Consider the following 288,358-nt stretch of genomic DNA (forward strand, 5'->3'; position numbering starts at 1 on the left):
ATGGCTCACTGCAACCTCCGCCTCCCGGACTCAAGCGATTCTCCCACCTCAGCCTTCTGAGTAGCTGGGACCATGGCGCCTGCCACTGCCCCTGGCTAAATTTTTTGTATTTTTAGTAGAGACGGAGTTTCACCATGTTGGCCAGGCTGGTCTCGAGCTCCTGACCTCAAGTTATCCACCCACCTTGGCCTCCCAAAGTGCTGGTATTACAGGCGTAAGCCACTGCACCTGGCCCCAAAATAGGTTGTTATAAGGCTTGTGTAGACAGGTGTGCCAAGAGTTTAACATACATGGTGTCTGGAACAGGGTAGGTGCCCAATAAGTGATAGGTGCTATTGTCATTCCTGCTCCTGTTTTACATATAAAGGTCTGGGGCTTAGAGAGATTGAGTAGCTTGCCTAAAGTCACACAGCTGGACAGCAGTATAATCCCCAGATGTTTGAGTTTTCCCAGACCAGGAGCCAGACATGGGAGTGAATAGGTCTTCAGAATGACCTGGGCCGCAATCACTGTCTGAATACAACTTCATGAGAAACCCCAACTGGGAACTGCCTAGTAGAACCCAGCCAACTCCCAGATTTGTGAGCAAAGCAAACAATTCCTGTTATTGTAAGCCACTGTTTTAAGAAGGCTGGTCACACAAAACTAGACAACAGGAACAGTGTCCTAATGCTTACAGGGTACAGTTAACTCCTCAGCACATGCAGGGAAACACAGAGCTGCATCATTTGTTCATCCATCCTGTATTAGGCCATTCTTTCATTGCAATAAAGAAAAACCTGAAGGCCGGGTATGGTGGCTCATGCCTGTAATCCCAGCACTTTGGGAGGCCAAGGCGGGCAGATCACCTGAGGTCAGGAGTTCAAGACCAGCCTGGCCAACATGGTGAAACTCTGTCTCTACAAAAATTAGCCGGGCATGATGGCTGGTGCCTGTAATCCCAGCTACTCGGGAGGCTGAGGCAGGAGAATCGCTTGAACTTGGGAGGCAGAGGTTGCAGTGAGCTGAGATCGCGCCACTGCACTCCAGCCTGGGTGACACAGCGAGACTCCATCTCAAAAAAAAAAAAAAGAAAGAAAGAAAAAAAAAAAAGAAACAGAAAAACCTGAGACTGGGTAATTTATAAAGAAAAGAGGTTGAATTGGCTCACAGTTCCACAGGCTATACAGAAAGCGTGATGCTGGTATCTGCTTGGCTTCTGGGGAGGCCTCAGGAAATTTACAATCATGGCAGAAGGCAAAAGGGAAGCAGGCATGTCACATGGCCAGAGCAGGAAGAGAGAGAGGGGAGAGGTGCTACACACTTTTAAATCACCAGATCTCATGAGAACTCACTATCATGAGGACAGTACCACAAGGGGATGATACTAAACCATTCAAGAGAAATCCATCCCCATGATCCAGTCACCTCCCACCAGACCCCCATTCTAATGCTGGGGGTTACAATTTGATATGAGATTTGTTGGAGACAGAGATCCAAACCACATCACATCCACTCACTCAACAAACATTTATTAGCTCTTGTGTGCCCTGGGCTCTTTGCTAAGCACTGGGGATTCAAGGGCAAATAAGACAGAAACATTGGAAAGATGGGAAAGAAACAAAAACACCAGGTAGTGAGGCATTGAGATTAAAATAAAACTTGGTGAGATAGAATGACAAATGGGGCTTTTCAACTTTTAGATGATCAGGGAAGTTTGCTCTGAGGAGGTGGCATTTAGGTTGAGGTGAATGTTAAGAGGAAATATTATCTGGAAGCAGACTATTCCAGGCAGAATGCAGACGCCACTGGGGGCGTGAGCTTGGTGTGTTTGAGCCTCCTTCAAGGGCCAGTGTGGCTGGAACAGGGTGGATGTGGGAGCCGAGGACAGGAGGGGGTACCTGAGAGGTAGGCAGGGGCCACAACACACAGTGCTTTGTAGACCACTCAAAAGATTCTAGATTTTCTTCTAAATGCAATGGGAAGGCACCAGTGGGCATTTTTAGTGAGTGGTATATCAGTCAGAATGGGATAGGCATGCTACAGTAACAAATAAACCCTAGAATCTCTGTGGTTTGCTCTGATAGACATTTATTTCTCTGCTACATCACAGTCTACCAGGTTTCTGGAAGGTTTCTTCTGAATGGTAAGCCAGGAGCCCAGGCTGCCTCCATCTTGTGGTTCCATCACCTTGTAGCTTCAAGGTCACTCTGAGGTTATCTACCTGAGGGCAGGTAGAAAGGGAAGAGAGAACGGGGAAGCCCACGAGGTACTTAACTACTGTAGCCTGGGATTAATACACAGCACTTCTGCTCACATCGCCATTGGCCAGAACCAGTCACATGGCCAACCTAACTGCAAGGGAGGTTGGGAAACATGAAGGAGCACACCAATATGCTCAAGGGCCCCAGAAGCCTCTACCACAGATGGCAAGGTACTCTGATTATATTTTAATTGGCATTCTGGTTTCTGTGTGAGAAATTTAAATCATCAGTAGTGGGAGTTTCAGCCACATCAGGCTCTGAAATGACATCTTAACTCCTTCCCCTTTGGGTTTGTCATTTGTGGCCTTATTTGCCAGGTAAATTTTACCTCCTGGAACAAAAAAGCATATGCTGAAAGTTGGTCCTAAAGGGACATTTAGGTCAAAGCTGTAGTAAAGAGTTCAAAGACAAATGTTTAATCAGGAGGCCCTGATTCTCAGACTTTGGGATTTCAGGGACTGGAAAATTCCAAAAACAATTTGGCAAACCAACAAAGAGTTGCCTACAGAGAAGCCAACAAAGAGTTAGTCTGTCTCGTAAGTATCTATGCTGTCACCATAACTTCATAAAATAAAGTCCATCTTAAAATTTATCAGTTGGAAGGAAATAATAACACAATGAAGAACATTCCAGCCAGGCACAGTGGTCAATGCCTGTAATCCCAGCACTTTGGGAGGTGGAGGTGGAGGATCACTTGAGCCCAGGAGTTCAAGACCAACCTGGGCAACATAGCAAGACCCCATCCATAAAAAAAAGAAAAAAGAAAAGGAAAGAAAATAACACTCTTTTCACTGAAGAGACATTTGACAAATTTGCACATATCACACACACATGCACATGTAGCACACACTCGCCAGATATTCACAGGTACTATACATTAGTTGGCCTTCTGGAATTGCCCATGAGAATCTTTTATCATCATTAAATAAGTGAATCTGTGCGATGACCCACTGTGGAAGTACATGGAGTTGCCTGTGTGAGAAGCTGCTTGATGATAAATTACCACCTTTCATTCAAAGAATCACCCTAAAAATTTTCAATCTGGGAGTTACACTTAAAATCAGTTTGTCAGCCAGGCACAGTGGCATGCACCTGCAGTTCCAGCTACTCGGGAGGCTGAGACAGGAGGATCACTTGAGGTCAGGAGTTCCAGGATGCAGTGTGTGTTGATTGTGTCTGTGAATAGCCACTGCACTCCAGCCTGGGCAACATAGCAAGATCCTGTCTCTAAAGTAAAAAATAAATGAAATAAAATCATTTTGGCTTCTTTTACTGGGGCATCTTAATATTCACCTCATGTCCCTCTCAACTGGTAGCCATATAGGCCTCTTGTGTTAATAACTGCTTACCTATTTGTGGTGTCTTTCCTCTTGGTGCCCTCAAAGTGAATTTTGTACATACCATGTAGCTTCAGTTTTAAGCCAGAGTATTCCAAACATCCACTTACATTCAACATGTCCAGTCATTTTCATGCGTTGTGGTAACACACAGACAGAAATGCAATTCTGTTTCTATCATGCCACATTGTCCCTATTTCTCATTTCCCTACTTGCATGTCCATCTCATTGACAAGCGCTGGTCTGTAAACTCGTGCTTGGAGGCTATAGGGCTGGGCATGCAACAGGAGCCAAAAGCCAAAGCCAAACACGGTGGTCTAGGAACTGTGATTCTGAGAGTCAAGGGTGGCCACATGGGCAATGGGCAGAAGCCTGAGTGAAGACAAGAAGAGTAGGCACAGGGCTTAGTGAGAGGCTATGGGGGACCTTGAAGGGTAAGCTAGGAGACCTAGGGATCTGTCAGGACCTGTAGGAGCCAGCCAGACTCCATTCACTTCTGGAGCCTTCCTTCACCAGGTCCCCTTGAGTCCCCATCCCTGCAGTCAGACTGTCTTCCCTGCCATCCCCACACAAGACCTCTTTCTTATATTTTTGTGCCCTTTGCACATGACCTTCCTGCCTGAAGCATCTCCTTCCTGGGCCCCTGCCCCACCACTTCTGCTTGGCCAATGTGTATGTATCCTTCACAAGGAACATGCCTGTTCTTCCACACAGCTAAAAATAAGTTTGGCGCTCAGTAGAGGCACCTTCTTTACCGTCCTAAGCCTTGAAGCTGACAACTTGGAGGTGAGGCATAAGAGAAAAAGAGGAGGAGAAGATGGCGCCCAGGTTATTGGCTGAGCAACTGGAAAGATGGAGCTCCCGATGGATGGGGTGGGGAAGACCGAGGGAGGAGAAGGTTTGAAAGGGATGACCAGAGCTGAGGTCTAGATGTGGGATGCCCACAAGCTATTCAAATGGACATGTCAGGTAGGCTGTTGGATATACATGTTTGGGGTTCAGGGAAGAGGACCAAGCTAAAGGCATCAATTTGAGAATCACTAGCATAATTGGATTTAAAAGGATTTTTGGATGAGGTTATGTGGGATGTGGCTCCCACTAGCCCTCAGCCTGGGACACTAGATCCTTCCAACTGGGCGTCGTCCACCAATCGAGCCTCATGCCTTCCCCTCCCAGCTGTGCACCCTTCACACTGGCCCCAGCAAACCTCTCATCCTCCTGCACCCTGCACTTGGGGACAGGTTTCCTGGCTTGTCTGCCTATCGACAGCCCCTCGTTTCTCAAGGACTGGCTCATACCTTCTTTTTCTCTGTAGCTTCTTCCTGGAAGAGTGAATATTTCTATTCTTACTTTTCCCACAGCATTTTGACTGTATGTATTGATACCCTTGGCAAATGACCTCGCACTATGTTATCATATCTGTGTTGTGGATAAATATTTGGAAAGAGTGTTTTCTCCTTGGCAATTCCTTCTAGCACCTTAACCTGGTTCTCATCCCTCTTTAAAAGTTACGCTTCAGCCAAGTGTGGTGGCTCACACCTGCAATCCCAGCACTTTGGGAGGCCAAGGTGGGCAGATCACCTGAGGTCAGGAGTTCAAGACCAGCATGGCCAACACGGTAGAACCCTGTCTCTACTAAAAACATAAAAAATTAGCTGGGCATGGTGGTGGGTGCCTGTAATCCCAGCTACTCAGGAGGCTGAGGCAAGAGAATCGCTTGAATCTGGGAGACAGAGGTTGCACTGAGCCAAGATCACACCATTGCACTCCAGCCTGGGCAACAAGAGTGAAACTCCATCTCAAAAAAAAAAAAAAAAGTTAGGCTTCATATCTCAAGGAAGAAGTGATACAAAACAAAAACAAAAAATAAACAGCAAAACAAAAGGTTAATTTTGTAGCTTTGAGTTTTTACATTTCACTACTAAAAATCTATGGCATCAAGAGAATGAGAAGACAAGCCACAGACTGGGAGAAAATATTTGCAAAAGATATAACTGATAAAGGACTATTATTCAAAATATGTAAAGAGCTCTTAAAACTCAACAATAAGAAAAAAATGATTTAAAAATGGGCCAAAGACCTTAACAGACACCTCACCAAAGAAGATGACAAAATAAGCACATGGAAATATGCTTCACATCATATGTCAGTAGAGAAATGCAGATTGAAACAACAATGAGATACCACTATGCAGCTATTGGAATGGCCAAAATTCAGAACACCGACAATAACAAATGCTGACAAGGATGTAGAGCAACAGGAACTCTCATTCATTGCTAGTGGGAATGCAAAATGGTACAGCTACCTTGGAAGACAGTTTAGCAGTTTCTTGCAAAACTAGACCTACTCTTGGCGTACAGTCTAGCAGTCAGGCTCCTTGGTATTTACTCAAAGGAGCTGAAAACATGTCCACACAAAAACCTCCATGTGATGTTTACAGCAGCTTTGTTCATAATTGCCAAAACCTGGAAACAATCAAGAAGCCCTTCAGTCAGTGAATGAATAAACTGTGATACATCCAGTCAACGGAATATTGTTCAGCCCTAAAAAGAAATGAGCTATCAAGCCATGAAAAGACATGGAGGAAACTTAAATGCATATCACTAAGTGAAAGCAGGCAATCTGAAGAGGCTACGTACGTATTGTTGCCAGCATTGAATCCATATCTGTACAGGTCTGCAGCAACCTCAATTCTTGCCTCTTCAGAAGAAAGAACTCAACTGAGGGGCATAAGGCAGAAGCAGAGACTGAGGCAAGTTTTAGAGCAGGAGTGAAAGTTTATTAGAAAGCTTTAGAACAGGAACAAAAGGCAGTAAAGTACACTTGGAAAAGGACCAAGCAGGCGACTTCAGAGATCAAGTGTGCGGTTTGGCCTTTTGACTTGGGGTTTTATACGTGTGCGTATTTTCAGGGTCTTGCTTCTCTTATCCCCTGATTCTTCCGTTGGGTGGGCTGTCCACATGCACAGTGGCCTGCTAGCGCTTGGGAGGGGATCATGCGCACTGTGTTTACTGGAGTTGTACTTATGCTCACTCGAGACGTTCCTCCCTTACCAGTCTAGCATTCCTAGAGGAAGATCATTTACCAGTTAAACTCCACCATTTTGCCTCTTAATACTTATGCTTGAGCCCACTCGCCCAACTCCTGAGGTCTTATTTGGAAGCTGCTGATCGCCAGTTTCAGGTGTTCTCTGACTATTAGAAGACTACCTTTCCCTAGCAAAGGATGTTACCAATTATTATTTTACAGAGACAGTCAACAACCACCTGACCATCACCTGATTGTCACCTGACATTCCTGCTGTATGTGTGTGGGTGGGTGGGGGAAACACTCTCCTGCCCTGCTCATGCCTGACCAGCTATCCACTGTAACAGTATGATTCCAACTAGATGATATTCTGGAAAAGGCAAAAAGGTGAAGACAGTAAAAAGGTCAGTGGTTGCCAAGGGTCAGGAGGGAGAGAGGAATGAACAGGCAGAACACAGGACTTTTAGGGCAGTGAAACTATTCTGTGTGATACTCTAGTGGTGGACATAAGTCATTATACATTTGTTCAAACCCATAGAATGTATACCACAAGAATGAGCCCTAACGTAAACTAAGGACTTTGGGTGACGATGCTGTTTTAACATAGGTTCATCTGTTGTAACAAATGTACCACTCTGGTGGTGGATGTTGACAGTGGGGAGGCACAAGGGGGCAGTAGGGTGGCAAGGGTGGCAACCCTCTGTACTTTCTGCTCAACATTGCTGCGAACCTCAAACTGCTCTAAAAAATAAAGTCTATTAACAAAAAATAGTTACGACCAAAAAAAAAAAAATGCCATGGCAGAGAAATAGTCTGAAAGACCATATGCTTTTGACTTTTTTTAAAAAAAAGAAAGCTTCCTGGAATGGGTGTGAATGTGAGGAAGGCTTGGAAGATAAAGCCAGAGGGTTTGGATGCTAATTGTGAGATGGGGTGAGCTTGGGATGGGGCGAGCTGGAGATGGCACAGCCATGCTCCTTGAGTTCCAGAACCAACTGAGGTGGGGTTAGGGGCTAGTGGAGGAGATAAGCAAACAGAATCATAACACAGCTTTGGGCCAATACATGGGTTGATTTTCCCAGGACCACCCATTTTCTTGGCAACCTGTTCTTTCTGCAGGAGCAGCTGTGTTCTTTAATGACTCTGTCCCTCTAAATGGCCTTGATCAGGCCAGAGTGGTCACCTGGTCATAGCTAGGCCCATTGGAATCTTTTCCCAGGATTTTTAAAGTGAATCTTAGACAGCCAATTTTTATTTAGTGGTAGAAGCAATAAGAGGATATAAAACTGTCAGCAGTCTGATTCTGCCATGTGGAAGAAGAAGGTCTGTAATGAGAGAATGAAGCTGAGATAAAGGAAGCTCTGGGTTTCTGGTTTCAGTTCTTCCTGAGTACACCTGCAGCCCTAACCTTCCTGAGGTTTGCCTGGCACAGGGAAGTGGGCACATAGATGTGATGCGATCCTGCCCTCTGTCCCAGTTTATTGGGTCTGGGGTAGTTCTGACCTTTACTGGGCCTGTCAGATCATCTCTCTGAAAGTCTGGAATTGGAGCTTAGAGATGCCTTGTCACTGTCTGCAGGCCACTGGGACTGATGTGATATAGACTGTGGGCTGAGAACACCATCATGGCAGCAATTGTTAGACTGTGGACAGGGAGGAGAAGAAGAGAAAAGTGGTGTGTTAGAAAGGGCAAAAAACAAAGGCAGACACAGGGAAAAGGGGAAACAGGAGGAAACATAGCCCTGGAAGAGGCCTGGAAATGTGCCTGCCATATGAGACTGCTTCCGTGAGAGAATCCCAGTTTGTTCCATGAATTCTGTTTTATGCCTAACTGGGTTTGAGAGCATTTCTGTTACGGAAAACCAAATGATCACTGAACAACATCTGAATCTCCCTACAGCCTGTGAATATCTTGAGGGCACAACTGACTCTGTTCGTCTCTCTAAATCCAGAAGCTTGGCCTGGACTCCCAGTGAGAGAGTGAAGAAACAACCATTGTCCTGAGAATCAGGGCTCTATCCAACACAATGCGCTTCAGGACTCTGAAAATCCTGCTCCAGAGTTCTGTAGGCAGGTGCAGTGGCTCTCACCCGCAATCCCAGTGCTTTGGGAGGCTGACGGGGTAGGATCGCTTAAGACCAGGAGCTCAAGACCAGCCTGGGTAACACGGCGAGATCTCTGCCTCTAAAAAAAAAATCTAAAAATTTGCCAGGAGTTCAAGGCTGCAGTGAGCTAGGATTGCACCGCTGCACTCAGTCTGGGCAGCAGAGTGAGATCCTGTCTCAAAACAAAAACAAACAAAAAACAACAACAAAAACAAAACAAAACAAAAAAACACAAAGAAAGAGTTTTGTAGAGTGAAGTTCCAAGCATCAACTTTAGAGTCTAATACCTCCAACTCCTACTTTCCATGATATAACTTAGGAAAGCCACTTTATCTCTCTGAGCCCCAGTTTTTGTAGTTATAATATGGCAATCATACTCCCTGCTTTACAGGATCAGTGTTGGTTATTGAGTGAAATAGTTTAGGCAGAAGGACGTAGCCCAGTGCCTGACACAGAGGAAATACCCTGTGAATGGCAATGATCATGATTCCTAACAGTCGCGGATAAGGACCGACATTAATTCAAGAATTATTTGTTGAGTGCCTGCTAAGTCCTAGAGTGGTAAATAAAAGAGACAGGGCTCCTCAGGTGCCTGCCCCTGTGAAGCTTACAATCTAAAGAAAGGAAGTCGCTTTTGCTGAATGCTGTCTTTGTACCAGCTCTCTGCGGCACAAAGGCCCTCTCTATTAGGGAAGGTGTTGAAACAATCACAAGTTGGATCCGTTATTCTGTGGGGCCTCAGTGTCATAAAAGCAGGTCTGCATGTGTTTATGCCTTCTTCATTTCAACAGCACTGTTTGTGGGTATCCTCCGTTTATTTCTCACATCCATCCAGTCAAAGTCTTGTGAAAGAGAGCCTGCCACATTTACACACCTGTCCCACAAACATGCTAATCCCACCTGCCTGCTTTCTGCTCCTACCAGCAGGTCAAAAACTGTGCAGATCAGGGAAAAGTTCTGTTTAGCCAGCAAGACTCATAACTGAGGAGATTTTACCCTTACTCTTTCAAGGCAGAATCAATCCATTCTAGTTCCCACAGATCAATACCAGAAAACAGCCCTAGGAGTAATGATGTATTTATTATCATAATAGAGAGAGCCCTTAAAGAGGGCCAAAAAGGAAAGAAGTGAGTGGTGGGGATCTGAGCTCCAGGAAGCTGCCCGAGTTGGCCCTGGACCTGTGCAGGTGAGGCCTGGTAAGCATGAAGACCTGCTTTGCACGGCTCTCCACACTTAACCCATCTCTTTCAGAACAAGTACTATTTGTGGCACTGAACACTTTCTGGGATCTTATCATGTATGAAATGCACTGACATTTTTTCCCCTGATTATAAAGGTCATATAGTTCATTATTAATTTTTTTAAAAACTTAATTGCCTTCTTCCTTGATAATGAAACAGTGATTTTTTTTTTTTTTTTGTATTGGCCTGGAAATACGGCCAGTCTCAGGAAGTGACTGCCATTGACAAAGCCAATTTCCCATCCTCCCTTGCAGTGAGGAGGGGCAATGTGACCCATTTCTAGCCAATGGTATCTAAGCAGGCCTGGTGGGGAGTTTCTGAGAAAGTTTTTGCTGCCAGGCCATGACATCTGAAGCTGGGGGAGCAATCCTGCACCCATGAGGCAATGACAGAAAAGACATCAAGCATGAGCAGAAAAGACATCAAGCTGAAGATGTCAAAGAAGTGTGGATGGACGTGTATTCTTAATGGCTTCATTCTTTCATAACAAGAAGACTGAAGATGATTACTGGCCAGTAAAATAAACGCCTACTGTTCAAGCTACTGTTGGTTGAGTTTTCTGTTATTTGTATCCATATTCCTAAGTGATGCAAATATGCTAAAATAAAAAATGATAGTCTCTGTGTAAACCATTCCCAAGACATAGCCACTGTTAAACAGTTAACATTGGGTATATATTTTTTCAAGAATTTTATGCATATATGAATACATATAAATAATCACAAATACATATAAAATTGATGGGCTCATATAATAAATGCATTCTGTTCTAGAACCTCTTTTTTACTTAACAAAATACCATGATATATTTCTATGTCAGTACAGCTTTTTTAAATGACTCAATCTATTGCTAGACATTTAGGCTATGTCCAATATTTTCTCATTATAAGCAATGCTGAAATAATTATCCTTGAACATACATCTGTGTGCACTTGTCTGATTGTTTATTGTGGATAAATTATTAGACATGGACAAAGGGTACACACATATTAAATGTTGACACATCTATCTAGAAAATGTTTATTGAGGGGCTAGTATGTGTGGCACACTTATGCTTAGTGAACAGAACAGATATGTCTCCTGTCTGGGTGGAGCTATTTGTATGCTGGGAAGACTGACAGTTGAACAGGTTAACAAATAGTGGATGGTTCCAAATTGTAATGAGTGATAAGTAGGAAATGAACTAGTGGGGTATGGAAATAAAAGGGACCTACTTAGATAGATGACCCATGAAGGCCTCCAAGAGGGTGACATTTGAGCTGAGAGCTCAAGGATGAGAAGAGCCCAGACCCTATAAGACTGAAAAGAGTGCTGTAGGCAGAGTAACCCAGGGAAGAAAGAGCTTTGATGTTTAAGGATCTACAAGGAAGCCAGTTGGTTAGAATGGCTGAGAGGAGGATGGAGGGGAAGCTGGGTCCATACAGCATGGGACCTTGAAGGCTGGGCTGGAGCATTTAAATCTTATTTTATTTTATGGAAAGTCACTGGAGGGCTTTAAGCAAGAGAGCACCTGCTGCATTTTTATTATTTATTTATTTTGTTTTATTTATTATTTATTTATTTATTGAGATAGGGTCTTACTCTATTGCCTAAGCTGGAGTACAGTGGCATGATCACAGATCACTGCAGCATCAACCTCCCAGGCCCAAGCAATCCTCCTACCTCAGCCGCCCGAGTAGCTGGAACTACAGGTGTGCCACACCATACAAAGCTAATTTTTGTTATTTTTCATAGAGATGGAGTTTCATCATGTTGCCCAGGCTGGTCTCAAACTCCTAGGCTCAAGCGATCCTCCTATCTTGGCCTCCCAAAATGCAAGGATTACAGGTGTGAGCCACTGCACCCAGCACTTATTATTATTTTTTTATTTTAAAAAAGTATTTATTTATTTTTTTAGAGACAGGGTCTCTCTGCCATCCAGGCTGGAATGCAGTGGTACAATCATAACTCACTATAGCCTCAAATTCCTGGGCTCAAGTGATGCTCCTGCCTCAGCTTCCCAAGTAACTAGGACTACAGGTTCACACCACCACGCCTGGCTAATTCATTATTTTTTGTGGAGATGGAGTCTCACTATGTTTATTGATCTTGAACTCCTGGCCTCAAGCGATCTTCCTGCTTCAGCATTCTCCAAATGCTGGGATTATAGGCATGAGCCGCCATACCTGGCCTATTATTATTTGTTAGTGATTGCTCTGGTTGCTACTTTCCATTGTTTGGGTAGGGCAAAGCCAGGAGACCAGTAAGGAAATTACTAGAGTGGTCTAGGCCAGAAAATATGGTTTGGAGTAGGGTGTATGAAATATACAAATTTGTATACCTTATTTGTATAAGTATATACAAATAGCTCAATAGATTAAAATGGATATTCCTATTATATACAATAGATGTATAATATACAATGGATATACCTATTTTTACAGGAATAGTTATTTAAAAAATACGCATGCTCAGCAAACTAACACAGGAACAGAAAACCAAGCACCACATGTTCTCACTCATAAGTGGGAGTTGAACAATGAGAACACATGGACACAGGGAGGGGAACATCACACACTGGGGCCTTTGGGGTGTGGGAGGTAAGGGGAGGGAGAGCATTAGGATAAATGACTAACGGAAGCGGAGCTTAAAGCCTAGAGGACGGGTTGATGTGTGCCGTGAACCACCATGGCACATGTATACGTGTGCAGCAAGCCTTCATGTTCTGCACATGTATCCCAGAACTTAAAGTAAAAAAAAAAATCTATATCTATATCTATACACACAAATAGATGAATGGATAAAAACAAAGCATTTATAAACAGAACTTAATATATGACAAAAGTGTATATTCTTACACTAGTGGCCCATAGTTTCTTCTGAAGTTTTACATTATATTGTAATATTTGTTACAGCAATATTTTCTCATTATTCTTCCATTTCAAAAATTTCATGGGTATTTCCTCATACTTATTTATCAAGATAAGTTTCTTGTTTTGTTGTTGTTGTTGTTGTTTGTTTGTTTGTTTTTGAGATAAGATCTTGCTCTGTTGCCTAGGCTGGAGTGCAGTGGCGTGATTATAGCCTACTGTAGCCTCAAATTCCTAGGTTCCAGCAATCCTCCCACCACAGCCTCCCAAGTAGCTGGGACTACAGGCACACACCACCATACCTGGCTCATTTAAAAAATTTTTTTAGAGACAGGGTCTCACTATGTTGCCCAGTCTAGTCGCAAACTCCTGGCCCCAAACAATCCTCCCACCTCGGCCTCCCAAAGTACTGGGAATACCAGCATGAGCCAACACACTCACGCCAATCAAAGTAAATTTTAAAATAATTTCATCGTGTTCCATCTCACCTCACCCCTCAGATCGTAGTGGTTCCTTGATCTGAATTTTACTAAATTTACAAAGTGAGTTGGGGAGACACAGCATCTTTGCACTGTTGAGACTTCCTGCCCAGGGATTTGTTATATTTTTCCGACTATTAAGATCTTCTTTTATGTCCTTCAGTCAGGTCCTTCTTTTCCACGGACCTTCACATTTCTTGTTAAGCTTATGCCTAGTATATGCCTTATAGTATTCATTGCTAACGTGAATATGCTTTTTTTCCACCATACTTCCTAAATGGAAATAACTGGTTTTTAGTGTTGTATTTGGAGGTCTCTGTAAGTAATACCTCCCTCCCTATTCTAAGTTTGGAACAAACTGGGGCATAGACACAGGAAAGAGACATAAGACAAAAATACTACCTTAATTTTTAATGAAGCTGACTGGAAAAAGTAGCTTTTGCTCTGTAGCTAAGTGGGCTTGCTATATTTCTCCCTGAATTGAGTAGATTTATTTGTGTAGTGGCGGGTGGTGCAGGACAATAGTATCACTCTGTCCCTGAAACAGGTTCACTTAACCCACAGTGAGAGCACATGGAAATATTTGCTCTCTGCAGTCAGCCAAATCCAAAAAGAGAACTCAGAAACATCTATTCTTGTCCACTTTTTCCAGACTTACTCATCTTCCCTTAGAATGGAGAGAGGCCAGAAGTCTTATTCTAATGGAAGTCCCTCTATATGGAAAAGGAGGCTTCTCCCTTCAATACCATAAGACAGGGTAGGGAAGAAAAAAAAGAATAATAATAAGAAGAAGAAGAAGAAGAAGAAGGAAGGAGAAGGCTTCTCCCTTAACATTTAGGAAAACCATTGATTTTGGTGTTTATCTTATAACTGACCACCTTACCAAAGTCTCTATGATTTTTAGTTGATTTTTTTTTATTTTTACTTTTTGGGAAACACTTAAATCATAAGCAAATAATGACAATTTTATCTCTTCCCTTCTAATATTTATATTTCTTATTTATTTTTCTTATCTTATTGCATTGGCTTTATTCTATAGCCATTATAGCAGGCATCCTTTTGACTGACTTAAATGAGAATACCTTTAGTGTTTCACCATTAAATATGTTTGTTGATTGCTTCTGATAAACTTTGTCATGTTAAAAGTTTAAACTTTCTTCCTATAATAGTTTACTAAGAGTTTTTAGAAATTTATGGGTCATTAGTTTTGAAGTTTATAAAATACTTTTAAAGCATCTATCCTATTGATAATATCCTGTAATTTGTTTTCCTTTAACAATGCAATGAATTTACAAATTCCCTAATGTTGGATTTTTCTTGCACCTCTGGAATAAATCTTGCTTGATCATGGTGGGTTTTGAGTTGCTTTAATAGTAAACTGGATTCAAATGGCTAAAATTGTATTTAATAGTTTTACAACTATTATATACTTAAATATATAGTGCAGATTCACATATTGAAGATTTATCAGTGAGCTTTAGAAGGTGGTCCTGGCTCAGATGAGTTTGGGAAATGCCAGGTTAAACAAACCAAACAGGTTTCTTTACTCCTGGACTTCACAGAGGCCTTCCTTAATATACGAATACTTATCGTGATTCTCCAAAAGGTACACTATAAACGGCATGCAGCACTTTCTCAAGTTGCCTACAGAAGCCCATTTTCAAAAAATAAATATTAAATTCTCTGGGGACTCGTGTTCTAGGTTAGTCACTGCAGTTCTTTTTGGTATTGTCTGTTAGATTTTGGTATCAGGGTTATGCTAAACTTGGGAAATGAAATAAAAATTTTTGTTTCTTTTGTTTATTTTTTCCTGTGTAACAGTTTAAGTAACATAGGGATGATCTGCGCCCTGATGGGATGATAGGGCTTGCTGTAAAGCCATCTGAACCTTCCATGGCATTTCTGAGTAGTGAAGACACTGGGAATGCACACGTGCATGGCTTCCCTACAGGATGTTTCCCCCGACAGCCCATTCTGCTTGGCACCCTTTTCTTTAGGATCAAACAGCTCTTATGGAAAAGCCTAGAATGTGTGAAAATGAGACTCAATGCATTAGCAAATCAATGCTGATCACTCCTGCATGGTCCTCAGGTCCTAATGAATGCTCCAGCCTCCTGGTAGGAAACCTTTCAAATCTTGCACACGCTGGCCTCTGCCTGGGGTGCCTGGCTGGGCCGTGTGGGGGGCATGGTTGGTTAAGGCGCAGAGTCCGCCTTTCCTACCAGCCACTCTAGCTGAGGGTCAAGCTCTGGACCCTCCCCCAACCATCCAGCTCCATTTTATCTTTGGCTTATGCCTTTCCCCAAGTACTGCAGGGTAGGACTCCTGCTAAAAACTTCTTCTAGATGCTTGCCTGAGGCTGGCCCCATAAACCTGATTCTAGGCTTCTGGGGATAAATCATCTAACCAACATAAGAGAATTGCTAGGAAATTGGGGTTAGTTTGAGACGACTGGCTGAGCTCACCTTAGGTGAGCTGGGGGATGGGGGAAGATGAGCTGAAGGATTCTAGGGTTCAGTGAAGCCTAGAATGGCTGGGTGGGCGGAGAGTCCTTAGAAGGGGCCAACTTCTAGCCTGAGGGCCTGGGGGCTTCCAGGGATCTGCAGCCGAGCGGAAGACTGGTCTTGCGTACAGCGAGGCCTACGAGAGCTAAGTGGGCTGAGGGTCCCTGGAAAAGACCAGCCTGGGGGCGGGGACCATCGATGCCCCAGGCTCTAGAGGCCGTGGGCTCCCGGGGGCCTGAGGCTGGACTGGGGTCGCCGGCGGGCTCGGGGAGGCCCGGGTGGGCGCACCGGGGCCCTGCCTGCGGCTGACGGGCTGGGTCGAGGGGGAGGCTGGAGAGGCGGGGTGCCGGCCGGGGCGGCGGCGCGGGCTCGGGACGCCAGGGCTCCCTCTCCCTCCTCCCGCCCGAGCCAGCCTCGGGCGCCGGGCGCCTCCCCCGATCCTGAACCAGCGCCAGCGCCGGGAGGCCCGGAGCCCGGCCCGCCGCCGCGGCCCGCGGAGGGAGCCGCCGCCGCCGCCGCCGCCACTGCCGTTGTCGCCGCCGCCGCCAGGCCGCGCCCCGCCCCTCCGCCGCCGCCGCCGCTCTCGGTGAGGCTCGCGCTCGAGCTGCGGCGCCGGCTCCTGCCGCCTGGGCCCCGGGCCCGGCCCCTCCCGCGCCGCCCGGGCGATGAGAAGCTGCTTCTGCGTGAGACGGAGCCGGGACCCGCCGCCGCCGCAGCCACCGCCGCCGCCGCCCCAGCGGGGAACAGTTAAGTGAGGCCCGGGCGCCGCGGAGGCTCGGCGGAGCCGGCCCTGCAGCCGGGAGGGCGGGCGGGCGGGCGCGGACCCCGGGCCGAGGGGCGGGCGGACGGGAGGAGCCGGGCCGCGCCGAGGCCTGCGGGCTCCGTGCCCGGCCCGCGGCGGGGACAGGCCCGGGCGGCCTTTGCAGACCCCCGAGCGCGCCGCGGCTGCCGGTGCCCGGGCTCGGCCTGGCGGCGACAGGCGGGAGAAGCTGGGGGACCCGAGTGCCAGCAGCGCCCCCAAGGCCCGGGCAGGTGAGGGGCGCCGAGAGCCACCTCTGCCCGCGTGAGAGGGAGGCGGCCCACCTGGGCACAGACTGGGGACAGTCAGTCGTTTGACCGGCCTGGCCTGGGGTCCTGCTCTCTCTGGTCACGTGGGTGCAAACCAACGTGCACCTGCCCCAGGGGCATCACTGCCTCTGTGACCTGGGCACAGCAGAGAGGACACCTAAACCCTCGGGCACCTGTCTGCAAGGTGACATGCCCAGCCTGGGTACCTGAGACCCAGAGCACCCATCCAGGAACATGGTGGGCACGTCGAGCACCCTACAGTGACTCCAGCACCAGCGAGACGGGAGGAGCAGGGGCTGGGACAAGAGCTGAGGCATGGCACCAGGGGACATCACATCCTCAGAGGCAGGCACCAGGGAACGGGGTAGACCCAAGAGCATCTTTTGTCCTCTTTGTTACCAACACACAACTGTTCTAAATCAGCAGCCCTTCTCACCATGAAAGATGAGACTCTTCTGTTCCCTGCCCCTCAACACCTCTTGCACAAGGCACTGAGGAAGACCACAGGAGGGCAAAAGGCAAATGGTGGTTGCCCCTTCCCTGCTTCCTGCCCCCACCCAAGAACCAGAGCCCACTCCGATTGCTGCCACAAAAGCAGACAGCAGACCAGCTCCTCTTAAGGGGCCTTTGTCTCTCGTGGTTCCTTCTCAGTATAATCTCATTGTACATTTCTCGACAGCTGGCTGGATCTCATCTCGTTTTAACAGGGCTAGGAAATCTCATCAGCGGCACCAGGAAAGCTTAGAAAGTTAAAAAATAAGCTCTGTGAAGCCTTGACTAACTGAAAAACTCAATGTGCCAGGATGTTTAGTTACAGTAGATGGTGACACCTTTCTTGCTTGTTAGAAATCATGTGGGGTCCTTGGAGATACTGTACCATGCTCAGAATCTTTAAATAGGGCCTCAGAGAGATGCGGCTTCTGCTTGGGACCCGGGCTCCAAGCCCCATGGGAAGCAGTTGATGTGGCGATTACTGGTTCATTTAAACCTAAACTTACCTTCTGTAATCCACATTTTTCATTCCTTCCTTCTAGGCTTTAGGTCACACTCCTAATTTAGGTTCAAGGCATTTTCCTTGCCCTGTCTCCATCCTGCTAGGGACCTTTTACCACTTCCAACTGGAATGTTGTGCCATGGTTATGTGCAGGGAGTTTAGAATTAGCCCTCAGCTTAAGTCTTGGCTTTCCTACTTACTTTGTGCCCTTAGACAAATTATTGAACTTTTCTGAGTTTCAGTTTCCTCATCTGTAGAGTGAAACTAATGATAGTATTCATCTCATGGGATTATGGCGTGATGTAAATGAAATTTTGCAAGAAAAGTCTAGCTCAGTGCTTGCTACATGGCAAGAAGTCAGTAAACGGTAGGGGTCGTTACGAGAGGTTTGTTAACGGATGAATGAGAGGAGTAGCTTATTTATTTATTTTTAGAGTTTCTTTCTGTCTGCTTTTTTTTTTTTGGTTTTTGTTTGTTTTTGAGACAGGGTCTCACTGTCATTCAGGCTGGAGTGCAGTGGTACCATCATGGCTCACTGCAGCCTTGAACTCCTGGGCTCAAGCGATTCTCCCACCTCAGCCTCCCAAGTATAGGTGCCTGCCACCATGCTCGGCTGTTTTTTTAAATTATTATTATTTTTAGTAGAGTTGGGGTCTTGCTATGTTGCCCAAGCTGGTCTTGAACACCAGAGCTTAAGTAATCCTCCCACCTTGGCCTCCCAAATTCCTGGGATTACAGGCATGAGCCACCATGCCTGGCCTATTATTTAGTCTTTAACGGGACAACCAGGAAGTGATGGTATAGTAGAAAGAACACTGGACTTGGATTTAGGAGCTTGAGTTTGACTCTCAGGCTACCTCCTGGACCCCAGGTGACCCTAGGGGAGTCACAGAACCTTTCTGAATCCCCATTTCCGTAATGTAAAAGTGTCTTAAGAACAAAGCCTACCCCATAAAGCTAATCAGTCAAGAAGAGCTGAAGGAGCTAATGTATGTGATGCACTTGGCACTGCAGGAGGTGGCGGTCCTCATGAAATTTAAGTGTGCGATTCAGCATCCAGCAGCAGATCATGGTGTTTTTTTCATGCCCGATGTTTATACAATTTATTGCGGGGAGAGCATTAAGAAAAAGAACACAAGAATATCCTGTGTTTGTACATGTTACAGAACCACGCCACCATGTGAGCACACTGCTGGATGCCCTCTCAGGGCCTTGGAAGGGGTAAGGGAGAAGTGTAGTCTCTATCCATTTCATGGAGGATCTTCTCCTGGGGGGATCAGAATCCAAATGGCATAGGCCCCTCTGTCTGAGTTTGCTGGAAGTGCTCCATACTCAAAGGGAGACATCCTTGCCACACTGCAAAATAATGATGGTGCTGGAGTCAAGCATGGGAAAAGTCGAAGGTGCTATTATGATGATGAAGATAACAAATGACTACATGGCTGGATGTGGTTAGGCCGAGCACACTGTGTTGCAGAGCCTCCTTTGCAGGTTGGGTTGTGGAGGGGAGGCCTGGGTTTCTTGAATAGACTCCTTCTCCCCAGGCTGCTCTGGCTCTCACCAAGGCCCACCCTGGCCAGCATTTCCCCAACCCACCCCGCCCCCAACCCCGGCTCTCCTTAGCCTTCTGCTTGCTGGGCTGCCCTAGGGAATCGTGGCTTCCCTGCGCTGTCTGCACTAGTTGCAGTGGGTTTGCCAGAGTCAGGTCTCCCGTCTCCGGCTGCCTGGGAGGCAAAGCCACTGCAGAGTGTGCTTGACATTACCTCCCTTGTTGGGGACATCCTGTGGGCATGCATTTGGTTTACTTGACACGCTTCTGGCGAGATGCAGAGCTTGTCCAGGCAGAAATGTGAGAGCCCTGTGGGCCTGGAGCCCAGGGGTTGCACATAGTAGCTTTGTAGCTCATACTTCCCTTAGGACTCGAGGGCCATCTTGTTGGACCTGTGGCAGGAGTCAACACGAGTTTGTTCTTTCTTTCCTTACACACACACACACACACACACACACACACTTAAAAAAAACAGATTCTAATCAGCAGAGCAGAATATTCAAAAGAATATCCCCTGATCCTTTAGAAGAGAGAAATAAATGAGTTTGTAATGCCCTAAATATGCCTGTGGTGTTGATGAAAATGCAGATTCTAGGACCTCATACTCAGACTTTATTGAATCAGAATCTCTGGGGAACGGGACCTGGAATCTGCAGTCTTAACAGACACCTTGGGTTATACTTCTGCTTACCGAAATTAGAGACCTACAGTTCTTGATGCTTTCTAAAAAAGTGTTAAATACACGTAACATAAAATTGACCATCCTACTCATTTTTAAGTGCACAGATCGGTGGCATTATGCACATTCACACTGTGGTGCAACTAAGCTCCAGAGCTTTTCATCTTGCAAAACCGAAACTCTGTGCTCATAAAACAACTTTCCATTTCCCCCTTTCCTCACCCCTGGCAACCACCATTCTGCTTTGTGTTTCTGTGAGTTTGACTACCCTAGGTAGTCAAACTGTATGATCCTAGTGGATCATACAGTATTTGTCTTTTTGTGACTGGCTTGTTTAGTTTAGCATACTGTCCTCAAGGTTCATCATGTTGTAGCATATTTCAGAATTTCCTTCCTTTTTAAGGCTGAATAATACTCCATTGAATATGTGGACCATATTTTGTTCATTCATCCATAGATGGATGCTTGGGTTGCTTCTGTCTTTTGGCTATTGTGAATAATGTTGCTCCAAACATGGGTCTACAATTCTCTTTGAGACCCTGATTTAAATTCTTTTGTGTAGATACCCAGAAGTGGAATTGCTGGATCGTATGGTAATTCTATTTATAATTTTCTGAGGAACCACCACACTGTTTTCCATAACATAGTGGCTGTGCCATTTTACATTCCCACCAGCAGTGTGCCAGAGTTCCCAATCTCTTCACATGCTTGCGAACAGTTATTTTGTTAGAATGTTTGTTTGTTTTTGGTAGTAGCCGTCGTAATGAGTATAAGGTGAGATGTCATTTGGATTTGCATTTCCCTAGTGGCAAGTGATGTTGAGCATCTTTTTGGGTGCTGGTTGGCTATTCGTATATTGTCTTTGGAAAGACTTATTATTCAAGTCCTTTGCCCATTTTTAAATTAAGGAATTTGTTTTTTTGTTGTTGATTTGTAGGAGTTTTTTATAGATTCACATATTAACTCCTCATCAGATACATGATTTGCAAATATTTCCTCCCATTCCATAGGTTGCCGTTTTACTCTGTTGATTGCCTTTTGCTGCAAATTCTTGATGCTTTCTACACATTATAACCCTGTAGAAACAATATTATTTGCTATTCCGGTTTTATAGGGATGGAAACTCAGGCCCAGTTTAGTTTAACTTGCCTAAGGTTATACAGTAAGTGTCAGAGCTGGAATTCAAGCTCGGGTCCCTTGGACTCCAAAGGGGGCACCCCTCCCATTCCTCTGCTCTGCCTGACTTTCCCCCCTTAGAGCTAATGGCATAAGGAGGCCCCATGGAGGTCTGAAGGAAGGGGCATTGGTTGGAGAAATGTTCAGTTGCAGGTGGGGAAGTATGAACGGAAGGCCTGGGAATCTCTTCCATTAGACCACTGGGGTGCCCCTTCCTGTAGCTCAACATCATTGCTTAGATCTTAGAAACAGCAGAGAAGTGCAGACAGGTTTTTTAGTTCATTTTGATTGTGTTTTGTTTATTTGTTTTCTTAAGCATTTTATAAGCTTGTTTCAGAGCCCATCTGCTCCTTGCAGTTCCCCGAGCAGTCCCTGTGTGTTCACACTACGGTGCCTTTGTTGAGGCTGCGTCTTCTGCTTGCAAGACTTTCACCACTCCACACACCCCCGTCTTTCAGGGAGGCCAGTTCTTTGCTCACCTTTCCCTGCGTCACCAGGCAGAAGGAAGAGTCCCCTCCTTTGCAGTCCCTTTCTCTTGGGATATTTCCCACAGCCTGTGAGCTCCATGTCTTATTCATTGCTCTATCACCCAGCACTGTGGAGCTTCTCCTTGGCTGTGCACTCTCCAGTCTCAGTCCCAGCCTGAACCAATTAAATGAGAACCTGAGGATAGGGAATGGGAAAGCTGTGCTTCTACAAGCTCTCCGGGGCATTCTTCCTGCAGCCAGCCTGGGCACCCACTGGCCCCTGACAGGCCCACATCCAGCCTGGCTGCACTGAGTTAGATCTAAATCTGGAACTCCCTGGAAGTGCTGCAGTCCCTTCCCCCCTCCTCTGTAAGTGGCTCACCCCTGGGGTCATGGTGTGTGTCCTGTATGGAGGAATCAGTGACCCCAGACCCCGGGCTTTCACTGGAAGGGGTCTGACAGCTCTGCTGTTCCCCCGCGCCTTTATGTGCCCCTGCCCCTTTATGTGTCCCCACCCCTTTATGTGCCCTCTCCCCTTTATGTGCCCTCCTTAATCCAGTGAAACTTGGCAATTTTGAGAGGATAGGAATTTTGTTTGTTTATCCTTCCCCCATTCATTCATAATCCATTTATTGAGCACCCACCATAAGCTGGGCATTGTGGTGGACATAACACAGCTTTGAGTAACTTACGGTCTGCTAGGGAAAGCATGTTCTAGCCTTCTGAGAGGAAAGGCTGTGTGTGTATGTGTATGTGTGCACGAGTGCATGTGTACACATACGTGTGCTAAGACTACGTGCTTGCATGATGTCAGGATTCTGAGTGGTGGCACCTGTCTGACTGGGCAATTGGAGAAAGTTTGAGGGGAATGGAAGATGTGACCCTGGTGTTTTGTTTTGTTTTTTTTTTTTGAGACAGACTCTCACTGTCACCCAGGCTAGAGTGCAGTGGTGCAGTCTTGGCTCACTGCAACCTCCGCCACCCAGGTTCAAGTGATTCTTCTGCCTCAGCCTCCCGAGTAGGTGGGACTACAGGTGCGTGCCACCATGCCTGGCTAATTTTTGTATTTTTAGTAAAGACAGGATTTCACCATATGGGCCAGGCTGGTCTCGAACTCCTGACCTCGTGATCCGTCGCCTCGGACTCCCAAGGTGCTGGGATTACAGGCGTGAGCCACTGCGCCTGGCCATGACCCTGTTTTATTTATTTACTTATTTATTTTTTTGAGATGAGGTCTGGCTCTGTCACCCAGGCTGGAGTGCAGTGGCACCATCTCAGCTCACTGCAACCTCCACCTCCTGGGTTTAAGCGATTCTTGTGCCTCACCCTCTCGAGTAGCTGGGATTACAGGCACCCACCACCACACCCAGCTAATTTTTGTATTTTTAGTAGAGATGCGGTTTTGCCATGTTGGCCAGGCTGGTCTCAAACTCCCGACCTCAAGTGATCCGCCCGCCTTGGCCTCAAAGTGCTGGGATTACAGGCGTGAGCCACCACGCCCGTGTGTGACCCTGGTTTTAAATGGTGGGGTGGGTGTCTGCAGGGGAGGAACCTGGTGCCCTTGGGTGAACTGTCAAGAGGAAGGAGGGGGAGACTAGAGGGCTGATTCTGAGGCTTTTCTCCATGGAAGATTACCTTTAGGTTCATTCCATCCATCCATCCATCCATCCATCCATCCATCCATCCATCCATCCATTCATTCATCAAATACCTGATGAATACCTGCTCTCTTGTACTTAAATTTTGGACTGTAGACCAGCTGTTTTAGTGTCAGCTGGGAGCTTGTTACAAATGCATGTTGTTAGACCAGCTCAGGCCTACTGCATCAGTATCTCAGGGGGTGGGGTTCAGGAATGTCCGTTTTAATGACCTCTTCTGGTGATTTTTGCACATGCTAAAGTTGGATAACTCCCACTCCAGAATGTGGACTTTCCACCTCATTACTGTAGCCTCAGTGCTTAGCCCAAGTGGCTCCGTACTCATCTGTGGACTCACTGTTCACGCGCCAGGCCCCCTTAGAGACCGGGAAAGTAGGAGGATGCTTCAGGGGGAAGATGGCAAGGTCGGCTGAATTTGAGGTATTCCTGAGCCATGTGGGCAAAGACGCGAGACAGATACCTCTGAGTCTCAGGAGAAAAGCCTGGGCTTGAGGTATTTTGGAAGTCATTAGCATATGGGTAGAATGATTAGATGACCAAATATATGAAAAAAAATTCTCAAGACCCATGTGAAAGTCAGAGAGGGGTGTGGTGGCCTGGCTGGCCTGAAGACAGGTGTTCTGATGATTCTGGCAGGGGCCCCCCATTTGCCTGGCACTGAAATTATATTAGTGTCTTTACTGTATGAGCACCGTGCCCATCAGGGCAAGCTGTGACTCCTATCACCAAACGCTCAGGAACCATTGCTTTTGGGGCCTCCAGGATGGTTTCATTTGTAGGCATCTGCCTTCTGTTGGGGTCCTTTTTTTCTCCTTCTCTACAGGGGACAATATGGCACCACCCAGCAAAACCTGATGGGAGTGGACATGGACTACCCTCATTTGCAGTAATCATGGGCAAGCAGGTAGTACCCACAGTGTACTGGAGAATGCCCTACCCTCGAGTAATGTTCCCTGGTTTGTGCAGAGTCAGGCCTGTATGGGGCAGGGCTTTGGCCAGGGCCGTGCTGTAGAACTTGATCCTGAATTTATTTTTGGAAAGTGAATCCTGGAACCTACCATTGCACCATAAGGGCTACAGCAATCTGAACCCTAGTCCTGCCTCATGGGGTTTATGCAAAATCTGTTTGGTAATCAAATGGTTAATAGAAATTTAAGCATAAGGCAGATTGAATACACACGTGCATACACTGGATTCTTCTGTTGGGGGGGAAAGGAAGTGCTCACAATTGTTAGTTCCCTAGCTGGAAAATTCTTTGCGATCTAGGAGAGCTTAGAAAAATATTTGCCCTAGTTGCCCAACAACTTAGCAGCCCTCCTAGCAGCCAGTGACTTGTTGCCACCTGACTATGTCCAGCAGCATTTGTCAGAGTGATTTGACTCTGACTGGTCACCAGGTAATCTGTCCAAAGTTCAGAAGGTGTCAGGATGCTATCCTGAGGCTCCACAGTGACAGCCTCTCAGTCTGTGCACTGTCCCCCACGGGTGGCCCCAAGGCCAGCTGCCCATTTAACTGGGCACAGCATGGACACTGGCCTCAGCTCTCAGCCTTCTGAGGAGGTAGGTCTCTGCACCTTTCTGTAAGGAGGTGGCTGGGTTTGTGTGTGTGGTGTGCATTGGTGAGGCCTGGCCACAGGTGCCCTCCTTGGGGACAGGCAGTCCCTTGCCTGTCCTTCTGTCCCTTGCTTGCAATTTGCCAGCAGAAAGGTGTCAATAATCCCGGGGCACCAGAGGTGGGCATGGATTCCTACAGACCATCGCTGCCGATGGGAAACAGGCAAAGACCCTTTCTATGAAGGCCGGAGCAGCAGCTTTTACTGGGGGACAACCCATTTCCAGCAGCTACCTGCTCTTGTGGCGTTTCCTACGGCGAATGAAATGTTTATTCTTCTCCCTTCCTCAGCCCTGTAAGCTGGTATATGCGAGCAGGCAGTTTTTGTCTTTGGTGCCCTTGACTTTGGATTTCAAGCAAGCTGATCACAAGTTTGCCCTTCTGTAGGGATGTAATTAAGCCACTGGTTTTGTCATTTCAATTACAGTAGCCCAATTTAGCCTGCCCCCCTTTAATACTTTGAAATTACTCTCCTCAAAAGTTGTATGCCAGTCATGCCTTCAGCCCTGAGCAGCAGCGCTGGCTGGCGCCGCTTCTGAGCCGGCCTCACCATGGCAGGAGGCCGAGATGGCGGGAGGCTGGAACGTGGGCCCACTGCCCAGGGCACCTGCTTTGAAGGCAGCGCCCCCTGCCCCCTGCAGTTGTTGCTCCCTGAAAGCACTTTAAACTCCTCGGCCCACACCCCGCCGCTGGAAGGGCCTCGGTGGAGAGAGGTCTGAGCTTTGTTAGTTGGGTTTTGATTTCAGTACAGGAGTTGATAAAACGAGATAAACCCCAGGCTCAGGAGGGCCATGGAAATTAAACAGAGATGATATCAAAGTTCCCCTGAGTTTTCAACTGTGATACAGTAGCTCTGTTTTCTCCCAGACTGGGGCCGGGAGGCACGCCTTTGATTCCGAAACAATGTTCAGCATCAGTTAAGCCCAGCACTGCTGACTTTCAGGGATTAAACACACTGTTGTAGTAATTCTTTGATCAGCTACAAGGGAGCAGCGTGCCATCTGTATGAAGGGTCTTTATAGTTAAAGTTCATTTCTCCGTGAACCCGGGATGACAGCCTTGGCTAGGTGCTGCAGTGCCGGGAGCTGGGGCCTCCCCAAGCGCTATCTGCAGCACTGCAGGCAGAAGCTGGAAGCAGGCTTGCTCCTGGCTTTGTTGTGTGGTTTGCATGGTGCTCTTTGAGCATGGCATGGTGGAAAAAATCCTTCTAGCTTGGAAAACACTTCACCTTAACCCTCCCCAGCTTTCCCATTCTGTACACATGTGGGCGCACATACATGTATGTGTGTGCGGGTGCACACACACACACACACACACGACTCTCCTGCCTTGCCGAGGGAGCCTCTCGGGGCAGACAACACTGCCTGAACCGAGGCTCTGCAGCCCCCAGCCTTGGAAATGATCTCACAGAGGCTGTATGCCCGCTTAGGGGAGAGGTCAGAATGGAACCATCTGGGACCTGATGACCTGCGAGGTGAAAGTAAGAGGACCTGCTCAAGGTCCAATCTGAGTCCCTGGCATCCTACCACCTTTATTCCTTACCCAGCATGTATTGAGAATAGACTTGGATTGGCCCAATCCTATAGTTCTGAAAAATTTCAACATTTGTCTTGTCATCCAAAACACTGGGTCAGCTTTGGGAGTTCCCTATAGAGACCTTCCTCGCAGCCACAGCTGGGATGGCACAAGTTTCCCCATTTTGCTTCTCCCTCCTCCTGATTGGCCCTGCAACTTCCAGTTGGTAATAGAGCCCCTGTGAGCTGTCGATCCTGCTCGCACTGTGCCATAGATCAACCTATTCCCTCCTGTGCGGTGCTTGGATCTCCCTCATTAGGCCTAAATTTACCTCCATCCTACACAAACATGGCCTTAGCTCATTTTTATTGTTGTAAATTATTTATGAGGGGAATGTTGAATCTTGAAACTGAGGTGTGAGGAAAATTAATCCCGTGTTACTTTTATCCTTCTGTACTTTTTCCCCCTTGCTTGACTTATTGAGCTGTGGCTAGAGAAAGAAAAGCTTTGGCATTTTAAAATATAATTAGTGTTGAAACTGCTTTCTCAATTGGATGGGATGTTGGTGCCTCTCTGCCTAGTACAACAGAAAACAGACCAGACCTAGGGAGGAAGACCAGCCGTCCCATTCCTGGAAGGTGACCCGGCCACCTCCCAGGTTTGATGTGAGCTTCAACTGAGAAGGAGCCTGAGAAAGCTTCTCGAGAGCTGCAAAGCGCTGTCCAAATGCAACAGACCTGTTAGTGTGTTTTGCGGGCAGTTTGGACTTTGAGATACAGATGGATGCTGGATGAGGAGCTGTTGATACAACCTGGGGTTGTTGCCACTAGGCCTCCGGATTTGATGTGAGAGGGCCCGCATGAATGGCCTCCTCGAGTCCTTAGGCGCGGGGCCATCCTTCCTGGCTTGAGGCTCCGCGCGGCCTGGGAAATGTGGAGCGCTAGTTAATAAATGGCCTTTTGTTAGGAAGGTCAATTGAAGTGCCGGTAGAGACGCCGTTAAAAGTAATTTGCAGTCAGAAAATATGTAATTCAGGGCAAGCGGCTTTGAGTGATGGCCCCTGCCATGGATATCTTGGGCGTTTCTCATTAAAAGCTGCCTTGGCTGGTGATGGCGCTTCCTCGATGAGTCGACTGCAGCCCGCGCGGCCCGGAGCCATTTGTCCATATTTCACAAAGGCCGCCTCCGTCCGGGGCACAGCAGCTGGGGGGAAGGAGAGAGAACGGCTGGCGTTGGAGATGCTCTGCGCGCAGCTCTGCAGGGCCCTCTGGCAGGCCAGGCCCGGCTCCTTTGTCTGCCTCAGCCGGGGGCCGCCCGCAGCCATCTTTGAACCTTCTCCTGGGCCGCCACAGGGCATTGTGGGAGCAGCATGGCTTCTTCCAAGGCATGGTGACCCTCCTGCTGTTGAGAGCGGGCTCCAGGCAGAGGGCCATTGTCATCATCGTACCGGGGAGGATACTGTGACCAGGGGATGTGGCAATGAATCCACCAGCAAATAAGATACTGCTTACTCATGCTTACCCCCACTTCCCTCTCTCCTCCTTTTTCTTTGTCACTTTCTTTTCTCTCTCTCTGATAGTAGAGGCCATACTATCTTAAAAAAAAAAAAAAACTTACCTCACATGTTCTTTATTAAATTCACAGCGTGATATTTTAGCACTGGCAGAATTCGTACATTCTGTTAATGAGTTGTTAATTGCAAAGCATTCTTGGTAACCAACAGCAGGTACCAATATTTTGCAAACTGCAGCAATGTTATTTTCATGTTACCAATACTATGGGATTTTTCAAGTGCTGAGCCCTTTTGATCAATGCCTGCTCTGGATCTGCAGGTGCAGATATTTAATTCTAAACCTTTACTGGGGACATGTAGTAAGTAAATATTCACTCAAATATTTACTTAGTTCCTACTGTGTGCAGGAAGCACTAAGCGCTGTGTTTTATGCAGATAAACCTGCCTGGTAAATGAAACTTGAAAATAGAAAATGATGCAGTGATGCAGTGTGATACCCCCTGCCCTGGCCGTTTAGAAGCTTATTTTCGGAAGAATTAGGTAAAGCATAACTTTGTTAAGCTTTGTTGTAAACAGAAGAGGAGACTGCAGCTGTGCCAGGCACTTCCTAGCCTTAATCGAAGACTCAGCTCCATTGCATTGACAAGTCTGTTTCCGGAGCTTTTTGTGGGTTCCACTGACTTCATGGGAGACTTGCATACAGCATTTTGATTGTTCCTATTTAGGAGGCTGCAGTCATTTTTAATGGCCTCTGCCTTTTCTGATTCTAGGCTAGAAGCAAGAATATTCCTCCTGCCTGCTTAGTGAGGTAGGGTGTTTGGTTTGTGTTAGAAGCAGTAACCAGCCGTGAGAGATCTGGCAGACCTACAGCCAGTGGAGTTTAATTGCTGCAGAAGGAGGTGGAATTTGACTTGCTCTTTTTCACTGCTTGTCCTTTTAAAAGTACTTAGGTTCATTTACATATGGTGTTGCCTCTTTTATTTGCTTTCTGGTGCACTGCCACTCCAGCTGCCCAGACCCAGTGCTCTCTATATTCTACCTGTCTCCTCTGGTCACATCAAGAGGCAGTCAGGAGCAGAATAATAATTCCATTTTCCCTCCCTTTCTCTCAAAGTGCCCAGCAAGAATTATGATCATTGTTAGTATTTGGCTTTGAGTAAGTGCCCACATGACCCGAGGGTAAAACACAACAAAGGGATCTGCCAGTCCCCTATGGAGTGATGCCTATCACATTTCTGACCAGTTACCTGGACTTGTGTGTCCCAAACCCCACCAGTTTTATGTGCTTTTTTTGAGCGCCTACTGTGTACCAGGGACCTCTCCAGGCCTTTCATTTACATCCACTCTCTTTGACTCTCTTGGTCCTCACAGCAGCTCTGCAAGGGTCAGTATCATGACCTCGTTTTATAGCTGAGAAAATGAAGGGTTCAGGAGGTTAAATTGCTTACTCAAAGTCACCAGCTAGTCAGTCATGGAGCCTGGACTCCAACACCATTCCTTCACCTGAGCCCAGAACACTTATTTCTGTGTTTGCAACATTCCTTGCTTCTTTGCAAAGCTCTGCGTGCTGAAGGCCTAACCTTGGCTGTGGGTTTGGAAGTCTAGGCCTCAGTAGGAGAGATTGCAAGGGAGAGAGAGGAAAGGTGTTGTTAAGCTTAGCCATGTCTGACATGTCTTCAGAGCAGCTACTGGTATCTGTTCAGAAATCAAGCAGCTGGATGGCGGAGTTAAGAATGACGTGCTGTTGGGTTTGAGTCAAGCTCACCTTCTGAGAGTAGAGACAAGCTCTCATCTTAGCTCAGTGTTCAAAGCTAACTTGAGAAGAGTGGGAAACAGGTGATTTGAATTCTTGACCTGGGGAAAGGGTCACATAGGGTTAGGACTCATTCAACCAGTACAGGTATGTGAAACTCAGGGTATTTGCCCCAAGATTCTGGTTCTGTTTGAGACTTTATATTGTTCACATAAATGCTATGTTTGAATTTTGTGTTTTCTTTTTCCTTTGCTGAACCAGGACCAGTCCACCATGCCTGAAGTCAAAGACCTCTCAGAAGCCTTGCCAGAAACGTCAATGGATCCCATCACGGGAGTCGGGGTGGTGGCTTCTCGGAACCGAGCCCCGACAGGTTATGACGTAGTAAGTCAAGATACTAGTTTGTACATTTTGCTCACTGATTCTACAAGTATTTATCTCCTGTGTCCAAGACCTTCTGGCCCTTGCGTGTAAGATGTGCTTCTTCCCTCTAGGAACTTAATCCAGGGAGGGCGTGGAGAGCATCCTGGTTTGGGAGTCAGAAGACCTGAGCCCATCTGGGCCGTTTCCTGGCCTTGACCACCTCTGTGATGGTCATTTTCACCTTCTGTAAAATTAAGGAGTTAGATTCATTGATTTTCAACTTCTGGTTGTGACATTTCATGAAAAGGATCCAGAGTCTATGAATGACTCCTGGTGGTTGTCATATATTGTCATGCATGTGTAAATATTGTAAAGGCATTGTCCTACGTCTGTGTAGCTCTTTACAGTTTAAAATGTTTCCTACCCATGAACTCATTTAGCTCTCTTGGGCTTTTGGAAGGCTGGGAGGGCAAGTAGCTGTATCACCTCTTTGCTGATTAGGAGAACCCACACTCTGAGAAGTGAAGTAACAGAGTCCCAGTCCTTGGATATGGTGAATCATCAGGACCAGACCCCCTCCAAGTCCAGTGCTGTGGCTGACCACACCACCACAATTTAGAGGAGAACTTTCCTTGCTTTTCAGCAGACATCTGTGCTGGTGTTCAGTAGTCCTGATGATTGGAACTGGTTATTTTGTTGTTTCAGTAGGTAAATTCTGATTCGGGTGGAGCTTGCAAAGTACAGAGGAATGTTAGGAGGGTTTAATTAACAGTGGATATTATCATGTGTTCTGAGATTCTAAGGTGGTCTTATGTTTACTTTCCTCACTTTGTTTGTGACGTTTTGTTCTTATTCACTGAAAATGTGCACCAAGAATGCATAAGAGTGAAAGAACACGAATCTCATTAGCCAACACTGAAAACCTCCCACAGCAATTAGAATAGTCTCTGATGTCCTGCAGTGAGGAGAATGTGATGCCTGGTCCAGCAGAAGAAGCCCTAAGGCAGGGTTTCCCAACTTCGGCACTGTTGACATTTAGGGCAAGACAATCCGATAATTCTTTGCTATATGTTTTCCTTTGCATCCTATGATGTTTAGCAGCGTTCCTGGCCTCTCCTTAGTGAATACCAGTAGCACCTGTCCCTCCTCCCCCAGTGGTGACAACCCAGAATGTCTCCAGACATAGCCAGATGTCTCCAGGAGCAGGGGGTGGCTGGGCAGAATCAGCCCCCATTGAGAACTGCAATGGTCAAGGCAGATCTGTACTGGGTCAGCCAGTGCTGGGTCCTGGGTAAGGAAGGAGGAGCCTGTTCAAATGCTACACATCCCTTCTCCAACTGTTTGAAAGCTCATAAACATTTTAAAAGTGAAAAAGTGAAGGAAACTTTTCTGACAAACATTTCAGTCTTACCTGCTGCTTGACTTCAAAGCGTGGTTTGAATGTATAACTTTCCATAAAATAGAATCATTAGGTATGGCTTTGTGCCACGAAACTCTGGGAGAAGCTGATAAAAATGTTCCTGATTTGAGAAGCCAAAGTGTCTTTTGATGAATTAGGGATGAAGCAGCAAGTCATGAATCAGGGCAGGGACTGGGAGTTCCCGCTGTGGGAGAGGACGGGCTCAGGGGTCACTCTCCTAGGAGGGCTCGCAGGGAGCTTGAGCCCAAGGCAGGGGTCTCCCCATCTTCCCATGCCCTCTTTTGTTGATCTGTATCTTTAGCATTCCGTTTGTACCTTTAGGGTCATCCTGCTTGCCTGGGTAGTGGGTGGCAGATGGCCTTTGATAGTTTGGTTTTCTGGAAGTCTTGGTAAGTCTGACAGGAGCAGAATCTATCCCTATCATTTTCTCCTAACATCTAGCTCAGGGCAGAAGAGCGCAGTGTCAAATGAGTAAAATTAATAAGCACATTTCATGATTGTGCTGTGCCATGCATTTTAGTGGGAGGTGAGCAGGGCAAGGGGCTTGAGCTCATCCGCCCGGTAATTACCCAGCTCTGCACGGCCGAGGTGGAGACTGCCTGGGCTCCCTCTGAAAGCCCTAACAGGGAGAGAGGTGGGAGTCCCCTCTTGGTACTGGCCTCTGGACTGTGTGCAGATAAGCGTCTCGTTCCCCAGAGGTCTGGCGCCAAGTTCAAGGAAGGCGGGGAGGGCATGGTGAGAAGAGAGACTTCTCATTCCTTTTATCTGGAGTTTCATATTAAGTCAACATCCAAACCAAAGTGCAAGGCGCTCTGTGGTGGCTAGGCTGCAGAGATGCTTAGACAGAACTCCAGCAGATGAGGAAACCCTGCTGCGGATTGGGCCAAGACCTCTCTCTGTCTGTTGTAGCTGCTGTAGGATTAATTTCTCCCTGCGCACAGAGCCCGTTAAGTACTGCTACCACGCAGCCCTGCGAGTTAGGCACCAGATGGACTGGTGACCCTGAGTAGCACAACTGCTTTAAAATGAGCTTAGGTCCCATTGCTGCTTGAGGTAAAAGGTGCCAAATGTTCATTTATAAAAATTTAATTCAATAACTTCCCTTCTCTCTGGGTCAGGGGAGCCTTCTTAGGCTAGGGGGCTGGGGATTATTTGCTAAACTTCTCAATTTATTGTTCCGATGTCTGCGGTCCTCTCTGAAAGAGCCTCGCTTTTCTGTTCTGCACCCACACTATCTGGGAATGACTGGTGCTTCTCTCCCCTTGCAGTCAGAGTTGGGGTGAGTCTCGTGCATCGTTGTGATGCCACGTGCCCTGAGTAGTGACTATATGTCATAGATGACTAGTGTTTGCCAAAGGTAGTGCATGCTGTTTTATCCTGGGTGGATGGTCAGTTTTCGAAGAATTGTAATGCTATAAGAAGCACTTCCTGCTACAGTGCCTGTGTGCAGAATGTAACCTTTGATTTACAAGCCACTCTGGGATGTTGCAGTGTCTAAAGGGCATCAAGCTGGACATTACTGAGAATCATTGTTGGGTGTGTTTCCAGCAATACACATTTTACCTTTCACCCACATTCCTTTGCCTTTCTAAATAAATGCTTATGGCCAAGCATGGTGGCTCATGCCTGTAATCCCTGCACTTTGGGAAGCCGAAGTGGGCAGATCACTTGAGGTCAGTAGTTCAAGACCAGCCTGGCCAACATGGTGAAACTCCATCTCTACTAAAAATACAAAACATTAGCTGGGTGTGGTGGTGCGTGCCTGTAATCCCAGCTACTCATGAGACTGAGGCAGGACAATCGATTGAACCCAGAAGGCAGAGGTTGCAGTGAGCCGAGACTGCGCCACTGCGCTCCAGCCTGGGCAACAGAGTGAGACTCTGTCTCTAAATTAATTAATTAATTAATTAATTAATGCCTACAACTCAGAGACTGAAGCTGCAACACTATATTTATGAGATGACTCTTTTTCCATAAAGGACATGTCTTCCTTTCCTTGAAAATATACTTTTCTTGGTTAAAAAAAAAAAAAATCGCGACACAGAGAAAGTGAGACAAATCAAACACTCCAGAACATTTTAATTTTAAATTGTTTATCTATCCACCCCATTTTTTGAGTACCTACTATGTGCCAGCTAGGAGCTGGGGAGACAGCGATGAGCAAAACACACACAGCTCCTGCCTTCATGAAGCACACAGTCTGGAGGGGAAGACAGGCAATGATGGTTGCAAATAAATAAAAGATGAAATTGGGGGTAAGTGCTTTGAAGGGAAGTCCTTATAGATGATTTATCTTTCAGATCTAGCTTTCCAGATAATTCTGACAGCATGAACCCCTTGCATCCTGCTTCGAAAAATCACTGATCATTCTCTTCCTTCCATACCTGGAAGCCTGCTGGGTGTTGGAGCCTTTCCCAGGAGACTGCCTCAAAGGTGTTCACAGTACTTCAGCGCCAGCTTTCTCCCCTGCCACCACATGGCGCCTTTTTTGTTGGTGACATCTGTGAGGTTGTCCCATGGCTGGGTTCAGCTCCCTGCTCACCTGGCAGCTGCTGCTCTGGCCTTTCTGGCCTGTGTAGGGGTTGGACACCGCTCTCCCTGCGTCTCCCCCTCCTCTGTGACCCTCCATGGTGTCTTAGTCCTTTTGTGCTGCCATAACGCTATCCCTAAGACTGAGTAGTTTATAAAGAGCAGGATTTATTTCTTACAGGTCTGGAGGCTGGGAAGTCTAAGGTGAAGGGCCTGCATCTGGCAAGGGCCTCATTGCTGCATCATCCCATGGCAGAAGTCGGAGGGGCAACAGAGGGAGAGTGAGCAGGAGGGGGCCACACACATCCTTTAATCGGGAACCCATGCCTGGGATAAGACTGTTAATCTATTCATGAGGACAGAACCCTCAGGACCTAATCACTTCTCACAGGTCCCATCTCTCAACACTGTTGCACTGGGGATAAAGTTTCTAGCACATGAACATTGGGGGCACATTGAAAGCATAGCATATGGCTTCCCATAGAGCAGCTGAGACCAAACTTACTTTTAGTGAGAACTTTCTGGGACTTTGGGGATAATGGGAGTGAGATATTAAAACTCAGAGGATCTTGACAGCTGTGGTGGAGGTCCAGGTCCATGCTCAGACCTCTTCCTAGCCAGCCCTGTGTCTTGCTGTTGGCTGCCTTCATCTTGCCTACCTCAGAAAAGCGTTGAGAGCTGCCACACCTTAGCAGCCAGGCTAAACTGCATCCTGGTCTTAGACAGACTAGGAGATATTTTATTCTTTTTTCTCACTCCAATTTAAGACCTCCTCCATTCTCTTCTGGAGAAATCCCACCCAACACCCAGGAGTCTTTCTGGCAAAGTAACCCTGAAGTGACAGATCAGCCTCAGGCTCCGTGACTCTTTCTGAAAGTCCAGGTAAGGGATTCCCAGGCGTTAGCGGGCCTCAGTCCCCTGGAGGGCCCTGCATCAGAGTTCCTGCCTGAAGGGTGCTTTCCACCTTCGGGCATATCTAGAAGAGCAAAGGCCTGATGATAATAAGCATAGGTTTCAGTGGCAGGCAAGGAGCCACTCCCCAGGAGGTCTCTCTGATAACCACATATAGGATAAAAATCCAAATTCTTTGATTTGGCTTTCATGATTTCAGTGTATCTTACAGTCTTACTTCCTTCTGCTCATCCTTTCTCCAGAACCATTGAACGGCTCACTTTCTCACATCCAGAATAAGCAGGAACTTTGTACCATTGTACCTTTAAACCCTCTTTTTTCATGTTTCTGAAATGCCTATACCCAGTCCCCCAACTTTTAAGTAAAACTTTTCTCATCCTTAAAATCCAGGTTACATAGCCCCTTAGTGAAACTTTTTCTGACCATTACTCATTCATTTATTTATTTGCTCATTGGTTTCACAAATGTTTATTGGCCACTTAGCTATTGTCCAAGGCACTGGAAATCCAGTATCCTGAGAAGGCTGGGCTCCATCAGGTGAGAGGTGAGAGATGAGGATGGGCAGGTGGGTGAGACCAGATCATAGCCACGCTAAGGAATTTGCAATTATTCTGAGGGTGGTGGGAGTCATTGGGAGATTTTAAGAAAAAAGAGGCTCTTAGACAGATTTGTGTTTTCCCAAGATCACTTGGTTGGCACGGAAAACCCTTTGGGGGAGGATAAGCAGTGAGGCAGGTGGGCGTGTGTGGAGGCTGTGAATTCGCGCAGAGTGAGAGCTAGAGCCTGCGCCAGGCTATTGACTGACAATGGACATGTGAAGCAGGACATGGATCCTGGGGCTGTGGGAGCATGGGGCGTGGGAACCCAAATATGTATTTTTGATGGCAAGAATGGGTTGAATGTTGGGAGGTGGGGGAGTGGGGAGGAAGGGGAAGGATGAGAGTGCCACAGGATGTCTTGCTGGCCATGGGTAGATGCTGGCGTTCTCTGCTGGGACAGGAACAGAGACAGCCAGGTCGGGTGGAGGCGGGAGGGAGACTCTTGGGTCAGTTTTGAACACCTTGAGTTTGAGCTGCTTGTATGACATCTAGTGGAGCCCTAGGGCTGAAGGTCTGGAGAGAGGTCTGGGCACCATCCTCATATAGCAAGGACTGCGGGCATAAGTGGGCTTGTCTAGGGAGGGTTGTGGGACTAGAAGAGAGGGTGTGCATTTCAGACTCCACTACCGTGGAGGGTCACTGGTTAAGGATGGGTAGAAGAGGAGGCACTCAAAAGGGGACTAAGCCTGAGCGTCTGGAGAGGTAGGTGGAAAATTAAAGAAAACTAAGGGGAAAAGTGTATTTCTGTAAGGTGTGGTGAGTAATGTTCAAAGTTGCCGAAGTGAAAGGAGCCTGAAGGGTGTCCATTGGGTTTAATGCAAGGAGATGGTGTGAACTTGGTGGCAAGCTCAGAAGCAAGATTAGAGTGGACCTGCAAGGTAAGTGGGAGGTGACAACGAGAGGTTGAGAGTGCAGATGGCCTTTGAAGAGGGGAGGCCAGGGCATAGCGGGAGCTAGAGGATGCCATGACCCCAGCTAGAGGATGCCATGACTCCCTTTGTTAAAGGTAGGAAAGTGTCGAATGTGTCTAGTTGCTGATGAGAAAGAACCAAAGAAAGGGAGGGGTGTAGATACAGGAGAGAGGGGCTGGCTGATGAGGCAGGGCCCTTGAGGGGGCAGAGGAGTTGGGACCCAGAGCCCAGTCTGAGAGGGGCACCGGGTCATGTTTCTTTAGCCCTTGCCCTGTCCTGCCCCTGCACGCTGGGAAGCCAGCCTTGGGCTCGGCCTGTGTGGGCAGCATATGGGCCAGCTGCCCTGGGAGTCTCCACTTCCCCTTTTTTGCTGCTCCCGCCTCCCCCCATGTCTCTTTCTCTCAACACTATTTCTGAAACTAATTAGACAAAAGAACCTTTTTTTAAAAAACAACTGGACCTGTATAATTTATATATGCCCAAAACGTAGTGGGAATTTCCTGAATACTTGGAGTTTCAAATGCTTGAATGCAAATATGCGGGACTATGGGGGTCCTAGGAGAGGTCTGCTTCTCTCTGGGCCAGTGGGCTGGGTATAGGGAACATAGGGAGGGATAAGTTTAAAATCCCAAACCTCCAAATGAGGTCCTATTCTTTTACTTACTAAAGTAAGAGAAGGAAAAAGAATCTCAATGGTGATACAAGTTCAAACAAGCTTGCATTTTTATATAGTGCTCAAGGAATTTTTAAAAATCACGTTATGAAAGACATGTGAAGATGGCAACTATATCTTGTTGAAAACATATGGCAGATATCAAGTGGAAATGTGGGACATTGGCATATCCCGTCTGAGCACAGCTGTCACATGGATTTTCAGAAAGCCGAAGCTGTGGTGAGGGGCCTTTCAGGGGGCAGGAAAATTGCCCTCGTTCTCCATGGGCTGGAGGACAGCGGCAGCCCAAAGCCTCAGGCAGTTAGTTGCCCCTCCTGGAATTCTGCCTCCATGAAGCCAATGAGGAAACAAGGGCGGCAGCTTGTTCCTGCTGTCCCAGCTTCCTGAGCACAGAGCTTTGCTGTCGTGGGGCTACTAACTGCAGAAATAACCACAGACTTTGAGTCCTGCCACACAGATTGGTTTATTTTCAAAACCAGAGCTTGTTTTGATAAAAGGCACCAGGTGTTCCTCCTTTTTGTTTTGTTAGAAAATACATTAAGCTGAGATTTACTGAAATGTGGAAAGTGGTTTTTGTAACTAGCCCTGGGCCTTTGTTCCCTGTGGCCTGGATTAGCAAACCTCTTTTAAGGTCCTTCCCTCCACATTCCCCTTTGTCCTGCCGCACCCTGGCCCCAAGGGAGCAGAGCTGTGGTCTGAGAGAATGCACGTGGCACACTTAGCACAGTGCTGGCATCCACGAGGTGTGCAGGAGGCAAACATCAGCTATCGTTAGGTGATCCTCTTAGAAATAGTGGCTTAAAGCACCTGGTTGCAGAGGAGCTGGTCTTGTTTTCTTCTAGGCTTCCCTTCCCTGCTAACCATGAATTTTTCGTTTTGACCCAAAGTTCCGGCTAATGACTTGTTCCGTAGTTGATTCATTTGGAAAGTGGTAGGGAACTGGCAGTGTTCTGGTACTTCCTTCTGTTCGCTAAAAGTTCCTAATTCCCTATTTAAAAAGCCTTCTAATAATGAAACGTCAATTAATTGGATGGTTGAAAAAAGACGAGGCGCTTGCTTTAATTTTTCTTTCTTTGTTTTCAGTTAAACTTTTTATTTTGAGACAATGGTAGACTCACATGCAGTTGTAGGAAGTACTACAGAGAGATCCTGTTTACCCCCCACCAATGGTAAAGTCTTGCAGACTAGTACAATGTTACAACCAGGATACTGACATTAATACAGTACATGAATACAGAACATTTCTGTTTTAAAATGTGCCCAGGTTTTTGTTTTTATTCATGTGTGATGTGGCCAATAAATTAGGAGAGGATTGCCACTGGAAAGATTATTACTCACAGTTCCCAAGAGGAGCAGACAGGCCACACCCTGTAGGGCCACCTGGGGAAGCACAGGTGGGGAAACATAGGTGGGGAAGCGTGGGGTGTGTCAGGAAGCACAGAGAGCCAGGGAGAAATGAGCCAGGAAGGGCAGTGTCAAGCAGGGTGAGCACAGTTAGGATTGATTAAGTTTGAATAATTTTGGCAGGTCCTGGGGTACATGGGTGAGTCCCTCATTGTCAGGTACCTGGCCCTGGGGTGATTTAGGGCAGGGGAGTCGTGTCCTGGACTGCAAGAGCCCATGAAAGCAGGCAGATGGAGATAAGAACTCAGTATTGGTTGGTTTGCATATCCAAGGCATGCACACAAGCAAGTCATTCACCTAGGAGGGGCAGTCCCTCCCTGCTTCTGCAAGACCTCAGGATATCAAAGCCTCATAAAATATAGAAAAAACCTGCCAAAATACAATTTCTATCACCATAAGGATCTTTCATGTTGTCCTTTTATAGCTACACTCACTTCCCTTATACTACCACCTTCTCCTTAACCCTTGATAGCCACTAATCTGTTCTCCATTTCTATAATTCTGGCATTTGAAGAATCTTATATAAACGGAATTATAGTATGTCACCTTTTGGAATTGGCTTTAAAAAAAAAACTCAGCATAATTCTCCTGAGATTCATGCAGAGAGTCTGTTGTGTGGGTTAATAGTTTATTTCTTTTTTACTGATAAATAGTATTCCATGGTTTGGATATCCCACAATTTGTTTAACCATTTACCCATTGAAGGACATCTTGGTTGTTTTCATTCTGGAGCCATTATGAATAAAGTTGCTATAAATACTCAGGTGAAGGCTTTCATGTGGCTGTGTTTTTATTCCTCTGGGATAAATATCCAGGAATGCATTTGCTGGGTCACATGGTAGTTGCATGTTTAGTTTTTAAATAAAATGTTAAACTACTTTTTGGTGTAGCTGTAACGAATATATGAGGATCCAGTTTCTCAACATCTTTTCCAGCATTTGTTATTGTCAGTATTTTTTTGTTTTAGCCATTCTGACACGTGCATAGTGATAATTCATTTGGTTTCACACTGTATTTCCCTAGTGGTTAATGAATGATGTTGAACATCTTTTCATGTGCTTATTTGCCATCTGTATGTCTTCGATGAAAATTTCTTCAGGCCCTTTACTCATTTTCTCATTGGATTGTTTGTTTTTTTACTGTTGAGTTTTAAGAGCTCTTTGTGTATTCTAGCTATGAGTCCTTTGTTGGATATGTGGTTTCCAAATATTTCTCCTAGTCTTTACCTGCCTTTTCATCTTAACAGGGCCTTTCACAGAGCAAATGTTTTTAATTTTGATGAAGTCCAATTTATTACTTTTTCTATCTGTGAATCATGTTTTGGTGTCAAGTCTGAGAACTCTCTGTCTAGCTCTAGATCCTGAAGATTATCTCCTGTTTTCTCCTACAACTTTTATAGTTTTACATTAACACTTAAGTCTGTGATCCATTTTTTCCTTAATTTCTGGAGGCTGGGAAGTCCAAGTTCAAGAGGCACATCTGGTGAGGGCCTTCTTGCTTGGTGAAGATTCAGCAGAGTCCCAAAACAGTGCAGGTCATCTCATGGCGAGGAGACTCAGAGTGCTAACATGCTATCTCAGATCTCTTCCTCTTTTTATAAAGCCACCAGTTCTACTCCCATGATAACCAATCAATCCATTAATTGAATGAATGAGCCCTCATGATCCAATCACCTCTTAAAGGCCCCACCTCTCAATACTGCTACAATGGGGATTAAGTATCCACAGGATTTTTTGAGGGGACGTTCAAACTATAGCAGGTAGAATGATTCCTTCTACTTTATTCTCCTTTCCAAAATGATTTTAGCTATTCCAGTTATTTGTCCATATAAATCTTAAAATAATCTTGCCTATATCTACAAAAAACTTGTTGGGGTTTTAATGGCAATTGATGTTAAATCTGCATATCAATTTGAGGAGGATTCACATCCTCACTATGTTGAGTATTCCAATTCATGAACATAGTATGTCTCTTCATTTATTAGTTCTTCTTTCATTTCTTTCACCAGCGTTTTGTAGTTTTCAGCAAACAAGCTCTATAATGTTTTGGTAGATTTAAGCCTAAATATTTATTTTTAGATTTTGAGCAATTATAAATGGAATTGTACTTTTAATTTTGATGTTCACATGTTCATTGCTGTTATATAGAAATTCAGTTAATTTTTATAGGTTTATCTTACATCCTGTGACCTTGCTGCACTCACTATTAGTTCTAGGTTTTTGGTTTTGTTTTTTTCTTATGATTCCTTGTGATTTTCCACCTGGACAACAATCTCATCCTTTTTTCTTTCCCATCTGTGTGCCTTTTATTTCTTTTTCTTGCCTTATTGCAAAGGATAGAACATCTAGCATTATGTTACCTGTGAGAGAGTAGACCTTCTTGCCTTATTGCTGATCATAGGTGGAAAACATTCAGTCTTTCACTCTTTTTTTTGAGACTGAGTCTTGCTTTGCTGCCTAAACTGGAGTGCAGTGGTGCGATCTCAGCTCACTGCAACCTGCACTTTCTGGGTTCAAGCAGTTCTCCTGCCTCAGCACCCAAAGTAGCTGCGATTAACAGGCATGCGCCACCATGCCCGGCTAATTTTTGTACTTTTAGTAGAGATGGGGTTTCACCATGTTGGCCAGGCTGTTCTCAAAGTCCTGACCTTGTGATCCACCTGCCTTGGCCTCCCAAAGTGCTGGGATTACAGGCTTGAGCCACCGTGCCTGGCCCCAGTCTTTCACTCTTAAGCATAATATTAGCTGAAGGTGTTTTGGTAGGTACTGTTTATCAAGTTGAGGGAGTTCCTTTCCATTCCTGTTTTTCTGAGAGTTTTTATCATGAATAGGTGTTGAATTTTGTCAGATGCCTTTCCTGTATCAATTAATATGATCATGTGATTTTTTTTTTCCTTTAAAGCTTGTTAACATGGTGGATTAAATAGATTGGTTTTTGAATATTAAACCAGCCTTGCATCCCTGGAATAAATTTCACTTGGTCATGGTATATAATTCTTTTTATTTATTGCTGAATTCTCTTTGATAACAGATTGTTAAGAATTTTTTTTGGCTGTTACAGATGTCTGAAAAAGAAAGAAAAAAATGTTGTGTTTGTATTTATGAGGGATATTGATCTGTAGTTTTCTTTTTGTATACTGTCTTTGTCTGGCTTGGTAATACTAGATTCATAAAATGAATTGGAAAGTGTTTCATCCTCTTCTGTTTTCTGGAAGAGACAGTGTAGAATTAGTATTAATTATTTTTTAGATGTTTAGATGTGGAAGTCTGGGATCCTTACTCTGGCTTTGTTGGCATGGGTGGGTGTGGGGCCACAGTATTTTATGTGGCATTTGGCTGGGGTAGAGCAATTATTGTCTAAACGTCTTCCCTCTTGCTAGGCTGCCCCCTGACTAGAGAAAGCAGGCTTCTGTTGTTTTTGTTTGTTTGTTTGTTTGTTTGGTTTTTGGTTTGTGTTTACTGCTGTTTCTGGGTTGCTGATTTCTTTAGCTTCAAGTCTGGGATATATGAGGCAGAAAGAAAACCACGGAACTCACCACCATGTTGTTCCCTGGGTCATGAGATCCCTAGCTGGTCAGACGTATTATTTCACCTTTCAGAGTCTTCTGGTGTTTGTTTGGTATAATTTCCAGTTTTTTTAGTTGTACTTACTGGGAAGATTAGGGAAAAGTATATTTACTCCATATTCCTGGAAGTGGAAGTACTGGCTTGCTTTAATTTTATGTTAATTCAGAGTTAGCCAGATAATCTGTTTATTTCTAAGCCTGTCATAAATCTTTCCAAAACATTTATGTTTCAGCCTTAATATTATATATATAGGCAGGAAGTATGCTATTGTGTGCTTGTAAAATACTTGCTAGTTACTCCTTAAAGTATGGAAGACTCAAAATGCTTCAGAGCCATCTTTCTCAATTTTCGTAGTCCAGATTTATAGTATTAAAAGGCTGTTTGCAGGAGGGATTATGCAAATCAGGAAGAGGAGATGTGGCTGGAGATGAGGATTGTGGCTGGTGAGCAGTATTGAAAGGTGGAGACCACTGAAGAAGAGAAGAGTCCATGAGATGTCTCCAGGAAGGGGAGATGAGACTGGAAGGAAGGATCTGTTCTGGTTCTTGAAGTAGGCAGACATCCAGGGAATCTGTCAGCTCACTTCTGTCATTCATTCATTCATGTCTTTGTAAAGTATTGTTTTGTTTTAATAGTGCAAGTATTATACTGTATAAATACACTCTCACTGTAAAAGATTCAAGCAATAAAGCACTGTCACCTTCCCTTTCCCAAGGTAATTATCGTTAACAGTTTGGTCTGTATCCCTCCAATCCTTTTCCCACAAATCTGCAAATACCTATTTATAGAGAGAGGCCCTATAGTTTGATGGTGACCTTGGTTAAGTTACTTTACCTCTTAGTGCCTCAGTTGTCTTGTCTCAAAAGTGAGAAGTAATAGCAGGACTTTCCTCATAGAATTGTGTTGAGGATTAAATTAGCTAATGTTTGTAATGTGTTTAACAGTGACGGGCAGTAGCGTGAGTGTTGTGGCTGTTACCTTAGTGTTATTATTATGTATTCTTATGCAGTACATAGTGTGCCTTGACTTTTCTTTTTCCCTTAACATTATATGTAAGAAGTCTCTCCATGTCATGACACGTCACTCAGCCTCTATTCTTCTACTGGTATGTTTCCGTACTGTAGAATAACTTAGTAACCACTGCACTGCTGATAAAAATTTAGATTTTTCTTTTTGGTCTGTGAAAAGCAATGCTGATGATGAGTATTCCCATTCATACATCTCTGGTTGTGTGCTGGTGGATCAAAGGATGTGTACATTTTAAATTTCAGTAATTACTATACCAGGTAGCTTTTCAAAAATACTTTACCAATTTACATATACTCCTAGTAAACAGTATATCCAAATAGCTGTTTACCCTTGTCCATACCATTACCCTTTATTGTCAGTCTTTTTATTACTTTTCAAAACTAGGAGCTCATTTTGCAAATGTGCAGTTCTGTGATTTGCAATAAGGCTGAGCATCTTTTCATGTTTCTTGGCCTTTTGCATTTGACTGTCAGTTTCCAGTTTTTGTAGTTGGCTCATATGGCTGGCTTTCTCTTCCTGGTTTCTAGGCTTCCCTTATATATTCTGTGTATTGATTCTTTGCCTGTTATATATGTTACAGATATTTTTCTCTTGGACTGTCAATCTTTCAGTCTTGTTCATAGTATCACATTTTGTTGATACGTTTGTTCCTCTTATGAAAGTTTTGTTTCGTTTTTATGTAATCATATCTGTCAATCTTTTTCTTTCTTTCTTTATGATTGTTATGATTTGTTTGGTCTTAATTCTTTAAAAGACCTGTCTAGATGCTAAAACTAGGAGGTGATATTTTTATGAGAAACAGTGTATTTACAGAGTCTCAGAGTATTTTACAGAGTCTCAGAGTATCTTCCACAAAATACTTGTTAATTACAAAGGAATAAAAGTGGGGAAACCCAGCAGATACCACTGTGAGCGAGCGATCCAAGTTAACATTACCAGTAATGAGACAATTAGATGTCATGTGCCTGCTGATATGCTACACTGAGAAGGACACAGCATGTAAATGACCACATGGATATGAAAACACATATATACACACATGCGTGGGAATGCAATATATACATATATAAATACAGAGAAAGAAGGGGAAGCAAACATAGTAATGTTAACATTTTAGGGAATCTGGGGACAGGGTATATAGGAATTATTTGCATTATTTTTGTAGCCGATCTTGAAATATGAAATTATTTTTACATAAAAACTTAAAAAAATTAGAAACAAAAAAGCCTGACTACCTCAGGATAATAGAAATATCATCGATTTTCAGCTAATATACCATCTATTTTATTGATTTGGCTTTTTAAACATCAGATTTTTATTTTGGAGTGGAGTATAAAGTGGAGTCTAACTTATTTTTTTCCAATTGTGTAGCCATTTTCTGAACACTGTCTTCTCCCTGTAGTTTTGATGAGCTGCATTTGTCATATGCTAGAGGTCTTTGCATATGCACAGATTTATGCTGATTAGAACGCTCGTTTCCTATCCCACAGATGAAACCCACAGCAGCTTCTTTTTCCTTAATATAGGGCCCTTATGCAGGGAATACAGGACATAGGGGAAAAAGAAATAAACTTTATTACCACCTCCTTCTGACCCCTGATGACCCCAAGCCAGACTCCAGCTAGCAGGTGAGGGGCTGATCCTGAAAGCCCCATCCTAGGGGTCTGCAGAAATGCTGGGTGGGCTTTGCCCTTCAGGCTGGGATGTGAGGCCCATGTGCATAGAGGTTGTAGTAGATATAACAGCAGCTACACTGCAGCAGGCCCAGGGCCAGGGGCATAAACAATACTCAGGTTAGGTCAAATCATACCACTAACAGCAAATCATGCCCTTAACATTCAACGCTACTTTTCTGCTTAAATTTAAAGTACTGCATTATGAGGACGTTGCAACATCTTGCTTATAACTTAAGGCCTGCTGGCTTCAAATGATTTAGGAAGCAGCCTGCTGACCACAGGAAGAAATCTTGTTGTCGGGTGGCATTTGCTTGGGCCCCAAAGAGAGGGATTTTCCAGAATATTTTTAGGCTGCATTCTCTTTAATTAATCAATTTAACCTATTCTTCCACAATAGCCCACTGTTTCGGTGATTGCAGGTTTATAGCATCGTTTTTGAAGTTAGCAAATTGTTGATTTTCTAAAAACTGAGGTAAAGTAACATAAAATTAACCATTTTAAAGTGAACAATTTAGTGGCATTTAGTACATTTATAATGTTGAACAACCACCACCTCTATCTAGTTCCAAAACATTTTTATCACCCCAAAAGGAAATCCTGTACCCATTAAAAGTTGCTCCTCATTCTCCCTTCGCTGCCTTCCTCTGGCAACCACCAATCTGTGTTCTGTTGCTATGGGTTTGCCTATTCTGGATATTCCATATAAATGGAATCATATAAGATGTGACCTTTTTTGTTTGGCTTCTTTCACTTAGAGTCATGTTTTCAAGGTTTTTAGAATATGTTTTAATGTCTGCTAGAACTATTTCCTTCCTTCTCCTCTTTTTCAAAATTGTTTTGGTTACTACCACATATTATTTTTTCTAAAAGAACTTTAGATTCAACTCGTCAAATTGCACAAAATACTATATTTTGATCCTCAGTGCAATTGCAGTGAGTAATAAGTTGATTTGAAGGGATTCGACATATTTACAATACTGAGTTTTCCTATCTGGGAGCATGATTTGGGTACTTAGGTCTTGTTTTAGTACTTCTTAGTTAAGTTTTAAAGTATCCCGCAGATGTTTTGTCATTTCTGTTATTGTACGTATGTGTTTGGTTTCTGTCGCGCATGGATTTTTTTTATAGCTTTATAATTGACATACAATAGACTGCATATATTTAGAGTATATGACTTGATGAGTTTTGGTGTATGTATGTAAATGTCTGGGACACCATCATCACAGTTAAGATAATGAACACGTCCATCACCCCTAAAAGGTTCCTCCTACCCTTTTACAATGCATCCCTGATTTAGTTTGGGTATTTTGTCACCCCGAATCTCATGTTGAAGTGTAATCCCCCGTGGTAGAAGTAGGGCCTGGTGGGAGGTGATTGGATCACGAGGGCGGATTTCTCATGAATGGTTTAGCATTCCCTTTGGGTGCTGTCCTTGAGAGAGAGAGTTCTTGAGAGACCTGATCATTTAAAACTGTGTGGCACCTGCCTTCATTCTCTCACTGCTGCTCCTGCTCTGGCCATGTCACATGCCTGCTCCCACTTCACCTTCCTCCACGAGTAAAAGCTCCCTAAGGCCCCCCAGAAGCCAAGCAGACGCCGGTGCCATGCTTGTGTAGGCTGTAGAACCATGAGCCAATTAAACCTCTTGTCTTTATAAATTACCTAGTTTCAGGTATTCCCTGAGACTAGCAATGCAAGAATGGCCTAATACAAGCCATCACTCCCCCAACCCCACTTCTAGGAAACCGTTGGTCTACTTATTTTCTGTCACTGTAGTCTAGGTTGCATTTTCTAGAACTTTATGTAAATTCTTTATTTTGTCTGGCTTTTTTCCTCTCAGAATAATGATCTTGAGATTCATTCATATTGTTGAGTGTGTCCTTGTTTGTTTGTTTAATGAGTAGTGCTCTGTTGTACACCTGTATGACAGTTTACCTGTTGAGGGTTATTTGGCTTGTTTCCAGTTTGGGCTATTAAAGTAAAGCTGCTTTAATATGCATATGCAAGTCTGTGTGGACATACACATTCATTTCCTATGGATAAATACCTAGGAGTGGAAGGGTTGGATTGCACAGTAGATGCGTGTTTAACTTTTAAAGAAACTGCCAAATTATTTTCCAAGTGGTTGTAACATTTTATATCCCAGCAGCCGAGCATCTGAGTCTCAGTTCTTCCACATCCTTGCCAACACTTGAGATAGTCATTCTTTTAATCTTAACCATTCTAGTGGATGTGTATTTGTTTATGATTTTGGTTTGCATTTCTCTAACAAGTAATGATTTTGAGCTTTTTTTTTGCCATTAGTATAACTTCTTTGGTGAAGCATCTGTTCAAATTTTTTACCTGCTTTTCATTGGGTTATTTGTCTTATTCAGTTGAAAGGGTTCTTTGTATATTTTAAGTACAATTCCTTTGTTGGATATGTATGAACTATTTTCTCCCAGTCTGTAGCTTGCCTTTTCATTTTCTTAACAGTATTTTTGAAAAGCAGAAGTTTTAAAATTTGATGAAATCTAGTTTATTAATTTTTTTCTTTTATAATTAGTGCTTTTTGCATTACATTTACTAAATCTTTGCTAGCCTTAAGGTCAAGATTTTTCCTTCTAATCCCTTCTGGAAGTTTTATGGTTTTAGTTGTTATATTTAGATCAATGATGTATTTCAAGTTAATGGTTATATGTGATATGATATATGGATCAAATATCATTTTTTATATATAGCTGTCCAATTGTTCTAGTACCCCTTCTTTAAAAATCATCTGTTCTTCATTGAATTACTTTGGCACTTATGTCAAAAATCAACTGATCGTAGATGTATAGTCACATTGCTAGACTCTGTTTTATTCCATTGATCTATAAGTCTGCCTGTATGCCAAACCCATACTCTTTGATTACTGTAGCTTTGTAATAATTCTTAACACCAGGTAGTCTTTTAACTTTATTCTTTTTCAAAGTTATTTTGGTCGTTCTAGGTCCTTCAAATTTTAATACAAATTTAAGAATAAGCATGTCAATTTTTACAAAAAAAAAAAAGCCTTCTGGGATTTTGATTGGAGTTGTATTAAATGTGTGGGTCAATTCACAGGTAGTTGACATCTTAACAATATTAAATCTTCAGATCCATGAATGTGGTACATCTCTTCATTTATGTAAGTCCTCTTTAATTTCTCTCAGCAGTCTTTTAGTTTTAGTGTAAAGTCTGCAGATCTTTTGTCTAATCTTTTAGGCATTTCATATTGTTGATGCTATTGTAAATGGTATTTATTTTTACTTTAACTCCATTCTTGTTGATAGAAATACAATTGATTTTTGTAGATTGACTTGGTATTCTGCAATCTTGTTAAACTCACTTATTAGTTCTTATAACGTTTTTGAATATTTATTACAACTTTCTATGTAGATAATTATGTTGTGTGTGAATAAAAACAATTTTACTTCTTCCTTTCCAGTCTGTATGCCTCTTATTTCTTTTTGTTGCCTCCCTGAACTGGCTAGAGCATCCAGTACACTATTGAGTAGAAGTAGTGAAATCAAGCATTCTTGCCTTTTCCCAAATCTTAGGGGGAAAGCATTTGGTGTTTCACCATTTAAATACGGCATTTGCTGTGGATTTTGAAATAGATACTATTTAACAGAAAGTACCCTTCCAGAGGGTTTTTAAATCGTACGTGGATATCGAATTTCATCACATGCTTTATCTGCTTTTATTGAAATTATCATATGGGTTTTCTCTTTTTAATTTAATTTTTTTTTTTTTTATGGAGACAGGGTCTCACTGTGTTGCCCAGGCTGGTATCCAGTTTCAGCTTCCCAGAGTGCTAGGATTACAGATGTGAGCCACCATCCCAGCCTGGGTTTTCTCTTTTAATCATTTAATATAATGAAATACACTGATTGATTTTTGAGTGTTAAACCAAACTTCCATTTCTGGAATAAATCCCCCATGGACATAATAAATTGTCCTTTTAATATATTGTTAGATTCAATTTTCTAAAATTTTGTTAAGAAATTTTATGTGTATGTTCGTAAGGAATATGGATTGGTCTGTGGTTTTCTTATAATATCTGGTTTTAGTATTAGGGTAATACTGGTCTCATATACTGAGTTGAGAAGTATTCCTTTCTTGCCTGTTTTCTGAAATATTTAATGTATATTTGGTATTATTTATTCTGTAAATATTTGCAGATTTTACCAGTGAGGCTCTCTGGGCCTGGATGTGGGAAGGTTTTTAAACAACAGTTCAATTTTTTAAATAGATGTAGTGTCATTCAGGTTATCTATTCTTAAATGAGCCTTGGTAGTTTGTGTCTGCTAAGGAATTTTTCATTTAATTTAATTTTTCCAATTCCTGGGCATAAAGCTGTTCAAAGTATTTCCTTGTTATCCTTTTAATGCTTCTAAGATCTGGAGAATGTACTCTCTTTTATTCCCAATCATGGTAATTGGTGTCATCTCTCTTTTTTTCTTGCTCAGGCTGCCATCCTGGATCAAATAGTAGTTCTTTTTTTAGTTCTTTCCATTTTATTTTTGGTTATAGTCTTAGTTTTATCAATTTAATCAATCTTCTCAAAGAACCAGCTTTTGGTTTTATTGACTTTTTCTATTCTTGTTTTTAACTTTATTGTGTTCACTTTTTAAAATTTTTTCTTCTGCTTACTTTGGGTTAAATGTTCTATTTTTTAAGGTGGAAGTTTTGGTCATTGATTTGAGACCTTTCTTCTTTTCTAACATAAGCATTTAATGCTATGAATTTCCCTCCAAACTCTGAATTAGCTGCATCCCTCAAATTTTGTTGTGTTGTATATAATTTTAATTCCATTCACAATGCTATCTAATTTCTCTTCTGATATCTTTTTTGACCCATAAATTATTTAGATGTGTGGTTTTTTGTTTGCATGTATTTGGGGACTTCTAGATACGTTTCTGTTACTAAGAATATATTCCATGTGGTCAGAGAACATAGTTTTATGGCTTACAATATGAGTCAGCAAACTTTTCTGTAGAGGGCCAGATAACGTATATTTTAAGCTTTGTGAGCTATATGATCTCCATTGTATATTATTATGTTTTCAACTCTTGAAAAAATATAAAACTATCTGTAATTTATAATCTGTATACAAACAGGCTACAGGCTGGATTTGGCCTGCAAGCTGTGATTCATTGACTTCAGCCTAGAGTGTGATCCGTCCTAGTGAATGTTCCACATACACTTGAAAAGAAAGTATATTCTTCTTTTGTTGCAGTTGAGTGTCCTACAGATGTCAATTAGGTCAAGTTGGTTGATAGTATTGTTCAAGTTTTCTGTATTATTACTGATTTTCTGTCAATTTGTTCTATCAATTATTAAGAGAAGGGTATTAAAATCTCTGACTATAATTGTGGATGAGTCTATTTTTTCCTCAGTGCTATAAATTTTTGTTTCCTGTATTTTGGTGTTCAGTCATTAGTTGCATAAACATTAAGGAATGATATGTCCTCGTGATTAATTGACCCCTTCATCATTATTAAGTGATCCTCTTTATCCCTGTTAATATTCCTTTCTCTGAAATCTACTTTGTCATATATTAGTATAGCCACTACAGCTTTCTTTTGATTTGTGTTGGCATGAAATATTCTTTTCCATCCTTTTGCTTTGAACCTATCTGTGTCTCTATATTTGAAGTGGGTTTCTTGTAGACACCGTATTATCTAGTCTGACAATTTCTTCCATTTAATTGGGGTGTTTAGCCCATTTACATTTAACATGATTATTGATGTGGTTGGGTTTAAATGTACCAATCTTGCTTTTTGTTTAATTTATTTTTTCCCATCTGTTGTTTTTTCCCCTTTTCCTATTTTTCCAACATTTTTTATTAATTATTTTTATCTCATTTTATTTCCTCTGTTGGCTTACCAGTTCTATATTTCTTTTTGTTGTTGTTGTTTCTCAGTAGTTGCTTTTGAGTTTATACCATGTATCTTTAGCTTATCACAGTCTACTTTTAAGTAATACACAACTTCATGTGTAGTGTAAGAACAGGATGTTTATTGTTCCTCTTCTAGCCCTTGTGCTATTGTTGGCATACATTTTTTTTCTATGTATGTCATAAACTCCACAATACATTGTTATCATTTTTGCTTTAAAATTTTATTATCTTATAAAAGACTTAAAAATAATAACATAGTCTTTTATAGTTATCCCTATGGTACTATTTCTAGTGCTCTTCGTTGTTTTGTGTAGATCTGCATTTGTGTAGATCTGCATTTGTGTAGATCTGCATTTGTGTAGATCTGCATCTGATATAGTTTCCCTTCAGCCTGAGGAACTTTTTTGAACATTTCTCATAGTGTTGGTTTGTTGGTGATATATTCTCTCAGCTTTTGTTTGTCTGAACAAAGTCTTTATTTTGTCTTTGTATTTGAAGGATGTTTTCCTTGGGTATAGAAATCTAAGTTGGCATTTTCTTTCAGTACTTTAAAGATGTTGCTGCAAATACAAAAAATTAGCTGGGTGTGATGGTGCACACCTGTAATCCCAGCGGCTCAGGAGGTTCAGGTGGGAGAATCACCTGAGCCCGGGAAGTCAAGGCTGCAGTGAGCTGTGATTGCGTTACTGCACTCCAGCCTGAGCAACAGAGTGAAACTCTGAAAAAAAAAAAAAGATGTTGCTCCATTATCTTATGGCTTGCATTGTTTCTTATAAGAAGTCTGCTGTCATTCTTAGCTTTATTTCTCTGTACATAGAGGGTCTCAGGCTGTCTTTAAGATTTTGTCTTTATCACTGGTTTTAAGCATTTTGATTATGATATACCTTGGTGTAGTTTTCTTAATGTTTATTCTGCTCGAGGCTCATTGATCTTCTTGAATTTGTGGGTTTACAGTTTTCATCAAATTTGTAACATTTCTGTTTATTATTAAAGTATTTCTTGTTCAGTTCTCCCTTTCTGGGACTCCAGTGACATGTATATTGAACCACTTGATATTGTCCCACAGCTTAAATAGCTAGAAAAACACATGGAAGGAAATAACAAAGATATAATCAGAAATTAAAAGTAAGAGAAAAGGAGGGAGAGATGTTAATTAAGAATTGAGTCTTTGTAAAAAGCATAATAGATAAACTTCTGGCAAATCTAATAGTAAAATAAAATAATATAAAGATAAGGAAAATTTATTTGGGAAAAGGAAAGTAAGAATATAGGAAATTTCAAAATTATGAAAGAAGATGATGTGTAGCTCTTATGTACTGCCATGTGTGACTGAAATTGAAAATCCTGATGAGTTAGATAATTTCTACTGCTATCTAAGAACAAATCCTAAAAAGCCTGTATCCAAGGAAGAAATTGGAAATGTTGTTAGAGAATTATTTACAACAAAAGCACTAGGCCCAAATTGCTTTAAAGTAATGTTCTCTCAAATTATCAAGGAACAGTTAATTTTTACATCGTACAAACTATCCTAAAGCTTTGAAAAAAGATTGGACACTTCTTCATTTGTTTTACAGAGCTAATTTACCAAGGTCAGTTTTACAATTGACCTTGCTAATGTAAATGGTACTGTTTCTCCCACCTCATTTTATTTTTTAAAATGGTTATTGGTGTGGTTTACATGTTTTGCATAAAGGAAAATTAATTTTTGGCCAGGCGTGGTGGCTCACACTTGTAATCCCAGCACTTTGGGAAGCCGAGGCGGGGGTATCACCTGAGGTCAGGAGTTCGAGACCAGCCTGGTCAACATGGTGAAACCCCATCTCTACTAAAAATACAAAAATTAGCTGGGTGTAGTGGCGGGCGCCTGTAATCCCAGCTACTCAGGAGGCTGAGGCAGGAGAGTTGCTTTAACCTGGGAGGTGGAGGTTGCAGTAAGCCGAGATTACACCATTGCACTCTAGCCTGGGTGACAGAGTGAGACTCCGTCTCAAAAAAAAAAAGAAAATTAATGTTTTAAAAATAGATTTCTCTTACATTCAACAACCTCATTGAATTATTGTTTCTAATTCCCTCCCTTGCTTCCTGGCTGTTCCATGACCCTTTAGATTATGGTTTAGGATGACAAATTTATGAGGTATGTATATGATGGGAAATTATGTGATTACAAACTACCGTGTGTGTAGGGAGTGGCAGGTGATTGGAGAAGAATGTAAGAAGTGATCGACCTGTGGACTAAGCAAATACACATTCACTGCGCTCTCCACGCTCCTTTCTTAAGGCCTATTGGATTGTCTTCTAGTGCATTTCCCTAACTCCATTCTAACCTTCTCCAGTCTTCCCTGAACTGTTGCCAGTGGAAACTTTCCAAAAGATGAGGTTACTCACCTGCTTAGAATTGTCCTCTGGCTCTCTGTTTTTAGACTTACAGGCAAATTCGTTGTTTTACTTACCACCAAGTGCTGAGCACCTAGCACTCAGTAAGTGTTTATGTAATGAATGGACTTCACTGGCATCTGAGAGTTGTTTAGATTTGCTCCTCCCCTAATTTTCATGTTCTCATTCTGCCCCCGCTCACAGTTCCTCAGAGGTGCTGTGCCCATCCTTGCCTCTGTGCTTTTGTGCGTGCCCACCATTCCTCTCCCTGTGGAATTATGTTCTGGTTCTGTGTTTCAATGGCACCCTTTTCCTCCATTGCAGTGCTTACCACTCTTTAATTACAGTTTAATTACACTTACCACTCTTTAATTACTTCTCTGTGTACTGAGCCCCATGAGGAGAAGGCCACAGAGCTATGCCTTTCGCATAGCTGTACCCCCGGTACCCAGCACAGGGCCTGGTGCACACATTCTCCACCAGCATGCACAGGATGTTTATTGAATTGAATTAGCTGGCTCCTTTCTGTTTTGCCTTTCTGTGTCTGGGATATTGGATGCCAACATCCAGCTAAGTCATGTTTGTGTTAAACATGAATTGAAATGCAATTACAGCTGGCAATGTGCTTCGAGAGCTGAGTAATAGAGTACATAAGAAGAGTGACTTAGGCACGAGGACCAGTTTATCTCCTTTCCTTTCTTGCCTCCTGTCATTGGGCATGACTCATGAACGGCGCGAGTTCAACTTGTCTTCTCTTAAATCCCATCACTTTAACTCTTCCTGCCCTCCTTGTCTTGATGGGTCTCTTTCAGGGCCCCTTTGTTAAAACCCGCAAGAAGCCCAGAGCCAGGCCTTGCAGTCTGAGTTGGTTGGAGCCAGAGGAGGCTGCACTCCCCACCCCAGGGCAGAGGTGGGGACAGCACCATGGGTGGGAGTGTGCATGGGGCTGCTGAAATGCTGGCTGGATCACTAGTTTCCACTACTAATCACATCCTGCTAGTGCCCTAGCTAAGGCAAACATGGTGTCTTTTATCAAAGATGTTGCCACTTTACCTTAGACCCATTGCTTTCATAGCCTTCTCGAATTGCATTCAGGAATTGTGTCTTAGGTTTGGACCCACCTTGACGTTAATTGATTTGGCTTGATAGAAAAACTCCTCCCTTCTTGTTCTTTTGTTTGTTTGTTTGTTTTGTTTTGTTTTGTTTTGTTTTGAGATGGAGTCTCGCTCTGTTGCCCAGGCTGGAGTGCAGTGGCGCAATCTCCACTCACTGCAAGCTCCGCCTCCCGGGTTCATGCCATTCTCCTGCCTCAGCCTCCCAAGTAGCTGGGACTACAGGTGCCCGCCACCAGGCCTGGCTAATTTTTTGTATTTTTTAGTAGAGACGGGGTTTCACCGCGTTAGCCAGGATGGTCTCTATCTCCTGACCTCATGATCCACCTGCCTCAGCCTCCCAAAGTGCTGGAATTACAGGCGTGAGCCACCGCGCCCGGCCTGTTTTTTGGGGTTTTTTTGAGAGGGAGTCTTGCTCTGTCACCCAGGCTGGAGTGCAGTGGTGCAATCTTGGCTCACTGCAACCTCCACCTCCCAGGTTCAAGCGATTCTCCTGCCTCAGCCTCCTGAGTAGCTGGGACTACAGGTGCCTGCCACCACACCCAGCTAATTTTTTTTTTTTTCGTATTTTTAATAGAGACAGGGTTTCACCGTGTTAGCCAGAATGGTCTCAATCTCCTGACCTCGTGATCTATCCACCTCGGCCTCCCAAAGTGTCTTTTTTTTTTTTTTTTTTTTTTTAAGAGACAGAGTCTCGCTCTGTTGCCCAGGCTGGAGTGCAATGGTGCAATCTTAGCTCACTGCAACCTTCGTCTCCCAGGTTCAAGTGATTCTCCTGTCTCAGCCTCCTGAGTAGCTGGGATTACGGGCATCCGCCATCATGCCCAGATAATTTTTGTATTTTTTGTATTTTTGTAGAGACAGGGTTTCACCATGTTGGCCAGGCTGGTCTCAAACTCCTGACCTCAGATGATCCGCCTGCCTTGGGCTCCCAAAGTGCTAGGATTACAGGCATGAACCACTGCACCCAGCCTCCAGAATCTTTCAGACCGTGCAGTTGCTTATTAATATGCCTTTCTATTGTTTCTCTAAATCAGCTGGCATGCTCATTTTATAAATCCACTTTCCTGGGTCCAAATGGAGATTTCATCAAACTTTAGAGATGGAGCAGAGGAAGAGGGAAGCTTTTATTTATTAGCAATTATTTATTAAGCCCCCACCACGGGCCTGTACTGGGTACTGCAAACTGAGTGGTGAATGGTCAGATGTAGCACTTGCTTGCATGGAATTTACAGACCCAGACTGAAGGATTAAAATGAAAACAGGGGTAGCAGAGATTGGAGCACCCTCCAGTGGCCCTCTTCCTTCCCAAGATTAATCCCAGTAGGTGAGTTCTCATTTCCACATCTTCCTGCCTGGCTTTTGCTTGGAATTCCCTCCCTCATTGTGCTGTCAATCTCTTCCCCTCCTCTTTGTCTTCCTTTCCACAAAGACATGCCTCTGTCCCCTCTGTTCTTAGCAGATGCGGCCTCCGCCACCCTCCCTTCATCTCACCAGCTCCTCCAGCCACCATCTTTGTATGCCCTACTCCCCAAAATCGTCCCTGCTTGCCATCTCCTCTTCATTATCCCCACTCACCCCTCAATTCCTAAATTGTCTAACTCAGTGGCTCTTTCCTAATCCGTATTCTTCTCAACCTCATCTCAACTTTGGTTACTGTTGACCAATTTCCTCCTTCCTTAATATATTCGTTTTCTGAATGCAGAACTAGTACATGTTCATTATGGACTATGTAGAAGATGTTAAAAAGCACAAGGAAGAAAATAAAAGCGACCTGCAATCCTACAACTCAGGAAAACTATTGTCCACACTTTAACTGTCTTTAGTTTGTATGTGTGTGTGTTTTAGCAGTAATGGGATTCTATTTATATAAATTTTATAACCTGCTTATTATTGCTTCATATTTTCTTATTGTATTTTTGCAGTATTTTCTTAGATCATCAGATATTCTTCTATAGTCCTTCTTTCCTAAAATGCTGCATTCCTTCCATTTGATTTCAGCTGCATTCAGCTTTGTTCCTCTCTGACCCCCCTTCTTGTAGTAGCCTCTCCCTCACTGTGCACCCTGCCCAGTTCCCACCCAGCCTCCTGCACTGAGCACTCTTCTCTCACTTGGCATCTGGCCCTGCCAGGCGCCGAGCTTCTGACTCCACGCAGCCAGCTTGTGCTCTCCGTAGCACGGGGCCTCCATTTCCACCAGCCTGCTGGACAAGCCCACAAATCATGACCGGCTGACACCTCAACCTGAATATTCCCAAACTGAACCCGTCTTCTGTTTCCTTACCACTCCCAATAGAAGACCCAACCTACAACCACCCTTCTTCTGAATGTTCCCATGAGACAGAGGCCAGAATCCTTCCAAGGCTTCTCTGCTAGCCCTACCTGCCAGCACCCCATCAGGCATTTCTTCATCTTTTCATCCTCCTCTTCTGTCTCTGCTACCACCTGGATAAGGTCCTCACAAGTCTTGACGCAGGTAGTTTCTTCTAAGCAGTCTCTGGTGCCTCCCATCTCGACTCCAGGTTTCTCCTGTAAGCGCCACTCTGAGAATTTCTCCTCCCTGCCCGGGGTTCTCCAGCCACGCTCCCCCTCTTGCTCCCTAGGATGGGGCAGGTACTAAGACAGCACCTGCCCTGCAGCCTCCCAGGTTCCAGCTCCTCCCACCAGATCTCTGTGGTCGTATGGTCTGCTCTCTCTCTCTCATCTGCGTGGCCAGTGGTCCAGCCAACCCCACACTTCCCACATGTGCCAGGGAGGACCCACACCCTGGCCTTTTCTGTCCTTTCTTCTAGGGGTGTGCCTGCCCCTCTGCCCCCACTTCGTTTCTGCCTGCTAGCACTTTATGATACATCCCACCTGAAGATGCCTTTGGTTCTGTTTATCCTCCCAGCAGCCTGCCTCTTCTCCTTCTTCTGCCTTATGCTTGCTTTTGAGAGCTCTCAGCACTTGGCGCTCCCTTACAGCACGGAGGTGATTCTGTCTTACACTTCTGATGACACCAAATATCCACACTGTGTCTGCCCCTGCACTAGTTGCTTCCACACACAGTATTTATTTCACACAATAACCCTGCCAAGTTACTATTAAAGTCTTGTTTTACAAGTAAGAAAGCAAAGCCTCTGAGAGCTCAAGGGTGTGGCTGAGCGGAGGTCAAACCCAGGTCTCCTGCCTGTGTGTGGCTCTCTTCCCTGCGCCCTCACTCCTGATTCAGCTCACCTGGGAGCCATCCTCGGAGGGAGGGGAGGGAGTGCCTGACATATCATAAATGGCTAGTGAATGTTTGCTGAAAGAAAAGGAAAGACTTGTGGCCTGAAGAGATGAATTGCAGCTTAGTGATGATGGCACATGCTGGGGAGGGCTCTATTTGATGCCAGGCCCGCCTGCATATCTAGGTGCGGAAGGGAAGCAGTGGTTTCCGATGCAACACCGATACTTAGCATTGATTAAGTGATTACTGTGTACTGACCAAAGCACTTTCTTTGGTGCTGTAACTACAGCTGTATGAGCTAGGACCTACTGTTTCCATTTATAGAGACAAAAGCCGAGGCTTAGAGAGGTTAAGTAACACAGCCAAGGCCACACAGCCACTACTGGTTGGTGAATCCAGGATTTGAATCACATCTGTCTAGTATCAAGGCCCATGTTTTAAACTCTGTATGCTGCTGGCCTGCGAGGCTGGTATTGGGTGATGTGGAGCAAACATTGTAATCCCAGATTCCAGCCAGGAAGGGGCTTTGGAGCCTGCCCTGCTTTGCTTTTTCTTCCTTCTCTGCTCAGCAGATGCACCCTCCATAATGAAATCACCTTGAACTCCTTGGATACCGTGGTAGAGAGAGGGTTGGAGAACCTTGTCTTTAAAATTTTTTTTAAAAATATCGCATGACATGTAAAAAATTATCAAAGCTCATCTCAGAAAATCTAAATCATGTAGAATTCTATCAACCAAAGAGTGAAAATATTACCTTTCTTTTTTCCTCTAATGCCAATACATCTCGTTGACAGTTTGCAAGTATCTTTCTAGACTTATGTTTTTCTTTTTACCAAAAAAGTATTTATTTTTAATTAAATAAGGAATAGAAGAATATCTTTTATCTAAAAAAATTAAATAATAACAGCCAAGGCTTAAGTACCTTTCAGCCACACCAGTTTGCTCATTTTCCTTCCTGACTTTTTTGTCTGCATTTATATGTAAATGACTTACAGAAATACATCGTTGTAATTTGTGTTTTTAATATAAATTAGATCATGCCATCAGCTCATGCTTTATTTTTATGAAAGATGTACATATGTCATGTAGATCTTTCTAGACTCGCGTGTGTAGACCCTCCACACTCTTGTTAACGGGTGTGTGATGCTCCATGGTTGAGTGAGGGCCACAGGAGCCTTCTGCTGCTCAGCCTGTAGTTCTTTTACCTTCAGTTTTTCACTGAACAAAGCTTTTAGTGCATGCTTCCTTGTTAACATTGTTGGATTTAGCAAATAAAAATACAGGATGAACATTTTGAAAAAATTTTTAATTAAGAAAGGTATTTGTTGTTTGTCAGAAATTTAAATTTCACTGGGTGTCCTGTATTGTCTGTAGCAACTCCATTCCTTATGCACATTTGTGAGATTTGAAATAAAAAGTTTCTTCTTCAGGTCTATTATCTGATTTTTAAAATTAAAAAGTTATGTTATAAAATATTCCAAATATATAGAAAAGTATAGGGAACAATGTAGCAAATATCTATGTATCCACCATGCAGCTCTTCCAAGTCTTGATGTTTCACCAAATTTCTGTCAGATTTCTTTTTTAATAAAAGAAAAAAAACATTATTGATGCCCATGCAACCCCCAGGCCCATGCCTCCCTCCTTTCCAGAGTCTCTACTGCTCTGAGTTTGGTGTTTTTCATTCCTAGGTATCTTTCCATGTTTTCATACTTTCTATAGGTGATATCCTACATGGGATATACGTCACACTTATATGTATTTTTCACGTGGTTTTTTTTTTGTTTGTTTTTTTTGTTTTTTGGCAGATTTTCACTCTTGTTGCCCAGGCTAGAGTGCAATGGCGCAATCTCAGCTCACTGCAACCTCCGCCTTCCAGGTTCAAATGATTCTTCTGCCTCAGCCTCCCGAGTAGCTGGGATTATAGGCATGTGCCACCACACCCAGCTAATTTTGTATTTTTAGTAGAGACGGGGTTTCTTCATGTTGGTCAGGCTGGTCTCGAACTCCTGACCTCAGGTGATCCACCCACCTGGGCCTCCCAAAGTGCTGGGATTACAGGTGTGAGCCACCATGCCTGGCCAGCATGTTTTTTTTTCTTAGCATTGTTCTTGAGATATTTTTCCTTGCTGATACAGCTCTAGTTCATGTATTTTCAAGGGGTATAGAATTATATTCCATGAATATACTATAACTTAGTTATTCATTCTTCTGTTGGTGAGGATTTGGGTCATTTTCAATAATGCAATACTGTAAACAATGTTGTAAATAATATCCTTTTGTCTTTATGCTAAGGATTTCTCTAGGGAACAAGTTAGGAATAGAATTGCTGGTCATTTTCGCCTTTCTGGATATGGACATGTGCCCTCTGAAGTGGCGTGCAGGTTCAGGTTTGTACTCCACTCATTTTGTTGGACATTTGCAGTTTGGTCAGTGATTTGCTGTGAATGGTCTAGCACTGCCATTTTGCTTGTGGGTGATGTCTTTTTCTTATTGCTTGGGAGGGGCTCTTTTTTTTTTTTTTTTTCCCATACAGAGTCTCGTTCTGTTGCCTAGGCTGGAGTTCAGTGGCGCCATCTCAGCTCACTGCAGCCTCTGCCTCTGGGTTCAAGTGATTCTCCTGCCTCAGCCTCCCGAGTAGCTGGGATTGCAGGCACCCACCACCATGCCCAGCTAATTTTTGCATTTTTAGTAGAGACTGGGTTTCACCGTGTTGGCCAGGCTGGTCTTGAACTCCTGACCTCAAGTGATCCACCCACCTCGACCTCCCAAAGTACTGGGATTACAGGTATGAGTCACCGCGCCCGGCCTGGAGGGGTTTTTTATTTCCTTATTTTGGATGTTAATCCATTGTCACTGTGCCCTGCTCCCAGTCTAAGGCTTATCTTTTTACTTTGTGTCTTGTGTCTTACAAAGGATCCCTTTGGGATCCCTAGGGATACTACAAAGTATCCAAGTTTTCAATTTTAGGGTAGTAAGATTCATCAGCCTATTCTTTTATAGATGGTTTTGTACATGTCCATCTATTTCTTTAATAATTCTCTCTATTTAAACATAAATATACTCCACATTTTTTTCTAAAAGTTTGGAAGTTTTGCTTTTCACATTTCATCTTTAATCCATCAAGAATTTGTTTTTGACAAATTGAGGTAGGGCTCAACTTAGTTTTTCCTCTGTAGTGACGATCAGGTGTCTGGGTACTATTGATTGACTAGTCCCTACTTCAGCCACTGATGTGTCACTGGCAGTGCCGTGGTAGAGCAGGTATCCTGTGGCTGAGAGGAGCCGGCCTTCCCCGGGTGCCGACCAGCTGCAAGGCAACCTCTAGGCTGCTGATGCTGCTCTCTGCAGGCTTGTGGAGGTCCAGGGCCATGTCATAGCTTGGCCGTCTGGGTGCGACAGAAACGGGAGCACTTCTGGCCCAGAGCCTCCTTCCTGATGACTTGGAACAGGGAGGACATACCTGCTCCGATGCGGCCAGGTGCCCTGCCTATGTGTATCTCCCATTTCCTGTCTCGTGGGCCCCCCACGGAACTGTCTTCCCTGCCTGGCTCCCTTTGGCCATCAGGAGGTGCAGAGCCAGGGCTCCTAATCCCTTCACCTCTACAAGGGCTTTTGCTGGGAATAGGGACCTGCTTTCTGCCTCCCTGCCCAGCCTCAGGAAGCCATCCCCTCTGTGCCTGGCATGGCTAAGGCACCTGTGCCAAAGGTAGAATGAGGAAAGGGCTATCTTATGTAATCCTAGATGCACCGGGCTTCAGTCTTTGTGTGTTTTTCCTACCATGCATTCTTTTCATGGTTCAGTGGTTCAATCAGCCGTTTGGCAAATATCTGATTGTGTACTGTAAACAAGGCATGGGGCTAGGTACTCAGAAAAATATTCCATGAATAAGATAAGACCTTTACTTTAAGGACCAGAGATAATAGTAAGTAGGTAACATTTATTTAATGTCACCATGTGCCAGGCCTTATGCTAAGTACTTCTAGAAATACTAACAGCTTTATTGAGATATAATTCATATACCACAAAGTTCACTTTTTAAGAGTGTACAATCCATTGGTTTTTAGTATAGCCACAGATTTGCACAACTATCACTGCCACCTAATTTTGAACATTGTCATCACCCGCTAAAGAATGCTCCACTCATTAGCCATTCTCTCCATCAACTCTTCCTGCCCCCAGCCCCTGGCAGCACCAATCCACTTTCTGTCTCTAGGGATTTCCCATTTCTAGACTTTTCATGTAAACAAAATAATGTAATATGTGGTCTTTTGTGTCTATCTTATTTTATTTAGCAAACTGTTTTCAGGGTTCCTCTAAGTTGCATTATGTATCAGTATATCATTCCTTTTATGACCGAATACTATTTCATTGTATGGCTATGCCACATTTTTATCAGTTGATGAATGTTTGGATTAGTTCCTCATTTGGTAATTAAGAAAACATGCTGTCATGAACATTCACATGCAAGTTTGTATGTAGACGCTTGTTTTCATTTCTCTTGGGTATATACCTAGGAGTAGAATTGCTGGGTCATATGCTAACTCTATGTCTAACATTTTGAGGAACTTCCAGACTATTTTCCAAAGTGGCTGCACCCTGTTACAATCCCACCAGAAGTGCAGAGGGCTGGCATTCATCCACATCCTTGCCAACATTTGGATTGCCTGTCCTTTTAATTGTCCTGTCCTTTTAACTACCATAGTGGTTCTGAAGTGGTATCTCATTGTGGTTAAGTGCCTTTTGTGCTTTCTCTCATTTAATCCTTACAAATAATCCTATGAGGTAGGTATTATTTCTATTGTCATTTTTAGGTGAGGCTCAGAGAGTAAAAGAGTGACTTTGGAAAACCCTAGTATGTAAATGGCAGAGCTGGGACTTGAACTCGAATCTACCCAACTCCAGAAATCCAAGTTCTTGCCTGCTGGGATCATCACGGAGGCTGTAGAGTGGGGAATTCTTTCAGCCAGGCCCTAAATAATGAGATCATTTCAACAAGACAGATGCGAGAGGGAGCAACACAAGCAAAGGCAGGGAGGCAGGAAATGGCGGGGCACAGTTAGGAAAGACCTGTCTGAGAAGGAGAACTAGAGTGGAAAGCGGGTACAGTACTAGGGTTAGACATAGAGGCCCAGAGGGGTGCAAGGCCAACAGGGCTGGGTGGTCCGCTGTGTCCCTGTGCCCCATGAGTGGAAAGGACCACCTGAAGACTGAGGCAGATGCATTTGTCTCAGGGAACAGGTTTATGTTTTTCATTTCTTTTGCTAAAAAAAAGAGACATTTCAGCTAAAGGTATAAGAAAATGATGCAAATAAAATCAGAACCGAAAAACTGAGAGTTCCTGACCTCTTCACTGGATTAGTCAAATGCCTCTTCCTTTCACTTTATATTTGTAGAAAGCATCTTGAGCATACCACCTGTTAGGGAGTCCACGGATGGTTGGATAGGCTCCTTGCCTCTGCTGTGCCCATGCTGCTCTTATTGAGTTTAAGTGGCTCACAGTTGCCCGCTGTCTGGCCTGGGCCAAGTGTGTGTGTTTCCACTGCTGATGATCTAACATACCCAGAGGCCTTTGAACTTCATTCTTGTTCATCGTGTCAGCCAGATATTTCCTTTGGAATGTCTGCAGGATTTCCTGGCCCCTTTCATTGCTTTCTGTCTGCTGAATACACCTTTGAATTGTGGGTGGGCTCTCTTGAAACAGCGGGGTGTAAACAGATTGATGAAATTGGTGGTTAGCTTGTCTTTTGAGAGTTTCTCTTTGGCAAGGAGCACTCAATTCCAACGTTGAAAAACCTCTGACGGTTGAAATGATTGACTGCGCCACTCCTCTTTAGGTGGCTTAGTTGGATAGCTGATTTACAAAGTGCTTCTCAAGTTTAAATCCAGCGGATTTTTATTTTTCACCCCATCAAATGAAGTATTTACAATTATTTTTCTTATAAAAGCTATATATGCTCATTACCAAAAAAGCAGAAATACAGGGGGAAAAAAAGAACATTAAAAATACTCATAATCTCAACTGTGCAGAGCCAAACGGTGGTTAATGCTTTGCTTTATATTTGCCTAGATCCTTTTCTATACAGATAATTGTTTTGAAAACAAACTAAAGTATTGTACTTTATAAACCATGTTGTAACTTACTCTTTCTCCTGAACCTTCCATGTTAGTGTGTGTATGTGTACAAAGTTGTTTCAAATGGCTGTTGAGTCTTCTATTGTGAGGATGTCCTCTAATTATTAGAAATTTATCATCTCCCACTCTTGCCTTTATAAACTGAGCCCCAATAAACACGTCAATAACGCTCATCCCATCTTACCAGGCTCCAGTTACAGAGCCCCACTTTCTGTCCCTTTAATATGACAACTTTATTTCTACCCTAGGGTCTTCACAGTAACTGTCTCCCAGGCCTCCGGCCCCCAGATCTTTCAGGGATTAAGGGAGTCCCTTGAACCAGGGAGGCTGCTTACATTTAACCTCAGCGGTCGCTTTACAGTGAACATGCCTTACAGGCCAGCCGCAGGTAGCCAGTACCACTGTCCAGTGGGCTGTTCAGGGCTTCCTGAACGCACATCATCCTCTGTGACTGCTGCACAGTGGCCCAGAATGTGACCTCTGAACTCAAGCTAGAGAAAGCAATCAGAGACCTGGGCTATGTGAGACAGGGGTGGGGGCCAGGTCCCAGAGGGTTTGTAGAGCCTTGTGTCAATTCTGCGGCACTGGCAGCCAACATCCCAGGGACTGCCTGGGTGCTGCAGCTCCGCCCCCAGCCATCTGCATGTTCAGTTTTGGTGGACTCTAGCTGTGGGGAAGGCTGGAATCAGCTGGACTTGCAGCTTTGGACATTGTCACCCACTTGGGAACACACTAACAAGCTAACTAGGAGTGAGATTATGTTGCATTGCTAGTCATGTCCCTGATGGCAGCAATAGCGGCAGCTTGCCTAAAAGAAATAACGAATTATCATACTATCTTCCATGAGATATTTCCCCAGCTCTCTTTCAAAGTTAAAATTTGCTTTTACTTTAACAAAGTGATGCCTGCGTGCACAGTTTAAAAAATCAGAGTGCTCATAAGAAAATATGGCAGCCCCTGCCCTGTCTCCCCACCTTCACCTTTTTATTTCCTAGAGGCATTTATTTTCCACTTTTTAAGATTTTTTTCCCTCTAGTACTTTATCTCCATATTTCTAAATAATTTTATTATATTGCTTATTTCTTGATTATTTTCTTCTCTTATAATCTCCTCCCATTAGGCAGTATCACAATTTTTGGTGGATTAATGCTTAGTGTTTACATAGATTACAATGCAGACATTGGGTACCACTGAATCAAATAACATATTAGGAGTGTGTGTTCTTTCTCATACAACCTTTTGTTTTTTTCTTGGAATTAATCAGACTTGTTTCATTCATTTGAGGAGTTGTCCAGGTGCCTATTGATTTTCACAGTACGTTCTTAAAATGTCTTTTTAATTTTTAAATTGATTCTTTTTTTTTTTTGTCAAATAGCCTTAGGTGCATTGTTTTCATTGTTCTAAATGCTCTAAGGCAGTTGTCACATGCCCATCCCTATTTCTTTCGAACGAGAAAGTACCGTTCTAAATGCTCTCCCCTCCACATCCCCTCCTCCCCGGAGGTTGCTGCCCTGACGTCTCTTCCTTTCCCCGTCTGGGCCTGGGCGTGCTGCTGTCCTCTGGCTGCTGTGCTGTGTGGGTTCTGTTTCCTGGAGTTTATGGTTTCCCCTTTATTGATTTAATCCTCAGTTCTGCTGATGCATCCTCCAGTAGCTTCCTCAGAAAGGGCCCCTGGGAGATAAACTTTTTAAGTCCTTGCACATCGGCAAAGGTCTTTATTCTACCCTCACACTTAATCGATAATGGGCTTAGGTGTGGAATTCCAGAGTTCCTCAGAATTTTGAAGACATTGTTATCTTGTCTTTTAGTTTCTAATGTTGCAGTTGGGAAGTCTGATGCAACATGATTCCCGTCCCTTTGTGTGTGACCCATTATTTTTCTCTGCAAGTATTTAAGGTGGTTTCTTTATCCCCAGTGTGGTGGGATTCTCGGTTCTTTCGTTTTGGGGTGGGTCTTTTTCATCTACTTTGTGGAAACACTCAGGACCTCTTTAACACAGAGGCTCCCCCTCCCCTCCGGTTTTTATTTTAAAAGTTCTTTCTGAAACTTTTTGTTAGCTGGATGTTGTCTTGACCCTTCAGTTTTCATTCCTATAATTGATCTCTTCATCTCTGTACTTTACCTTCTGGAAGATTTCCTCAGCTTTCTCTTCCAGTGTTTACAGTTTCTAATCTCTTTATATTGTCCTCAAATTGTTCCTTTTTAAAAACGTTTTCATAATACTCTGTTCTTGTTTGGTATTTGCAGTCTATTCACTCATCCCTCTGAGGATTTAATTACAGACTGGGTTCTCTGTCCTGAGCCAGCACTGTTTCCCCCTATTCTCTGTGCTACCTTCAAGCTCCCTTTTTTCTATTTTGGGCCCTTCTGTCATGTCTGAGCCTGTCCCCAGTGCCTGGTGACCCTTTGTTGTGGGTTGGGATTTAAGATGGAGGCACCAGCTCATGGGCTGGAGCCCTGTGGGTGGGGGGCCTGCTGGCTGGTGTGCTACACAGTGGGGCGACGAGCAGGGAGCTGGCTCAGGGATCGTGGGCTGGTCCACCCTAGCGCTTTCCAGAGACAAAGCCCTCAGTGTCCAGTGTTCAGGGGAGGCGGCTGGAAGCAAGGAGAGTAAGCGCGGGTGGCAGGGAGGGGCCTGCCATTGCCATTCAGTGTGTACGCTTGGTTACTCAATTACCCTCGTTTCCACTCTGAAGTTGCACCTCCTCCCCCACCTCCTCCTGACCTCCAGCCTCCTTCCCCACCTGCCAGGCTTGTAGAGTCCTGAGCTGTGCTGGGTTCCTTTCTGCAGAAGATACATCTGAAACTGGGGTGGGCACCTGGGAGTCTAACCACTTTGTTTATGAACCTTGTTTCAGTCTACCCGATTCAGCCCTAAACTTGCACTTGCTCCCCCGCCCCCACCCCAATGGTGTGTGGTGATTCTGGATCCTGGGGCTCTGCTCAGTATCGGCTGCCACGGGCCCCTTAGGTCACAACCCGCCCACCCCCCCACCACACTTGCTAAATCCCTTGCCTTCCGCCTTCCGCAGTGCCAGGCCTTTGTGCTGCCTCTCCCCTCTTGCTCTTCATTGTGGAGGCTTCTGCACTGTCCATTTGATTGTTGTTTTAGAAGAATCCTGGCAGGAAGAGAGATAAACCATGTGTACATTCCGCCACTGCCTGGCCCTAGGGCCCTCCTGCTCCTCCTCAGAGACAGCTCCTACTCCCGGGGAAGAAATGCTAGGAGAGAGGTTGTGAGAATGTGTGAGTGTGAGTGTGCAAGAGCATGTGCGTGCGTGCACATGTACACATGTGTATGCGAGGCCCTGTAACAGACTCTGAAGGTTCTGCAGTCAGCAGACATATCGAGTTGTCTTGGGAACAAGGCAGCAAACACACAAGAGAACCAAAAGAGTAGGTGGCCTCAGTGCTGAAATGGATATGTGCCTCAGAGTGGTGATTTTGAAGGGGATTCACTCAGCTCAATGGATTAAATCCTGGAAATTTCATTTGAAAAACTTCCCATTACCTTACTTGGGTAGCTGACAGGGTATGTGGCTTTTCACACTGCCCTGATTGCAGAGTTGACTCGTTCATTTATTCTTTCAACAAGGTTTGTTGGAGCCCATCCGTGTCAGGCATTGTGCTTGGCACAGGGGGTAAAACGGCAAGCAGAACAGGCACTGCCGTTGTCCTTGTGAAGCTTATAGTCCAGGGTGGGATAGCAGCGGGAGGGCAGATGTTCCTCGTACAAGTATATCATTTGTGTTTGGAAAGACCAGCTTTGTTCCCAGAGATTGGCACAGAGCCCCGGGACAACTGAGGACTTTTTGAATCCTGATGTAGCCTGACATCACTTTCCAGACTTGGTTCGCTGTCAGAGCAGATGTCACCTTTTTTGGTTTAGAAACATTCGCGCTGTCTTTGGAGTGCTCATGCACTAAGGCAGGCACTTTGCATGTTCGTGGGCTCCTGTGCCCCGGCAGTGATGCCCGCAGGGAAAGGCAGCATGTCCACTTTGCAGAGGAGGACAGGACTGGTTTAAGCTATTGGGCCTCAAATTCAAGTCTGCCTCTGAACTCCATGCTGTGCATGCTGCACGCAAAGCATTTGGTCCTCCACCCCACACCCCACCTCCCCCCAGCTTCCTGATGCTGGGACCTGAGGCTGACTGCTGAGTTTGTAAGTTTCTGCAGTGCCGCCAGGTGGGCGTGGGCACTGTCAGGTAGACCCTGCCCTGAGTCAGTTGTGGAGGCTCCTCTTGACACTGTGACTTCAGCCACATAGATAGATCATTTATCTTGCAGATCATTAGTTCTCCTGACTTGGGATGGGAAGAATTTAGGTTATTATGCACCTTTATGTGACTGGGTTGGGAAGACACCTCTGGGTACATCTTGTTGCTGTAGGAAAGACAGGCCAGAAATCCCCCCCTTGTTCCACCAGGGCTGCCTTTCCAGTGCTCTCAAAGAGCCAGGAACCCACATCTCACTCCTCACCCAGTACCTGGTCCTGTGGGTCCCTGAACCATCCAGCCCTCCAGGACCATTCCAGAGCCCTTCTCTGCCCAGCACCGCCTTCCTTGGAGGTTAGGGGAGTCTCTCTCTCTCTCTCTCTCTCTCTCTCTCTCTCTTTCTTTCTTCCCACCTCACCTCCCTGGGCCCTTCATGATGCCTTTACACACTTCCATGTCATTGCAAATGAGTTTGGGCCCAGGTCAAAGCTGGGTCTTTGGTCATCCTTTTTTAATGCTTCTCAGACAAGGACTGAGAGGCTCTAACTGCCCAAACAGTGAAGCGTGGGCTCAAACAGAGGGGCTCACGTTGCCGGCTTCTCCCATTACATTTTCATTTCTCACTCTGAAAAAGGACAGTTCTAGCAGTGTGGTGGGTGGAGAGAACCATCACTGGCAAGCCCTGGAGACCTTTCTAGCCTTGGGTTAGAATGCACAGCACCCCTCTGTGACACTTCCAGATATCCAAACAAGCCCTTCTAGACGCCCTTGTCTCTTGGAAGGTTAAAGACACAGCTCCCTGTCTTCCAAGGCAGCTTGTGGTTCCACAGCCTTGGAGCATCCTGCAGACAGTTTCTGTTTTTGAAAGTTTTTCAGAAATTATGCATTTATTATAGAGAGACCATGTAGGTTCCCTTATTCCCTTTGTTTAGAGCATCTTTTAGTTTTACATTTTAGTGATTCTGAAATTGGGATGCATCTTAAAATAGATGCATGTGTTTGGATATGGTGCTGTGCCTTCTTCATGTGAAGGGGTGTTCCCCAAATGACTGCATCCTAGAATTGAGGAAATACAGTAAAATTGCATTGGGAGACAAAAATCTTTCAAAACATGTAATCCATGGGAGAAAACAAGCATAGGGGGTGCTTTGTGGGGAGGAGCTGAGACCACTGCCTTAAATCTCATGTTTCCCTAGAAACTCTATGTGTGACCATTATGGGGAAAGATGCTGACAAGGCCTGACCCCCATTCGATCCTGTTTCTATCTGTGGGGGTGACATACTTGGAGCAAACAGTTCCTAAAATTATCCCCATACCATTCCTCCTTCAGCTTTCAGGTCAAATATATTTGCATCTTTATCATAAGGGCCTTTCTTTTCCTGTTGTTATATTTGCTAATTTACAATTGTTTGGTTTGAAAAACAAGGATTTTTTCTTTTGCCTCCTGGCCTTTTGGTTTTTCTGAGGCAGCCTCAGAGAGCGTGGCCGTGGTGGGCTCCAGGAATGTCCTGGGGAGCCTGAGCCCACTGGGCTGGGGTCCTGGCTCCCGCCTCCGCCCTGAGCGTGTGACAGGCAGAAGCCATCCATGTGCTGTGGGGCCCGCCATGCTCTGTGCAGAGCCTGCAGTCAGTGTGCGGGATGGGGCTGAATCAGGGCACTTTTGTGTGAAGAATGGAGGCACTTCCAGCCGTTTGTCAGGATGGGCGGGAGCTTGTCAGGTCAAGGACTGGATCCCAAAGTCTGAAGCTCAAAAGGACAACCCAGAAGGAGTCAGAAAGTGAACTGCTCAGAGACCTCCTGCAGAGTTTATCCCAAAACAGGCACTGCTCCTCAGTCTTCCTGGATGTCCCCCTTCGCGGTGCTTAAAGGAAGGTGTGCAAGGTTGATTCATGCTCTCAGAGGGAGGCTGAGTCAGAAAACAGACCAAGCCCTGACCAGCGATTCACAGAGCAGTCTGGAAAGAAATAGGAAGAAAGCACCACCCTCTCCTAGCTTTCTCCTCCTCCTCTCCCATCTCCTTTGCACTCTCTCCCACAAAGCCTGGTCTTTCATGGGAATATCCCCCAGCACAGCCCCAGTTTAGGTCACAGGGGCTTTGATACTCAGATCAAGGCTGGCTGGCGTCATTCTCAGACGCTTCCTAGTGAGAATTTCTACAGCTGCAGATGAGAAAATGGCTTCTTAGTGAGACTAGAAACAAGGAACCGAGTGAGTCTTCTTTTGTTTTTCTATCCTGATCCAGTTTCTCACCTTGAACCCCACTGTCAGGGCTTGTACCAAGAGGACGCAGGGTGGAGTGAAATATTTCTGACCTCCCTCCCTGCCCCAGCCTCCAGTAGAATCCCATTGACTGAAGCACCCAGCTGGTCCTGGGGCCCTAGAGCAGGAGGCTGTGTCACCCTCGCCGCAGGCAGCGCCACCTCAGGTGGCTCATCACACCCACTGGACTCCTTTCTTCACCCCGCACCATCCCCCCTAGTAAGTGGTAATAGCCGCTTAATGTGCTGACTTACCCAATCCCTTCTTGGTCCATTACGACAAAAGTTGCTCTTTTCTCATTAGAACCATTTTTGTCAGGGTGTCTTTAATCAATGGCTTCCCCAGGGACAGTATTTTTAGAAGTTGTGTTTTTCACACTCTCCCTTTTCCCCTTTTGGAAAATCTCATCCCAGTGCCTAGTGAAATGAGCTAATGAGATGCCGGGAGATCCCAGGCTGGTGTTAATTGGAACAGGCATGGAAGAAGTGGCCCACGCGCACCTTCAGTTCCTTCCTGCCTTACCTGCGATCCTTTTCTCTGTCTCTCTGGTGTAGGTTGCACAGACAGCAGATGGTGTGGATGCTGACCTCTGGAAAGACGGCTTATTTAAATCCAAGGTTACCAGATACCTGTGTTTCACAAGATCATTTTCCAAAGAAAATGTAAGTCTAGTCGTAGTTTCCATTTGCTGAGTGAGCACAAGTAATTTACATTCCTGTTTGGAATTTCCTCATTTTGTCGTTGTTGTGGTTTATTTTCATTGCCATATTAATTTATCTGTGGTTTTAGTGAACTGGGTAGAATCAGCAGCCAGCACTGTGTTTCATTTATTAACAGTGTTATTAACCACGTACCCAAGTGTACCGTGAATTCCATTAAATTGTGTTCTCAAAAGGAAACTAGGAAATTTCTCTCCCAGCTCTCATTTGCCTACCTTTCCTCCAAGCAACAGATCACAGGGTAGTGCGGCAGTGAGAGTTCTCCAGTGGAGCGGGATTTAATGCTGGCCAGCAAAGGCAGCATGGCTCAGGGAGGGCCCCTGTGACCCCACCCCATGCCCTTGCTTCCACAGTGACGTTTCCTCGCTCTTTGAGTCTCTGTGTGACATATCACATTTCGTTATTTTTGTAGGTAAGTATTGACTCATGTAGATTTCTCTGACTGTGCTTTTAAAAAAAAAAACAAATACTTGCACCTGTAAATTAGGAAACGTTAAAGACACCTACTAAGGTTTTTTTTTTAAAAAAACATCTAATAAGATATTTTAATAGATGGCTTAGAAAGAAAGGAAATAGCTTTGGTGAGTATCTGCTCTGTACAAGGCCTGCCCTGGGCACCTCATTCTGTCCCCAGGTAATCTCTGCCAGTGGAAGTTCCTTTCCATTGAAGAAACCGAGATCCAAGAGGGAATATGCTTGTTCAAGGTTACTTCTCTTCCCCAGCCCCAAACAAGGAGCAGTTGGGATTTTCATTTTCAGGGCTAACATTTTATTTTTGGCCATATGTTATTGTCTCTTGGTCATGTAAATTTTTATTTTGGGAAATATTTTTATTTATTTATATAAATTATATTATAAAAGTAATATTTATTTGCAGTTAAAAAAAAACTGAACCCAGACAACAAATATCCTCATTCAACAGCATGAAAGGGGGAAAGCATTAGTCATCCTCTCTGCCACCTGGCCCCACAGGCCCAGGGTCCCATCACAGGGTCCTGGCGTGTCCCCTTGGTGTTTTCTGAATATCGACCATCATGTGGCTCTCTGGCTTGCACTCTTTTCTGCCACCCATTCCTGTTGTTTGTGGTTAATTCTTTGATAGGATAATTATTCTGAACATATACAGGACTGGGAGAAAAGTCATTGCTTTATTTTTTCTCCCTAATTACAAGAGCAATATATGCTCGTGGTGAAGTACAGAGTTTATAATGGAGTCAGGGGAAATCTTGACACAAAAGTCTGGAAATCTTTTCAATTCAGTCTTTTGAGTGTATTTTAAATACCAGGAAGGTGGCAGGGCTAAAGAATGGACAAGGGCACTGAGATCTTATAATGAGTCCCTGCAGGTCCCCCAGCTCACTGAGCAGCCTGAGGTACCCAGGAGTGGGCTGAAGGCTGAGTAGAGGCTTCAGTTAAAAATGAGTAGAGGCCGAAGAGGCTTCAGTTAAAAATGGCCTGAGGACAGCCATGATCTCTGTGATCATTTTTTAATTTTGTTTTCATTGCATTTTCCCCCAAAGACTATGGGGTGTTGGTACCTAGGCTAGCAGAGTCCCTGCATCCGTTGGAGTGGGGACAGTGACAGGCCTGAATGTGACAAAGAGAAGTCACTGGGGCTTGTTAGCATTGGGTGTCATGGGTAAGTGTATTAAAGAAAACACATTGATTTCGTCAACATATGTTGAACATTAAAAAGATATTTATTGGGCATGATGGAGGGATGTAAGAAGAGGACAAGGGCAGTGTGAAAAGCCTCTGCCTCGCTTTTGAAGCAGAGTAGGAGATAGGTGCGTGGTGCATATTGTTTTTGGAAAAAGAATGAATGGATCCAATAGTGCGATCCAAACGATCGAGTTCCAGCAGTTGGCAGGGGCCCACTTGCCAGCCCAGGAGTGGAGGAGGAATCAGAATACTTTAATCTGTTACAGCCAGTCTATGCTGGCCCTGTAGTCCAAACCAAGACTTTGCAGAGCATCATTTTTTACAACTGTAAAGGAGGGATGTGGGGTCTCAAGACTGGACAGATTCTTAATTAGCTGACTTGAGACTCCCAATGTAGGAGTTTTGGGAGACTCCTTTGGAACCCAAATTCCTTTCCCCCAATAATGCTATTAATACAGAAATCTGGCTTTGGAGTGACATTGCTTCCTGGGGAAGGATCGAGATTAATTGCACTTTTCATGCCCTGTACTTTCTGCATTACCTGTAATAATAATGTACATAGATTAGGTAGGAAGGATATTAAACAGAAGGATTTATGAACATTTGAATATTAAGTTGGTTATCTGTGGCTACCTTAAATGCAAGGTTGTCAAAAATAATTACAGTATACTAGCAAATACTGGCTACCAGAGACAATATAAATACCCTGAGTCAGTGCATATTGGGCTTTTGGCATGAATCATTTGCTCAACAAGGATTGGGAATACGTTCTTCATATTTATGAGGAGGAAATGAAAGAGAGCACAGATGGGGGAGGGGAGAGGAACGGGCAAAATTAATGGTGTCGCAGACCCACTGTATTAAACCCAGTACAGTGGCAGCCCTGTGTGAGGAGGGACCACAGTTGGGCTGTGGGGAGCTCTGACAGTGCAGCCTCCCATTTTGTATGCATGCAAGGGTTTTTTGATGCTTTGTTTTTAACGGCCACACCACTGATGTTCAGGTTTTATGATCAGGGACATTGGTAGAGTGTGTGGAGGGTGAGGTCACTAAGTGGTTTGCAGTTGACTTCTGTAAAACCCAACTTGTCAAGCAGAAGACATTTGAGAAGGATATTGATGAATGCCCATCCATCTGCGGGGCAGGAAAACATGCCTAGTTGTTAATTTCTCAATGCAGAAAGCAGTGATGACATGGAAAAGCAACTGCCATGAAAAAAAATTATGATAGATTAGACCAGGCGATTCTGAAAGCAGCTGATGTTTGCAAGTTAGGTTAACAGTTCAAACCCTTCCTACACGGTCAGAGATTTATTCCGTGTTCTGAGGGTCCCACTTACCACTCACTAGGCTGCACTGTACATTGTCTTCCTGAGGCCCAGCTACCTGGAATGTCAGAATATCAAATTGTTGGCAAATATGATAGTTCTGAGAGGAAGAAACGGTTTCTTGATGGCAGTGCCGTAAAAACACTGGTCATAGATTACACTTGCTGCTTTGACCTTCCTAGTTAAATTCTAATAATTGGTTTCATTTGTGTACTTTTGGTTCATAATATTTATTAGTGTATATCAATACTTTTGATATTTTTAATCATATAGTTTAGATTTGACATCTCAGCAAACTCAACTTGATATATGTGTGTGTGTATATATATATATGAAACGAAGTCTTCCTCTGTCGCCCAGGCTGGAGTGCAGTGGCGCAACCTCAGCTCACTGCAGCCTCCACCTCCTGGGTTCAAGCGATTCTCCTGCCTCAGCCTCCCAAGTAGCTGGGACTACAAGCGTCCACCACCACACCCAGCTAATTTTTGTATTTTTTTTAAGTAGAGACAGGGTTTCACCATGTTGCCCAGGCTGGTATCAATCTCCTGACCTCAAGTGATCCACTTGCCTTGGCCTCCCAAAGTGCTGGGATTACAGGCATGAGCCACCATGCCTGGCAGATTTTTTTTTTTTTTTTGAGACAGAGTCTCACCCTATTGCCCAGGCTGAAGTACAGAGGCATGATCTTGGCTTACTGCAGCCTCAACCTCCCAGGCTCCAACAATCCTCCTACTTCAGCTTCCTGAGTAGCTGGGACTACATGCATGAGTGCCACCACACCCAGCCAATTTTTTTAATTTGTAGAGATGGGGTTTCGCCATGTTTCCCAGGCTGGTCCCAAACTCCTGAACTCAAGCTACCCACCCACTTTGGCCTCCCAAAGTGTTGGGATTACAGGCATGAGCAACAGCGCCCGGCCTCCAGTTCGATTTGTGACTCTGAGTGGCCCGGTTGAAAAATGTGCACCCGAAATTAATTTATTCAGCAAGTAATTACTGAGCACCTGCTGTGTGGCAAAAACCATGCTAGGCTTGTATTTATAGTAGGAACAGAGATAGTTTTGGTCTTCATGGTTCTTGAACTCTAGAAGCAAGACAGATATTAAACAAATAACCCCAAAAATTGATAGGGAGGGAAAAAGAGAGTGCCAAGAGGGAACATAACACAGTTTAGATGATAAGAACTCCCTGCTTGGCTTTCAGAGACGTGACACAGTGCAGGTGGAGGTGGGATCTTGGCTCCCATGTGCAGAGATGGAGGTAGCAGCCCTTCTTCTCTAAGCAAGATGGAACAACAGCCTGAGAAGTTGCTGTCCAGGGCAGAGTGATGGCTGACCAACTAGATGCTTGTCCAAGGATGCTGAACAAGTAAACGGAGAGCATGTTCACACTGGGCTTCGGGGATGAGGCACTTCTGCAAAATGGGCACGTGGAGTGCATTGCTAGTATCCTAACAGGAGAGATTTGGGATTTGAGCCCATCATTCTTTCCTTAACTGGCTCTGACTAGAGAGGGGGAACCAAGCTGCAAATTATTCTGAAGATTTTAATGAAATCTCCAAAGTGGCCCCACATATTTAAGTTGTAGGGTAGATATCTTTAGAGCTCATTTCCAGCTTGAAATGTGGGCTGCAAGTGCCGGCGTGTTTGCAAAGAATTCTCTCTCGCAATTACAGAATGGTGTACTGTCTTAGAAAGATATTTGTACACCAGTTACCGAAACTGCGCACTGTGGACCCCATATACTACCACTAAACAGAAACTTTAGGAGGCCCTTGTGCGTGTCATTTTAGAAGATGTGTAATATTGAGGCAGCAGGGCTTTCACTCTGTATTAGTGTATGATTCTTGGGATTTTGCAGAATGTATCTAGCAACTGAAATGTGTGTCAGTATGCAGACTGGTGATCACTTAGGAGTGTGATTGGTTCCCTGTTAGGTTTAGATGCAGCTCTTTCCTACGAGTGCCTCAGGAATTTGCTCTTCCTAAAACCTCCTGGCCTTGAGATCTGATGCTCAGGGCTGAATGGCAGCCTGGTCCCAGGACGTGTGTGCACAGCTGCCCTCTGCTGGGTTATATCTAAAGCATCTCCTGGGTTGCTCCTGCCTCACCAAGGCCGTGTCTGAGTTGGGTTTGAGGTTCCGCAGATGAAACTCTTTCCCGGGGGCCACACGAGTCCCTGCATAACCACTGGGGAACATTAAGTGTCACCTACTCTAATTAACCTGCTGTCATAAAGCTGCACGAGTCATTGTGTTAAATATGCATCTGGAAGCCAAAATGGCAAACCCACCACACGCATGTTCAGATTAATAGTCTGTATCTCTTTTCTTTCTTCCCAAGAGTCATCTGGGGAACGTGTTAGTAGATATGAAGCTCATTGACATCAAGGACACACTGCCTGTGGGCTTCATCCCAATTCAGGAGACGGTGGACACACGTGAGTCATCCTTTAGTAGCACTCATCACAATGAGCGTTTTCTTCCTCCAGGTATATTTGTAGGTGTTTTTCTATGTGCATTTTTCTTCAGAAACACTTTTGGAGGCCTTACTGCATGCCCATGAACAAACCCTGCTGCTTTTGATGTGTGTCTGGCTGCGTTCTCCAAGGAGTTTGCAGAGTATTCTGGGTAGCAGCATGTAAATGAGCAGAACGTGCCTTTCTTTTAGAATGGTGCTCCCTGCTGAATCGGCTCACTGGGGAATGGAATGGTGAAACTATATAGTCTGTCTTTAGTCCTTCCTCTGGTGTTGCTGAAGCCAAGCTTGGCATAAGACCCAGAAGGAAGCAGAAAGAAAACAATCAAAAGACGCCCAGAGAACACAAGGCCAATAATGTGCCCATTTGGGGCCCGTTGAGCAAACAAGAAAAGTGAGAATCAAAAAGACTGCAAATTAAAGTTCATAGGTTCGAATTGGACTGAATATTCTGACCACTGAGCAGGTCCAAGCAGAAGTGAATCACTGAGGAATCGGCAGCGTCTTCAGGGTGTTGGAGCCCTTGGAGCTTCTTGACCCACACATGGGTTATTAAATGGTGCTGGAAAACCTCTGGTGATTCGGCTTCCTTGTTTTGGTGTAATTTAACTTACCTTGTTTCATTTTTAATCACTGGTCAGCCAACTTTGTGGTATTTACAACAGTGAAGCAATGAATACAAAACAAATACAGAGAATCCTTTCATTACGACTCAGGGTTTATTTATTAAATTCTCTGTCTCATTTTCTGTCTCATACTTTATTCTTTCATAATTAGCCCCACTTTGGTCCCACTGTTTTTTGCTGTTTTCTTGCTAGCACTTCATATGATATGAACTAGAGTTTCTATCTCTACGCAGATCCCCTGCTGTTATTTTCATGAAACCAGCAGACCCCGTTGTATAGCATATTTTTATTTTCCTGATGGTCTCTTCACGTTTCAACATTGGATTGCTTTTTGTCATTTATTATTTTATGTATTACCTGATAATCATAACAGCTGATATTTAGTATGCATTTACTGTATGCTCACCCCTGTGATAAATGCTTTACCTCCCTGATTTCATTTAATCTTCAGAAGACCCCTCTTTAGAGATGGACATTATTATACCCATTTCAGATATGAGAAAAATGAAGCACACTCACTCCTTAGGGATTAAAGAACTTAGCCAAGGTCATGCATCTGGAAGTGGAGGAATAACTAGAATGCTCACATACGTCTTACTCCAGCCACACTTTTAACCACAGCGGCACACTGGAAGAGCATGTGTATAAGCACCTTTTACAGATATGTTTTATATTAATGTACAGAGTTTTAAAAAATTAAGCTATAACTCACATACCGTGCAATTCACCTATTTAACATGCACAGTTCAGTGGCTTTTAGTAAATGCAGAGTTGTGCAACCATTATGGCACATTATATCACCCCCAAAACCCATTTTCAGGATATCACCCCTGTACCCCTTAGTAATCACTCCCTTATTGCTCTCCAACCCTCACCTCCCCACTCCCCACCAGCCCTAAGCAACCACTGATCTACTTTCTATGTAGATTTGCCTATTCTGGACATCTCATATAAATGGAATCATACAGCGTGTGGTCTTTTGTGACCAGCTTCTCTCACTTAGCGTACTGTTTTCAAGGTTGGCCCATGTTGTAGGATAGATCATTACTTCATTCCTTCTTATCACCAAATAATATAACATTATATGGATATACCACATTTTGGTTATCCATTCAACTGATGGATATCTGAGTTGTTTGTACTTTTTGGCTGTTAGGAATGAGGCTGCTATGAACATTCATGTACAAGTTTTTGTTGGGCTTATGTTTTCGTTTCTGTTGGGTATCTACCTAGTCATGGAATTGCTGGGTCATATGGTAACTTGGTATTTTTGAGGAACTATCAAATGATGTTTCAAAGGAGCTGCACTGTTTTTTATTCCCACCAGCAGTGTCCGTAGATTCCAATTCCTCCACATCTTCACCAGCAATTTGTTATTGTCTGTCTTTTTGATTCTAGTCATCTTAGTGGGTGTGAAATGGAATCTCCTTGTGCTTTCTGTTTGCCCTTCTCTGATGGCAAATGATGTTGAGCATCTTTTTCTGTGCTTGTTGGCCATTTGTATTATCTCCTCTGCTTCGGATCTACAGTTTTCTCCAAGACTTGGATCGCTTTCCTCCTTTTCCCCTGTGTTTTTCACAGTTTTAAAATTTGCATTGGTGTTCGTTTTTTGACAGTCAGTTGACTTCGAATGTCTTTATATTGATGTGCTGTGGAGCCGCAATGGGTTTTCCATTCTGCATTTTCCTCTAGGTTAGTTGGACCAGTTCACTGAGGCTCTGTCCTGTCTGGGCTTGGGGCTCAGCTGCTGTGGGGCCCAGGGGTCCTGGTTGGGAAGTTTCTCCCCTGTGACTGGGAGTACACAGGTTGCTGTCCCAAGTGTGGACTCTGAGATCGGTCCTGGGCCCAATGCCAGGTGCCTTGTCACACAGGAGGGTGGGCAGCAGGGGGTCTCTTCATTTCTGGTTCTAGCAACATTTCCTGGAGCTTTTCACCCAGGGAACAGAGGAGCCCAAGCTGGCCATATAAGCCTTATGATCAGCTCTGTATCATCTGAGAGTATTCAAGGCCCTGATTTTATACAGTCAGCCAAAAAGAGGAGACTCCTGTAATTCATTGAAAATATAGTTTGCTGTAATCCATATAGCACTGAAAAACTGGAAGATGTTTGTTTTAGTAAAGTGCTGTGTACTTTCTCTGTGTTCATTAGCATGACTGAACACATTTCTATTGACTATGTATAATATGTTTACTTAAAATTAGGCTTGCTTAAGCATGTGTAATCAGTGGCTCCATCTCTTAACCCCGAGTTTGCTGCAGACAGAAGAATGGAGCCAAGAGCAGCGTGGCAACAGCAAGTGAAACACCCGGCGTTAGTTTTCTTTGTGTAAAGGTCTCTCTTCTTCGCGCTTTCTAAGGCCCATCTGATCAGCTGATAATCTTTGAAGTTGCAGAGTTGCCGTGAGCAGCGCCCCCAACTCCCCAGGTTGCTGTCCCAAGTGTGGACCCTGAGGATGGGTCTTGTCACACAGGAGGGTGGGCAGCAGGGGCCTCTTCATTTCCAGTTCTAGGATCATTTCCTAGATGTTTAGCAATGTTTAGGGTCTGGATTCAGAACGTTGTTTCTCTCCGCTCGTAGATCTGCTCTAGCCCTCAGTTTCTGTGCCTGAGGAACCCACAAAGTTATCTGACTCTTTAAAAAACAACCCTACCCCCCCTCAAAATATAATAACAAAACAATTCCACTGATTTTCTTGTCCCCCGCCCCACTCCCGGCGCCTATAAGAACCCCCGGGCAGGACTGTACTTCCCCTCATTCTGTTCCTCAATTTGAATGTGCTGTTGAACGTCTTACTTCCTGCCACAGAATTGCAAGGTCTCGAAACCCAATATACCAAGCACAGGCATAAATTACATGCTAGAGGCTTACTTGTCAATAATGATGGTAAGATCCCACACAGCTGTTCTTTACTGAGCACTTACTGTGTGCCAGGCACTGGGCTAAGTGGATCATATGTGTTGGCACAGTGCATCCAACCCACATCCCTGTGGGGTGGGTTTCATTAACTCCCTTTTACAGTTTACCAAGACTCAGAGAAATTAAGTAACTTGCCTGAGGTCACAGTGCCAGGAAATGCTGGTGTTGGGATTTCAACCCAGATCTGTCTGACTCGTGTATTAAATGGCCGCAGTTGGTTGAAACTCAGGTTTAAAAGCACAAACAAACACACACCTCCCGTTGGTCAGCACTGGAGGTTGCTAGAGCACCAACTCCTTACTCTAAGGCTTGATAAGTAAGAGAAAAGAATCACGTGCTTATCCTTTTTTTCCTATACAAAACTTATTTCAGGGAGACCAAATAGTTGATGAAGGAAAGTTATTTTTTACATATAGAAGGATTCTAGCTAAAAAATGCAGAAGGAGGCCAGGCGCGGTGGCTCACGCCTGTAATCCCAACACTTTGGGAGGCCAAGGAGGGTGGATCACGAGGTCAGGAGTTCAAGACCAGCCTGACCAACATGGTGAAACACCATCTCTACTAAAAATACAAAAATGAGCCAGGCATGGTAACACGCATCTCAGCTACTCAGGAGGCTGGGGCAGGAGAATCACTTGAACCTGGGAGGTGGAGGTTGCAGTGAGCCAAGATCATGCCACTGCACTCCAGCCTGGGTGACAGAGTGAGACTCCATCTCAAAAAAAAAAAAAAAAGAGCAGAAGGAATGACAGAGTTCAAAAATCACCATTGTGAACCTTTAATAAAACATGGATCTTAGCAACAGTCATCAGAGGGTGAGAAAGTGCTCAGAGGATGGCAGTTGGGGAACTGTGTGACCGAGGTCCTGGGCCAACACCAGCAGAGCTCAGCAAGAATGGCCCAACAAGACTCCGGGCCTCACTATATGACAGCCTAGACTTACACGTACCCCCAGACAGCGTGCATGCCTAAAAAACCTAACCTGAGTCTAATCGAGGCTTTAGCTCTGCCAGCCTACAGGAGGCACAGGGGAGTGACCCAATTTCTCCAACCTGTTAGTGCCCTGAAGAAAAGGGAGCAGGAGTGGTTGTTCCAGAGTCAAATGATCTGGGAGGCCTGACACCCAGAGGCAGTGCCTCAGCATCCTGGGGATCCAGATGCAGGCAGACTGGAGAAAACGTGGATGTAGACTCTCTGTTGGATGATACTCAGGAATTCTGTTCGTTTTGTTAGGAATGGTGATGGCATGGTGGTCTTTAAAGAACAGTGTCCTGGATGCCTACTGAGGTATTGATGGTGACATAACGTAGTGTCATCAGGGATTCATTTTAAATATCCAGCAAAACTGCAGAGGCGGGAGGAGAGGAAACCAGCTTGTCCATTGTGCACAGCATTGACACTGGGTGACAGGAACACTTGGATTCATTCCACTGTTCTCTCTGCTTTGGGGTATGTTTGAAGATTTCTGTAATAAAAAGAAAAGAAGTCCGTGTGGTGAAATGTGTTAATGCTCAGGGCGTCAGTGTGCAGGTTTCTGATGGCTGAGCAGTGAGCAGATTGTGGTTGCGGCTCTTAGAAGCCACCCAGATTTACTGCAGGGTGTGTGGTCCGCTTCTCAGCAGGGGGTGTCTGGGTTGGGTCCCACATGCAGAGCAGGGTGACTGCAGCCCCGGGGAAGGCAGGCGGCAGAGCCCAGCCCTTCTGTCCAGCAGCTTAGGTGACCTGCCACTTCTGCTGCCAGGAATAGGGCGTGACAGGGGATGTGGTTTTCAGAATAGAGATGCTGGTATCTCTGGAAAACTCATACCTTTTCTGTTGTCCTTTCCTTCAGAGGAAGTGGCTTTTAGGAAGAAGAGGCTGTGCATTAAATTTATTCCACGGGATTCAACGGAAGCTGCGATTTGTGACATTCGGATCATGGGCCGGACCAAGCAGGCCCCACCTCAGTACACGTTTATTGGGTGAGTCTTAATAACAGGACTGTCAGCTGCTGCTCTTCCCTGAGAGCACTCAGGCCACTCCAGGCAATGAGGTCCAAGAGATTTCCATGCAGCCCCCCAGGCTCTCAGCCATGGGCCTCTGTCAGCCCAGTGCTCCTCACTGCCCTTCCTGCTCAGCTGCGGTCTCTCTGAGCCTCGGCTCGCACTGCTGACTCCACCTTAGGGCCTTTCCTCCCCTGCCCTTCTGCGCATTCAGCCTTGAAGCTCCTCTGGGTCCTTCCCCGACACCCTGTGATGCCACTGGCCTCAGCTCTTCACACTCGTTATTCACCCTAGGAAAGGTCACAGGGACCTATTTTGTACCATGGGGCCAAGGCCACTGGATGTGGTTATAAGTGAGGCAAAGGCCGTGCTGTCACAGAGCTGATGTTCTAAAAGGAACAGACGAGCAATAAACAAGAAAATAAATGAGATAATTCCAGACAGTGAAGAAAGTGAAACACAATGATGGAGTGGGGGCCTCTTCCGTGAGGGGGTCAGGAAGGTGACACTTGAGCAGAGACCTGAATGTCAGGAAACCAGCCATGCACAGATGTGAAGGCATAGTCTTCCAGGCAGAGCAGAAGCAGAAGGAGAGAAGTGGGAATGAGCATGGCACGTTCTGGGAGCAGAACACAGCCCTGTGCAGCTGGAAGAGCCAGGGAGAATGTTGGGACAAGGGCGAGGGTTGGCAGGACCTCCTAGGACATGGCCTGGAGTTTATTCCAAGCACACTAGAAAGTCAGTGGAGGGCTCCAAGTCAGGAAGAAACATAAATATTACACAGCTGCATGATAATTCCCCAGTAAGCAGAGAACTGCTGAGGCCTGGGCCCGTTTGTGTCTTGTTCCTCCAGCAGCCTCAGCACTGAGCATGGGCCTGGCTCTGTTGCAGCTCCATAAATACTACTACAGTGAAATCCCAGGGTTTCACTTAGGGCTCTGTTGATTGTAAGTGACAGGAAACCCAACCCAGTTTGGCTTGAGCAAAAGGAATAATTTATTGGCTGGCATCACAGAGAAGTTGGGGAGGCAGGACTGGCGTGCCCGGAAGCGGAAGCTTGAAGGCCGGCACTGGGTTCTGGTTTCCCTGTCTCCCCCTGGCTCCGGTGCTGGGCTCTGTTCTGACATGTTTCCCCCTTGAGGCCTGGTGCTACAGTAGCTCCACCTGCTTTTCATCCAGGTTCAAGTCCAGAGGCCAAGAGCAAGTTTGTGTTCCTGACAGTTCAAAAGAAGTTCTAGAATTTAGTCTTATTGGTCTTGATTGATCTAGGTAGGGTCATGTGCACCCTGGGCTTGTCACTGTTTTCTGGAAAATTCTTCCATTGACCAGGCCTGAGCAGGAAGTAGGATCAGCTCCATTGGAACTCAAGGACAAACCATGACTGGTGCTGCTCCTAAAATATGGACGGGCAGTCAAAAGTCAGAAAGGGGGTGAGTGGATGCCAGCTGTCCAGAAGGAAATAGATGTTCACTGTCTTCAGTCAACTGAAATCCAGGTGTGCACTTTACTCGGTGTGGCAGATGGTTTACAGCCCCCTCAGCCATGTGCCTCTTCCCTGGCCAGGGCTGGCAGGGGCCATGTGTCTCCCTGTGGGCTCCCAGAGGCACCCTCTCCTCCTCGGCTTCTGAGGCCAGCCTCCTGGCTCAGGCCTGTACTCTGCTTTACTCTTGTTCATTTGAGCCCAGAGCCGCCTTTGTATCAGCCAGGGCCTTTCCTGATAGCCTAGACCCGGTGAGACAGCAGATGAGCCCTCATGGCATTTGCTTGAAGCATGCAGGGAGCAGGTACCACAGAAATGCAGAGTTTCACCTCGGTGGGTGTTCAGCTCTGGCATCTGAATGCTCTGGGTCAAGATCATGTGGTTAAGAAGGACTCTGTGATCATTCCCTTCCTACACACTCAAAAATCCCGTTTTGCAACATGGTTTACACTAATTATATAAACAGGACTACAGGAGTAGGAAATAGTTAGAATAAACATACTTCAGGCACCTCAGAAGCACCCATTTACATACAAATGGCAGAAACCAGCAATTTAGTAATGAACTTTTAAATCTAATTTCAGTTGCTATGTGTATCTTTAACTACAAACTATCCTGTTGTAAAAAGATTCCATTTTTAACCAATTTAAACAATTTTAAGGAATAGATATGTACCAGTATGTACCTTGATAAAACCAAAGGCTTTTTTCCTTTATATCACTTTGGAAATATTGCTATAGTTTTATTTCATCTTGGGGCAACAGTTCTTTTCCAGAGGAAGACAATTCCAGTGTTATTTTTAAGCAAGGAAAGAGAATTCAGTATTCAGAACTCTAAGTCACTTATTCTTAAAAGCGGGCACAGTTCTACATGTTACTTTGCAAGGGTTTGGGATTGTCAGTTGGGGAAGATAGAAACCTCACATTGCAAACAGCACCTCCAAAGCCTGGCAGCTGGAGGCCATGGCCCAGAGGTGGAGAAATCAGTGCAGCTCATTGGAATCACTCATCTAAGAAGACAGGATTGTGGTTTTACATGGTTCCTGGGGTGTTCTGAGAAGCTTATTAGGGGTTCCCACAGAATAAGTCTTTTTCCATTTTTTGAAGAGATTATATTCCTCTACATCAGGTCCCAAAGACGCAGTTCTGTGGGCAACTGGGAAGTTGGAAACTGAATATGGTGAAAATGATCCCGTCACTATTCCTAGGAGCGTGGCTGTCTCCTCAGCACTCACGAGTGTGTGGTGTAGTAGGGGGCGGGGCTGTGGTGACTGCGAGGGAGGTCACAGGAGAGCTTATGCGGCGTCTGGGAGGCCCCTTGGTGTCCACTCCTAGTTGTGTGGTTCATGGGGCCTCGAGTTTTGTAGTTTGAAGATGACTCCCAAACTGACCCTGAGAATGAGGCCAACGGCAGGTGACACCCAGCTGCAAGAGGCTGTATCCTGAGATTGGAGTGTGTTATAGAGTAGGGGGCTAATGCTTCTCATGGTTAAAAACCAGCATCTCCCTATCTGTCTCTCCTAACTGCACAAAGGACTTGATGTGGATTATCACGTCACACTCTACAAGGAAATGGCAAAACAAAAAGAAGTTTGGAGAAGCAAGGAAAGTACCAGTTGGAGTAGGAAGGCAAGCTTGGGAAGGGTGATACAGGCGGCCTTGTCCCGAAGGCCTGCCTAGATGGAACGGGTCACCCTCGTGTGAACTATGACACCCAGAGCACAAAAGAGACGGTGGAACCCATTTCACGTGGAGGGCAAGAATTGATTCCCTGGTGTTTGAGGCCATGACTCTTTTAAATGAATTGGTTTGCTTTGTCACTCAGGTAAATGCTTTGTGCTAACCAGAGCCATGAAGATTTCTCTTTTTTCCTAAAGGGAACTGAACAGCATGGGGATCTGGTATCGAATGGGCAGAGTACCAAGAAATCATGACTCATCTCAACCCACAACGCCTTCCCAGTCATCAGCTGCCTCCACCCCAGCCCCCAACCTTCCCAGGTGAGGCCTTGTCGGGGTGTCTTGCGTTGTCCTGTGGTCTTGGGTCCCTGCACAACATTTTAGAACACCACCACTTAGTGTCTGCTGAAATAGTGCAAAGTACAGCTGAATAATTGTAGAAGCAATATATCTTTAGAGGAGATTTTTAAAAATCCACTTGGAAATCTTTGCATTACATGAATGCAAAGGCCATTCTATAGTCTATTTTGTGCGTGTTCTGCAGGCTCCTAAAATTGCAGATTATGCAACTTAAAATTGGCTCCCTATTCAAAAGAGCTGCTAGCTACACACAGACACGTGCTGTATAGCCATGGGGTTGGGATCACTGGCCTTAAGGTCAAATTCCTTCTCTGTCTTGGCCAGCAACTCATTTGAAACCCAGGAGGGTAGGTGAGTTCTTATATTCTTCATTTTCATATAATTTCTTTTTCCAATGAGCTATAAAGTAAGAAATGGGTAGTTTGGGTATGAGAGAATAGTGAGGAGTTTTTCAGGAAATGCTAGTTTTAACAATTGTCTCCGCAAAGAAACTTGGGTGAGCCAACTGTTTGCTCTGCAACTGATTTCAGTCATAACAGAGGTAGTAACAGTCTCTACACTTTCTGCAAAAAGAATCCTGTCAAATAAAAATCCTGTGCATCACTAGGAGTAAACTGAGGGCAAGGAACAAACAGCACTGATGGATTAAGCTTGAGAAAGGGATTGCAAAAGTAAATAAAACAAGAACGGTGAGGCAGCAACACTTAGGGATTGACGTAATGTAAATGAGAATGGATCTCCAAGCTTCCACGTGGGTGAATAGAGATGAACAAAATCTGTCAGGAACCGGACAGAAGAGTCAACAGTAGGTCTTCCTGGGCCCTCCACAATACAGCCTGCCCTCCGGGACATACCACCAGCTCTCTGTACTCTGTTCCTCTGTGCCAAGCCTCCGTCTCACTTGGAAGAATGTGCTGTAATGAGGCTCCAAAGCCCTGAGGACTCTGTCCTCTGGGACATCCCCCTATAAAGACAATCTGGTCTTTCTCATGACAGTTTCACAAACCAAGAGTGGTATTTAAACTTAACTACCCCTGGAATTGCCTGAAACTTTAGAAGCAGTTTTCAGTTTCATTTGGCATAAAAAGATAGGAATCTCTAATAAGCCTCCCAGAGTTGCAGGGTGAACAGTTGAGTCTCTGTTGGGTTCAGGAGTGTGAGGTTCGCACTGCCCATCAGCACTTGTTCCTCATTTCTGAGCCAGAGCGCTGTCAGCTCCACCCTGGAGGGCACTGCTGAGGGTCACTGTCTCCTGTGCTCAAGGCTATATCAGGTGTGTCACCTGTGCTGGGGAGTCAGCTAAGTCCATCACCTGTGTGTCGGGGTCCTCCATCACCTGTGCTGAGGCCCATCACTTGTACTTGGAGCAGCTCAAGTGTGGGCTCCTTGCAGAGGCTGGAAAGCCCCCACAGGAGCAGTTGCCCTGAAGTTGTTACAGCTGCTCCCTGCTGACATCATGTGGTCTAGAAGGGCCCAGAAATGGGCACCACCTCAGGCAGGTTTTGACTTTCTGTGGTTAAAGAAAGAACACCAGTTCTCTCAGATAAAGCAGAGAGAGCTCTCAGAAGCCTGCTGGTGACTGTGAGAGCAAAGTCACTTGCACCTGAAGTAAGACGGCCGAGAACACCGAGCCACCGGCAGCCTGGTGGGTTTGGAGGGTAGTGCGTCAGAACCAGGTGTTTATAAGGCTTATGTTATTTTATCACCTCTGCTGTACAGTTTATGGTTTACAATGGCTGCAAGGAAATCGGATCAGTTTTGTTTTACTTGCCAAATAAAACAAATGTCAAAATAGTCAATATAAAATGTATTCTAATTTGGCTGAGTTAAGTCAGCCAGTATGCAACAGGATAATTGAATGTTCATTAATGCTTCCAAGTAAAAACCATTTGTCTGTCCCAAGTTCTCCTGTGCGGTAATTTACAGGTAGAATGCACACCTATGTAAGCCTCATCCATCAGGGTTTTTTGGTTTTTGTGGGATTTTTTTTTTGTGTTGTTTTCCTATCCAGTATCTTTTATTTTAAAATGAAATGTTGATTATTCATTCAAATTTTCCATTGAAGACCTAGGAAAGGATGAGTATGCTGTTTTATTCCTTGAGGCTTCAGGTCTCTACACTCTCCAGAGGAGGAATCTGATCACCTCCCCTCTGGTGGGGAGCAGTGGCTGGGGCTTGTGCTCCGAGTGCTGGGGGTCTACCAGGAGCCTATAGGGTAAGGCCGGCCCCTCAGTGGGGCCTGCAGGGCTGCACACCAGCTCCGGGATTTCCTGTCTTCCCTTTCCCAGCCAGAGCCCCAGACATTAAGCTGCGCTGGCAGCCTCCTCCTCCCCTGGCTTCTGCGCCTTTGCTCCCGGTGCTCCCTGCACATGAGGTGTGTTTGACAGGTCTCAGCGCAGAGGACTTCTCTCCCGGGAAGCCCTCCCAGAGGCTGCTGGGTCTTCTTCTCTGAGCGCTTCCGGGGCATCTCGAGCCCGTGTGGTGGTGAGGGCATGTGGTGAGCCTCCGAGGAGCTCCCCAGCGCCTACCTGAATCCAGGCACGAATTCAGTTTCACCATAAATGCGTCCCTGGCAACCCCTCCAGACTACTCCCTGGTCTCTGAGCACTACGTGGGTCTTTTCCTATGGCGAGAGTAATCCAGGCTTGTAGAAAATTGGCAGAATGTAGAAAGTATGAAAAAACAGGAATTCCATTTCCCACGAGCAAATGCTTATAACCTTTTGTTATATTTCCCTCAAGTCTTTTTCTTGTGTACTTTTTACATAGGTGATATCATATCGTGTAATAGCAAGTCTGCATCTTGCTACTGTTTTCTCAGGTAGCCTTAACCATAAACCTGAGAACCACGTCCAGTGCGGTCTTTGTGTGGCGTGGATCGAGCCGCTGGGAGCGCGGTGATGCAGCGCCCTCTACTGCCCAGCCGTGGCGGTGGCGGGGAATGCGGTTCTGAGCCGGAGCTAGTGGCAGGCCCTTTCGCCGCAGAGCCCTGGCCCAGGCCAGCCAGGAGGACCTAGGAAGGGGTGGGTCACAGATCTTGCTGCCTTCTTGAGTCTGTATTCTTCTCCAAAGCCAAAACCATGTGCTCCGCCTCCATTTCCTGTGTCATCACTCAGATTTCAAAGAATTTCCTGCAATTTTTTGGAATGCCATTCATTCCCAGCTTTACTTCAGACAAAGGTGGATCTTTGCACCGTCTGTAGGCCATCACCTGAGGACCTCGTGGTTCTAGCAGCACTGCCTTCTCTGTCCAAAAGCAGGAACTGCCTCTAGAAGCAGGAGCTTCCCGCAGAAGCTCCGTTATTGCAGAAAATGCTGTGGTGTCACCAGCTTTGGAGTTGTCCTTTTGGAGCGGGCAGGTCCCCAGGGAGAGGGATGCTCCTGGGCTGTATCCAGTGAGTTGGTGGCTAAGGTGGTAGAAGGTAGCTTGGCAGAGCTCCTCTCCCTCATACAGTGATGCTTCATCTCACATACAGACATCACCACACACATCTCTTGACTGTCTTCTAGTGAAGAAGGGCAGCCACTTATTCTGGGACCCAGAGCCTCTCCATATCTCTGGCCGCAGGCGCTCCATCCCCTGCCTGCCTATGTCATGCAGGTCGATCAACAGGAGAGAGCTGGCCTGGGGACGGAGGCACAGTCCCATCTCTGTGGCCCTCTTTGGGGCTGGGCCCAGCTTTGTGAGTCTGCCTCGGGCATGCAATCAGATGGTGGGGTTTCTGATTCGGCTCTGTGATGCTGTCTGGGGCAGGGGGACCAAGAGAGGAAACACCTTCCTGGCCTCTATCAGAGCAGCCCCTCCACCGTCTGTCACATGCAGGGCGTCACCTGTTTCTGCTGGGAAGAAGAGGTTCCGCTGCTGCTGGGACAGAGGTTGGGAAGAGCCCCAGGAGGCAGGTGGGCTCACAACCACTGGAGCACCAGAAGTCCCCAGTGTGATAAGGGAATGGCTCTGTGTCGACCCAGAAGGAGGCCCCTGGTGGGCTGCAGCCCTCTAGCTCAGCAAGCAGCAGAACCATGGCTTGATAAAGACATCAGAGGCATGCTTATCAAATTTGCAGATGACGCAGAGTCATTAGGGTGAGCTGACGTGCTGAATGACAGAATCAATACTCTGCATCTCCTCTACAGCCAGAACAACCTGCTGGAGCCATGGGAGGCGATGGGCGCAGGCGGAGAGGGCCCCCGAGATTCAAAAATCCATCACACAGGAGCCAAACTGAGGCCTGGCTTAGCAGCTGAGTGTGTGAAATGGCAGGGGTCGGAGCGTGGGTGTGTGGAGTGCAGCCTGGTGTGCACAGTGGGAGGCCCTGAGTGGAGTCCTGCTCCTGGGGCGTGTCCACTGCCTCACACCACCAGGCAGAGGTTACCCAAATCCAGTGTCAAGTTTGAGGAATCCAGTTTGGAGCTGAGTAGAGACAGGCCAGCCTGCTGCAGCTGGCTTAAGGGTTAATGGCAGGAGAGAAAGTAGAAGTGTTTCCAGGTGGGGATGGAGGGGTGGAGAGATGGCTGGGGGCTCCAGAAGGCAGAATTAGGTCAGGTGGACTGAAGTTACAAGGAGATAGATTTAGGCTTAACACTTTAAAAAAATCAGTAAAGACAGCTTCCCCAAGGTGAAAATTCTGTGGCATCAAGAAGCTGACCTGAGGGGTGATGCGCTCCCAGATGCTAGGGGTGGTCAGATGGCATTTGGATCCTTCAGACTGCAGGAGAATTAGAGCAATCAGTGCTTCTTAAGCCGTATTTAAGAAACGTGTCATATTCCCTCTCCCCACCTACAGAAATTCAGGTTCGGCAGAACTATGCGTTAGGGTCACAGACACCTTGTCCAGAGAACTTCAGGGCCCTCCAGTGGGCAGGGAGGGCACAGAGCAGTGGGCCTTGGTTTCAGAGGTCCTCAAGCCGCCGTCGATGCTGCTTCTGTATCTGACTTGCAGCCATTGCCTTCCTCCACTCACCAGTGCCGAGGTCAGAGGAGGAGGCATGGATAGTGGAAAGTTGCTGCTGTGCAGCCTCCCTGAGAGGGAAGGCTCAGAGGGGCCTCCCACAACGTCCGGGGCCCTCCCTTGGTGATGCGGACACCGTGTCTCCGTCCAGGGTAGGCAGGCGTGAGCTGATGACAGGTGGTATTCTGTCCCTTTCAGAGTCTGTCAGAAACATGTAGTCTGGCCTCCAGGTGGCTAGGATTTTCGGGACATCTCGTGTTTATGTGAACATCCATCCTGCGGGGGCTCTCCTAGAAAATCTGCAATGTGTGGTTCCAGTAGCCTCACCCCACCCTTCCCGCTGACCTGGGCTGTCCTCACCATGGTCCTGAGGGAGAAGCTGCTGCCCAAACTCTCCTCCCCACAGACCCCAGGCCATGGGCACATCCTGTGACCTTTCCCTAACACTGTCTCTCTTGGGGGAAAGGGTTATTTTCCCACCCGAAGTCACAGAGCATTTCCCAGCCATTGAGTTCTGACCGGCAGCCTCCCCTGCAAGATGCAGCTCCCAGGAGCCTCTCGGAGTGTCAGCCAGGCCTGGGTTGCCCGTAGGAGGTGACGTGGTGCTCGCTATTGCAGTCATCTTCCTGTAATTTGTCAGCTCTCAGCAAGTTGTCAGTCACAGGTTCGGAAGTATGTTTCTTAGTGACAGACATAATTGTACTTAACTTTTTGCATGGATGTTATCAATCTGTGACAGATACTCTGGGAAATGGGGCATTTTGATTGCAGAAGATCTGTCACATGCATTTAGTCTTCCTCTCAGGGACACCAGGATTCAGTCACAACTTTTGCATGTCGATGTCAGGTTTTGAGAACATAGATCCTTGCTGACCTCAAAAATCGTTCCATCACTCCAATCCCAGGGCTGTCATCGGAAAGGTTAATGGCCCTTCCTAGAGGAGAGGAAAAATCATGCCGTGGTGATCTAGAATTCAGGCTGTGCCGCCCAGGCTTGTCCCCCATCACATCATTGTCAGAAGCCCATGAGCATGCCACGCTCCGTCCTGGCCTCTCCAACCCCGCCTTCCCTCTGGACATGGGGATCAACTCCATTACTTTCTGATTAACTCGCAGAGTAAGTCAGCAGTGGGGGCGGAGCCTTAGGTCACTGGCTGGAGCCTTGTTGTCCACACTGACAGCCTCAAATCCTTCGGCTGCCTTCTGTCCGTTTCAATTGTAAGATGGCCCTTGTACCCCAGATGACATGTCACCTGTCCTGTTGTTGCAGGACTTGAATGAAAGGCCCAGAATCCCACAGATCAGGGAGGCTGAGTTTTCCTTTTCCTGTTGAGGTGTTTACCTACCTGTTCAGAGTGGCAAAAGGCTTGGTGCTGGAGGCATTTGCCTGTGAGAAGTTTCTCCCTAGGGTTCAGTAGGGGAAGGCTCAGCGCAGAGGATTGGAGTTGAAATCTGTGGTTTCATGTAAGGTGCATCATTTATGAGAGGGGTTCTGTGTATCCCAGGTGATTCCAATGACTCTTTTTGTCCCCTAGTAATAAATTGTGACATGGATTTTGAGCTCCATTTCCATAGCGGCAAGAAATGGTTTGGGGGCAGGTGAGCTAAGCAATGGAGCACTCTGTCATGGTCCCATCAAAAGAGGGCTTGGGGCGCTGGGTGTGGTGGCTCATGCCTGTAATCCTAGCACTTTGGGAGGCTGAGACGGGAGGATCACTTGAGTTCAGGAGTTCAAAACAAGTCTGCGCAACATGGCAAAACCCCGTCTCTACAAAAAAATCAAATACAAAAATTAGCTGGGTGTGGTGGCACAAGCCTGAGGTCCTAGCTACTCAGGAGGCTGAGTGAGAGGATCACTTGAGGCCAGAAATCAAGGCTGCAGTGAGCTGTGATCATGATTCCTCCATTGCATTCCAGCCTGGGCGACAGTGCAAGACCCTATCTTAAAAAAAAAATGGAAGAAGACGACGAGGGCTCGGGCCCTCCTTTTCTGGCTTGGGGGCCTTCAGACACTTCTGCAGGTCATGTCCAGGCATAACTATGGGTCTGGCTTCACTTGGAAAAATTAGATTTCCTCTTCCTTCACACTAAAGCCACACACGCTTTTTGTTTGTTTTACCTCTAAAGACAGAACATACATTTTCATTGTCTTTTAAGATCAAGACTGTAGTGCAGGGTTCTTTACACAAGGAGCACAGACGTCAGCACAGGGGTGTGAATGATCCCGCTGCGCAAGTGGCACCTTCCAGCCGAAAGGACCAGCAGCCAGCCCTGTCTCAGAGACGAGCCCTCTGGAGGGGTCGAACCTGAACACTAAATCAAAGATGGATCTGGGGTGGGCTTCTGGGGCTCAGGTATTATTTCTGTAAATAGCCTGCATTTACATTCTTTGCCTGTAACTTCAAAGTCTGTGGTGGCCTGATAACTGCACTGGGGTTTTCAGACACGCATATGCTCCTTTTTCCTCAATCCAGAAACTTCACTGGCTTCCTGTTATCCGACCGCCCCCCACACATCCTGTCACATTAATTAGGTGAGTCTCCTCTTGGCTCCGGGGCACACCATTCTTATTCCAAAAGCATCTCTGCTCTGGCCTTCACCATGCACCTCAGTTTGTACTAGCCCCTTCCCTCCTGGAAGAGTTAGACTGGACTCCAGAATGCTTAGGATTGGCCCTGGCCAGCCCCGCCCCAGGCCTATAGTAGCCCACATCACTGCTAGAAAGCCTGGCCCGCGTCGTTTCCCTTCTCCTCCAGTTGCCTGCGTCATACGGCTTGGCATCTCACAGTTCCCTGTCATTGCTGCGTGTATTTCTGTTTGATCTTACTGACTAGATTTGCTGCTTACTGATGACAGAGATCCTCATGTTTTCCTTTTTCTCCTTTAAAGCCTCAAAAGAGGCTAGTCACACAGAAATAGCAATGATGATCATATTGCATCACCGTTCATCAAATTTGAGCAAGTACTTTCAACCATGTCATCTCATTCCATGCTCACAGTAAGTGCTCAGTGGAAAATGTGTGGCCCCAAGATGGTAAAGAACTCTGAATTCCAGGTGGCTGACATGTGTTAGGCACCCAGAAAGTATTTATTGGATGCATAAAGTGAGTTAGTTTAATACATAGGACTGGACATCATATTTTATGCATCGCCCTTCCATCTGTCCATCCATCCAGCAGAGACTTATCATGCATTTATTAGGTGTGAGGTACTGTTCCAAGGCTTTACAAATAACTCCTTTAAATCTTTTTTTTTTTTTTTTTTTTTTTTGAGACAGAGTCTCACTGTCGCCCAGGCTGGAGTGCAGTGTTGCTATCTCGGCTCACTGCAACCTCTGCCTCCTGGGTTCAAGCAATTCTCCCACCTCAGCCTCCCAAATAGCTGGGACTACAAACATGTGCCACCACGCCTAGCTAATTTTTTGTATTTTTAGTAGAGACGGGGTTTCACCATATTGGCCAGGCTGGTCTCGAACTCCTGACGTCAAGTGATCCGCCTGCCTCGACCTCCCAAAGTGCTAGGACTACAGGCGTGAGCCACCACACCCAGCCAACTCGTTTAATTCTAATAATAGCTCTGTGAGTCAGTTACTATTATCAGCCCAGGTTTAAGTTGAGGAAACTGAGGGTGAGGAGGTTAAATCCCTTGCCCAAGGTCATACAGTTAGCAAGTGTCAGGGCTAGGATCTGCACCCAAGCAGGCAAGCTACTGTTAGTGTGCAGACTGTCACGAGGCCCCCAGCCATGAAGCCTTTCATCAGGGAGCCAAGCATGTGCCTGGAGGGGCTGGTGGGTAGGTGGGGTGCCTATTCAGGTGGCCCCGCCATCTTCCTGTGCAGCTTCTCCAGGCTCCTGACCAGCAACTGGTGAATGAGGACTTCCCAGGACGTGTGGGTGGGGAACTCATCCCACAGAGGCCCCTCTGGTCGGAAACCGCCTAAGCAGTCTTAGGGAGACGTGTGAACTTTGGCCGGTGTCCAGCACACTTGCACTGTGGTCGCCGACTGAGGGAACATGTGGAGGCCGGCCCGGGAGGTCCCAGCACCACCATCCCTCCCTCACTTTGAAGCAGGCATTTAAGCAGGGTTACGAGCAGTGTGGTTGATTCTGGTGATCGTGAGAGTGGCATGAAAGAGACCTACAGAGCGAGGTTATTTGAATATCTTCAAAATGCTCGTGAACAGAGCGGCGGCCGCTCTTGGACCAGTATCAAACTTAGTTTTGGTGTCAGAGTAATTTTGAAGGGGAAATTTCATTAGAATGCAGTTCGGTATTGTTAGATATGAATGATGAGTTTAGGCTGAGCAATACACTTTTTGATATTAATTTTTAATACAGCTTCTTGGGAAGTCAGACCTTCTATTTAATGAAGAATTGACGATTCGTCAGTTCAGCTCCCGCTTCGGAGCTGGCCTTGGCGTTCGCAGTCTCATGTCAGATTTTTGACAAGGTATTTGCTGCTTGTAAATGTGTTATCTTTGTAATTTTGGTGACTTTCTGAGTGTCTTATTTTTCTCAGTGGTCATGGTGGTTATGTTTGCTTTTTTGTTGTTATCGTCCCGAGAAGCAGGGTTAGAAATGGGAAATTATTCCCTTCTGAGTCCAGCTCGCGGGTGCATGAGGGCTCTTTGTGCAGTTGGTTTCAGCGCCAGGGTTTTGAGAAAGGCTTTTTTTCAGGATTATGAAAATAGTTTTCTGTGTGTCAGAACAGATTTATCAGTTCACTTTAGGGTCGGTTTTGTGAACCAGACCATTTAGAGGAGGATATTTTACCTTTTATCAGAGTGGAAGCTGACAGTCTATTTGCAGGTAGCTCTGTGGAATGTTTCACCTGGGTCTCTCAGTGTAAATCTAGCTGCCAAATAAAGTAAAAATGGGCGTTAAACCAGCGATATTTCCCAGGATTTTACTACCACCCCCTACCCCCCGCCCCAACTATGCTGCTCTATTTCGATGCAGAGTTTCAATTATAAATTGGGATATTTAATAAAATCCTTTGCTTGCAGTTACTTTTAAAAGGCCTTTTGAGTTTATTTGGGTTCGGTTTTTGCCAGTGGGTAGGGTAGAATTCAATCTGAATATCCTTCATGAGCAGCAGATGTTTTGTTTCCAGTTGAATAATAATATTAATAATTATTATTAGAATAAATACAATTATTATTATCATCATTATTATTTCAGCTGTAATTTTCTGGGCTTCTTGTGCCAGGCATTGTGTAAACATTATATATATATGTACACACATACACACACAGAGATAGATATATATGTAGTTTTAATCTTTATAACCATGTTGTGAGGTGAATAATTGTGTCCTCATTTTATTTTGTTTTGGTTTTGTGGGGGGGTTTTTTTTTTGAGACGAAGTCTTGCTCTGTCACCCAGGCTGGAGTGTTGAGAAGACTGAAGCTTGGAGAGATCATGACTCATCCAAGGGCAGAGAGTTAGGATTTAGAGGGGCTGTGAGCAGAGGAGAGGTCTCGCCTTAATGCCCTGCCTGCCTTCAAGGAGCCTCAGGGCTTCCTGATGGAACGCTGACCCTCTGCTGTGAGCTCGACCTTGCATGGGACCAAAAATCACCGTCCATCCTGTAGCCCACATTCCACCTCCTCTTCAGTCATGGCTGTATTTTGTTAAACAAATTGTTTTCCACAGCTTTTGAGATGGATTGGGCAGGGAGGAGACAAGTGTTGCCTTTGGCTCTTTGATAGAGGATGTGCTGCATTCAGTCCAGACTGCAGCTTGCCCTGCGCTCTCACGCACACAGCCCTTTATGAATCTGACTTTGGCAGTCCCCCGACTCTTGAATTTTCGAAAAGCGGATATTTTAGTAGGCTGGAAGAAGATGAAAAGCTAGCGGTGCCCATATGTTCCTTGTTTTTAAAAGTAAGGTCAGCGAGGTTTAGAGACTCTTTAAATATTTCAGTTTATAAGATTGGACTAGATCATCTGGAATGGAAGTGTGGTGCCCCTGGTCCCAGACTTGGCTTTTTTCTTCATTTCTTTTATATGGGAGGTAGGTGTTTTGGCATTGCAAGGTTCAAGTGTAATAAAACTTAAATGTAGTGAATAAATACCATGATTTGGAGTGTTGCTGTGGCTATGAAAGTTAGTTTCCTTTCTTCATCTTTTTTTTTTTTATTAAGTAATCAGTGACTTGAAAAATAGCAGATTGGTATAAGGATTGTAACTTAAGAAAATGAAAACTCCCATGCTTTAAAGGAGTATAGGCTTTGATATTTTTCTGCGGAAGCATTTTCTTCACTCATTTAAATCTTCCTAGGCTGAGATTAAGTATTCATCCTGAAATGTACACTTGAATAGTTTGAAATTCAACACGTGTATATTTTTAGTGAAGACATTTTCTCTTGGGTTATCAGTGGTCAGTGATGTAGTGGTGGTTTTGCTTGACCCCAAGGTATTTACAGAAGCCTAGGATCTGAGCAAATATCTAGCCCAACCCCAAGTTGGGACTAGGTCTCACTTATTGGTACAGCACACCTAATGTTTTATGCCTCTCACCCAAAAAGCGTTTTTACGGCCAGGATGTGCCCGTAGTCACCAACAGTAACTGCTGGGAGACACGTCAGGGAGAGGTAGCTGTGGTCACTGCCTTGTACAACAGCCAAAAGCCCAAAGCAGGAGGGACCCTGGCCTTCTCCCAGCACACGAGTGGGAGCTCTGTGTGCTGGCCGGCATTTCCCGTCACGTTCAATAGGACACGTTCACTCTTCATACTTCTTCAATTCTAAATTTCAGAAGTAATTTGTCACTTTAGAGGAGGGTGTCATTAATAACCATTATTTAGAACTGTCGAGTCTTCCTCTCTGTCTGTGAGTGTCTGAGTAAAGCATCCCCAAAATTGGCCTTGTTGGTGGCAAGCAGTGCCCCCACATTGACAGATTGAGACTACCCCACCCCCACCGACTCCCTTGCAACCCAGTTCTTCCCCGTCTGCCTTTAATCACCGCGAGGGGGGCGACAGGGAATGGCTACGGCATGTCCTCCTGGAATTCATTAGCGTTATTACCAAAGACCGTGTTATAAATTGAGATTTTTTTTTAACTGCTAGGAAAAAATTTCTCCTTAACTATTTCATTTTATTGTACTTAAAAAAAAGAAAGAAAGATTTTTCTCATCAAACTTTTGGAGCAGAATAGTTCAGAAACCCGACTTCAGATCCCACTGGGTGTGGACCCTGAATTGTAAATGAAGCTGAAATCGCGTCTGGTTACCCTTGAGCTCTGGGGCGAGGGCCAAAGAAGAACCCCCAAACCTTCCGATGGGTGGTTAAGAAAAAGAATTGCCATTCAATGTATGTTAATGCACATTGTTATTCTTTAACATTAAAATTCCACTAAAGTACTAATAATTACTGTTAATATCTTTCGGTGGAAACTTACAGTAAAGGAGCAGTAGTGGAAACAGTATTTAAGGGCAAGCTGCCGGCATGATAAGAATGCAAATAAGCGTTATTAGCCTAATGATTTTGCCGTCGCCATGGTTGTGCGGCAGCAGTGTTGTGAATATGTCATCCGGCACCCGTGAATTTGGAAAGTGTGTCAAAACACAACTTCAATTAGTTTGCTCTAATTATGGCTCTGGAGAGTTTGTAACTACATCACTCCTCATTAAAAGAGATTTTCTTATATGGATTAATGTAATATACAAAGGAAAGTTTCAAAGTTCCCGATGCCATTCGCTCCCCCCACGAATGAGCCAGGAGCAGACCTGATGGATCCGGATCTGGGGTCTGTGCCTGCAGTGGGCCCAGGCAGGGGGCTGGGGCGGCTCCCTCCTTCTACCTGGCAATCCACTTCCTGCTGAAAGTGGCCACTGCAAATGGAGCCTTTTCCACAAGAGGGTAAGTGAACCCGTCGCAGGCTTTTAAGGAGAAATGGCTAACCTGAAACTATCAGGATGTCCCTCCTTCTCGGCTTCTCGGTGAAGGCTGGAAGCAGAAAGTTCTCTGGACCTACCGTGGTCCAGTCCCATGTGTGCACTCAGCCCTTGGCCGTGTCCTGGGTCCTTCGGGGAGATTATGTGGCAAAATGTGTTGTTTTCGGTCATGTAAAATCACATGGTATCTATGAAATGTTAGTAAAAGTCTTTTCAGATAGCAAAGGCATACATTAAGGAAACGTAATCACCAAGCTGATGTATAGTTCTAAATGCTATCATTGAGCCTTAGCCATCTTGAAAGAAGAAAGAGAGTTCATATTTTTTTGTCCTGTTGCAAACGTTCCCCTCCCCAAGGACACCTGTCCTGCAGCGCCCACCTTCTCGAGTCCTACTCTGCGGGGTTTGGATGGCCACCTTGTCACCTTGCCTCAAATCGGCCTTGTGGGACTATTCCTTGAGCTTTGCTGCCCCCACCTCCACCATTCTGCTGAGCCCCTGGCCACAACGGCATCGTGACTTCTATTGTGGGGGCGGGGCTCAGTGATGCATTTTGAACCCAAGAGTTAAATTTTAGAATGTGGTTGAGGAGGCCTGGGTTTTGGTTTTCCTTTGATTTAGCCACACGGTGCAGATGATCCAAAATACAGCCTCGAAAACATTTTTGTGGGCCTTTGCGTGTTCTCTTTGTCATCACTTTTGGTGAGTAACTGTGTGTGTGTGTGTCCCTTGGGCCTTCTTTACACCACTCACAGGCAGTGTTACTTTGAGTGAGTTTTATCACTCTCTGAGCCTGTTTCTTCCTCTGTGAAATGGGGATAGAAATGCCTCCTTTGCAGGATTTGTCATGAGAATTAAATGGGGGGGGGGACACAGAAAGCACCACCCTGGTGCCCAGTGAGCACCCATGCATGCTGGCTTTCTGTCTGTGTCCAGGGTTCAATGCAGAACTTAGCCTAAGCATGAGCAGGGCATCCCCTTAGACCTTTCCTTTGCCACCACGTGGCTCCCGCCTGCTGCAGTTGCAACTCCAGTCACCAGCACCCCTCCAGCACCTCACAGCATCAGAGACCGGGCACAGGCAACCTCCCCTGCGGAGCTGGGACTAGAATGGCTGTGTTCACAGGTGAGCAGCTGGGAAGGGGTTAAGATAGTAATTGTGTAAGTCTTCCAGGCTTTCTCCCAGTTCTGCGATAATTTGATGAAGAACTTCACCCTAATTAAATATTCAAATTAGGAATAAGTGTCAATATGGCTTCCCATTGCCTGGAATGATGATTAATTGTATTCAAAACTCTAGTGGCCCACTGTAATCTAAACCTAACCGTTGTTCTTGATTATTTCTGCACTGCACTTGCCATGTTTTTGTTTTAAGATTTAAACTAGTAATTGATTCGCCATATGCCGTCAAGCTGCACGTACTTTATGCATTTAGGAACTTGGGGAGTTTGGAATTATGATTTCCTTCGTCTTCCAGTGGCAGCTTTTTTTCCCCCTTGTCCAGTGCACAGTGATTTGGTTTTGTGTGTGTGTGTGTGTGTGCGCACGCGCATGCATGCATGTGTGTGTGTGTGTTGCCCATGAGGAAAACCCATTCTACAGTCAGCCTGGTAGGTTGGAGTTACATTGGTCATGGCAAATGGGCTTCCTGAATGGAAAATGAACAGGTCTGTGTTTGCACTTACTTTGTGCCCTGTGTCATCTCAGTAAAGCAACATGGCATGGTGGAAAGAGCATGAACGCGCATCCTAGCCCAGCCATTTTCTTCAGCTGTGTGACTTTGGGTGAGTTACTTAACCTCTCTGAACCACTTTTCCCCCACGTATAGGGTACTACTTCCCTTGCTGGGTTGTTTACATTAGAGATGTGTATGAACATGAGGAACAGTGCAAGTGCCCAGTGAGTAGTAACTGCCATAGTCCTAAATAATTACAGGAGTGAAAATTCCAGGAACAAAGCCTTCACGCGGTCCTCCCTGGGAAGCCCCTCCCAGCCATGCAAGTCAAATCCCATTTCCTACCTCTCTGACTCCCGGAGCCTCCGTTGCCCGTCCTTGGCTTTGTGACATCTCTTGGGCCACTGTCTAGACTCTTGAATTACTATTTCATTGCTCGGGCCTCTTCTCCCCAGCCACAGTCTTTTCTTTTTGCAGGTGGGACCATGGCTCCCATGTCCCTGGATACCTCCCAGGGCCTAACGGAGTGCCTGGCCTGTAGTAGACTCTCAACAGATGTTTGTTATTTTGGTTATTTCTTTTTTTTTTTTTTTTTTTTTTTTGAGATGGAGTCTTACTCTGTCGCCCAGGCTGGAGTGCAATGGCGTGATCTCTGCTTACTGCAACCTCCACCTCCCAGGTTCAAGCAATTTTCCTGCCTCAGCCTCCTGAGTAGCTGGGATTACAGGCGCGCGCCACCACGCCCGGCTAATTTTTATATTTTTTAGTAGAAACGGGGTTTCACCATGTTGTTCAGGCTGGTCTTGAACTCCTGACCTCGTGATCCACCCGCCTTGGCCTCCCAAAGTGCTGCGATTACAGGCATGAGCCACCACGCCCGGTTATTTCTTTTTCATGCCACTGTTTTAAAATTGAAGCATATAACCATATTGTCCTTTATGGCCTATCTTTTGATATTCAGAGCTTTTACTTTGTGATATAGGAGATTTATGTTCGTGTTTCAGTTGACTTATGGATAAATTCCTAAAGGGGAAGATACAAGTTTCATTTGGTTTCTTAAACTGTCTCGGTGCCAGGCAGTGCCTAGCACACAGTAGGAGCACAATAAAAAAAGTACGCTGAGTCAGTCGCCACATCCTAATTATAGCGGCCTTAGTGTGCCTGTTGATACTGGTCCAGCTCCCCTGGGATGGGCCTGTGTTCATTGGGTAATACTTGGAATTAAGTTTTAGGTCTGGGCATAGAAGGTTTATAAGATAGTGAATATAACTGTAGAGGAAATAGGTCTCTTTTAAGTTTTACAAAACCTTACTTGTCTTGGCTGGTGTCAATTACAAAACGAAACAAAAAAGAGACTCATCAGACCGTGGCAAATGATAGTAAACTTTGCGCATGGTGGTTTCTCTCTGAGGTTGGCTCCAAAATCAACATGAAAAGAAAAATCACCACAACTGAAAATATTTTAGAGCCTAGAGTGATTAAAATAACTGACTTTCTGTTTTAGCGGAACCAAGTTACAAGAAAGAATTACAATATCTCCTCACATCTCTGGGTCTTCACAAATCTCAATCGTAATTCAGAGCCTCACTTGGGAAACACAGGGGACTTGGAGCAGGAATCCTGGCTGTGAAGTCACTGAGGAGGATTCGAGTGTTAGTCAGGCCCTTCCAGCTGAAAATGATTCATTTTAATTACCTTCCAGGGTGATCCGATACCTGAGCATATGGTCTTTAAGAAATAAGGTTCCCCAAACTGTCAGCAAGTGTGGGCAATGGTCAGGGACCTCTTTCTGACACCGTTGACCAGCCTTGGAGAGCGGGCGCTCTAGAAGGTGCTTATTAAAATGCCAGCAGGTGCAGCAAAGGTCCCCTTCCCTGTGACTCCCGCACCCTGCTTGTGCCAGGTGTTTTATAAGAGCCTTTTTCTTCATTAAATGGCATTCATTAAGCACGTCCTTACACCTGGCACAGAAGCTGTGCGTCACAGATGACTTCTTCCCAGTGGTGTTTGCAGGAATAATGTGGAATTTCATTTAGCCATTTGCTGTGTTCTTCTTCCCCCTCCTATCTTAACTTGATTTTTGTTGCTTTTCGTATTTCTTCTGCTGCCCCCACAATCCATTCCTCTCCTTTGTATATGACCTCTGGTCTTTGTCCACCAGCAGACACATTATATAGAAAACAAGGTGTCCCTTCAGCACCAAGCACCACCACGCTGGATGCTTTCATACGTGTGTCTCTTCTACTCTCCCAACCACATTGAGAAGCGTTCCCCTACTTTTTGCCATCTTTTTTTCTGATTAAAAGAAATAATTTCTCATCCAAAAAAATTAACACTTAAAAAATATGGAAGAGCAGTGGGGAGAATCCACACTCCCACCTTAGAGGCTTCTGTCGTCAATACCGTGAGCCTCTCCTGCCCCTCAGTCACCTCTAAGTTACTCCCTCCAGCCCTTTGCTGTACTGTAGCTTAGCTGTGTGTGCCCATGGAAAAAAGATTGTCTTATGGGATTGTTTATAATACATCATTCTGCAACTTTGTTTTTGCTTGGCTGGTTTTTTGGTTTTGTTTTACTTAACAGCCAGTCTTTGGGAGTTGGCCATTTCTACAGAAAAATCTCTGGCTCTCTTCATCTATTCGTTCTGTCCTACTTTAGTATTATACGAAAATTCCACATTTTATTAGCCTCCTCTTATTGATGGTCATTGGGCTGCTCCCAGTTCATTGCCATGACAAATGCTGCCCCAAGGCCCTGGTTCCTGTCCTTTCCTTCCACAGCTGAGATCATATTCCATACACAGATCCCGAGCATCTCACTCCAACCCTCTCCACAAAGCCTGTAAACATCATTTTATGTCTGCATAACATTCTGAGTCAGACACTGTAACATTATTTCCAGTTTTTGAGTAGACCGTCATAATTAAGAGCATGAATTGTGTAATTGGCCCCGTCAGCATTCAAATCCAAGCTTCTGCATACTCTATGTTCAAGTCCAAGCTGTATCCAGCAGAGAGGCAAGCTGTGGAGCCTCTCTGAGACACCTGTGGAGTAGGGGTGCTCTCAGCAACTTGCCGTAGGATTGGGTTAGGGATCATAAGATGCATATGACAGGTACACGCTGTAAACAAGTCAACTGATGATATTTTTAAATTTTCTTAAATAGGTCATTTCCCACATTTCAGGTTCTTTCCTCAAATTCCAAAAAGGGAAGAATAAATGCTGGTCCTTTTGTCCCATTACTTCCCCTTTCTTAAGTATTAAATTCGAATCATCTGGAATGTATCATTAAGTGTTTCTCCTAGAGAAGGTGACATGAGTAATCTTCTGTTGTCTTCCTGCACAAAAGACAACTTGAAGTCATACAAAATTGCTGAATCACAACTATTTTCACCTTCAAAACTGGCTGCGTCGTCTTCCAGCATTTAGTACGGCAGAGGAAAAGTCTGAAGTCACCATCAGTATTTGCCAGGATGTATCCTCTTTTCATTGCATTTTCTGGAATCCTGTGAACCCCATTGGTTGTGTGTGTGTGTGTGTGTGTGTGTGTGTGTGTGTGTGGTGTGTGTATGTGTATAAGGGTTGGGAGATCAAAGTGGCAGCTGTCTCTGACTATGAGTGTGCCTCTGCCTTGCTAGTCACCACTCTCTCGACGCTGCCCTTTGACAGTCTGGGAGGACAGCAGGCACTGCAGCTGCCTGGGCAGAACCATCTTCATTATATGTGGCCACTGGGTCCACAAGATTAATGGTAACATTTTAAAAATTCACATAGACCTAGAATCAGCACTAGGAAATACAGATTTAAATTAACAAGGAAAAAGCAGAATCCCATCAAAGGAAATAAATCGTGCTGGCAACTATTGTCTCATAATAAAATATATTCTATAACTGAAGGGCTTTTATATGGAGCTGTCTGCAGCTTAGTGGCCATGTTAATTGAATAAGGTGCCTAAGACTGACTTGGGGGAAAAACGAAATTCCCCTCAGCATGTATTTAGCTGGAGCCGTCATCGCTGGCAGTGTGTGCTTGCTGACCTGTTTGTTACAGAACAGCCAATCCCTCCTGCAGAGAGACGTGATGGCCACCAGAAGCAGCACGGTGAGCCCTGTCTCCTCCGGGCAGTTCCGTGGGCAGGGGGAAGGGGAGGATAGCTTGGTAACACTCCCCGAGGATTTAGGGACTGTTCCAGTTACAATTCTCCAGTGACCAAACAGATTTTGGAATAATAATCCATCATTTGAGTCGAGTGGCAGAAATGGTTGTCCTCTGATGGACAGCCCTTGCTCCAGGGGTCCAAGACCTACTGGGGAAGGTGCCAGAAGGCCTTCACCTCCTGGCACTATCCTAAGTAGAGACAGTTTCTTGAGCCTTTGAGTCTCCTTCTCCTTAGTCTGCTGGGGAGCTTTATGAACTCTCCTAAAATCTAAACTCATGGATCTGCCTACAGAGTGGTCAACTTCGGGCCCACTAAAATGACTCCACTGAAACTGCTGTCCATAAGTGCACCAGCCACCATCATTCTCGTGGACCTCTCAGGTTTTTTTTTTTTTTAATTTTTATCTATTTATTTATTTTGAGACTGGATTATGAAACTGGCTAATTTTTGTTTGTTTGTTTGTTTGTTTTTTGGTAGAGACGGGGTTTCACCATGATGCCCAGGCTGGTCTCAAACTCCTGGGTTCAAGTGACCCACTCGCCTCGGCCTCCCAAAGTCCTGGGATTACAGGCATGAGCCCCCACTCCCAGCCGATCTCTCGGTTTTGTTTGATGCTGTCGAGTACCTACTCATTCTTATAACTCCCTTGGCTGGGAGCTGCAGAAGAGGTGAGTGTCCAATGCCAGTGGCCTAGTGCAGCTCCTGATCTCTTGCTTCCTCCCTCCTCCAGGTACAGGGTCATGATCGGGGCCTTCCTTCAGTCTCTCCTTAGACAATTCAACCTGTTTATTCTCATGAACCAGAGGCCTTTGTATGGGAAAGAAGCCAAAGAGTATTGGGTTAACTGACCACGATTCCAAGCATAAAAATAAGGACTTTCTGTCTATGGATGCCAGTCCATAGACACTGGATGCTGTGGTCATAGGCATAGGCACTGACCAATAAAGAGTCTTCTAAAATATTTTAAAAGACAGCCAAATATTTCATGAAACAGTGGTACCACAATTTTTTAACCAGTCCTCCATTGTTTGATTGTTCATCTGATGCTAGTTTTTGGCTTTATAAGTAGTGCTGTGATGAATTTATTGTTTACATAAAAATATCGTGAATCAGAAATAGTTGCATTTTCCAAGCCATTAACCAACCCAGTCGTGGGGATGAGGAGGAGAGAAGAGACAAGGCTCCCTGGAAGTTTCCCGAAACTATCCCTAATCGTAAGTCAGAATCAGATCAACAAGTAGTAGGTAATCTTAGAGGATTTTCCCTAATATTTATTAAGCACTCACTGTGTGCTGGGCATTGTTCTCGCCCCTGGGGATGTGGTGGGAAGAAAAGGCGTGGTGGAGATCATGTTCTGGTGACATGAAAACAAGTCAGACAGCCCGATAGAGTGGGAAGGGCGCCACAGGGAGGAGGCAGGTGTTATAAGAGTGTGGCGGGGTGCCTCCTCAGAAGGGTGGCCTGACTGGGGAGGGAAGCCAGCCACTGAGATCTGGGGACAGTGGCAAGTGCAAAGGCCCTGAGGCAGGAACAAGAGCAGGGGCTGGAGGAACAAAAGCGGCTACTGAGGTTGGCAGACGTGAATGCAGGGAGGGTGGACAAGACGTGGTCAGAAAGGAGGGATGGGCCGGAGCTGGCAGCACCTCTCAGCCGTGGGCGGGTTTGGATTTCATCCTGATGCAGAGGAAAGGCCCTGTGGGTTCTGCTGTGGTGCTGCATGGAGGCCCTCATGAGCCAGACTCTAAAATAATGCCAGGGTGGAAAGAATGGGGAGAGTGGGAGTAGGATTGAAGCTCGCATACTTGCATGTGCTCATGCATGCCTGGTTCCGTGCTGTCAACCCTGCCTGCATGGTGGCCCTCTGTGCCCTGGGAGGCAACACACCCCTGCCAAAGGCCATGTGGCTTCCTGGTGCTGGCGCTGGGATTTGGACCCACATCCAGCGGACTCGGGGGCACTGCCCTCAACCACTACAACTGGTTTGCCTCCCTGGGTGTGCGATCGGGCCATTGGTCATCCAGCTCTGTATAGTTCACTGTAACCTGTCGGGATTACTGAGCTAGTGAGCGGCAGAGATGTCATGTCCCTGCCATCACTGATTTCAAAAGGGCCTTCAGGAGGGACCCTGTGGCCCTGATTGAGTAGTCTCATTTTATATACCCGGTAGTGAAGCTGAATCGGGGTAACTCTAACATGGCAATAACCACCTCCGGAGGACACATGGACTGACCTCTTCATTAATACCCAGCTTTCCCTTCATCAACTTTACCTCTCAGGGCCTCAGTTTCCTATTCTGTTAAATGAGAATAATTACTCCTATCTAAAAAGGTTGTTGAGGGGATGAGGCCGGGTGATATATTGAGGACCCCCAGCCCAGGTCCTGGCAGGTGGGGCTCCACCCCACGCTGGGGAACTGGAATCTCATCTCGCCAGAGACCCAGCTGATGGCAGAGCCTTCGTCCTTGTCTCTCACTTTCAGGCTAATCTGACACCAAAGCACCCCTGGGCCACTTCTCCTTCAGCAGGTGACTTGTCCTGTTTAACCACAGGTAATCTGTCCCTGGGGCCCAAACTGTTCATTCTCATTAATGGGAAGCCTTGATGTGCCTTTCTGTCCTGTCCCCATGTCCCCTGCTTCCTGTGTCCAGGAATAGTGGAAGCAGAAATGCAGGGGAAGCTATTTGCCATGTAGGGAGGAGCCCTTCTCCCTAAAGCTTTCTCTGCCCAGGGGGCCTTCTCACCTGCTGCTCTCTGACTGCCGTCCCTTACCCACTCTTGCATCAGCTACTTTAGCTGGAGTATTCAGTAACCTGATTTCAATTCAGCAGATCCCTACTGTACTGAGCAGTTATTCTGCAAAAAATACAGTCAGCCTGTGACTTGAATCCTCTTTTAATTTCACATTTGCTGCATCAGGCACACATTGTCTATCATATATGAACAGAAAACTTCTTTTTTTTCCCCTCTTGTAAATTCCTGGTTGCTGCTGCTGCTGATTTCTTCTTACCCATACCTGGTTTCCTCCATAATGGAGAGAGGTGAGATTCAGGGTATAAAACAGAGACCCCTGGAGTCTAATTGGGAAAATACACACAGGGAGAAATGAAATGATAGAGACTAACAGCAGCAGTTCATGTCAAAAAAGAAACCCAGGGGTTTTAGTGAGCCAACTACAACACTTGATTTGGTCAACAAATGGTCAGTAATTGTCTACCCTGTGACAAAAAATTGTCCCAGAAAATGAAGTACAAAATAGATGATATTTGGTCCTGCTCTTGAGGAGGTCACAATCACATTAGGGGACAGGTTTATATCAGATGACCAAAGTGTACTGTGATACCTGGAGTGGGGTGAGAGAAGACACTCAGGCAACCAATCCAGTCTGGGGCAAGCCCAGGAAAGGTTTTTCCAAAGAGGGGATGGTTGGGTGGGATCTTGAAGTATGAATAGGAGTTTGGAGAGTCAGTAAGGAAGAATGGAGATTCCTAGGAAGAGGGAGTGGCATGGATAAAGAATCAGGCCTAGGCATGAGAAAAACAAGGCCTGTTCAGAGATTAACAAGACTTCCACTCTTCCTGGAGGAGAGGGGAAGTAAGTAGTGGCAAGAGGCAGAATCTGGAAGGTGGGCTGGTGTGCCGGGGATGTGTAAGTGTACGGAGTGAGAAGACAGCTAAGCCAGCACCCTTGCAAACAGCAACCTTGCAAAGGTTGGAGACGAAGTGGGAGTTGGCGGGGTGGGGGGTGGTGGGCAGAAAGAATCATCTCCAACGAGGGAAGAGAACCTGGGGCGGGGGTTGAGTTGCAGGGCAAGCCAGGCAAAATCTGAGGCCCCGAGGGACAAGGAAGTTTGATCCCGGACATCAGTATTGCATGGAGCAGCTGAAGAGCCGGGCCCCTTGATTTCTCTGTTGTTCATATACTTTTTTATGGTTGTTATTGCTCATATATTTCTTTTAAGTTCTAAATTTCCCCAAAACTGTCCATTTAGAGGGTCTGTGGCAAGTCATGTCGACAGGAATGAAGTCTCTGCACAAAGTAGATAGTGAATAATTGTAGGCTCATGATCATTTGCTGCTACCATTCCCATCCACATTGGCGCCTTAGTTTTATTTCCTCACTGTCCCACAGATGGGCAAGCTTTTGAACTTGTAAATTGGATGTTGGCACATTTCTGCTTAAAAATCATTCCAGAGAAAGGCAGAACCCATGCTGGGCTCCATGTGGCCTGGCCCCACCGTCTTCCTGGCCTTCTAGGCGTGGCCACCCTGGCTTCCTCCTAAGTCTGGAGGAGGTCAGACTCCCCACCGAGCCTCGAGTGCTCACCCCTCCTCCCTGCTGCATCTCTCTGATTTCTGCCTATCTTCAGTTCCCACCTCAATGTCCCTTCCTCCAGGGAGCCTTCTCCTACCCTGCCCTTCATAGCACTTGAGTCTTCCCGCCTTCCATAGGAGATGATCACACTTGTAAGCAAGTGTTCAGGTAACTTTATGGATATTTTCGTGTCCCCCTGCCTGTCCTGCCACCACTGAGTCCCCCACAGATCTGTGTTGATGCATATTTGACCACCCAACAGCTCGGCTGGCCCCATTTTCTCCTCTGCTTCCTGGCTGGCCTCTTTGCCATCATCCACGTCCACCTGGCTCCCAAAGTTCTGCTAATGCTCCTGCCTCCTCTGTGAGCCTCCCTGAATGCTTCTAGCCCCTGGAGTGTTTACCGCACTGCACAGATCGCTCTGCATCCTTAGTTAGGTTGCGTGCACCTTTTTAGGGCTTTGGAGGCTTAGAAATCTTAGTCTGGCAGCCATGAAGCAAAATACTTCCCTGGCTCCTGAAAATTCCCTCATTGGTATAGTGAGTACAGTTATAGCACCTACCCTGGATCCTTTTAGTCACACACACAAAGCCCTGTGCTCAGAAGGGCCCCACCATGGGTTTAATGCTCTGCTGTTGCCATCTTGAAATTCTTGATAGCATTTGAATAAGGACCCCATGTTTTCAACACGCACTGGGCCGCGCATATTGTGTAGCTGCTCCCATACCTGCCTCGAGGGGCGTTGTGAGGAGCCATAGGAGGATGTGTGACACCTGCATTCCCAGGGCTGGCACCTGGTGACACTCTCAGCAGGGTCACCTGTCATCATTTTAGTTCTGCTCAACCACAACCACAGTCGATAATTCACTCTTCTGTTTGCTCAGCTTCATTGACTAAGTGCTGTGGTCAGAGATATTGATCAACTGCTGAAAACCCTTCTGCAGCTGCCCCTCACCCTCGCAGGGTTCCCAGACCTGGCCAGTCTTCAGATTCACCGCTGGAGCTTGTTAAAAATAGATTTCTGGGCTGCACCCGGCCAGGCCCACTGAATCAGACTCCCCGGGCTCAGGGCCTGTGAGTCTGTGTTGTAGCAAGTTCCCAGGTGACTGACGCCTTCATTAATGCCATGATGGGAGTTTAGGAACTCCAACCTAGGAGTTTGAACCCAAGCCTCTTGTAATGGTGTTTGGCGCCCTTTCCATCTGGCCCTGCCTGCATTTCTAGCTCTGCTTCCGATGTGTGCCCTAACCCTATGAGGAAGTGCTGGCTCTCTCTGACTCCCTGGTGGGTGCCTTTCACTCCCATAACACCCTGAGGGGTCCTGAAGCCCCGTTCCCTTTAACAGAATATATTGTTCCTTCTTTTCATGCTTACCAGCACTCAGTTTTTCTTGTTCTCCGAGCACATGTCACGTTGCACTGTGATTTGTTTCTGCTTTATTCCCTGCAGCCTGAGCTGAGGGAGCTCACCTCTGTACCCTTAGTTAGCAGCAGTAACAAAGAATATTCAGGTTCCCTCCATGCACGCCAGTGCACCCAGTGGACACACTTACAGTGCATGTGTCTGCTGGTTCCCCGAAGCCCTGAGCGTACAGTTGGTGCCTGATTCAGCCTGGCTGGGCTGTGGCTGAGTGTCCGCCATGGGCTATCACTCTGTGGCTGGCAGACCCAATACCTTCACAGCCCTTGGTGCTCATCTTGCCCCTGGAAGGCTCCTTCCGGTTCCAGCTCAATCCTGGACCTGTGGGAACATCCCCTCCCTGGAGAGCCTTTCCTCCCAGGAGTCTTATTTTTTTTTTTTTGAGGCAGAGTTTTGCTCTGTTGCCCATACTAGAGTGCAATGGCATGATCTCAGCTCACTGCATCCTCCGCCTCCCAGGTTCAAGCGATTCTCCCGCCTCAGCTTCCCAAGTAGCTGGGATTAGTAGAGACAGGGTTTCACCATGTTGGCCAGACTGGTGTCAAACCCCCAACCTCAGGTGATCTACCTCGGCCTCCCAGAGTGCTGGAATTACAAGCGTGAGCCACCGCGCCTGGCCCTCCCAGGAGTGTTTATGCACAGCAGTCATTCTAGAAGGTCACACATGTGCTGTGTGAAAAAGGCACCTAGTAATTGACCACTTACTTTATGTGATAAGTGTTCCCTCCAGCAGTCTCTTCCATTTTGGAAATGTCCGGGTGTGGCCACAGGTTAGGCTCCTGAGCTATTGCAACACAGCCCCCAGTTGTCCCACCAAGAGGTTTTGTTGTTGTTTTTTTCCCCCAGTCCTGTTGGGTTTTAAATATTTTCCTTTTCGCTTAATTTTTCTTTTCAGCATTCACTACAGGCAGCTGGTGACCATGCCAAATGGATTGTTTACTTTTGACTAAATGCTCACTTAGGCTGAGTGTTCTTTGTGAGCTTTAATGACTCACACCTGAGCCATCAAAGACTGTGCTGTATCTGTCTAGAAGGTGCTTTCCTGAGCACCTACTGTGTGCGCTGCCTGAGGGGGAACACACAGACATAGAAGTTGAGAGCAATGTGCCATCCTGATTTTCAGAGGTCATTAGTCTCCTGGACTCATATGGCAATAATAATTCCCAACACCTTTATTTACAAAGCGCTTCATGTGCAGTGATCCTCAGCAGCCCTGCGGTGTAGGAATGGAAGCACTTGCATGGCTCCTGGAATAAACCAAGGCTGGTGTTCAGCGCCTGGGTTGTTACGGTCCTGCTGGTGCATTTTGCCCAGTGGGCAGAGATCTGGATCAAACTGCCACCCCGTAGAGTCCCTTGGGCTTGCTGTAAGGCTTGGGACACACTTTCTTCCTCTTGGATGTCCTTTCTAGTATGGAAAAAAAGGGTGGCTGCTGATGTCTAGAAACTTCCAAATTCCTTGAGAGGACTTGAGCCCAGTGGAGGAGTTATGCTTGATTGAGAAGGAGGCGCTGGCCAGAAGCACCTGCTCTGCCCGCTGATCTGTGCTGCATTTCAGCTGTTGATGGCGTCAGTGCTTCCTGAGTCTTGGGGAATGCTTCTTGTAACCTCCTTTCTCTCGTCCTTCTCTTCCTCAGGCACATCTCCCTAACACTTCCTGCCACCTTCCGAGGCAGGAACAGCACCCGGACGGACTACGAGTACCAGCACTCCAATTTGTATGCCATATCAGGTATGTGGAGCCGCTGCTGCAGGCCAGCCACAGAGTCTGTGTCCCGGGCGCCACCTCCTTCCACATGTTCTCTGTCTTCTCGTGGGATCTATCTGCCTTACCTCTCTTTTCTTCCCTGCAGGGGACCTGTTCCCTGCAGGGACCAGGCCTTCCCTTTCCTTTGTGTCGCCACAGCACTTAGAGAAGGGCCAAATACTCAGCATGTTTTGAAACTAATGATGAAAAACAATGTGTGGATTTCACAGGGTTGAAGGGAGGTTTCCAGAGAATACTCGCCACATTGTTCACCTGCCAGACCCGGGCAGGCTTCCCACGGGGCCTTGGGAGCAGCGCCGAGCTGAGCCCTGGTCGGCTCACCCTCCCATATCCAAGTCTGTCCTCACCTCTCATTTCTCACAGCCAGGTTTGTGGCCAGCGGGTACACTGGCGGTCTCCCCTCACACCCCTGGAGCATGAGTCTGTGGTTTCTGAACTCGGCCTTGAAATTGATAGTGTTACCTTGGCAGGAACTTCATCAGTCCTAGTTTTCCTTTTCACCTTCACCCAGGGAGGGGAAAACTTACAAGCCTTATTACAGAATTGAGATTCATTAGGTGCTTGGCAGCGCAGGTGACTTGCTAAGAGCCGAGGAAACCCACAAACTCGCCTCCGATTATCCTGGGCCGCCAGTGAGGGGTGTTTGTGTATAAGGGGAAAGTGGCAAATCGGTGCCACTTACCAGCACACACCCTTAATGGTGAGTGACATTTTGAACACAGGAACATGGCATTCATTCATGTACCATAATGAATCGGTTATTTAAAAGGTAATCTTTTTTCTAAAAATTGCAACTACAGGTTACTAAATAGATGAAATAGAACAATGGCATAATTCTTGTCAGTATTAGTTTTTCTCGTTATGATCACTCCCTAATAGGTTTGGAAGTATAAGCAAAAGCCAGTTGTTCCATTTCTGGGTGACATTCCTGCTGAGAGGGGGAGGAACAGGGATGTTCTTAAGCCCCCATCCCTGGCTCCACTGCAGGAGCCAGGCTCTCCAAGGGGAGAGGGAACGTGTTTGTCTAAGAACAGCATCTCCAGGGAGAATTTCTTTTGTGCTGTGGCTATTTCAGCAGAGTCGACAAGGAGCATAACAAGTGTGGAAAGATGACCTATTTTGTAGAAAAGCTGAATATTTCCCCAGATGCTTAGTGGCATAGAGGTGCAGAACAGGCCTGTGGAATCCAGCAGGGCGCCCCCGTTCAGAATGCACACAAGGGAAGCTCCATCAAAACGGATGACTTTTTTTCTGCAGCTCGCAAATCTTTTTCCAGCCACAGCGTTTGGCTACACCCTCTTTACCTGTGTTCTCTGATGGCTTTCCCAGCTGTTGGTGTTTCTGCAGGAAAGAGCCACAGAGTGAAATCTCCTATGGTTTGGCAGGAACACTGCTGTCTGCCTCTGGACCGCTGCTTCCTCGCCCCGCAGCTTTGATGAGGTGTTGTCTGGGTTCATTTCAGCTGTTAGTTTAGCAATACCAAGGTAACAGCCTCAAGACACAGGGGAAGCCATTCAGAAACTTCCTGTTACATTTATGTAAGTGGCAGTCAATTGGATTTTATCTTCCAAACAGAGGTAGTTGAGGCTACAGCCCACGGCAGCAGGCAATTTCAGGCCTCCTCAGTGGCTGCAAGCACCAAATTGCTCTGCCAGGGTCCAGGACCGCTTTGTTGTGTTGCTGCCAGAAATACCCTGCAGGACCTGCTGGCTCCATAAGGCCTGCAAGCTCAGCACTGGGCAACTATGGTACAACTGGGAAGGCTGCCCGCCCACCCACTGGCAGCCTGCCTGCGAGTCATTCTGGCTAGAAGGGAGCAGAGACCACCTCCCTTACCCCCATATGAACAGTATTTGGCACTGAGTGGCCTATCTCAGTTTGGTATTGTGAAGTTAGGGTTTCCAATGGTTTCTTCCAAAAACAGTTAAGGCAAAGTGTGCCCCAGGCCCTAGCCCTTGCCCAGTACCCATGCCTTGATAGCTGGAGTTCTGCTGATAATGAAATGAATCATCAAACCGTTCTGCCTCTGAACTGGCCCTGGCACAGGTTCACTGCAGACTTCAGGAGCTGAGCCTTTGGTGCAGACTCCTGGCGGGCTCTGTGTCCCTCCTGAAGACACTCGATTACTGCTCCCTTAGTGTTCCATCCCTTCCTAAGATAAGTAGGTTTCAAAACAGTGTAATTAGAAATTTGAAAAACAGCCCACACTTAATGTGTATGTATGGTTGTTAAAGTATATTAACTTTTAAATGTTTTCTCAGTGGCATACCTGCTAGTAGATTCCTTTTCCTGTATCTTTCACTAAGACAGTTGGCTCCCATCATGCCTGCTAAGGGTGAGATGTGGCACAGAGTTGCAAGAGACACCAGTGGAGACGATATGTAGTGCCATCCCTGGCACAAAGCAGTGCTCATGATGTGGTCGTGGAAGGAAGGAAGAGACGAAGGGAATCATTTAGCCTCCTGTCTGCCTTGCACAGGAGTACCCTCCCAAAACCCTGGGCCAGGTAGTCATCCTGATTTTGCTGCTTGAATGCCTGTGGTGTCTGGGACCACCACCTCCTACCAGCCCACCCATCCCTGTGAGATCCTTCCTCGTTAAGCAGGGCTCTGTCTTCCTGTTCTTTCACATCCATTCAGCAATTTGAGACACTGTGCATTCTGCCGACCAAAATTTGCCAGCTGTTCTACACAGTCCAGTCGTATCTCTCTCTTGCCCACAGAAGTGGGGTGAGGAGCTCTTAACTCAGTGCTGAAATCCTGAGATGCCTGTGGCCTGCACTCTGCTCTCTTGTACCCTAATCCAAACGGCCACAAAGCCAGCATCCATCCTCACACTTGTCCTAGCAGTATCTTCTAGAAAATACAGATGTGCAAAAATATTTATCCACAAGGATAAGCACCGCCACTTCTCAAAAATAATACTTCAAGACAGGGGTGGGAGGTGGATAGATCTTAAATGCCCCAAACAAAGACGAATGCTTAAATTACAAAACAGCCATACAGTAACCTTAACTTTTCAGCCATCTAGAAGTGATGACTTAGATTAAAAGATGTATGTGAATATTGTTAAGTGGAAAGAAAAACAGGTAACAAGTCAGAATATGCAGTGATCTCATTTTAACAATTACGTCTAAGCTGGGAGTGGTGGTGCATGCCTGTAGTCCCAACTGCTTGGGAGACTGAGGAGGGAAGATCCCTTGAGGCCAGGAGTTCGAGGCTATAATGCGCTATTATGATGGCCTTTGGAAATAGCCGTGCACTCCTGCCTGGGGAACATGGATCTTGTCTCTTTAAAAAAATTAATTTTTTAAAATTAACAAAAAATACATCTAAAGGTCTGGAAAGGTCCACATCTAAGTGTTTATGGTGGTTTTCTTGGGACTTTCATCTTTTTTTGGCCTCTTTGCAGTTACTCATTTTCCATAATAGCACGTGTTGCTTTTGTAGTAAGAAAAAATACACACTTGATGTGAGTGTGGCATGTCCTTGGTAAACCCTGCCTGCCTGCAGGATCACCATTTTCTCCTGAGCACTCATGAGTCTATGCTTTCAAAGTTTACTGCAGAGCACTTCCAGACCACAGATCAATAATTTTCTTATTGTCCCTTTTAGAAAATATGATTTTTTTTCCCTGTTATGCAGTCCCCTGAAATCACCTGTTCACTCGAGTTCCTCAGAGATCACTGTCTGTAATTCCAGCACCATCCTTTACGTCCTGCTGGCCCTCTGGATGTGGACTGGGCAGGCAAGCAGCCGGCTGCTCCAGCCACCTCCCTGCCTTCCTTGCTCTTCACGTCCCCCATCATTGTGTCACTCTGTAGGGTTTTGAAGATGGTTTTCCCTAAAAGGATAAAATGATGGTCGCTTGGCTTGGCTCACTCTGTTACCCATCTGGGTTAGGGTCAGCAAACTAAAGCCCATGGCCCAATCCCATCCACGGCCTGTTTTGTATGACCTGCAAGCCAAGGATGGTTTTAATATTTTTAAATAGTTGGACAAAAATAAAAAGAGTAATATTTAGGGACATGTGAAAATTATATGAAAATCTTTAGTGTTTGTAAATAAAGTTTTATTGCAACACAGCCATGCCCAGTCCTTTACAAATGGTCCATAGCTGCTTCACATTCCAATGGCAGAGTTAGGTGTGTGCAGGCAATGCCAGATGGCCAAGAAATCCTAAATATTTACTCTCTGGCCTTTTACAGAAAACATTTGCCAACGCCTGGTTAGGGTCATCACTCCTAAGCCATGGGTGCTATTCATCCTTACTCTTTCTAGCTGTAAACAAAATATTTCAAAACAACCTTTTTTGATAGTTCTTACCTTGCTGACTGTAGCTTTCCTGGTGCTGGTCTTACTGGTGTGACCCCTGTAGCTTTGTGCCTTTGGTTTTTCGAACATGCCTTTAAGATCTTACCTCTTTGGAGGGCCCTCTTCCGGGTCATGTTGATTTCTCTAGGTCCTACTCCAACCCCACCCCTGAGTTTCCTGGTCAGGACTCTTAGTGGCTGTTACTTTTCTTAAGAACATCTTATCTTTCCTGAAAAGTCTTCTATTTTAGTCCCAAATGGTAGCACCCTACCTTTTTTTTTCTTGGAATTTTTTATATGTTTAGATGTCTGCCCATTCACTCATTTCTCTTTCATCTATTCCAAAAGGATTTAAGGTAGCTCCAAAAATACATACAGCCAAATGAAAATGGAAGTGAGGAAACACAAGTGAATGGAAATAGGATAGAAAGTAGGTGCGGCTGTGTGCAGGGGATATCTAGATTAGGTTCTGAGGCAGAGGGCTGTCCCTTAGGGATAAGAGAGAAACAAGCTAGTTGCTTGGGAAGAACTGAACTATTCTCTTAAGCCCGAAGAGCTGTCCTTCCTCATAAACAGGGTCCCGTGGGTCAGCGCTGACTCCCACATATGCATTCCTTAGAAAGCTGAACAAAATGAGCAAAAAACCTCTACCGCCAAAATGAGTGCTCTTGTTTTCTTTATTTCTTTAGTTCTGCACTTTCCCACATTATTGCCACATAAGTGTTAGTCCTATGGATACATATTAAAGCTAGTAGACGTCTCAGACAACACTGGACATGAATGAGAGAAATATAAATATTTACCACCTTGGGGGGGGGAAGAGGGCTCCATAAAATGCTGTAAACAATGTAACAATTGCTTTTCAATGATTATAACTGTAAGTTCGATAAGAACAGCTTATACATATATATATATATATATATATCTCCATGTATTGGGGGGACACCTACTTGTTTGAAATGAATCTAAAATGTCTGAAAGTTGAGTGAGATGTTTCTTAAGAAATGTTCTTGTGGTGGGTGTCAGGCACCTTATGGGACTGGAGACCTCGGGGAATGTCAGGAAAGACAGATCTTCCCCAACCCCCTGCCCAAACCTGCTGCTCACAGCTGTACCAGAGGCTTCCTATAAGGAGAGGGGCCACCAAGGAGAGCACAGTGCGGCTTTTCTAACCTAGGAGGGTTTTTTGTCTTACGGCAGGTTTTGCTTAACAAACGGGACTGTGGGATGGGAAATGATACCATCCTATTCTTTTGTTGTGTTTGTTGTTGTAATCTGATTTCTATCTCCAAGTGCACAGTTTTTAACCATAGAAAGCTTATTTTTCTCTTTTGAAAAAAAATTGACATAGTAAAATTAAGCAAATACCTATTAAAACTGGCATATAATAAGACCAAAAAATCTCGAACACCCCCATGAATGCAGGGTGAGCCACAGTGCAGAAACTCCGCAAAGCCACACAGTGCGGTGAGCTGCGGGGCTAGGATTGCTTTCCTCTTTAGGACCTAGACAGGTTGGCTCGCTGACATCTTCATTTATCCATCAGCATTAGGCTGACTATAAAAGTGAAGGGGGCACACAATTGTCCCAGGACGGAAGCCGTAACCTGAATCTATCCTGGCAGACTGGGGTGTATTGGCCACTCCTCTGCCTTCAGCTTTTTTTCTTTTTTTTTTTTTTGCTTTTCTTTTTGATTGCTGGAAAAGCCAGCTTATTGCCCTCCACAGCTGTTTGCTTTTTAAAAACCAGCCCCGCTTTCAGGATGTTTGACACCAGGAAAGATGTCGGTGTGGTCAAGTCAGTGTCCATCATCTCATCAGTTTGGATCATGGCCCCTTGTACAGAGAGAAGGAGGATTTTATCTGTAACTCAGAACCGTGGGTGAGCCATGTAGCTCTGACATTGGAGTAGGAAAGCACAAAGCAATTAAAAATAATTAATGATTTCTGAATATCAGCCTTCTCCATGCAGTTTTAATCTAGTCCTCATTTAAATTGGAAGATGGACATTTAATTATCAGTATTATGAAATTCATGATTTATATATTTCATCCAATTGGATAAAATTTCTGCCACCAGCTTTTCATCTTATGATGAAAAAAATGTGTATCTTACAATGTGATCATTTAAAAACTCATCTACAGCATACCAAACAATTCCAAACATATTTTCCTTTCATTTGCAGTGATTACATGATTTCTGTCTCTCAATTAGGAAAAAAAAAACCCGGAAAATTGAAAATAAACTTAATCCTTTAATGATCAGGAAGCACTGCAGGGTTGGGAAAATGAAGGGTAAAAGACTCAAACAATAGGATGCTTGAGAAGCGCTGTTCTCTCCTGTGTCAGGTGTGCTAACACAACTGCTTGGCATGTTGTAATGTTCATGGTTTGATGCCGCAGAATTTGCATCCACATTCTGGGTGTGCCATGTGCCTGTGGTTCTCCTTTTCCCTGTGCTTGGGTGAGTGTGTGTCCCTGTGCTCGGGTGAGTGTGTGGGCTGAGTGAGTGTGTTCCTGATAACCACCAAGGAGGGAAAGAGCCACTGTCTTCTGGTGCAAGCCCCTGAGTAGTGTTAGCCTCTGCTTTCACAGGGGTCCCTGTGGCCTTTGTCTTCAGTGGATATGTTCTCGTGGCTCGGGGTGGCATTGCATTTCTGACCCCGGCTTCCCTGAGAATTTTCCCTGGCTCCACAGAGGATTTTCATAATCACTGACAACTGGCTCAAGCAGTGGTGGGTGAGCGTATGGGAGGGTTGCCCCAGATCTGAGACAGGAGCATCAGTTTGGCACAGCCACTGATAATAGCATATGGGAAAATTCCTGAATGAAGTGAAAAGATATTTATAATAATTGTGCTTGAACCAAGGAGGAAAGAAGTCATTTTAAAGACAGATACGTTTTTATCATCACCTATAAGAACCATTTTTATCATCCCCTATAAGAACCCTTGTCTATCCCTCTCCTCTTGCCCTGACTGACAACAAAATCAAGTATAAAGAAAAATAGAATAAGAAAAAGAAGAAATGAATGGGAGCGGATGGGGAACTGATCGCATGGTGTATTTGTATATCCTGATGTAAAAGGTGCGGCTGACAGGTGGCCAGGTTTGCTCTGTACACAACCATGTGTGTGCTGTCAGGCGCACGCACACTGCCTTGTTTCGATTGATGAATTGCCTGCTTTCTTGATTAAACCTTCCGTCACTTAAGAAACAAAAAGCCTGTGTTTAGATGGCAGAGTGGGACATGTCAAAAAAATCTGTCTCCTTTACCTTTGTGCAGATGTTGGGCACAGACTGTAACATGTATTATTAAAATGAATGTGGCATTTACTGTGCATTATTCCTTTCCTGGGAGAAAGGACTGTAAATTATATGCTAATAATAAGCTTTAACCCTTTCGAAATGCAAAAGATTTAAGAGTGCAAATATTCATGTAGGCCTGGCTAATTGGATGTGCTTTTCTACATCCACCACGGTGGCTGTGTCACTGAAGTTAATGAACAGCGTGTGCAGGCAGACACACAGGGCACTTGGGGAACTCCTGCCTCCTGGAGGTTTTCTGCAGTGCGAGTGACTCCTCCTGGACTTCACAGAGAGATAGACCCTGAGAACCCTGAGCTGGGCTCTGGGTCATCTTACTCCAGATGAAGTCCATGGTCAGGATCAGTTCCCCAGCAGGTCCTCTGCAGCTGAGTGTTAAGCGTGGGACCTCTCTTCGCACACCTGCATTCTCACTTAGAATGCAGAGCCCACAGAAGGCCGTGGGCCCGGGCCTTCTGGGCTGCAGTCTGGCAGGTATCAGGCTTTGGTGCCCAGCCCTTACTTGACTCTCTTCCTTGACCAGGCTTTTCTAGCCTCAGCCCGGTTGCCCAGGTAGCTGACTCATCTCTCCAAAGACCTCCTTGGTCCCCTTGCTCCTCAGATCACACCTTTGTGCCCCGCCACAGCCTGACTGCATTCATTCAGACCTCAGACCTCACCTGCCTGGTGTTGGGGCTGTCAACAGCCAGCCCCACCCGTGTCCCACCAGCCTGGGTCGCTCCCTGCGTCCTCCTTGCCTTTGTCTTGCGCTATGCTTGCCCCACCACTCCAGCAGCTCAGATTTCACCACCTTCTCTTCTCTCTGTCCCTGGCTGTGGCTCTGAAGGCCGCTCCCAAGCTGCCTCTCCATCAGGCTTTTCTGATTCCTCTCCCGCTGCTGACGCTCTCTCCTGTTTTACCCCACACTACTCTGTTGGAGAGTTTTCACCTGTGAGCACCTTGAGTGAGAGGGCAGAGACCATATTTAGAGAGGATGGAGGCTCCCCTCTTTTTTTTTTTTTTAATTGAGGAGGATGTGGGTAAACAAAGGCAAAGACAAGAGCAAGATTGTTCACTCTATTCACTCAACAGTCACCGAGAGCTGCCCTGTCCTGTGCTCCTGAGGGCAAGCCCGCTGCCCTGATAGGGCATTTGGGGTTGGAAGCATAGGGTCAGAATCTTGGCTCTGACACATACTGGCCATCATACAGTGCTGCTGTGAGCAGTTGCCAAGGTTGTGCACTGCACAAAATATGTGACTAGCATCCTCTAGAACTGTACAAGGACCCTGCACAATGCTACTTTGGGCAATGCTAGTATCCATACCTTTAAAACAATGCAGTAATGCCCGTTTCCTTCCTGGATTGTTGTGAAGATCTAGGGTATGTAAGAACATTTTATAAACCAGGAAGCAGTGTAGGAATGTCACTTCTCTCCTTATTCACCTCCCCTGCAGGGATGTGATCCAAGAAAGAGCCCAAAGATTTGTTGAGAATTATCACATGGGACACACTGGCTTGGGCCCAGCACGGTCTTCATCTTCTTAGCCGTGTGCTCCCTTATATAATTTTGATATATAAGATTACTTCTCAGAGTGCTCAGAGGAAATTTCTTCCTCAGTCCAGAGAAACTTGCAATAAAAGGCTCTCTGGCATGGCTCAGCTCAGTACCCCCTGGAAGCCGAGACATTCTGTCACGCATCACCACTTAGAAGTGGGCTATTTTCCGTGGCAAGCAGCCCACGATCCCTTTCTCAAGAAGGTGACAGAATGATGGCTTGGGGGCAGGAAGGAGAGAAGTGCTTGGCAGCGTGAGGCTGCAACTTCTATAAAATCTTCCAATGTACCTTTGGTTTTTTGGAGGAAAAGTGCCTGGGGGGCTGATTTCTGCTCTAGGCTTTCATTTCTGCTTTTCCTGTGCCCCATGGGTAGGAAGAAGTTAAGACTTTTTCCAGTTAAGTCATCATGAAAAATAAAAATATTACTAGGTGACAGATACTTCAGTGCTCTTAAACAGGCGGCCACCTTCCCACTGTGCTTTCCTTCTCTTTTTGGTTTTTAAGCATGGCAGAGCTTAGGCGGCACTGGTTTAATGGGCCACATCCCCTTCTTAACTTGGAAAAGGGTTAAATCTGTGGTCCAGGCAGCCGAGGGCAGCTGGATGAAGCAGGGTGGGAGCCCAAACAGCTGGGTGCAGGCCCTGTTTCTCCCACCGACTAGCCGAGTGAGGCCAGCAGAGATCCCAGCCTTTCTGGATCTAAATTCCACATCTCTCCATATCAGCAATTGCAGTAACAATATCGATCATTTGAATATAGCAATAGGTCGGCTCATTCTTATGGGATGCTTCCTGTGCACCAGGCGTTGTCTGGTGTTTAAGGTGGAGATGGTAATGCCCACCTCCCAGGACTTAAAGCTATGTGGGAAGGAGGCTTGTATATTCTGCAGCTTGAGATGCCCCAGGCCTCGCAGTGGCCAGCAAATGTGCATTTACTGCCCCTGGACTTCACAGACATTCTGTCCAAACACTGCCTTGACTGTAACGTTCCTAAACACATGAACACAGAAAAACCAACTTTCTGATACCTTTCTCCCTGTATGTATATCTTCTTTGTTAATTTTTCAGCAGAAATATGCCCCTGTTTCCCCCTGATAATTCCCTTCCTTAGAGACAGCATAATTGTAGACCTGGCCAGAGAAATGCTGAAAACAAAGGGAACCCCCTTGAGCCCAGCCCTTCACCTGCTCTTAGCACTTCTTCAGAGGTTTACTCTGGAGTGAATGAAGTAGGGTGACCAGACACTCCTGCCTAGAGGCAGCTTATACCAAATTAGCCTTTTGTTTCTTTCTCTACCTCTGTCTCTCTCAAAATAATAAACTCTCAGCTGAGAGGGGAAAATGATGAAGGCAACTTCTTTCATTGAAACACATTTAGTTGTTTTTGCATTATTAAAATGGATTAAATTAATTAAATGAATTTACTGAATAATACCCAGCCTTCCTCTTACTTACCCTGTGTAAGGTGTGTCATATGCACTTGCCATGCATTATGTTATTTAATCCCAACAAATCCTTAACCAAGAAAATCTTTTACAGATGGGGAAACTGAGGTCTTGAGAGCTTGTGATCAGCTCACAGTTACACCCGTGGTACGTGGCAGGGCTGAGATTCAGACCCAGGTCTCTTTGACTGCAGACACTGAGCTCGAAAGCACGGTACTGAGGATGCTTCTTTAGCACAGGTTGCGTGTGACCATTTCCCTCCCCTCATCAACTTGAAGGTTGGAAATGGCACACAGACCTGGAGTGAATCGTGCTAGGACTAACTTGGTGTACTGGGCCTCAGCACTGTTTAAACTCTCACGTGGGCCCCTGGACGATCATCTCTGGGACCTCATCAGAGTGAGGCCTTTGACACTTGGCTGATGGCAATGCCGGATCCAAAGGACAAAAGGAATAGGGGGTGTGGCTCCCATCACTCTTGCTGGGCAAAACGGTGAAGGTGGGGAGCCCAAGGCCTCCTTACTTAAAGTTAAATGACCTTGGGCAAGGAACTGAACCCTTCTGTGCCTTTGTCTCCTTACCTGTAAAATGGGGGTGACGGTGACTTATGGTGAAGCTTAGAACCATGCCTGGGACACAGAAAGTGCTATTGATGTATTGCTGTGATTGTTGGTATCCACAGCCCTGCCCTCCCAGCCCCTTCTCAGATCCTTTCCCAGCCAGGAAAGGGGATACACCAGGTACCTCAAAGAACCTCTGCCTTCATAGTGGGGGCTGCACTGGCCTTGCTGCTATAAACCTGTGTCTGGGGGAGCCCTGGGCACTGGGATGTCTCTTTGTGGTGGCCTTCTCTTAGCCTATAGTGATGGTGGGCAGCCCAAGCCCATCGTTTCACTTATCGGGTCTGACCCCCAAGCGTTCTTCTCCCCTACTCTAGCTCTCCTGTTCCGTGAGTCCCTGTACCCTGCCCATGGGCAGGGCTCTAGTTTGAACTGATAGTCACCTGTGTGCTGCCCTGCCTTTCCTGCTTGGAAGCTTCATTCTCTAGATTGGGCCTCCTAAGAGCCAACTTCTCCTAAACCCAAGCCCAAGGTTACTAAGCCATTGCAGCCCGTGAGCATTCCTTGTGAGTATTCCCTGTGAGTGCTCCAGAATAACCCTCACCTGTGACCCAGTCATTCCCAGCCCCAGCTTCCACTCCTGCCTGCTTCCAGCCCCCTGAGTCCTCCAGCTGCCAGCATTGCCGAGCTCAAGCATCTCTGAGTTAAGACAGTAGTGGCAGGGCATTGGATTCCGAGTTGGGGTAAACTCTCGATGGCCTGCTAAGGATGGATACATGCGGTGCCAGAACTTGGGGAGAAGTTGAACAGTCGCACAAGCTTTGGTGATGAGATTTATCTTTCAGCTCTTACACAGTATGAGGGTCCCCCTTTTTTGTCAGAATGAATGCATTTAACTGCTGACATTAGGACAAAAGAAATTCTGATCTTTTTTAGAACAACGAAGCTACCTGTCTTGTTTGGACAGAGTACCTGAATCCAACTACTGTCACACAGTTGGTGTTTGTGCCCTGAATACTGAGTGGCTTTTTTCCTCTTTTTATTAATGGCCAGTGATAGTCCTAAATGCATTTATGTTTAAAAAAAAAATCTTCAGTCCTGCAGCCTGGAGTTTGGATGGAATATATTTATCACCTATCCCAGAGAATGAGGTTCTTGATTCCCCAGATTTGTCTTACAATTGTCTGTAAGACAATGAATGATGCAGAACTCTCCTCCAAGGTTGAGATCCTTTGTTAGAGAGCAGTTTCTTACGCCTGACTTGTTTTATAGCATGAACGATCTCATGATCCACTGGCGAGGCAACATCCGTAATTTTGAATGAGGGAGTAAAGCTTGCCTCGGTGGCCCTAAGCATCGCTTCTGGTGACACACTTAGAAGTCCTTAATCGCTTGCTACCTAGAGGCAATAAACTCACCCATCTTTATGTTCCATTGCCTGTGTGTTTACCTGAAATATGCCCTGCGTAGCAAAACGCCAGTTTCACTCCTGTGAGAAGGTCCTTGGCTCATGAATTACACGGCCTTCACTCACCCCTATTTTGCCAAAGGTGGTTGTGCCTTTTGTAGGCCCAAGACGTAGCTTCTTTGGCCAGGAAACCCCTTGGCTATTTATGCTTCTTGTAAAACTCTGGCCATTTGCTTGGTTTCCAAGTTCTAAGAAAGGAGATCCATCTCTGGTCATCATGTGGAGTTCAGGGTTCATTCTGGAGGGCAAGATGATGACGTCCCCTTCACTGGTGTGTGCCTGATGCCCAATGCCCAGCCCAGGGCCTAGCATACAGGGGATGTTCCATGACACTCAATGTTTCGTTGATTCTGAGAGGACCTGGGTCTTAGAACTGGTTCACCCTTTTGTATCCACCCTTTCCAGCTACATTACTTTAGACAGTTTATATAACATTGCAGTCTGTTTTCTTTTTTTTTGTAATTTTGAATTATATTTTCTCTTCTGAATTTGAGGATTAGAGATAATGTACCTGAAATACCCAGTGCCTAGTACCAAGAGGGCACTCCAGAAGCGGAGCTGCTATAACTGCCGTAAATACTGTTATTCCAGGGAATTGCTGCCTATTATACCAGAAAGCACTGGTCTCATTCACCCTGCAGTGTGACCTCACCTAAAAGTCCAGCCGGGGATGGAGAGGGTGCAGCTGACAGAGGGAGCTCATGAATGGTGGGACCTGGCATGGCTCAGGGAAACTTTTGGCGTAATAGAAGGCAAACCCTCCCTTCTAGTTCAGAAATGTGTAATTGCTGGAGATGTTAGCTTGCTACTGGGTAAAATGATTTTAAAGAGAGAACTTCTCAACATTTAAATCAGCCTCAATTTTCCATGTTCCTTTTCATCAAGTCAGCTCTGGTTTGAGAAGGGATCATATCTGCACTCAACCCTTTAAATGATTTTCCTTCTTTGCCTTTCTTTTTCTTTCTCTTTGGCCTTGGCTCCTTCCTTTCCAACCACTCCCCTCCCAGAACCTCTTATTTTAGCCAAAAAAAAAAAAAAAAGTTTCTTTCCTTGCTCCAGAATCACACCACCCACCGAGCACATCACCTGGAAGTCCCCTGTCCCCGAGCTCACTTGCTGCCAGGCCGGCGGCCCCCAGAGGCTCGAAGGCCACAGGGGCACACCGTCTTTTCTCAGGGTTGGAGAGAGTAGATTAGACAACATCCTCAGATGTCCCGTCTCATGGCAGGTCACTGCCACCGTGAAGGGTACGGCTGTAGATGCGGGGGGACTGCTTGTTTCTTCAGGCTACATTTTTTAAAAAGAGATCATACCTTTTCTTTGGATTTAATGAGGACAGACATTTTAATCAGAGGTTAGTCATTTATTTTTGCAAACTATTGTTTTGATTCATCATTTTTGCAGATAATTAAATGGTTCAGTTGGCACAGTATGTCTACTTTATTAAAACAGGTAATTTTGGGGAAAAAAAAAGAGATGCTGTTTTTTGGATCACTGCACAAGAATTGCTTTTATCTTCATCTTTGAGCATAGTTTCTGGTTATTTTGCCAGGAGGCGCTCTCGTGTTCGGGCATTTGGGGTCCTTTCTGGTCTGGAGGGGCTTGCCCTTTGATGATTGGGATGTTAGCAGATACGCCCTTTGAAATGGGAGCTGAAGAGTAAATTCTGTGCAGCCGCCTTTTAGGAACACTCTTAGGTTTTAATTGGATTGGGAAAAAGAACCTACAAGTTATGAACTTTGCAGAGCAGCAGTTCTTATGCTAAAAACAGATTAATTGTAGCCCTCGCAGTGGGTGGAGTTTCAAAGTCAATTACTGCTTGTCCTATTATAATTTACACACATAGGATTTGAAAAAGTCTGCCACTTAGTATAAAAGTGAAAAGGTTACGTGTACTAGTTTGAGTATACCTATGACTTTTCATTTGTAAATGCTTTAGCTACATGTATGTGTATGTATGCAACTTGCAGCTGTGGAGCTGTAACTACATCTGTGAGCAAGATTCCTCATGAAGAGTAACCTTTAAGGTCTGGTTCTTTAAATCCATAGTGGCTCAGCATATAGTCCTTTGTCTGGCAGTCCAATCCACTTGTGGGCACAGTGGCTGGCCCCTGCAGAGCCTAAGGGGCACTCCACTCATAAGTCATGAACTAGTAAGGGAATGGCCCTTCCGGGGTCAATTTTTTAAAAACGAATTGCTCACAACATTTGCTTTCTTTAATTTTTTCCATGTTTGTGTCCTGAATCAGTTAATTTACTCATTAAAAGAATTTATTTTAGGTGGACCAATTAAAACTTTGGAAGCTAATTTTTTGCTGAGCAGAGCAGACCTCTGAAAACACAATTTATAACATGGCTTCTGCCCTTCCACAGAGAGCTGTCTTATGGTACTGTTAACCTCTGGTGCTTGCAGAAGTACAAAATTGCTGTTCTTTGTCCTCCAGCTCTGGAGCTGAGCTGCCATGTGGGTGGGTTTCTCGAGCCTTCCCATTGTTTTAGGGTGAACAGGCAAGTCTGAAAAGTCCAGCCCAGCCCAGGAGTGGCATGCTGTATTTGTTTGCTTGCATAAACTCCATAGTTTAATTTTTTTTAATAGGAAGCTGCTATGTAGTTCAGATATTTAAACAGTTATTAACCGAATGACAATTAACAGATTGCATAGACAGATTTTCTTTTGAAAACCTCTGAAATTGAGTACAGTTTGCAAAACTATCACGGCATAGTAATGACAATGAATTTTGATTTCCCGGAACTGATATTAGACTCCTTATTAAACTATGTGCATCTGCTTTTAATTTACTCCAAATAATTGGAAAATGCAATGAAGCTTTCCAATTAAAGCACGGCTTTATGCTGTTTAATAATACCCCCATAATATTATAGCTTATGAAGTGACAGGTGAGTTGGTGTATGAATAAAACATAAAGGCAGCAATAAGGGACAGAAAACCGGAGACAGTTGTGGGGATTTTAAATGCTGGATGTAATTTGCATATATTAATCTCTTCTTTTCAGCCTTATCAGGCGTTCTTCAGTATTTGAAGTTAAAATAGCGTTGACAGGCGGGAGTACGCTTAGTTTTTTCAAGGATTTATTACTTGTATAATTTCTGATCTTTAATAAGCAGATATGACTGATCCTCATAGTTCTATAGAAATCAGTTAATTGTTCCAGATGGCGTGTACTGATTATGCAAAATTACTTTTCACACCATTTTTTTTGTGATGGAGTTTGGAGTAAAATTAAATTTTTTATAGCCTTCTTATCATGCTGTTTTACAGTGGTTTTTCCACAGAAGTTGAATTTAATCTACTATATTACATTGACCAGCACAGTTATTCTAATGTAGCATTTTGTGATTTGACAAAGAATAATAGAACACATTGCTCATTGTTCATTACCGTGTCCCTAATAAAAAGGAACTCCTGTGTATAGAACATAGCTGTTATTTATGAAGAATGCCTAATTCATACAGTTAAAAATGCAAAATTGTATTATGAAGTAGTTCCTTTTGGGGAGAGAATATCTGGAAAAAGCAAATGGAAATAGGCTTGTTGCTGCAGATTCTACATGCTAAGGGAGGAGCCTTCTTTTAATGACCAGCGTGTTTAAATTGTGCTACTTTCTCCTTTGAAGAAGGAAAAACCCAGATAATCTTATTCTATTAACAGAGGTGTCACTGGTTGACTTGTCTTGATTTACATAATCCCAAAAGTCTTTCATAATTGAATAGCATTTATAAAAGGTGGTTACACTTTAGTGTAAAGTATCCAAAAAAAAAAAGTCTAAAAGGTGTCAATGATAATTCGTCTCTAACATTTTCCAAAGTGTCTGTTTATCACCAAGGCCCTTGTGTTGGTGTCGGATCCAAGTCCAGGTGGTGTGTACCCCTAGGTAACATTCATGTAGGCTGATCCTCGTCCAGGTTCTCAGATAACACTCTCTCTATGGCTCAGCTGCTAGTGGGATATGAAGTACTCAGCCGACTCACTCCAAAATGGGACTGAGGGGCTGTCACCTTGATGCAGGAGTGGATGCAGTTTCCGTCCTTTGGGAGGACCTCTTCCCAGAGCCCAGTGGGGTGGGGGTGGGGGGAGAGAGCTCTCTGTTGCATCAGAAATCCTGTTTGGATATGCGGTATTTTAAATATAGCAGTAAATCCATAGAAAAATATTTCTCTGTATATAGTCTGACCTGTTTACAAAAGAGCCCATCACATATTAAGTCTTATCAGGACTTGTGTAGACTTGGGACTTATCTTTCTATTTTAAGTAGAGTCGAATCCCGTGTATGATACTCACTCGATCGCTACAAGGTCCATCTGCTTGCTCCTGATAGTTCTGGTCCGCCTCATCAGCCATTCCACAGGCTTGAGAACACGTCCTTGTTTGAACAGACTTGAGGAGGATTTGGATCTGTTTAAAGGGTTCGATTCCCTTAGCCCTGGGGGAATCGGACTTTTTTTTTTTATTTTAATACACTTCCACCAGCAACACTGATTGCTCTTCATATAGGGGGCCCTGGAGTGGAAGCAGGCCTGCGTTGATGCCTCTGAGCAGGCTCTGGAGAAACAAAGACAAGCCACAGAAAGTGGCAGACCTGGGAGCTCTGAGAGCTCTGGGCAGGGAGCTCACAGGGTCCGCTGGGGGTGGGGGCGCTAGGCAGGGAGCTCGCAGGGTCCGCTGGGGGTGGGGGCGCTGGGCGCAGGGTGAGAGTTGCTCTGTGGGAGTCTGGGGTCTCCACAGGGACCTGAAACACAGATTCTGTTAGAAACCCAGATGTTAGCACTGCCAGTACCACACAGATTGTACCATGTACCTTATACTATATTCTGGTCTTCAGAATATTTTTGGTTAAACTCTATTTTGTATCTACTCTGGTCTTGAAGGACATTTCACAGTAAGCCTCGAATAGTACTAGAATGACTAATTAAACCGAACATGAAGAAATGTGACTCAGAGCCTAGAGCACGCTCACATGTACAGTACCAACTCAATTCTGTATTCACTTTACCTCCAGAACTTCAGAAACTTGAAACCTTTCACATACCCTCTTCTGTAAACTCAAAATGTATTTTTGTGAAAATGAAAATTATATGAAAAAGAGAATGCATAAATCAGAGATGATTAAAAATATTTGTTCTAATGCAGTAATAATTTGGTAGTAATGCTTTCATCAGTATAGCTTAAGGCTACATTAAGTGGACAGACTTTATATGGATTCTCTAATTTTAATCTTCAAAATGCTATCTAATGTCTCATTAAGACTTGCATATAATGTATCTTAAGTACAGTCATTAAATATAGTTTAGGGAGATTTATGTTCAGATATTGCTTAAAGATGTTTTAATAGGCCCATTTACTCTGATGATATTAATGAGCTCTTAATACAGACTAAGCTTCTAAAACTAGTGGTAAAGACTCCCAGCCTGAACACAACAACTTGGAATTAATGCCTGGTTTGGACAGATGCCTGAGGGTGAGTCCTGCAGACACTCGAGGGTCAGCACGAGCCCCTTGCTGGGTGGAGCCTTGTTTCAGAAAGGGGCCTCCTGTAACGGGCTCTGGCTGCTGACTCCAGAGCACCCATTCTTCGGCCAGCCTGAGTGCCGTCTTTTTTCTCCCCCAAACTGTGCACAGGACATGTGCTAACTAGGCCGAAGTACCTCTCCAAGGTTATTTGAGAGGCGCTGATAGCCTTGGCGGTGGCACTGGGGCCTGTGAGGGGTTAAAGGAGGCTGTTGCTGAACTTCCCGTGGAAGCATCTGCCAGGTAAGGTGTGCACAGTCTGGCATCGTTACGTGAAACAGCTTCCCTCTGCCACGAGTGAACTGTAAAAGGTCACATGGGTGTGCTTTCATCTTTCAGGCATTCATCCTAGCTGAAATACATGTAATAAAGTAGTCCTGCTAATTCAACATCAGAAAGAAAAAAAAAGCCCAACAGGAATCTCCATGAGCCCCTCACACGCGTGAAACAGTTGTTCTCCAGGCCCTACTTCTAAACGTGTAGCAAAGAAAATCTGTTTTGGTATTTCCCTCTTTCAGAGAAATATTGAAAAGTACTTTTTTTTTGTTTCAGTTATTTTAAGGGAGGAAAAAAAAGAACCAGTGAGTTCAGAGACTTTTCTAATTACTAAATTGGTTTGTTATAAAAAGATAATAGCAAATTTCTTCTTTTCATAATTGGACATTTCTTCCCTGTAGGCTAATGCAGGCACAGCCCGTGCATGCACAATAAGTTATGCTTTTGAAAAGCCATAACTAGCTAATAACAGCTACAGTGTCATCAGAGAGTAATGGTGTGCTGATTAGCATAATTAATGACAAATGGTGGTGCGGAATTGGTGGATTGGTTTAGCGGATGATGAATGCGGCGAGGCCTGGGCTGGGGCCTGCCAACTAGGCCTCGCTGGCTGTCAGCCCTTCTGTTCTCCCGATGCAGCCCTCATTAGTCACGATGGGAGGTGCCAGTTTGTATTCCGTTTGGAGCACAGAAAACTTAATAATCCAAGCAAATGTGGCTATCCCTTTTTCCTCTGTATTTACTCACAAAACCCTCTCACTCATTCCCATTGTGGCTGAACCATTAAGACACAGCTATTTCCAGATTCCTCTGTGAGGCTTGAAGGCGAAACAAAAGGGAGCGTAATAGAGAGAGGCACGGATCTCAGAGCTTTCATCTGACCATCAATGAATTACTCTCGCTAGGAAGACTTCTGTTTGGTGAACCCTGTTTATCTGTGTACTTTATAAGGGGAAAAGAGATGAACTCAGTAAGCGATACATTCTGTCCTAAAATAAGACTAGCACATTTATCTTTGACTTGATTAATCAGACCTAATTTGCATTCGCAAATGAGACTGATAAAAATGGATTTACCTTTTAACCTTTAGAGGAGGAAAGGTATTTCTCTGCAAGATTTCTGGGGCTATCGTTTCTTAACCGATAAGAAGCCACTCCTTTATCAATAAAGATGAAAATCCGCAATTTGCATTAGTGAATGGGACTGATTATTATATAGTTAATTAGCATCTGGAAATGAGGATTATCTTAATTACAAAGCACAATTTCCCTAATAGCTACAAAACTGTAAGTTTGATCCGTGTGGAAATTGGTAACATTATTATGTAATTAGTGATAACATTAATAGTGTAGAATATTTAGATGTAATTTGCATATGCAAATGTGATTTACCTGAGCCAAACAAGTGGACCATTAATGATTAGAGCATGATGTAGCTGACTGAAAGTTCTAGATAGCTGAGTGGTATCTATTATGCAGAATAACTAAATTATATAGTGGTAGAGTCAGCAAGGACCTTTTATATTTAGGTGGTCAGGGTGGATTTTGCTTTAAGAATTAGTAGCTGCTGGGTTTCATAATGGAGCTAACTGCTTGGAGAAATAGCTAGCCCATAATCATCTCCTTGACTTTGATTTTTTCATGCTTCCCTATATCCCTTGAATCTGAGATGTACTTTCCCTATGTACTTTAACAATTCTGAATTTTGGATCTGTCTTACAATTGATGTGTACTTTTAAAGCAGTAACACACATAACGAATAATGGTGCAGCTTACAGTTCTTCAGGGGAGAATCAGACCTTTCTGAATTTTATCCGCAGGGCCCTAGAGGCTCCTCCCATCAGAAATGGTTCTTTGTATCTTCTGGGGTTCTATCTACTTCCTCCCTCAGGCTGACATATGCTTCCCAAAGCCATGTACTCATGGTGGGGTGGATTTTAGAGTAGACATGGATGGCCTTTTAAAAACTGTCATTCATAATAGCTTATCAGTGGATATCATTGTTCAGAATGGGACTAAAGTCAGCGTATTGATCAGTCTTTGCTCGGTTATCATGCCAGTAACAAACACCCCTCCAGATCACAATGGCTTACAGTTTCACTGTTTTGTAAAATGGAACTTGGAAATGTAAATTGGAACTTGAGTGACATATATTACCATGTCACTCAAGTTCCAATTTGGTGACCGTGGATTGGCTGGAACCCTGCTCCTTGTGTCTTTGCACTCTGGGACCCAGGCTGAAAGAGCAGCTCCCATCTGTAACTTGCTATTTTTATAGTAGAGGGAAGAGTGAGACCTGGAAGAAACAACCAGTGGCTCTTAAAGCTTCTGGCCATAGTGGCAAGGCCTACAGCCGGCCAACATGAGTTGGGCAGAAGTGTATCCTCTTCCCCCAATGTGCCTTTCACACGGCAGTGGGCAGATGGTCATACTGTTACAGGGAAGTGGGAACACGTACTCGGGAATGGTGACACTACCCACTGGAGGAAGCTATTTTGAGTTTAAAATGTGAGTGTGTGCTATAAAAATATAAAGTCAGTAATTATACTGGAAAAAAATAAGTGAATCTGAGACATCAGGCACCTTCCTAGAGTCTAGAAAACACTGGTGGCCGATAATGTCTGTAGCTTTTCCCTGTGCAGAATTTTATCTTCAACCCATCAAGAGTTTGTGTCCTCCTGGGGTGTTTGGGAGAGCTCAGGGATTTTGATGGGTGTTCAGCACAGTGGAAGTAGCACTACTTTCTGGGGTTTAAGCCCCATTTTGACCATTTCCAAACATGGGACCGTGATTCCTTTCTCTGGAACTCAGTTTGCCTAGCTGCAAAATGAAGCTGTTGGACAGGGTGGACCTCCTTGTCCCTCTATCCTTCCACCAATCATTGAGGGCCAGGCACCCTGCAGGGGCTAGAACAGGTGCCTTGAGAGGTTTTGCCTCAGGGCAGGAGGGACTGAGGTTCCAACTGAGCATGACCCGCCCGTCATTTCCGGTAAGAACCTGATAAAAAGTTTGTTCCTAGACCAAACAGTTCATTGATATTTCTTCCTCTTTCAAAAAATAAAAAAACAGACACAAAGCTTTTCTTACCTGAATGATAAAAGTTACATGTTCATTGTAGAAAAGTTACAAAATATATGAAAACATTGGAAAGAAAATAAATATCACTTACAACCCCATTACCCAGAGAAACAGTATTTCAGTGTATGTCCTTTTAACACTTTTTCTATGCCATATATTTACACTTAAAAGTGTATGTCTACCTAATTGTCCATTCTGGGTTCTTTTTAAGTCAGATTTATTGAGATATATTTACATGTAATAAAATCCAGGCTTTTTATGTGCACAGTTCAGTGACTTTTGACCAATGTCAAACTACATGACAGCCGCCTCCAGAAACAAGATACAGAATATAGCCAGGAGTCCCATAAGTTTGCTTGCCTCCATTTCCGGCCCTTCCCTCCCCATCGCCAGTCCCTGGCAGTCACTTGCCTGCCCAGTGCTGTCATATACATGGACTCATACAATATGTAGCTTTGTGTGTCTCTCAGCATAATATGTTTGAGAGTCTTCCATGTTGTTGCATGTATCAGGAATTTGTTCCTTTCTAACACTCCAGGTGTCTATTCTGCTTTGAGACCTGTTCATGTACCTCGTTCCTTGTCATTAGGTCAGGTGGTCGTCAGGATGGGATTAATGGTTGTATCATCCTCCCTCATATGGATACAATGTACTTTACCTAGCCAGTCCTCAGTGGCTGAGTTTTTACATTATCTTCATTTCTAAAAGTTATACTTCGGTGAATGTTCCTTTAAATAAATATATAAACACATTTTTAATTATTTTGACATATAATGACAAATTGTCCCCCGTAATGGTTGAATTTGTTTACACTTCTGCATGTATGAAAGAGGTTTGTTTGGTTTGGTTTTCCACACAAGACTTGCTAACTGGTAATTTTTTTTTTTAATTTTTATCAATTGGAAGGTGAAAGGGTATTTTATTGTTAATTTACATTTCTTTGATTACTGCTAAGGTTGCCTGTGTTGAGCCACTTGTGTTACTCAAGACCTTTGCCTGTCTGTCCGCAGCATCTCTTCCATTGCAGTCTTAATTTTGTTCGTGCAGTTGCAGGAGCTCCTCTTGCAACAAGGCCTTCTTTTGCTCTCACATTACTACCGCTTGTTTCCAGTTTCTGCTTTGTACTTTCATTTCATGTTTCCTTTATGTTTTGTGTCTTTGCCATCACGTTTTAGAAAAGCCTTCTCGGTTTTCTGGTATATTCTAGTACCTTCATTTTTTTTAACATTTAAATCTAAAGTTCTGCTGTGATTTGTTTTGATGTGTGACAAGATAAGAATCTATGTTTTTCCAAATTATTTATTATTGTCCCAGCATCACTTGTTAAATAATCTTCTTTTAACCAACTCATTTGGAAAACAATCCTACAATAGCCTCTTACTGTGATGTATTTTGTGGCCTGTGTTGTGTTCCATTGAGTTGAATGCATATTCCAATGGGAGGGTCATGCTTTTAATAATTATAAATGTATGTATTTTAATTTCTTACTATTCTTTGTAGTTATTATTCAGAATGTTCCAGGTAATAATAACTTTTTTACCCAGTAGAAATTTAGAATCACTTTAAGTTCCAAGGAAAATACTTTGAGGATTTTGATTGAAAAAAACATTGAAGTTATAAGTCAATTTGGGGAGAGTGGTCATTTAGAAAAATATCCAATCTTTCCTTCCAGAGATATAACTCTCTATTCAAATGTCTTTGTATTTTATTCAGTAACATATTATAGTTTTCTTTGCTTTCTGTTTATATAATTCCTAAGTTTTAAATTTTGTTGCATTACCCATTATGTTGGTTTTGGTTTTTGTTTTGTTTCTTTTTGAGACAGGGTCTCACTCTGTCACCCAGGCTGGAGTACAGTGGTGCGATCTCGGCTCACTGCAACCTCCGCCTCCCGAGTTCAAGCAATTCTCCTGCCTCAGCCTCCCAAGTAGCTGGGACTACAGGCACCCACCGCCACACCTGGCTAATTTTTGTATTTTTAGTAGAGACAGGGTTTCACCATGTTGGCCAGGCTGGTCTTGAACTCCTAGCCTCAAGTGATCCTCCCCCTCGGCCTCCCAACGTGCTGGGATTACAGGCGTGAGCCACCACACCCGGCCTGCATTGCCCATTATGTTTTCATTGGTGATTAAATGTTTAATTTAATATTGTTGGGTCTTTTTTTTTTCTTTTTTAGAGATGGGGGTTCTCACTATGTTGGCCAGGGTGGTCTCAAACTCCTGGCCTCAAACAGTCCTCCCACCTCAGCCTCTCAAAGTGCTGGGATTACAGGCTTCTGCCACTCCACCTGGCCCTGTTGTTTTTTTTAATCTTCATTTGGTAACTGGTCACCTCTCTGTATGCTTGTTATTTCCAATAGCCTCCAGTTTATTTACTTGGATTTTCTTGGAAGACAACATCATCTGCAAATAGAGATCATTTTGTCTCTTTGATAACATTTATACACCATTGGTTTTTCTTGCTTTGTATTTTTGGCTAAAACATTGAAAGCAGTGGCAGTAGTTTTCATTCTTACCTGGTTCCTGACTTTAATGGGAATGCTTCTAGTGTCCCACAGTTAAGTCTGATATAGATTGGGAATTTGGAAGAGAGAGGGCTTGATTGTGTTAAAGGACCCATTCTCTATTCCTATTTTCCGAAGAGTTTTTTTTTTTAATAAATTCAGGCACTAATTTGAGTTTCATATAAAAAATTTGGAATATTTTAATGTAGTATAATATTTTTTCTCACTTATTGACAGATACAGATTATTTTGTTTTGATGATTTAGCATTTAGAAAGTTATTGTTATATTTCTGAAATCAATCTTTATTATGGTGCATTCTTCTTTAAATATAGTACTAGATTTGAGCCACTGCTATTTAAGTTAGGATTTGGGCATTTATATAAGTAAGATTAGGCTTTTTGCTTATCAAAATGTAATTTTTGTGTGATCTAAGTTTTTTTCAAATATAAAAATATTTCTAAAATATTAAAATGGCTGTTCATTTTGGGGAAAAAAGAACACCAAAAAAAAAAAAAAAAATCCTGTCTGAACTACGTGGACCTGGAAGCTAGGGGCATTTTGAGGAGATGGACAACTACTTCAGTTTCTTTCACCATTAGTGATTTTTTTCAGGCTCTCTACTTTTTCTTGAGTCAGTTTTATCGTGTGTATTTTTTGAAAGAAAATGTAGCAATTTCACCTAAATTTCATCTAAATTTTAAAGTTTATTGGTACAAAGTTTTACTTAAGAGTTTGTATTTATCTTAAAATTAATATACCTATAGTCATATATATTCTAATGTTATTTTTCTCTTTTTCTTGGTTGATTTATTTGCTTTATTTGTCTTTCCAAATAACTGCTTTTTAAATTTATAAAGCCATTAGACTTTTGCTTTATACTATTTAATAAATTTTTATCTGTATTCTTTTTTTTTTTTTTTTTCCTTTGAGACAATGTCTCACTCTGTTGTCCAGGCTGGAGTGCAATGGTGCCATCTTGGCTCACTGCAACCGCTGCCTCCCAGGTTCAAGTGATTCTCTTGCCTCAGCCTCCTGAGTAGCTAGGACTACAGGTGCGCACCACTACGCCTGGCTAATTTTTGTATTTTTAGTAGAGATGGGGTTTCACCGTGTTGGCCAGGCTGGTCTCCAACTCCTGACCTCAGGTGACCCACCTGCCTCGGCCTCCCAAAGGGCTAGGATTACAGGCATGGACCACTGCCCCCAGCCACCTTTTTTTTTTTTTTTTAACTTTCTTTCTATTTATTTTATTTTTTTTAATAGCTTCCCTTGAGTGGTTCCCTCATTTGTTTTCTGTCCTTTTTTGATTTTTAATAAAAGTGTTTAGGGTTATATAAATATTCTTGCATATTGCTTTGGTGGCATTCTGTAGCTTTCATATATAATATTTATTTATAAATACATAATTTCAGTTTTGATTATCCCTTTGACTCAAGTGTTAGAAAAGACATTTCTAAGTAATTTTTGAAACCTTAATTTCTACTTTTATTATGTAATTATCTGAGAATATGACCTCTATAATTTTTTGTTTTTTCAAGTGTATTTAGTCTTTGCAGTCTAATATATATATCAGTTTTACTAAATGCTCCATTGATACTTGAAAACACATCTTCTCTCTGTCACAGTGTTTGAGATACACACACTCCCACCACCAACGTTTTTTGATCAAGTAGGATGGATGGGTATGTATACCCACATATAGATATATACACCCCCATATAGATATATACATTCATTCATTCAATTTGACCAAACAATGGTAGCTTTTGTTTTGCACGTTCTTCTCATGTCAGTATCATTTTTATCATTGGTTTTATTTTGTATGTTCCCATGCAGTGTTATTGAGGCCATGAAGGTTTATGACGGTTAAAGGTCTATTATGTATTTTACTCTTCATCAAAATAGAATTCCCCTTTTGTCGCATCTCGCATTTTTGGCCATAAGCTCCATGGTGCTCCTGTCCCTTGTGGCCCTGGCTCTGAGTGCTGCCCCTCCTCCTCCCTCTGCTCTGGCCAGGTGGGGCTTCTCCTACAGGGGTTTTCCACCTTTGCTGTGGTTGTCTCTTCCACCAAAGAGAGCCCTCCTGTTCCCCACCACATCCCTGCCAGCCTCCGACCTGTCTGTGTCTCCAGCTCTTCCCAGAAGCCCTCCCTGGCAGCTCCTGTCCTCCTCTGCTGGAGCCTGTGAGCACCACAGCCTCCTGTGCACCCTGAGCTATGCCTCTCAAGGCCCTCCACCAGCTCATCCCCTGCTGTGGGCACAAGCCCTGCTTTCAGAGTTTCCCTGCCCAGGGAATGAATGCCCCTCGAGAGACCACGCATATGCTGCAAGTCCAGCCCTGCTCAGAGCCTTTCTTTGCCAAATAATCACCTTGTTATTAAAGAGCTGATTGTTCTACTAGACTCTTCTATTCTTATGGTTCACCATGAAAGACCAGTTAATTCACTTTTTAAAAATTACTTCAAGAGCCTTGTGTTTGGACGTTTTGTGTTTCTATAAAGAAATACCTGAGACTGGGTAATTGATAAAGAAAAGAGGTTTAATTGGCTCACGGTTCTGCAGACTATATAGGAAGCTCCAGTGTCTGCTCCTGGTGAGGGCCTCAGGAAGCTTCCCATCATGGCGGAAGGCAAAGGGGAAGCCGGTGTATCACATGGCAAGAGTGGGAGCAAGAGAAAGAGAAGGGGGAGGTCCCAGGCCCTTTCAAACAACAAGATCTCGGTGAATTAATGGGGCAGAAACTCACTTATTACCAAGGGGATGGTGCTGAACCATTCATGAGGGATCTGCCCCCCCGATCCAGTCACCTCCCACCAGGCTCCCCGCCTCCAACATTGGGAATCACATGTCAACGTGAAATTTGGAGGGGACAAACTGCCAAACCATATCAAGCCTCATCCCAGAACTTTGATCATTGGAAGTGCTTATTTGAAACCTTCCCATCTTGCCTGGTGATACTCCAGGGGCCCACACCAGAGCGCTAGGCAGCGTGACATAGAAGGAAGGGCAGGGGTTTTAGAGACTGGCTGCCTCCCTGGCTGGACATGATCCCATAACTTGCCAATGCTCCTGTCAGCTGCCCAGTTCCTTGCACCTGTCTCTCAAGGGGCATTCGTTCACTGGGCAGTTACTGAGGAAACTCCCATGTGCCCAGCCCTGGGGCCTGGACTGGCAGAGAGCCCTGGGCAGTGAGTGGGAGCTCAGAGCACACGGGGCCCCCACACACCAACTGGATGCGACCTGCCACCATACAAATACAACCTGCAGAAGTCGGATGTGCTGGTCCCTCTGTTGAGAAGGCTCGGTGGCCGTAAGCACGTATTGCAGTCCACAGAACCATCCTGGCAGATGGCAATGGCTGTAGAGAAGACCCGCAGGCCCTTTCCCTTGCAGGTTTGCTGTCTGACAGACAGGTCTGGCCTCCCTGGTTTCCTGTCATTAATGTGGTTTCGGATGACAGTGACCCCCCTCAGCACCTCCTTGCTAAGGCTCATTTCCAGAGGAAGGCAGAGAGTCATTCTTCATGGTTAAGAATAAGGACAGCCTTTAATTTCAGCAAATTTAGCCACTTCCTTTCTGCCCAGAGGCATAGGAATATTTCTGAACCTGGACAGGGCTGGCCTGGGCCCAGTATGTTCTGAGTCCCATGGGCAGGTATGCTTAGGCTGGGGTGACTGTTACATCATTACCTGCAGCGAGAGACTGGCTTTTTTCCTCTCCTGACTGGCCTTACCATGGAAAAGCAAGTGACTTTTTGTGTCTGTTTGGTTTCAGGAATAATAATCAATGTTTATTGAGCTAAGTCACCTTCATATATAAACTCATTTAATCCTTGAAACCACTCCACTTCCCATTTTACAAATAAGGAACCGAGATTCAGAGAGGTTAAGTGACTTTCCCAACATCACACAGCAAATCAAGGCAGTGGCCCATGGGTGCCTTCATTGTGCCTCCTACGGAATTCCGTAGTAGGCTTTCTCACTCCTCCACTCTTAGTTTTAAGTTGCTGTCTCATTTCCTAGGCTGAGCACTCCATGAGAGATGCCCTTGGCCTCCTCACATCTAGCATCAGAGTTAACCGTGAGAGCTCTGCAGTCAAGTTCATGTCGCACACTGGTCTCGCCTGGGCCGAAAGCCTGGGAGGGCCCATCAGGTGATGAGTCCTGCTGCTCCCTGCACTGTGCAGAGCAGAGCCCCTGGCCCTCCCTGGGAAGGAAGGTCTGGCTCCCAGGTGGGCGGTGGGCAAGCTCCACTTCCTCTCATTAGGCAGCCTAATGGATGGCCGGCTGAGCTTCCAGATCTGTCCGGGGACTAGTGGACTCTTACCGCCTGCTCCCAGAGCAGCCTGGGAAGCTAGCCCCCATTGGGGTGGCACAGATGGCAAGCCCAAATGACAAAGTAAACTCCAATATGTCTTGGAGACATTGTCAGCCTGCAGCTTATTTGTCATGTCACAGCAGCCTTGTGGACCAGGGATGCACTCCCTCCCTGGCCCTGCTCCATCCCCACGTGAGGATTATTTACAGGAAACTGCATTTGATAGGGCTGGTGGGGAGGGCATAGAGATGGAGGGGTGCCAGAACAGACGTTGGTCATTTTCTCATGTTTGGGAAATTAATAACACTCACTTACCTAGCATTTATAGAGTGCTTCACCCAAACTCTCTTCAAGTCTCATAGCAACCCAAAGAGGTGTCGATATGATTAATCCCAGTTAATAGATGCAGAAACCAAGGCATGGAGAGCTCAGTCAACTTGCCCAGTCACACAGCTAATGAGAGTTGGGATTCCGGCTCAGGCTGGTGCAGCGGAGGCTGAAAGGGCACTTGCTGCCTGCTCAGGGCTGGGTTTTGGGAGGCAGATCAAGCAGGAGGAATGACACCCTGTATCCCAGGGATGTCCTTCAGCCCTGCAGGTGCAGACCAGCTGTGCCACCCAGCCCAAAAGGGGACACATTAAGGCAGGGAAGCGGCACTGTTTGGCCTTTCTCCCATGGTGACTGGGCCCTGCGGTGAGTGGCTGTGTTTGGGGCTGTGCTGGACAGCAAGGTCACGTACTCCACCCTAGGTGGCATCTCTGCATCACCAGAAGAGCCGGGGTCAGAGGAGGAGGAAGAGGCTTGGCAGGCTGAGTATTCCCAGCCTTGCCTTTCACACCACCACTGCCATAGGGAGTCAGGCCCTTCACCATCTGGGCCTCAGCGTCTTTGACTGTAGAAACAAAAATGGAGGCATGAAAAGCCTCATTCGAGAATTGCAGTGAAGATGAAATGAAATAAAGCTTGCAAAATGGCCCTGCCCACGGTAGGTGCTCACCACTGTAGAGAATGGCTGGGAAGCAGTGCAGAGGGGACTCTCTCAAAGGCCTAGGCCTTTTGCTGCACCTCCAGGTGGAGGAGGGGGTCAGGGACAGGTCAGGGGTACTTAGTAGAGGGTCTCGAGCAAATGATCCCAAGAGCTGCAGCCCATCCAGGCTCTGAGCAGGAACCCTGGAGACCAGAGACAGCAAGGCTCTGTGAGAACTGGATTCAAGCCCAGGGGAATGGTCAAGGCTGCATCTCCCTATCCCCAGCTCCCAAAGCAGTAGGAGTTCAAACCCACCGGGACAGGGGAGCCAAAAAGCTGGACAGAGGATGAGGCACTGCAGGAACTCCGTGGTGGGACACGACCCTCCCACTACCTTCCAGAGGCAGGAAGAGAGGAGGCACAAGGGTCCTGGGTGGGTGCCCGGGACTCATGTCATATGGAGGGGTTTTATTTATCTTTCTGATTTAGCTTTAAAGATGCCCCTGAACCCACAGCCTCTGGTCACAGGTAAGCAATGAAAAGCCAGGTGGAATATGAAGAGCAGATTAGGTTAGCCGTGTGACTGATCCCAAGCTGTTTGCCGAGTCTCTGTGTAAATTTCATGCAGGTTGTCTGATTGAGGACACCTGGAATGCCGTGGGCTTGGTGGTTATGAAAGTCCCACTGTTTCATTCCTTAGCCCCACTCACCAGTTATGTGCAAGTTGAACCGTACCATCAACCCCATTCCCAGCAGCTCCTGTGCATGTCGGAGGCAGGGGATCCTTGTGTCAGGCACCAGCAGATGCACCTACTTTTTCCCTAGGAGATGAAAAAAGGAAGAATATGAGTCCGTGCCTTCAGCTCATGCGTGTGCTCACGTGCAGGCACGCGCAACCAGGGCTGCCAGGGAGAATGTGCATTTTAAACAATAGACCCAGCCTAATTCCTGGTGTTCAGGTGGAGGCCATTCAGCCAGCCCTGAGCCCCAACTACTTGCTGGTCATTCTACTTGAATCTGGGACACAAAAGGTAAAGAAGACATGGCCCTGCCTTGGAGCCTGGGAGGCTTTCCCTCCTCAGCTCGGGCCAGCACTGGGGACTCAGCTCCAGACGTGTACAGACCCTGCGGGCCCACGGGGTTGCCTGGGAGCTGGGGAAATGTGTTCCCTGTTAGAGCGCCGTCCATTTGGTGATTTGGGGGCAGCCGGTGCAACACATTCGGCAGGGCCTCAGGTTGTTTGGCCAGACTGGAAATTGGTTCTATCCCAAATGTTGCTGGAAATAACAAGGCAGCTGTTCAGCCTCTCTGTTCTCAGTTAGTAAGTGAGAAAAGTGTGTGAGCCCGGCAGAAGAAAGAAAGAGTTGTCAGAGCCCATTTCCCCCATGCCTTTGATCTTGCTGACCTGTATGTTTGGGTGTTGGGGGTGGGGGTGATTTGGGAGTTTGGGTGAGTTTTTTGGCTGAAGTAATTGGGATGTCTTAGGAAGCAGGGAAGGAAGGGAAGTTCAAGGGTAATTGCTAACTGATGCCAGAAAGAAAAAAAAAATGAAATGCTTAGGCACTTCATGGCCCTTTATTTTCCAGCCATTTCTGCAAATTGCAGTCTAGTTCTTTCTCAGAAATAAGTGACCTGCTAATACAGGGTGGGGAATAGTGGCTGTAGGACAATGGGGTTTAATTTTTAAAAGCTCTGGACTCAAGTGCCAGCTCTGCCCCCGAGACAAGCCCCTCACCTTCTTTGAGCTTCAAGTCAGTCTTCTATCAAGAGGGGCTGAAAATGCCTGCCTCCCGGGATTGTGGTAAAGACTAATTAAGAGAAGACTTGCTGAAAGTGCTTTGTCAGCTGTGAAATATGTGAGGAAGATAAAATCCCTATTTCTTCAAGTTCAGCGGGTTTTAGTGAGCATCTATTTTTGCCAGAAAACCCCACAGAGGTGCCACCTCCCCGTGAGCATCCCCACCCACCCCAGTGCATTGTCAAGGACACATGAACTTGTCAACTGGGTGAGCAAGCAGGGGAGGGGTGAAAGGTCCAGCTGCAAGCAGGGAAGCAGCTGAGCACCCGGAGCAGACCGGGGCCTGGCTGGGCAGAAGGGACTCCCAGAACTCAGGAGTGTTGCTGTTTGCCCCTTCTCCCTTCTCAAGTATGGAGTTTTGTTTTCATACCTGAGGTTGGAGGTCCTAGTGACTTCTTTCTGCCTGTGTGGACTGTAGAGGAATCCGTTGCCAACAGCAGTGGCCTGTGTATCACCGGCTGCTTCCTGGAAGAGGTGTTCATCACACAGGCTCGGCCTCTGCTTGCCCATGAGGCTCTTGCGGTTTCTTTCTTCTCACTATGCCCCTTCTCACATGTGCATAACTCGTACATGGACATAGTCTCACATGCGTTATGTGGCACATGCATACATTCACGTGTGTGCACACTCTCACACGTGTACATATATACCGTGTGCATGGTCTTGCATGTGACACACAGCCTCACATGCATATGTGCACACATGACACGTGTGCATGCTCACATGTGTGCACACATGACATATACACAGGTGGCCTCCCCTCCTCTCTGGATCATCAAGGATACCATCCAGATTACCTTCCAGGGCTGGGACAAGGGCTCACCAGGCCCCAACAGGGCAAAAGACAATGAGAGAGGCAAGATGGAAGTCTGGTGTCCCATCAGGGAAAGTCTAAGTGAGAAACAGACACGGTAAAGCAGAGAGCACCGGGAGACAGGAGAGGCATGGACTTCAGAGTCAGTGCCACCACCACCCGCTAGCACCTCCCTTTGGTCCCTTCAGCATTTTAAAACCTGCTTTCTGTACTGAGAAATAGGCTTTCTTCTTTTATTTTCAAACTTCAAAGATCAGTTTTGAAATAAAGTTTTTTCTGATGAAATTCCAAAGGTTTTACACATGTGTGAAAGGAGAAGTTTGGCTGTTAAAATGTGTTCACCCTGCCCCTCGCTGCCCTGACCCACCAGGGTCCCACCGTGCCTCCACTTTGTTCTCCTAAATGCTGCACCAGCTCACAACCACCAATAGTGTGTTGTTCCAGCCTCTTTCCTTCATCCCCCTAATTCATTTGTGTTCAGCTAGAGCCTAGTGGGGCAGAATTGATTTTTTTGTTAATGGGAAGAAATCTTTCCTGTGTAGGCACTGTTTACCACTCTGCAGCTAATCCCATTGAGCCTCGGGCTCAGTAAGCGGGACACCCAGGTGGCCTGGGGCTGGGCGAGTAGAAAGGTGGCCCCTGGTCTTAGCCAAAGGAATGCCATATTCAAGCATCAGGATACATTTGCAGTGGCCAGGGGTATGGACCTTGCGTTTTTTAACCCCTGCATGGCTTTAGCCCCATAAAGACCCAACTAAATAAGTGAGATGGAAGTGAATGTTTTCCTCTTCTTTTTCATTTTACTTTTGTTAAGCACTGCATAATGTGCATGCCACATAATACAGTGAATAGCCTTCTGGCAGGGGTCGATGACCATAATTGAGTTTTTTTTTTTTTTTTTTAATCAGCCAGGAAAATGCTTCCTTAATCAATGTTCTTTAAATGCTTTGACACATGGTAACAACACACCACAGAGATGCACGTGCCGCTCTCCACCAGACTCCACTGATAGGAATACTGGGCAGCCCTTTCTTCCCTTCCCTCCTGTGAGCCTGTGGGTGCACAGGGCAGCCACTCCAGGGATGAGCGAGCATGCACCATGATGGCGATTCCAGGAAGGATCTTGAACCACGTCCTGGCAGGGCTACCTGGGCCAAAACCCTATTTCTAGGCCCCTTAAAGGTGAGCGGGCTTCAGCTCTCTCCCCAGTAAGACCCACAACTCCCAGTAAGACCCTGCGAGCTGGCTAGAGGTGAATTTATTTTATTTTATTTATTTTATTTATTTTATTTTATTTATTTTATTTTATTTTATTATTTTATTTTAGATGGAGTCTTGTTCTGTCGCCCAGGCTGGAGTGCAGTGGCTTGATCTCAGCTCCCTGCCACCTCCGCCTCCCGGGTTCAAGTGATTCTCCTGTCTCAGCCTCCCGAGTAGATGGGACAACAGGCACGTGCCACCATGCCCAGCTAATTTTTGTATTTTTAGTAGAGACGGGGTTTCACCATGTTGGCCAGGATGGTCTCGATCGCTTTACCTCGTGATCCACCCACCTCGGCCTCCCAAAGTGCTGGGATTACAGGTGTGAGCCACCGTGCCTGGCCCTTATTTTATTTATTTTGAGACAGGGTCTTTCTCTGTTGCCCAGGTTGGAGTGCAGTGGCAAGATCATCACTCACTGCAGCCTTGACTTCCCAGGCTCAGGTGATCCTCCCACCCCAGCCTCCTGAGAAGCTGGAACCACAGGCGCGTGCCACCATGCCCAGCTGATTTTTTTGATATTTTGTAGAGATGGGGTCTTGCCATGTTGCCTAGGCTGGTCTTGAACTCCTGGGCTCAAGTGATCCAGCTGCCTCAGCCTCCCAATGTGCTGGAATTGCAGGTGTGCAAACCACTAAGCCTGACTGAAGTGGGTATTTGAGCCTCTAATGCTCCCTGTTACAGTTTTGCTGTCGTGGTGGTTCTAAGACAATTAAACTTTGATAGGTCGTTTTCTTTCTTTCTTTTTTTTTTTTTTTTTTTTTTTTTTTGAGACAGGGTCTTGCTCTTTCACCCAGGCTGGAATGCAATGGTGCGATATCGGCTCACTGCAAACTCCACCTCCCAGATTCAAGCAGTTTTCCTGCCACAGCCTCCCAAGTAGCTGGGATCACAGGTATACCCGCCACCATGCCCAGCTAATTTTGTATTTTTAGTAGAGACAGGGTTTCACCATGTTGGACCTGGTTGGTCTCAAACTCCTGACCTTAGGTGATCCGCCCACCTTGGCCTCCCAAAGTGCTGGGATTGCAGGCATGAGCCACCACGCCCCGCCTGATAGGTTATCTTGAACATCTCTTCCCAATACAGTAATTAGACCTTAAATGTTTTTGTTGGATACTTACCCCCAAGATATTCCCAAATCTCCAAATTTAAAAATAGCTCTTTCGCACACAATTTCTCCCACAGAATGTAGTAATGTAGACAAGAAACATTCAGGTGAACTTGTTAGAACTAATGGTTCTATAAATACTGACATCATTCATAAAGTTATTTAGATAAATTTTGTCACTAAAATAAATTTATATGTTACATCATTGCTAATAATGATTTTAACTGTGAGTTTTCTTTTTGTAAAAAAGAATTGAGCCAAGCCCCAGGGTTTTTCTAACAAGCTGACGGGATACTTGGCTGGGGTTCTCATCCTGCCCCTCCCTGCTTCCAGCTCAGATACTCGGAATATGGTAGAAGCCTGACTGAATCATAAAGACTGCCTGAGAGTGAGAGAGGAAAGGATCAGTTATTCTTTGGCCACCTTGAACGCACAGCTTCTTTTTCCTCCTGGGATATGGGGTCTGAGGCATCTCCTTCCTAGAGGCCATGTCCATCTGCATTGCAGGGTGTTCTGTGCAAGAGCCGTGCTCCCCTCGAGTTTCTTCAGCTGATCTAGTAATTACTTCACCAGCAGCAGGCTGCTGATAGCGCCCCTGTTTAACTTCAGTTTATAAAAGAAAAGAAAAAGTAAGTGTCTTACAATTCTGGAACCCCCTTTCCTCTTGGGAGTCTACGTATGGGCCCCAACTTCGTCCTGAAGCAGTGTCAAGAGTCCTATGCTGTCTGCTCATGCCCTCACCCCACGAGTTTAACCAGATCTTCAGCTCTCACCAGAGTTTCCTCCACAGTCAGAAGCCCTTGCACTAGGCTCGCAAACCCTCTCTCATTTCCACATCGCATGTGTGGCAGGCTCATTCCTCTCAGAGTAGAGCTGAGCTGCGCCCTTGGCCCACCCTTCTGTTTTTAATCGATGTCAGCTCCTTCCCTTACCCACACTGTGGCCGAGTCTCTCCCCTTTCTTAGACCTTTGGGATCCCTTCTTCCCTCCATCACCAACATTAGCAGTTGGCTCTTGGGTGGGATCAGTTTTTTAAAATAAAGAGACGAAGTGTCACTTCAAGGGAGGTACTGCTTTTGCAGGAGAAAAGTGGGGCACCTCTCAGCCAGGCTGAAATCTGGGAGCTGCATCTGACTGGCTCGCTCACTGGCCCAACTCCCCACTGAGGCATGCCTGCTCCAGGAACCCCAGTGTGTGCCAAGTTCAGTGATACATGTTTATGTCATGACCTTCAAGACTTCCACCAATCCTAGCCACCATGAATGTTACTTTTTTAAATTATTTTATTATATTTTAGATTTGGGGGTACCTGTATGTTGTGTACGGGTAGAGATTGGGCTTCTAGTGTACCCATCGGATATTGGAGTCTCAGGTCCCAGAGAGTCAGATTTCAGTCAGATTTTGAGGACGCAGTTGCCAGTACTTCCGTTTTCTCCGCATTTTGTCACACCTCAGACAACACAGGTTGAGACTGAATGAAAATAGGGACGTGTCGCCTGTCGTTCTACTGACGGAGAACGGGTGGTATGTGTTTGGGATTTTACAGGCAGAACATTTAAAGGCCACCTTGTGTTTTCTGAAACCTTAGGCACAAATGAAATCACGGCTTGGTGCTTGTCCAATAGCCTCGCTGGAGTCAAGCTGAGAGCCCCTCTCCACCAAAACCAGATAATAAAAGCGAGCAAAAAGCTTCTGCTTTCAAAGTATGTCTGGCAAAAGACGATTTGGGGACTTTTTCACAATAAAGACTGAGCAGAAAGCGAATAGCCATTCTCACCATCTCCTTGAGCTCCTGGACCCCACCGTCAGTAGCCCTGCACTCTCCCTCACCACGGGGCAACCTTGACTTTTGATTGTCAGGTGCCTGCCAGGTCTCCGCTCAAACGGTTTTTCCACTGACTCAATAAATGATTATGTAACAGTCAGGAGACCCCTATTCAGACAACACCTGGTTCTGTTACTCGCCCACCAGGTCACACTGAGCAAGCGGGTAAACGTCTCTGTGCCCAGGCTCAGCCTCACCAGGCCCAGGATAGAGACCAGGACAAATGAGATAATGGGTGTGAAACCCGTAGGAACCCTGTCAGGCACCACACCACACGTTTGTGTGTGTTTGAGAAACCTGTTATTTCTAGGCTGTTCGGGGGCCTCTGGGCTGCTCCTTTTGGGGGGCTTTCTGACCCCTGGCCGGAGCCAGCATCCTCACTCAACACTGGCTCTTAACTTTGCCTGCCTGCTGGGTTTCTCTTTTCCCTGAGGGTCTGGTCTTTTGGATTCACGTGATATTCTTCTTCCCCTGGGGCTTTAGGGAAAGTATTTTTAAGAACAGACCCCGGGTCTCCTGTTGGGCCTTGCGTTTCATGGTGGTTCCCCCTCATTCCAGCCTGCAGTTTGTCCCGCCTGGTTGCGACAGCAGCCCTGGCTTATTGGTATCTTTCTAGGCTGTTAGGTTCCATTGAAATGTGTCCTTCTTATACTTTACTGTGACCAGAGTCCCTTGAAAAAATTCAGGGCAGATTTTCAAATGGCTGGAAGTCATTACTCAGGGAAGCACAGAAAGGTTCAAGGAAGGAAATCAAGAATCCAGCACAAGTTAGAAATACTGTGTTCCTTAGCTTCAAAATAGGAAGAGCTCACTTTGAGTTAGGTAGGGAGAGAGACCGAAAAAACACCCTCTGTCTGGAATCCAGAAAAGGCATTCACAAGGCATCTGAATTTATTCTCTTTCTATTACTGAAAGTCAATACCTTAGAAACCCTGAGTGCTGAGAAAACTCACTGAGGCTATAGATTCGGATGACCAAGGATCTCTGAGGGTTCCTTTCATCCTGCAAGTTTTAAGGGCTCAGATCACAGCAGGTCTGGACCTAAGAGAACCCCCAGGTTGGGTTACATACTAAGGAAAAAGTAATCAGTTGGCAAGTAGGTTACCTGGCTGTGCTTTGGCACTGGTATTTCTTGATGCCTTGTCGTAAACTCAGAGTGTCACGAGCCTGGCCTGCTGAGTGGTGCCAGTGCAGGCATCCCCTTGACTGACACATGGCTCCCTTGCCTCTCTGAGCCATAAAACAGGCCAATTGTGTTTTCCTTAGGGGACTGTGACCCATGGGGACAGTCTAGCATGGTGCTCAGCACAAAGTCCAAAGCCGTCTCCAAGATGCAGCTGCATCACTGCCTGCCCCCAGCACGGTTAGTCCTTCCGGGTAATGGAGAGTCCTGTTGCTTCAGAAAGGCTTCACACAACTGTGCCTGTGAGACCACGAGACCCTCACCCCAGCAGCACGCGGGCACCCAGCCCACAGCAGCATTTCTCATGGTGTCATTGTGTCTGCGGTCCCAGAGCCAAAGCCTCGGGAGGCTTGGGGCTAAGGATGTGTGTTTTTGCATGCAGCCCAGGTGACTGTGGCATGCCTGCGGGTTTGAGAGTTTTGGAGCAGAAGGATGCCTCTTCTAGATGTGGGGCAGCTTGGAGGGCGCAGTTGTTATAGCGCTCACAGGGGCCGCGCTCACCTGCACCCATCCTTGCCTGCCCCGCTCACCTGGACCTGCCACTCTCCCACAGGGGCCGCTTGTCTCACAGCCAGAATTGCCAGCTCCAGCCCACCCATCTCGAGGGAGAGAAAGGGCTCCGGGGCTCAGTGATGGTTTTCACAGGCGGGTTTCATGAGTGGAGCCGCTCTTGTTGGGAAGCAGCTTCCCCTGCGATTTGGGGCATGTGCTTTGGACTTTGAATTTGAGGCTCCCATTTGAAACCACTTTTCCCCAGCCGTGGCCTCTGCAGTGTTCTATAACTCAGTCTTAGTGGCTCTAGAGGATGTCTGCCTATCTTCTTGAGGGGGCCCCTAGGGGTCCCCAAATCAGTTGACTGTGTGCTCCCTGGCCGCTGGGCCTGCAACACTGCCCAGCTGCTCTTGCTGGCTATTAGTTCTGCTCAGACCTCCTCGGCAGGGTGGACAAGGCTCCGTCACCATGCAGGTGACCAGCACTCACTGCACAATGAGGCAACTTTGCTGCCGCCTTGCTGGACACATTCCTGGGAAGGTCACAGGCACTCGGGCCTCAGTGTCTCCATCTGAAAAAGGAAAGCATTCCACAACATAAGTCGCCAAACTAAACTTCTGGCTCAGATCTTCCCACATTCTTTGATTTGTTTATCCTCAGAATTCTAACGTCTCTGCTTCAGCTCACATCCAGCTGTGCTCTCGGTCATGCCAGGAGATGCCCCCAGATGCTCTGCTTCTGCTGCACTTCCCGTCTATTGCAGAAGCATCTGCTTGGACTCCATTTCTTTCTCTATCCCCTGTGTAGAGATGTGGAGCCAGGAGCAGCCAAGCAGCCAACAGCAGGTCAGAGGGGTGGGCATCGCCTCTCCCTGACCGGGGTCTGGAGAAGGGAGGGCCAAAGGGTGGACTTAGGCCTCAGCACGTTGGGGAGATGATGCTGGGAGTGGTAGCGGCCAGTGGAGGTGGGGAGGAGGGCAAGTTCCAGAGTGATGGCCAGATGGAATGAGAAGACTCCCTGGGTTCAACCCTGGCTCCACCTCTGCTGGCAGGTGCTCCTGGGGAGGTTTCTTAACTGCTCTTTGCCTGAGTGGCCTCTGTAAAATAGGAATAATAATAATAATATACACACATCCCTCATGGGGTTACCTTGAGGATTAAATCAGTCAATACACAGAAAGCCCCAAGACTACAGCCTGGCGCAGAGCAAGCATTTGAACAATGTTTTGAGTCACCACCACCACCCTCTTTGGGATTTACAGGACTGGTGACTGTCATGAGGTCTGGGGACAGGTCCCTGTTCTTCCCAGGCCTTGGGACCAGACATCCAGGTGGGTGGTAGAGCTATTCACAGGGATCAGGAAAACAGAAACTGGAACCTCATAAGGAAGAGAAGTCCACCCATTCTTCGTTTTCCGTGGAGGCCAGAAGTGATGCCTTGATCCAGTTCCATTGTCCCCACCTGGGCCTGTGCATGGCCATCAGCACCCCCACAACCCCCGAAGGCTGGCCCTGGTGGCTTCTACAGGGATTGCTGTCTGTTGTCTTTGAATCACACTGCTGGAGAGGAGCTTGCATAGATTCCCAAGTTTGTAATTAAAACAATCGAGAAACAATTTTCACTATATATATAGAAAAAAAGAAGAGCTAAACAGAAAGTCTCTTTTAAGCAGATGTTGTGCTGTGAGCCATGTAGAAAAATTATTTTATCATCAACCCAGCTCGCCTATCTCAAGGCTTGAAAGAAACTAAGGGAACATCTTTTCTACTAACCCAGCGTTTTTTAGCTCCTAATATCATTTCACATTTAAAGGTGACAGCAATATCTTTAACGTTTTTCTATTGGATTAATAACATTTAATGTTCAAAGCAATAAAGCGAAATGTTTTCGTGAGGGTGCTTTATATCACTAGTGGAAAATCCAAGTTTAAAAAAAAAAGACCACACACACAAAGTAATAGACGTGGAGAGCCGTAAACCGAGAAAGGGAACCCAGGCGTGGAGGTGGGAGCCTGGGCGTGGAGGTGGGCTCCTGGGGTGGGCGGGCTGGTGGGTGTCCAAGGCCCTGAGCCCCGACTGGCTGGCCAGCGCTGGGAGGGGGTCGGTGCCCATGGGGGTGAGAGCATGGGGGCCCTCGCCCACCCGCCAGCCATTCATCTCCACCCAGCAGCGGAATATGACAATGTTAGCATTTTTCATTTCCCTGACGTTACCATTAATAAAGCAATGATCCAAAAGAGGCTTCGCTGAGTCTGTGCTTTATGCTCCCATCACTCACGACTAGATAATTTCACACAGGATCGTTTTAAAATTAAATGACGATAAAAACGCTCTGCTGTTCTGTGTTCACCAGTTCATAGAAGTCTATCAAGTCATTAATGTGTCATGACAAACTGCTCGATAGATACAAGAGTAATTAATTATTTGAATAAATAACAAGTTGAACTTGGAGCTTCGAACCACAATGACATACGCATCCCATTAGGGGCGTCTTGGAGCCTCCACAGGGCACCGGTACGAAGAGTTAAAATGCAGGCCAGGGTATTGGAAGTGATGAAAACCAATTTCGTAAACACAGCGTAATATTTTACGGGCAGATAGCCGAAGTGTCACATTTCCGTGCCCACATGAGGTTCAGTGTTAAAAGTTCCCTGGCAGCGGCCATTCCAAGACACCATTTGATCAGAGATGATTTCAGAGAACAATTATACAGATTTTCATAATCACCATTAATCTCTGCATATTTTTCAAGATAATTACGGCAATTATTATTTAGATTTCTCTTTTATATGCCCATTGTAGAAAGGAACAAGTGCTTATTATACCGGATAGTTCAGAGAACCTTGGATGAGAATTCTTTGTCATCTCTGCGCTCGTTATTTCAACTCGTGTTGCCTCTGAAAGTTCATCAGCTGCAGAAATTAGAATACCAGCAGGCCCTGTTATTAAATCTTAAGGTTGAGCTGAGACCATGGTTAGAGTGGCTGGCTGAATTGTTCATTTGTGGGACTGCTGAGCTCAGGTGGGATTACTGTCAGGTGGCAGGAGATGCCCCTGACAGGTACAGGCAGAGATGGGTGGCCGCCTCACGCCCATTTCCCCTGACAGGCTTACAGAGTGAACTCACAACCAATATTTAGAGGATACATTTTCGTGACATGCCCTTTAAAGATTAATATTAGATCTGAAATCTGGGTAATTGATGGCATTCTGCCTCATAGACACAGCAACCAGACAGAAGGCAGCTCAGCACATCCCTGCTATTTCCAGATCAAAGCGCATGTCAGTTTGGCATCAGCTCCGTCTGAAGCTGCACCTTCTGCCTCATCTCCCCACTGTCCTGCGGGCTGGTCCATTGGAGCTGAGTCCTGGGTCAGTGGGTGTGGTGTGTGCTGCTTTCAAGAGAAGCCCTTTCCCAGGGAAATGGTTCTTGACAGTCCTGCTGGTTGGAAACACACCTCTGCGTAGGTTGGTGTGTGTTCTCCTGCCTCCTGTCTCCAAGAGGCGTGAGTTCTAAGGGCTCCCATCCTCTCACATGCACCATGAGGACTGTCAGCCACATCCAGCTCAGCTAGATGATACGAGTAGCTATGTGAGGGGTAGGAAAACCAGGTATTCAGTTTTGAACTGAGAAGTCCGGTATTTCTGCTTGCTATAAAATGAGAGAAATACAAGGCATAGAAATGCCTTTTTCTCCATAAATTAAGTTTTATTATGAAGAGATGACCTGGTTCGAATGCACTCAAGTGGTACCAACTCACACAAAATAGAAGTGGGGTTTAGATTGCTGCCGACGCTCTGTGGCAGGTCTCTCTTTATTTGGTCTATCCCTGGCCACCATGGTGACTCATCTTTTGGAATCACCTGGTGGCTCTAAGGAGGAAGAAGTCTGGGGCCCTCTCAATAGCCTCTCCCAGGTGGCTGTCCCCTGAGGGGTCACCCCCCAGCCTGAGCTCCAAAGCTTCCATCCCCAGTTCTCTGGGCTCTCTTGACGGTGCTCAGGTCCTGGGGATCTTGGTCCCACTAATGAAGGTCAGAAGATCCCTGTGCTGTGGTACCAAGTGTCATCTTTTATACCATTTTTTTTAACCTGTAGGGAGTCTTTTTGAAATCTTAAGCAAAATTTATAACAAGGTTATAGCTTTCCAGTTTGTGTAGTACTCAAGCCTACTATCTTCGTCACTCCCGTACTTGGGCAGATAAGTGATTAAATCATGGAATCCGAGTAAGGAGTGGAATGTCCCCGTTTCATAGAGTCCTAAAGAATCCCCACTGTGAAGCAGCTTTCTTCTGGGCACACGACTTTATTCACTCATCTGTCTATCACCTCATCCAGGCCTTGGCTACTGAGAGTTCCCCCACCTACAGGCCCTGGGCCAACAGGGACCATGGTTCCCTCATGGAGCTCATAATCAGGGGAAGACATCCGGGCAGATGATCGGAGCACAGTCATCCACTACGATGGGTGGTAGCTCAGGAGGCAGCCCAGGGGGTAACGTTTCTGCCCTTTGAGGAGTTCACAAGCAGGTATATAGGAAAGGGCTCTCCAGGCTGATCCCACAGCAAGGAGAAAGGCCTATCACAGATGGAAGGCTTGACTCAGTAGGAAGTGGTTAGCAGGCCAGAATAGCTAAATCCTAAAGTGTAGGGAGCAGAGTGGCAGGGAGGAGAGAGCAGCTAGGGAACAAAGCTAGGTTGGGATCAACCTGGAAGGGCCTGGACTGTGGCATTTGACATGACCCTATAAGCTTTAGGAGACATTGAAGTTTTTAAGTAAAGGAATGGTACACGAGGTCTGCACTTGAAAGAGAACTCCAGTGATATTGACGTGGGAATATTTGTCTTGGCCATGAATGGCATCTGCTGGGAGAGGGCCCGGAGGACACTCCCTAACATCCCTTAACTCTGTGTGGAGCTTGCCTTCACTTTCACACCTTCTCGATTATATTTTCTCCACTTCCATCTTCAGATGACTTCTTCAGGTCACATGGCAAGGTGTTAACCCTCTCTTCCTTCACATGGCAGAAGGCAGTGGATTTAGGAGATCACCGTGTCCACCCAGCTCTGCCCTTGACCAGCTTTGCGGCCCTGACAAGTTCCTTCCCTTCCTGGCTTCAGACTCCTTCTGGGGGGCATGGGAATGCCAGTGCCAGGGCCATTGTGAGGTTTATACAAGAACACCTGTTACTCCCGGCGTGCTTTGCTTCCCTTAGACAGATGCTCTCGTGCCAGTATCGGCTTCAGACACCCAGAGCATCCAAGACACCTTCTCTCTTCTTGCCCTTTGGTTTCAGGGGAGGAAAGGGAAGGCCCAGGACCTACTTTTACCTTTGCAGACCATTTTTGAGAAGACTTTATGAGTAGAATCGGGGTGAGGGCTATAGAAATCAGCTGTCATGTAGGATGGACCAACTTAGTGAGTTTTATACATTGCATCCTCGGGTTTAAATCCAGGTTCTCAAATTACCAATACATATTTAATACTTGGGGTGACTCAGCATTTGTGAGAATGAAGACTATCAGAGCTGGATCTTAAACATCTTCTAGCCCAGGGCTTCTCAAACCTAGTTGCACATTAGAATCACCAGGGAGCTTTGAAACAATGCTGATCCCCAGAGCCCACCCCTCAGACCAATTGAATCAGAAACCCTGGGGTTGGGGGTGGCAGGCAGCAACAATCTTTTCAAACTCACCAGTGAGCACCAGGATGAGTCACTGATCTAGCCCAACCCTTTTACTCTCAGATGGGGGCACAGACTTCATTGCCCAAAAGCTGGGCCCCCTGATGCCAAGGCCAGTTCTCTTCCCATTGTTACTTATTCAATAGGTTTCTTTGGATGCCATTATATGTTAGATACTGTTCTAGGAGCTGGGGGCGCAGCTGTCATGGAGCTTACCCTTTAAATGCACGAGTGGCCTCCAGATTGGTGTGGGCGGGGGGTGGGGGGAGCACATTGAAACTGGGTCCTTCCAGCAGTGTGTCAAGAAAGTCTTTCTCAGCCTCTGCACATCATTGGGATGGTAATGATGACAATAGCTAACACATGCTGAACATTTGTTTTAGATGTGTTATCTTTCTGAATCCTTGCTTCGCCCCTAGAATAATCAGCCCCATTTCCAGAGGCTGTATAAGTGTGTTTCATGGGTGCAGAGCTAGTGCCTGGTGGGCCTGGCATTTGAACCTAGGGCTGTCTGACACCAAAGCCCTTTCTGTTAACTGACTTTATTCTAAGGCAGCCAGTATAAAGATACAAAGAGAGCAGTTTCTGGAGAAATCTATCTGAATTTCCTCTCAAAGATGTAGCCCCTCCATCAGTTAGTTTTTGTTGCATAACAAAACACCCTAAAACTTAGGGCTTAAACCAACCAACATTTAGAATTTCTCATGGTTCTGTGGGTCAGTGGGTGATTATGCTGGTCTGGGTCAACCTGGCTGCAGCCGGATGGCCTGGGATGGCCTGAGATGGCCTGAGATGGCCTCACTCCCTTGTCTGTAGTTGGCAGGGTGGCAGCTCCAGGGATGCCTTACCTGGGGATGCTCGTGTTTGCTCCACGTGATCTCTCAGGCTTCAGGAGGCTTCTCTGAGCCTGTGTACTTGGCTGACCCAGCACTCCAAAGCCAGGGAAGTCTAGCCTGGCCTCACAAGCGTGTTTACGTCTCTGCTGGTGTCATAACTGCTAATGTCCCATTCACCAAAGCAAGTCACATGGCCAAGCCCAGATTCAAGGGGCGAAGAAATAGATTACACCTCTTGATGAGAGAAATGACAAATCATATTGCTAGGGGGCACACATACACGGATAGTGTGACATGACCGCGTAGGTGACAAATGGTGGGATTTGCCACCGTTTTTGCCATCTACCACTGCAGACCGCACCAAAGAAGCCTTCTGGCCCTGACAGGTGCCAGGAGTTGTTAAGGAGGAAAAAAGTGTTGTATTGTTGAATTTATTTACATATACTTTAGAGCACTTTCTATGGTGCCCTAGAGATGCATACTTTATAATTAAGTAACTCTGGTGTTTGTGATCATTTCTATTACAAATTGGATATCAACCCTGGGATAGACCTATAATAACCTTGTGTATGCCGCTCACTTTTGTGGGAAATCAGATTTTTTTTTTTTTTTTTTTTTGAGACAGGGTCTGGCTCTATCGCCCAGGCTAGAGTGCAGTGGTGCAATCTCAGCTCACTGCATCCTCCACCTCCTGTGTTCAAGTGATCCTCCTGCTTCAGCCTCCCGAGTAGCTGGGACCACAGGCATGTGCCACCATGCCCGGCTAATTTTTGGATTTTTTTTTTTAGTAGAGACAGGGTTTCACCATGTTGCCCAAGCTGGTCTCGAACTCCTGAGCTCAGGTGATCTGCCCACCTCGGCCTCCCAAAGTGCTGGAATTACAGGTGTGAGCCACTGCGCCCAGCCGGAAATCAGATTTGATTGAAGTAATTTAAACTGAACATCACCTTTTCTGGGGCTGTAACGTGAGGACTCCCCCGGGTGTTGTAGATCCTATCCTTTACTTCAGTATCCTGTACCTTGTGTAATATCCCTTGTCTGATGTTTTCTCATAATAAGATCTGTTACGCATTTTGGCAGGAATCCTCCTGAAGCCATCGATAGAGTCTCACTCTCAGTGCATCCTGTTGGGAGGCCCACGGTGCTGGTGTGACCCAGTACTGGTGAAGTTAGCTTCGATCACCTGGCGAAGGTGCTGTGTAGCAGGTTTCTTCACTGTAAACTTACTGCTTTTACCTTTGTAATTAGTAGGTACTTTGTGGGGAATACTGTAGGCCTACGTGAATAACTTGTTCCTCATCAGATTTTCACCTGCCACTTTTAGCATCCATTGATTTTTATAACTCTGCCATTTCTCCAGTATATAAGGAAGAGGTTTCCCTTATCCTCAGCCAGTTTATTTCTTTATATTGGTATGGACTAGGGTATTCTTACTCATAGTTGTCATTTTTTATTTTGATGCTCAAATGGATTCATATTTAGCCAATGGGAACCCCTTCGGGCTGGCTCTCATGCCCTTCTGCTGTGTTCCCATGATTCTTTGAGAACCTCTTTACTTTCTGGCACAACAAGATGTTGCTGGCCTTTTCCCTTCCTGCCCAGCACTGAATCAGCCACTTCTCCAAACAGCTCCTGTCTCTTTTAGAGGAGATGCTGGAAAACAGAGTCTGGGTATGAGGAGTGCCCATTTGCCTCTGAACTGCCGTTGCCTCAGCAGAGAGAAATGTATGCACACATGTGTGTAGAGAGAAATATATGTACACATATACATATAAGTGTACACACACACAGATGTGCGCTTATGTATCTGTCTACAACTACATATTAAAACTGACTTTATAATGATACATCTGATTTTGATCCAATATCACAGAGTACATTCTGATCTTCCTGTTGTTTTTGCCAGCTTGGAACGTTAACATTCCTCAGCTCTGTCCCAGGTCTGCCTCTCTCACCATGTTCCAGAATATTTCATCTTCTCTCATGGTCTCAATTATCACCATGCTGGTTACTTCCAAACTCACCCTCACATCCCCGCCCACCAGGCCTCATTTCTGGATCTCCACCCGGCAGCCCTCACACACCCATCTCGCATTCTCGGTCATAATGTTCTAACCAGTGTTGACCAGTTGCCTCCCCTTGGCTGTCACCCAAGCCCCTCAAACCGGACACATGCTCAGCGGGACCCACGAGTTCTTCTATGCTGCTTTTCCACTGGCCCCCACGCCCCGTCAGTACCTGGCATTTCATTCTCCCAGCTCTTTAGGCCAGGATCCTGGAGTCACCCTTGATTCCGCCTTGCCCCTCTGCAGCCAGTGGCCAGGTCTCTTGATTCTTCCATCTAAATGTCCCTTGGCCTTCCCCAGCCACTCCATTCTTACTGCCACTGCCCTCATCCAGGCCACCAGCGTCCGTCGCCTGGTTCAGTGTCAGAACTTCCTCCCTGGTGTTCCTGCTCCAGCCTCACTCCCTGTAATTCATTCTCCTCTCCATAGCCAGGGAGACATTGTTAAAACCTAAATCTCCCCATCTCTCTCTCCAGCTCAAAGACCCTTTGGTGGCTCCCCAGGGACCTCATGATGTCCTTCAGGCCACTGAGAATGGCCATCAGGACTCCTGGCAGGCTGGTTCTTGGTTGTCTCTGGACCCTACTTCTATGCAACAGTTAAAAAGGCTGAGACAGAGCTCTAAGAATTGATGTGGAAACCTCTCTGACAGTCAATTGAAAAAAAGTAAATTGCAAAACAGTTACTTATGCTGTGATGCTATTTTTATTAAAAACATGAATACATACAAAACAAAATTCTGGCCAGCTGTAGTGGCTCATGCCTGTAATCCCAGCTACTTGGGAGGCTGAGGCAGGAAGACCCCTTGAGCCCAGGATTTCGGGGCTACACACAGCTGTGATGGCACCACTGCACTTCAGCCTGGGTGATAGAGCAAAAGTCCATGTCTAAAAAATAAAAAAATAATATTCTGTCTTTTTTCTATACATGCCAACACGCAGGTGAATGCATGGGAGACAGGCCGGCAGGACCCCAGGCACTGTGTACAGACCACTACCAAGGCTTGCTCTGAGAAGGGTCCAGGATCAGCGGCTCTGGATTCAAGGGGTGCTTTGACTTAGCTATCCTATTGGAATGGTTTCCTTAGAAAATATATTCATGTGCTGAAGTGTTAAAGAGTACAACTTAAAAATATAGATGGGTTGGTTTTGAGAAGGTAAAAAGAGCCCTGGCAGAGAAAGCGCGTCTTCCAAGCCTGAGGTTCCCTGCTCCACAACCGAGGGGTGTATGTGATGCTCAGCCTGGGGGACAGGCGTGCTCAGTAGTCACAGGCCATGCCTATCAGGCCCTTACTGTCAGTTACCCCCCGTGGCTGCAGATCACACTGCCTGTTTTAGAGCATGCCTTCTTCCAGAGGATGTGGTCGCTACTAGTGGTAACGTATCTGCATTGGACCTTGGTTCTGCTTTTTGTTCTGCATCTACAAAGCTCCTTTGGTCTCGAGCTCACTGAGGAGTTTCTGTGTTTGTCGCTGTGGGCAGCAGGTGTGTGCACTGACCCAGTGGCCCCTCAACCACCAGGGTACCTTTGTACTCATGTGGAAAAGTATCAGAGTTGCGTTTTATCTTTACCTTGAGCAAAATGCAGTTGATCCCTGCCCCAAGCCATTAAATATTTATAACGTTAAAAAAATGTTTCTTTAATGTCTCTGAGCCTCTCTTTTCTAAACTGTGGAAGAAAGAAAATAACAATACCTGGATTGCTATGATGTTTAAATGAGATAAAAACATAAGGCCCTAGGTACAAACTAGCTGCTCAGTAACTGTTAGCCACTGGTATTAGTATTAGTGAGTATTAGTGTTATTACTGCCATACAGAGGAAAATACCCTTTCACGGTAGACCCCTTTCTGCCTGCTTTCCCATAAAAACAGGAGTGCAGCCATATTAAATTACATAACCCAGGGGCTGTGAGTCCCAACCCAAAGACGTTTGGAGGGACAAAAGCAATGTTTGCTGAGGAGTAACTCATTGGGTCCCCCAGACCATGGCTCTCCGTGGTGTCTGCTATCTCTGGTGTTGCAAGTCAAGCTCGACTTGGAAGCAAGATCCAAGCTTCTGAGGCTCAGTGAGAATGTTCTTGTTGTGTGTCGAGTTTCTTGTGGGTGTGGACTGTGGGGCAGCTGCCTTCCCTCTGTGCTCCCATAGCCTTCAGAGAACTGCCCTGGACCTGCATGAGGTTGTGCAGCCCAGCACTGCACCCTGGACCCTGGAGGGAGGGACTGCCCTGAAGGAGGAGGTGGGTGGGCTGGTGGCCCTAGATTCCTCCCAGGGCACTAGGGATGCAGAGGGATGAAGCAAGCCCCTCAATTACAGTCTTCTGTGTAGAGACGGGGAGCCTAGGAGGAGTCAGTGCTCTGTGTGTGTGTGTGTGTGTGTGTGTAATCCAGATTGCTCATGCCAAATAGAACCTCTAAGAATGTTCGTTTGTGGTGTGAGGGCACCCTGGTCTGGGTGCCCAATGAGTGACTCCTTAGCAAACATTGCTTCCGTCCCACCAAACGTCTTTGGATTGGGTCTCACAGCCCATGGATTGTGTAATTTAATATGGCTGCACTTATGTTCTTATGTGAAAGCAGGTAGAAAAAGGTCAACCGTGAAAGGGTATTTCCCTCTGTACAGCAGTAATAACACTAACACTAATACGAATGGCTAACAGTTACTGAGCAGTTCGTTCGTACCTAGGGCTTTATGTTTTTATCTTGTTTGAATGTCATTGCAGTCCAGGTATTATTATTTTCTCTCTTCTACAGCTGAGGAAAGAGAGGCTCAGAGAGATTAAATACTTGTCCCAAATTACAGAACTAGTTAGAGGTGGGGCCTGGTCTAAACTCATTTCCTGCAGAAACAGCTGCTTTCGACATAAAACCGCAGCCTTGCCCCCATTTTCTGAGTGGCTGCTGTGGTCAGGCTGTTCTTTCCCATTGCTGTCTGATCCCTCAGCGGTGCTGCGGAGTGGGCACAATTATCCTCATATGACAGATGAAAATCTGACTCTGAGGTTAAGTGACTTGCCCAAAGCCACACGGCTAACAAGCACTGGGCCCAGCTCGGTGCTCACACGTGTCCGACTCCGGCGCCTGTGCTCCGTCCTCCCGTGCTGCCTCTCACGCGGGGGACTCGGGAGGCTCCGGAAGTGGCTGATAAATCACTCCTTTTGGCTTATGAATAACATGGCAAAACAAATTACTTTGGGGATCTAGAAGGAAGTTGTTGGCCCTGTGTAAACTCAATTGGAATGTCACTGAGCAGACAGCTCTGGAGGCATCTACAAATATCTTCCAAGGAATATCCCCAAAGTGAAATCACCAAGAAAGCAAAACAGGCTCCGTGTTTTGGTTTGCAAATGAGTTTTGAGAAATGGCCTTGAGATCTTGAGTTGTTGGCATTTTCCCCATTACAAATTGTAAAGGACTTTTGAAACGCCACAGGAAAGGGGAGAAGAGAGGCTTGGGGTTGCTGATTATTTACAGCTCCAAGCCCTGGGCAGGTACACAGAATTAAAGGCCTCCTACCACTCCAATTGCATTTAATTTTATTCCGAAAATGACTACCTGCCAATAAGCCTCATTGTTCACCAGCATCTCTGCAAGTACTTTGAGGTACTATTACCCGAGTTCACTTAACACCGCTTGACAACTTTAAGCAGATAACAATTGAGGTGCTGGTAATGGAGTCTGTTTTTTTTTTTTTAATTTTTTACATTTTTACCACATGACTTTATGACTCTCTATCAAGCGTGTTGAAATTAATCCATGTGTTGATTGGAGTATTTCCTCACCCCTGCTGCGTATTGAGACGTTGGGGAGGGATAAGGGTTGGCGGCTCTGAGCAGCTAGGTATTCCGGGGCAATGGGTGGTCCTAAGTCCGGAGCCTTGGGAGTTGGTCAGTGGTGGGTTTGTGTTGAGCCTGCAGAAGTCTGAGGTGTGTGTTTGGAGGGGAGAATCAAGGGATGGCTCTGGAGGACTGCCTTGGCAGGTAAAATTATAGTTCCCATACGAAGGGAGGATGCAGGAGCTATAATCCCATCTCGTTGCCAGGCAAAGTTCCTACAGATTCATGGCAGAGCTGTCTGTGCAAGCAGGAATCCAATTTTATGTCCAAACAAATGCAGCATGCAGATTGGACTGACTGCTTCCCCGAGAATAGCAAAGACAGGCATTCAGGTCAGCTGGCAAAAAAAAAAAACCCACCACCCCCTTTTTCCTCCTTTAAAATAGGGGGTGGGATTAATACAGTAGCAGATTAGAGCTTTATTTGTTTAAACCTTGTAGAATCTGTAAGCATTCACAATCCCCTTGACTTGTAGTGCCTGATTGTAAAAAGAACAGTTGAATAAGCTCATTGTTTTCTGGTTTTTTTCTTTAATGTATTTTACAAACACTCTGGTGACAGGCCTGACACGCTGATTTCTATGTACTGGCACTTCAGTTTGGGATTACAGCATTAATAACAGAGTTCCATGCATCATGCCATTTTTAAGCATGATCGTTATGATAAAGGGCATATACTTAATTACAGGCCTGCTTAATTACAGCTCTGTTGAAGCTCGTTTGTTTAGGAGAATGCTAATTGCGCCACAGAGCCAGCGGCACATCCTTGCTTTCATCTGCTGGAGGTAGCTCGATGCTGTGGATCAGCATTTTGTTAAAACTGCCACCAAAAATAAAAAAAAAATTTTAAAAACAAGAAGAAGAAGAAAGCACTGGCCTAGTACTGAAAGGAAACCTGCCCCAGCACATGGCTTTTGGTAAGAGCAGAAGCCAGGATTAGGTGACCAGCCCTCCCTACGTGGTGGGTGCTTTATCTCTGTCGTCTTATTTCATTTTTCTTCACCCTCACCGCAGCCCGCAGAGGCAGCTGTAGTATTATTCCCACCTTACAGACAGGGCAAGTAAGGCTCAGAGAGGTGGGGTGGCCTGTGCAACAGCCGCACATCTGCACCTGCTCAGCTGCAGCAAAAATTCAGGTCTGCCAAGCTCCAAGCCCCTCCTTCCCTGCCATAGCCCCCCATAGCCCCAGAGCAGGTTACACTCTGGGTTTGAATCCTGGCTCCAGCCAAGCCTCATAACTCCTCTAAGCCTTGCAAGTGGTGTATTAGTTCATTCTTGCGTTACTATAAAGAAATACCTGAGACTGGGTAATTTATAAGAAAAGGTTTAATTGACTTATGGTTCTGCAGGCTGTACAGGAAGCATGGCAGCATCTGCTTCTGGGGAGCCCTCAGGAAGCTTCCAATCATAGTGGAGGCAAATCCAGAACAGGCTCATCACATGGCCAGAGCAGGAACAAGAATGCCAGAGCAGGAACAAGAAAGCCAAAGAGCGGAAGGTGCCACACGCCTTTAAACAACCAGATCTCGCGAGGACTCACTTGCTATCACAAGGACAGCGCCAAGGGGATGCTGCTAAACCATCCACAAGAAATCCTCTCCCCACATAACTCAGTCATCTCCCGCCAGGCCCCCCCTCCAATACCGGGGATTACAATTGAACATGAGATTTGGGTATTTGGGTGGGGACACAGATTCAAACCACGTTAAGTGGTAATGTTGAGGCTTGAGTTATTTGATGCCTGTTCACCACCTTGTGTATGGGCAGTAAGCACGGATTCCCTTTCCTTTTCTATTTTGTAGAACTGGGCTTGGGGAGAACTTCTTTACCTCCCGGGTTTGTTGGGGGTGGGGGGCTTTGTCATGGCACACTGAGAGCTCCAGGGCCTGGAGAGAGGGCCGCTTTGTACCTGGGTGCCGTCTTTGGCTCTGTCAAGGAAAGGGCAGGTGCTGTCCCTGCATCTAGGTTGTGAGTGCAGACTGGTCAGGCAGTGTGGGGGGATGAAGCCCCATCCAAGCCCTTAGGCTGCATGGAAGGGGTAGGTCAGGGGTGAAAATGTGTGTCTCGTTCCCAGCTCTGCCTCCATCCAGCTCCTCGAACAGCATGTCACCCTGCATGGGACTCAGAAATAGACTAAATGCTAGAACATCACAGTCTCTCTGCTCTAAAATAATAACAAAGGCAAAATGCTGGTTGCAGCTAGGGAAAAAGAAAGGAAGGAAGTAAACGTGGCTCCCCAGGAGAAGCCAGGACGGAGATGATTCATGAACGTTCTTTTGGAATGCATGAAGAATGCATGCCGTTGATTTTAAGAATTATGTTTTGCAAACCTCTAGATGTTTTAAAATATGAAAAGGCTGCCCAGATGAGAGGAGACATGGATGTTACAGAATTAAGAGGGGATTTAGCGGTCTCACAGATCAGCTTTCTACCCAACACACAAAATCCCTCCCTAGCTCCCCAGCAAGTCGCTGTCTGCGTCTAGCCCCTTATGCTGTGACCACCATGAAAACATGTGCAGACATTTGATTATGTTCACCTCAAGTCTTCTCTTATCTGAACCGCCACTTTTGCTGCAGTTCTCATGTGCTGGACACCATACTGGGCTCTGAGGGTGCTGGGCAGGGTGCTAGGATGAACAGAAATGGACAGGATTGTGCCTTCCTGGGCCATCGAACCTGATGGCTGCTTCTCCTTTCCCTCACGTGGTCTGGTTTAGGTTCCCTCACCACTCTGGCCTCCTTGAAGGCCCCCGGGATGACCCTCTGGGAAGGTGGTTCTGGCTCTGAGTGCCCCACTCAAGCTCCAAGTAGACCAGGGTGAGTGACTCATCCGGGCACCAGGACTGCGGCACTGTAACCTTATGATGCTCCTTTTAAATAGTCAGATCACGTCATCGACTTACTCACCTACAGCCGCCTTCTTTCCTGTCTCCTGCTGTTATTCCACGCCTCTTCCATTCCATCCAACACAGTTGGGTTTTCGGACCTACACTACGAGACTCTTCATGGGTCTCTAGTGAACTCCTTCCATTACATTTGGCCCACGATCACAACTTTTTGAGACTTTACTGGTTTTCACTCTGTTATCTGGTTTGTAGACTGCCCACCTCGGCTTCCCATCAGGCATGCATTAGATGAGCATACCCTGTGTGTCTTCATTTGAGTCATTGATCATGCCCTGGGCACCCTTCACAGGGGTCACTTAAGGTTAGCATTGGTCTCTTAATCAGCTTCTTGAATGTGTGGTTCAACCAGTTATGGATTCTGCTAACCTCCACAGTAGCCAGCTGTATTTATCCATCTTGTGTACATGGATAACATGAGAAAATTTGTAAGATGCTTTGCTGAAATCCATATTATTTCAGCCTGCTTTAATCTTTGATATACTAGATTTTCTAAAATAAGTGGGATTTGGTGGCCAGATTATCTGCTTAGCAGAGTCTTGCTGGTCCTGGTGGCACTTGCTTCTCTTTGGAGCCTCCCTGTGCTGGTGAGAAGGGCACTGTGAGAGCCCCGCTCCTCTCGATTCAGCTCCCACTGTGAGCTTCAGCCCATGGGATCCTGTCACCTCCTCTTTCTTTCCTCTGAGTTTGTTAAAATCTGTTTTCTAGGCCATGTGTGGTGGCTCACACCTGTAATCCCAACACTGTGGGAAGTCGGGCTGGGAAAGTCACTTGAGGCCAGAAGTTCAAGACCAGCCTGGACAGCCTGGACAGTGAGACCCCCATCTCTACAAAAAATAAAAGTCTGTTTTCTAGAAGAACATAGGGAGCATCTGACTATGCCCCTCCTTCTGTCGTGAACTCTCAGACGGTGGTGGTCTGTCCTGAGGCTTCCGTCTCTGTCGCTTGACCAGACAGCTCCTCCTTGCAGTCAGGATTAGGTCAGAGCAGGTCTCCTCATCTCTGCTGCTGGTCCAGTCAGGAGCACGTGGGCCGAGGGGTGGAGTGAGGCCGTCAAAGTCCTGAGGGCCCCCCTTGCTGCTGCCTCTTGCTCCTCAGACATTTCAGGAATGCATCTTCCTTCCCTCCCAGTGGCTGCTGTGGGGCATCCCACAGTGATCTCACATCTCATCTTTGCCTCCTCACTAAGGTGTTACCGCTGAGCCTACCTGAGGGCCAGAAGGTGCCCTCACCCAGGCACCTGGATGCCTGCATGTGGAGCAGGTTGGCCATGGGCCCCACCAACTCCCCAGGGTGCCCCAGAAGGTCTGGGAGGGAGGGCTTCACCTCTGGAGGGCAGATGTGAGGAGGGCCTGCAGACGAACGGGAAGTGCCTCTGAGGGACTTCAGGGCCCACTGGGAGGCGGGGTGAGCACCCTGCCCGCTCCCTGCAGTCTCTCAGTGGCTAAGGGAGGGCCTTGTCCTAATCATATGTGGGTGTGTGTATGCATATGCATACGTATGCACTTATAATGGAAGTATATAATTTATACCTTACATATTATATATACAAAATGTAAATCTGCCGGTCACGGTGGCTCACGCCTGTAATCCCAAGACTTTGGGAGGCTGAGGCGGGCGGATCACAAGGTCAGGAGATTGAGACCATCCTGGCTAACACGGTGAAACCCTGTCTCTACTAAAAATACAAAAAAATTAGCCAGGCATGGTGGCGGGTGCCTGTAGTCCCAGCTACTTGGGAGGCTGAGGCAGGAGAATGACGTGAACCCAGGAGGAGGAGCTTGCAGTGAGCCAAGATTGCGCCACTGCACTCCAGCCTGGGAGACAGAGCGAGATTCCATCTCAAAAAAAAAAAAAAAATGTAAATCTATAATCTATGTAAAGGTATATTTTTACATAATATATGTGATTATATATATATTTGTGTGTTAGGCTGTTCTTATGTTGCTATAAAGGAATACCTGAGACTGGGTCATTGATAAAGAACAGAGATCGAATTGGCTCTTGGCCCATGGTTCTACAGGCTGTGCAGGAATCATGGCCCTGGCATCTGCTTCTCGGGAAGCCCCAGGAAGTTTCCAGTCATGGTGGAAGGTGAAGGGGGAACAGGCGTATCACATGGCCAGAGCAGGAGTGAGAGAGAGGGCCAGGGGAGGTGCCACGCACTTAACCAGATCTTGTGAGAATCACTCACTACCGTAAGAACAGCACCAAGCCATGAGAGATCCACCACCATGACCCAAACACCTCCCACCAGGTCTCGATCTCCAACATTGGGGATTACATTTTAACATGAGACTTGTCAGGGACATATATCTAAACTACGTCAATATATGCACAAAAAATGCTATTGTTGATATCTAAGTTTTACAAGTGTATAGTCCATTTTCATACTGCTATGAAAAAATACCTAAGACTTCATAATTTATAAAGAAAGAGAGGTTTAATGGACTCACAGTTCTACATGGCTGAGGAGACCTCACAATCATGGCAGAAGGCAAAGGAGGAGCAAAGGCATGCCTTACATGGCAGCAGGCAAGAGAGCATGTGCAGGGGAAACTCCCCTTTATAAAACTATCAGATCTCATGAGACTTATTCACTCTCATGAGAATAGCATGGCAAAAACCCACCCCCATGATTCAATTACCTCCCACTGGGTCCCTCCCACGACTCATGGGGATTATAGGAGCTACAGTTCAAGATGATATTTGGGTGGGGACATAGCTAAACCATATCAACAAGTTACTTTTTTATCCTTGATTTTTATTTAAAGCCCTAAACTCAGAGCAGCTAGCCTGGGCAACCCATTCTTCCTCATCTCCTCTGCTGACTAGCAAGGCAAGAGCACAGCGTGACAGGAGGCCTGGCTACTGTGGTCAGAAAGCCAGGCTTACGGCACCACCTATGTTTCTAGATCCTTCTCTTTCAAAGACATGATCATCAGTTGGAAGGAGAAAGAAACACACACTCCTTGTGGGAGCAGGGAGAAACTGCTTCATGGGTGAGGGGTTTGGCTTTGGAGCGATGGAAATGTTTTGGAACTAGATGGAGGTGGTGATCGCACACCATTGTGAATGTTCTAAATGCCACTGAATTGTTCACTTTAAAATGGTTAATTTTATATGAATTTTTTAAAACATTTCCCTCCCTGCTTAGATCTTCCCAGTTCCTAGAAGTGATTCCCAGGCTTCTTCCATCCATGGCTTTCATCTCCAGCAGCAGCAGGCGGGGTAGCAGTGAGCAGGGTCCCCAGGTCCTGAGAGAGGTTAGGCCCTTGCCCCAGGCTGGAGCCCCCTACCCAGTTCCCCAGATCCCCGTGCATGGGAACAGCAGCCCTCCCTGTCCAGCACAGCCCCTGAGCCCCCAGGCCCTGCCCCTGGGCTGGGGACCTGGAATGCAGAGGTGACTCGCACATGCACCTACAAGAAGAGGAGAGGAGACACGGGCCTGGCCAGACCCCAGGGAGGGCCTCGGGGAAGGCATGCTGCAGGAGAGGCACTCAGAAGACTGGGAAGGACAGTTGAGGTACAAGCATAGAGGGAGGAAGGGATGGGTAAGCCGGGAAGAGGGTCAGGTGCAAGGGGCCAGGGCCTTCAATACCAGTCGAGACCCCCATCTAGGAAATCCTGCCCTTCTCTGTCCATTGGAGGCACAGGCAGTACTGACAGCCTCTGACTAGGGAGGCCTCCCATGGGAGGAGCCCCCTTCCTCTCTGCCACCCCCAGTACTTCCCAGCCCCCTCAGTTCCTGGTGTAATCAGGTCTTTGCACATCACCTTACCACCTTTGTAACACACAGGATCCCTAGACATACAGTGACATGTAGATAGAAACAACTGTCACCAGTGAGAGGCAGTTCTTCACTCCCAAATACTAATAAGGTCTTTAAAACATGAGAGGCAGAAAGTCTGGGGAATGAATGGTGAGTGGGTTCTGCAGGGGAGCAATTGCCAGGGCCTGTGCACAGTACCTGGGCATGCAGGGAGGACTCTGCTGTGGACTCTGCTGTCTGTCTAGCAGGCAAGAGAAGCCATGGAAGAGGTGGATGTGGGCAGAGAGTGGGAAGTGAGGACCATGACAGGTGAAGAGTGGGCTTCGGGACTTTACTGGGGAGGTCAAGCAGCCTGTACTATCCAGAGCTTTGGGGCCACTGCTGCCTACCTTTGTGACCCCAGCAAGCACCAACTTCTCAGAGCCTCTGCTTCCCAATCTCTAAAATGATCAGAAGTGTTACGAGTGCCCGGCCCATCTCAGCAGCACTGGGAAGGGCATGGAAGTCAGGTCGGGCAGATGGTGGCGGGAGCTGGCACACCTTTTCCTGGATATCCGGTGGGACTCGACTCTGCCCCTCTCTAGAAGGCTTTGTGGCTCTTTGAGACTCCTTTATTCATTGCTGAACTTTTTCATCTGTGAAGCAGCACACACACATAGGTACTCAGAGTTCACACGCAGGTCTGCACGCGGGATGTACTGAATGAGATTGAGGCCCAAATGCGGGACATACTGAATGAGATTGTTTGAGGCCTTCCCCTCACCCCACTTTCTGGGGAAGTGTTGCCTGTTCGGGACCTTTGTCCCATCTCTTCCGGCAGCTCACAGCAGGTTGCCAGCACCACCTGAAATGGGAGAAGGCCTCTGACCGGGAGTCTATGTCTAACTCCAGCAGCCACACTGGGCAGCGGCCCTTTCAAGAGAGGAGGGCGCGGGGAATGCAGCGACTGCCGCCACCTGTGCTGTGTCTTTTTCTTCATGCTGATCCAAGAAGGTTTCGTTTCTTTCCTTCCCTAAAATAAAGCGTGAGCAGAGTTCTATGATGTTTTATCCCTGTATGAACATAGCATGAGCCATTCGGCTTTTCTTGCTGATTGGGAGGATCCATCCCAGGTTTCTTCTTCTCTTATGTCCTTTCCTCTTGCTTTGCTGCTTTCCGCTTCTGCTACTCTTCTTTGTTAGGACTGAGAAAAAAAAATATGACCACTGGAGGTTCCAGAGAAGTCATCATTCCAGGAGACACTGGGGGAAGCAGATTGTTGGTCCCGGGAGCACACTGCCCGCCGCTGCCCCTACGCTCTACCTGGCTTCCATTGTGCTCACTCCGTTTCTCCCTGAAACCACAATTTACTGCATAGCCACCACCTCAGGGTGCGGCCACCCCTGACTTCGGGGCTCCGCGTACCTGCACTCATGAGCAGGCCCCTCACAACTGCGGCTGCATGTTCCCGACTCTTCCCAGACCTAAGGGAGAAGCTGACACTGGAGAGGCCCCACCACTGTCCCAGCAGCCACATGGCTGCCACGTTGGCTCTGTGAATGCCGGCATCACGTCTCGTCCAGTGTGACCTGTTCCTCAATGTGGCAGGATTTCCAGTCCTGGTGTGGCACCAGAGTCCTCCTCTCTGAGGTTATAATTCATAGAGAAGCGCTCACTTACGGAGGCACACCCTGGGTCGTTTCTGTCCATGTGCTTTTGACAGCGATCCCCTGGGACAGGGCGGAGGGAGGGGTGGCCACAGAAAAGGAACCACGCCCCTGGGCCCCTGGTTTCTCCGTCGTTGCGTCCCCGTTCCATGCCCTTTTTCTCGCGTCCTGTTAAAATTGAGCACACTGGTGAGCCTCGAGTCAGCCCTTGATGCCCTGGGTCTGAGTGACTGAGAGCGACATCCACTGTTGCCCCCACATGTCAAGCACCTGCTCTGTGCCAGCGCTGGCCAGGCGCCCCACACACTCCACTTCTGATGCACAGGCACCCTGTCATGTAGGCGGCGCCATCTTTTTAAATGTGACTTCAGTTTTTCGTCTTTCACCTTCAGTTGCTCATCTGCAGTCACCAGCTGGGATTTGAACCCAGCCAATCTGACTCCTGAGCTCCTCTTTCCTCCCACTTAGTCGTTTCCCCTGAGCCCAACAGCACCTTAGAGCATGTCTAATGCACGTGCTTACTGCCTTCGTCTCATTGCAGCCTGTCCCTGCCAGCTGTGTCACCTTCATCCTGCTGCCAGCCCCTGGTGACTCTCCCGTTACAGATCAGAGACCAGACTCCAGGGGTGGAGAGTGGGGGTTCTGGACCAGCCGCTCTCTGCTCCTAGAGCTCTTGTCTACACAACTGCCTGGTGCTCAGGGGATGATGAGGCGCCTGCCTCTCTCAGTAGGTTGTGTGGCCTGGTAGCAGAGGTGGGACCTGTCCTCTTTCATAGCTCCAGCACATCTGTGCTGGATGTCACCTGGCTCCATCCAGTGACGGATTCATATTCTCTGTTTCGACGTCTTCAGTTGCTGGACAACTAAATGCCATCTTCAATACCTTTAATGCCATCTTTTTTTTTTCTTCTTTTGCAGCAATGGATGGTGTGCCTTTTATGATTTCAGAGAAGTTTTCTTGTGTTCCAGAAAGTGTAAGTTTTATGCATGCTCGCCCTTCCCCTCTGCCACCCCCCAGCCTGAGGTCCCTCCATCCTGATTTACACGGCACGCAGGGCTGTTCAGGCAGTACTCACGCTCCTTCCCCTACCGGAATCTTGTCCGCCTGCGTGTCCCCTCTCCCACTGGAAGCTGAACCCCGCAACCCAGTGACAGGAACTCCTGAGGTTGGGGGGTGGGTCGTGTGCATCTCTGGCCCTATCAGCCAGTGCCCCATGTAGTAGGTGTTTGAGAAATGAAGAAAACAACAGCTGGGGGATGGGAAAGTAGCAAGAGGCTGTCAGACAAGCTCAGGTGCACTGAGCCTTTGCCATGCCGCATGTGATTAACCCAACCTGAGCTTACCTGGTTGTGAATGTTCTTTATCTCCCAAGTCCAACTTAGTAAGTTTTGTTCTTTCTTACTTAAGGATGACAATTTCCTGTAGAAAGGAGGCTGCCTCGTTTTCCCATTGTCATAGCTGCATTCTGCGCTCTGACACGGAGGCCGCCATGCAAATGTGGTGCCTCTAGCTGTGGTCTCCTGCCCATGCCAGCCCAGCATGGACCCCACCATCCACATCAGCACTGTCACGCAGGCCAGGCTCACGCCATCTTTTTATCAGAGGGACCGAGTGAGCTGGCCGGGACCAAAGGCCAACTTCAGACTGTGAGGGGCGGCCACCCTGCATGGCAGTGGGGTCTGTGCCTCTCACTGCTAGGGTCAGCCCTCCAATGGTGCCAGCCCCCAAGGTGGCAGTGGCCCCCTCCCAGCTGCGCAGGCTTGCCCCACGCTGGCTCAGCAAACCCGTTTCTGGTTTTGATCCTTTCTGCAGAAGTTGGCCTTGACTAGCTAATAAACATGAAGGCCCCAGCTTGGGCACAGCTAAAGAATCCTTCAGTGTTTTTCTTGGATCCAGCTTAAAACCACCCGGCTTGCGATTTGACCTGCTCTGTAGTTTCCATTTTCGTGAAATAGAATAGGCCTCCTCTGAACCCTTCTGGTAAGCAGCTTAATCTTGAAAAATGCTCGTGACGTGACATGCGGAGCTCCAGGAACTTCAGCCGACTCCACGGGGCCGCGTTGCCATGGCGACGCTGGCGCCTCTGTTGCCGTTCCCTGGGAGAGGCAGCTCTGTCCTGCTCACCAGCTCCAGTTGGGAGAATTTAGTGGGGTGGTTAGAGCCTAATGACACAGCAGCTGCACCTCTGCTGGGTCGCGGGCAGGCGGCCCCGCTCTCGCCCCCCTCGTTTTGGCAGCACGGAGAGCACCACACTGTTCCGTGGCTACCGGCAGAGCAGCCGCGAGCGGAACGTGTGACTCGGTGGCCCCGTCCCAAGATCGCCCTCGCGAATGTGCTGCTGCCGGGCGCTGCCACCTCGGCCAGGGCTCCAAGGACACACACCCAGCCAGGCCCGGTGCCCTGCGCTCCCTGCTCTTCTCAGTGCAGCGCCCCGCAGCCCCACTACGGGGCCGCCGCTTCTAATGGACGAGGGAATGAGGAAGGGATTTAACGCGCAGCTGCATCGCCAGGAGGCGCTGAGACTGGTTTTGAGTCTGGGTCCTCAGACTCCAGAGCCGGCCTCGCAGGAAACCCCTGCTGGCTTCGCGGAGGCTCCAGCTCCACTCCCATCCCTGAGCTACCACCCTTCAGGACCATGCGGGCTCTGGGGTTCTGTCGAAGGCCCTCAGGTTTAGCCTGGGCCCCAGGAGGCTGGGCCAGGGACCCCTCTGGGGAGCACAGAACACTCATGTGCCCAGTAGGGACTCAGACCAGGAGCCACATGGACTGGACGCCCTCTGCCCTCCGAGCCTCTGAGTCCAGGCTTCTATGGGCCTCTAGCTCACTCAATTGCCATGTGTATTTGATTTTTCATGCTGTCTGTTGAAAAGCCAGCATTTTTTTTAAGCCTCCAATCTTCATGAAATTATAAAAACTCTCATTAAAATGCAATGTTACCATTTTTTCCACATCGATTTCTCAAATGATAATTGATGGGCAGTTGTTTCATTTACCTGGCATTTCCAAAGACCTGGAATCCCCCCAGCTCCTACCCTGGATTCCCCCTAAGGAACTCTTCCTCCCTGGAGTTCCTTAAACCTCCTGCCTTACCCAGACACAGTGGCTGGGCGGCCTCCGGGGAGAGCTTGGGCACCTCCGGTTTATAGCTGCAGCGAGAAAGAGCAAACCTTGCCTGCGTGTTCTGCTGGCAGGGGGAGAAGACAGGTGAAGCAGGCCAGCCACGGTCAGTCCTCCAGGAGACCTGGATCCCCCTGGGTGCCACAGACCACAACTAGGCAAAGGTCCCGCAGCACAGGGGCCAGCACCTTGAGGGCCACATTCCTGCAGCAGGCTCTATCGTCACTTCTCCTGCCACCCCCACGCGTGACTGAGAGTCCCACTGACTGTCTTCCTGTGGAAAGTGGGTAGAGAAACGCTAGATCACACTGTGGCTTGAGGTGTTACCATTGTCATGCATAAAAGTAAGTGTGGGAGGAGCATTTTCCAGCTATTTAAAAGGGCAACTTCATCTGTGTTTTCAGATGCAGCCCTTTGATCTCCTGGGAATCACCATCAAATCTCTAGCAGAAATCGAAAAAGAGGTAAGCAAGCCGTCAGGGGAGGGGAGGGCAGGCCTGGGCCATCGCCTGCACACCGGCGTCTCTCGTGTTCCCCTAGGGATCCACTCCAAGAGAGGGACAGGTGGAGGTGTTCCGTTCTCTTCTGAGAAAAACACTTTCGTTTCACCCAAATGTGTTTCTTAGATAAAGTAACTCAATTCTAATGTATTTCCTACTTCCAGTCAAATATGACCCACATCTTGTCTTCTCTAAGTCAGAATGTTTTACATGACAGACGGAGCCTCAGTTCTCCTTTTTTAAAAAAAAGTCTCAGCTTTGGGAAGGTGGAGGTTGGAGGACAGGCATCAGGTTGACTTTTCTTCCTCCATTTGTTTTGTTTTATTATTTGCCACCAGGAGGGGTTTCGGGAAATGACCAAGCGTCTCCACAATTTAGGGGCAGGTCAGGGTACCTTCCACTGTGCTTCATGAGGTCAGGGTACCTTCCACTGTGCTTCATGAGGTCAGGGTACCTTCCACTGTGCTTCATGAGGTCAGGGTACCTTCCACTGTGCTTCATGAGGTCAGGGTACCGTCCACTGTGCTTCATGAGGTCAGGGTACCTTCCACTGTGCTTCATGAGGTCAGGGTACCTTCCACTGTGCTTCATGAGGTCAGGGTACCTTCCACTGTGCTTCATGAGGTCAGGGTACCTTCCACTGTGCTTCATAAGCTGGAACACATCTGGCAACCTGCTTTCAAACAGTTCACACATTTTCCTAATAAAAAAGAAAGAAACCCAGGACTGGCATGCGGATGATAACTCTGAAGAAAGGGAGTTGAGTCAGACCACCAGGGCCCTCCTGTTTCCCTAAGACAGCACGGGGTGTGTGGCTTCTCTTCTGTAGAGCGGGTGGTTAAGCAGTCACACGCTACAGCCAGCTCTCCTCCGAGAGGAACATTCATCTCAAAGATGGAAATGGTAGAACCATTTCAATATTCTCCATTCCTTGGGGTTTTCTCTTGTGTACCCAGCTAGCAGAAGCCGACTGCATTATTGAAAGATGGCTGAAATCAAGCAAAATTGAATCAATGTAGTACAACAAATTTCTAAACCTGTCATAGCAAAAACAAGACAAAAAAGTCCCCCTTTGTCTTTGATTTTCAGTAAATCATAAAAACCAACCTGATTGTCATATATAGATTTTTTTTTCTTTTTTTGATAACTCAGGGAAAAAATGGCTGGCTGGGACATTAGAAACATAGGTGTGCATAAAATTTCACACCTGCCCTTCTCAAAGCAGGGGAGCTGTGGGTGGCTGTGAAGTCCACCTGCTTATGGACACCCCATTTGCATGGGGCCCTGCGTGTGGTGCAGCCCAGGGTATGTGAGGAAGGCCTCAGAGGAGCTGCTGCTGCCACAGGTGGTCACCAGGGCAGAGGTTACACTGACATACCTCCAGACCAGCCCACTCCACTGTGGACAGGGGCAAGTCACATACCTGCTGTTTACCATGGGGTCGCGGCAGAACCTGTTTCACGGGGTGCTTTGTGATGCCAAATGGATATAGGTGGGACGTGCTGGCAGCAGCGGCCTCAGCGTCGCGCCATCTCCCCTCCCGTTCTGCTCCGGCCTGCCTGTGGGCCTAATGGTGGCACCGTTTAAGCACCTGCTGTGTGCTCAGCCTGGGGCCTGAGGCTTTCCATACATGATCACTGGTTCCTACCCCAGGCCTCATTCCTCGCTGTGTCGTGGGGAGAAGTGGAGACTCCGAGAGGTGGAGTAACTGGCCAAAGACAAGATGGAGACCCAGTGTGTCGTGCTCCAAATCCTCTCCACTGTGACGGAAAGTGGCAGCTCTGTGTCCTTCCAAGGGGGTCTCTAGGCTGGTGGCCAGTCAGTCTAGTTCCTTAACCTGGGTGGGCCTTCGAGTTGCTGGGGTGGGGTGAAGTGGGTGACGGTCCCAGTGTGGGGTCCAGGGCGGGTGGTGGGAACCCTGCAAACCTTATTCTCTTCCCCACTCTAAGGACTGAAATCTGTGATTCATTACAATATAGTGTCTCAATGTCGGGCGCTCCGAGTCACAGTGTGGCCACCCCCAGGAGGTGCAGAGCCAGGGGTTGGGGCACACCCCGGAGTCAGTGCCTGGCTAGAATCTCAGATCTTCCACTGACTTTTCTGAGCCAACATTTCTTTTTCTGCACAATCAGGATAGTAATAATAGTGCTTAGTCCAGAGTCTATGTGGGTTTAACTGCAAAGGTCCAGTGAATGGCCTGGACCAGTGCCTGCCTCAGTGCTGCTGGCTGCCACCGTTATCGCAGCCACCACCGTCACCATCGTTACCGTTCTCCTCGTCCACAGAGAAGGGCGTGAGTCGGCACAGGCCCACCCATTCCACTGTCCCGCTGCTCTGTTGCTGGGGCGGAAAGCTCCATCCCTGTGGACCAAGGCCAGCTGTATTTCTTGGGTTTAGTGACGGGTTAAAAGAAAAACAGGTCTGGGCCAGGTGTGGTGGCTTACGCCTGTAATCCCAGCACTTTGGAAGGCTGAGGCAAGCAGATCACCTGAGGTCAGGAGTTTGAGACCAGCCTGGCCAACATGGTAAAACTTTGTCTCTGCTAAAAACACACACAGAAAAATAGCCAGGCTTGGTGGAGCACACCTGTAGTCCCAGCTACTCAGGCGGCTGAAGCAGGAGAAATCACTTGAGCCCAGGAGACGGAGGTTGCAGTGAGCCGAGATTGCACCATTGCATTCCGGCCTGGGCGACAGGGCGAGACTCCGTCTCAAAAAAAAAAAAAAATAACAAAACAGGTCTGTATTTGCTATTGAAGTAAATTAAAGTCGATGTAAAGAAATGTGGGGGAATGGGGAGAGGTTAGAACCTTAAACAGGGTAGAAAACCATAACAAGTATTGCTGCAGTGGAGAGCACCACAGAGTTTTTCATTTAACCTGAGGACTTAAAAGTTCCTTATACCAGCCATTGGCATGCACAGCCATTCGCGTAACGTTGATGTCCACACACTCTGGCCAACGGGCTCCTTCCGCAGCCGTGGCAAAGGCTTTTCTCCGTAAATAAACCTGAAGTTGCTTCTTTTAGCCACTGAGCTCGGCATTGCTCGTGGGAGTTGGGGGCTCAGGGAGAAGTGGTGCCTGGAGCCAGAACGACTGGCTGTCACTCTTGGACTCTGCAGGTTTGGCCCTGGAGTGGGCTGTGTTCCCTGGGTCGGGATGAGTTTGATTTTGTGCCTTCCATGTATAACAGGTCTGGCTGCCCTTAGTGAGGGGCATGGGGGTGGAGAAGTCTCTGCTCAGAAATTTGCTTTGCTCACTGTAAACCTTTGTGTTTTATACCATTAAACCAAAAAAAAAAAAAATAGAGTAAATACAAGTGGGAGACTGCTTTCAGGTCCAGGGGCACAGACCTTTGACCGTGCCTCCCGCTCGTCCAGAACAGCTCCCCAGGCTCGCCCACGATTCCCAGACAGGGTGGAGAGCCTGGCATCCAGGGAGAGGCTGCTCTGTGCTGGGCAGGTGCTTCCCTTCAGGATCCCTCTGCACCCCGTGGGAGGAAGGGGGGTCCACCCATTTACGGAAGTCTGGACTCAAGAAGTTAGATGACTGGCCAGATTCCCACAGCAGCAACCCAGAGCTGAACAGGGGTCTGAGTGTGACCCTGGCTGAATACGTGACCGTCTTCATCTACTAAAGATTGGCCCCAACTTGAAGGGAAATAGAAGTGTGAGCCCTGAGGCAGCACTGTCCTGTCCTTCCAGAACTGCGGCCAGTGTCCCTCCTGCCAGCGTTAACTGTCCTCACCATGCCCTGCCTGAGGGATGTTTCTGAATCAAAGCCGAAGCACAGTTGCCACCATTCGGCTTCAGGGACGGTCACCCTCCAACAAACCGTGTGACCCTGTGTATTCTGAGCATGGAGGTTAGGGACATGGGCAGCCACAGGGAGCTCCCCAGAGCCAGCCAAGCAGAGCTGCCTCCACCCCCACAAGGACACAGATGGCCTGGCCTAGGAGCTGCCCAGCACTGATTGACAAACAGGGTGTCACTTGGTTGTGGGTGGGTGTCCCTCAGCCCCCAGCATCCTGAGGAGCCCCAGGGAGCATGCGCTCCTGGGCCCGGACAGCCAGGCTGCCCTGGAGAGCTGGAAGGGGAATGAGCCCATTCAGATGCCAGTGTCTGCAGGGACCCTCATGGGCTGTGTAGGCAGTGGACAGGACACAGCCTCCCAGTGTGGATGCCTGGGGTAGGGGACAAATATGCCATATAGGCTTGGCTCTGAGGCATGTTCCCAGGCCCCCTCACCCCAAAGTAGAGCACAGGCCTGCTCATCCCAGCCCAGCGTGCCACACAGCGTGGCAGTCAGGGCACCTGGCAGCTGGTGGAGCGTGGTTAGATGTGGCTGCCCTGCTCTTCACCGGGGTCTCCCCAAGAGTCGTGGTACCTGATGCACTTGGGTGAAATTTCACGAAAAATGCCCAAGGACGGTCATGTTTTAAAGTTAGAATCAATGGATGCGCCATTGAGCAAATTTTGAAGAAAAGGATCTGTGGAAAGACAGAAAACCTCTCACGATTCAGACGTGCTCTGTGATGGCGTGGGTGGCTGAAAGTGAAGGAAGCCGTGATTCATAGAGAAATTCCAACTCAAACGCCGTCACCCTGCTGGCTCCCCATGACAGAGCAGTGGCCTTCTGCCTGGCCATCTTCCAGCAGCCATGTGCTCCTGCCACCTCCGTCACCTCGCACCCAGAGCAGGGGCTTTGCTGTCCTCCCAGGGCCCACATACATGAGTCCCAGGCATGAGGAAGTGAATTTTTACCTCATCATCCCTCAGCCAGGGAGGTGACCAGGGGCTAGTCAGTGGCAGCCTCGTGGCCACTGTGGGCAGTTTTCTGGTCCCCTCCCCTCCAGTTTGGCTCTGCAGGAGGGCAGTGGGTGACCCGGTGGGGCTGTTGTCCCAGTGAAGCCCTTACGGTTCTCCAGACAAAAGGCTGTCTGTGTCCCAGAGCCTGGAAAATGTAATTTCGCAGCCAGCGCCCATGATGAAGCATCTTCTCTGGGCATGAGGAGATGGGTGTATAAATATTCTCTGTCTCTGCCGCTCTTTATTTCCCTGGTAAGCAGTTGCCCCATTTCTCTAGCTGATGGATTCCCCATCGCAACCAGGGTGGGAGCTGCCTGGCTCTGCAGTCCAGGCAGGAGCTTCTAAAATAATCCTCATGTCTTGATTACCTGTGTATCCTCCCTCCCCACCCATGGTCCCACCCTGGCATCCGTGGAAGACCTCACCATCCCGGTCAGGAGGCAGCAGCCTTGGGTGTAGGTTTCATGCTGTGTGCTTAACTACCCGCAAGCCTTGTGAGAACAGGAGTGAACCATTCCTATAATGACAGGGCACCGGGCAATGGAGAAGTCCGGAGCGACTTCCAGCCCCATGCGGAGCCGTTTCTACCAGCTGCCAACCTCAGCAGAAACCACAGTGCTCCCCGTTCCCTTCCAGGAGTGCCACCATCAAAACCGCTGCAGAGGAAGCACACATTAGCCTGCCGCACTCCTGGTGGAGCAACAGCCTCCATTTTCATTCGACTTTAAAGCCGAAAGATGAGGGTCTAATTAGTAAAGGGATGCTCTAATATTAATCACCCCCTTAAAATTGACAAGGGAGGCAGTTCATTTAACCACTTAATTGCTACAGGTTTTTATGGGCTGCTGTTTGCAGACATAGTTAATGAAGAAGTTATAAATCTAAGGGAGCTTACAATTTTAATTTTATACCTAAATATTTTCCTTGTTCTCATGTTTGTAGTCAGTCCTCAAGAGTGTAGTCACGTGGAATGTTCTTTAAATGAACATATTTGCTAACTGGCGTGATTTCAGTTTTTAAAACACTGGTTCCAGCAATTAGGCATTTTTTTCAGTTCCCAAATGACTAGAGAAATTCGTCTTGATTATAATTGCTCTTAGCCACGCATATCTAATTTGTGTCTTTTTAAGTGTTAATTAGTAAACAGTTTGAGCTGACATCTTTATGTGTTTGTGCGTTGAAAAATGGGGCTTATTGCTTATTTAGCTTGGGGCCGATTCCACTAGCATTTACGTCACGACACTGAGGTGGAATTAATGCAAATGCATTTGGCAGCATGAGGTAAAAAGGATTTTTGAATTCAACTTTTAGACGTCCGCATTGCGTGGGCTTCGGCGGGTCTCTTCAAATATACGAGGTTAGCGTAGATTTGGGACCTATGTCCCGCAGGTATAAAGTGAAGCAGATTTTTGTATCAATAATGAAATGGCAGCGTCCCAATTTTATAAAAGCAAAATGTTCCTATTCCCGCACAATTGTTCATTCTTTCTACTTTTGGAAAGCTTTCCTGGTGCTTATTAGATGTTGAAGAATTTTGTGGCGCGAACTGGTGCAGCCTGAAAAATGTGCGGTCCCTTTGCACCATCTAGTGGTAGGATCTTAAACTGCAGCAGGAAATAAGGTGCCTTTTCTCTGCCTATGAGATTCAATATTTCACCGCCCAGAATCCTTGTTATTTCTTTATTTTTCTGTTAGAAAGCTGAAATGTTTGGGGAAATAAATCTGCCTACTTCAGATATTAAAAGTTAGATAAATAAAAAGAAACCAACCTAGTCTGCTCCCTTTAATATATTGCTAAAAGACACAAAACTATCACCCAAATTCTTACAGAGCTGTCACACTGAGCTAATTCCAGCCCAAAACAAAGAAACCTAACGAATTAGTAAAGTAGATGCCTTGCAGAAATCATGAGAGGAGTCTGAGGCTTCTTTTCAAATACAGGATATAGCTTGGGACCACCGCTTCATAGACTCTACAAGCGTCTGACCACAGCGCAGGAATCAGTTTTATGCCACAGACAAGATTAATTATCTTCCCATAAATTGTTGAGGTTATTTTGGGCAGTTTATCATTCTAAGCAGCTCGCCTGCCGATCAAAATTGATTTTTTAAATATTTAATGTTTCCTGAGTACCAAGGTTGTCCATGTTTATAAAAATGCAAACATTACAGGAACATGTAAAGTAAAAGGTGAACCTCCCCCTCCGTCCACCCCTGCGGCATGTGCGCACACACACACACACGCATGCACACACGTTCAGCAGGCTCATGCTGTACCGCCGGCTGCGACCTGCCTCTGTACTATCTAGTATGTCTTACACGTCTTCGCATGTTCCTTTACAGATCAGCCTTACCCTTTTTAATGACTATATGTTGTTCCCTTTTATGATTATGCCATAATTTATCTAACCAATCCACTATTGACTGACTTTTGAGGTGCTTCCAGTTATTCACAATTACACCGCTGCAATAGATTTCCTTGTACATGTTGCCTGGCTCCCCTGGGTCTTTCCCTGGAAGAGGATGTATGTTACCATTTGCCTTTTGAACAGGGCGGGGCTATTGGAAGTCCCACCAGTGGTGCCTGAGGGGACCTTTCCTCACATCCTTATTCTAGCTAAGACTCACTGGGACCTTAATGTGCCCCTCCATTTAATTTTTAACCATTTAAACTAGGCTGGACAACATAGCACCACCCCATCACTACAAAAATAAATTATCCAGGCACAGTGGCTCATGCCTTTCTTCCCAGCTACTCAGGAGGAGGCTGATGTGGGAGGATCACTTGAGCCCAGGAAGTTGAGGCTGCAATGAGCTATGATTGTGCCACTGCACTCCAGCCTGGGTGACAGAGAGAGACCCTGTCTCTTAAAACAAAAAACAATTTGATCACTCTTCAAGTTGAACAACTTTTCAGGTGCTTATGAGCCACTGTGTTCTCACGTGAGCGTCTTCTGCTCGCTCTCTGCTCAGTTGTTTTCTATCAGCTTCTGTAGCTTTTGCATTGGTTTTAAAGAGCTCTTTATGTTTTAAAGAGAGCAAACTTTTCTCTATAAGTTCAGATACACACACTTTAATCGGTGTCTTTTCACCTTGTAAATGATGTGTTCTGCTATACAAAAGTTTCAAAATGTTCGTGGGCAATTTTCTGTTTATTTGGGCTTTGCGTCATAGTTAGATTATGAAAACATTCACCCCTATTTTCCCTTATTATTTTATATATTAAAATATTAAATACTTTTCAACTACTTAATCCATCTGAAATTTATTAGAAGGTAAGAACTACAGACAGCTTTATTTTACCCTAAAACATTAGCCGGTTTTCTTAATGTTGGCGATCTTTCTTTGACTCTTAAATGCCACTTTTATCATATGTAAGTGGACCAGTGGATGTTTTTCTTGATTCCGTTCTGCTCTGTTATTCTATTTTTATATTAGTACCACACTATTCTGAATCTTATCGCTTTATAGTAAGTTTTAATATAGGGTAGGTTTAGTTCTTTTTTCCCCCAGAACTTTACTAATTTTATTCACAGGACTATTCTTCCAGTTGAACTTTAGAATCTTGCGGGGGAAGGAAGTTCCAAAAAGCCCACTCTTGATTTTTATTGGAACTGCATTGAGCACATGGTTGAACAGAATAGTAATCGGAATCTTAGATCAAGCGTCTCTCCATCCAGAAACAAGGGATGCCTCTTGTAAGCCCAGGTCTTGGTCCTTTCTCTTTAGGTCGTTCCTAGGTGCTTTCTGTCTTTGTGGTTCTTGTGAATGAGATCTTTTTTCTCGTTCTATTTTCTGCCACTTATATGTAAAGCAACCATTGACTTTTGTGTAATATTTCTGGAGCTAGATATCCCTCTGGCTTCTTTTACTGTTTCTGATGGCTTTCCAGCTGCATTTCATCGGTTCCCCAGGCAGGCAGTTACGTCGCCTGTGAATGCTGAGGCCTCCATCCTGGCAAGGTTGTTCCTCTTCCTGTGTGCCATTGTCCGACACCGCGGCAGGCACTTGCAGGTCCCCAGGCCTCCTTATGTCATCCATATTTTAAATGGAAGTTTGTAGTTTCAATATTAACCCATAGTGCTGCGTTTTGACTTGCTATTTATAGACATTGTTTTTTTTTCTTCATGTTAAAGTGTTAGCCATCTATTTCTGTTTTCCTAAATGTTTTTATCAGAAATGGATGGTGGCTTTTGACAAATATCTTTGAATCATCCATTGAGATGATCATATTTTTTCTCCCCAAGCATATTAATACGGTGGATTGTATTAATAGAGTTCCTAATTCCAAGAGTCTTGGAGGCCCCCTTCCCCACTGCCGTTTTGGGTCTTCTCGGCAGCCAATGTCCTAGCAGCCACCACCACCACACATCTTGTTCCCATGGTGGCCCAAGGCATTCATCATATGAATAAGAGCACCAGGCTGAGCCTGCAGAAATAAAGTGAAGCAGAGATTACATTTGCCAGGCAGAACCACCTGCCCTGGTTACCGCCATGAGTCATACCCGCTCATGCAGAATTGAAGTCAAGGTGAACATCTCGCCTTTTGCACGTCCTTCAGAGGAGGATTTTCCTACCCTTTTCTTATGGTCTCTGGGAACTTTTACACCTCTAGTTTTAGGTAAAGTAATGCCTACAAAGATGAATGAGTGGAAAGCTACCTGGCATGTATGTAAAAATAAGCATCAAGACAAAGGGTGGGGAGGGCACCTTTCCAGAGCACCTCACGGCTCTCATTTTCCACCCAGTAACCAGTGGTGGCAATCAGTGTGGTTTTAAATCTCTTCTACAATCTAGAAGAGGAGAAATACAAAGACTCACTTTTTAGGTGGTATTCAGGTGAATTCTAAATTGCTGACTCAGTGACCAGGGAGCACCCACCGTCCCCCGCCCCCAGGGTTGTTTGCAGACACCGAAATAGCATTTAGGCCAGGCCCGGTGGCTCACACCTGTAATCCCAGTCCTTTGCCAGACCAAGGTGGGTGGATCGCTGGAGCCCATGAGTTTGAGATCAGTCTGGACAACATGGTAAAACCCCATCTCTACAAAAAATACACAAATCAGCCAGGTGTGGTGGTGCATGCCTGTAGTCCCAGCTACTGGGGAGGCCAAGGTGTGAGGATCACTTGAGCCCAGGAGGTCAAGGCTGCAGTAAGCTGAGATCGAGCCACTGCACTCCAGCCTGGGTAACAGAGTGAGATCCTGTCTCAAAAAAAAAAAAGAGAGAGAGAAAGAAGAGAAGGGAAATAGCATTTATTCAGTGGCCAGGGCATCTGACGGTGCACAGCCCTGCCCAGAGCTTCCACCCAGAGCAGCACAGCTGGACACCCAGGTGCCACAGGGAGGGAAGGGTTGGGGAGAGCGAGGCGAGAGCGAGTCATGGTTTTGTCTTTGTTCGTCATGCAGCCGTCTTCATTTCCACCACAAAATGTGCTTTCTCCCATTTTTTTTTGAAATACATAGTTTTCTCTTTCATTTTCCTACTTTTAATAGTCACAAGTACGAGAAACGTTTTGCTTTCTTGCTTGCTCTGCCCCCATCATCCTATACATGCACACACAAGACACAGTCACCGTGGTGAGATGGCAGTGGACACTCTTCCCAGCTGGGCGCCGTGTAGGGAGTGCGGGGTACTGTGGCAAACTGGAGAGCACAGGCCTCTGGAAAGGAGGCCACCTCCACCCACCACCCACCTGTGAGACTGAGGGTTTACTGGGTGAGAATGAGGGTCTGGAATTGTCGTATCTCCCTATGTTTTTTTCAATAACATCTAGATAAATATTGGCATCCTATGCAAAGTCTTTCCACTTTTCAGTGTTTGTGACTATTGTGAAACACCGCACAGGCCAGCACTGTGTGAACCTGCAGCTCGTACACTGTCTGCATAGAGAAACAGACCAAATCACTAGACTTAGACTCATTTTCATCATCCACAGGTGTGACGTGCTGCTGTGGATGGGCCCTGGGCTTGGTACTTGACGTGCATGAGTTACTCTACCATGGGATGGGCTGTCACTCAGTCATGCCCAGGGGCCCCAGGGCTGTGCAGGCACAGTGCTGCTGCCACAAGGACTAGAAACCAGGATGACCTTCTACCTGCCCAAGAACTGAGCCCCTAAACTAGCTGCTTTCTCTCCTTTGCATTGAGCTATGCCCAGAGCCTGATGTGTCTCTTCACTCACCATCGACTTGTCCACCCACCCATCCATCCACCCACTTACCCAACCATCCTTCCACCCATCCACATATGAACCCATTCACTCATGCACCTGCCCATCCACCTACCTATCCACCCATCCATCCATACCCACCCACCGCTACCCACCCACTGTTCACTCATTCCTGCATTCATTCTAGGCTGTGATCTCTACTGGGCTCTGGAGCTACAGCTGAGGCTCCACAGCTGCCCTGAGCATGAGGAGGGTATAGAAAGTGTTGTTGTGGTCCGTTCTCCCCGGGGAAGGAACACGCTTCCCAGAGCAAGTGCCCCGTTAGTGGTCCTTAAGGACACGTAGGACTTTGCCACTTGAGGAAGAGTGTTCCTGACAGAACTGGCTGGGAGAGGAGAGAGAACCATGCAGGGGAAAGACCTCTCCCCAGGATGTGGGGCTCAGGGCTCTGTATCAGGGTGGGGAGCTGGGAGTCACTTGCCCTGCTCCTGGACACAGGCCAGATCCTGGGTGGAAGGTGTTTTGTGAGATAGGGTGCCCTGAAGGTGAGGGCGCTCTCCAGGCCCCTGTCCCCCAGGGGACAGGCAGCCTAGGGCAGGGTGTCCCTCAGAGACAGACCCTCAGCATTGTCATCACCCAGTGGGAGACCCAGGCTTGGAGGAGACAGGAGGGGCTGGGTGCCGATGAGGATTGACAGAATGACTGGGATGCGGACTAGTAGAGAGGAAGGGACTGGACTGGCAGATGGCCATGCATTTATTCAGTGACCCGGGCTGGGTGCTGTGCTGGGCAGTGAGGACACAGCAGTGCCCAGACACACAGGCTTCTGCTTCTGGAGCGCTTAGCTCCGGGGAGCAGGGGCTGAACTGGCTGGAAGTGGGGGGCCCTAGAACCACATGGAGCCAGCGGGGCCCTTATTGCACCCCCTGGTTTAGGGTGAGACCCCCCCAGCTGGATCTGGGGCTCCCTGCTCCTGGGTTGCAGCTCCCAGGTTAGAGCTCATGAACCATCTGGGCGGGCTGTTAGAAAACAGAAGTGGCTTCCTAAAGGGTCTGCAGGAGCCCTCACCCACCCCCTCTGCCCACACCCTGCAGTGTGGTCATTGAAGGCCTCTCCCAGCTGTGCCCTGACCCCGAGGCCTTGGTCAGGTGGTGCAGCCTCATGGGACCTCGGCTCACTCCCCAGTAGTGGCAAGGAGGTTCTGTCCTGCCAGACTACTCGGCTCCCCACTCCTGACCACAGGGGTCACAGCCCTGAGCTCCAGGCCCAGCTACAGGGCCTCACTTTCAAAGAGAGCATTGAACAAGGAATCCACCTCATCTCCGGGGCATGAGGTGAGCATCCTGGCTTCCCCCTACCCCCAAGGCCCACCTGCTCGTGAACAGCCTTCCTCCCAGTGAAGCACTTTCTCACGCTTTCTGGAGCTGGGGCTTCCCGCTGGGTATGCAGCCTCTCCAATGTCTCTAGAACCATGGCCCAAGTAGGAAGCAAGGACTTCAGCTGGCCCTGCAGCTGCTGGAAGAAGACGTGCAGGGTTTCCAAACCGAACAGTTGCTCAGAGTCACCTGGGGTCCTTGTCAAAACGCCCACACCCACTGAAGTACTTGAAGTACTGCCTGGGGAGGGGCCCCGGAATATGGCTCAGAAAGCAGCGGGCGGCCCACCCTCGTCTCGCGGAAGAGGCCTGCAGGATGGGGCCGTGGGGCCCTGAAGGCCTCTCCCAGGATTGCAGCGCTTCAGGCCTCGCCATATGATGTGGGCACTGTGCTGGGCCCTGCCTCTCTCCTCCCGCAGCGTTTCAGAAGCCAGGGCTGCATTCCTCATCTTCAGGAAACAGATGAGGACGTGGAGCCCCTCATGTGAGGAAGCTGAGGCTTTAGGATTTTAGAAACAGGAAGAGCCTGTATCATAGCCGAGGCCGTGGGAGCGCCTGAGATGGAGGGGGATGACTAGAGTGCTGAGCCGGGGGGCTTGGAGAAGCAGACAGGTGGGGCTGCTGTACAGAATCTCCCCCACCTCTCCCTGCCTGTGCTAGGGCCAGGCCCATCCGCCTGCCCAAGCCCACCCATCAGTGTCTGTCCACCCCTGCACCAGACTCTTCTCGTTGGCCCCTTTGGTTCCCTCCCACCTGTCCTCACCTGGCCCAGCCCCTGCCCTCTGGACTACACCATTCCAGGCCCTACCGTGATTCACCCGTGAGCTCACTAGTTCATGTCTGTCGGTCTGGCCCCCGTGCTGGAGTTGCACCCCAGGAGAGGTAGGTGCCAATGCCTGCCCTAATGCAGGTTTCCCAGCCAGCCCAGCACCTGCCCCCTGCGCCTCTCTGGGCCCAGGCCTCGTCCAGCATTGCCCAGCTCACTCTGGGACCTCAGGAAGTCAGATCCTTTCTTGGGCTTAACTTTCCTTCTCTGCAAAGCTCGGGTGCTGGGAACAGCCCCTTACTGCCTTTTCTCGTCTGGAGCCCTCTAGAGTGTTCAGTATGAGACCTGGTGTGGGAAGGAAGGAGGAGGCTGGAGGGGCAGTGCACTTGCCTTCCCCTCTGGTGATTAGTGCAATTAATACTGAAATCACCTGAGTGTTTTCAAAAAAATGCTGGTGTCCCCATGCCGGTTAAACCAGGACCACTCCTGCCAACCACAGGTGGGGGTCATGCCTCACTGTGGTTAAAGCCTTTGGTTCTGATGCATAACCAGGGCTAATTCTTTTCACTCTCAAGGCACTTGCACACGAATCGTCCTAGTTGTGAGTAGACCAGTAGGTTCTATTGCCCCCTCTTTGCCTCGAAGCTGAGTGCTTTCCAGGTGCTGCTGGAAGCTGCAGTTGGCACCTTCTATCACAGGACACTGACCTCACTATGAGAAAAGGCTTTTAGAAGCTGAGACTCTCGCACCGTGGCCTGAGACGCCTGCTTCCATCAGTGGCAGGGTCTCCGGGACCCCTGGCAGAGCCTCCAGGACCCCTGGCAGAACCCCTGACAGTTACATCTCTTTCCCGAGAGAGGCCTCAGGCCCGGGCTGCCCAGCTGCTGCAGTGGCGGCCTGTGCCCACCAGAGGGCGCAGGTCCGGCGCTGCGCAGCTGGACCGGGCTGTGCGGACCAAATGCTTTTTAATTGAAAATTTTTTTAATTCAAAAAGGATTTGCTGTTTGTTCGCAAGTGCAGGTTTTCCTTATGCAGGAGACTAATGTCTTGAGTAAACAGATCCGGGCCCAAATCCACCTTCAAAGGTACTTGCTGTTTGCCCAAGGGAGTGAAAGGGCTTCCAGAAGCGGCCCCGTCTCCTGGGTAAACACGGCGGGAGGAGCGGGCAGGGACCGCGTCTGCGGGAAGGCGGCCGCAGCCAGAGGGGATTATGTCGCGGGACATATGTTGAAATTTCATTTGGGGAGTTAGGGAAAACAAGAAGCGGGGGGTGGGTGGCGCTTTTCTCCAGCCAAGATAACCTAAAAAGGGAAAAAATCCCGAGGGAGAGAGGGTGGGGGTGCAATCTGTGCGCCCTCGCGGGGACCGGCGTGGTGCAGGCAGGAAGGGGCGCCTTCTCCGCCCTCCCCCAGCCCGCGGGCCGGGAGATAGGAGCTCAGCGCAGCCCGGAGGGCCCAGCCATGCCCTCCCCGTGACCCTGTCCCCACTCCTGGCCACAGAGACTGGGACAGCGGCACAGGGTCCCCACGACAGCCCCTCTGCCCAATCAGCCAGCTGCTCACACAGGCGTGGAAGCGTCCTGCTCCCCCGCTCACCGTCCAGAAAGCTCCCGCCAGGCCCGGGCCTAGGACCTCTGGCTGTGGACACTCGGGCTGGGGCTGCAACCGCCCTTAACCTGCTCTCTCTGGCCGGCCAGCCCTCAGCACTCCCTGCCACCCCCAGGAACCCGGCCCAGTAGATACAGCAAGACCTACTGAAGGAGCAGAAGGGCGCGGCCCAGGACTCCTCCCCCAGCCCCTCCACTAACCTGCAGGAACCTGGCTCTGGGCTTTCTCCCTCTATCATCTGAGATGCTTCACCTTTGCAGGCATCTCCCTGGCATGGCCTTGGAGCATCCAAAGTGGAGCGCCTCCAAGCCATGTCCCACCCCCTCCCCCAGTTCTTCTTCTCACTCCCCTTCCCCCCGCCAGTCCTTCCCCAGCTCCTCTCTGCACAGCGTGTGGTCTCTGGCCCTTCCCTCTCTGCCCACCCATGTCCACACCCATTCCCAGGTTCCAGTGATTGGGTCGTAGAATTATCTAAACTGGTCCCCAGACCAGCAGCATGGGGTTACCTGGGAGCTATTTGAAATGCAGATTCTCAGGCCTGGCCCCAGACCTATCCAGTCAGAATCTGCGTTTGACCGGGACCCCCCGGGGACTGGTGTGCGTTCAGGGTTGAAAAGCCTGCTGCATGTTCTCTCCTGAGCCGGGGCTGATGGCCTAACTATCCACGCCGTAGGCCCTCAGCCCCGCTGTCCCCGCAGGCATGTGTGCCCGTGGCGCTCTCCTCTGCACCTTGGCACCTATTGCCCTAGGTGCTGTCCATGCCCTTCCCCAGTCAGGCCCCGAATCTGCTTTCAAGATGTGAATGCCCCGTGCATGTGCCCTCGGAGGTGGCCTTCATGCTGGGCTGTGCTGGGCATGCCCGCCCCCTCCTCTGCTACCTTGGGAGCCCCGCGCAGGGCGGATATCAGTGAGGGCTGATGAAGCCAGCCAGGGAATGAATTTGCCGCTGTTCCCTGCCGTGCATGTGCCCAGGCGGCCACCAGGTGGCAGTGTCCTCCCAGACTTTGGCGCAGCACCCCCTCCTCAGCCTCCCGGAGCCGGAGTCTCCTGACCGCGGCCTGTACCTGGTGGTTGGCGAGCAGGAAAGTGAGAGGGCTGGAGTGAGAGAGCTGGCGCTGCATGGCGGGTTCTCTGGAGCAGCCAGATGCTCAGTGATCGCTTGCTTAGTGCTAGGGCGCGGCGGGCCCTGATCTGCCATCGCTCATTCCATCCTCCAGGCAGGCCTGGACGTGGGCGCATCACCCCACCTGAGAGATGAGTTCACTGAGGGCAGGAGAGGAGAGGAGCCTGCCTGAGTAGCCCTGAAGCCTCGGGTCCTTACCTCTGCACCCTGCCAGGCAGCAGATGCTGTGAACAGGGCCCCCTTCGGCTCGGGGGCCACATGTCTGCTCAGCCCACCGTGCACACGGGGACAGAGCCAGCCTCAGCCCCAGCTGAGACTCGGGTCTGTCCATCTGTCCCGGGTCAGCCTGGGGACTGTGGAGCAGTGGCAGCCGTGGACATAGTGCTGGGCTTTGGCCGTGGACATGGCGCTAGTCTGTGGCCATGGACGCGGTGCTCGGCTGTGATTTGCTGGCTGCCACAGCCTCCCCACCAGTTTTCCACTTTAAGGGAAAAAGGCCTCCCATGCTCCTTCATGGTTGGATGGCTTTTGGGCCCCACTCTGCCCCTGAAGGCTCAGCCCTGCAGCCCTCCTCACTCATCAGGGCCCTTGGGAGGGCTCCTTGCTGCAGGCGGCTCGCTCTGGGCAGCAGGGAGGGCTGGGCAGGCCTGGAAAGCCGCCTGCTGGTGGGCAGGGCGTGGGCACCCCAGGGCCCTCCCTGGGGCTGGGTGCAGTGCTCCGCTTCCTGCTGGGGCGATGTGACCCCTGCCGTGTTCCTGAGGGCCTCCCTTCCTGGCCTGCCCGTGTACAGGTGTCCCCAAAGGGGCTGCAGCTCATGGTCAGCTCACCCATAGGGCAGCTCCACTTCCATCTGCTGTCTGCAGGGGAGCCCTTCTTATGACAATTCTACTGCTAAAACTTTTCAAATACTTCAAATGCTTGAAAACCACTGATCTAATCTAAGCTCCTGCTTCCTAAAATCCATGTGACCACGAGGCTGCCTTGACGCAGGGTTCCAGGCCATTCCCCATACCCCACCCAGCCCCAACGCCTTGCACCTGTGTCCGGCCAGGCAGCTGCCAGCCCATTTCTGTGGCTGGGGTGCCCCGTGCCTGCTCTGCCCACATGCCCTGCCTTATGTTTGGGCACCGAGACCTCACCTGGCCTCTTAAGTGAACTACAGGTGCTCCTAGCCCCCTCAGAGGTACTTACCCCTTCTCTAAATTTCCATCAGACTTGGAACGCGTTTTAGTCAGACAGGGGAGCAGCAGGGCTGAGCCGTGGAGGAAGGTCCCCTCCCCGGGCAGCTGCCCTGGCCCTGCTGCGGCCTGTCAGGAGTCCTCAGCAGGGGTGCCTCTGAGGACTCTGTGAGGAACGCATGGGGAGGGTGTGGATGGTGCCAGGGACAGCAGTGGAGGCCCCTCCCATGACCCTGGGCACCACCTGGTATTGGTCCTTGCTTCAGCAGAGCCAGCGTATCAGGGGTCCCTAGAGCCTGGCAGCTGAGACCGGCCTCAGCCAGGTTTGGGGTTGAGAATCTACCCTCACCAGCAGGGGCACGAAAACTGTCCTGCTGGGCGGGAGGCCATGACAGTCAGCACGGGCCTGGCAGATGGGTGGCACCGTAGTTTTACACACTGCTGGTGCCAGGCCTGGCCTCACAGGGAGCAGGCAGGGACTATGGAGGGTACCAGTCATCACCACAGGAGCCTGTCACCCCTGCAGGCGTGTCCACATGCACAGTTCAGGGGCCCACGAGGGCCAACAGAGGGCAGGCTCTGGCCTGGCCAGCTGCGCTATGTCAAGATGCCCCACGAGGCGGCCCAGGCCTCTGCCTGATCTTTATCTGAGGCTGTGGAGGGGTTTCCCTGGTGTCCCATGGACTGACTGTGTCTCTCTGTCCCCACCCGCCCCTGCAGTACGAGTACAGCTTCCGCACAGAGCAGAGCGCAGCCGCCAGGCTCCCGCCCAGCCCCACCAGGTGTCAGCAGATCCCGCAGTCCTGAGGAGCCAGCGGCCACCTGCGGGGAGACCACCGCCGCCCAGACTACTGACGGCAGGGGCTGCTGCCCCCGCCTCCTCCTGCCGCCTCCGCCAGCCCTCCCTCCCACACTGCCCCAGCAGGGCTGGCCTGGAGACTGGGCAGCTAAGTGGGCGCATCCCGTCTTCAGCTGGCCTGACTGACACCCCGGCCTCCCTGGGGACGTTGTTCATAACCATGACTAATCTGTGTGTGCTGTAGTGACCAGCGGCTCCTAACGTGTCTGTGTGATGACCAGTTGTCCTCCAAAAACCTCACTCACCACGGAGTCACCCTGAGGGCCCCAGGCAGTTGCCCTGGCTGCCCAGTGACGCCCACCGGCTCCCTCCGCTCCCTCCTGTCACCTACTAGGGCAGACCCCACTAAGCCGTTGAGTCTCTTCCTGGAAGACCCTGAGGGCCGGCAGCTTTGCCTAGGACTCTCCAGGGTCGCTGATCCTCCCCGGCGCAGGGCTGCCAGGAACAAGTTCCTCTCTGCAGGATCTCACAGCAGCCCTGAGAAGACATGGGAGGAAGAAGCCAGTGGCCCCAGGGTGGACCCTGCCCTTTGGACATCCCATGGACTTGTCACCCAGTCACCTGGAAGTCGGGGAGCAGCACCCCTACCCCCAGTGGAGGGGTTGTTGCTTTCTGGGGAGGAGGACGGTTGACAGCCCTGCTTGGATCCACCACCAGGACGCTGTGCTCGGCCATGACGCGCCTCCCCCAAGGGCTCATCTGCACAACAACCACATGCCAACGATAGCTCCACGTGCCTCAGCCCCGTGCCCTGACCCGGGGACCACAGGGACGCCCTCTGAGACGTGCTGGCCCCAGGAGGATACAGGCACACGGGCACCCAGCCCCTCTCAGAGCCAGGCGTGTCTTGACGGTATCTGCTGACGGGAACAAGTCATTCTGAAAGGTCCCTCTGACCCAGGTCACCAAATTTGGGCCAGAACTGGCACTTCTCCTGAGTGCCCACTGGTGCTGGCGTCCTCACAGTGCCGGGCGCCAAGTTCAGCCCTAGGTGCGTTTGCCTAGGCAGTGGTGGCTGCCATCCCTCGGGGCCCAGGCCCTCACCCGAAGGGCTGCCTCATTCTGTGGTGTCAGGCACTGGGCTGTGTCCTGATTCCTCAGAGTATGGGGACCTGACATCTTTGGGTCCCCAAGAGTTGGCTCTTGGATGTGGGGGCTTGATGCTGCGGTTGGGGGCTGCACTATCTGGGTCCGTGGAAGCCTCTGCCTCAGCGGGGACAGCCTCCCGCTGCAGGTCCTGGGCAGCCCACAGTAGTGCTAGCTGAGGCCCAGAGGAACGGGAGGAAAGGGAGGCAGCGCCGGACGGCGCAGCTGGCCAAGAGGCGGGCGGGGCCAGAAATACCTCATGCCCCTGCACCAGCCCCTCCGTCTCCAGGCCCCAGACCCCTGTGTGGACCCATCTTCCTCCTCTGCCACCCCGATCTTCACTCGGATACCTCTTGATTTCTGTGGATAAGGGAAGCAGCCACTTCTCCCTCCCTGAGACCCGAGGATGCCCCTGGTGGGGGTGGCCTTCTCAGGACTCCTGGGTGGCACAGCGGCAGGACCTTGTCATGGGACTGATGCTGAGCAGGGAGGGGGCTGCCAGGCTGGCTGCCGATGCTCCGTTCACATAAGCCAGTGTGGTTCTGGGGACCTGAGGAGCCCTGTGGCACCCACAGGGGGCACCTATGTCTGCCGTGGCTCCTCGGGTGGTGCCCTGTGTGACAAAGCCCTACAGCAAGGGTGACTCCCGGCAGGCGGGGGCAGCAGGAGGGCAGAGGGCAGAGCTCTGGCCACTTCTGCCCACTTCATTAGGGTTTGTGAACTTTGTCCTTCACCTCTTTTCATGCCCTGGTTGTGAGATTGCCTCTAACAGGTAATGCCAGGGCCCTTCACTCTGCCCCCATGACTGGGAAGAGGCCTGTGGCAGCTCTGCTGGACCCTAGGAGGCTCAGAGGCAGTGGTGTGGGAGCCCTGTCTGCAAGGACGCAGAATAAGCAGTGAGGGCGGCTGCAGGAGAGGAAGGGGCTCCCACAGCCCCCACTGATGCCGCTGCAGGCCCCTGTCGAGCTGGGGTCCCAGCCAGGTGCCCCCGCATGCCCTCCTGCAGTTGCTGGATGGATAGGGACACCAGGAAGAGGACAAACTGCATGGACTCAAGCAAGCTGGAGCCATCTTCTCCATAGCATTACGGACTTAGCATAAGAGTAAATGACTGTGAACATTGTAGTAAACGGCAGCTTAAGATAAGTAAGCAGAGACAGTGTTAAGGACGAGTTGGTGTCTGTGGTAGCTTTTAGGCTGCTCCTAACCCACCATTTATTGCCTTCTGAGAGGTGGGTGAGGACAAGCATGTGCCTGTGTGTGCGTGCGTGTGTGTGTGTGTGCACGCACATGCGTGTGTATGAGCCCACCTGAGTAGGGCTCGTGCGGGAGAACTGAGGCATGAAACTCTGGCTCAAACCTAGGAATTGAGAGCGTTTCTGGCTTTGGGGAGAGTACTCTTCTCCACGAGCCCTCTGGCCACTGTGGGAGGGAAGGACAAGGGTTCCCTTGGAAACGTGAAGGGTCTCGGCCTCATCCCTCAGGTCCCCCCACAGCACTTCCCACTACTGCTGCTGTCCCTGCTGGCAGCCTCTGTCCCTCCAGCACGGCTAACCAGAACTGCTGCTGTCCCTGCTGGCAGCCTCTGTCCCTCCAGCACGGCTAACCAGAGAACACTGTCCCCACCGCCTCCCCTTTCTCTCTGGAAAGTTGAAGTATCTCCAAAGGCCTTGGAAATGGCACAAAGGTGATAAGGAGCAGGTGCTTTGCTGCAGGCTCCCTTGCAAATGTATAATTAAGGCCTTTCTTCCCACCCCAAGTCGAACAAATGCCAGCCACGTCCTCCGCCACTTGGAGAGATGAGAACCCAGTGGGGTCACGTAAAGGAATTGCAGGTTGGTGAGAGGACAAGAGGGACTCCCATGTTCTAAGCACCTGTTCCTGGCCAGGCTCCAGGCCAGGCTCTCTAAGCACATTTCTCCTTTCATTCCCCCTAAAAACAGAGTGACCTGGAAGTAGATGTTCTTTGCTCCTTGTTAGAGTTAAAGAGGCTGAGACTTGGCCCGCTGCTAAGCGGCAGAGGCAGGGCCAGCCATCCTGTCGCAAGCCCGTGCTGGGGCTGCCCTTTCTGTTTCCAGTCCAGTTACGGACTTCCCGGCCGCCACTGGGCCCTGCCGGTCACCAGGCCACTGTGCAGTGGGCACAGAGCATGGTCAGGAGTGGCCTGCCCGTACTCCTCCACCCAGATGAGGGCCCTCCAGAGCCTGCAGGCATCTGTGGGGAATCCCAGCATGCAGGTTCTTGGAGAAGCAGGTGAGCCTAAGGATGAAAGCAAAGGAGGGCCTTAAGGAAGCAGCCCCCAGGCCTGGCAGCCATGCGGCGGCTGAGCTCATGAACTTGGTTCGCAGCCTGCCTTGCCCCTGGAGGCCACGCCAGGCGCTCACCCCTGAGCCCACAGCCCCTGCTTGGGCTGCCTGGCACCCTCAGGGTGGCCCGGCCTCCTCCTGCCACTCTGAGCACATGTCCGGGGGTTGCCACCAGAGACGGCTTTGTTCTCCCAGCTAAGGCCGTGGAGCTGTTGTGTGACTGTGTCAGGCCTGGACAAGGAAGGCCCTTAGGGATGATGTCCCTGCTGCATATTTATTCAAGGTGACTCTTGTACTTGGCAAGGGAAGTCCACTGTGTGATTGTCTGTATTCTTAATATAATTTGTTAAATAAACGTTTGTTTTAACCTCTTTCCCCAGTTTGCTGTCGTGGTGTCTGAAGGCAGCAGAGGTCAGTACCCCTCAGGGCAAGCCCCATGCTCTCTCTCCCCCAGCGGGGCTCTTGTCACCACCTGGCCTGTCAGCCTTCTAGAAAGGACTGGTGGGCTTCTTTGCCCCTTGTTTAGTTGAGACGACCTGGTTACAAGTCAGTGGGATTCTGTGGGATGCAGAAAGCCCCGCTGTTATCTGGTGGCAGCCCTCGGGGTGCTCCTGGAAGGAGAAAAGCCCCAGTTGGCGTGAAGGCAGGAGCAGCTCCTGCCAGGTGGCCCCGGTGGGGAGGGCCGGGGTGCTCGGTGCCTTTCACCTCCGACTCCCCCCAGAGCCCTTGTCTGGGGGCGCAGAGCACGTCAGAGTCTGGGTGGTTTCAATCCTGTCCCGACTGCTCACCTGCTTGTGAGAGGCCACTCCAGACACCAGCTAAGGAGGCTGCAGGGCCCAGGAACAGGCGCAGCGCTCCTTGTGAGGAGCCGGCAGTTCAGGTTTCACCATCAAAGCTCTTTGCCTCCTCTTAGCGTGCTCTGTGCGTCTGGGCCAGACACCAGTCTGCCTGCAGCCCGTTCACACTGGACTCGGGCAGGAAGGAGCTGGAGCACAGCCACCTTAGCTCAGCGCTCACCTCAGGGGCACCAGCCCCGCCTCCTCCACATCCCAGACCCCTGCTCCGGGATGTCTCAGGTCTTTGTCCCACAGTAGGAGAGGAAAAGCAGCCCGGAGGATCCCATAAGAGACCCGTGGTGCAGATAGAACAGCTGATGCTGGGTTCCAGCTCGGGCCTTGCCACTTCCTGACCACGTGGCCTTCGACAGGTCACCTGCAGCCTGTATCTGTCCAAAGCGACACAGTTCCCCTCCCTCAATGGCTTGCCCTAGGAAGATGGAATGAGGACCCAGGCAGGGCATTTAGCACACAGCAGAGACATTTAGCACGCACGTGCCAGGTCTTTCTGGGGGGCCTTGATTCTATGTTACTGTCCACAAAACGTACAGAGTCCCTCCTCTATGCTGGGTCTGGAGACACCAAGGAAGTACAAGTGGTGGTCTTTGGTATCGAGGACAAGGCCTCAAGTACTGCTTGGAAAGACAGAGCAATGCCCAGGGCCCCAGGGCTGCAAGGAGCTGAAATCTACTACACTGGCCTAAGCCAAGGGAGTAGTGACCAGCCCAGGAGGAGGCCCATGGTGCCCAAGGCGGGTGCAGCCCAACCTCAGAGGGCCAGCCTGGCAGCCCCTGTTCATCCTCTGCACTTCCCATGGGCCCCATGGCACCTGAGCCGACGTCTCCCCCTGCGCTTCCAGCTGCTGGTTCCCAGCCTGACCACCATCTCAACCCTAACGTTCCGGGGCTTTCTCTTCCCATCTGCGTCCCCACCGGCAGCTCCCTGCAGCCTTTCTCTGTGCTTAGCTCTGTCGCTGGCCAGTCACTCCAAGCTCCAGCCACATAGTTCCAGCAGCCACCTAGAGGTGTCCATGTGGAGGTCCCATACTCAACGTTGACCTCAGCACATGCCGAGCTGAATGAACCATCCTCTCTCAAGGATGGTTGAGAGAGGCCCCTCCTCCTCCAACCCTCCCATCTCTGGGATAGCTCCACCATCTCCCCCTAGAGTTAGCCATGGCCCCCACCTGGAGCCCTTTGGGATCGCTCCATCTGCAGCTGGACAGTTCTGTCATCTAACTGTTTTCAAACCCGGCCACTATATTCTCTTGTTGCTGCTGTGGTGGTAGTTCTGGCCGCAAGCCTTCTCAATTGGATTGCAGCATCAGCCTCCTAGCCACACCTGCCTCCCACATCACCCTGTCCCCTGTCATTCATCCCCCACGCAGCCCAGATCCAGCCAACAGGACTCCTCCACTTACTCTGCCCTCATCACCCTAGGAATGAATGCTGAGTCCCCACCATTCTGTGCCCCTCCCTCCTGGGCCTGGCTCACCTCCTACTGATGCCCCTGCTGAATTATTTGCAGTTCCCCAAACCCTTACCTCTCATATGCCTCCCTACCTTTGCACATGCTATTCCCTCTGCCTAGAATGCTTTTCCCCCATTTTTCTACCTGGAAAACTCCTACTCAACCTTCAAGACCCTGTTCCTGGCACCTCCTCTGTGATGTCCATCCTGATGTCTTGGAGGCAAAGGTAATCAATGATTCTCCTGTTCAAGCTGCCTGTGCCTTGCACAGGGGACCACATGTCGCTGCATTGCAGCCACCTGTACCTCTCATTAGATTGTGTGCTCCTGGAAGAAGGGGTCCATGTCTCTTTTTTTTTTTTTTTTTGAGGTAGAGTCTCACTCTGTCGCCTAGGCTAGAGTGCAGTGGCGCAATCTCGGCTCACTGCAACCTCCGCCTCCTGGGTTCAAGCGATTCTTCTGCCTCAGCCTCCCAAGTAGCTGGGACTACAAGCACCCACCACCACACCTGGCTAATTTTTGTATTTTTAGTAGAGATGGGGTTTCACCATATTGGCCAGGCTGACCTCAAACTCCTGACCTGGTGATCCACCTGCCTCAGCCTCCCAAAGTGCTGGGATTACAGGCGTGAGCCACCACGTCCAGCCCCATGTCTCATTTATTATGCCCTCCCCCACCACTGTATACCCAGAGTGTCCAGCACAGGCCTGGAAAAATGGTGGACATCAGCAAATGCTCTCTGAATGAATTCCTTACAGTGGATGAAGTAGACAGATGAACTAGACTCAATTGCTGAGGAGCCCCAGAAGGACAGACACCAGCAATACAGGGCCCGTGATGCCCAGCGGCAGGCCTCCCTGGACACACCCCGATGCTGGCCCCAGAGAGATCAGACAAGGATATGAAAGCTAAGCCTTGTCTGGTTCATCTCCGAAGCTGCAGGACCCAACACAGGGCCTGGCTGCAAGCTGGCATCAGTCCATGGTGATGATGGTGGGACAGGAAGGTGAACTGCCATGGGCTGCTGTGTCTCTTTCTAGAACCCAGCTCTGGGGGATGTCAGAGAAAGGGAGGAGGTAGATGGGTCACAAGACCCAACACTAAAATGGCCAGGGGCTTGGATCTCAGGGACTGGAGAACTTCAGAGATAAGTTGATTCCAAATAGATATGGATAATGCACATAAAAAAAAATTAGGAGCATGGCTTGCTTCATGAACATGGGCATCAGAAGCCTCAATAAAGTCTTCTTTTTTTTTTTTTTTTTTTTTGAGACGGAGTTTATCTCTTGTCGCCTAGGCTGGAGTGCATTGGCGTGATCTCGGCTCACTGCATGCAACCTCCGCCTCCTGGGTTTAAGCAATTCTGCAGCCTCAGCCTCCTGAGTAGCTGGGATTTCAGGTGCCTGCCACCTCATCTAGCTAATTTTGTATTTTTAGTAGAGATTTATCATGTTGGCCAGGCTGTTCTCGAACTCCTGACCTCACGTGATCCACCCGCCTTGGCCTCCCAAAGTGCTGGGATTACAAGCATGAGCCACTGTGCCTGGCCAAGAAGCCTCAATAAAGTCTTGAGCAGAGTGAAAGGTGGTTGGGTGCCTAGACGAGAGATGGCAGAGGTCAGTTTTCTGGCTATGCCCATTCATCCCTTCCACGTTGCCCTAGGTGGGTCATTTTCATCCATTTGCAGGTTGGGGAGGGGTGTCAGCAGAGGGCAGCACAGGCAGGCAGCTGCCTGGCCCTGAGCCCCCTCCTCCCCTCGCCCCACACCTTGGGTCATGTTGCTGCAGAGACACAGGTCTTGGGAATGGTGGTGCGGGGACAGAGGTCTGGGAAGGCCCTGAGGGCTGGACTCCTGATGGGGAGGGCACATGGGCAGAGGTTGGCACAGGTTGGAACACCCAAGACACATCCATCCCCAGCTCCTCATCCTTCTCTGGAGCGGGCACAGGGTTCTCAACTTCAGCTGCACATTAGAACCTTCTGAGAGTGGGTTAGAATTCCTGTGCCCAGACCCACACCCAGACCAATCAAACAAGAATCTCTCTCTGCAGGAGGGACCAAGGAGTCAGTAGTGTTCAAGCTTCCCAGGTGATTTCAATGTGCAGCTGAGAGTAAGAACTCAATTCTGGTCGGACTCGGTGGCTCACGCCTGTGATCCCCGCACTTTGGGAAGCTGAGGCGGGTGGATCACGAGGTCAGGAGTTCAAGACCAGCCTGACCAAGATGGTGAAACCCCATCTCTACTAAAAATACAAAAATTCGCCGGGCACAGTGGCAGGTGCCTGTAATCCCAGCTACTCGGGAGGCTGAGGCAGGAGAATTGCTTGAATCCAGGAGGCAGAGGTTGCAGTGAGCCGAGATTGCACCACTGTACTCTAGCCTGGGCAACAGAGCAAGACTCCATCTCAAAAAAAAAAAAAAAAAAAAACTCAATTCTGAGCTTTCACCACTTCCCCGGTTACATGTTACCAGCCAGTGGAGCTGAGTCCCAGGGAACTATGAATTCCCAGGGGCAGGTGGAAGAACAGACATCAGAAGAGCTCATCCACCAAGGGAAGACAAGAAGCTGAGCAACCCACACCAGCAGAAGCAGAAGTCATAGACCAGCCAGAGCATGAGTTAAATATAAACAAAAGGCATGCTCCAAGAGATGTGGGAGGACCCTGGGAACACTGGGCAGGGAGAAGTTGTTTGGAATAAGAGCCTGTCAGTTTTGAAATACTGACAGACCTAGAGAGACAAAAACAGATAAGCCAGTAACTGCACTTGAAGATTTTAACACACCTCTCTCAGAAACTGTAGTCAAATTGCCAAAATATGAGCAAAGATATAAAATGTTTGAATAACCTGATTAACAAGCAGAGAACTTTCAACCTGGCATAGATCCCATATCCTTTCAGAATCAACTAAGAACTAAGCCACTAAACAAACCTCAATAAATTCCAAAGAGCCAACATCATATCTAAAACCATCTCTGATCATACAATGAAAAAATAAGAAATGTAAAGCAAAATGATAGCTTTTTAAAACCACACATGATTGGAAAATGCACTACAATTAAATAAGAGGAAGCCATAAGGGAAATTATTAACATCTTAGAGGAAAATAATAATGAAATCACTACATATCAAAATTTGTGGGAGGCCAAGCATGGTGGTTCACATGTACTGTAATCCCGGTACTCCAGGAGGCCAAGGCAGGAGGATCACTTGAGGCCAGGAGTTTGAGACCAGCCTGGGCAACATAGTGAGATCCTGTCTCTACAAAAAAATTAAAAAAAAAAAAAAATAGCCAGGCATGGTGGTGTGCTCCTGTAGTCCCAGCTACTTGGAAGGCTGAGGCAGGAGGACTGCTTAAGCCCAGGAGTTTTAGGTTACAGTGAGCTATGATTGCACCACTGCACTCCACTCTCCTGGATGACAGAAACCCCATCTCTAAAAAATAAAAATAAAAAAATTGTGGGACACGATTGAAACGGTAGACAATGAAATTTACAGTTTAAATTTATCCAAAAGCAAGAAAGATTGAACATAAACAAGCTACGCTTTTAACTGAAGAAGATAGGAAAAGAGCAACAAGTAAATGCAAAGAAATAGGAAATAATGATAAAAAGAATCGATGAAATCAAGCAAACAGAAATTATGAACAAAGTCAAAATTTGGTTCTTTGAAAAGACTGAAAGAGACAAACTTCAGACAAGGAGAAAGAAGAGGCAAATAAGAATTAAAACAAAAGATAACTGCAGATATAACAGTTAACAGGAATATTATTAGTAACCATGTATTAATTACCATATATCTGGAAAAATATAAAATGTCAAAATTGGTATAAGAAAACTAAACACCCTGGCACAGTGGCTCACACCTGTAATCCCGGCACTTTGGGAGGCTGAGGTGGGTGGATCACCTGAGGTTGGGAGTTCGAGACCAGCTTGACCAACATGGAGAAACCCCGTCTCTACTAAAATACAAAATTAGCTGGGCATGGTGGCGCATGCCTGTAATCCCAGCTACTCGGGAGGCTAAGGCAGGAGAATCGCTTGAACCTGGGAGGCAGAGGTTGTGGTAAGCCAAGATCGCGACATTGCACTCCAGCCTGGGCAACAAGAGCAAAACTCCGTCTCAAAAAAAAAAAAAACATAGTCCAATTTTCAACCTTTTCCTTTATGATCGTTCTTTCTGTGTCTCGTTTAAAAATCTTTGCCTATCCTCCCAAACCCTTTAAAAAAAATGTTTGGCTTTTTTTCCTGCCAGTACCTTCCCTGGAAGATGAGTGAGGAAGGGTTTCTGGAGGAGGCAAGGTATGCCCTGAGCTCTAGAGGGGGCTGGACTGGGATGTGTTTCCCAGGGAAGGTAAGCAAATGTCAAGGGGGGAGGTATTTCATTGTTCACTGGGCATCAGCAAACGTTTACAGAGGACAGCAGGGGTAGCCTTATGTGTGTCATCACCACAGTCCTGAAGTTAGGGATGCCCCATTTAGCAGATAAGGAAACTGAGGCTCCAGAGAGTGCTCAGAAGCACACAGTCAGACAGGAGCACCTCAGGGCCTCCAGCCCAGGCATGTCCAACTCCAGTGCCGCTCCTGGCGCGGCCTGGATTATGCACACCTGGAAGGAGGTGTCCTGTCCTGTGGGGTTAAGGTGAGGATGGCTCATGAGGTGAGACAGGCCCAGTTCAGGGCCCAGCTTAGTCACCTCCCTTGATGTGCCCCTGGGGCTCTGGGATAACAGCAGCCAGCAGCAACCAGGGCTTTCTGGAGAAGGAATTGAGCAAAACCATTACATACTTGGCCTGGGGCAAGGCACACGGCGGGGTGGGGGATGCAGCAGAGGGCGTTTGGCCACGGGGAAGCCCCACCAGGCCCCTCCACGGGCAGGAAGGGAGACTGAGGGTCTGAGGTCGTGTGAGCGGCCTCCCCCTACCTGTCCCCTGGCCTTGTGCAGAGACTCAGGAGCACGCTTGCAATCTGCTTCCAGGCTAAGCACCCGCCCCAGTTAGCTCAAGAGAGCTTCCCGCTAGAGAAGAGGGATGATGTAGGGCCAGGTCTCCAGCACCCCACCTCACTGACTGGGGGGCGCTCCCTAGGGTGGGTCCTGGCAGGGGCCAAGACCACCTCACCTCCCGCAGGCCCAGGAAGAGGCACTTCGCAGCGAGGCAAAGCCCCTTGGAGTCCCATTGCCCAGCGAGAGGGCCCCAGGAGGTCTCTGGCCTGCTTTCTCCCCTGGAACCCGAGGGTCCTGGCACCTCCCTTTCTAGGTTGCCCGGCAGGGTGGACCTCCAGAGCCGCCTGCACGAGGCCCCTCCCACCGTGCCGCCCGCCGGGGACCCCGCCCTGGGCTCCGCCCCCAAACAAGGGTTCTCACGCGGTCCGGCCGCGCGGGGGCGCCCGACTCCCCGGCCCTCGCTGGGCCCTGCGGGAACGCCCCAGCCGCGCACTGGGGATGCTCGGACCACAGCAAACCCGAGGCGGAGCTCCGCGGACTGGCGGCAAATCAATCCCTCGGCACCGCGCTACGGACGTGTGTTTGGAAGGAGGCTAGCCCGCCGCGCAAGTCCCCGCAGCGCCCCGCCGGCCTCCCACCCCCTGCGGCGTCCGGACCTCGTGGACCTGGGGTGGCTCCCCTAGACTGCGGGGCCGGGCCCCGCCGCGCTCGCTTTGCTCGGGAATGCGAGTCGACTGGAGAGGCCCGAGCAAGCCCCCCAGCTCCACCCGCCCTTAAAGGGGGGGCTTGGGCAGTCACATCAGGAGCCTCAACATTCACATCCGGAAAATGGGAAGGTCAACAGTCCCTCCTTTAAAAGGTTTCTGAGAAAGTTAAAGGTGTATCACTATTGCCCAGCTTCCAGTCCTTAGGCAAGCCACCTGCGCCCCTCCCTGAACCTCAACTTTCCCCGCTGTAAAATGGGGATAAGAAAAGTCCTCCCCTCAGAGGGCCATTGTATAATACAATGAGCTTGGCCCACGCTGCTGGGCACCCCCTGAGCTCTCAGTAAATGGAGCTATTGGGGTTATGCCCACTCAGCAGAGGCCCCACCTGCAGTCCCAAGCTTGTGCCCCAAATCCCACGGGTTGTCATTTAGGGACCCAGGCCCCCCAGTTTGGAAGCTGGTGGCTTAGAGTGGGTGCTCCCTCTGGTCCCTGGCTGGAGTGGGGGACTCGCTGTGCAGCCACAGGTGTCTGGGCAGGAGGCTTGGCGGCAGTGCCCCTCCCCTGGCTGCCCTTCAGGGCCCGCTCTGGTTGAGTCACACGGCAAAAACACTCCGCTTTTTGACACCATCCAGAAAATGAAAATGTCCCAGGCGCCTAATCCTTCCCTTCCTTTTGGCAACTTAAACTGCCCTGAAACACAGCCAACATATTGAACGCAGTGTGAGCGTCCACGCCAGAGTGTAGGCCTCCCGCAAAGCCAGCCTTGGGGACTCGTGGAGCAAAGCCTCGTTCCTCTGTCAGACTCTGCCTTACTAGGTATGGAGTGACCCTGGCCCCCACCAGCCGGCATCTCAGCTGCCTTCAAACCCGCTGACCTGAGGGGCACGCCAGGAACTCTGACTTCCTTCCCAGCCAGGGCTGTGCCGCCCCCACTCCCCCCCAGAAAAATATTTGAAATGGTCTTTGACTGAAATGAGATTAATCCTCAGTTCCCTGACAGTGTCTTTGGGCATGTGTTTTTATAACCTCCCTTTCAAATGAGAACCATTTGTCGCCGGGAAGCTGGGGAGGCCCTGCCCCAACTGCTGGGCCAGACATCACCGGCACCTGATTGAATGTCACGGACAGTGCGAGGGGTCAGGGCTGAGGTGAGGGCCGTGTACTCAGGGCCAACTGTCCTCTGCTGGTCTCTGGCTAGGTCCCCATCTCCAGCCAGTGGCGTAAACTAAAGGATATGAATTCCAACCTGGATTCCCCTTACCACCACAATATGCCCTTGAGCCAGTGGCTTTGCCTCTCTGAGCCTCACTTTTCTCATCTGTAAAATGGGGGAGATGATGGTCCCGTCACTCAGGTGATAGACACAGCCTAGTGCCTGAAGACAATCCACACTTGATGTTTGCAAGGCTTTTGAACACAACCTCAGCTCCCTCAGAACTCCTGGTGGGAGGGCAGAGTACCCCCAGGCTGGGGCCTTCCAAGGGCCGCAAATGTTCATCCTAAATGTGGTTCGAGTCTCCTACTCTTCCAGACTTGCCTCTAAATGAGAGGCCGTGTCGGCAAAGAAGCCGAGTTGCTGATGCTTGCCTAGGGAGAGAGCTGTGCGTAGAGGTGCCACCATGCAGGCTAATTAACTCTGAGCCCTGGCTCGGTGGCCTCCTCTCCCGGCACAATCCCCCGCCACCCCCACCACTCCAGGTCCTGTTTGAAGTCTGCAACACCCCCCCTCCCCCCCCCCCTCCCCCCCCCCCCCCTTCCTGCCATCCCTGCTTGCTGAAGCAACTACAGCCCCTTAGGGCTCAGCTGGGAGGGATTTATTGGAGAATTTCAATCATGGGGTCTTGGCTCAAACTTGTTGCTTCCTCAAAAATCTCCCCAGAAGTTGGCTACATGTGAAACTGAGGCATGAAGGAAGGACTCGGATGATCTCAGGGTTCGGAACTCCACCTGGGCCTGTCAGAGAATTCACAGACCCTCACTTGGAGGAAGAGAGCACAGAACAGCAAGAAAGATGCAGGTTCCTGGGACGATGTGGAGGTACCGGGCTTGGTTCACTTTTAAGGAGCTGCTTAGAAATAGTGTTTCAGCTTTGACCACCACTCCCGCCCCCAACCATGACACCTGAGTGCAGGTGTCTGATCTCTGCGGTGTAAACCCGCTATTGGTCTTAGGGTGGGAAAGTGTGGGATGGAATCCAGGTTGAGAGTCCTGAATGGTAGAATAAGGGACCAAAGCCATGCTGATGTGCCATTTTTCTTAAACTGTGTGGCTTCCCTCCCCAAAGGCATTCCCTGGGCAGCTTTCAGGCTAAGGAGCCCACGCCCTTCCACGGGAGCCCAGCCAAGAAGGGCCCGGGACAGAGGCTCCATGCATGCTTCATTTTCCTTCCCCTCTGGGCAGGGCTGACTCATTCCATTTCTCTGAACAATCTTTGCAATGATGGATAAGCTGAGGCCCCAAATGCCGTGGCTCTGGAGAGAAAAACCATCTTTCGCAGTTTCACATAAGCCTCCCACTTCTTTCTTAACAAGTGCTGAAAGCGGCACAAACAGAAATACCCCGGACTCCCATGACCAAGGAGATGACTACATCAGGCTGCAGGGCTCAGGAATAGGAACTAGCCGGCCGTGCGGCCCCAGGGCGAGGTGTCCGATTCCCTCCCAGGATGCTCAGCCAACGGCGCTTTGAAGCCGTGGCTGAGGCTGCCGCACTGGGGAGGAGTGGGACCAGGGGCCGGGCCTCCCCTGCACGATGTCCACAGATTCGCCGAGATAAAGGAACCGCAGCTTCATCCAACTTGTGCTGAATCGCTCTTTTCAAAAGCCCTTTCAGATGGTTTCACTTCTCTGCCCGCTTTGTTGAAAGATGTAAAAATTTCAAACCACCACAAAGTAAACATTTCAAAACCCTCTCTTTTCAAAATCAGTCACATTTTCAAAAATCTCTTGAATTCCATCCCCCGCGCCCCACTTCTTTTGCTGTCTTTGGAGTGTTTTTCATTAATTTAGAAGCAGTCCAGGTAAAGCTGGTGTTTTCGAGCCGTGTTTTAACGGGCGGGAAGTAGCTTTGTTATTTAGTAGATGTATTAGATAAGTCGATGTCTTGTCAAAATCAAGCAGGTTTTCTTTATTAGGGTGAAATCGTAATGAACTCATCTGCTTCTAATATTTATAAAGAGAAGAGAGGCCATTAATTCTACTGCTTGTGAATAAAACCATCTGTGATTTCTTTCCATTTGATGGGTTTTGGTTTTAATATACATTTTTCACAAATAAGCACAGAGATTTTTTGGTGAAAATGTCACATTCAGAATCTCATAAAGAAAGAATGCAAAGAGGGGAAAACTAAATGTTTTGTTAGCTAAGTAATTTCTCACCTTGCAGAGTGGGGAACACTTGAGCCAACGTTAGCACATTAGGTGATAGACTCGCCGTTCCCCGCTAATGCAATCCATGACATGTGACAAGGCAAACCTCGTCCGTTTTGAAGTTTGTTTTCCTTCGGGAATTACACAGTTCGTTTAACCTAATCTGTCCTGACACTTGAATTATAATATTATGAGCTTCTTCAGGGAAGTAAAACAGTAGTTGCCTGCTTAAAAGCAAAGCAGAAGTTAATAAAGTGGGCAAAATGTCAAGGAAAAAGGGCTAATCGAATCATGGTGTCATTCTCTAGAGAAAATATAGTCAAGTTGTATTTTTTTTCCAGTGGAAATCTTGGACGCCTAATGACATATTTCTGTCCAGGAAGAAATTTGAACTCTGAAGCCGAACTTGATTAAACCCCAAACCGAGAGACCTTGCCCAATGGGACCACTCCAGGACTTTGACTTCTGGGTGTCAGAGCTTAATTAAAATATTCATCCAGCTGCTCTCCACTCGCCAAGGGGGCCCAGAGGAATTAAACCAATAAGCTTAATTCTATTAGTTCACCTGCCTGTGTACATAGACATGCGGAAGACCATTTACTGATTCAGAAAAAAATCATCAGACCCACCCTATAAATCCAGCGTGGGCAGCCGTCACTGCAACAGCAACACGGTCCCGCCAGCAAACGTAACATTCAGCAGTCTCGACTCCTGTCTCCGAACACACACAGCTATTTTTAAGACTCTTCCAAGAAAACCAAAATGCTAAACAGGTCAATATAAGGATTGATGTGCGCGCATGTGTGTGTTATGATTTATGTGTCGTTTATAACAACATGTAACATTTACTTTGTGCCACAATGCCAAGCCTTTCTCATTCGTATCTCAAGGAAACCATCACTTCCACTCTAAAAAGTCAACACTATCATTACCCCCACTTGACAGATGAGAAAACTGAGGCTCCGTGAGATGAAATGACTTGAAGCCCAGAATTGTCAGACCACACAGTTGGCTGAGCATTTAACCCCTAGTAATGAGGGCTCTACTGAAATCTGGATCTTTGTTTTACATTGGAATTGATGTCCTGTCTGCCATGCACACACCTAGTGTAACATTTGGAAGGTACAGAAGCTATAAAGTGAAAAGTCAGCCTCACATCATCCCCACCTCAGCTGCCTGTTCCCTCCCCCGGCAGCCACCGCGGACAATTTGTCTCTCCTTCTCGAGTGGAAGCTTACACCAGCCAATGTGGCTATGTCTCTTTTTGTAAAAACAGATATGGAGCATAACAGGTACGCTGTTCTGCAGCTTGCTTTTTTCATTTAATAATATATCTTGGGAGAGTTCTCCATCTCGTTCCTTTGAAGACTACACATCATTCCATTCAATAGAAGGAGCACATTGGCCCCTATGGGATTATCCATATTCAACCATTTTTGACCAGCAAAAAAAAAAAAAAAAAGGCAATTTCACATGATTCTGCCTATATACCATAATTGTTTACCGAATCTCCTATGATGGGCGTTTGGTTAGGTGGTTTCACATCTTCTGCCCTTATAAACAGTGCCGTGATGAGTATCATTTGCACACACCAGTGGGTAATATCTGTAGGATAAATTCCTAGAATTGCCACTGCCTCTGTGACCCTGGGTAAGTCAAGTTCCTTACCTTAACCCCGAGTGTGAAATGGAGCGGCCGCATTAGATGATTTCTGAAGCCCCTGGCAGGCCCTATTGTTCTGCAAAACTGCACTTCTCACATTTGTAATTCTATATCATAGCTAGAGATTACTCACCACGACCTTGTGAATATAACCACAGCTAAAGCTCAGGGTGCCCCAAATCACTGTGGAAACAAATGTTTTCCACCAAACACTAACTAACTCCCTGCTGGCCATATTTGTCAACCAGAGAATGAGACATTTCCCGGTGATCAATACAAATGAAATAGAAATCTATCCTGGGCGGCGGCGGCAAGACTTGGTTTTTAATAAGGGAACCTCCAGAGGATATTGCATTCCTATGACAACGGCCGACAGACCTTGATTTTTAGTGTCAGAAGCTGTTGAATGCAAAGGTCTGTGGCCGGGGCCTGGCCAGGCGGTGGGTGGGGGGGGTTCCGGCTGGAACCAAGTTGGTCCTGAAAGGCTGTTGCAGAAGCCTGCCGGCCGCCCCAGCCCACTGCCCATCCACAGCCTGCTGTGGGCCACCTGTTCATGAAGGCAGCCACATTTGCCAGCTGGGCTACGGTGGAACCGGCCAGGCCAGACAGCTAGCCAAAGATGATCCGTAGCCACAGATCTGGTTATTTACGGCTTGCCTGTGGTCCCCAGTGACCGGGCAGCTCTCGGATGACAGCAGTTCATCTTAAACAAGACCAGGTACTTGGGCAGAGGTGGCAGGGAGCACAAACGACAGTACTGATAGTCTCTTTTCTGGCTGTAAATTTATCTGGTAACAGAGTGACTCGGAGACACCCTGCATTACTTGCGGTTTGCGAAGTCTTGAGAAGGGTTAGCTACAAACTGCCCGAGACAAACTAGGATATTCTGAAAACACAATTCTCGCCCAAACGGCCGAGACAATTCTGGGTTCCATCTCTTGATTCTTCTGCCTCTTTTAAAATTATCTGCCGCTACAGACCAGGGCTGGGAAAGACGGCAGAAACAGGAAAACAGCTGGCATGGAAAGGAGATGGGATCGGCAGTGATTTATTTCCAGCGATGTGATGTTGTAGGTTATTGTTATGTGTGTGCAACACATCATATTTTAAAGTATCTGTTAATAGAGTGTTTTATTCTCAAGAATTAATTCTTTTTTAAAAAATTATTTCAAGTGGGTGGGTTGTTTCTTGAAGTTGAATCCTCAGGTTCTATCAAGAGATGTGACAGTGAGAGCATGACAAGAAGTGTTTCCACTGGGAAATTTCGCTACTTAGGAAAGGTCTTGTCCTTGTAAAAAAAAAAGTAGAAGAAAAACAAGAAAGGGAGCCGTAGAGGTTATTGCTTAAAATACTTCGTTTGAATATGTGTAAATGTATTTAGGCCTTTGGCTTTTTAACCACCAAATTCGTGTTTAGGAATTTTAAGCACCACAATGAGCTTTCTCTCTGAGTTTCCAAAGGCAGCTCTCAAAATTGCATCTACCAAACCTTTAAAATCAGGTACAGAGGTCCCCCGAGGAAGGTCTTGGGGGATGATTCCAACATTCCTCTGAGCGACACGGTAACACCCGACCCGGCTCGTGTGCGCTCTCGGACCCTCTGTTGAAAGCAACTGACTAGGCTGTGGCTTAAAAGTAATCTTGTCCTCGGCTCCCTGGCAAGAGGTCAGCAGGCAAGTCGGCCAGGAGATGATCCCCAGCCAGATCTGAAGGGCTCTGAGAATATAACAAGTTGTAAAAGGGCAGGGGAAGGGGGAGAGAGAGAAAAAGAAAAAGAATAAAGGCAAAATTAATTTTCACAATTAAGTATATTCTTTTTTTTCCACGTAGTTAATTTCCAGCCGCTCACATTTATTGCACATTAATTATGCATACAGCTTTTGTGCAACTTAAAAAGTGAGGAATGTGATCCTTATTCTTTTATGGAGGCTCCGGCTGCCGTGCTGGAGGCCTCTGAAGCTTCGGGTAAGAGGGGCAGGAGCTGAGTCCCCCTCTGCGAGCAGCCAGTGGCGGGGCCACCTCACCCCCAGCCAGTGCCAGGGATCTTGGATTCCCCCACCTCGACTTTCTTAAAAGTGTTTCCTACAGCAGGGGTGGTGATCGGGGGCCAAGGGAGCCTGGACGATTGGCTGGATGTGTTTCTGGGCCGAATCTTGGGGGAAGGAGCCTGAACTAACCCCTCACCAGCCTCTCCGTCAGCTTGCCCTGGCCAGTATCGGTGTTCAAGCCCCCTGGCCCAGGCCTGGGTGTGAAAACAGTAATGTGATGAACGAGGCCTTGGCTGGGAGGCACTGGGGGCACATGTCCTTCCTCCAAGCCCCTCTGTGTGCCACAGGATGCCAAAGAGGTGAGAATATTAACTGGGCTGCGAGATGCTGCCCCCAGTCCCAGCCTCAGACTCCTGATGACCCCCTAAAGGCCTCAGGAAGGGCTGGGCAGGTGGCCCCTCTGCCAACATGCTGTGTGACACTAGACCAGTGCCACGGCCTCTCTGTGCCTTCTCGGAATCTGCATGGAAGTTCCGCTGGACACCAGCAGGCCCATGCCTCTCTCCCTGGGAGAGCTACTTGCACCTGACCCCCCTGCATCCAGCTCAGAACCCGCCAAAGAGGACCCTCCCATGTAAACAGATGTTAGGGTTCCCCACTTGGCACATCCACAGTGTGGGGCGCAGACAGCCCCTTCACCAGCTGCCCAAACTTCAGCCAAGAGCACAGACCCAGGAACCGGAGACCCCTCATCCCATCCACGGAGAGACCCTATGGGACTCAAGCACAGTTGTCCACATTGGACCAGGACCCTTGAGCTCTGCTCAGCGCTAGGCTCCCTGTGCCCCCGGAAGCATGCTCTTCCTCCTCAGCCCAGGAGTCAGATCACTTCATCAGGACAGAGCTCCCACCTGAACCAGGCTGGGTGATTTCCTATGCAGATCCTAAGCAGACAGAGTCAGGACCCTAACCCAGCCTCGCTGCCCCCACTGCTGTGGGCACTTTGGCTAAGGTGGCTCCCCATCTCTGGTCCAGTTCCTCATCCGAAAATGGGATTCAGAATTGGACACAGAGTTGGGTGGAGCATTGTCTCCGAAGCACCCAGCTCAGTCTGAGCTCCCAGGAAATGGCCCGAGGGGTGGGCACAGAGACCCATTTTACAGCTGAGGAAACAGATTTTCAGAGGCAAGGTGCCCTGCGCAGCCTGGAGGTGACAGGAGGGCCAAATGTGTGAAGGCTCCTGGTGCTGTCCTGGGTTCCGCCACCGTCAGCCCACCAGGGTTTAGAACCCAACCCCTGCTCCATCCACTGATGGTGGAGACGAGAAGTTAGAAGAGGAAACTCACGCAACTGGTCCCCCTCTCCCGTGGGGCAGCTTTTGTGGCAGGCTTCCTGAGCCTTCCACACCAAATAGGTGGCCTCTCCCACTCCTCGTCCGAGCTCCCCATGTTCACAACCACAGACCAGCCACCGGGCATCAGCTTCAGAAACAAAGACTGCAGCAAGCACAGCCAAGTTCCCTCCCACCAGCCAGGCCCTGCAGCCGTAACAGATCCCACCACAGCCAGCAGGCAGAGCTTCATAACCAGGGACCTGACGACAGCCCTGGCCGCCACTCCAACCCCTGACCCAACCGTGGGAGGGGAACAGGGGCCTGGGCCACCCCCTTTTCTCTCTCTCTCTCTCTCTTTTTTTTTTTTTTTTTAAGTAAAAACTGTTCTCCCAGTGGTCCTGCTGGGATAAACTGTAAAACATCTCTCCCGTTCTCTTCTGGAATCCTGCAGTCACTCGAGGACAAAGTTGAAAAATAAAATTGTCATCATAAAGAAATCAACCAAGCATAATAATAAACAACATGTTTAACATTTATTACTCTGTGTTCTGACAAACTAAAATGTGAAAACATGCCAAAATTTGGCTTTCATAAAACAATTTCTCATCAAGTTCTTTCCTTTGACAGAATGCCTCTGTTTCCATTCCTAGCTGGTGAGATCTGCTTGAAACACGGTAGCATTTCCAGAAATGGGTCTTAGGTTTGAGACTCGTATGATCCCCAAAGCATCTCTCTGGCTCTGTTAGATTTCCTCTGATTGACAACATTCTCTCCTAGTGACAATATTCTGGCTTTCCTAGTAAACAGTAGTGAGCAATCGGGTCACACGGGGACGGGGTGGGTGTCACCATCATTCAGAAACAGGAAACCTTACAAGGCAGCCAGTCACGGCCACCAGAACCCCACTTTTTTTTCTCACTGTGGCAAAATACAGATCATGCAACATTCACCCGCTTAACCATATCTAAAAGTACAGTTTGGTGGCATTAAGTACCTTCACGTTGTTGTACAATCATCACCCCATTCATTTCTAGAACTCATTTCATCTTGCAAAACCGAAACTCTGTCCCCACTATGTAAGAACGCCCCACTCCTCCGTCCCCCAGCCCTTGGCAATCTCCATTCCATTTTCTGCCTCTATGAACTTGACTTCTCTAGATGCCTCATATAACTGGATTCATTCTGCATTGTCTTTTTGTAACTGGCTTATTTCACTTAGTATAACATCCTCCAGGTTCACCGTGTTGTAGCATGTGTTGTAATTTTGCCCCTTTTTAAGGCTGAATAATATTCTGTTCCCAAAGCCCTATTTCTAACATTACACAGAGCACAGACCCACATTCTGACATGAGAACACCCCAGATCTGCTCTTGGGACATCCATACATGCACCAAAATGCACCCTCGCCCCTCCAGTCTCTGTGCACATATGAGGACCACCCTCCTGGACCTGTGAGATCCTCGGTTACCCCCACAGATAAATGCAGTCACCCCACAGCCTCCATCTGCAGCTCTCACCTGGGCACAGCCCCACGCACACCCCCCATCAGAAGGAGTCGTGGGAGATTTTGCAGATTCTTGGGGACATCATAGCTGGAAGATCCAGGGACCCATCTCAGCCCTGGGTCGAGGTGGGGGGATTTTGGCACTTGAACCCCTCCGCTGTCCCTGTCTCCAGGTCCCCTCCACAGGGTAAAGAAAAGGATTGCTCAGCACCAGGGAAGGCCCCACATCTCCCCAAGCTTAGCTTCCGTGACCCCAAGGGGAGCTGAGGACTTGGTCATGGGGAAGCCCAATCAGCCCAGGTCTCACAGAGATTCAGCCCAGATCCAATCTGCCTGCCAAGCTCCACCTCCCTCTCCTCCGGACGGGGCAGAACTAGGAAAACAGGACCCTCTATGCCCAGGAGCATGAAGGGGGACCCAGGGGTGGCCTCTGGCCTGGGACGTGTTCCCTGTGCACATCCCAAGCACCTACCCTACTAGCATGGTGCTCTGCTCCCCTGGAGATCTCAAACTTTGGAATGGGAGTGTCATTCCATCTTCCTCCAGCTGCCCCGCGGGGGACCAAGCTCAAAGGAAGCTTTGCGAACAGTAATACAACACACAGCACCTCCTCATCTAACGAAGGTCTCAACGCTTACGCCTTGACTAATTCCCAAAATCCCTCCCTCTCAAATCACTGTTAATTTTCTTCAGATGATAATGGTGTTGTGGTTAGAGAATATCCTCATTCTTAGAAAAGCACACAAAAGTATTTAGGGATGATGCCCGGAACTTACTTTCAAACTTACAGCAAAAAATACATAGCTCTAGAGATGTATCTACACAGACAGATAAAGCAAGCGTGTGACATGGTTATGTGTCAGCTCTAGGATGGGCTCTGAGAGTGTTCCTTGTTCTTCCTTCAACTCTTCTGTATGTTTGGATATTTTCATCATACAAATTTGGGAGGAAAAACCCCTCGCCCTCATCATGGCCGTCCTTTGATTACCCCCTCTCCCTCTGCACGCTGTCGTCATGAAGTGACCAGGAAGTCCAAGAGGATTTGTCAATGGTAGGACGTGGAAAGAACGTTCTGCCGGGTACACAGGCAGGAATATGCAACTTCCTGCCTCCCAGCAGAGGCGTCGTGTGGCTCAGCCCCGAGCTGCAGAAGGAGCTCTTTCGGACGGGAGCATGAAGCTGCTCCAGGGTGGCTTCCCTACCACACGCCATCCCTAGAGAGAAACAGGAGGGCTGTCCCCAGACACTGACCAAGAAGGTCTCTCCCCAGCCCTCTCTCTTCATGGCCTAGCTGTGCTCTGTGGTGTCCCAAACAGCTGTGAAGTGTGTGGCACAGAATCCATTGCTCATAAGAACCAGAAACCGGCTGGGTGAGGTGGGTTATGCCAGTAATCCCAGCACTTTAGGAGGTCGAGGTGGGTGGATCACTGGAGGTCAGGAGTTCGAGACCAGCCTGACCAATATGGTGAAACCCCGTCTCTACTAAAAACGCAAAAATTAGCCAGGTGTGGTGGCATGTGCCTGTAGTCCCAGCTACTCAGGAGGCTGAGGCAGGAGAATCACTTGAACACGGGAGGCAGAGGTTGCAGTGACCCAAAACCACGACACTATACTCCAGCCTGGGTGAGAGAGTGAGACGCTCTCTCAAAAGAAAAAAAAAAAAAACAAGAACCAGAAACCCTTCCATGAATGCAGGACCACACCGCTTTCACTCTTGCTGTCTCCCCAGCACCAACCCAGGGCCTGACACACAGTGGGCACTTGGAGTAAATTAAAGCTTACAGCCAATGTTCTCTCTTTTACAAGTTAGAACAAATTTCAGGTCATTCCTCATAGCCTGCCAACTTTAGAGATAAGAGGTGAACAGCCTGCAGTGAGTGGGACCCTGGCCACCCCTGCCGCCTGACCTGGGTGGCTGCAGCTAGGGATGAGCGAGCCGTAGCCGGGAGGAGGCTGAGGAGCCTGGCAGAAAAGCCTCAGGAGCTAGAGGCTGGGATCACGGCAGGAGGAAGGCAACTGGGGTCAGAAGATGGAGAGCAGGCCAGAGCCAGGGCGTTCTGGAGCTGCCTTTGACCCTAGGACAACTTCCAAGTGAGGACCCTGGGACTGGGACCAGGCAGCCTCTCCCTGGCCGTTCAATGTCTGCCGGCCAGGAAGGAAGGCCTCGTCGGACAAGGAGGAAGCACCGGAGAGGGTGTTTGTTTTAATCATCGGAGATCAAAGACAAGTCCCACCGGGCTTGTGGTCCTCCTGGGGTAGCCAGGCCCTTTCCTCTCCTCCTGCCCCAGAGTGGCTAACTCCACACCCCCCATTCCTTCCAGAGCTGCTGCCCAGGACAGCCGGGGCTCAGGGAGACCTCTGGACACTGCATCCTTCCAGGGCATAGAGAATGAGGTAGGGATAGGTGTCCAGAGACCTTAGAGCTGAGGTCTTGCTGACTTTATGGCTGTGACCTCACAGAGAGCCCAGTCATGGGTAAGAGAAACAAGAAAGGGATGGTGCAGCTAGAAAACTGCCATGTCCAGGGGGCCAGCTAAGGCTCCCCCACCTTCAGGAAGGCCAGTGGTTGAGAGCAGGGCCCAGGGATGCCAGATTCAGTCCAATTTTGCCTGATCAGTGAGCCACCTAGTTCTCGGAGCCTCTGTTTGCTCTTCTGGAAAAGGGGCACACGGCTGCTACTGCCGTGAATAGCATTTGTCAAATACTTGGCTCAGAGCCTGACGCGGAGTGAGTGCTCCGTGAGCAGCCGGTGTTCTTGTCATCAGTGTTGTTAGCCTGTGTGCCCTCATGATGCGAGGGACCTCCTGGCTGCTGTGATTTGCTGAGATGCATTCAAGGTTTTGCTTCTACTGGGGGACCAGCAGAACAATCGTGACAGGCAAGTGGGTCTGGATATCAAGCCCTGCAAAGTGACCTGGGCCAGTGACACCCCCACAGGGCCTGCCATCTCCCTGCCCCACACGCCTGGGTGCCCCAGGAGGTGGGCTGGTCTCTATTGCCCGAGGACAGAGGCCAGCGACTTTGTCCCTGCTCTGTTTGCCATGAAAGAGCAAAACCACCACAGGGTTCAAAGGAAAAGAGGAAAACCCAGTAACTCGTCCCAGACGGTCTGTCCCCTTTATCAAAGCTGATTTCAGGGAGCAAAGTTCCCACCAGGAGAGGCCACAGCCTCATTAGAGAGTTCTGGGAATGATGAAAAGCCAGGCTGCCGTGCACATCCCTGGGACAATTAGGCCTTGTCCCTCTGCCTTCAAAGGCAATCTCAGTGTCTCTGTGCGTGTGTGCACACGTGAAAGGGTATGACAGTATCTCCGTGGGTCTCTCTTCTTCCTCTTAGTATTTCTTTTTGGCTCTCCCTGTCTTTTTCTGTTCTCTGTCTTTTCCAACTATCCTTTAACCCCTTTCAGTACCCAGGCACTCTGCATGTTTGAGATGATCCCTCTTCTGCCCACTGGGTACCTAGATGTCTAGATGTCCTAGACCAGACAAAACCTGCCCCAGGAGACCTCCCCCTCATGTCCTCAGAGGAGGCCCCAGACACTGCCCCCCACAACCAGACACCCAGCTTAGCCAAAAGATGGGAATGGTGCAATCACTTCCACGGATCCCTTCCTCTGAACTTTAATTCTCCCCATCATGAGGACAGAATGCAAACTATTCCCCCACAGCAAACTCTGGTTTCCGGATGCCTCTGTTGGATACAGCAGGGTCTGAGCGGAGATTCTTCTCCAAATCCCGACTAGCAGCCTCCCCCCACCCCCAACCCTATGGAATGTTTCTTACCCACGGCAGGAGTTATAAGCAAGGCAGTAACACATTCCTCCACACCCCGGACGCTGCCAGGGCCTTAGGTTGAGAGGCGTTCTACTGTCCAGAGACACAGACCCATTTCAGGGATGCTACCCCAAACCGATCCATGCCCCAAATGCACGCAACGCAGGCCCGCCCGGGCCTGACCACGCTGCCAGCACCCTGGCCCCTGGCACCATGAAACGTTCCTAGAACGGACAACACCATGTGTGAGACGCAGATTCTTACATCAGGCAATTATTGGAGGAAATCGGCCTGTTCCTTTAAGTGAGAAGGCAAATTCTACATACTTGTTTTTGTCATAACACCAGAGGAAGCGGGCGCAATATTTTCGAAATTAGAAACAGCCTTGGGTCTCTGCCCCTCGCTGATGGTACTCGGGTATTAATCCATTAAGGCAATCAAAAGAGCTTAAATAAAAGTCTGAAGCCTGCAATATACATGTCAATGAACAAGCGGTAAAACTTCCTGAAAAGGTGATTTCAAAGCCATATTGCCCACGCTTGGCAAATTGCATATTTAATTATTTTGTCAGTCCCTCTTTCTCCTCTAATCTTTGGAAAAAATGCCTTGACCATGCGAAACCAGTTAGGATAATTAAGGTACGATGGAATTAGGTGTCGGTTGATTTCTCAGAAAGATGCCATCCTCTAACCTGGTATGAGATGTGTGCAGGCCCCAGAAGGCAGACGGCATTGTAATGTCTCCTTTCTATAGAAAGATCAAAGGTCTTTTGCCCCTTTCAAGATGTTTGTAGAATTTGTTTCCCAATTATCCCACATTTGCGCGCTGGGACATCCTAGTTAACTCTTTGATGGCACCTCTGGAATTGGGCAGTAATTGACATCAAGCCGCACCTCCTGGCTCCAGGCTGCGGGCTGAGATTTCGATCTTGGGTCTGTGTTCAGAGAGGGAAGAGGATGAACGTGAGATAGAAATGGGGTGCAGGCTTAGGTTTTTCATCCGTTTGGTCCCAGCACTACTCTGCACTCAGCGATTGGGACTCCCCTCATCAGTTCAGACTTGGTGAGCACTGGGAAACTCCTCCCGCTCTGATTCTGGTGTCAACTGGGCCTCAGATTTGGCCTTTGCAAAATTTTACCATTTTAAAGGCAAAGCCTGAATGCCTTTGAAGACCATTCTGGAAAGCAAATATATTGAATACATGATTTTCCCACAGAAGAATGTTTCTCCTGGTCTGGGAAGATGTTTAAAAAAAAAAAAAAAGCCATCAAATATTTGGGAAAAGTAAGAAAAAGTGGTCAAGATTTGAAGTTCTAGTTACGGCATTTTTTAAAAAGCCCATCCATCTGCACACTGATAGTTATGGCATTTTGAAACTAAATGGGATTAGAATAGCACACCGAGGTAGAAGGTCAAATGTTAAAATATTTTAAAGAAAATCTCATATAAAGACTTTTTCTAGTGTGTATTTTATTTACTTTTCATGTTTCCTTTTTTCATGTTCTGTTGACTTTCTTGACTCTGCAAATATTTTTTCCTGATTGCTTCGTTCAAACAATTCGTCTTCAACATCTTTGTCTTAGCTTAAGAAAGAGAGTTGCAAAGAAAGAAAAAGAAAAGCCTTCTGAATCTCTTTATGTGCAAATACAATGACTTCCTTGGAAATAATTTTTTGAAAAAGCTCTCAACAATTTGAAAAATGAAATACCATTAATCCAGGGAACCATATTCCCAAGGCTACTCCAGGAAATTTCTCTGATATTTTATCTTATTCTGTCCACTTTAACCCTTAAAAATTCACCTGTGTCTTACAAGTTTTAAATTGAGGCGATGAGGCCCCAGAGGCATCAGAAGGAAAAGTTTCCCTTATAATGACTCCTGTTTTCCATATTCTTCCAGAGAAACCGGAGATCACGAGGCTGCCTGCCGGCACTGCTACGTTCTCTACAAACAGCAAACTCGAAAATGCCGTATTTCCCTGATAATTCCCATTCTAAGGGATTCCACCCCCCATTCCAAGTCCCCTCCAAAAACATATATTGAAAGAAAACAAAATCACAAGGAAACACATTTTCTACTCTTTGTAGCAGAAAAGGGTTGGTAACGGCTTTTTGGTGTCTGCATAAGCTGAGAGCAAGTGGCTCTAACCTGGGTTTCTGCTGCCAGAGAAGGGGCCTGGAAGGTTCTCCCTGTGAGGAGATGGGGCAGCCCTACTGGGACACTGCGTAGGATTGCCAGATTTAGCAAATAAAAATACAGGACATCCCATTAAATTTGAATTTCCAATGAACCAGGAATATATATATATATATGTATGTATGTATTTTTTTTTTTTTTTGGAGACAGAATCTTGCTCTGTTGCCCAGGCTGGAGTGCAGTGGCATGATCATGGCTCACAGCAACCTCCTAGGGTCAAGCAATTCTCCTGCCTCAAGCTCCCAAATAGCTGGGATTACAGGCACCCGCTACCACACCTGACTAATTTTTGTATTTTTAGTAGAGACAGGGTTTCACCATTTTGACCAGGCTGATCTCGAACTCCTGACCTCAGGTAATCCCCCTGCCTCGGCCTCTCAAAGTGCTGGGATCACAGGTGTGAAACACCACACCCAACCAGGAATAATTTTTTTTTTTTTAAAGCATAGATATGTCCCAAAGGTTGCATGGGACATACTTATACTAAAAACTTATTCCTGGTTCATATGAAATTCACCTGCCCTGGTGTATGCCATCTGGCAACCCTAGCCTTGGGTTCCAAACAGGGTCCAGCAGGCTGAACAGGGACATCCCAGTTTTCCCACCTCAAAGCAAAATTGAGTCCATGAAGAAAAGAGTGCTTTGTGCTGGGCTGGGAACAATGCTTGCCTGGCCATCAGCTTGCTTTGTGACAAACTTGTCCCATCTCCTCTCTGAACCCCAGTTTTCCCATCTGTGAATTGGGGGTTGGGTGAGATCTGAGGCCTGCAGGAGGGAAGGAGGCCGCCCAGCTCCGGCAGCCCTGAGCGAGTCTTTCTGGGTCTCACCCACTCCTGTCTTTGCAAGCCTCCCAGATTACTGACGCAGTCCCTGCTTTATGATAAGGAAGCTGAGGCTCCAAGGGAGGACGTGCCTGGCTGGGTCACCCAACAAGCACGCAGACAAAAACACTCAGAAATTTCAGTTGGATTTTCTTGTTAAGCACCAAACTTCACCGCAGGGAGAATCGGGACTTTGCAGGTTTCCTTGATGTTTGCTTTACAGTTTACTACTGTGTGTCTTGATGACTTGGGGTAGAGGATAAATTTTTGGGAACTTTGGCCGTTCAAAGTCGGGACTTGTGGGCCTGGCTCTCCCCAGCCAGCTTGGGTCCAGGCCCCGGAGATGTGGGGTTTCCCAGACCTCTCACCTCCTGCATTGAGCTTGGGGAAATGGCCTCAGAGGCTCCTATGAGACCTCAGACTGCTGGCCCTACTGGAGTGGCTTAGACCCTGCTCCACACGGCAGGGCTGGGCAGACACAGGGGTCTACTAATTCAGATCATGTTCTTAGAGGAGAATACCACTTCTCAAGGGAGTGTCCCCATTCCCGCTGCACACAAACCACATCCCTGCCCCGGGTGCTGGTATTGCCCTCCTGGCCAAAACCCAGTTAGGGGCTGCCATCCTGTTTCTTACAGCTCCTCAGAGGATGGTTCTCTTACTATCTCAGTCCCAACCCCTCCTTCAGCCAGTTCTTTTTCCTATCCTCCTTAACTCCCTCCTGCTGTAGGAGAAATCTTTTTGGTCCTGCTGAGCCTCCAGGGAGACAGGGAACAGCTGGTCAGCATCTGGTGCTCTCCATTAGCCAGGGCTCCTGCCCCCTGGGCCTTCCGCTCCCCAGGCAGAATAACCCTGCTTCCTCTAACCTTTCGGCTGGGTCCCGTGCTCCGGGGCTTTCATCATGTCCTTCATAGCTCTGAAGCCACTCCAGGCTCCCTGGCCCTCCTGTGGCTTCTGTTGGGCCCGGCCAGGCGGGCCAGCCACGGCAGGGGCAGAGGGCAAATGACCCTCTCCCCTCCCAGCCCAGAGAAGCGGGGGGTGCGGGCAGCCATGTCTGGGGAAGGAGGCAGATGTCACAGCTGTGCCAGGTTCCTCCTACTGCAGGGTAAGCCTGAGCTTGTCTTCTGGAAAATGCGGACTGATGACCTTTCTGCAAGGTTTGGTAAGAGGATGCCATGTGGTGGTACGGGTAGAGCCCCCTGCCTCTGTTCCAGGCCACCCTGAACTTCTCTTTCCCCATTGGATGACCTTGGATAAATGACCTCACTTCTCAAACCTCAGCTTTTTCACCTGTAAAGGGGTAGTTAGGAAGATTCTAGAGATAAGGTCCTAATGAGCCTGGCCCTGACCCACAGCGAGAGCTGTTCAGGGCTCATATTTTCAGCGACATTATCGCTGTTTTATTGTTAGTCATCTCAGGCCAGGAATGTGCACGCCCAGGGGCTCAGCTGTCTGGCTTTGCTCGACCCTAGAGTCCTGGATTCTGAGCCTGTTGGATTCTGCTGCAGCCTGCTCCTGCCTAGGAAAGGAGGGGCCTGTAAACACGGCCGAGTTAGCTCTTCCTCCGCAACACTTCCAAAATCCATGTGGGGACCTCCTCTTTCCAGAAGCTTCCGAGGCCCCAGTGAGATGTCTCTGCCAGCCACAGGGGCACAGGAGGGCTAAATCCAGTGGCCTCTCCCTTCTCTCCCTAGCTTGGGTTCCTTTGTGCCACCCCGCGAGCGGGGTGTGTGTGCCCCAAGCCGACATGGGCACCTACAGATGAGGCCTGGTGGGCTGAACCGTCCACACTCAGCATTTACAGACTTGAATGAAAACCGAGCTCACAGAAGCTCCAGCCACCATCCTGGCCTCAGGTCACGTCCCTCAGAGACCCACCACTGTGAAGGTGTCCCAGAAATGCCAGTTGTCTTTTGTCCAAAGATAGCATAAGCTGTCTTTGATTTAGAAGGGATCACCCCATCCCAACACCCGGCTCTCAGAGGCACCTCATTCTGGAAAGAGCCGGAGAAGCCATCTTGTTGGTCTCCTGCTACTGACCTGGGTCGTCTCCCATCCTCCTCCCCGCAGGCCTCTGTGAACCCCCAGACCCCAAGTCTTGCTCTGCAGCTCAAGGGGCTGGGAATGGGCCCTTGGTGGCATCCACGACTCCCCCCTGCCACAAAGCACATCTGCACAGACACCCAGCACGCACCTCACGAGTCACTTGGTGATAAAAATTGGAAAGAATCCCAAAGAGAGATTTTTATTAAATGCAAACTTCTGATTATTCCCTTAGTCATCTTTTTTCTAGTGACTGAGCTACAACGTGTTTTCCTAGCAATTATTTTTAACATCTCGAAAACTGCCCTTAAGATATGCAAAACACACTCACTTAAGACAGGCAAGTTCCCTTTTCCCTCTATCTCAGTTATTAAGAAAATAGGAAGTTAAATTTGTTCATAATCACATTTCCGCAGCAGACCGTAACAGGGGTCACGCCTCCAAAATGAACAAGGAAAGAAAACCAAGAAATAAAAAACCAGAACGCCTTGGCGTGTTTGCGATTCCTGCCAGGGTGTGTAGGTTTGACGGTGGGATTTTCCTGGCATGAAACAGCAGTGAGCCCCAGGCTCCCCCAGGATCCTTCAGGATCCGTAAGTGGACCCTGAGTTCAGAGTTGGACCTTACCTGCGGGCGTCCCGAGGGGCAGGCTGGGCTCAGGAGCTGACCGTGCCAGGGCTGGGCCACAGAAGGTGAAGGCGCGGTGCGTGGAGGCCCTTTGTGGACAGGTGCATGGGCCCATCTCTCTCCGAGGCGCTACCTGCGGTTTACTGGACGTTTATTAGAAGCTCACCCAATATCATGAAGCACCTGCAGGCAATAAAATCCCTTACATGTGTGAGGCCTTGAGGAAATTAACGGCTCCTCCCTGGGGATGCATATTTCGTGAAGATGTTTATTGCAGATGAAACGTTCCTGGGGTGGGACATTAACAAGTTGTAGAGTGATAAAAGGATTTTTATCCTTTCTCAGTGACAGAAGTAGGAAGAAGGCTTTAACGGAATCTATAAAAGACCTACTTCCTAATGAATTTTCTTAACTCTTTATTAATGGGGCTGGCTGTGTGGAGTCGGGGTCCGTGGTGTGCTGCCCCATTGGACAAGGCGGGGATGGAGCGGGAGAAGGGGCACGGGGCCCGTGCTGGGTCGAGAGCTCATGAGAGGGCTCCGAGTGAGAATCCCAGGCCCGGAAGTCCATCCGTGAGTGTGCTCCAGTGATAAAGGCACTGCCCCAGGAAACTCATTTGGAGGGCCCTTGGGGTGATGGAGTGAGTCAGGCCAAAAGGCAGGTTCTGAGCCCCACTTTTTAACCCCCTGTGTCCCGCTCCAGCCTGCAGGCCATTACTGAGATGAAAGCCGGGAGAATGCCTTTGGACCACGACTGCGGAATCTAATTGAATTATATGAATGCAGTTAAACGTCTGCTTCAGAGAGGCAGGGCTCACTTTCAAGATTGGATGCTTCAGGAGTTAATGGGCTATTTGAACAATATAGGCCGAGAGCCGAACACAGGTGGGCTGTGTTAATAACTTTATTTAGACTTGCTTTTTTTTTCCCTTTGAGGCGCACAAGCCTTCCATTAATGCATTCATTAGAGTTTATGGGCAGGCTCTGGTTTTCTCCTAATGACACTGTCCAGACCCGGCTCCCAGCTAATTGAGGCCAGCTGCCCGGTTGCCCCGCCCCAGCCTCAGGACCCGGTGTCACCAGGATTAGCTATGGGGCTGGGGCTGGAGAAGTGGGGGAGGAGTCCTGCTTGCCCTCTCCAGTAGGTACAGGAGGGGAGGGGCCGAGGGACACCCCAGCACCACTCAGGCTGGTGAAGGAGCCCAGATGGGTGGGCTGCCATCCCCACGCCCCTTGGGACAGCCTCTGCCACCATCACTGTGGCCCCCTCGTGGTCCTCCTCCCCTTTGCAGTCACACTGATATTCCAAGAGACCAATCCAACCCTGTCACACCCTGCTGAACAGCCCGCTGTGGCTCCCCACTGCCCTCAGAAGAAAATGCAGACTCTGTCTCTCCATCCAGCAATCTTCTCATGGGCTCCAGCCTCCTCTCTCACCTGGTCCTCATTCCAGATGCATCCCCACCTCCCTCCTCTCTTTGTTGTGGGCCAACAGCCAGCAATGCCTCACCTTAACCCAAATGGACCCACCCTCTCCCAAACTTACAAGGCCCAGTTCAAATGCATCCTCCTCCAGGAAGCCTTCCTTTTCTGCCTGAATTGGAATCCTTTGAATGTGTGTATGTCTTATTGTTTGCCTCTCCTTCCACTAGGCCATGAATACCTTGAGGGCAGGATCCGAATTTGTTATTAGTATTAAAATAACAATAACACAGCCTGGCACGGTGACTCACACTGTAATCCCAGCACTTTGGGAGGCTGAGGCGGGCAGATCACTTGAGGTCAGGAGTTCGAGACCAGCCTAGCCAACATAGTGAAACCCCATCTGTACTAAAAATACAAAAATTAGCCAGGCGTGGTGGCAGGCTCCTGTAATCCTAGCCATTCAGGAGCCTGAGGCAGGAGAATCGCTTGAACCAGGGAGGTGGAGGTTGCATTGAGCCGAGATTGCACCACTACACTCCAGCCTGGGGGACAGAGTGAGACTCCGTCTCAAAAATGAATAAAATAAAAATAACAGTAATACACTAGTGGTCAGGTCCCCACTTATGAAGCGGAGGTTGCAGTGAGCCGAGATTGCACCACTACACTCCAGCCTGGGCGACAGTGAGACTCCGTCTCAAAAATGAATAAAATAAAAATAACAATAATACACTAGCGGTCCCCCACTTATGAAGCATTTACTATATGCCAGTTGCTTTATAAGCATTGGCTTATTAAACTGCCACAGCACCCAGAAGGGACGTTTTATTGTCCCCATTTCACAGGTGAGGAAACTGGTGCTCAGGGACAGAACATTACTTGCTCAAGGACACCTGGCTCTACCACTTACCAGCCGGGTGACCTCCCTTCCCCTCCCTGATGACTGCCTCTGTATGTCTGTATCGTGAGATTGTAGCAGTGGAGTGTGGGCGTCGGTCCATGTCAGTTTGCAAGAGCTGCTGGTTACATTTTCAAGAATTAATGTTACAAGCTGGTTGTTAAACACAGCCTTTGTTAAACATTTAAATTATGTAAACTTAAATAAATGATATTCAAATCAAAGGTAATAAACACTCCAAACTCATCCATTCCTATACGTTTACTTCATTTTCCTACCATCTATGCCCTTGAGCTCATGTCTACTGTATCTGTGTTGGAAATGCCACATCATGGCAGCTGTGGCACATCTGTGCCTAACTCCACGTGCAGTAACATCACGTTCATCGCTTGAAATCAGCCATAGTAGGAGTATTTACACCATAGACATGGTCAAACTCCACAAATCAGGGCTTTTTTCCTCCAGAGAGCAGGTTGTGAGACATGTAGCAGCACATTAGTGGGTTATAGAGAAACGCCAAGAAAGAACTCTGCCCACAGCTCTGAGCACAGTGCCAGGTACACACTAAACACTCAATAAAAGTTTGTTTGATGAAGATTATAAGAGTGATGATGACAACAATGCCAGTGACATCATGCTCCCCATATCCCCACCCCCAAACCACTCCTACCAGTCCAGGCCTCTATCCTGAGCTCCATGAGCCCCGTGGCCCAGCTTCCTAGACACCCAAAATAGAATCTCCCCCTCGAGGGCCCCTGGGTCAGAGAATGGCATCTTCATCCCCCACGGCCCCGCCAGCAGCCCAGGCAGCCGTCTTGCCTCCTCCGCCATTTCTTGTCTGCACTGGGGTCATTCCCTCTCACTGTTGCCCATCTCACTCCCTCCCTCCAGCCCGCCTTCCTCCAGATGGGCAATGCCACCATCCCCAAGCATGAATCTGACCCTGTTACCCTTCCCTGGGTCCTGGTCATCTCTGGAAGGTCCGGGCTCCTCCGCCGTCATCTGAGGCTCTGCCCAGCCTCCTGCCGCTGCCTAGGAGTACACAGCCCCATCGCCTGTCCATCCCTCGGGTGCACCCTGCCCCAGCCACGCCAAACTGCTCACATTGATGGATGGCATTCTTCCAGATGCTATTCCAGGTACTGGGGCTACAGGGTGGACAAGACAAAATCTTTGTTCTCTTGAAGTTTTCATTTTAGTAGGTTAAAACAAATTTTAATTTAAAAAGCAGCATTTGTGTGTATGTGTGTGTGTGCATTGTGTGTGTCTAATATCAGGTGGCATTGTTATTAGGTTGGTACAAAAGTAATGCGTTTTTTTTGCCATTAAAAGTAATGTCAAAAAACTCAATTACTTTTGCACCAACCTAATGGCATGGAGAAAAATAAGCAGGATAAAGACCAAGACAGTCACCGTGGGAGTTGCTGTGTTATATGGGAGTCAAGAACAACCTTATTCATTGGTGACCTTTGGGCAGAGACCTGAAGAAAGAGACGGTGTGGCTCTCCAGGCAGGAGGAACAGCCAGTGCAAAGGCCCCGAGCTGAGACTGTTTTTCTATCTAAGGAAGAGCAATGGCTGGAATGGAGTGACCAGGTAAATTCAGAGAAACACAGGGGCCAGATTGTGTAGGGTGTGATTGTTCATGCTTAGGACTTTGGAATTTATCTGGAGTGAGCTAAGAAGCCAGTAGTGGGTTTTCAGCAGGGGAGTGATGTGACAGACACATTTCAGAAGCTTCATTCTGGCTGCCGTGATTTGGAAGTCTTGGGCAGACTCCGGGACACAGGCTAGGAGGTGGCTACAATTATCTTCCAATGAGAGATGACGATTCTTCTTTCTGGTCTTTGGCTCATGGTATCCCCTTATCCTAGAATGACCCCCCACTTCTCCTCATTATGTAAGACTAAATCCAGGTTCACCTCCTCCAGGAAGCCACCTCTGATCTCTCCTACCCATGTTGGGTCAGGTGGCCTCCTGTGTGCTCCCATAGGCCCAGTCACACCCCTGTCACTGAACTGAAAGGCCTGTTTACCCACCTGGTTCCCCAATAGCCAGAGAGCAGCTTGAGGACAGAGGCTGGGAATCTCTGTCTCCAGGACCAGCACATGATCAGGTACAGAAGAGATGCTCAGAGAGGCCAGGGGCGGTGGCTCATGCCTATAATCCCAGCACTTTGGGAGGCCAAGGTGGGTGGATCACTTGAAGTCACGAGTTCAAGACCAGTCTGGCCAACTCGGTGAAACCCCATCTCTACTAAAAATAATAATGAAAAACATAGCCAGGCATGGTGGCATGCACCTGTAATCCCAGCTACTCGGGAGGCTGAGACACAAGAATTGCTTGAATCTGGGAGGCGGCAATTGCAGTGATCTGAGATCACAGCACTGCACTCCAGCCTGGGCGACAGAGTGAGACTCCATCTCAAAACAACAACAACAAAAAAAAAAAAAGAAACAAAAGATGCTCAGTGAACATGTGTTGACATGAGCTAAAAGATACAGTGATATTATCAGAGTGAATGTCCTTCCACAAATACTTGTCAAAGGTAAGCTTCTACAGGGTGCCAGAGATTCCATCCCAAACAAAATAAACATGGTCCCTGCTCTTGTGACTCTCCCACTGTAGCGTTGGGGAACTTCCAGAAGCTAGGGGTGGCCAGGGTAGCAAAAGAGGGGTGAAGAGTAGTAAGAGCTGAGGCAGAGTAAATCATGCTGTACCTTTAATGTCATGGTAGAGAAGTTGCAATTTCTCCTGTGATCACTGAGAAACTGTTGAAAGCACGTGGCATAGTCAAATGTTTTTAAAAGATGACCCTAAAATGGCACCAGGCCCAGATGATTCTATCAGTTCTCTCAAAGAATAGTGTACATGTAATTTATACTTTTCCAAAGATGAGAAGTTTCACTTATAATTTTGTGAGTTTAGTACAAATCTAATCCCATAACCCAACAAAGACAGCTTTATAAACCCCATAGATGACTAATCTCATCTATAAACAGTGATGAGGAAACACAAAATCAAATGCTATCATAGAGAAAGTAGCAAAACATTAAAAATATTGACTGGGCACAGTGGCTCATGCCTATAATCCCAGCACTTTGAGAAGCTGAGGTGGACGGATTGCTTGAGCCCAGGAGTTCGAGACCAGCCTGGGCTACATGGCAAAACCCTGTCTCTACAAAAAATACAAAAGTTAACCAGGCGTGGTAGCGTGCACCTGTAATCCCAGCTACTCCGGAGACTAAGGTGGGAGGATTGCTTGAGCCCAGGAGGTCAAGGATGTAGTGAGCTGTGATCATGCCACTGCACTTCAGCCTGGATGACAGAGTGAGACCCCATCTCAAAAGAAAAAGAAAAAAAACATTAAAAATCTAATACACCATTCTAGGAATACAGGTTCAGATGAGGAAAGTCTGTTTATATTATCTATCTCGCTTAATGCCCATTCTCAATCTAAATGTTGTGCAGACTTTGTACTTAAGAGTGAACGCCAGCCGGGCATGGTGGCCACACCTGTAATCCCAGCACATTGGGAGGCCAAGACGGGCGGATCACTTGAGGTCAGGAGTTTGAGACCAGCCTGGCCAACATGGTGAAACCCCATCTCTACTAAAAATACACAAATTAGCTGGACATAGCGGTGCACACCTGTTGTCCCAGGTACTCGGGAGGCTGAGGCAGGAGAATCACTTGAACCCGAGTGGTGGAGGCTGCAGTGAGCTGAGATTGTGCCACTGCACTCCAGCCTGGGCAACAAGAGGGAGACTCTGTCTCAAAAAAAAAAAAAAAAAGAGTGAACATCGTGGCAGGTATATGAACCAGACCTGGCTATGATGAGGATGCCTGTGTGACACAGCATTGCCCCGGGTATGCTGGATGCTAGCGCACTGTCCTCCTCCTTTTGTCTTCATGACACAAACATATTTACATACGGCAGTCCCCCTTTATCCTTGGAGGATAAAGTCCAAGCCCCCCAGTGGATGCCTGGAACCTCAGATAGTTCCAAACCCTAGTTGTACTATTTTTTTTTTCCTGTACATACATACTTAGGATAAAGTTTAATTTACAAATCAAGCACAGTACACTTGCACTTGGGGGCCATTATTAAGTAAAATAAGGGTGACTTAAACACAAGCATTGTGAAACCACTACATTGATCTGATAACTGAGACAGCTACTAAGTGACTAGCGGGCAGGTAGTGAAGGCAGGTAGCGGAGGCTGTGTGGATCTACTGGACCAAGAGATAATTCACATCCCAGGTGGGAAAGAGCAGCATGACGCGAGGTTTCATTATGCAACTGAGAACATTGTGCAATTTAAAACTTAGGAATTTGGCCGGGCACGGTGGCTCACATCTGTAATCCCAGCACTTTGGGAGGTCGAGGTGGATGGATCACCTGAGGCCAGGAATTCAAGACCAGCCTGGCCAACATGGCAAAACCCCGTCTCTACCAAAAATACAAAAATTAGCCTGGCATGGTGGTGCACGCCTGTAATTCAGCTACTCGGGAGGCTGAGGCAGGATGGGAGACAGAGGTTTCATTGAGCCAAGATCACGCCACTGCACTGCAGCCTGGGCGACAGAGTGAGACTCCATCTCAAAAAACAAACAAACAAACTAAATAAATAAATAAAACTTAGGGGATGGTTTATTTCTGCAATTTTCCATTTAATATTTTTGGACCATAGTTGACCATGGGTAACAGAAACCACAGAAAGCAAAACTGTGGCTAAGGAGAAGCTGCTGTCCTCGTCTGGTTATGGCCACCCCTGGGTGTAGAGGGTGGTCCTCAGCCACACAGGAGGTTTTGCTGGTTCCAGGACCATAGACTGTAACCCACCAGCTCAGATAGTCGTGACAGACAGTGACCTAGTAGGAAGTACAATATTGGAAAAATAAGTATCGCTACTTTCAGATGAAGATGTCATTTGTCTGTAAAATCCAAAATAATCATTTAGAAATTATTAAGACTAAAAAAGGGGTTTGGCAAAATGGCTAGCAGAAAATTACAAAAGCAGAAATAAGTAAGTTTTCTATATTTTAATAACAAGCTGTTTGAAAATATAATGGGGAAATCCCACTTATAAAGGCCATTAAAAAGTATTAAATGGGCCAGGCACAGTGGCTCGCGCCTGTAATCCCAGCACTTTGGGAGGCTGAGGTGGGCAGATGGTTTGAGCCCAGGAGTTCAAGACCAGCTTGGGCAACATAAGGAGACCCTATCTCTACAAAAAACTTAAAAAATTAGCCACACATGGTGGTGCACGCCTGTGGTCTCAGCTACTTGGGAGGCTGAGGTAGGAGGATCTCTTGAGCCTGGAAGGTTGAGGCTGCAGTGAGTCATGATCACACCACTGCACTCCAGCCTGGGCAACAGAGCAAAACCCTGTCTCAAAAAAAAAAAAAAAGGTTATAAATGCATAACCAGAAATGTGCAGGACCTATAAGACTAACACTAAAAAACTTTACTGAGGGATATAGAAAAACTTTTTTTTTTTGAGACAGAGTCTCACCCTGTCGCCCAGGCTGGAGTGCAGTGGTGCGATACAGCTCACTGCAGCCTCCGCCTCCTGGGATCAAGCGATTCTCCTGCCTCAGCCTCCCAAGTATCTGAGACCACAGGCATGCACCACCATGCCCAGCTAATTTTTGTATTTTTGGTGGAGACGGGGTTTCACCATGTTGGCCAGGCTGGTCTTGAACTCCTGACCGAATGATCCGCCCTCCTAGGCCTCCCAAAGTGCAGGCGTGAGCCACCGCACCCGGCCTAGAAAAGCTTTTAAGTCACTCAGTTTTCTAAAACTGAGCATTTTTCTGGTATGAGAAGATTGATTAGTATAAAAATGTCCATTTTCTCCAAAGTAATGAACAAATTTAACACCAGTACAAACAAAATATCAGTGGAATTTTATTTTTCAACTTAAATATTTCTAAAGTTCATCTGGAAATACAAATGTATTAGAATTACCAAGAATTTTTTGAAAAGAAGGATTAATAAGAAGTTTGCCTATAAGATAACAAAACATATTATAAAGCTATAGAAATTAAATCAGGAAGATACTGACAGAGAAAGAGACAAATGTGTCAATAAGATAGACCTGGCCAGGCGCGGTGGCTCACACTGTAATCCCAGCACTTTGGGAGGCCGAGTCAGGCAGATCACCTGAGATCAGGAGTTTGAAACCAGCCTGGCCAACATGGTGAAACCCATCTCTACTAAAAATACACAAATTAGCCAGGCGCAGTGGTGGGTGGCTGTAATCCCAGCTACTTGGGAGGCTGAGGCAGGAGAATCACTTGAACTCGGGAGGTGGAGGTTGCAGTGAGCCGAGATTGCCCCATTGTACTTTAGCCTGGGCAGCAGAACGAGACTCCATCTCAAAATAAAAAAAAAATAAAAAAAGGCCCAAAGACAATGGAAATTGAGTATAATAAAGGATAGATTTCAACTCAATAGGGAAATAATAGAATGCTTAATAAATAATGTAGAAACATCAGAGGAAGCATTGGGAAAAATAAAGTTAAATCCCTACCTTATGTGAAAATAAATTCCAGATAGATTAAAGATGTAAGTTTTTAGGGGGATGTTTTTTTAATTGCCAGAAGAAAATATTGGTGAATAGTTATACAATATTGAGTGTGGGAAAGATATTTCTAAATATTACTTCAAAAACAAAAACAAGAAAAAAGTTTTAATTGCTATGTTTACATTATTAAATTATAAGTATTAGATAATATTTTTATTATTTTTACATACAACTATTACATATTTGGCATATTAAAATATTGCAGTGAGCAAACTAGAAGAGATAAATTCTAAATTGAGGAGAGGAAAGGTACTTGCTAGATATATGGCAGAAAAAAGTGATTATATTTACATATAGATATCTCTTACCAATCTAAAATTTAGTACTAATTTGACAGAGGCAGTTCACAAAAGAGGAAATAAAAATGATCCATATGTGGCCAGGCGCGGTGGCTCATGCCTATAATCTCAGCACTTTGGGAGGCGGAGGCGGGTGGATCACTTGAGGTCAGGATTTCTAGACCAGCCTGGCCAACATGGTGAAACCCCATCTCTACTAAAAATACAAAAATTAGCCTGGTGTGGTGGTGCATGCCTGTAGTCCCAGCTGCTCGGGAGGCTGAACCAGGAGAATGGCTTGAACCCAGGAGGCAGAGGTTGCAGTGAACTGAGATCGCACCACTACACTCCAGCCTGAGTGACAGAGCCAGACTCCATCTAAAAAAAAAAAAAAAAAATCCACTAAGTGTAAGAAAAGATGCCCAACCTCACAAATAATCAAAGAAAGGCAAATTAATACACAAAGATAGCATGTTTTGCTTATCAAACTGATCAAGATTCAAAAAAATGCTAACATCCAGTGCTGGTGAGTTTGTGGGGAAAGAGGCACTCTCACACACTGCTGGTAGTGGAGTAAATTGGTGCAGCCTCCTGGAAGAGGCATCATACATGAACAGCCCTTAAAATACTCAGACCCTCTGACCCAGCATTTCCACCTCTTGGAATGTATTGTGGAGAAATAAATAAGATACATGCACAAAAGAATTCAATGAAGCACTCTTTATAAACAGGTAAAGAACTGGATACAAGCTAAACATTTAGGGAAATGGTTAAATTGTTGCACACCCATTCTAACCAGTATTAAAAAGAATGAGGGAGAAGAATCTCTGGGTGCTGACCTGAGCGATCTCCAGACTATAGTTGGGTAAGAAAAGAAAATGCCAACACTATGTATAGCATGTTTGAAGCTGTGAAATATACTTACAAACATTTATGTTCATAAAAATTCTGAAAACATGCCCAAAATGTTACATTGTGGAGAATATAGCTTTTTGTGTTTTTTTGAGGTTTTATATGGTGCTTGTATTATTATTTATTTAAAAATGTTAAAACAAAAAAGTTATGCTATATATGTGCATTTATTTTCACATTGGAGACCTGTCAAAAATAATCAGTTAACTAAACAGTGCAAATAATATGATACCATCTTTAAAAAAAAGAAAGAAAGAAAGAAAGAAATAAGCCAGGTGCTGTGGCTCATGCCTGTAATCCCAGCAATTTGGGAGGCCCAGGTGGGCAGATCACCTGGGGTCAAGAGTTTGAGACCAGCCTGGCCAACATAGTGAAACCCCATCTCTACTAAAAATACAAAAATTAGCCGAGCGTGGTGGTGGGCACCTGTAATCCCAGCTACTCAGGATCTGAGGCAGGAGAATCACTTGAACTCAGGAGGTGGAGGTTGTAGAGAGCAGAGAGCATGCCACCACACTCCAGCCCGGCGACAGAGCAAGACTCCGTCTCAAAAAAATAAAATAAAATAAAATAGAAATAAATATACACACGAATGTCTATGTGTATGTGTATATTTCTCACCTGTACCTGGCTTATCCATTGCCCCATTCCACTCTTGCACACAAAGTTGGGGCATAATAAGTATTTGTTGAATACATTTAAGTGCATATTTCTGGAGTATATACATTCATATCTTAAATGGTGCTGGTCCCTGGGTGGGAAGTTTATGGATGGTTTTTATGTTCTTCTATTTGTTGTTTTTTCCCTAAAGTTTCCCTAATAAATATATATCATGTGTCTTATTTTCCTGTTTCCATTATAAAAAAAAAAAAGAAACATTATTTCTCTATGAAATGGATGACTAATGAACTGGTTAACAGGCTGTGAGGTTGAGGGTCTGGTGACATTGTGGAGGTTGGGGGGCCACCGTCTGCCCAGAACATGCCCCCACTGAAGACCCCTTCTCAAGTCCTTCCCTACTGTTCTCTTATCCATTCTGAACAATAGCAGACTCACCTGGAAGCTTACAAAAACATTCATTGCCAGGCCCTAGCCCAGGCTGGCTGACTCCCTGGAGGCGGCCATGGGCACTGTGGTCTGAAGATCCAAAGTCATATTTCACCCGTCTCCCTTGAACCCTATGCCCCCTGACTAAGCGTCTCACTCTTCCTGGAACAGGCCTGGCCCCTTGCACCTTGGCACGGCAGCTCCCCAGTCTGGGGCACCCTCCCCACTTTGCACCCCAACACATTTCTACCCGTGGTCACCAACCCCGGGTGTGTCTTCAGAGACACACTCACACCCCTGTAAACAAGGAGGTCTGGAAATAGCCTGCCACTGTCCCGCACCCCAAATCCTGGGGTCTCCGGATCAACTCCCCACCCTGCCTGGACTCCCATCACCCTCCCAGCTCTATTCTCGGCCGATCACCTGTGGCCCTAAAGCTGCAACTGGTGCTCCGAGTCCATTCTGGGGACAGGATGCTGGAGGGGAATGCTCTAGAACCACCCCCTCTTACAGATGTGGTTCCTGATGCCCAGGGAGGCTGGTGCTACCCTGACCACACCCTCACACCCTGCAACTGCTGGCTCTCAAAGGATTCTTACACATTAATAAGAAATCGTCACGCACCCATTAGAATAACACCAGTCCTCCCTGCTCCCCTAAGAAGTGCATGGTTGGAGGCTTCCAAATCTGCCCAGAGCCTCAGCTCACCCAGGAGCCTCAACTTGGAATCTGGGGAGGAGGAGTCCTGGCTTGGTCCTGGCTCTTAAACTGGGGCTTTCCTCCTTGCCCTTCGCCTGATGCCCTGCATGAAGGGTCTCAAAACCTCTCAACCTCTTAGCATCCTCCTCACCACGCCTCACTCCCAGCAGGTGAGGGCTGAGGCCTGGATGTCCTGGTGACAGGAAGCCCAGATGAAAGAGTGACATTTCCTTTGACAATTGCCCTCCCCAGAGGAGGGGTGACTGAAGGGCCCTGGGGTCTGCGTGGCTCATCCTGGACATGCCTCTTTGCAAACCCACAGCTCCCTGGAGCATGGCTATCTGCCCCTGGTTTTCCCATCTCTCCCAGACACCCCCTACCCCCAGGCTCAGCCATCCATGTGGGAGGTGGGAGGGTACCCTGCAGTGGCCATGGCCAGTGAATGCTCCAGGGGGACATGGTTGGTCCCCCTTGGACGTGAACCTACATCAGCACAGGCGTCCCTGGGGTGGGTTTGGCATCTGATTCCTCCTGAGACTCCAGCTCCTGCCCCTGCTGAACGTGGGGTGAGAGTGAAGGGAAGATTGAGGGAGAGGGCAAAGGGATGCAGTAGTGCTGAGGTGAGCCTGTGCCCTGAGTGAGGCGGCCCCATCCAAGGCCTGGCATCTGCTGAAGTCTAGCTCCTCCGCCATGTGCCCCCAACTTCTCTGCACCTCAGTTTCTTCCTCTGTGAAGGGGACATAGGGATGGTGTATTAGTCTCTTCTCACACTGCTGATAAAGACATACCAGAAACTGGGCAATTTACAAAAAAAAAGAGACATGGCTAGGGAGGCCTCACAATCATGATGGAAGGCAAGGAGGAGCAAGTCAGTCTTATATGGATGGCAGCAGGCAAAGAGAGAGAGAGCATGTGCAGGGAAACTCCCTCTTATAAAACCATCAGGTCTTGGCTGGGCATGGTGACTCACGCCTGTAATCCCAGCACTTTGGGAGGCCAAGGCAGTTGGATCACGAGGTCAGGAGATTGAGACCATCCTGGCTAACATAGTGAAACCCCTTTTCTACTAAAAATACAAAAAATTAGCCGGGCGTGGTGGCAGGCACCTGTAGTCCCAGCTACTCGGGAGGCTGAGGCAGGAGAATGGTGTGAACTCAGGAGGCGGAGCTTACAGTGAGCCAAGATCATGCCACTGCACTCCAGACTGGGCGACAGAGCAAGACTCCATCTCAAAAAACAAACAAAAACAAAAACAAAAACAAAAACAAAAACCCATCAGGGCTTGCGAGACTTATTCACTATCACAAGAACAGCACAGGAAAGACCTGCTCCCATGATTCAATTACCTCCCTCCAGTCCCTGCCATGACACATGGGAATTTGAGATTTGGGTGGGGCAGAGCCAAACCATAACAGGTGGTGTCTGTGTAGCTGGGTTGCTGCGTGAGTTAAGCAGGATGTCCATGGAAATGTGCAACCCGTGCTGGCCCTGGGCGAGTGCTCAGTGCACAGGAGCACCCCTTCCCACCCATCCCTTCCTCCTCCCTCCCCTCCTGCCTTCCCTTGGTCATCTTTTATAATTATAGCAATAATATCCAGTAGCTGTAGCAGTAGTTTGCAGTCTCTGAAGCCCACTCGGGGTCCTCTCTCTTGGCTCGTGCCCTGGAGGCCTTCCCTGCGAGCCTGTTGGGCTGGGAGGGTGGGAATGGTCTGGAACAGAGCGGCCCCTGGCACTGAGCTCTGGAGATGATGGAAGAACATACTCGGAGTTTGGTAGGAGACAGAGGACTGAATGGAAAGGAGGATGGTCTAGGCCCGGGTGGGGCAGCTGCTAAGCCCTGTGTACCTTTGTTTCCCTGTCCCTGGTCCCTGTGGCAGAATCTTGCTGCCTGCCCTTTGTGCCATGCCCCCTTCAGCTGAGCCATGCAGAGAGGGGACCTCACCAGGGCCCTCCTGTCCTCCCCTTGGCCCCTCCTCTGCCCTCATCCCTCCCCACCCAGAGCCAGCCTGCTCCCCTCACCAAGGTGGCCAGGGTCTTCAGGTGAGAATCTCCATGGCATCTTAGGGCCCCAAACAGAAGTCCATCCCTTCACCTCATCACAGGACCCACCTGCAGCCTGTCACCAGCCACCCTCCTCTCATCCCTGGCCCTTGCTGTCCCACCTAGATGCTGTCCCACCCAGGCTCTGTCCCCTCTCCTCTCCTACCAAAGCTTCCACAGCCTCCCAGTTCCAAAGTGCACCTGGATCCTTTCTAGAGGTAGGGGCCAGCTGAGTCTGTCTAGAAATAATTTCTAGCCATGTGAATTCTTACATATTTTAAGTAATTAAATTTGAAATCTATTGCAACATGTTCTAGGGTGAGGTGGGTGCTGGAGAAGGTGGAAGGGAAAGACTCAGCCCAGGCTTTGCTGTCTGGTCCTGGGGAGCTGAAGCCTGAGCTTCTGTTTCCTTCTCTGAAGGAATGGGCTCAGGTAATCGACACTCCAGAGGCCAGGAGAACAGATGTGTTGAGTAGAGGTACTTCTAGGATGTGGGCACACAGTGGACTGGTGGGTGGGGCAGGGGTGACGAGCTGGCATGGAACCCAGCCCTTCCCTGGACCAGATGTCTCTAATGTGCAGGTGAGGAAACCAAGGCACAGACAAGGCAAGTCACTGGCCTGCCACACAGCGCAGAAGCCGGACTTCGGCAGAAACCAGGCCTTGGATGGGGCTGCCTCACCCAGGGCACAGGCTCACCTTTGCACCACTGCATCCCTTTGCGCTCTTGCTCAATCTTCCCTTCACTGTCACCCACATTCAGCAGGGGGCGGGCGCTGGAGTCTCAGGAGGAACCAGATGCCAAACCCACCCCAGGGATGCCTGTGCTGATGTAGAGTCACGTCTGAGGGGGACCAACCATGCCCCCCTAGAGTGTTCTCTGGCCATGCCCACTGCAGGGCACCCTCCTACCTCCCACATGGGTGGCTGAGCCTGGGGGTAGGGGGTGTCTGGTAGAGATGGGAAAACCAGGGGCAGACAGCCATGTTCCAGGAAGCTGTGGGTTTGCAAAGCAGTGTCCAGGGCAAGCCACGCAGACCCCAGGGCCCTTCAGCCACCCCTCCCCAGGCAATGTCCCCCTTTCCTCTGGCCTTCCTGTCACCAGGACTTCCAGGGCTCAGCCCTTACCTGCTGGGAGTGAGATGTGGCAAGGAGAAGGCTGAGAGGGTAGGAGGTTTTGAGACCCTTCATGCAGGGGGTCAGGGGAAGGGCCAAGTTCAAGGGCCAGGACCAGACTCCTGGACTGCTAAGATGTAAAGGTGGGACAGGAGCCCCTGTGCCGAGTCAGGCTGGCTTGTCTCCATTCATTCATTCAGTCAGTTAGTCATCAGACATCCCTTGATCCCTGCAGTCTGCCCAACTCTGGGCTGGGGACTCATATATAAACGGCAGTGGGTGGGAGGAACGCTTAGGGCTGGGGCTTAGGACAAGTCAAAATCCATGAACAAGGGACGCAGCAGAGGGAATGTCCTCTGCCACCCTTTTCATCGGATTCAGACTCTGAGCAGAGCCAGAGACCTGCCCATTCCACAGGCACCAGAGTTGGCAGCCCAGCCACCACATAGGTGCACGGGGTGGGGGCAGCGGCTGGCAGGAGGTGGGCAGCGGCTCTGGGGGAGGTGTGGGTGCCAGGCAGAGGGTGCACACCCATGAACAAAGAGGCACACCAGTGCGCACTTCAGGGGTTGGGAGCGCGGGGTGGGGTGGGCTGGGGTGGGGCAGCAGCTGCCTCTCCAGCCTCCCGGTCCCTCTCTTGCTGAGCGATGGGTAGGGCTGATAGCAGCGGATGTTGGGCCAGCCGAGGGGGCTCACTGCCCCCCCACAAGAGTTCTTTATCGGCAGGATGCGCCGTTGCCAGGGAGCTGGCTTCAGGCCCTGCTCTAGCCGTTGCTGGGAGGATTATCAGAAAGATTTGAGTCTTTTTAATTAAATCCAAGCGAATGCAATTCTGTGCCTGCACGGAGAAGCCCATTCAGGATCCTGTCACTGCCTCCGATAGCTTTGTCTCAAAGTCCCTGCTATCAGGCCACCAATCTGGCCACGAGGCGGCTGCCCCCATCCCCAGCCTGACAACGGTGGGTACCTGGGGAGCCAACACGTAGGAGGTCCCTTCTGCCCTGCTGGGTGCTGGCCTCAGAATTCCAGGGAAACTTTGCCAGGGGCCAGGCCAGAAAGTCACAACCCTTCACTCAGCTTTAAAAGTCGGTCTTACCAGCCACAGCACCTAAGCACACGCCCTTTGAGCTTTCATGTGGTGCCAGGTGTTGTGCCCTGGCTCATGGATTCCTCAGGCTGCAACCCTATAGGGAAGCTTCTACTACCATCCCCACTTTACAGATTTGAGAAAACAGAGCCCTAGAGGGACAAATTCACTCAGCCAGGTCCACACAGGTAGTAAGTGGCAGAACCAGGATTTAAACTGAAGTCTTTCTGATTCCAAAGTCTCCACTCTTAATTCCACTCTTTTTTTTTTTTTTTTTTTTTTTTGAGACAGTCTCGCTCTGTCACCCAGGCTGGAATGTGGCGGTGCAATCTTGGCTCACTGCAACCTGCAACCTCCGCCTCCTGGGTTCAAGCGATTCTCCTGCCTCAGCCTCCCAAGTAGCTGGGATTACAGGCGCCTGCCATCACGCCTAATTTTTGTATTTTTAGTAGAAACAGGGTTTCGCCACGTTGGCCAGGCTGGTCTTGAACTACTGACCTCAGGTGATCCACCCTCCTCGACCTCCCAAAGTTCTGGGATTACAGGCATGAGCCACCGTGCCTAGCCTTAATTCCACTCTTAAAGTATCCATGTCTGCTAGTTTGAGGGCCAGCCTGGGCCTCCCCAACCATTCCAGCCACCCTCTCACCAAGGCCCCCGGGCTCCATCCAGCAGTCCCACCACTAGCAGTCATCACTCCAACCATAACAACAGCCAGCACGTTCCAAGTACCCACCAGGCGCCAGGCACCTTTCCCCTTGCCTCGTTCAGCCCTCACTTAGCCTTCGGAGGCGGCATCAGCCTCTGCCCCATTCCTGGATGCAGAAACAGAAGCTCTGAGAGGGCTGAGTCAGTTGCCCAGCATCACAAAGTCAGGGACAGGTCCCCCCTCCCAGGTTTTCCTGGTTCAAAGCTGGCATTCCCGGCCTCTCTTGTCCCACAGGAGGCAAAAGCCCGTGCCTGGCACAGCCTGGGAATGGGAGGCAAGTCAGGGTCAGGGCTCAGGGGCTCGGAGTTGGTTCATGCTGAGGCCAGAGGACAAAATTAACTCAATAAATAACATAGATATGGCAGGGGGTGGGGTGCGCTCCTTTTAGAAAACTCGGCAGCTCCGGGCACCCATGCCTGTGTGAGGGCTTTATGGAGCTAAGTTTTCATCGCAGGGCCCACATCCTGGCCTCAGCCTTCCTGCAGAGGAGGACGCGTGTTCTTTTTAATTAAACGTGTCTGTTATCACAGCAGATTGCTACGAAGGGAGGCCCATTAGCGGAGCGGCAGCTGTTGGGAAACCGCTTGCCACACTGGGCACACGGGCCCTGCAACTCTCGACGGGGCCAGCATCCCTGACCCTTCCCCTGCCCCTGCCCCTGCGGCAACACCAGCGAGGAGCTCTGGGCAGGGCCTCCCACACCCAGCCCCACTATGCACCAGGAGACACCTGCCACCCAGAGCTCCTACTAAGCAGGGGAGCCTCCCACCCCAGGAACACAGCTCTGGGGACAGAGAAACCTGGATGGGATCCTGGCTCAGCCACTTGTTTGCAATGTGGTCCCAGGACAGTACCTCAGCTCTTTGGTAATGATGAGGCACAGCTCCCATACACCGACCCACCCAGCTTCAGGTACACAATCCGACGACCTCCACAAAGCTTCACGAAGTAGGGACTGTTGTCCTCATTTTACAGATAGGGAAACTGAGGCTCAGGAACAACTGACCGGGTTACACCGCTTGAATATGGCTGAGCTAGGATTTCAATGGACCACAGGCTCAGCTTCCCTAGCTAGGAAACGCAGATAATGGTCTTCACCTGGGAATGTGGGTGGGGGTGGGGGAGTTATTAATAAATAAGGCAGTGAAGGGCGTGGAGTGAGCGTCCATAAATGGCTGCAATTTTTATATGAACGTTGTAATTTAAGCACATGACTGGCCCTTAGCCCCATTTTCCAGATGATGAAACTGAGGCTCTGGCCCTCATAGTCCCCGGTAATCCCCCCTCCTATATCACCCCACACCTGGTCATGCCAGCAGCCTCCCCACCACCTTTCCTAATCTTTTGCCTGTCTCTTCTCCACTGGGCACCAGAACGACTTCTCATTCTCTCATCAAAATAATGTGGATTTGGGCCCAGCGCAGTTGCCATGCCTGTAATCCTAGCACTTTTGGAGGCCAAGGTGGGAGGATTGCTTGAGGCCAGGAGTTCGAGACCAGCCTGGGCAACATGGCAAAACATTTCTACAAAAAATTTAAAAATTAGCTGGGCATGGTGGTGTGTACTTGTAGTCCCAGCTACTTAGGAGGCTGAGGTGGGAGGATTTCTTGAGCCTGGGAGGTTGAGGCTGCAGTAAGCAGTAATCTCCAGCCTGGATGACAGAGGGAGACACTGCCTCAAAAATAACAAGGCCAGGCACGGTGGCTCACGCCTGTAATCCCAGCATTTTGGGAGGCCGAGGTGGGCGGATCACCTGAGGTCGGGAGTTCGAGACCAGCCTGACCAACATAGAGAAACCCCGTCTCTACTAAAACTACAAAATTAGCCAGGCGTGGTGGCACATGCCTGTAATCCCAGCTACTCGGGAGGCTGAGGCAGGAGAATCGCTTGAACCCGGGAGGCGGAGGTTGTAGTGAGTAGAGATCACACCATTGCACTCCAGCCTGGGCGACAAGAGCAAGACTCCGTCTCAAATAGTAATAATAATAATGTGGATTTGGTTTTTAGTTAATTATAAAATAAAATCAGGGTAAACACATTAATGGACAGAAGATTATAAAAAGAACATAGAGCCCAGGCGCAGTGGCTTACGCCTGTAATCTCAGCACTTTGGGAAGCCAAGGTGGGCAGAGCACTTGAGCTCAGGAGTTCAAGACCAGCCTGGCTAACATGGTGAAACCCTGTCTCTACTAAAAATACAAAAATTAGCCAGATGTGGTGGCGGGCACCTGTAATCCCAGCTACTTGGGAGGCTGAGGCAGGAGAATCGCTTGAATCTGGGAGGCAGAGGTTGCAGTGAGCCGAGATCCCACCATTGCACTCCAGCCTGGGTGACAGAGCAAGATTCTGTCTCAAAAAAAAAGAACATGGAAATCACCCATAATGCATTATTATTATCTATTGGGGTTCATTTCTTTTTGTCCTTTCCCTGTTCGCCCATTCATTCATTCATTCACTGAGTATAGACTGAGTGAGCTCCTACTTGTGCCAGGCCCTGTACGTGGTGCTGGGGAAGCCGTGGTGGACAAGACTGACCATGTCCCAACCCTCGGGAGCCTGACGCTGATGGGAGAGATGGACACTAAACAGACAAGCACATGGGCGATATTGAACCCCACGTATAACTGCCACACTGCTCACTCAATGGCCTTCAACCGGGGCACTGACCCAGCTGGGATCAGGGAAGGCTCCTGGGGGAAGTGCCATTACATTTGAGCCTGGAGAGGCATTGATTTTGCCTGCACGTCTATATACCTCTGAGGTTGGAGATATTTTTCTAGAACTTTTGGCCATGTCTCTCCTCGGTGCTCGTTACAGCCTCAGGGCACCTGCACTTTGCTGCCTCTCGAACCCTTCCTGTACCTCCACTCCTTGCAGTGGCTGTGTCCACTGTCTAGGATGCCCTCCCCTCTCTTCCTGGGCCTGTTGATGAACTTCTATTCATCCTTCAAAGCCCAGAGCACTTGTCTCCTCCCCCCTCCTCACGGGAAGTCTTCCCAAATGCCCATCCTAGAATGGCAGGGTTAGTCACTCTTCTTTTTCAATCCCTCAAAATGTTTTTGTTTTTTTGAGACAGAGTTTCACTCCTGTCACCCAGGCTGGAGTGCAGTGGTGCAATCCTGGCTCACTACAACCTCCACTTCCCGGGATCCTACCTCAGCCTCCTGAGTAGCTGGGATTATGGGCACGTGCCACCATGCCTGGCTAATTCTTTGTATTTTTAGTACAGATGGGGTTTCACCATGTTGACCAGGCTGGTCTCGAACTCCTGACCTCAAGTGATCCACCCGCCTTGGCCTCCCACAGTGCTGGGATTACAGGCATGAACCACTGCTCCCGGCCGTTCAATCCCCCAAAACTTTTGACTATAGCTGGGTTGTGTCTCTCCCACTGGTCTTGGCCTCCAGGGCCCAGCTCAGGGCACTGCCCCTTAGAGTGGGCAATGAGGGAGGAAGACCTTTTCCGCGGGGTGCCCTGGAATACTATAGGGCTATAAAACCAGCTGGGTTCATTCTGCTTGGCAGTGAGGCCTTGTCGTTCGCTCTGGCCCCCATCTGCCTCCAGGGGCATGACAGCCACTGCCTGTAGCTGGGAGGTGGCAGGCTGCACCGTGCATGCTCCTGAACCCTAACTTGCTCCAGGTAGGGGTGGAGTGGCTACACCACAGAGGCCCTTTCCTGGACCAGCCCCTTGTGCCTGGCTTCACCCGTGTCAGGCCTGCTACTCCCCCAGGCGGGAGGGAGTGTAGAGCAGCCTGGGCACTTTGGTGCCTCCGTCCTCAGTGGCAAGGGTCTAGGTGAATCAAGCTCCATATGGGAGACAGGTCACTCTAGTGGCCTAAATTTAATAGCTTCACATACTCGACCAGTAACCGTGTGGTCCCCTCCCACCCTGAGTCTTCCCCCACCATGTGGCTTTCTCTGACCAACAGGATGTTTGCAGATGTGACAAAAACAGAGGTTTGGGCATTGCCAGCCAACTCCACTTGCCCCTGCAGCACTAGGATCACTCGCTTTGCCCATCTCACCATGGGCCTATGTCTAGGCAACCTGCTGGAGGATGTGGGGGACACGAGGAGGAAAGCCAAGGTGCCCGGCTAAGGCTGCCCACAACCAGCCAGTCCCCAGCCAAACTGCCAGCTGACCACACATGCCTGTGTGAGCCCAGCCAAGATCAGCCAAACCCATAGACACATAAGATACGATGCATAGTTAGTTGGAAACCACTAAGTTTTAGAATTGTTACCCAGCAATAGCTGACTGATACACTCCATCTCTATGGTGGCACACAATACAGCCATTGAAAAGAATGAGGTATCAGGAGGCTGAGGTGAGAGGACCACCTGAGCCCAGGAGGTCGAGGCTGCAGTGAGCTATGACGGCACCACTGCTCTCCAGACTGGGCAAAAGAGCAAGACCTTGTCTCTAAAAAAACAAAAATAAAATAAAATAAAAATTTTAAAAGAATGAGGCAGCCCTTTACGTTCTGACATGGAAAAGTTCCCGGGATATATTAAGATAAAGAAGTTGGCCAGGCACGGTGGCTCATGCCTGTAATCCCAGCACTTTGGGAGGCCGAGGTGGGCAGATCACAAGGTCCAGAGTTCAAGACCAGCCTGACCAACATGGTGAAACCCCATCTCTACTAAAAATACAAAAAAATTAGCCGGGCCTGTTGGCGCGCACCTGTAATCCCAGCTACTCAGTAGGCTGAGGCAGGAGAATCACTTGAACCTGGGAGGCGGAGGTTGCAGTGAGCTGAGATTTCACCATTGCACTCCAGCCTGGACCACAAGAGGGAGACTCCACCAAAAAAAAAAAAAAAAAAAAGGAAGAAGAAATAAGGTGCAGGCTGGGCATGGTGGCTCACATCTGTAATCCCAGCACTTTGGAAGACTGAGGCTGGCAGATCACTTGAGGTCAGGAGTTCGAGACCAGCCCAGCCAACATGGTGAAACCCCGTCTCTACGAAAAAACTACAAAGATTAGCCGGGTGTGGTGGCTCTCGCTTGTAATCCCAGCTACTTGGGAGGCTAAAGCAGGAGAATCACTTGAACCTGGGAGACAGACGCTGCAGTGAACCTAGATGGCACCACTGCACTCCAGCCTGGGTGACAAGAGAGAGACTCTGTCTCAAAAAAAAAAAAAAAAAAAAAGTACGGTGCAGGTATTGTCCACGGAATGCTACCATTTATATAGAAGAGAAAAAAAGAAATAGCAGGTATTTGCAATCTGTAGACTCTCTCTGGAAATCTCTAAGTCCCCAGTATCAGTGGTTGCTTCTTGGGAGGGGCCAGGGACCTGTGGACAACACGGGAGCGAAAGAGAGGAAGACAGACACTTCAAAGCCTTATTATCTTATTTTATACCACTTTTGAATTCTGTACCACATGCTTTTTATAATAGGATTTTTTTTTTTTTTTTTTTTTTTGAGAAGGAGTCTTGCTGTGTCACCCAGGCTGGAGTGTAGTAGCACGAACTCACCTCACTGCAATCTCCGCCTCCCAGGTTCACGCCATTCTCCTGCCTCAGCCTCCCGAGTAGCTGGGACTATAGGCGCCCGCCACCACGCCCGGCTAATTTTTTGCATTTTTAGTAGAGATGGGGTTTCACCGTGTTAGCCAGGGTGGTCTCGATCTCCTCACCTCATGATCCGCCCGCCTCGGCCTCCCAAAGTGCTGGGATTACAGGCATGAGCCACCACGCCCGGCCTATAATAGGATTTTAAAAAAGATAACATTTAGGAAATAAATCACCTGTTTTTCCAATATAATGGTTTTACTATTTTTCTTTGGTGTAAAGCTTTGTTGTCTATTCACCTGTGTTCAGATCCCAGCCCCCACCACTTCCTGGCTCCGGGCCTTGGCAAGGGGCTTCTCCCCAGGAGCCCCAGGATGGCAGCCCTGGGGGGAATGAGAATGACATGCGTTTGGTGCCCGGCACATGGCGAGTGCTCCCCCGTTCTGAGGGCCGCGCGCACACTCCGTTCAGCCTGGAGCCCCTCTCCCCCTGGTGTGGGCCGGGACCACTTCTGGCTTCAGCTGGGACCTTCTCTCCCCTTAGGAGTGGTCCTGACCAGCTCTGACCCCAGGCTTGGCCAGGAAGTCCCCCATGGAGCAGGGACCTGGGAATAGCGGCCCCCAAAGAAGGAGTCCTCCTCTGAGGCTCAAGTCCCGGCAGCCCTCATGTCTCTGCCGGCATCTGAGGCCCATGTGTGCACTCTGCTGGCCAGGGGTTTGGCTTCCTTGTTTTATGACTCCCTAATCCTCACTTGGCAGAGAGGAAGTGGTGGGCCCGCCTGGCCGCGCAGAGAGTGACCAGAGGATCGGCAAAGGAAAGATTCATGGACCATCAGAAGGGCCCTTTGCCTCCGAGGCCGCCCCAGCCCTTCACGTGGAGATAAATCACAGGCAGCAGGGGAAGATAAAAGGTGCGGGGATGCAAGCCCTGTCTTATGAGAAGAAATGTGCGCAGGGGACGTTTCCCTGAACTCCTGCAGAGCTGGACTGCTGACGTCTCCACGGGCTTCCTGACTCGGACTGGAGGGGACTCGAGTCCACTCCTTGTCTTCTCCATCCCATTGACTTTACAAGGCCCATCCCTTCAGGCCCCTAGCATGGTACTGACCTTGAGATGACCCTGAGACCCATTCCTCACACTTCTTCCTCCGATCCAAAAGATCTGGCTTGGAGGGCATGGGACCTGTGTGGTCACACAGACCCTGAAACTCAGAAGGGTCCTGCCCCTGGCTTAATACTCTCCTGTCATTGTGTTGAAATTCTTAGTAATTCTGGAGCGGACATTCCCACACTTCATTTTGCTCTGGGTCCTGCCTGGCCAGGAGTGGCTTTGGGCATCTGGGTGCCCGTACATCCTCTCCAGCAGGCGCCTACCAGGCACAGTTTGCACATCTCCGGCAATGAGGAGCTCACCTCCTCCTGAGCAGCCCCCCAAGTCCACCATAGAGCAACAGAAGCTTGGAGGCCCTATCTCATGGTGGTGACAGGAATGGGTCCCAGGTCACCTTCCAGTCTTGGTGCCCCACTGGCTGTGTAACCTGGGGCATGTTATGGCGCTTCAGTTTCCGGTCTGCAGAATGAGACTAATAATAGGGCTGTTGTGAGAATGAAACAATGTATTTGGCTTAATTTTGTGCTTAATCAATGATAGCTGTTTTTGTATTTTACTAGAAAAGGCTGCCTTCTAGCAGATTGGGATCCTTAGGCCTGGCCAGTGGTTAGGGGGAGAAGGTGCAAAAAGATGCATAACCACCACCACCACCCCCAACCACCACCCCCAACCCCCATTCTCCCCCACCCCCCCGCCCCCCTGCAACACACACAGCCAGAAGCTCCCCTTCTTTTGCCAACCCTGAAGGTCAAACCTGCGCACTTCACCTGGGCTCCACCCGTCAGGTGCCTTGTTCTCTGCTGCCATCTGCTGGCTGGAATGGGGCACTGCATCACAGCTGGCACCAGGCTTCATTTGTCCGGTTAGAAGAGGATCAAATAATTCTGCAAGTGTTTTCTGAGGACCTGCCTGGGCATTGAGGATTTGTCAGTAAACACAAAAGACAAAGCTCCTGCCCTCTTGGAGCTGACACTTCTGTGGGAGACATGCATAATAAGCAAGAAATCCAATCATGTGATTTCTGCTAGTAACAAGTAAAATTAAAAGAAGAAAAATTTCAGACAGTGGGGAATGGCACTGGTGGACGGTAGGATAGTTTGTTCTGGGGCAGGGTCAGGAGAGAACAGGCTGAATGGTGGTCAGGTGGGACAGGAGAGCTCTGCTATCCAGCCAGTCCCACCAGCCCAGCTGCCTGCCCCCCACTGCTGCAATCTCTGTGACAACTGTGGGCAACTCCCTCTGCTGACCAGGACCTGTTTCCTTATCTGGAACACAGGGAGAATCACAGCCACTTCTCGAATTAGTACTGTTGTTTGGATTTAAAGGGATCCTGGAGAGGGAAACGTTTTGTGAAGTGTATTGTTCTCGTATATTATACGCTTCGTGTTGTTAGCTGATGCTTGCTATGCACTTAACAGTGCAGAAACTCTGTTAAGCCCTTCTGTGGGTTACCTCACTGAGTCCTTAGGGGCACTGTCCTTGGGGACAGAAGCCTGGCAGCAATGAGGACCGAGGGCCTTACCCTCCTCCAGGATAGCAGCCTGCCTTTCCACTCCCAGTCACCTCCATCCATTCTCCAGTCTTCACCCTGGGGTGAGATGGACCCATGAACAGGACAAGGAATGGATGAATGGATGAATAAATGGGTGAATGAGTAAACAGCAAAAAAAAAAAAAGAAAAGAAAAAAAGAAACCCTGTCTCTACTAAAAAAATACAGCCGAGCACGGTGGCTCACACCTGTAATCCCAGCACTTTGGGAGACCAAAGTGGCCGAATCACTTGAGGTCAGGAGTTCGAGACCAGCCTAGCCAACAAGAAGGAACCCTGTCTCTACTAAAAAAATACAAAGATGTATTTTTTAAATGATAAGTTGTACTTTATTAAAATTTAAAACTTCTGCTCTGCAAAAGACACTGTTTAGGGAATGAAAAGACAAGCCAGACTTCAACAAAACATTTGCAAAACTTATATCTGAAAAAGTACTGGCATACAAAATACACAAAAAAAACTTAAAACTCAACACATGAGAAAACAAACAGCCCAATTTAAAAATGGGCAAAAGACCTGAACAGACACCTGACCAAATAAGGTATAGAGATGGTAAACAAGCATACGAAAAGAGGCTGAACCTACCTCATTAGGAAACTGCGACTAAAAAAGACACCACTACACATCTATCGGAATGGCCAAAATACACAACGCTGACAACATCAAATGCTGGCGAGGATGCAGAGCATCGGAAACTCTCATTCATTGCTGGTGGGAATACAAAATTATACAGTCACTTTGGAAGACCGTTTGGACATTTCTTATAAAACGAAACATACTCTTACCACATGAGCCAGCAATCACACTCCTTGTTGTTTACCCAAACGAGTTGAAAACCTGTTCACACAAAAACCTGCACGTGGGTATTTATAGCAGCTTTATTCGTAATTGCCAAAAGTTGGAAGAAACAAAGATGTTCTTGGGTAGGTGATCAGATAAATAAAATATGGTATATCCAGACAATGGGATATTATTGGGCATTAAAAAGAAATGAGCTATCAAATCATGAAAAGACAGGGAGAAATCTTCGATGTATATTGCTAAGTGGGAGAAGCCAATGTGAAAAAGGTTACATACTGTAGGATTTCAACTATATGTCATTCTAGAAATGACTACACTGTGGAGATAGGCAAAAGATCAATGGTTGCCAAGGATTGGGGTTAGGGGATAAGAAAGGAAAGGACTAATAGGGGAGCACTGGGGGCTTTTAGGGAAGTGAAACAATTCTTTATGATACTATCATGATGGATACATGTCATTATACGCTTGTCAAAACCCACAGAATTGCAACACAGAGTAAATTCTAATGTAAACTATGGACTTTAGTTAATAATGTATCAACATTGGCTTATCAAATGTAAAAAATGTAGAGCACTAATGCAAGATGCTAATTAATAAAAGGGAAGCAAAGCATATGGGAACTCTCTGTGTTTTCCATTCAATTTTTCTGTAAACCTAAAACTGCTCTAAAAAATGAAGTCAATTAATTTTTTAAAATACATGCTAGCAACAACAACGAAAACTAGCAACAAACACACATCACAAGGCTGGACGCAGTGGCTCACACCTGCAATCCCAGCACTTTGGGAGGCCAAGGCAGGCGGATCACCTGAGGTCGGGAGTTCGAGACCAGCCTGACCAACATGGAGAAACCCCATCACTACTGAAAATACAAAATTAGCCGGGCGTGGTAGCGCACACCTACAATCCCAGCCACTCGGGAGGCTGAGGCGGAGAATCGCTTGAATCCGGGAAGCGGAGGTTGTAGTGAGCCGAGATCCTGCCATTGCACTCCAGCCTGAATAACAAGAGCGAAACTCTATCTCAAAAAAAAAAAAAAAAAAATCACAGGGCAAAAATGAGATTAGGGGCCTGACACTCAAATACTTCATCAGTGACACACGTTGATTTGACTCATAATGACTAGAAAATAAATATTTTAAGCAGTTAACAGCAAATTAAAAAAAAAAACCTGAAATGACCAATGTTGGTGTGACAAAGAACACCAGGTGTACATATTCATTGCTGCTCATCTTTTAGAGTAATATGATGCACCTAATAAGGGATCTGAATGGATGTGGCTGACATGCATGGTGAATGGAGTTAGCTATAGTAGCAATTGGAGGGGAGTATGTGTTTTGTGTATTCCTACAACTTAGTCCAGCTGCATGAAATATTCCTAGTGTTTCTTGTAGACAAAATCATGCATAAGAAAATGGGAAATTCGAGTAATGCTCAAATTTTCCCAAATGAATAAGTTAATTAATTGTGCCGGAGCAAATTTGGTTTTCAAAGCAGGCATTATCACACAACCGACTGTAGCATTAAAAGGCTTATTAAAACAATAGCCTTTGATTTCTTTCATCAATGTCTTATAGTTTTCAGTGTGCAGGTCTTTCACCTCCTTGGTTAAACTTATTCCTAAGCATTTTCTTTTTTTGCTCTCTATTGTAAATGGGATTGACTCTTGATTTCTTTTCAGATAGTTTGTTGTTAGTATATAGAAATGCTACTGATTCTTGTGCATTGATTTTGTACCCTGCAACTTTGTTTGTTTATTAGTTCTAACAGTTTAAAAAATTGTATTTTTATAGAGAGAAGGGCTGCCCTCACATCCAGCAGACTGTGGGCTCCCACACCAGAGAAGCATCATCTGTTGAGCACAACTTTCCCAGGTCAAACCATCCTCGGGACGCGAGGTGAGCTCCTGCCTCCTGTCTCCCCTCCGTGTGACCCAGACATGCTGCCTACTCCCTCTGTGTCTCTGTTTTCTCATCTTTAAAGTGGGGAGAACAGACAGGATGGACAGAGGCTTGTGAAATAACAGACGGGAAAGGGTTGCGTAAACTGCGAAGTGTGGTGCACACACAGCCCCAGTTGTCACTGCCATTGATTGAGCACCTCCTAGTCCCCAGCACCGCGCTAAGCATTTTTCATGCATTTTCTCCTTCTTACCCTCACAACCCTGAAAGTGACCAGCTTGTCCCAGTTTGCCTGGAACTTTCCAAGTTTTAGCACTGAAAACCCCATATCCTGGGAAGTCCCTTAGTTCTGGGCAAACCTTTAAAGTGAGAATATTTTCTCCATTTTTCAGCTGAGGAAACTGAGGCTCAGAGTTTCACTTATCCAGGGTCCCACAGCAGAGAAAAGGCCCAGGTGTGTGGGCTCCAGAGCTGTCATCTAACTAAGGCACGTGGCTGGTTCCTGTGGACAGTGGGAGCCATAGAAGGTTCAGGGCAGTGGCAGGCTCATGTCCAGGAGGTCACTCCCCACCCCAGACAGCCCTGTATTGTCTAGCCATGGAGGTATCAGCCAGCAATGCACTGCAGAGAAAGACAATCTAAATGAACAGAAGAATCTGCCAGGGACCCTCCCTTCTTTGTTTAGGTTTCAACTTTGCAGATGCAAATGCTTCAAATAAGTTCAATGTGGGCTCTGGGACCAAGATACTCAGGCTCCATTTGCTTCCAAGTGGCCTGTAGACCTCGTCCCCAGAACCCCTGGTGGGCGTGCTCACAGTTTTAGAGGTCTGAGGGTCCCTGGCAGAGCAGGAAGGGACCACATGCATTCTTGGGAGGCTGGGCCAGGGGTAGGAACACTCACACTCGGGGCCAGACAGGATGGGGCAAAGCCTGGTCTGGAGCTTCTGTTATCAGCCACAGTCCATTGAATGCTCGGTAAGCAAACCTGTAGAATGCTCTGAATGCTCACTGTGGCTCAGTTAGGAAAGGCCTTGTTATACCCATTTCACAGATAGGTAAGCTAAGGCTGAGAAGGAGTATGACTTGCCCCAGGTCACCCAGTGGAAGTACCTGAGCTAGATCAGACCAGGGACCCTCAGCCTTCAAGCCCCACTGTTGGCCTCTATACCCTGCTGCCCGCAGACTCGTGGTGTGACCTGGGCATGTCTGCCCTATGCATCTTGGCAGCTTATCTGGAAGATGGGAATAAGAGTCTATACCTCCCAATGGGTTAAAAGGAGTCTAGAGATACTGTTTATAAAGCATTCGGGAGCAACCAGGCTCATGGCAATGAAAAGGATTGGTAAGTCGTTCTCATTAATACCCTATGAAGGTGATCTTCATATTCAAGTTCATGATCGTTGCTATGTTTTTGCTGCTGCGGTGCCTGCAATGTCTAGGAGCAAGAGGAGCTATTGATTGAGTACTTACGCTGTGCCCGGTTCTTTACGTGCATTAACTCATTAGTTCTCACTGCCAGCCTGAGACAGGCAGCATTACCAGCCTCAGTATGCAGGTGTGGACCCCGAGACCCAGAGAAGGTGCTCGCCATGATCACTTAGCTACTAAATGGTAAGGCTAGGACTTGAAGCCATACAGGCTGGGGCTACATGGGGAGATTGATTCCATGGGAGGGAGGCCCCCGGGGGCAGCTGGGACCCCTGGGACTCCTGGCTTTGGTGAAGGGCAGGGAGCTGGGGAGCTCTTGGTGCCCTGAGGTGCCATGGACACCCCAATTGGCCCACTCTTAGCTCCCTTTGGCATTCCTATCTGTTTTCTCTGTAAAGTAGGACGTGAAGCCCACAAGGAAACCAGGATGCAGAAGTGGAGGACGGGTCGGGGCTGGGGTGGGGGAGAGAGCCACGTTAGCCAAGTGGTCAGGACAGCCTTGCTGAAGGCTGACACTGAAGCCAAGCCCTGCAGCATGCAAGGGAGCTCGACTTGTGAGGAGCCAGCTGGGTGTTCCAGGCAGACAGTGCACCTTGCTCCCAAGCCTGTTTCCCTCTCTGTACAGAGGCAAGGAAAGTGGAATTGTCCCTGCCCTCAGGGAGGCCACAGACTAAAGTGAGGCAGAATCCAGGCAGCTGTGACTCAGGCAAAAGCTAGGGACACACTTGGCTGGGCAAGCTCAGTGGAGGCGGCATTGCCTTTTCTGGGAAGGTCTGGGAGGGTCAGGAAGGCTGCCTGGATGAGGGGACCTGGGAACCCAGCCTCAGGGAGCTGCAGGTGTGGGCTGGGGACCCTGGGAAGCCTGAGGGCTAGGACAGAGCCCTCCTAGGACTATAGCCTATGTCTCCAGTGGAGGGAAGGAGGGACCAATGGGTCTAGGGTCCAGGATGTGGGCACGCAGCAGGCAGCAGGCAGGGTCCTAACCCACGGCTCTGAACTTTTACCCTGGATGGGTAGGGAAGAACCGGAGCCGGATAGCAGAGGAGGACGGAGGCGACGGCCAGCGGGGCGGGGAGAGTAGGGAAGGGCCGCAGATGGGAAGCAGGTGGGGGGGTGGGAGGCCGGAGACAGATGAGGCCTGGACAGGGAGGAAACAGAAAACAAGATGAGAGATAAGATTTCAAAGGCGTCAGACAGTGGCATGGCAGCCACAGAGCAGGGAGCAGCAACCAGGGCGGGGGAAGGGCAGGGCTGAGGGACCTGGGGAGGGACCAGGGACAGCTCCAGGTCAGACCCCTCCAGAGCCTGACCTGCTGTGTCCCCAGGCACTGTCTCGCTGTATCTGTAGTGCTGTCCTTTCACCAGCCACTGTCCAGCCATGTCCCCAGCCACAGCCCCCTGTGCCCTGACCCTGTCTGGTTGAAACTCATGCCTGCTGTTTAGGGGTATGCCTAGTATGTCCCCTGGGTCCCCAGCCACTGTTTGGCTGATCCCAACCTCTCCCCGTCTGTGTCCCACTGTACTGGCCAGCCTGTCCTTGCCCAGGGACAGTGCTTCTGGCTCCCAGTGCACAGCATCCCTGTGCAGTGGGAGGGAAAGTCCAGGTGCACCTAGTTGGGCAGGCTGTGGTGTGGGGGCTCGCCCCAGCCCCCACATTTCAGCAGCAGATAGAACTCAAAGGCAGTAGACCTGGAGAAATCCATGCCCAGTGGAGTCCCAGGGAGCATTTAGAGGCCCCCTGTAGCTGGGGGTCTGGATGTCACTCCCAGCCCACCCAGCTTCCTGGGCATGCCTTATCGTAGATGGCCTGCAGGTGGCTCTGGGGACACAGGGACATTCAGAGCCTGCCGTGGCCCCTGACCTGAAGACATCAGCCCAAACCCTCCCACCTCTACCTGCACTGCAGATGCTGGCCCTAGGTGGCCGGGTGGACCCCCAGCTCCACCTCCTACTGCAGAGGCCTTGGCAAGATGTTTGGGTCTCAGGAGCTCAAGTGTCAAGTCAGTGGTGGCACCTGCATCCCATGGGTTGATGTTAAGAATGATGATGGCATGGCCCACAGTTGGACCTCATTCGATTGGCATATGCCCACCCCCCAACCCCACCATCTCCACAGATCTACTGGGAATAATGGAGTCTGAAGGACCCAACTGGAGGGTAAGACCACTGGCATCAGGAACCCAGGGAGGTCTCTGCCCCATGGCCTCGGTTGAAAAACAAGGGTCCAAGCAGCGCTCTTTCTCCCTTTGAGCCAATTTGCAGCCGACCAGCGCTGAGTCTTCAGGGAAATGGGCACAAACCAGTGCGAGGTCCAGAGGCAGGACCACTCTGGACTTTGGGTAACTGTGGCGATCATGATGCAGGAAGCATGCCCAGTGCGTGGAGTGGGTTGGGAGTTAAATCTTCGCCAGTGAATCCAAGGTAGTCATGAGTTTTGTTTCTGCAGCAAGTACAACTTGTGCCCAAGAAAATGGGTGCCAAGCTGCGGGTGCAGCTGCATGCAGGCATTCACTGAGCACTTCCATTCCTTGCCATGCACCCGGCACTGTTCCAGGGACACAGCAGTGAGCAACACAGACCAACGTCCCTGCCCTCATGGAACTCATGTTCCAGGAAAGTGGGGGATGGAGAGAGGCAGTGCACAACATTAATAAGCAGTAGGTTAGATGGTGCTGGGTGCTCCAGAGAAAAACAGAGCAGGAAAGGAGGGTGGGGAATGCTGGGGTGGGAATCACTAAGAGGTTACAAATAGGGTGGCCAAGGGGAAGTGCCGCCACACAGACATCTCGGGGAGGAGGTTTCCAGGCAGCGGGCACAGCAAGTGCAAATGTCCTGAGTCCAGTGCCTGCCCAGCACATCCAGGGAAGGAGGCACTGGAGCAGAAGTCAGTTTCCTGGTGGTGATATTGTACCATAGTTTGCAAGATGTTACCATTGGAATGAAGCTGGGTAAAGGGCTGTATTAGTCAGTGTTTCCAGAGAAACAAAACCAATAGGATCTCCATATATGAATATACAGAAAGATTTATTATGAGGGATTGGCTCACACAGTATGGAGGCTGAGAAGTCCCACATCTGTCATCTGCAAGCTGGAGAACAGGAAGCTGGTGGTGTGGCTCCAGTCCAAGCTGGAAGACCTGAGAACCAAAGGACTGATGGTGTAAACCCCAATCCAAGTCCAAAGGCTCAGGCATGAGGAGTGTCCTTGTCCAAAGGCAAGAGGAGAAGAATGTCCCTGCTCCAGAAGAGAGAGCAAATTCTGTCTTCCCCTGCCGTTTTGTTCTATTCAGTCCCTCAGCTGACTCCATGGTCCCCTCCCACATGGGTGAGAAGATGTGAGAATGATGTCTTTTCAAATGTTATTCCTTTTCAGAAACTCCCTCACAGAAACACCCAGAAGTAATGTTTTGCCAGCTACCTGGGCATCCCTTAGCCCAGTCAAGCTGACGCACAAAATTAACCACCGTAAGTCCACCCTTTGTCAACAAGGCATCCATAGGCATCTTCTGAAGCCATACTTAATCTCCAAATAAAAACAATAATAAGGTTATGGTTCCACTGAACATGCTACAACTATCCTGTGTACAACGAAAATGCTCTAATCCCTTCCCCAGAAAAGGAGATAAAGTCCTTGAGTGGTGTTTACTCCTCTCCTCATATCCTGTAACTTCAATAGTATGATGTGAAATTAACAATACTTAAATAGTGATACAAAGTCAATAAATCTTATGTTACATGATAAGGGAATAAGAGAGGAAAGAAAACAAAGATATTTGTTTAATATATGCATAAAAACACAAATGTATTCATAACCAAATAAGGAGGAAATCCTCATGACAATTACGGTTCTTATTTCTCTAACTGGTCATGTGGTTAAACTGGCATTAATAACTACCATCTTCTGCTGGGCACAGTGGCTCATGCCTGTAATCCCAGCACTTTGGGAGGCTGAGGCGGGAGGATCACTTGAGGTCAGGAGTTCGAGACCAGCCTGGCCAACATGGTGAAACTCTGTCTCTACTAAAAATACAAAAATTACCCAAGCGTGGTGGCACATGCCTGTAATCCCAGCTACTCCGGGAGGCTGACGCAGGAGAATTGCTTGAACCCAGGAGATGCAGGTTGCGATGAGCCGAGATCATGCCATTGCACTCCAGGCTGGGCAATAAGAGTGAAATTCTGTCTCAGAAAACTACCATCTTCTACTACCTGTTCCGTACAACCTTTGCCTTCAGAAAGCATCTCAGTGGGTCATGGTTTTTTACCTGGCGGGGTAACCCAAACCTTCATTCCTGAAGGGTCTGGGCCATTCATAGTCCAATAGATTGGGCTATTGTCATTTTCCATTGACCTTAATCACAGGACATGGTAATACTAAGAGATGGGGTCTCCTGCATCCCAGATATACTCTTTTCTACCTCCATTGTGGAGCAGCGCCCAATGTCCTCTCGGTGATCTGGGTCAATCACCCCAGCCAAAACCATAGCTCGCTTCTTTCCCTGTTGACCCAGAGGCACAAGGGGCCCAAAGTAGCTGGATGGCGTCTTAACTTCCAGTTCAATGGAATAGTTGTGTTTCCCAGTGGAAGCACTCCTCCCTCTGGAATTAAGACCTTTAGGCCAACAGAGCATAAAGTCTTGGGAAAAGGAAACAAAGTTTTGCTGATGAGTCACTAGGAGTAATGGTGAGTGGTGCCACTCCCACTTCCACTCCTTGATTCTTGGAACTGGAAATGCTAGCTATGGGAGAATAGGACCATATATTAGGCACTGGTTCAAAACATATCCAGCCTTCTGGAGAACCTTGCCCCAGCCCTGCAAGCTATTGCCACCTAGCTGGTGCTATAACTGAGTCTTCAAAAGGCCATTCCACTATCCATCAAACCAGCTGCTTCAGGACAGTGGGGATCATGGTAAGACCAGTGAATTCCAGAGTGGGGACCCGTTACACTTCTACCAGTTCCTTGGTAGAGGCAATGCTGTGTGGAATACCGTGACCATGGATAAGGCACTCTGTTAAGTCCATGGATGGTGGTTTTGGCAGAAGCATTGCCTGCAGGAAAGGCAAATCTATATCCAGAGTAAATGTCTGCTTCAGTATAGACAGAACACTGCCCCTTCCATAATGGAAGCTGTCCAATGTAATCAACCTGCCACCAAGTAGCTGGCTGTTCACCCTGGGGAATGGTGTCATCTCAGAGGCTCAGTGTTAGTCTCTGCTGCTGACAGGTTGGGCACTCAGAGGTGGCCATACCAGATCGGTCTTGGTGAGCGGAAATCCATGTTTCTGATCCCATGCGTAACTTCCATCACTGCCACCATGGCCACTTTGTTCATTAGCCCATTGGATGATGACAGGGGTGGCTGGGGAAAGAGGCTGACTGGTATCCTATCCACTTGACCTCCTCTGCTGAAGTCACCCTTTGGTGAGCGTTCACATGGGACACAAATACCGTCACACTTTTTTCCCATTTAGAGGTCTATCCGCATACCTCTTCCCCAAATTTCTTTGTCACCAATGTCCCAATTGTGTTTCTTCCGAGTCCCTGGCGATCCAATCAAACCACTGGCTACGGCCCATGAATTGGTTTACAATCGCACATCTGGCCATTTCTCTGTCCAAGCAAAGTACACAACTGGTGCACTGCCTGAAGTTCTGCCCACTGAGAAGATTTTCCTTGACCACTGTCCTTTAGGGATGTCCCAGAGAGGGGCTGTACCTACTTTCTGGTGATACCACATGTTGTGCAGAACCAGCTATAAACTAGGCCAGGGTCTTCTGCTTCTCTATCAACTGATCATAAGAAGTCCCCATAAGCCATAGGTGCAGGTTGGTAGAGAGAAGGCAGTGTGGCAGGAGTGGGAACCAAGGGCATTTGGGCCACTTCTTCATGTAACTTATTTGTGCCTTCAGGGCCTGCCTGGGTCTGACTGTGTATATACCACTTTCATTTGATCATGGGGCACTGCTGTGCATACCCAACTTTCTGACTTGGTGGTCAAATAACACCCAGTTCATGAAGGACAGACAGCTCAGGGGTCGCATGGTAACTTAGTGGACCCTGGTCAAATGTCTGGGGACCACCCAAAGCTTAGTTTCTACTAAGGCCCAGTACCAGGCCAAGAGCAATCTTTCAAAAAAAGAGTCATTCTCTGCAGATAATGGCAGAGCCTTGCTCCAAAATCCTAAAGGCCTGTGGAGCAAATCACCCATGGGGCCCTACCAAAGGCTCCAAACAGCATCCCTGCCATTCATTGACACCTGGAGCACCATTGGATCTGCCAAGTCGTATGGGCCAAGTGGCAGAGTAGCTTTCACAGCACCCTGGACATGTTGCAGCGCCTTCACCTGTTCTGGGCCCCACTCAAACTAGCAGCTTTTGTAACACTCAGTAAATGGGCTGGAGCAAAACATCCAAATGAGGAATATGTTGCCTTTAAAATCTAAAAAGGCCCACTAGACATTGTGCCTCTTTCTTGGTTGTAGGAGGGGCCAGTTCCAACAACTTTTTGCCTGAGAAGAAATATCTCAACAGGTCCCACACCACTGGACCCCTAGAAATTGCACTGAGGTAGAAGGCCCCCAAATTGTAGTCATATTTATTTCCCAGCCTCTGACACTCTTAACAATAAATCTAGAGTAGTTACTACTTCTTGCTCACTAGGTCCAATCAGCCTAATGTCATAAATGTATGGACCAGTGTATCTTGTGGAAAGAAAAAGTGATAGAGATCCCTGTGAGTTCATTATAACCTGGAGCCGGAGAGTTGGTAGACCCCTGAGACAGGATAGTGAAGGTGTATTGCTGGCCTCACCAGCTGAAGACGAACTGCTTCTGGTGGGCCTTATGGACAGGGATGGAGAAAAAACCATTTTCCAGATCAATAGCTGCATACCAGGTATCAAGGGATGTGTTAATTTGCTCAAGAAATGAAACGACATCTGGTACAGCAGCTGCAATCAGAGTTGCCACTTAGTTAAGCTTACAATAATCCACTGTCATTCTCCAGGATCCATCTGTCTTCTGCACATGCCAAATAAAAGAGTTGAAAGGGGATGAGCAGGAATTACCACCCCTGCATCTTTTAAGTCCTTGATGGTGGCACTGACATCTGCAATCCCTTCAGAAATACAGTATTGCTTTTGATTTACCATTTTTGTAGGTAGAGCAGTTCCAATGGCTTCCACTTGACCTTTCCCACCTTAATGGCCCTCAACTTCACAGGTCAGGAAACCACTGTGGGCATTCTACCAGCTGCTAGTATGTCTATTTCAATTATGCATCTGGAACTGGGAGAATAGCCACAGGATGGATTTGGGGACCCACTGGACCTACTGTAAGATAGACCTGAACTAAAGTTCTATTGCTCGCCTGACCTCCATAAGCCCCTGCTCTAACTGGAGGGCCACAGTGACATGTGAGGTCTCCTAGTGACAGTGTTGGTTTAGAGACGGTATCCAGTAGTCCCTGAAAAATCTGATTATTTCCTTTGTTCCAATGCACAGTTACTCTGGTAAAAAGGCTGTAGGTCTCTTTGGGGAAGGCTAGGAGAGAGGTTAACAGTATAAATTTGGGGTAGTGTACCAGGGTCCTTCCCCGAAGGGACCCAGCCTCCCTTATTCAGGCTGTTCTGAGTATATAAACTGGCTGAGTGTATAAATCTGGGAATTGATCAAAGAGTCATGACCCGCTGTTTTTATGATGTGAGTAAGACTTTTGTTCACTTGACCCAGAACTTTTCTTCTTATATGAATCTAGTAAGAATTTAGTGTGTTTCCTATCCATTTCATTTCTAGGAGCACTATGATGAACCAGCCAATGCCATAGGCCTGTGGACTCAGACTATTCTGATAGTTGCTTCGACTCTGCTGCCCATCACAGTAACCACGCCCACCTTGCCTTTGGCAGTTGAGTGCTGCCATTCGGCCCCTGCCACCCCAGGATCCAGTTGCTCCCACTGCATTAGGTTTTCCAATTGAGTGGCTGTGGTTCCCACTGTAAGGTGTGGCCTGCAAAGAACAGTGATCACAGAACCCTTCAAAGACACTGGGGGTCCTCTCACAAATTTATTTCTCCAAGGGCTGGTGAAAGGTATTGTCTTTGTCTATTTCCACTGCTATAACAAAATACTAGAGAGTAGGGTAGTTTGTAAACAATAGAAACTTATTTCTCTTGGCTCTGGAGGCCGGGAAGTCCAAGAGCAAGGCGCTGGAAGGACTGGTGTTGGGTGAGGGCTGCTTTCTGCTTCCAAGATGGTGTCTTGTTGCTATATCCTCTGGAGGGGAAGAATGCTGGTCCTGACATGGTGGAAGTGGGAAGGGCAACAAGAACCTAAGCTAGTTCCCCCAGCCCTTTGATAAGGCACTAATCCATTCATGAGGACAGAGCCTTCATGGCTTAATCACTTCCCAAAAGGCCCCAATTCTTAATACCACCATAATAGGGATTAAGTTTCAACATAAATTTTGGAGGGAACATAAACATTCAAACCATAACAGGTATATCCTAGACTCTCCCAGTGTAAATAAGTAGGTCTTAAATGACAAATATACTCTAGCATTCCCATCTGCCTATAACTCTGACTTTCTTTTTTTTTTTTTTTTTTTTTTTTTGAGACAGAGTCTTGCTCCATTGCCCAGGCTGGAGTGCAGTGGCACAGTCTCAGCTCACTGCAACATCTGCCTCTCAGGTTTAAGTGATTCTCCTGCCTCAGCCTCATGAGTAGCTGGGATTACAAGTGCATGCCACCATGCCCAGCTAATTTTTGTATTTTTTAGTAGAGATGGGGTTTCACCATACTGGCAAGGCTGGTCTCGAGTTCCTGACCTCGAGTGATCTGCCAGCCTTGGCCTTCCAAAGTGCTGGTATTACAGATGTGAGCCACCATGTCTGGCCTGCACCTTACTTCTTCTTCTTTTTTTTTTTTTTTTTTTTTTTGAGATGGAGTCTCCCTCTTGTCACCCAGGCTGGAGTGCAGTGGTGCGATCTTGGCTCACTGCAACCTCCGCCTCCTGAGTTCAAGCCATTCTCCTGCCTCAGCCTCCTGAGTAGCTGGAATTACAGGCACACACTGCCACGCCCGGCTAATTTTTGTATTTTTAGTAGAGATGGGGTTTCATCATGTTGGCCAGGCTAGTCTAAAACTCCTGACCTCAGGTGATCCACCTGCTTTGGCCTCCCAAAGTGCTGGGATTACAGGCGTGAGCTACAGCACCCAGCCAAATATATATATATATATATTTTTTTTTTTTTTTTTTTTTTTTTTTTTTTTTTGAGACGGAGCCTCTCTCTGTTGCCCAGGCTGGAGTGCAGTGGTGGGATCTTGGCTCACTGCAAGCTCCGCCTCCTGGGTTCATGCCATTCTCCTGCCTCAGCCTCCCAAGTAGCTGGGACTATAGGTGCAAAGGCGCCTGCCACCAAGCCCGGCTAATTTTTTGTAGTTTTAGTAGAGACGGGGTTTCACCATGTTAGCCAAGATGGTCTCAATCTCCTGACCTCATGATCCACCCACCTCTGCCTCCCAAAGTGCTGGGATTACACCGCACCTGGCCAATATATTTTATTAAAATGAATCTCACCTGTTTTTTTCTGAATGTGGCTCCCAGAAATTTAAAATTACATTGCCCAGGCTGGAGTGCAGTGACACAGTCTCAGCTCACTGCAATCTCTGCCTCTCAGGTTCAAGTGATTCTCCTGCCTCAGCCTCCTGAGCAGCTGGGATTACAAGTGCATGCCACCATGCCCGGCTAATTTTTGTATTTTTTTTTTAGTAGAGACAGGGTTTCACCATGTTGGCCAGGCTGGTCTCAAACTCCTGACCTCAGGTGATCTTCCTGCCTTGGCCTCCCAAAGTGCTGGGATTACAGGCATGAGTCACCGTGCCTGGCCAAGACCCTGAATTTCTTCCTCTACATTAAGCCAAAGAAGGTCAGGCATTTCCAGTTCACTCACAGTGGGTCATCTTTTGGTCCATGTTTCAGCTAACTAACCAAACAAACTGTAAGAGCCCTTTCTAACTCCCCAAGCTGCAACATTAAATGCAGAATCTCTGCTTTAGTGAGCCCATGTCAATAAATGCTGCCTGATCCAACTTTGTTCCTTCCATCATTAGCCCATACCCTTGATATCCATCCCCATACATGTTCCCCAGATTTCTACTTGTCTAAATTAGAAAACTCAAGTAGTTCTTTTGGAATGTAGCATACTTCATACTTGAGTCTAGTTACAGGTCTAGAGGCAAAGAGGGGTAGTGGGGATGGCACTGTCTTGCAGAGCAACTACCTAAGGAGGCCATTATCATTTCCTCCAGCAACGCAGGGTGAAACCCCTCAGACAGAGGTAGAGCAGCCAACACCAGTGTGGCTAGAGAGGCTGATACCACTGGGGATGAGGATGCCACTGTCCCTAGAGGTGGGGAGGCCACTATTGCTAGGGGTGGGAAGCCAGCTTCACTGGGGGTAGGGAGGTCAATTTGGCTGGGGGTAGGGAGACTTCTTCCACTGGCAAAGAAGATTCGAGAATTTGAGAGACTCAATGTCCCCAGGTTCACCAGAGTCTTCCCTCATGTCCCCATCCCAACACAGGATCCCATTCTTTCCCAACAAATGCCCTCACTTTAATAGTAAACTCCCTTCAAGGCTGGGAGTTCAACTGGTGCTGTAATTCAGCCAATTACAGGATAAGGTTCTGCATTTGATTTTCAGCAATTTCAGCACTATGGCTGCAGGAGGTGAGGTTCTTATTTAGGACACAGTTAGAAGCTCTTAGGTCATTTATGCAGCTCTTGGGCTGGGAATTCAAATCCCTGAGCTCATCCTTTTCTTTCACACTTTGTCCTGCATCATTAGGGGCAGGGAATCAACATCATTATATTCCTTATTTTTCCAAAAATATTTGCAAGTATCATATACAGAGTCACCTAGCTCCTTGCTTCTTGTAAGTGGTTGATTGGGATATTTTGTGTATCTCCATGAACAGTTCTCAGTGCTCTCTTTACTACTAGAAATAGAGTCATTACCATCTTTAAGTGTAATCGGGTTAGAGAGCCAATTTCAGAAACCTCAGAACCAATTTAGAAAACCCATCCCTAAAATTCTGTTCCTTGGCTGGGCGTGGTAGCTCATGCCTGTAATCCCAGCACTTTGGGAGGCCAAGGCGGGCGGATCACAAGGTCAGGAGATCGAGACCATCCTGGCTAACATGATGAAACCCCGTCTCTATTAAAAATACAAAAAATTAGCCAGGCGTGGTGGCGGGCGCCTGTAGTCCCAGCTACTTGGGAGGCTGAGGCGGGAGAATGGCGTGAACCTGGGAGGCAGAGCTTGCGGTGAGCTGAGATCAGCTCAGTGTTCCTCTAGAATCACTCTGTTCCAAAATGGAACTGTTTTGTATCTTGTTTTTATTTTTTATTTTTATTTATTTATTTATTTTTGAGATAGAGTCTCGCTCTGTTGGCCAATGCAGTGGCGTGATCTCAGCTCACTGCAACCTCCGCCCCCGGGTTCAAGTGATTCTCCTGCCTCAGCCTCCCGAGTAGCTGGATTATAAGTGCCTGCCACCACGCCCAGCTAATTTTTTTTTTTTTTTTTGTATTTTTAGTAGAGATATGGTTTCGCCATTTGGACCAGGCTGGTCTGGAACTCCTGACCTCAGGTGATCCTCCCACCTTGTCCTCCCAAAATGCTGGGATTATAGGCCTGGCCTGTTTTGTATCTTGACTGTGGTGGTGGATGCACAAACCTATACGTGTGATACACACAACTAAAGATACACACACACAAATGAGTGCAAGTAAAATAAGGGAATCCGAATAAGCTCTGTGGATTATATCAACGTCAATTTCCTGTGGTGGATAGTGTACCATAGTTTTGCAAGATTGAGGGAAACTGAGTAAAAGGCATATTATTTCTTACAACTGCATGTGAATCTACGGTTATCTCAAAATATTAGGTTGGTACAAAAATAATTGCTGTTTTTGCTATTGCTTTTATGGCAAAAACCACAATTACTTTTGTACTAACCTAATAAAATGTTAAATTTGTTTTAAAGGCACAGGATGCCCACCAGGGATGATGCCTCAGCTGTTGACGGCAGCAGACTCCTGGGTAAGTGATTGGTCAATGGGCCAGTTGTTCACTAAGACTCTTCTAGTTATGACAATAGAAATATGCCATCCAAATATACAAAATAAGCTCTGCTTCTAGTCTCTGGAGCTGTACTGTCAAACAGTACAGTCACTAGCCACATTGTAGCTATCGAACACTTGAAATCTGGCCAGTCCTAATTGACGTGTGCTGTTAGTGTAAAACACACACCAGATTTCAAACACATAGTGAAAATGAAACAATATAAAATAGCACTTTTTTTATATTGACTACATATTAAAGTGATAACACTTCGGATATATTGGATTAAACTATATATATATATTTTTTTTCTTCTTTTTTTTTTGAGACGGAGTTTCTCTCTTGTCGCCCAGGCTGGAGTGCAGTGGCGCGATCTTGGCTCACTGCAACCTCCGCCTCCTGGGTTCAAGCGATTCTTCTGCCTCAGCCTCCTGAATAGCTGGGATTACAGGCACCTACCACCATGCCCAGCTAATTTTTTGTGTTTTTAGTAGAGATGCGGTTTCATCATGTTGGTCAGGCTGGTCTCAAACTCCTGACCTCAGGTGATCCACCCACCTCAGCCTCCCAAAGTGCTGGGGTTACAGGCATGAGCCACCACACCCAGCCAATAATATATTTTATTAAAATGAATCTCACCTGTTTTTTTCTGAATGTGGCTCCAAGGAATTTAAAATTACATATACTTTCTTTATTTCTGTTGGACAGCACTGCTCTAGAGTAACCACAAGCATCTATAATCATCTACAATCATCATCAAATCATTAAGGTCCCAACCAGAATGCACCCCTGCTCTTTATCTGATTTCCTAAGAACCACCTCCTATTGGCTCTGACTCTACAGAATCCAGAGTTGGTTCTGTGTAGGCATCTGAAACCTGCTAGGCTCACATGGCTTGGTCCCAGGTCACCCCAAAGGTCGAGAAATGACCAATTGATCAGGCGTGGTGGCTCATGCCTGTAATCCCAGCACTTTAGGAGGCTGAGGGAAGAGAATTTCCTGAGCCCAGGAGTTTGAGACCAGCCTGAGCAATGTGGTAAAACCCCATATTCACTAAAAACTAAAAATTAGCTGGGTATGGTAGCACCTGTAGTCCCAGCTACTCAGGAGGCTGAGGCAGGAGGATTGCTTGAGCCCAGAGGATCGAGGCTACAGTTAGCCATGATCATGCCACTGTATTCCAGCCTGGGCAACAGAGCAAGGCTGTCTCAAAAAAAGAAAAAGAAAGAAAGAAAAGAAAAAAGAAATGACCAATAGCTGGGTGTGGTAGCTTGTGCCTGTAATCCCAGCTACTCAGAAGGCTGAGGAGGGAGGACTGCTTGAGACCAGGAATTTGAGACTAGCCTAGGCAATATAGCAAGACCCTATCTCTTAAACAAACAAACAAACAAACAAACAAACAAAAAAACACTAAATAAATGTTTTAAAAGAAATGATGGATAAAAGCCATAACCACAATGTTCTTTCTGGAAGATTTCCTCATAGGTGGCTCAGAGGGTCAGGCACAAGGCTCGTTCACTCTCATCTTGGGTCCCAGCCCAAATGGCACCTTGTCAGTGAGCTGTTTTGGACACTCTTGAGCACTCTGGATGTCAACAAGATCTTCCGCCTGTTCCAGTCTTTGTGTCTGTTGTGGCACATGGTTCTGCAGAGGATCCACCCGGCTCCATGCAGAGGCCACAGGACAGTGCCTCTGTCGGGTGGGGCCCATGCTCCTCTCACCTCCTGCCTTGGAGCTAACCATGGGACACCGCACAGTGGAACCCACTCTGAGGTCACAAGTATGCAGCCTCGACATTCTAGAAGAGTTAACTTTTTGTTTTGTTTTGTTTTGTTTGAGACAGAGTCTCACTCTGTCGCCGAGGCTGCAGTGCCGTGGCGCGATCTCAGCTTACTGCAGCTTCCACCTCCCAGGCAATTCTCGTGCCTCAGTGTCCCAAGTAGCTGGGACTACAGAAGCATGCCACCACACCCAGCTAATTTTTTGTATTTTTAGTAGAGATGGGTTTTTGCCATGCTGCCCAGGCCGGTCTTGAACTCTTGAGCTCAGGCAATCCACCCACCTCGGCCTCCCAACATGCGAGGATTACAGGCATGAGCCACTGCACCTGGCCAAGAAGAGTTAACTTTTGATCATGAGGGGCTGGTGCCAGTGGACAATGCTTCTGCACCTTCCCCCAGATTGGACAGTCCTGAGATGTCCTTCACACCACCACAGCTTGTCCTGTGGGACTGAGCAGCCAGTTGTCCCTAGATGCGGTGGCCAGCTTGATGCCACGTCCCCTTCACACAGAGATGGGGTTTCACCATGTTGGCTAGGCTGGTCTCAAACTCCTGACCTCAGGCAATCTGCCCACCTCCTTTCCCAATACCCTCTCCCTGGAATCACACACCCCATGAAGTGCCTGCACTCACACCTTTGCCTCAGGCCCTGCTTTCTGGGGAGCCCAGGCTAAGCAGAGGCCCTCCTGGGCCGCCTGCTCCCAGCCCCAGCCCCCATTTCCCCATCTCAGCACCTGGCTCACTTTTTCGGCTGCGTCTTTTATGCTCCTAAGGATCTTGTTCATTTGTTCGTTGGCTTCTGTTTTCCTCTCTGCCCAACTAGACTGCAGGCTCCTTGAGGGCTCCATCCCCAGTGTCTGAAACCCAGCCTGGTGTGAACTTGGTGCGCAGTAAGTATTTGTTAAAGCCCTGACCACAGTGCCCGGTCCTCTCAGAACATTAGACTGAGCCACCCAGCTTCTCTGTTTATCAGCTGGGATCAGACATATTTAGAAGAGATGACCTAATAAGGCGACAAGTCTTTATTCTGGGGAGAGAAGCTGTTCTTTCTAAAACTAGGATATGGCCTGGCACAGTGGCTCATGCCTACAATCCCAGCATTTTGGGAGGCCGAGGCAGGAGGATTGCTTGAGCCCAGAAGTTTGAGACCAGCCTGGGCAACATAAAATAAAAAATAAAAAAATTACCCAGGGGTGGTGGCAAATACCTGTAGTCTCAGCTACTTGGGAGGGTGAGGTGGGAGGATCACTTGAGCCCAGGTAGGTGAGGCTGCAGTGAGCCAACATAGTGCCACTGCACTCCAGCCTGGGCGACAGAGCAAGACCTCATCTCAAAATATATATAATATATATATTTAAATATCTCAAAATATATATACATATTTAAAAATTCGCCAAGTGCAGTGGCTCACACTTGTAATGCCAGCACTTTGGGAGACCAAGGCAGGTGGATCACCTGAGATCAGGAGTTCAAGCTCAGCCTGGCCAACATGGTGAAACCATGTCTCTACTAAAAATACAAAAAATGGCTGGGTGCAGTGGCTCACGCCTATAATCCCAGCACTTTGGGAGGCCAAGGCAGGCGGATTGCCTGAGGTCAGGAGTTCGAGACCAGCCTAGCCATCATGGCGAAACCCCATCTCTACTAAAAATACAAAAATTAGCCAGGTGTGGTGGCATGTGCCTGTAGTCCCAGCTACTCAGGAGGCTGAGGCAGAAGAATCACTTGAACCCAGGAGGTGGAGGTTGCAGCGAGCCGAGATTGCACCACTGCACTGCAGCCTGGGTGACAGAGCAAGACTCCATCTCAAAAACATAAAAAATAAAAAATATATAAAAATAAAAATACAAAAAAAAAAAATTAGCCAGGCACGGTGGTGCATACCTGTAGTCTCAGCTACTTGGGAAGCTGAGGTGGGAGGATCACTTGAGCCCAGTCAGTTGAGGCTGCAGTGAGCCAAGATAGTGCCACTGTACTCCAGCCTGGGAGACAGAGCAAGACCCCATCTCAAAATAAATAAATAAATAAATAAATAAATAAATAAATAAATAAATAAATAAATAAATATTTTAAAATTGGCCAAGCGCAGTGGCTGACACTTGTAATCCCAGCACTTTGGGAGGCCAAGGTGGGTAGATCACCTGAGATCAGGAGCTCAAGACAGCCTGGCCAACATAGTAAAGCCACATCTCTACTAAAAATACAAAAAAAATTTAGCCAGGCATGGTGGCGTGCGCCTGTAATCCCAGCTACTCGGGAGGCTGAGGCAGGAGAATCACTTGAACCCGGGAGATGGAGGTTGCAGTGAGCCGAGATCGTGCCACTGCACTACAGCCTGGGCTACAGAGCAAGACTCCATCTAAAAATAAAAATAATAAATAATAAATAATAAAACTAGGATGTTACCGTTTTGGATCTACCCAGGTAGAAGCTTGCCCTTAAAGATGGTGAAGGTGAACAGAGAAGCACATATTGAAATCCACCAGTCATCGAGCAGTATGAGCAATCCACGAGCAAATCTTCCTCCCCAGGAGCTTTGCTTGCTTTGAACTTTTTAATCAACCGGGCAATCTCAGGAAGGATTCCCAGGCCCCAAGAGCAGGCTGGGGGTGTTGAGGACATGGGCTTTCTTTTGCAAAATGGGAAAGGCTTTCCTTTGCAAAGTGCCTCTCAGGCACTAAGCAGGTGCTGAGCTTCCACAATCTCATTCACCAACCCCACACTGTGGGTCCCTCTGGGGTTGGGGCAGGGATTAAATAAGATACTGCAAGTAGAGTGCCTGGCATGTACATTATCATCACCATCATCTTCATTATTGTTGCCATCTCTGACCCTGAACATTCACTGTCAGACCAAAGAGGCAAGCCCTGATCCTCCTACACAGACCACATCTGCTCCAGAAAGAGTGCACCTAGAATAGCAGTTGTCATCCCAGGGCAGTGTTAGCCCCCAAGGCACATCTGGCAATGTCTGGAGGCACTTTTGGTTGTCACAACTGGAGGGAGGGTGCCACTGGCATGTAATGGGTAGAGGCCAGGGACACTTAATCATAAATGCAAGGCTAGCCCTTCACAAGAAAGAATTAATCAGTCCCAAATGTCAACAGAAACCCTGGTTTAGAAGGTGCAGAGTATGTAAGAAATGTGCCCTCAGCCCCCAAGGGTGTTGTCAGGGCAGTGTGGTGGGGGACCCCAGCAGGCCTAAGCATGAATCCTAGACCCCCTTACTGTGGCTGTATATCCTGGACAAGTGAAATTTCACCTCTGAGCCTCAATTGCTCGACTATAAAATGGGGCCAATGACACCCACCTCTTCAGGGTGCAAGAGGATTAAATGAAGTCATATGTATAAGGGATTTAACTCAGTTCTTTGCAGTCAGAACTCAAGCAATGGGAAATGTACTGGGTTGAATAGCATCTCCCCAAAACTCACATCCACCTGGAATCTCAGAATGTGACTTCATTTGGAAATAGGGTCTTTGGCAGATGTAATTAGTTAAGCTAAAATGAGGTCATACCGGATTAGGGTGGGCCCCAAATTCAAAAACTCATGTCTTTATAAGAGAAAGGAGGAGATTCAGACACAGAGACACACACACAGGGAGCGCACCACGTGACCACAGAGGTGGAGATCGGAGTGATAAGGCCACAAGCCGAGAAACACCAAGGGCTGCCAGCAACTCCCAGAAACCGGGGGAAAGGCATGGAACCGATTCTGTCTTGGAGCCTTAGAAGCAACCAACCCTGCTGTCCCTTTTATTTTGGACTTCTGGCCGCCAGGAATGGAGAGTAATTTCTGTTGTCTTAAGCCACCCAGTTTGTGGTACTTTTCATGGCAGTCCTAACAAACTAGGATGAGGGCTGTGGCCATATGGTGACTGTCATTACAGTGATCTGTGGCATACCCAGTGGGCATCTCTAGAGCACACAGAGGTCTCCGTACCCTGAGAGTACTGGCAGGTGTTTGCCCTCCCACTTGCTGCACAGAACCCTAACACCCATGGTGTACCTGCACCTCGGGACTTTCTCCACAGATGTTGGAGAATGTCTACATCTCCAGGCACCCGGTTGATGTTTACTTACATTCTCTGGAGCTCACGGGGGACCCCTAGGGCCTATGATAAGCCATCTGCACTACCTGTGTCTGCCACCCCTAGACGTGTCCAGGGTGCCAGCAGCACAGACAGCATACCCACAGCACTGCCAGTGTACTGACAGCAGCTCCCCAAGTGTGTCTAAGGAAAGGTGAGCCTCCTGGAGGACTCACACAGCACACAGCAAGCCTGCACACACTGTAGATATCAAGAGAACACCGGGGGTGACCCCATGGAAGGTACCAGTGACCCACAAACCTCATCCTTGGGAAGCAGATGGTGTTTAGAGCACGGAGTGAACCTGTGGAGTGCAGGTTGTGTCTACAGCACACGGTGGCTGTCTGCAGCCCCGGATCGCACCCATGGCCCTGAGAGGATGTCCGCTCCACAGAAATGGCTCTCCGGAACTCCACGTAGCTATGGCACATGGAAAGCAGAGAAGGAGGAAAATCCATTTGGGGCCAAGAGCTCTGTCTGAACTTTGTCCTTTTCTCAAGCAAAAGAAAATATTATTTCACCCTCTAAAGAGCCACACATAATAACAGGCGAAATGTCAAGACCAATGTTGATATAAACCCCCAAGGAAAACAAACATCTCCGTACCTTCTCCGCCGCCTCCCCACCTCACCCTGCTCGGCTAGTTTAAACAGATCCAGCGGTGGGCAGAGGGGAGGCGGGGAAGCGGGAAAGCCTGCCTGGCTCCCAGACCTGTGAGAGAGGCCGCTCCGAGTTCAGGACGCTCCGAGTTCACCTACACTGGGAATGCGTAGGTGAGCCTGGCCCGGGAAGGACACACAGAGTAGACCCATGGTTAAGAGATCGGCTCAATGCAAATCCCAGCATCACTCACTGGCTGTGTGACCTTGGGCAAAAAGCCTGATCTCTCTGAACCTGAATGTCCTCATCAGCAATTATCCTCTGGCCAGCCAGATCTCCCTGGGGGTGGGGAAAGGCCAGGGGGTGGGCCATGCAGGGAGGCACTGAGGCTGTGTGACTGCATGAACGAGCAATTCCTGAGCACCCACGAGGTGCCCCCTATGGGTCCAGCTACTCCATTGAATCTTCCTCATTGAATCCACACAGCTCTGCAGGTGTAAATTATCATTCTTAATTTGCAAGAGGAGAAACAGGTTCGGAGAAGTGAAGGAACTTATTCAAGGCCACACAGCTGGGAAGAAGAGCAGACGGGCTGATTTTTTTTTTTTTTTTTTTTCTTTTCTGAGACAGGATATCGCTGTATGGCTGAGGCTGGAGTGCAGTGGTGCAATCATAGCTCACTGCAGACTTGAACTCCAGGGCTCAAGTGATCCTCCTGCCTCAGCCTCCAGAGTAGAGATTTAAAGCCAGTCCTGTCTGGCTCCAAAAGCCTCAGGCAAGGTTGACCTCAATTCATCCAGGACACTGGAAGCCGGGTTCTAGTTTCAGAGTTCACAGAACTCTGCTCCCCAGGATGTGTCTTGGAGAGGAGTGTGTTGAGTGATACTGCCCAGGAGACCCCAAGTTTGGCTCTGGCTTGAAGCCTCAACTGACCAGCCCTTGGCTATTGGTCTTTCCAGCCCCACCCAAGGGGCCCTTCAAACTTTCAGTTCAGTTGTTTTTTTTTTTTGAGACGGAGCCTCACTCTGTCATCCAGGAGGGAGTGCAGTGGTGCGATCTCAGCTCACTACAACCTCTGCCTCCCGGGTTCAAGCGATTCTTCTGCCTCAGCCTCCTGAGTAGCTGGGACTATAGGCATGTGCCACCATGCCCAGCTAATTTTTGTATTTTTAGTAGAGGCGGGGTTTCACCATGTTGGCCAGACTGGTCTCAAACTCCTGACCTCAGGTGATCCACACGCCTTGGCCTCCCAAAGTGCCGGAACTACAGGCATAAGCATGAGCCACCACACCTGGCCCTTTTTTTTTTTTTTTTGAAGGGAATTCAACAAATATTTTTTGAGCTTTTCCTCCATGCCAACACCTGAGCTGAGCACAAAAGACCCAGAATGAAATCCTCCCTGAGTCCTACCTTCAAGAAACTTCCAGTTCAGTGGGGGGCAGGGGCAGCAGACAGATATGACAAGACTATTACAATATCATAAATACTCACTTTAATGGGTGCCTTATAAGCTCTGAAAGGACCACAGGAGAAGGGGCCCTGAGTCTCCCAGGGGGAATCAAAGGCAGGTGGCGTTTGCATGAAGACTTGAGGAGGGACAGCAGTCGGCCTGGATGGCCAGAGAGGAAGGGTATTGGAGACAGAAGGAGAGGCTCACATAAAAGTACAAGGCCTGAAGGCCAGGCACGGTGGCTCATGCCTGTAATCCCATCACTTTTGGAAGCCGAGGCGGGTGGATCACTTAAAGTCAGGAGTTCGAGACCAGCCTGGCCAACACGGTGAAACCCCATCTCTATTAAAAATGCAAAAATTAGCAGGTGTGGTGGTGCATGCCTGTGAACCCGCCTACTCAGGAGGCTGAGGCAGGAGAATCACTTGAACCCAGGAGGTGGAGGTTGCAACAAGCCGAGATTTCACCACTGTACTCCAGCCAGAGCGACAGAGCAAGACTCTGTCTCAAAAAAAAAAAAAAAAAAAAAAAAAAGCAGGTGGCATGAAAGCCTGGAGTGTCAGGGGATCTGCATGTAGCTCATTCTGCTATGGAGCATCAGAGACTGGCAAGAGAGGTTAATGAACCGATCCAAGATGCCACAGTGAGAAAGTAGGATTGAGAAGTGGCAGGGGCCAGATTACGATGGGCTTTATTGAGGTGGGTTTTTTTGTGAGAGCGACAAGGAGCCACAGAAGGGACGTGGCAGGATAACACTTGCCTTTGAGAGAGGTCACTCTGTGCCCAGCAGGGAGCAGAACTTGAAGGGGGATGGTTAGAGATGGGAGACCAGAAAGGAGCTAAAAGAATATGGCAGCCAGAATGGGGGGCTGACGAGGTGTGTCCCAAGATACACAGGTAGAGTGGACAGGACTTGGCACCAGACTTGGAGAAGGAGGAGTGGAAAATGGAGAAGAAGAGGAGGAAGTCTGCAGCACGCTCGGGTGTCACACCTGGCTGGTGGCTGATGGTGATGCCTCCCAGGGAGATGGGGACCCATGAGGAGGCCTGATGGGGAGAAGGCCACCGGGGCCTGGGGAGTGTCCCAGTGAGGACACCAGGAGGCAGCTGGCCATGGAGGTTGGGTTTGAATGCTGGGGGACACCAGTATGGGGACACAGAGCAAAAGAAGAAATGCCAAAATGTAGCTGGAGAAGGAGGAGCCAGGGGGTAGGTGGTGAGCCAGGGAAGAGGAACATTAAGGGTGTAGGATGAGGCCAAAAAGCCTGGCAAAGGGACCAGACAACTCGCAGGGTGGGGGCAGCCGAGCCAGCCGCCGTTTCAGGTGAGAGATGGTAGCAAGCTGCTGAGAGGTGGGGGCGGTGAGGAGGTGGACAAGGGCAGGGGCTGTACACCCCTCTTTTAAAGGCTTGGCAGGAAATGGAAAGAGAGATGGAAGACAGTAGCTAGCAGGAGGCTTGGAGTCCAGGGAGGGTTTTCATTTCCAAATGGGAGACATGAAGAGCTGCTGTGATTCAGAAGTTCAAGTCTGAGTCAGGTTACCGGAGGCAGGGAGGTCCCTGTGGAGGACATCGGGTTGAGGTCTGGAGTCCACTGGGGATGGTGGAGCTTCCACATTGAGACTGGAGGAGAGAAGCTATGAGTGAGAGGGTCAACCTAGACAAGGCAGAGGGAGGCATGATGTGAAGTGAGGCTGGGGGACATCAGCCCCCGGTCGTGGGGGGTCCCCAAGGGCAGGCTGAGGCGTCTGGCCAGGCAGCAGATAGGTGGAAGGTAGATGAGCTTCAGATCCAGACCAACCTGGGTTTGCATCCCACTCGCCAGCTGTGTGACCCCAAACAGTGCCCCCACCTCACCGTTCCCTCGTCCCTGACACCAGGAGGGCAGTGGTCCCTGCCCCACGGGAACAAACTCACAAAAGGCATTCAGCGCAGGATCCGGCGAGCAGAAGACCTCGATAAATGTTAGCGAATAAGAATAATAAATACTGAGGGGCTATCGAAGGGTTTTTGAAGCCGGGAAGGGACAAGGTCAAATCTGTATTTTAGAAAGACCTCGCCGGAGGAGGAGGTAGCCTTGGGGAGAAACTAAAAGGTCGTGCCCTTCTTGAGGTATTTCTCTGAAGTCTGTGGGAAGTTTGTAGTGTCAGGTTAAGGATTTTATTGGTTCCATGTTTGGGTTTTGATTCGGCCGTTTCCTTGGGTCCTCCTGCATAGACGCTGGTCTAACCGGCATGTTCATCATTGACCTGGCAAGTCCGGCTCGGTGAGTTGGACACAACGGGGCTTCGAGGTGTATTTCAGTCATGAAATAAACTGATGGGAAAAGTAAATCCAGAAAAATCAATAAATAACATGGAGGGTGGATTTTGGGGAAGGACTAGGACCAGGGCTGGCAGGGCTCAGAGTGAGGGGCAGTGGGCCCCCCAGGAGGGCTAGGGGTGATTCTTTGAGAAATCCGGGGCTGTTCCTCAGGGGCAGCCAGCAGCAATGATTCAGACATGACCAGCCCTCCTCTCCCATCCCTCACAGATTCAGCAGAAAAAGCTTCCACTCAGAAAGGCATTGATACATCTTATTGGAGATTACTGGGGCCCACGATGAGCCCAAGGTCTTGGGACTGGGTGAAATAGAAGAATGGCAGTAATAACAATAACATTAGCAACAGTAATAATAATAACATTAGCAACAGTAATAATAATAACATTAGCAATGGTTATCGTTGAGTTCTTACTGTATGCCAGCCCTGTGATGAAACAAATACTATTAATAGCCCCGTTTCACAGAGGAGGAGTCTGTGGCTCAGAGAATTACACTGTTAGCCCAAGGCCTCAGCTTAGGTTACAGCCTCTGTCTTGGAAGAGCCACCTACGCTCCGGTCCATCCTGCTCCAGCGACCCTGGCCCGCTTGGAGCTCTGGGCAGCACTTTCTCCGTGAAGCCTCAGGGAGAGTGAATTACTCTGCTTGTAACTCAGGCACAAAGTAGGAAGAGCCCCAGGAGCAGGTAGCTTCCCTTTCAGCTCTCTGCTAACCTGCTGTATGACCCTGCACAAGTGGCTTCCCTTCTCTGAACCTTGGCTGCCTCTTTTGCAGGCAAGTACGGCCCAGTGTCTAGTCCCCAGGACTGTCTCGTAGATGCCACTGGCTCCTGCCTGTCTTTGGCCTAGCACATAGTAGGCGCTCCAAGGAGGCCCAAGCCCGCTTCCCAGGGCTTCCCTGTCCGGGCTGATTATCTCCATGGAATCCACACTGTGAAAATAAACATGAACTCAAGTGGCCCCGGTCTCCGTGGCAGCCAAGGGGAAGCTCGGTCCCCAGCCCATGTCTGTTCTAGGCAAGAACAAAAGTTTCCCTGTGAAGTTGCCCCCACCCCCGCTTCCCTTCTGGAACCAGCTGGGATGGGGGTGGGGGATGGAGGGGGCCAGGCCTGGAGCGTGGTGAGCTCAGCTGCCTGTCAAAACCCAGCCCCAGACCAACACCACCCTGCTGAGGCAGGTGGAGGGCTCCAGGCTCAGGAGCCTTGGGGGCAGGAAGTTGGACCTGGGGGCAGGATTTGCAGGCTCTAGGGCACTAGGGATGGAGGATGCAGGGATTAGAGGCCAGCGATGCGGAGAGGGGCAGCGCCTGGTTATCCTTGCACAAAGTGCCACAGGGCCCATTCATCTATCTTACACCCCTTTGCCCACCAGCCTCCCTGTGCAGAGCCTGACAGATGCCAGATTTGGGGGGCTGGTGGGAAGTGAGCTGGCCCTGGAGGACATGGCAGAACCAGCACGAAACTTGGTATATCAGGGAGGAATGGGCTCAAACTCCGGCTCCGTCATTATTTGTTGGGGCCTTGGGCAGGTCGGGGCCCCCTGAGTCTCCATTTCTGCATCTGTCATGGAATGGACGATCTGGCCAAGGACTGGGCAGCCTACTGGGGTCGAACATGAGGCACAGCAACAGGGAGCTCAGACACGTGCCAGCCTAGGAGGACAAGAGAGCTGGGTGACAAGGCAGGGTTCTGAGGAGGAGCAGAGAGCCCCTGAAAAAGGATCTACCCCAGTAGAAGACAGCCAGCAACAGTGAGTTGGGTTCAGCCCAGGCTGGGGAGCTGAGGGCAGTGTGGACACAAGGTGGTGCTTTGGGGGGCAGATGGCAGTCTTGACGGCAGTGTGGACACAGGTCTCCTAACAATGTGGAGAGAAGAGTGGCTGTGCAGAAGGAAGCCCCGTTTCTCTAAACTCTAGCCCTTCGTGTACCCAAGCTGTCCTGCTGTGGGGCCCCCAACCAAGCGTAAGCCAGTGACCTTGCTGTTTCCTCCAAGGTCATCAGAGCACAGGAAGTCCACAGGGAGGAGCAGCTCCACATGGGCAGCGGGCCAAGTGGAGCCATGTGGATTAGTGGCAGCCATCATGACAGAAGCAGCATTGCTTGTCCCTAAGAGGCCAAGGAGGCTCAGAGGCAGCCACAAGCTGCGAGTTCTGGCATGGCCAGTGGTCGTGGTGCTGAACTTTGTTTGGCAGTGCAACGGCAGCATTGGTGAGGGAGGATAGAGGGGGTGTAAAATGCAACCAGAACTTATGTGAAAACCTCAATCACACTGTTTAAAAAAACTGAATTAATGATGGTTCATCACCAGAAGATAGAAATATGGTTGATTTTTGTATATTGATCCTGTATCTGGCAACCTCACTAAATTTGCCTATTAATTCTAGTTGCTTTTTTGTAGGTTACGATGGATTTTCTACCTAGATAAGCATGTCATTTGGAAATAAATGCAATTTTACTTTTTCCTTTCAAAATCAAGTGGCAACCAGGACTCATCTATGGGTGCATGTTATCTACCCGCTGGGGTCGCCCTGAAACGTCTGGAAGAATGAGGCTCTGCAAGGAGCTAGGTCTCCTGAGTGGAGAGGCAGATGTTCAGAGCGAGCCACATCCAGCTTGCTGTCCTCACAGGCTGTTGATGTCAGAGTTCTGGCAATCGCAGTCCCTCCTGTGCTGGGTGATTACAGTATTCATGACGTCAGAGCTGTGAAAGTGTCTGAAGTGGAACAAGATTTAAAGCCTACAAGGCGGGGCTCTCCACTTTCTGTGAAAGACATTTAAATTCTTAATAACGTACTTTATTCAAATATTAAACATTTCAATAAAAATTACACTGTAGGTTTTTCCATCTTTAAAACTTTCAGATTCAGCAATCCTACCCTTAGAAACTTACCATTAGACAATTATAAAATCTGGCAAGCAATGGTTCACATCTGTAATCCCAGCACTCTGGGAGACTGAGACTGGAGGATCACTTGAGCCCAGGAGTTCGAGACCAGCCTGGGTAACACAGTGAGACCTCATCTCCACAAAAAAATTTAAAAAGTATCTGAGCGTAGTGGCACGCACCTGTAGTCCTAGCTACTCAGGAGGCTGAGGCAGGAGGATTGCTTAAGCCCAGGAGTTCAAGTTGCAGTCGACCGCAATTGCACCACTGTACTCCAGCCTGGGCAACAGAGCGAGACTGTGTCTCCAAAAAAAAAAAAAATTTATATATATATAAAATCCACAAAGATATAGATTGATGATGAGAATGCCATCACAAAGTTATTTGTACAAAAATAATTTAGAGATCATCTGAAGAGCCAAAGAAAACATGGAATGCTATGCAGCCATTACGAATGGCTGTGCTGTACAGATATATCTTTATAATGTGCTTGATTTATATCCAAATGAAACAGGCTACAGAACAGTATTACAAAGTAATCCTATTTTGGCACTTATATAGATACACATATATAGGAAAATGTCTGGAATAAAAATATTTCAAAATACTTACCTACCTCTAAAAGGTGAGATTAAGAATAACCTGGGCCAGGCATGGTGGCTCATGCCTGTAATCTCAGCACTTTGGGAGGCCAAGACATGAAGATAGTTTGAGACCAGCCCGGGCCATATAGTGAGACCTTGTCTCTACAAAAAATAATAATTAAAAAAAATTAGCCAGACATGTTGGTGCATGCCTGTGTTCCCAGCCACTTGGGAGGCTGAGACGGGAAGATCAATTGAGCCTGGGAGTTCAAGGCTGCAGTGAGCCATGATCACGCCACTGCACTCTAGCCTGGGTGACAGAGCAAGACCCTGTCTCAGAAAAAAAATAAAAATAAAAAATAAAGCAATGTTTCTCCTGATTGCCTTTTTGTTTTATCTGCCCTTTCTTGTTTTTCTACAGTTAAATTTATAACAACAATATAAACAACTCCCATTTATTAAGCACTTATTTTGTGCCAAGGGCATTGTGTATCGAGGGCTTTAGATTTATATGTTTCCTTGTCTACTCCTTTTAACTCTAAGAAATACATACTATTGTTTTATCAGCCAGGACCGTTTCAGCTGAAAGTGACAGAATACCCAATTCAAATTGGCTTAAGCAAAGAAAAAAAAATTAATTAGCTTGTATCAATAGAAAGTCATGATCGGCTTCACGCAGGGGCTCAAAAGTTATGCACATACTGTGGGTTCTCTTGGTTCTACCTCCTCTATTGCAGCCCCATTCTCAGACAACCAGTCCCACTTGGGAGCAAGATGGCTTTGTAGCAGCTCCTCTAACATCCTCTGACCTGCAAGGCCATGGGAAAGAAGTGCTTCAAGCAAAAGCCTGGAGATTCCTGCTATTGGACTGGCTTGAGTCACATGACCACCCACAGACGAATCTCCACGGTCAGATGCTGGAGTATTCTGATTGGCTTAAGCCTGGGTCACATGCCCCACTCAGAGTCCAGGAATGAATCATGGTTCAGGGTGGGAGAGAATTGGTTCTCCCAAAGGAAAAGCAAAATCATGGTAATGGATGCTAGACGGGGGAAAATAAAGCCATCCACAATTATGATCTCCAACTTACTGATGAGGAAACTGATAAGTTCAGAGATGGGAAATTGTTTGTTCAAAGTCAAATAAATAGCTTGGTGCAGTGGCTCACGCCTGTAATCCCAGCACTTTGGGAGGCTGAGGTGGATGGATCACTTCAGCTCAGGTGTTCGAGACCATCCTGGACATCATGACGAGACCCTGTCTCTACCAAAAATACAAAACAACTAGCCAAGCGTGGTGGCACATGCCATCTGTGGTCCCAGCTACTCGGGAGGCTGAGATGGGAGGATGGCTTGAGCCTGGGAAGTCAAGGCTGCGGTGAGCCATGATTGGGCCACTGCACTCCACCCTGGGCAACACAGTGAGACCCTGTGTTGCAAAAAAAATTCAGTAAGAGGGCTGGGATTTGAACCCATGTTGTCCAACTCCAAAGACCATAAACTTATTTATGATGTGATCTTGCCTCCCCTGATTATTTGTACAGTAATCACATCATAATGAATGCAATCATGTCATAAATGAACTTGTTAACAAATAAAATAAAATCATAAGCCTCTGTCAGTGGAATTGTGGTGCGTGGCTGCTTCAGGTGCAGGTGGGGTCAGAGCATGCTTGAGACACCCATGCCCAGTGCCTCCAGGCAAGATGATGGCAGCCATCCAGATACTTCATAAGGCCTGGATTATCTTCCCATCAAGACAAGCTGCCAAGAGCAGCCCTGACACCAGCGAATGGCAAGCGCAGCTCAGAAAATAAGAGCAGAAGCTCCAAACACACAAGTTGTCATAATAATAGCTGATATTTATGGGTGGCTTATGTGTTAGGCACTGTGCTATTGATTCCTCATGACTGCCTGCAGAGGCGGGTACAGTAGCTGCCCTGAGTTACAGATGAGGGATCTAGAGCCCACAGAGTGAAGTCCCTTGCCAAGGTCACACGACCATCTCAGGTGCAGCAGGACTTAGATGGAGGTCCGACTCCAGAGCCAGCCCTTAATCACATGCTGTAATGACTGTATGATAGTTCCTCTCTGCAGCCAAGAGGAAATTTTAGTAGTACCTGCAAAGATCGGAACTGCAGAAAGCGGTTGTGCTGATAATACAACTCCTAGTATTAAAGGGTCCAAGGAAGACTGATCCCCCCAGGCTGATGTCTTCGTCGAATTTCCCTGGCGTTTGCTGGGGAAGGATTGTGTAATCGAGACTGAGGCACAGCATGCAGCCTGAAAGCCTGCTATTCTTCCCATTGTGATTTCAGCCTTAATCTTGAGTTTATAAGTATTTTATGTGGTGAAGAATGTCATCACTGGCAAAAAATAAATCCAACCTCTAAGTAGACGCTTAGCTTTAAAGGGATATTCGCTTAGGAAAATGGTCATGATGCATTGTTAGAGATTTTTCTCATTGCAAACAACAAAGCTATGTAGATGGTGTGATCCAAATTTTTTTCTTAAAGGATGTTTATGCAGAAAAAAACAAAATAAGCCCAGGCATAGTGGCTCACACCTGTAATCCCAGCACTTTGGGAGGCCAAAGCGGGCTGATCACTTGAGGTCAGGAGTTCAAGACCAGCCTGGCTAACATGGTGAAGCCCCATCTCTACTGAAAATACAAAAAATTTGCTGGGCATGGTGATGTGTGCCTGTAATCCCAGCTACTCAGGAGGCTGAGGCAGAAGAATCTCTTGAACCTGGAAGACGGAGGTTGCAATGAGCTGAGATTGTGCCATTGCACTCCAGCCTGGGTGACAGAGAAAGACTCCATCTCAAATAAATAAATAAATAAATATTAAAAAATAAAAAATAAAAAACAAAAAGACTAACTCTGGGGGCTGGTATTATGGATTATTTTTATTTTCTCATTTGTGCTTTTCTATGCTTTCCAATTTTTCTAAAATGAAGTATATTATATTCATAACTTAAATGTTATTAAAATTTTTTACAAAGGTTTGCTAGTTTCAGAGGCACTAGACTTCCATTAACAACTTCAAGCTTTGTTGTTGTTTTTTAACTTTATTTATTTACTTATTCATTCAACAAACATCCGCTGATTTCAGCTGTGCTGGGCTGTCGCCCAGAGTGGATCAGATGCAGATTCCTTTGAGGAGCTGCCTTGCAGTAGGTGAGCAGACAGACAGTCCCATACCACAGTTGTCTGCTCAGACATGATGACCCCATTAGATGTGAGCTCCAGGAGGACAGGACCCTCTGTGGGTCATCTCTGTATCCTAGTACCTAGGATGGGGTCTGAAACAGTTAGGTGCTGCAGAAATATTTATGAACAAGTAAGTGAAATCAGGGAGACACTTGTTCAAATCCCAGCTCATTGAGTCCCAGTTTCCTCTTCTACAAAAACCAGAGGTAATACCTATCCCATGGTCATGGGGTTGTTTGAAAGCTCAATTAACAATGCCTTGGCCAGGCGCGGTGGCTCACGCCTGTAATCCCAGCACTTTAGGAGGCCAAGGCAGGCAGATCACTTGAGGTCAGCAGTGTGATACCAGCCTGGCCAACATGGTGGAATCCTGTCTCTACAAAAAATACAAAAATTAGCCAGGTGTGGTGGCACACTCCTGTAATCCCAGCTACTTGGGAGGCTGAGGCACAAGAATTGCTTGAGCCCAGGAGGCGGAGGTGGCAGTGAGCCGAGATTGTGCCACTGCACTGCAGCCTGGGCAACAGAGAGAGACTCTGTCTCCAAACAGAACAAAACAAAACAAAATAAAACAAAACAAAAGCAATGTCTACAAATAGTAATAGACCCTTGACAAAAAAGCAGAAATAACTTGTTTCAAATTGGGTAGATGATGATGACGTGCAAAGTCTGAGGTCAGACCTTCCTCTACAAGCATCGGGAACTTGACTAGAAAAAAAATTTGGTTTATAATTTGGGAGAAGAGTATGTAGCTTATACTCCCATTTCTCTAAGAAAAGTAGAGGCATTAACTTTCAAAATGGAAGGACAAAACAAAAACTTGAAGCAGCAACATTTCTCTAAAGGAAGAGGAAGGAAACATGGTGGAGGGGTAGACAGACCCTTCATAATATTTCTTGTTTTGTAGACCTGACTTGGAAACCAGGCAAATATTTAATATAATCATAAACTAATGTGAAATGCTTGGAAAAGAAATTTCAAATATCAAAAGCAAAACAAACCCAAAAGGCTAACTTATGGCAAGTTGGTGACATCACCACACAGAGAAGAATTACCCCAGGTCACTAAAACGCAGTCATTTTGACTGTCCCTCCCTAATAAGACATTCCCTAAAGAAAAAGCGAAAATAAAGACATAAACTACAAAAGAAAAACAATAATAATCATACTGTTGGGCGCTGTGGTCTGCATGTTTGTGTCACCCCAAAATTTCCTATGTTGAAACCTAATCTGATGTGGTATTAAGAGGTGGGGCCTTTAGGAGGTGATGAGGTCATAAAGACTCTGCCCTCATGAATCAGATTAGTGCCCTTCTGGGGGAGCTTGTTCGTCCCTTTGCCCTTGCACCATGTGAGGACACAGCTAGAAGGTGCCATCTTTGTTTTTTGTTTTTGTTTGTTTTTGGTTTTGTGTTTTGGAGACAAGATCTCACTCTGTTGCCCAGGCTGGAGTGCAGTGGCGCGATGTCAGCTCACTGGAACCTCCACCTCCTGGGCTCAAGCGCTTCTCGTGCCTCAGCCTCCTGTGTAGCTGGGATTACAGGTGCGCACAACCAGGCTGGGCTGATTTTTGTGTGTTTTTTTTAACTAGAGATGGGGTTTCACCATGTTGCCCAGGCTGGTCTCAAATTCCTGACCTCAAGTGATCCGCCTGCTTCAGCGTCCCAAAATGCTGGGATTACAGGCGCGAGCCAAGGTGCCCAGCCAAAGGCACCATCTTTGAAGCAGAGAGCAAACCCTCACCAGACACCAAATCTCCTGGGCCTTGATCTTGGACTTCCAGCCTCCAGAACTATGAGCAATAAGTTTTTATTGTTTATAAATTATCCAGTCTAAGGTATTTTGTTACAGCTGCCCAGATGGACTAAGACATGATAGTACTGGCATTCTTATCTGAGAGTGTGAAGTGGGTCAGACTCAACAGATGAGTTTATCTTTCACTGGGAACTGAAAAGAAAGGGCATTTCTCATGGGAGAAAGAACAGACAAGGCTAAGTAAAAACATGGTAATCCTGAATTTAAATTAGAAGTGTCAATATGAACTCATGATTTTTTAAGCACATTAGTAGACTTTATTTTTTTAGCAGTTTCAGGTTTACAGAAAAATTCAGAAGAAAATAGAGAGTTCCCGTATATCCCTTCATCTCCCCAACCCCCTCCCAGTTTCCCCTGTTGTGAACATCTTTCATTAATGGAGGGCTCTTTTTTAAAAATCAGACCAGTGACATTGCATAATGGCATACATTTGTTACAACTGATACATCAATAATGAGACATTGACTAAAGTCCATAGTTTACATTCAAATTCACTCTTGATTTACATTCTATGGGTTGGAACAAATGTATAATGACATATATCTACTATTATAATATCATACAGAGTAGTTTCACTAATCCCGTGTGCCCCCTGTCCAGCCCTCCCTCCCCCAAACACTTGGAATCTATGGATCTTTTACTGTCTTGATAGTGTTGCCTTTTTGTATAGTTAGAATCATCTGTGTAGCCTTTACAGACTGGCTTCTTCCACCCAACAATATGCATTTAAGGTTCTCCTGTGTCTTTTCACTGCTTGGTAACTCTTCCTTTTAAGCGCTGCATAATATTCCATTGTCTGGATGTACCATAGTTTGTTTACCCAGTCACCTACTGAAGAACATCTTGCTGCTTCCAAGTTTTGGTAATCATAATTTGTGATGCATTTTACCTTTTAAAAAATGTATTTCTGAGCTCTATTCACTCAAAATTCCCAGAAACAATGACCAACCCAATAGTAACGAGCATTGCATAAAACAAGATCGTGCTTTCTAAATAATATTCCTCACTCAAAGGAACCAGGACTCCTTAGACAGATGGCTGATTCCAGGTTTGGAGCAGCAAGTGTACAAGATGAGTCTGGGGCACCTTGCTGTTCCAGAAAGCAAGGAAGCCATCAAAGCCAACTGGGGTCAAAGACATCAGGAACCAATCCAAAGAGGTTCTCTCTGGCTGAATAGGATCATTTGAACAGCAATAAGAATAAGAATCACAGGGGACTGAAGCACATCAAATAGCATTCAGTCCCTATATTCATAATGATACTCTTTTTTTGAGAGAGGTTGAGGGGTGCGGTCTCATTCTGTTGCCCAGGCTGGAGTGCAGTGGCGCGATTTTGGCTCACTGCAGCCTGGACCTCTGGCCTCAAGTAATCCTCCTACCTCAGCTCCCCAAGTAGCTGGGACTACAGGTATGTGCTCCATGGCTAATTTTTGTATTTTCTGTAGAGACAGGTTCTTGCCAGCCCAGGCTGGTCCTGAACTCCTGGGCTCAAGTGATCCTCCCGCCTCAGCCTCCCAAAGTGCTGAGATTACAGGTGTAAATCACCAAGCTCGGCCCCATAATGATACTTTTTTAAAAATCAATTTTAAAAAAAACCTCTCAGGATGCTAGGAAACAAACTCATTATTTGAAAGCCATTAAAGAGCCAAGTCTTGCACTGTCTATAGTGTATATACTGAAAGAGGGCATACTGCGCCTTGGGGTAACTAAAGAGTTAATGAGGAGATGCCCTTTTTCAAGTATTCCAGCTCATAAATGAAGAAGGAAGATAGAATTAGAACACCAAATTAGCTGGGTGTGGTGGCACATGCCTGTAGTCCCAGCTACTTGGGAGGCTGAGGTGAGAGGATCACTTGAGCCCAGGAGATTAAGGCTGCAGTGAGCCAAGATCCCACACTGCATTCCAGCCAAGGTGACAGAACAAAACCCTGGCTAAACAAACAAAAAGCATCATCGTTTTGCAAGCCTTAATGAGATAGTGAATCTAGGCAGTGAACATCCACAGCTACAAACTTCACCCAAAAAAAGAGCTCACAAGACATTATGGGCCTCCTGACAAAAGGACACAGCGCAATACCTCCTGTGAAGTATTGCTGCCAAAAATCAAACCTGAACCTGATCAAGCCTCTAGATCTAATTACAGGAAATTCCGAAGACAGAGGAACATGTTGAAAGACCCCACAGGAATACAAGCAGCAAAATCCAGATTGAGGGAAATGCTGCTGGACAAACAATGGGTTTCTTCCACAAATATTAATAAACAGCAAGAGTGGAGAGGTGGAGAGACAGAGACAGAGATGTGGGGAGAGAGAAACTATAGATTAAAAGAGACTTAAAACACACATGGCCTTTTTAATAAGATGTACAAAACATGTAGGAGACAATCAGGGAAATTGTAGACGCTGACTAGATCAATTTGATGATAATTTTTCCAGGAGTGATAATGGCATTCTGGCTATTATAACCTTTTGAAGATTCCCTTATCTTTTAGAAATACATACCAAAATAGTCATGGTTGAAACGTTATGGTGTCTAGGATTTGCTTTAAAATAACCCAATGAGATAAGGGTATTGGGGTGGGAAGTAGAGGAAACAAGATTGGGCATGAGCTGTCACTCTGAGGCTGAGTAACTGGTACATTATTCTACTGTTATATATGTTTGAAATATTCCATGATAAAAAAAAAAAAGCTTACCAGAAATAAACATTTTGGAAAGCTCCTTTTCCAAAACAAAGGCAGAGGCAACCAGGATTTCTTGTGCCTCAGGTGTTTTTATGTTGTCACCATTGTGTGTAACATGTGGCCAGAGTGAGTGGCAGCTTTCTTCCCAGTAGTCTTTCCTTCCTTCCAAGTATGTTGGTGAGTTGGTTCTAAACCACCTGATAAGGGGTGAGGAGGAGCCACGTACGATGTGCCTTCATTGGATCAGCCTGCGTCCCAGGAAGGACCACCAACCATGGGGCAGAGGGAACAAAGCTGGGTCTGGGCCCCAGCACTGCAGCTGACTTGGCAGGTTCAAGGTAGGAGCACTGCAAACCCAGCTACCTGGGCAGGTTTCTCTCTGGGGCACGTGCGGTGCTAGGGCACTCACAGCAGGCATAAATCATGTGGATAAAAGCAGAGTCATGTGATGATTAAAAGCTTGCTACTTGGGAGGCTTAGGCGAGAGGATCACTTGAGCCCAGGAATTCAAGGCCAGCCTGGGCAACACAGCAAGACTCCATGTCCATAAAAATAAATAAATAAATATATAAATAGGCCAGGCACAGTGGCTCATGCCTGTAATCCCAGCACTTTAGGAGGCTGAGGCGGGTGGATCACCTGAGGTCAGGCATTCAAGACAAGCCTGGCCAACATGGTAAAAACCCGTCTCTACTAAAAATACAAAAATTAGCCGGGCATGGTGATGGGCACCTGTAATCCCAGCTACTCAGGAGGCTGAGGCAGGAGAATCGCTTGAACCTGGGAGGCAGAGGTTGTAGTGAGCCAAGATCATGCCACCGCACTCCAGCCTAGGTGACAGAGCAAGAATCCGTCTCAAAAACAAACAAACAAACAAACAAACAAACAAGAGCCTGGGCTCCGAGAGACATGGGTTCAAATTCCAGATCTACCCATCAGAACCTGTGTGGCTGGTGGGCATGTGCCTTTACCTGCCTGAGCCTCAATTTCCCCACTTGTAGATTGGGAACAGTATGAGTGTATTAGTCTGTTTTCACACTGCTATAAAGAAATACCTGAGACTGGATAATTTTTAAACAAAAGAGGTTTAATTGACGCACAGTTCCTTATGGCTGAGGAGGCCTCAGGAAACTTACAATCATGGTGGAAGGCGAAGGGGAGGCAGGCACCTTCACCGCAAGGCGGCAGGAGAGAGAAGAGTGAGGAAGGAACTTCCAAACACGTATAAAACCATCAGATCTCCTGAGAACTCACTCACTATCATGAGAACAGCATGGGGGAACTGCACCCATGATCCAATCACCCCCCTCCCTCGACATGTAGGGATTACAGGCCCCTCACTCGACCTGTGGGGATTACAACTGGAGATGAGATTTGGGAGGGGACAGACAGCCAAACCACATCAATGAGAATCTTCCGATCAGGCTGTTTTGTGGATTCAGTGTGAGAGTATGTGTGAAGCACTGAGCTCAGCGCCAGGCTGGAGTGACACCCAACATATGGTGGTTATTTCTACTGCTGTTATTGTTATCATTGTTAGGCCTAGCCAGAATATAAAGCAGGGCTTTTCCCCAAAAATTATTCCTTAGATTTGACCGCTTAGAGAGTATGCTATATCATGGGACACATTCCCAATTACTTCATTTTGACCAATAGAATGCTATTTGGGAAAGACGCATTAGCCTGAAATGGCCTCACTAGATGCTCATTTTGGATGCTAATGGCAGTAACCTGACAAATGTGCTAAAAGAAAGATCAGGTAATTTTGTTGCAGCTTTAGAATCTCTCCAGGGAGTGTGGTCTCATGCACACAGGGGATGGATATTGTTGCAAACAAGCCTTTTACTGCCCATTTTGTAACACAATAAAAAAGGTGTGCAGAGTATGAATTTATACTTACCAGAAGAATAAAAGTAACCTAGTAGCCTAATGTTCAGCAAACAGTTATTTTTGGCTTGGGATAATTTTAGCACCGTGTAAGAATTTGTAACAAACAACTTAGAGAACTGGAGACAGGTGCGCTAGAAAATGATGGACGTCTCAAAAAGTAGCCAGGTAATGACAAAGGACACAGATTCAAAAATGCAGGTAGAGGCTGAGCAAGGTGACTCACACCTGTAATCCCAGCGCTTTGGGAGGATGAAGCCAGCAGATTGCTTGAGCCCAGAAGTTCAAGACCAGACTGGGCAACATGACAAAACTCTGTCTCAACTAAAAATACAAAAATTAGCCAGTGTGGTGGCACTCGCCTGTAGTCCCAGCTACTCTGGAGGCTGAGGTGGGATGATTGCTTGAGCCCAGGAGATCAAGGCTGCAGTGAGCCAAGATTGCACCACTGCACTCAAGCCTGGGAGACAGAGTAAGACCCTGTTACACAGACACACACATGCACGCAGTAGGTAGAGCACAAGCAACAAACGAAAAAATAAATTGGACTTTGTCAAAATGTAAAATTTCTGTGCGTCAAAAGATACAGTCAACAAAGTGAAATGGCAACCCGTGAAATGGGAGAAAACATTGGCAAACCATATATGTGATGAGGAGTTAATATCCAGAATATATAAAGAACTCCTACAACTCAATCACAAAAAACAAACAACCCAATTAAAGAATGGAGAAAGGGGGCCAGGCACGGTGGTTCATGCCTGCAATCCCAGCACTTTGGGAGGCTGAGGTGGGCAGATCACCTGAGGTCAGGAGTTCGAGACCAGCCTGGCCAACATGGTAAAACCCCGTCTCCACGAAAATACAAAAATTAGCCGGACGTGGTGGTGCACAGTTGTAATCCCAGCTACTCCGGAGGCTGAGGCAGGAGAATTGGCTTGAACCTGGGAGGCAGAGGTTGCAGTGAGCCGAGATCGTGCCACTGCCCTCCAGTCTGGGCAACTGAGCAGGGCTCCATCTCAAAATAAATAAATAAAGAAAGAAAGAAAGAAAGAAAGAAAGAGGAAAGGGCTTGGATAGATATGCTTCCAAAGAAGATACACAAATGGCCAATAAGAACATAAAAAAGATGTTCAACTTCACTAATCATTAGGGAAATGCAAATCAAAACCACAATGAGATACCACCTCATACCCACTAGGATGGCTACTATCAAAAACAAACAAACAAACAAACAAAAAACAGAATGTGGAGAAATTGGAACCCTGTGCACTATTGAAAGGAATATAAAATGGTGCAACCACTATGGAAAACAGTACGGCAGTTACTTAAAAAACTTAAAAATTGAATTACTATAGGTCTAGCAAACCACTTCTGGGTATATACACAAGATAACTGATGGCAGGGACTCAAAGAGGTATTTGCACACCCATGTTCACTGCAGCATTATTCACAATAACGAAGCAACGGAAGCAACTCAAGAGTCCACTGTCAGATGAATGGATAAACAAAATGTGAGCTATATACACATAATACACTATTATTCAGCCTTAAAAAGGAGGGAAATTCTGATACATGCTACAACATGGATGACCCTTGAAGACATTATGTTAGGTGAAATAAGCCAGTCACACATGCACAAATATGTACAATTCCACCTCCATGAGGCACCTAAGA

The 288,358-nt window shown here is 47.6% G+C and overlaps 1 protein-coding gene and 1 pseudogene across 1 annotated transcript; both read left to right on the forward strand.

Annotated features, from left to right (window-relative positions):
- The first annotated feature begins 15,805 nt into the window (after positions 1-15,805).
- Positions 15,806-195,255, forward strand: MVB12B (multivesicular body subunit 12B). Its single transcript, XM_031014731.3, has 10 exons — positions 15,806-16,530; positions 30,029-30,151; positions 70,614-70,721; positions 76,108-76,204; positions 81,617-81,746; positions 85,124-85,246; positions 111,329-111,423; positions 170,910-170,965; positions 173,514-173,573; positions 191,354-195,255. The coding sequence occupies exons 1-10, from the start codon at positions 16,450-16,452 to the stop codon at positions 191,438-191,440; spliced, it is 960 nt and encodes a 319-aa protein (XP_030870591.1). The 5' UTR covers positions 15,806-16,449; the 3' UTR covers positions 191,441-195,255.
- Positions 116,361-116,438, forward strand: LOC115935897 (uncharacterized; annotated as a pseudogene).
- Positions 195,256-288,358: the final 93,103 nt, after the last annotated feature.

The sequence above is a fragment of the Gorilla gorilla genome, chromosome 13 (assembly GCF_029281585.2).
Source record: "Gorilla gorilla gorilla isolate KB3781 chromosome 13, NHGRI_mGorGor1-v2.1_pri, whole genome shotgun sequence".
NCBI lineage: Eukaryota > Metazoa > Chordata > Mammalia > Primates > Hominidae > Gorilla > Gorilla gorilla.

Coding starts and splice junctions, on each gene's coding strand:
- MVB12B (XM_031014731.3), top strand. CDS start 16,450: ATGAGAAGCTGCTTCTGCGTGAGACGGAGCCGGGACCCGCCGCCGCCG. Junction 76,205..81,616: donor TCAGGAGACGGTGGACACAC/GTGAGTCATCCT, acceptor CCTTTCCTTCAG/AGGAAGTGGCTTTTAGGAAG. Junction 173,574..191,353: donor TAGCAGAAATCGAAAAAGAG/GTAAGCAAGCCG, acceptor CCGCCCCTGCAG/TACGAGTACAGCTTCCGCAC.